This window comes from Schistocerca gregaria, chromosome 4 (assembly GCF_023897955.1).
Source record: "Schistocerca gregaria isolate iqSchGreg1 chromosome 4, iqSchGreg1.2, whole genome shotgun sequence".
In the NCBI taxonomy this organism is placed as follows: Eukaryota; Metazoa; Arthropoda; class Insecta; order Orthoptera; family Acrididae; genus Schistocerca; species Schistocerca gregaria.
Window position 1 is genome coordinate 653,811,008 of NC_064923.1, and position 247,813 is coordinate 654,058,820.

Here is a 247,813-nt window from a genome sequence, read left to right on the forward strand (position 1 = left end):
CACCCACTTCCACCCCCCCCCCCCTCCTTCCCCCATGGCCTAACCTTAAAGTTCCTTTCTCTGGATCCTACCCTCCTTTCACAGTGACCTTCGCCTTTCCAGATTCCACCAGTCTATAGTCATCACAAAACTGGTACTGCTAAACCATATCTCCATGGCACAGGTATCCCAGAACCACCTTTATGCCTTCCACTAGGTACTGCTACTGTGCAGTCTCTGCTACACACATAACATATCTAAAGCTGAATGCCCTGCTGCTCAGCATGTGGAGGAGCATTTCCAACACCACTTTCGTAAGCTTATGGAATCCGCTGACATCTTACTGCTGCCTTGGGGCACCACTAACCAACCCCTATCCTACCCACAGTGTTTCTCTTCATCAACCCCTCATAGCTCTTGGACACTGCCTAGGTGAAATATTTTCAGCTTGCCACATCCCCCAAACTCCCTAACAGCACTCCTAAACCCAAAGTAGATTCATTCACAGAACACTGTTGTTAACCTTTCCACAAAATCCTCAGCCCCATAGAAGTTTGTCCTCTACAAAGGAATCGCCCTGAGCTCTACAGCCAAATTTAACCAATCTGAACTTGGCAAAGACCTACTCTCCTTCAGCCAATCTCTGCAATGGAAATGCGTGCTTTCCCACCTATTCCTCCAACCACAGGCAACCTAATACCAATATTGAACCCTGCCTCTCATTGCATATCACCATCCAACTGTGAGTCTACTATCTAACCACCCCTGGTCACCTTCCAGGAATTCCTTACCTCCAACTTGGCCTCACGACCTTTCACCAGGTCCTTTCCTAAGAACACACTTCTTTCAGTAGAAGGAAGGAGAGCCGTATGCAACCTCAAAACAAATTCTGAAATAACCATCCTTTATGCAGACAAAGGTTCCACCACTGTCATTATGAATCACAGTCACTGCCTCTGCCAATTATGACTCCTTCACCAATAAATGCTGCCAGTGATCCCATCCTAGAAGTCCAACATTACCACCAATCCTGACTTAAAGTCTTAGGTCCTCCCCTGAATCCATTTGCGTCCTCACTCCTATGACACCCCGCACACCCATCTTCTACTTGCTCCCCAAAATCCACAAACCCAACAATCCTGGACGCCCCATTGTGGCTGGTTATTGTGCCCCCACGGAAAGAATTTCAGCCCTCACCTGACTGACACCTTCAACCAATTGCCCATAATCTAGCCTCCCATGTCAGATACACCAACCATCTTCTTCACAGATTCTGCATCATCCCAATCGCTTTACATCCTTGATCGCTAATCATCGCTGTTCATGCCACCTCCCTATACACCAACATCCCTCATGCCCATGGTCTTAGCACTATTGAATGCTATCTTTCCCAATGTCCTTCAGACTCCAAACCCACTATATCATTTCTTTTACATCTTACTAACTTTTCCCTAACCCACAACTGCTCTCCTTTGAAGGGAAGGTATGTAAAAAAATCTGCAGCACAGCCAAGTGTGGGGCGGCGAAGAAGTTGTCGAATGAGTTGTTTGAATGTTCATTTCACGTAACAGACTATTGCCGATGCAACATATGTGGGACGGCGAAGAAGTCGTTGTTTAATGTTGAATGAAAGTTGAACATTGCCACCTTAAATCACGCGAGCCTGGCAACTAATTTGGTGGTCAGTCAGAAAGCGAAGGGAAACTTACTGACCTTAGTTCCCAGTCTGCACGGCCACATTCCTGTACAGCCCAGCTAAACGAAAAATATCCATAGTTCTTCACGGGATTAGGGCTGCTTCAATAAAATTTAAAGTTCCAAACAAGATTTTATTATCTTAAAGGCTCCCACAAATTACTCGAAACTTCTGAAAATGCTAAAGACATTAAATATTGTTAATTCAGCCAATCGTTTAATAGTTCAGAGGCGACTTCTACAGCAAGTTCCTCCCGAATAGTTCATTACTCTAACTAACGGTGCTCTATTAATAGTTCGCAATAATGTTAAAAAAAAAGATTAATGCTCGCCTTAAAAGTGGAGTTAGTCACCACTTGCCACGCGGAATTATACTTCACACGGACGGCACAATAACAGTTTGTTACCGAAGTCTAAACGATCCAGGACGGTGTACAGTCCTCGCGATTTTCAATGTCCGTTTACATTGCTAAGTACGCGCATGTCACAGCCCGCTATGACGTCACCCGAGGCGAGGCGCGATCGGACGTTAAGCTCGCGTGGACTAGGCGTTGGTCTAATGCGGAGTGAGCTTACTACTGCCTCTGCCGCTCTTTTTATATAGCTCCGGCGCGTACCGCCAAGAGAGCATCTGTTCTTTCCGTTGTATGCAGATGCCTGCAGCCTCCAAATGATCGCTATCTCAGGCACATAATCTTAAATATCACATTTAATAATAGCTTTACAAACTTCTCAATTTTTGTATACATATATCTGAGCAGTACAGAAGCACGTAGAAAATCTCAGCCCGCTAAAATTAAAACTTTACTCTCAGGAATTTTTACAATGGAACTAACGGTAGATTGTTACCTCTGAACCATAGCTTTATCAAGACTTGTATCAGCTGTTAATTATGCTACAAGACTAAAACTTGGTGTAGCTTTGTTAATTGTCCTATCTGATCATTGGTCTTAAAGAATTTGTTTTATCATTAAAATTTAAAGTACTTAATCTATAATGCTTATGTACATTTTACTCACAAAAGTAGTTTTTACTAAATTACTAAAAAACTAGAAGAGGTAACTGATTGTGGTATTTCCATTATTATTATTAGGGTGAACTGAAGCATCCTACCAATTTTCAATATTGTAGCTCTATTATTTCGCGCCTCTGATTTTTCCGAAAAACGCGGATTCTGGAGTCAATTTTAGTTTTATGGTTTTGGAAACCAGCACCACTCATTAATGACTTCTTACTGCACCTTCTCACCAAATTTTGGCTTCCTAGCGTCATTATTTAGCGCCTCCTATTTTTCTTTCAAAATGTGAATTTTACGTAAACTACTAATTTTATAACATTAAGATTTGTTACCTGAAACATTATTACATAGAACTATACTTTAACAAAGTTTTACACACAAATCTTAATTTTTACTTTTATGTTAAATGTGGTGCAATACTATATGCAGGCGCGTTACGATGACGTGACGCTACTAGCAGTGAACTAGGGTAAGTCCCGTGCACTCGCTCGCCTCTGTATCTTATACATGATACAGCGCTTGCTTTGCTTCATCACCCCCTTTTTAATTTTCGTGAAAATCTATTTTTGAACAAAATTAAATTTCTAAAAGAACAAACAAGCGATGGATTACTTTAGTATACCTCTTTCAACTTAAGTTGCTTCTTCTTAGGAAATTCCTTATTACTACATACACAAAATAACCATATTCATATACACATAGAAAACCTAGTACAGAAGACATTCACAAATTATTTACATACATTTACATGGAAATATAAATTTTTCAATGGTTACAAAATAGTTATTTTTTTTTTTTTAAATCAGTCTCTTCCTGAAAAAGAAAATACACACGACTTTTATCACTGCAACGCACTCACATTTTTCTTTTACTATAATACTCGGCACTGTGGTGCGTGTCCTATTGTAACACTCATTTAATTTCACTGATTGACAAAATTGTGGGAGGAAATTGTATTCACTGTGGTTTGCGTCTCTACTTCCAATCTCCCTACCGCTTGTTGTCAGTCATTCATGCAGCCTGCATGTCCCTGAGAAACAGACAATACAGTCTAAGTTTCTGTTTTCAACTTATATCTAAAGTAGGACAAAGTACATTTTATAGTTTATATTCTGGCACTATTTTACTAATTGTGAAGTTGTCAGAAAGACATTTAGCACTAAGTCGTATCTGATACAATAGCTCCTACTTTCTTCTTTCATAAATAATCTTTTAGGTTCCTAAATAGTGAAAATTCTTTTAGCAAATTAATATATTAAGATCTTGCTTCAACTTAGAAAATTGAGTAACCTTTTAGTTTTAATGTACTCTGGCTTAATTATTGTATGGATTAGTTCATCAAAGAAGTCATTTGCTGACCAGCACTTTGCTTTATTGTATGAATTACTAAAGAAATTAGTTATTTTCAGTATACCGATTCCAAATTTCTGCATTTTCCAATATTTGTGTGTTTCTGTTGTCTGTTTAACTATTTATTTGCCTCAAGCAAGATTTAGCGTTTTTCACCATTTCACGAGACGTGAGGGAATTATTCTTTAATCCTACATCATTTACTTCAATTTACTTACTTCACTTCTTCACCTTATTCATTTTCTCCCTTTTCTTCCAGATTCAAAATACTTCATTTCTCCACTTCTTTCTCCCTTTTCCTTTTGTCAGCCTATTGACGTCCTGTTTCTATATATTTGGTGCGATCCTCACACCACTTCCACACATCTCCATTTATTTAATTCTAAAACGCCATTGCTTGCCTCTATGAGCATTACCTTCTTACGCTGTTTTCCTTCAGACAACCTTATTTCTAGCAACATACTACCTTCTGCATAATCTCATGGATTATTCATATTCATACCGTACTTCGTATACTGCAAAGTGTCTCTCTTAGTTGTAGTTTCTAACCCTTTACAATTACATGAAATATTTTAATTTATTTATTTTAGCCATGTTTGCCTCTTATTGGTACTCAGACTTTTGTTTTGCCATTCACTAGGTAGATCCTTACTAAGAATACTTAAAACCTAATAGCATATATACAACATGAAGACATATGTGATTCTTACCTGTTATGATAGACCAGAAGAAGGGAATGAAACTTGAAAAGGAAATAAAGTTTCACCCAGCTGGGACTGCACGGTACGCCAAACCGTGTATCCGCCAAAGAGTGGCAGACTCCCTACAGTAATTAATTACTGTTAATTTTAAATTCCTTTAGATCCACAATATTTCTTAGACCTAGTTCTCTCTTACTCTTTGGATATTCCAAACGATAGGCATTTGCATGAGGTTTACTTACTATTCTAAATGGTCCATGATATACATGCATAAACTTTTTACCCCATGCCAACATACGTTTAATTTCATTTCGCACTGCTTGTTTCCTTGCAACATGTATTGGATAAGGCTTCTTATAAAATACCTTCCCAGGCTTGATATTCAAATGGCATTCATAACCTTTAACTTCACCAGGTGCGTTTGAGAATACATTACTATGCTTAGTGAACACACTCTTTAACTCTGATCTTTGTTCGTCAGCAATTTGCTTTGTTGATTGTACCTTTTCCTCTATTTCCTTTAGGATGTGTCTCTCTTCAACCTTAGCACTTTCCTCATTCTCACTGAAAACCAAATTTTCCTGCAAGTATCCTTTATTCTTTATTACTCTAATAGGCAGTTCCCAAGTTTCATTACTACCGCCTATATGACTTCCTATAAAAGACTCTCTTATCACTTTAGAGTCAGGTAAAGTTAAAATTAAGTTGTTCTGATCAAAATTGATCTTTCCCTGGTACTTTGATAAGAAATCAGTACCAATCAACATATCAACACTTAAGCCTAGCACAATCAAACAAGGATGATCTATTACTACGTCATTTATACCAATGGGTATCAAAGCTTCGTGTTGAACTGGTCTAGAGACTTTTCCAGTAGCACCTATAATCTTTAAGCCACTTACTTTCATAACTGTTAACTTCTCTTTATTGGGTATGGTGTCAAAAAATGTTTGTGATAAAGCACTTGCTTCACTGCCACTGTCAAGCAGACAACGCACAGTGACTCCTGATATGTTTACTTTGATAACAGGGTGAGTTATTTTACATTGAACAGGTTGCTCACACACCTCGTCTAATAAATCTCGTTCTATGTTCTTCCAGCTAAAGTAATTCTGATCAGTTGCAATTACATTTACATTTACATCCTGGGGCTCATCATGCTCTATAATCTTAGCTGCTTTCTCTAATCTGTCCACTAACTTTAAATCGAAGCATCTGGCGACTTTTTCTACTTTTGTTTGCTGCACATCAGCCAAACTATCCTCTACCTCTGAGCAACTGCGTCCCTGCGCAATATTGCTGTTCATAAGAATGTCGTCACCTTCAACCATTGGTGGCACGTTTACACAGCTACTAGATTCTTTCACCTCGTTACTATTTCTACCCCCTTCATTCATCATTTCCTCCTCTCTAAAGTTTTGCAGTACTGATTCTACTTCTGCTACTTCTACTTCAGCTTTTAGATTGCCATTTTCATCGAAGATGTAAGCTTTTACTTCATCATTATTCCCATCAGACTCAAACCCATTATCTATTTCTTTCCCATTATCTACCTTGAGTTCCTGTTCTTCCTTGACCCATTTTTCTAGTGTATCACAAAATACTATCCACTATTTTGTGAGAGTGGCTTAACACATCACTGGTATTATCTGTATTTATTTCGTCATCCATGTTGTCTGTCTGTGTATGTTGGCTGATTGTCTGTGTTTCCGTTACTGGCTGTGTTACTGTTACCGCCTGGTGAGCGCCAGTTTCCTCATAGACGGGATTTAGTTTCCCACACGCGGCCTGTTGTGTTCATTTGTGACACCACTAGATATAGTAGCATCATGACTCCCTTCTTGTCTTAATGGCATAGTATTTACTTCTCCACTTTCGTCATAGTAGTTGTTACGAAAGCGTGGTGAGTATCTACCCCCTCTTCCTCTGCCACGGCTTTGGTTTCGATAGTTTGTTCTGGTGTGCCTAACTTCCATATTTCTAACGTTCACGTTTCCATTATTTTGTACGTGATTGTTAGAAGATTTGTTATTCTGCTGCACCTGCTCCTCAGCAGCAGCTACTCTTTCCACTCTTTCCAGATATTCAATAAATTTGTCTATATTATCTCTAGGGGCGGAAATGATCCTCTTCTGCCAGTACCACGGCAGCTTACCTTCTAAACCCATAATGATCATATCTGGCTTCATCTTTTCTGTCAAATGTGACAGTCTTGAAACCCACTTCCTAGCGAAATCCTTTACTGATTCACGCCCTGGGAAAAACTTCTTACCACTCCAGAATTCCCTTAACACATCATTTTGTTTGTTATGTGACCAGTATTCGTTGAGAAATGCAGACTTAAATTCAGATAAAGTTTTACATTTGATCATTACATCCGCTGACCATCGCAAAGCATCACCTGACAAATGACTTCTTATAAATGAAATTTTTTCTCTTTCTGACCAAGTGTTGGGGAGAACATCCTCAAAGTCATTCCAAAATTCAAGAGGGTGAATGTACTTATCAGGATCAAAGCGCAAAAACTGTCGACACCCTATAAAAGCGGCGTCTACTGAAGTCACATGCTGTATAGTAGAATGACTAGAATTAACAGAGGTTACTCTATTTTCTAGGTTAGCAAGGTTAGTATTTAATTCCTCTACTTGTGACTCTACTGCTTCTATCCTGGCAGAACATCTTTGTTCCACTGCACCACGAATTTCGGTACAGGTTTCTTTTACTTTCTCAATGTTTTTCTGACAAGTATCTACTTTAATTTGTACCTCTTTAACTTTGTCAGAGCAAAGTTTGGACTCGTTGCCCAATCTTTCGGACAACCTCACTTCCAAAAGTTCATCTGCCTCTTGATAATTTTTTTGAATTTGATCTATTTCACATTTGAAAGTACTATGCATTTTAGTTAACTGTTGCCCTACTTTTACTTGAATGTCATGATGAATAGCATCTATCTTATAATTCAAACTATTCCATTTTGATTGCAGTTCTTCTTTTAGTTCTTTATTACTATCCTCAATTTTATTCTCCAACTCTTTATTACTATTTTCAATTTTATTTTCCAACCCTTTATTACTAACCTCAATTTTATTCTCCAACTCTTTATTACTATTTTCAATTTTAGCCTCAATTTTATTTTGGTTTGATTCGAGTTTGGCAAACAGTATTTGCATCCAATCCGGAGCTTCTACCTTGATACTTTGTATCTCTTGACTTGACTGAGCTGGAGATATATTGAGCTCAGTTTCACTACCTGACAAAGTTAGCAACTCTACTGGCTCCCTTTTGACTTCCATTTCACTTATTGATTGCATCCCTGCACTCTCATTTAAATTAAAGTCATAATTTACTGGTGACAAATTACGTTCTAGTTCAATATTTGAGGGATTAATGGAACCATCCTCATTAAACTCAATTCCTGATCCTGAGGATTCTTGGTCAGAGACCGGTTCCCTTCTAAAATGTACACTACTTTCCATATCTTTTAGTTTGTTAGCAGCAGTTAATAAATATTTTAAAAGTCTTTGACTTAACTTAAATGCTTGATTTCGACGAATGATGTCGTCGCGGTGTACCAGCAATCGTGATGCGACGCGTCGCGACGTATTGAAGGCAGCAGCAGCAGCCGTAGCGTCGAGTACCGCCACAGGAATCGCCTACTGCAATAGCTCCAGGTGGGGGCAGCAAGGCACCGTTGACCGCTCGGCGCAGCCGGCAGCTGTCTCGCAGATCAGCGCAGCTCCGCGATGACGCACCGTCTTCCTTTAGTCTCAGCGCCGTCGGCAGCCGCGATCCAGCATCGTCGCCTTCCTCACCATCGTCACTAACCAACGTACAGCGGTAGACACTTATTGTTTATACACTACACCCGCCTTTACTGGTAACACTGTTCCCACACTAGTTCAATTCAGTGTCCTGTTATTGCCTACCGAGTTCGTTAATTTATACCAATCGCTTTCACACATCGAGCACTTTTATTTGCTTTTAATTCAGTTTTCCCGGCCGATGCACCATATGTGGGGCGGCGAAGAAGTTGTCGAATGAGTTGTTTGAATGTTCATTTCACGTAACAGACTATTGCCGATGCAACATATGTGGGACGGCGAAGAAGTCGTTGTTTAATGTTGAATGAAAGTTGAACATTGCCACCTTAAATCACGCGAGCCTGGCAACTAATTTGGTGGTCAGTCAGAAAGCGAAGGGAAACTTACTGACCTTAGTTCCCAGTCTGCACGGCCACATTCCTGTACAGCCCAGCTAAACGAAAAATATCCATAGTTCTTCACGGGATTAGGGCTGCTTCAATAAAATTTAAAGTTCCAAACAAGATTTTATTATCTTAAAGGCTCCCACAAATTACTCGAAACTTCTGAAAATGCTAAAGACATTAAATATTGTTAATTCAGCCAATCGTTTAATAGTTCAGAGGCGACTTCTACAGCAAGTTCCTCCCGAATAGTTCATTACTCTAACTAACGGTGCTCTATTAATAGTTCGCAATAATGTTAAAAAAAAAGATTAATGCTCGCCTTAAAAGTGGAGTTAGTCACCACTTGCCACGCGGAATTATACTTCACACGGACGGCACAATAACAGTTTGTTACCGAAGTCTAAACGATCCAGGACGGTGTACAGTCCTCGCGATTTTCAATGTCCGTTTACATTGCTAAGTACGCGCATGTCACAGCCCGCTATGACGTCACCCGAGGCGAGGCGCGATCGGACGTTAAGCTCGCGTGGACTAGGCGTTGGTCTAATGCGGAGTGAGCTTACTACTGCCTCTGCCGCTCTTTTTATATAGCTCCGGCGCGTACCGCCAAGAGAGCATCTGTTCTTTCCGTTGTATGCAGATGCCTGCAGCCTCCAAATGATCGCTATCTCAGGCACATAATCTTAAATATCACATTTAATAATAGCTTTACAAACTTCTCAATTTTTGTATACATATATCTGAGCAGTACAGAAGCACGTAGAAAATCTCAGCCCGCTAAAATTAAAACTTTACTCTCAGGAATTTTTACAATGGAACTAACGGTAGATTGTTACCTCTGAACCATAGCTTTATCAAGACTTGTATCAGCTGTTAATTATGCTACAAGACTAAAACTTGGTGTAGCTTTGTTAATTGTCCTATCTGATCATTGGTCTTAAAGAATTTGTTTTATCATTAAAATTTAAAGTACTTAATCTATAATGCTTATGTACATTTTACTCACAAAAGTAGTTTTTACTAAATTACTAAAAAACTAGAAGAGGTAACTGATTGTGGTATTTCCATTATTATTATTAGGGTGAACTGAAGCATCCTACCAATTTTCAATATTGTAGCTCTATTATTTCGCGCCTCTGATTTTTCCGAAAAACGCGGATTCTGGAGTCAATTTTAGTTTTATGGTTTTGGAAACCAGCACCACTCATTAATGACTTCTTACTGCACCTTCTCACCAAATTTTGGCTTCCTAGCGTCATTATTTAGCGCCTCCTATTTTTCTTTCAAAATGTGAATTTTACGTAAACTACTAATTTTATAACATTAAGATTTGTTACCTGAAACATTATTACATAGAACTATACTTTAACAAAGTTTTACACACAAATCTTAATTTTTACTTTTATGTTAAATGTGGTGCAATACTATATGCAGGCGCGTTACGATGACGTGACGCTACTAGCAGTGAACTAGGGTAAGTCCCGTGCACTCGCTCGCCTCTGTATCTTATACATGATACAGCGCTTGCTTTGCTTCACAAGGGCACCTCATGGCACCCAAATATGCCAACGTTCTTATGGATCATGTAGAGGAAACCTTCCTAGCCTCCTGAAATCCCAAACTTATTGTGTGGTTCAAGTCCAATGATGTTATCTTCATGATATGGACTCAGGACCAAGATGCCCTATCTTCATTCCTTCAACAAGCTCAACACCTTCTTTCTCACATCACGTGGTCTATTTCCATAGATTTCTGTGCCATTTCCCCACACAACCCCAATCCTCCCACCACCACCACCAAGAACCAGCTACAAAGAGATTCCTCCTTTGTCACTCAATACCACCCTGGACTGGAGCAACTGCACCACATGCTTCATCAGGGTTTTGATTGCATATCAATGTGCCCTGAAATAAGGGACAACCTACCCTTACCATCTCTCCTAAAGCACTCTTCCATCACCCACCCTATCTCCACAGCACCCTAGTCCATCCCTGTGCTACTCCCAATATGAACTGCTTGCCACAAGGATCATATCCCTCTGAAGACCCAGGTGCAAGACCTGCCTAATCCATCCACCTAGCACTTTGTATTCCAGCTCTGTCACAGGCTCACCCTACCCATCAGAAGCTGGGCCACCTGTGAAAGCGACCTCAGCCAATACCAGCTCTGCTGCAATCATTGCTCAGCTTTTTTATGTTGGTATGATTACCAACCAGCCATCCACTAAGCTTAATGACCACCCTCTGGCACAACATGCAGCTGAACATAGCATGCTAGATTTCAATGGCTGCTTCACAAAGTTACCCATGTGGATCCTCCCCTTCACCACCAGCTTTTCTAAACTTCACAGATGGGGAGCTATCCTCACAGCACATTTTCTGCTCCAGAAATTATCCCAGCCACAAACCGTGATAACCTACTATCCCCACACCCTCCACCCAATAGTTTCCACACCCACTCTGTCCCATCACCTCCCTTTCACACATCTACTCACTGTGTGCCACACTGCCAATGTGCTTGTTACTCTCAGTGTACACAGAAAGTGAATTCTCTTCACGGTAGATCTGCTATCTGCAGGTAGGTAGGCTATAAGGGAACACATTCTGACACACACAGTCCAGTTATAAGCTCATTGACATTAAATGTGAGGTTTAAAGAATTCATGGTGGCATTGAAAGAATTATAGTTTCCTAATTGTTTTGAGGACACTGCCAATTTTACATCAGATTAAGAGACTATTTGAGTTGAAAGTATCTCTGTGCATGTGCAGATGTAATTGATTGCCTTGCAAGGTAATTCTTGTTTAAAAGAAAAATCCTTTTACGTTAAAACGTTGGGTGAAGATTCCATGTCTCCATAATAAGGTTGCAAAAGTGGTATAATATTTAAACATGCATGTGTGAAAGACCTTTTTTATTTACAAAACAAGATTACGTGGGAACCTAAGTGTGAAAATCTATGCTGATAGTTCGTACAAGATAAAAATTATGTCTTCAACATGTCAAAACTAATTAAATAACACTAAAAATTTATTTTGGTTGTGATCTATGTTGTTGATACATGTGAAATATGAAACAGTCAGAGCAGTGAAACTGCACGGTCATTTAAATGCAACGTGTTCAGTTTCCCCTCTGCCCCCTCCTGATGACTGGACTGTTGGGTGGCAGTGGGGAAGTGTGCACTGAGGCTGACTGCTATGCCACTCAAACAGGGCAGCCCTCAGAAGTTCAGCATTTGTTTGTTGGGTACGGGCTTGATAATCCCGGGGTTCCTGAGCTTTGGGCGTGCTTCAGTGACTATTGTGTGGTGAGGCAGTGGAACGTAGTGTCTCACAGGGAATAGTCTCAGGCATGATGCTTGCTGATGAGTTGCATGGCTGTTGAGATGGAACAGTGCTTAGTGGGCATCCTCTGAAGAACCTGTCACACCTAAGTTGTATAATGCTTGCCCCGGCACGTGAGCTTATATCTAGGTGGACTTTTATTTCCTTAGCTGCTCGTGGGACCAGTATGGGTCCTTCGAAATGTTCTCTTCCTCCAAACGGAAAGGGTGGGCCGCTGGTAGGTACAAACAACCAATGAAATGAGGGCTTGTGCAGCCAGTCTTCCTCATTCTGGACTTGTTTGGAGTGGTGGTATTTAAAGTAACAAAACACAAGCTGCTAGTCAGAATGTGGTCTTCATAGTCAAGTGGAAAGAGGGCAGTTTTGAGAAAATTTTGCCCTTCTATATCCAAAAGGGCTTAGAGGGAATCTGTGGCTCTTTAAAGTCAGTCAGGTGCTTGTGCAACAGGATGTTGTTGACGGAAACTTCTAATTCCCAGAAAGCAGTGAACCTCCAAACAGCTAGATGTCTTGGTGAGTAGGCAGTAGAGACAGAACTGCACACCACCTAGAACTACAGCAAAGGTGTTGTGACTTGCATGTATCTCATTGACATTCCCAGAAAGTTGGCCCAAGACAGCATTGCTGATGTGCAAAGTATAAAGAAAAGTGAAATTGGACTCCTTTACACTTACTTTCAACAGCATGGAACTCCAGAGCATTTTGTGGAGGTTTCCTTTGCCTCGACATGAAGCCTTATTTCCCCAACCCAATGTGCTGTTTTAAGTTTGGGCACACTACTGTCAAATGTAAGGGAGAAGCCACTTGTGGAAAGGTCACCCATGAAGGAGCTGTTCAACTTCTGTAAAGTGTGTGAACTGCTCTGGGGATCACCCTGTTTGGAGTAGTGTATTTCTTCAAGAAAAGAAGATATAAGAGATCAAAACCACTAAACATATCTTGTTGGGAAGACTAAAAAGATTTATGAGGCCACGTAGTCCATGATGTTTGCATCTGTTGTTAAGCGACCAGTCCCTAAAACTGATACTGCTACACAAATGGAGGTTGCCAGTGTTAGCGCAAGTACCTCTGTCAGTGCACTTGTTCTGCTGCAGTTATTTTGAAGCCCATACCTCACCCTAGAATAGCAGACAAGCCTGTGGTTACTGCTATTGTGGAGCTCCCTGCCCCTCCAAAGGTTCAGCCTGGTAGACTGTCCAGTGCTGTTACTACCACAGCCCTGGTTGTGGCTCCATAGCCCACCCAGGGCAAAAAATCATATACAAAGTATCAACCACAGATAGAGCCGAAAAGTCAATTGTCCGATGATGAGATGATCCTCTCAGGCGTATCTCTTGATTCCTCTACAGAGCTAATGGACCTTGGTGTTGGACTGGGGCCATCATCCCGCCCCAAAGGTGAGCCTACTCACATGGTAGGCTCCACTCCCAGCTAGAAAGACAGGGTGAAAGTGCAAGTGGACTTCAGATCCAATTACCCTCTCCATGTGGAAGCTGGAATTGGCACTATCTGAGACTCATGATACTGTACCTGGTCATGATCAAATCTGGTACTGCATGCTTTTGACATTTGCTAGCAACATCAAAGGAAATCCTGCTTGAATGTTTCAGTCTTACATATGAGGGTGAGTAAAATGAAAACCTTAAACATTTTTTTAAATATTTTTTTTGCAGAAGTGGTACAAAGCACTTTTTTACGTCCTAAGTTAGTGATATGCTTTTGGATTGTTTTGGGTAGGAGAATGGTGTTCCCCAGTGCAGTGTTTTAAGCAGGTTGGTTGATTTGTGGGAGGGGCCAAGCAACGAGGTCATTGGTTCCATCGTATTAGGTCAGGATGGGGAAGGAAGTCGGCCGTGCCCTTTCAAAGAAACCATCCCAGCATTTGTCTGAAGCGATTGAGGAAAATCATGGAAAACTTAAATCAGGATAGCCGAATGTGGGTTTTAACTACCATCCTCTCGAATGTGAGTCCCGTGTGCTAACAACTGTGCCGCTTCGCTCAGTGGTGTTTTAAGTGTTACCTCTTTGCCTTAGGCATAAGCAGTATCACAACTACAGTTAGGAGTCATGCTCAGTGCTCCTTGCCTGTGGACAATTTTGCTGTTTTCTGTTCCTTCTCCAGTTGTCACCACACCTTGCAGTGATTCGAGAATTTCTGTGTAAATTCTAGAACCACTCAGCCTTCTACCATCTCGAACACGATATTCTAGATACGAATGTGGGATGGTAATATTCTATCTACTGCGCATCACATGTTTGTGTGTGCAGGTTTCAGATCAGGCGCGGGAATAAAGTAGACACAGCGGTCAAATGGCACCGACAAGTACCTGCCGGGCAATGCGTAGATGTGTTAGTGAGTATGTAAGGAAGAACCATGCAGTTTACATGCCCCTCTGTGCTTATTGTGTCAGTGACTATTGTTAATTAAAATGAGAACAGTTGAAAAAGTGCTCTTGGAGACTCTTGACTCAGCCTTGGTAGAGGCAAGACGGGTTTTCTGATTCGTTTTAAGAAAGTCGTAGTAGTCAAGCCAACTTTCTTTTAACTGTAGCTCATTTTGTTTCTAATGTTCGACAGTACGAGGTACTTACAGAAAGTTACATATGTGTATTGAAAGTGTGAATTATATTGTGCATGAAAGTCAAATACATTGTTAACTGATGAAAAGGAAAGTTTGTATGTCTACTTTCGCACTTTGTCATCACAAAACGTTAGAACATGACAACCTGTGTGAAAGAACCAAAAAAAAAAGGAATTTTCAGTTAAAAATGAGTAAAGAATCTGTTGTGTGTTGCCATAGCAACAAAACATAATACGACAAGGGATTTACTCTGAGACATTGCAATATGTTCAAGTATCTAATGGAGCAAAATTTGAATGAAAAATGGTGAAGACATGAAAAAGTCACAACAATAAAAACAGCAAAGAAGGTTTCTATGTATTTGTCTAAGAAGTAGTATGAGAAGAACACTTCAACCGAAAAGGTCCAGTGCGGGAAGTATACAGCTCACACACACATCGTGGGGATGTAGATGCGGAAACCAAAGTACATCTGAGGCCACTGGCACCAGCTGCTGTTCACCGGTGCTGACCTGCCTCCACATCTGCTCACCTATGCTACGAGAATTCTACACCGGGTGAGCGTGGAACAAAACTTCGTTACTTTAATATGAAGTGGTAACAGATACTGTTGAGTGAACTTTGTGTAATTCTCATATTTAAAGTTAGTTTTAAATGCTTACAAGAGCTAAGGCATACAAGAGTATGGAAAATATACAACAGGCTGGGGAAACTCTAGACCCAGCTATGGCCGTGAAAGTTAGCAAAGAGGTGCCTAACTAGGCTGAATTGATAAATTTAATCAAAGCTCAGAGTCTTAAGTTAGTTATTAGATTCACAACTATGCTCAGTAAATTTTCAGTTAAATGCTTAGTCTTAAGTTAAACTCATTAGCTTCGCAATTAAGTACCCAGAGTGAAGCTTTAAATGCTCAGAGGGAAATTCTAAATAATCAAATTTAGGTTTGTGAAGTGCCAAAGTAGACACTCAAAGTAAAGAATTTAGTAAACTATGCGAAGGCATGGGTGCTTCGAAGACTGAATTTAACACTCTAAGTACTAAAGTAGAGAATTTAAAAATAGAACGAGCTGACAAATTCTTTAACCACTCATATAAATCATATGTTGGCTGACCTTATAAACAGAATGACAATTAGCAATATCTGTCAAAATGGTTAGAACTGGACATTGAGGACAAATATAACAATGTAGAATCAGAACTTATTGAAAAGTTAGGATCTATTGAAAATGTGTTAAATATTAAATATATGATGTAAAGCATGGTTTGTATACTTTGAAAGAGAGTGTAGAGAAGAATAATGAGTTGATGCCAGTCATTCATTCACAAATTACAGTTGTCAGTACACAAGTAGATAATGTAGAATGGAATTTCAAAGAGAAGATATCCAACTCTGATATTATAAATGTAGTTAGTTTCGAGGAACAATTTGGAGAAACTATAGATCAAAAAGTGACCAAGAGAATAACATCCGGGAACATATCACCTATTCCTTCATCCAAACTTAATGATACCAGGAAGGGTATGGACGACCTGTAGAAAGAGATTAAGGTTATCCAGGATAAAGTAGAAAAAAGGGTATCTTTACCTAATTAATTAATGGAAAATCTCATATAAAGATGTGAAACAATTACTAACAAAGAGATAGAGGGGCTGGCCAGTACTTACCTCAGCTCAGTATAGCCGATAGAAACACAAAAAAACAACCGAAAATTTACGTTCCTAGCTTTCGGAATAAATGTTCCTTCATCAGGGAGGAGAGAGGGGAAAGAAAGGGAAGAAGGGAAAGTGGATTTAGTTACTCACAACCCAGGTTATGAAGCAACAGGGAAAGGAAAACAGGGAAGGTAGCAAGGATGGAGGCATGGTTGTCTGAGGGAAGCCAAAGATATTCTACTGCAGGTACTGTGCCAGCTTCAAACCAAAGAGGATGCATACAGAAGTAAAGAGGTGTATAGTATAAAGATGTAGGATGGAGAGATGCATGAATGGCTAAAGAGGAAAGGGAAAGAGGAGAAGACTGAAAAGTAAATGGGAGTGAGGTTGTTTAACGTAGGTTCAGTCCAGGGGGATGGCGGGATGAAAGGATGTGCTGGAGTGCAAGTTCCCATCTCCGCAGTTCAGAGGGACTGGTGTTGGGTGGGAGAAGCCAAATGGCACATACAGTGTAGCAGGTTCCTAGGTCCCTAGAATTTCGCTGGAGGGCATGCTCCGCTACTGGGTATTGGACATCTCCTAGGCGGACAGTTCGTCTGTGTCCGTTCATACGCTCAGCTAGTTTAGTTGTTGTCATACCAATGTAAAAGGCTGTGCAGTGCAGGCATGTCAGCTGATAAATGACATGTGTAGTCTCACACGTGGCCCTGCCTTGAATTGTGTATGTTTTCCTAGTAGCGGGGCTGGAGTAGGTGGTTGTGGGGGGGATGCATGGGGCAGGTTTTGCAGCGGGGTCGGTTACAGGGGTAGGAACCGCTGGTTAGAGAAGGTAGTCTGGGAATATTGCAGGGTATAACAAGGATGTTACGGAAGTTAGGGGGACGACGAAAGGCAACTCTGGGTGGTGTGGGGAGAATTTTGTCAAGGGATGATCTCATTTCAGGGGTTGACTTGAGAAAGTCATATCCCTGGCGGAGTAATTTATTGATGTATTAGAGGCCAGGATAATATTGGGTGACAAGGGGGATGCTTCTGTGTGGTCTGAGGGTAGGAATATTGTTGTTGGACGGGGAGGAATGTATTGCTCGGGAGATCTGTTTGTGGACAAGGTCTGCAGGATAGTTGCGGGAGAGGAAAGCACTGGTCAGGTTATTGGTGTAATTGTTGAGGGATTCGTCACTGGAGCAGATACGTTTGCCACGAATACCTAGGCTGTAGGGAAGGGAGAGTTTGATGTGGAATGGATGGCAGCTATCAAAGTGAAGGTACTGTTGTTTGTTGGTGGGTTTGATATGGACAGAGCTGTGGATGTGAGCTTCAACAAGATGAAGGTCAACATCCAGGAAGGTGGCTTTGGTTTTGGAGAAGGACCAGGTGAAATTCAGATTCGAAAAGGAGTTGAGGTTATGGAGGAAATTAAGGAGTGTTTCTTCACCATGAGTCCAGACCACAAAGATGTCATCTATAAACCTATACCAGGCCAGGGGAAGCAGCTGTAGGGTCTTCAGGAAAGCCTCCTCCATGCGGCCCATGAAGAGGTTGGCATAGGATGGAGCCATCCTGGTTCCCATGGCAGTTCCCCTGATTTGTTTGTAGGTCTGGCCTTCAAAAGTGAAGTAATTATGGGTGAGGATGAAGTTGGTAAGTGTGATAAGGAACGAGGTTTTTGGAAGATCTTCGGGTGGGCGTTGGGAGAGGTAGTGCTCAAGGGCAGAGAGACCATGGGTGTGTGGGATGTTTGTGTAAAGGGATGTAGCATCTATGGTCACAAGAAAGGTTTCAGGTGGGAGAGGAGTGGGAATGGATTTGAGGCATTCTAGGAAGTGGTTTGTGTCCTTGATGTAGGATGGGAGTGTTGGTCTACCAGAGCTGAGATATGTTCTGTTGGGGCTTTGAAGCCTGCTACAGTGGGACGGCTAGGATGGTTCTCTTTGTGGATTTTGGGTAATAGGTAGAAGACCACACAGAAGCATCCCCCTTGTCACCCAATATTATCCTGGCCTCGAATACATCAATAAATTACTCCGCCAGGGATATGACTTTCTCAAGTCAACCCCTGAAATGAGATCATCCCTTGACAAAATTCTCCCCACACCACCCAGAGTTGCCTTTCGTCGTCCCCCTAACTTCCGTAACATCCTTGTTATACCCTGCAATATTCCCAGACTACCTTCTCTACCCAGCGGTTCCTACCCCTGTAACCGACCCCGCTGCAAAACCTGCCCCATGCATCCCCCCACAACCACCTACTCCAGCCCCGCTACTAGGAAAACATACACAATTCAAGGCAGGGCCACGTGTGAGACTACACATGTCATTTATCAGCTGACATGCCTGCACTGCACAGCCTTTTACATTGGTATGACAACAACTAAACTGGCTGAGCATATGAACGGACACAGACGAACTGTCCGCCTAGGAGATGTCCAATACCCAGTAGCGGAGCATGCCCTCCAGCATAATTCTAGGGACCTAGGAACCTGCTACACTGTATGTGCCATTTGGCTTCTCCCACCCAACACCAGTCCCTCTGAACTGCGGAGATGGGAACTTGCACTCCAGCACATCCTTTCATCCCGCCATCCCCCTGGACTGAACCTACGTTAAACAACCTCACTCCCATTTACTTTTCAGTCTTCTCCTCTTTCCCTTTCCTCTTTAGCCATTCATGCATCTCTCCATCCTACATCTTTATACTATACACCTCTTTACTTCTGTATGCATCCTCTTTGGTTTGAAGCTGGCACAGTACCTGCAGTAGAATATCTTTGGCTTCCCTCAGACAACCATGCCTCCATCCTTGCTACCTTCCCTGTTTTCCTTTCCCTGTTGCTTCATAACCTGGGTTGTGAGTAACTAAATCCACTTTCCCTTCTTCCCTTTCTTTCCCATTATCTTTACCTAATGTTGTATTAACTGGTGAAGCTGTGACTGATTTACAATGGGGAGCTAATTCAGGGTTTCTAGACAATTCCCTAAATTTAAGCTGGACAGAGAGGTACATCTGACCCATTTCTTAAAAAGATTTAACCAAGCTTTGCCAAAAAATTGGGAAGATTCCAAGAAGATAAAATTGCTGTGGTATACCTTCCAGGGAAAGCCTCAGAATGGGAAACGGTAAATATTGAGAATTTTTCTTCTCTGCGAGACTTTCAAAAGAGATTTAAAAGAAATTACTGGTCTGCCTTGACAAGAAAAGTAAGTATCAGATCCATGGGACACAGACAGTCATCATCCCCCAGGGACGTTAACATTCTGAGTTAACGGGCAGAGTGATGACCGTCGGATCCCGAGTTGTTTTCAGTTTTCTTCCAAAATAGTTTTCTTGCACCGAATTCCTTTAAAATCTAAAACTATCCTATAATCTTATTACTTAAAAAACCAGATATGATCATAAAATAGAGGACAACTTAAGAGATGATACATAGTGATTTGAGAAATTCTTTGTAAATTCTAAAACCACTCAGCCTTCTACCATCTTGAACACATGATCTTCTAGATATGATGGTAAAATCCTACCTACTGTGCATCACATGTTTGTGTGTGTGTAAGTTTAAAATCAGTCGCGGGAAGAAAGTAGATGCGGTGGTCGAATGGCACTGTCAAGTACCTGTCAGGCAGTCCATAGATGTGTTAGTGAGTGTGTAAGGAAGAACCATGGAGTTTACATTTCACTCTGTGCTTATTGTGTCAGTGACTATTGTTAATTAAAATGAGAACAGTTGAAAAAGTGCTCTTGGAGACTCTTGACTCAGCCTTGGTAGAGGCAAGACATGTTTTCTGATTCATTTTAATAAATTCATAGTAGTCAATTCAACTTTCTTTTAACTGTAGCTCATTTTGTTTCTAATATTTGACGGTACAAGGTACTTACAGAAAGTTACAAACGTATATTGAAAGTGTGAATTATATTGTGCATGAAAGTCAAATACATCGTTAACTGATGAAAGGAAAGTTTGTATGCCTACTCATTTTATAAGTAGAAGGATGCTTAAAACTTCCTGTACCTACCACTATTCGACAGAGTAGTAGTCCAAAGTGTTTCCAGTAGCCGGCTAGCCAGTAAAGAAGAGTGGCTGCAAATCCCAAGTAAGTCATCTCGTAAAGAAGTGGAATGTGGTTGGGGGAATAAATTGGTATAACCCAGACCCATACTCACACTTTAATTTGTCCAAATGTTAGAACCTGAGATATCTTGAAACCAAAACCAGAACCCAGAAGGCACAGAGTATCATAAAGTGCCTCAGCTGAAGTTCAATGGGAGCAGATGGGCGTGGCACAGTTTTATAGAGATTTTGTGTATTCACGACTAGACTATGGCTGCACAGTGTATGGGTCAGCGAGACCGTCCTATCTAAAGATTATTGATGCTATCCACCATGAGGGGAGTGAGCTAGCCAGCGTGTGTTGGAGTCACTTGGTGTAGAGCATGTACAGCTACAAATCAAGGGTTTTGACTGCCAGCCACCATGGTTACTGCAGAGGCCCAGGGTGATTTTAGATTTTGTGTAATACGTGAGAGATTCCATTCCTGCATATGTTTTTGTGCTTTATTTTCTGCTATTTCGAACTGGGCACCACAATTCTGCAGATGTCTTTATAGGTGTGTCGAAACAGGGAGTCAGTTGGTTGCTATGCTGTTTTGCCTGATCCTGTCCTCAAAGTCTGACTGCCTCAAAACTTTACTGTGTTTGACGTGGAACTGTAAGCAGTGTTGTGGGCACTGGAATAGATGAGATCTCCTTAGTGTTAAATTCGTCAGTGGTTCAGATTCTCTGAATGTGCTTCACCCTCTACAACATTTGTACCCAGCAGATAAAGTAGTCCGAAATATCCATGTCACCTCCCTCCAACTACAGTGTCTGGAGAAGGTGGTGTCTTTCTGCTGGGGTGTTGCAGGAAACTAAATGGTGCATGTAGTAGTCAAGGAGGCATGTAGCAATCCTCAGTTATTTCAGTGTGTTATCCCCCCTGCATGCTATCACCTAGCTGTTGCGGTACAAAGTCATATGTCGATGGGAAGACGAGTGGCCAGAAGAGACTGATAATAAGCTGTGTCTAATGAAGCCCACGATGTAGCTATGACATACTTACTTTCTGATGTGAAGATGGGATGACTTCCTCCTTACTCATCTTCACATAGGCCACAGATCTATGATGCATTCTTCTTGCTCCAATGTGTGGTTCTTGTGGTTTACAGGTCACTGTGTGTCACAGTTTACTTGACTGGTTGACTGTAAGACCAGAGGGTAGCACCAGATTTGCCAGCAGATCTGCTGTCTCTGTTTTTAAGTGACCTTGAAACGAATGTGTTTAGACTTTTATAGTTTTATGATGTGTCCAATGTGGTTCTTAAAATTTTAGGGAGATGCTTGTAATGTGTTAACTGAGTGACTGGGTTACCCAAAATTCTTTCGTAAGTGATCACCCAGTCACATTTCCACATGCTGTTCGTCTATGGTTTTAGTTCTGTTTTAATCCTACATATAGCACATTTCAAACCTCTCTGTTGTACTAAGGCCAGTGAGACAGTGTGTTTGTGTGGGTCTGTGCAACTGATGTTGGAGTAAGTGAAAGACTGTCATTTCAGACGTTTCTTTCTCACTGTGTGTTTATATTTACCTTCTGCTGACAGGAGTAATAGTTATGTGTAAGAATGTAATTGGCTGTGACAAATAGGGATCCAGATGGTAGTGGGGTGGGGGTGGTTGACAGTTAATGAAGGGAACGGTTTGTTTCTTTAATATGAGAGGCTGGTCTACAAGCAGTTGGTAGGTGATGTCGGTCAACTAGACTGGACATTCTCTCAGTGGGAACACAATGTGCATCCAGGATTGTTAGGTTTGTGGATGTTAGGAAGTGAAAAGTGGACATGTGGAGGGAGGGGGGGGGGGTCACTTCAATTAATCACAACAGTTGTGAAGCCTTTGTCTGAAGGGATGGTGATTAGATCCAGTCTGTCTTGAGGTTGCAGATGACTGTTATTTATTCAATTAAGAGGTTTGAGTTCTTGGGAACAGACCTGGGGAAGGATGATGAGGCCAAGTTGGAGGCAAGGAATTCCTAGAAACAGATATTGTTGACACATAGTGGGCTTAATATGAACAGAAGCATGGATGGAACCATCAGAGAGAGATATCAACGTCTATGAAGGTGACACTTAAGGCTGAGTTGAATCAAGTTAAGCAATTGGGAGCGAACTTGTACAGCCTGTGGAGGTAAGAGGATAGGGTCTCTTGGCCCAGGGTGCAGGTCTTAAGGATATCATCAATGAATCTGACATGGAGAGCACACACCAACTGGGTGTTTATATATTTATGGTACATCTTCAAAACTCAATCATCCAAAGCAGGTTGTGCAACTCTCAAAAATTATCTTTTAAGTTTTCTGAGTGTCTTTAATACTCTAAATCAATGTCGATTTTCCCACTTATCAATGGCCTGCGTAGCTGTGGGGTAGAATGCTCCCGTGCCACGTGGGTGGCCTGGGTTTGATTCCCAGATGTGGTAAATTATGAACAAAAGTGCTTGTTCCATGAGCATTTTAGTGAAGTATGAAATACATGAAGAGTAAAGAAATTAATTTTTGAAATTATTTTTAATTTTAATGATATTTTATAAAATATTTTATAAAATATAATATATTCGCAAAAGTTACTGGCTTTTGTATGCAAAACATAATTAGCAATAAGATGAAATGCATTTTTCATAAAATGACAGATATGTTTTAATTAGCACATGTTTGATGGATTGTATATTTGAATGACATAGCTACTCCAAGTCAACAGGAAAAATGAAAATAATAATAATAATAATAATAATGAGTGAAATGAGATAAACGATCCAGCTATTGCCAGTCTAAAAGACAATTTTTTTTTTCTTTCCATCTTTATGTATTTTACATTTCACAGAAATGATCATAGAACATGTATCTTTGTTTAAAAATTTACATTGGCTAGGAATCGAACCAACCCTGTAGTGGTACATGTTGCTATAAAACATATCAAGTCTCACTTTCCTTTTACTAGACTGATAAAAGATGTGCATGTGAAAAACGTGACTTTAATTACTAGTGGCATAAAGAGAATCTACTGTGTCTGGGTTTGTTGGAATTTGTGTGTAGATATGAGAAAGAAAAATGCAGGCACAGTGCAGAAAGCAACAATGGATGTGTAATTTGGTCTGGCCAGTGAGGCGTCAGCCGCACTTTGTAGTCGTGCTTTGGAGGTGCTGTGGATTTCAAAGAAGAAAGGGGCTTGTCAACAGTAGATGAGCACTAAATAAAAATGTTACATAGATTCTATGCCATGCTCTCTTCAGTACAGATGAAGTATCACATATGAACATGATGTCAGAAAAGCTTTTTCAATTATCGGTGTTGTGAGTTGAGAATGTAATTGAATATAAAAGAATTGTGAAGCAATGTTTTGTGATTTTGTAGTGAGTTGTTTAAATGTGGAAGCTTTCTTATACTCCTCACCCCTCTACAATTGGGAAATAAGTTAGCTGTCAGATACTTGGCACTGCCCAGCAGGACCGCAACATCAAGAGAGAAAGGAGATGGTGACCAGGAAATTTGGAAAAGAAAGCAACTGTTATTACAGAGAACAAGTAACAACTTGGCATCTCACATTGTATCGATCACTTAAATCAATCCACAACAGGAAAACACCTCAAACACACCCCCCCCCCCCCCCCCCCCCCTCCGCTCATGTGACAAGTGTTGGTTCTGCCACAGAGTTATGCTGCCTATCGAAACAACAGTCTCACTTTAGGATATTATAGACACTCAGATAACTTCAAGTTGATTTGCTAGAATTTTTAGAGCTATGTGAAATTGCTTTGAGCAATTGATATTCTGAACTTTGCATACCAGAAATATTTAAAAAATTATGATTGCGTGAGGTCTCCTTGTGAACCAGACAAGGGATTTTTGGAGGCAAGGAAGTGTACCTCTAGATGGCCTATAAACAGATTGGAATAAGAGGGTGCCCATGGCCAAGCCGCCAGTTTGTCTGTATAGCTATCCCTTAAAAATGAAATAATAATGTGTAGGGTGAGGAGAGAGATGGATACAGGGGAAAGATTCTAGGGTGAAACTGAACTTTGGTGACGGGATCACTACAGTGGTGCATGGATGTGGAGCAGACAGGCAGTTGACGGAAGACTTATCAGGTAATCAGTGTGATTCTTCTCATCACACACTTGATTCCCTTAATCGTCCTGCCCTCAGTCTTCACTAATACCCTGCACCCACATCTCTTCCTGGCAAACCTCATCCTTTGTTCTGTTGCCCCCTCCCAATCCACTCTCCCATGTTGTTGTCATTCTGCACTGTACACACTCACCAGTTAGGTGCAATTTGTGTTGTTGTTAACCCATACACCTGCTGCTTCTCCCTCCTGCAATTCTATGTTGCCTCTCTCCCTAACGCCCACTCACACCCCATCTCTTTTCTCCTCTAACCCACTCCACCCGACACACCATTTCAATCCAGTCTACGTGCCAAATCACAGTCCTAGGATTGCTTGCATGCCCTAGCTCGAAAAAGGACTAATCTAAAAGACCGCAGTTATCAGTCTTGTTTTTATGCCTGTCAATGACTAAAAACCTCCAATATCCAATGAGTTGTTAAATTTATGCAATATTATTTAAATTATCGTGACTTTCCATTCCATGTTTTAAGTTCATGTAACATTCATAAATGTGAGTGCAGTCCTGACCTAAATAGGTAGGCTGGCAGGCAGCACTCTCTCACACATTATGTTTGCAGCACATACAACATTGCTAGACACAAGAAATAGGTGTTATTATCAGGAATTATGAATTTTGCTGGTGTGTTGCTGTTCTGTGGCATCATCATAGTCTTCTTATTGTCTAAAGCCTTTGTCTTTCTCTACAATTCTTACCCACCCACGCTTTCTTTCATTATCAAATTGTCAATTCCTTGATGCTTTAGAATGTGTTCTGTCGACTAATCCCTTCTTTTATTCAAGAGGTGCCATAAACTTTTTTTCTCCTATTTGATTATGTAGCTCCTCATTAGTTACTTGATCTACCCTTCTAATCTTCATCATTCATTAGTAGCACCACATTTGAAGAGTGTCTATTCACATCTTGTCTGAACTGTGTATTGTCCACATTTCCTTCCGTACAAGACTACACTCAACACAGGCCCTTTCCACTTTCGAAATTACCTTGGTATTGCCAGTCTGCATTTTATAAATTCTCTTCTTTGGTCATCATCAGTTATTTTGTTGCCCAAATAATAAAACTCGTCTGCTACTTTTGATGTCTCATTTCCTACTATAATTCCCTCAGCATCACCTGATTTAATTCTACCTCATTCCATTTGCCTTGGTTAACTTTCATTGATATACATATTATAATTTCTTTTCAAGATACTATTCAACTCAACTGTTCTTCAGTCTCTGACAGAATTACATTGTCATCAGCAAATATCAAATTTTTATTTCTTTTCCCTGAATTTTAATTCCCTTTCCATATTTGCCTTTCGTTTCATTTACTGCTTGCTCAGTGTACAGATTGAGTTACATTGGGGATAGGTTACAACCTTGTCTTTCTCACGTCTCTACTGTGGCTTCCCTTTCAGGGCCTTCAGCTCTTACCTAGCAGTCTCCTTTTTTTTACAGGTTATAAACAACGTTTGCTCCCTGTATTCAGAATTTCAAACAGTGTAGTGCAATTGGCATTGTCAAAAACATTCTCTACTTCTACAGATACTAAAAACAGGTTTTCCTTTCATTCATTTATCCCCCTAGATAAGCTGTAGGGCCAGTATTGCCTCGCCTGTTCCTATGTTTCTCCAGAATGCAAACTAATCGTACCCAAGGTCGGCTTCTACCAGTCTTTCCATTCTTCTGTAAGTAATCTGTCCGTTCATCACCACAGCCGAAGCCCAGGCTATCCGTGATCTGAAAGCTGACCGATCCATGATCATTCTTCCGGCTGACAAGGGTTGCACGACCGTGGTACTTGATCGTGGGGAGTATGTGGCTGAGGGACTGCGTCAGATTTCAGACAACTCTACATACAAAGTTTGCCAAGTTAATCCCATTCCTGATGTCCATGTGGAGCTTCAAGGAATCCTCAGAACCTTAGGCCCCCTACAAAACCTTTCACCTGACTCCATCAAACTCCTGACCCCACAGACACCTCGCACTCCTACCTTCTACCTACTTCATAAAATTCACAAACCCAAACATCCTGGCCACCCCATTGTAGCTGGTTACCAAGCCCCCACAGAATGTATCTCTGCCTACGTTGATCAACACCTTCAACCTATTACACGCAGTCTCCCATCCTTCATCAAAGACACCAACCACTTTCTCGAACGCCTGGAATCCTTACCTAGTCTGTTACCCCCTGAAACCATCCTTATAACCATTGATGCCACTTCCTTATACACAAATATCCCGCATGTCCAGGGCCTCGCTGCAATGGAGCACTTCCTTTCACGCCGATCACCTGCACCCTACCTAAAACCTCTTTCCTTGTCACCTTAGCCAACTTCATCCTGACCCACAACTTCTTCACTTTTGAAGGCCAGACATACCAACAATTAAAGGGAACAGCCATGGGTACCAGGATGGCCCCCTCGTTTGCCAACCTATTTATGGGTCGCTTAGAGGAAGCCTTCTTGGTTACCCAAGCCTGCCAACCCAAAGTTTGGTACAGATTTATTGACAACATCTTCATGATCTGGACTCACAGTGAAGAACAACTCCTGAATTTCCTCTCCAACCTCAACTCCCTTGGTTCCATCAGATTCACCTGGTCCTACTCCAAATCCCATGCCACTTTCCTTGACGTTGACCTCCATCTGTCCAATGGCCAGCTTCACACATCCGTCCACATCAAACCCACCAACAAGCAACAGTACCTCCATTATGACAGCTGCCACCCATTCCATATCAAACGGTCCCTTCCCTACAGCCTAGGCCTTCATGGCAAACAAATCTGCTCCAGTCCTGAATCCCTGAACCATTACACCAACAACCTGAAAACAGCTTTCACATCCCGCAACTACCCTCCCGACCTGGTACAGAAGCAAATAACCAGAGCCACTTCCTCATCCCCTCAAACCCAGAACCTCTCACAGAAGAACCCTAAAAGTGCCACACTTCTGACAGGATACTTCCCGGGACTGGATCAGACTCTGAATGTGGCTCTCCAGCAGGGATACGACTTCCTAAAATTCTGCCCCGAAATGAGATCCATCCTTCATGAAATCCTCCCCACTCCACCAAGAGTGTCTTTCCGCCGTCCACCTAACCTTCGTAACCTCTTGGTTCATCCCTATGAAATCCCCAAACCATCTTCCCTGCCTCTGGCTCCTACCCTTGTAACTGCCCCCGGTGTAAAACCTGTCCTATGCACCCTCCCACCACCACCTACTCCAGTCCTGTAACCCGGAAGGTGTACACGATCAAAGGCAGAGCCATGTGTGAAAGCACCCACGTGATTTACCAACTGACCTGCCTACACTGTGACGCTTTCTATGTGGGAATGACGAGCAACAAACTGTCCATTCGCATGAATGGACACAGGCAGACAGTGCTTGTTGGTAATGAGGATCACCCTGTGGCTAAACATGCCTTGGTGCACGGCCAGCACATCTTGGCACAGTGTTACACTGTCCGAGTTATCTGGATACTTCCCACTAACACCAACCTGTCAGAACTCCGGAGATGGGAACTTGCCCTTATATATATATATCCTCTCTTCTCGATATCCGCCAGGCCTCAACCTCCGCTAATTTCAAGTTTCCGCCGCTCATACCTCACCTGACATCTCTGCCCGAACTCTTTGCCTTTACAAATGTCTGCTTGTGTGTGTGTGTGTGTGGTGTGTGTGTGTGTGTGTGTGTGTGTGTGTGTGTGTTTCCTTTTTTCCCCCTAAAGTAAGTCTTTCCGCTCCCGGGATTGGAATGACTCCTTACCCTCTCCCTTAAAACCCACATCCTTTTGTCTTTCCTTCTCCTTCCCTCTTTCCTGAAGAAGCAACTGTCGGTTGCGAAAGCTAGCAATTCTGTGTGTGTGTGTGTGTGTGTGTGTGTGTGTGTGTGTGTGTGTGTGTGTGTGTTTGTGTGTTTTATTTATTGTGCCTATCTACCGGCGCTTTCCCGCTTGGTAAAGTCTTGGAATCTTTGTTTTTGATTGTTTAGTAATATTCACACCTGTCAATAGCTTCCGTTTTTGGAACTGGAATTATTACGTCCTTCTTGAAGTCTGAGCATATTTAGCCTGTCTCATATTTTGTACATCAGGTGAAATCTGTTTGTCATAATTGGCTCCCCAAGGATCTCAATAATGCTAAGGGAATGTTGTCTACTGTAGGAGACTTCTTTTGACTGAAGTTTTTGAGTGCTCTGTCTTCTTTCCTTTCCATAAATTTTCTTAAAGTTTCTTTCCATTATAATCATAGCCTGTCTATACAGGGTATTTCATAATTAATGGTGTGAAGGCATTCAGTTGAAGATACAGAATAGTAGAACCAAAAAGTATAGTAAACATGGATTCTGAAATGCATCCATAAAGAGCTATGAGCACTTCTTCAGTAGAGGATATATTTCACAGCAGCGACAATGCGCTGCTCGTAGCTCTTCAGCTATGCATTTTAGAGCTCATGTTTACTGGACTTTCTTGCTTCTAGTACCTTCAACTGTGTGCCATTAATCATGATATGCCCTGTGGAATGCTTCGTTTCAGCCTACACTTTTTTGCTTCGCACTGTCTTGACATTTTAGCTTGTGCTATTTATGCAGGTGCTGCTCTTTTCTCTAAAATTCTCATCCATTTTCCTTTATGTGGCATCTGTCTTTCCAATGACCATGCATGCTTCTATAGATTTGCATTTATATTTCAATCATTCCTGTTTATATTTTCTACTTTCATCAATTAAATTTGAGTATTTTATGTGCTATCCAATGTTTTTCTATTAGGCCTTGTAGTTTTGCCTGTGCTGCAATCACTGATCCAACTCTCGAAGCTACCCTTTCATTTTCTTTTGTGTTCCTTCCCTCTGTTTCAGTCAATATCTAGACAACCTCTGGTTCAATCAGTTTATCCAGCTCATTGCTCTTACAGTATCTACTATCAGTTTGAAATCATTAAATTGTGCTTTGGGTTGAATTCTACCATGTGGCTTCCCTTTCATTCCTTTCTCCTAATTAATGTTCTCCAGATATTTTCTTCTTTTTTTAAATTTTTCTGCTATCAAATTCCAGTCCTCCATCACAAATAAATTTTCTTCTCCATTAGCTATGTTGTCCTCTCTCATTTCTGCAACGCCTATTATTCTGGCTAGTAACTGTTCAGGTCAGCCTTTTCACTATCGCCTGCTTTCCTGTTGGGGAAATTTATAATTCTATTCATGTGCACCTACCTAGAGCAGTCTGTCTGTCTGCTCAGTGCAAACAAGTAGTATGGATATGCAGTGATCAGCAGATGTGTACCCCAGGGTAGGTGACTTGGGATCACTGTAATTACAGTCACAAACCTACCACAGACCTGCAAGTGAACACTTCTGCAGACATTTTTTTGATCTTCTGAACTGAATACAGTGCACACCAGAAATAGCTGCATATGCACATGTGCGTGTTTTGAAGAACTGCACATGGTTTTGGTTCCATCTTTTAACTGCTGCACGGTGTTGAAGGCTTGTCCAGAACCAACAGCCTTAACAGCGGTGTTCCTCATGACTAGGAGGAAAGGCACTGTCTTCTATTACATCTCAATGTATTCCCATGGAAAAGTTTGCCCTTCAGACTGCAGTACCAGACAGTGCCAGCTACTGGCTCAGTGATGTTACTGCTGTTCCAAATCAAAGTGCCCTTCTGTACTGATTGCAGCTGGTAAGTGCAACTGCTGGCTGCCTGTCATCTACTCACACACAAAATGTATTGTTGTGAGAGAACAGGACTGATCAAACAAGGGCCACTCTCTTGTGGATGAGAAGTTTTGAGCAAACTGCTGATAGTCCTGCCATCAGATTGGTTGAGCTGAAATTATGAGTGTACTTGGGATACGGATTACGGTAACTTTTGAATCAGCACGAGCCCACAAGAAACTGAAAATGAATGTATGGATCACAGCAAGGATTGATTGGAATTTGACGATTACTAAGACTCTTAGAATCTAGTGTGAAAGCTTTAATGAAAAAACATGCTCACCTGTCACAATCTGTGGAATCACTGAATTCGCCAAGCAATGTTAGCTCTTCGAAAGTTAGACATTTAATAGCTGTCGGTTTCAAAGGGGTCTACCTTAAGTGGTCATTATACAGGGATGCCTTTTTTGAGTTTCATTGTACATGATAACTGAACTGATGATTTACAGAAATTCTGTTACTTCAATTCTACTGTGCAAAGTGCAGCGAAGTACATGTTAAAACACATGTCACATCAGGAAACCTAGAAATTGCTTCGAGGTTATCGTGCAGAAGTATGATAATGCCAAAATAATTGCAGCCTTATTGGCCCTGCTACAAACAGCCCTAAATTGGCTATTTGCTATTGGTTATACACTGACCACACAGGTCCCATTTTCTTGTTTGGAAAACAATGTCGGGCCACTGAGTTGATTAGGTTCAGGAATATCACCTTAAAGGATTTGCGAATGACTTCCAATAATGTAAATCAAACAAGACATGAGGAAAGCTCATCTGGCTAATGCTGATGTTGACGAGACCTATATATTTTGTAATGACCAGTGGAAAGTTTGTTAAAAATACTAACAAATGGCTAGTAATGGACGGACACTTGTCACAGAATGTTTTATTTTTGTGTGTCTACTGTAGCCTCTTTAAGTTAAAATGTGTGGCTCCTACTTGTAAGCATAATACAGGCTGAAGAAAAAATGTAGCACTAAGGGGCCAGCATACAATTCCTCATCCAGATTAATGACAAAAGTTTATTTATCAAAATCAGATCAGGTACATTTTGAAAATACACATACGAAAACAAGGACTGCCAACACAGTTACATCATGCAGTGCATCAGAATTTACAGAATGACATATATCACCCTGCACTACTATATCAGCTATTATATCTCATTACATAGGCTTTGGGACATCACAACCACATCCACCATGGAGCTACGTTTTCAATCCTCATGAGGTCCTGTTTTAATATTTTAGACGTCTGCTCCTAGGTCTCATTGTTTATAAGCAGGACATCATTTTGTCACATGACAGTGGATCCATTAAAGTGCATGCATATGTCTACTAACCATACGGTGCACAACCATAACTGTTCCTGTAGTTCATGTAGCACGGGTTCCAGGTGGAGCAGACAGATGATGAATATGTCGATATGCTTTTGCTGCGGGGTGCATTGATAACGAAGCTGCTGCTGGTGGTGACCCTGCTGCTGCTGCTGCATGGGACACTTAGGGGCACCATTGTGATAAGAACGTTCCTTGTCGTCTGGAGCAACACCTTCAGGAAACTGTTAATCCCCATATACAAGTAATGGATGGAAGTATCCAAGGAATAGACATAATCCACAGAGGATGCAGTTCTTGAAACTGTTTACCAATCTTCTCAGTGCAAAGTACCCATGATGTGGCAAAGTAGTTCCAGTTGTCTCAAATACTGGTTGTTGAAGTTTTGCACAATGAAGAACTGCATCCATATCATGATACTCTCTCAACTCCAGTGGCCAGAAGACCCTATTGGACGATACAGTTTTGTGACTGGCTTTTGCGTGAAGTGGAAGACAAGGAACATTTTATAAATAACGTGATACAGATTGACAAATATAGCTTCACTTGTGAAGGTATTTTCAACCACCACAACGTCAGAACACAACAGGCATCATCCATGAATATGACTTGAAAGGCACATTTTGGCTTAAACCTGTGGGCTTGAATCATGGGAGGTGTGCTTTTGCGGCCTTACGTATTGCTGAACAAGTTGAATGCGCTCCAGTATCTTGCATTTCTTTGCAGTAATTTGCCTGACACATTAGAAAATGTTCCCTTGGTGTTTGGCAACAGCTATGGTTTCAGCATGGAGGTGCAACACCACACTTTGGAATGAACATGCCTAACTATTTAAATGAAGTGTTTCCAGTAATATGAATTGTTTATTGAGGCCCAATGTTCTGGCCTCCACATTCCTCAGTCCTTAATCCACTAATTTTTATTAGGGGGCACTTACAGAAACACTTTTATAGTAATCCACCCATGGATGTACATGACCTAATAGCTCACATGCATGCCACTTCAGCAAACGGTGGATTCAGGTATGTTGTATAGGGTCCAGCAAAGTACTATCCAGCGAGTGGCAAAATGTTTGCAACTGCGAGGTGGTCACTTTGAACACATCTTAAAGTGAATGTTCCTCATACATGAACGTACCAGAACTGTGAAGGTAAGCCTAGTTGTCAAGCATACAGAATGGAATTATTGTGCGTAGTATAATGTGTAATCTAGTGTAGCCTACTTACGTGTTTTTTGTATCTCATGGGATACAGATCATGTTGCAGTAGCCTATATTATTTTCTATTGGCTTTATTTGCGTCATGGGTGAAACAGAGTGGTTGTTTACGTCTGTAAGAAGTTTGTGTTGTGTCTTAATGTTTAAATAAAGGCAACAATAACAGAAAGAAATACACAGGATACTGCAATGTGGAGATGTAAACTGGATCAATTTGATGCTTAAACTGGGAGAAGAAAAAGAAACAAATGTTTGGCATGAACATGACTTGAACATCAGCGAGTCTGCGTATTGTTTCCTGCAGCATTGCCTGATCTCATTGGGCTAATGAGACAACTCCAGGACAGCGCATAATTCATGTTAGCTGTTCTAGGACAGGCTGCACACAGATACGGCATTGCCAGAGCCTCATGTTTTTAAGTCTCATTTCTATTATACATATTGATGGAATTATGTTTTGCTAGATACACTTTTGTCTTGAACTGCGATGAGAAATCGTATACCAACTGCCAAGTGTGGCATTTTTCTTCACCCCCTATATTGCTCCATAAATTAGCTGACTCAGTGGATAGACAGAAGGTATTCTTTGTAGTATAAAAGGCAGACTTAGGTTGTGGCAGAGAAACAGTGTGTCGCTAGGAGTGACAAGAGACAAAGAACTCTCAATGTGAAATGAGTCTTCTCGTTTTAAAAAATTGTTATAAATGAGCTGTCTCATTAGTAGTAATCACAGGTATTTAAACAAACAGGTGGCACACCCAACAAGAAACAAAGCTGACCTAATATGATCAAAGCTACAAAATATGCATATAATTATCAATAGCATACGCTCAAAATTGCATACACAAACAACAGTGTAACCTTACACTGTAAGGTGCTAACGACCAGGAGGTTAATATGACCATTATAGCAAACAAAACAGCAAAATGAGAAAGTATAAAGTCAAAGTCACAAAAAACAAAACAAAAATTACTATATGCGATATCAAGGGCTATGAAGTATGAAAGACACTAACGTATAAGTTACAATAAAACTGTTGAAAAAAATTATGCTGGCAAGTCAGTCTGCAAGGAATTTTTTTTTATCATTTTGTAACCCAAGGTTGTGAGGTAAGAGTTGACTACATTAAAATGTAATTTGAGAATGGGCGATTTGGTGTGTATGTTACCGGCCAAACCCGATTTTAGGATGAACAAGTTTCACATAGGTCAAACTCGTTCACCCAGTTACCAATAGGATAAAACAGTGTAGTGTAGGTCAAATCCTAGTAAGAATTTACATGCTTTAGGATAAACTGGTATGTCCTAGTCTAATTTTGCTTAGTCGGAACGCTTATCGCTGCCTGTACGAACGGGGAATCCTCAAATCATCTCTGGCTTGCCCCTCGCACCTCTCAACCACTCTTTGCTTACACTGTTCTTTGTTTTGAATGGTATTTTGCATCTATGAGTGTGCATGTTAAGTTGCTGGTTGTGTTTAAAAGATTTTATTACAATCCTAGTATAATTATTGTGAGGCGTTTCATCATGGATGAGCCTTCGTGCAGTAGACAAGCCAATCAGAAGCTGTGGAGAAAAAAAGGTTCTTTCTGGAGGAAATTTTGCAGAGTGAAAACAAAAAGTATTCTCATTATAACGTGTTATTAGTAGACGAATATGCAGATTTGGTTAAACAAGTAGAAGACATGGAAAAATTGGTAAAAAGAACATTATTACAAAAAAGAAGACTGAAACGATTGCTGTTTTGAAAACTGGTGATGTGAAAAACTCATTGTACAGTGAGAAGGGAATATAAAATATGTTGTTCCAGCTGATGAACTTTATGATGTGATTGACACAGCTCATGTTGTTGTGGTTCACGGTGGTTACGATAGGATGTTAGCCAAGACATCAAAAAAATATTCCAATATCACAAAAAAGAAAAGAGGGCTCGTTTCAAAGCCAATTAATTGTCCATTCAGAAATGAAGAGCAGATGCCAAGTCGATTTGATTGATTTCCAAACACAACCAGACAGGAATTTAAAATTCATTCGAGTTTATGAGGACCACCTCACAAAATCTGTTCTCCTTCATGTGTTAACACCAAAGAGGGCTGAAGAAGTGGCTTATCATTTGAATGACATACTCCTAACTGTAGGGGTGCCGTGCAGTCATTAATCTGATAATGGCAGAGATCTGTCAGTAATGTTATAAGTGGACTCTCAAATCTTTGGTCAGAACTGAAAATACAGGAACAGCCAAAGTCGGGGTTCTGTTGAACGTGCCAACAAAGACATTGAAAATATAAGTTCTTGGTTAAAGGACAACAGTTTGACGAAGTGGTTGGAAGGACTAAGGTATGTCCAATTCATGAAAAACCGAGATTACCACTCTGGCATAAAACAAATCACCTTACAAAGCATTATTCGGAATCGAACCCAGAGTAGGACTTTCTATTGCCTCATTGCCTCAAGAAATCAGAAAAAGATTTTCAGGATGAAGATGACAGCAGTAGTGAACAGTACAAAGACAGTGATGATGATAACATTGTGAAAATTGACACAAACAACATTCAAAATGTTAGAAAAATTAAATTCCCACCTTTTTGCAGTTTCTTCAGTTTTAATCTACAATTCATAACCAATAGATTGTGGTCAATGTCCACATCTGCCCCTGGAAATGTCTTACAATTTAAAACCTGGTTCCTAAATCTCTGTCTTACCATTATATAATTTATCTGATACCTTTTAGTATCTCTAGGGTTCTTCCATGTATACAACCTTCTTTTATGCTTCTTAGACCAAGTATTAGCTATAATTAAGTTATGCTCTGCACAAAATACTACCAGGTGGCTTCCTCTTTCATTTCTTAGCCCCAATACATATTCACCTACTACGTTTCCTTCTCTCCCTTTTCCTACAGATGAATTTCAGTCACCCATGACTATTAAATTTTCGTCTCCCTTCACTACCTGAATAATTTCTTTCATCTCATCATACATTTCGTCAGTTTCTTCGCTATAGGACTCTTAATGCTCCCATAGGCAGTTTTGCCATTGCTACACATCTGCAAGTGCTATGCTCTCTCTCTCTCTCTCTCTCTCTCTCTCTCTCTCTCTCTCTCTCTCTCTCTCTCTCTCTCTCTCTCACACACACACACACACACACACACACACACACACACACACACACACACACACACACTCATGGCATACCTGCAGCATATGCAAGTAATCAGAGTCTAACATAGCTTGCATTTAGATGACTTAATCTACATGTACAGCTGTACTTGGCAAACCACCATGAGGTGCAAGGCAGAGGATACATCCCATTGTACCAGATATTAGGGTTTCTTCCTGTTAAATTCATGTATGGAGCACAGAAACAGTGATTGTTTGAATGCTTCTGTGCATGCAGTAATTAACCATATCCTCACGATCTCTATGTGAGCAATACACAGGGAATTGCAACGTATTCCTTGAGTAAGCATTTAAACTTTGTTAATAGACTTTCTTGGGATAGTTCACAAATATCTTCAAGAGTCTTCCAGTTCAGTTCCTTCGAAATCTCTGTGACACACTCCCATGGATTCAACAAACCCTGACCTGGAAATCTTATCTAGATGCTACAATTTGCTTTCAGTAGTTAACTTACCAGCATAAGTGGATAAAGACAGTAGGTCCTTAATCGATAATGTTTTCTTTGATGAGGCACAAAGCAAGAAAATAACTGTTTACCCAGTAACAAATGCTCTCTCTGATCATGGTGCACAGTTAGTCAGGATAAATGACATAATGCCTTACAGTGTGGATACACCTCAGTGGAAGTCAGTCAGAATCATCAAATGTTTTTAAAAGTAGTTTACAAGAAATAACCTGGGATGAAATTTATAAAGAACCAAATGCCAATACAAAATTTAATCTATTCCATGATAAATTCATATTAGTATTTGAAAATAGCTTTCTGCATAAGCTAATCAGAAGGGACTTTAAACAGCCACGTAAAAAAAAGGGGGGGGGCATGGATCATTAAGGGGATTAAAGCATTTTATGTAAGGAAAAGAGAAAAGTATCTTTTGGTAAGAACAAGTAGAGACCCTGCAGTAGTTGTGCAATACAAAGACACTCAGCATTACTAAGAAAGGTTATTAAAAAAATCAAGAAATATGCACATAATGGCAGAAATCAGTATGTCTGGCAACAGAGTTAAGGCAATATGGAGTATAGTAAAAAAAGAAACAGGACAATCAACCACAGAAGAAGGTAACATTACTATTTAATTGAATGGATGGGCTATAAACAAGAAGTCAGAGGTAGTAAATGTATTTAATAATCATTTAAAGCATAGGGACCAACAGGTCAAGAGAAAGATCATAGCAATATGTTGAGGAAGTACTCTCATAAAATTACATCATACATCATGAATGTAACACCAACTTCTACTTCTGAAATTAAGACAGTCGTACATTCTCTCAAGCACAAAAGCTCTTCTGGTTTCCAGTAGAGTACTAAAGATTTGTTCCCATATAATAAGTCTGGTATTGTCTTAAGTATGTAATGCATTGCTAACTCAAGGCATTTTTCCAGAAAGACTAAAATATGCCATTGCTAAACCACTCTTTAAGAAAGGTGATAGAGACATCAGCAAATCACAGTTTGGGTCTCAGAAGGGTTGCTGTACTGAGAATGCCAATGTACAACAAGCAGAATTAGTTCTTTTTGCAGATGACACCAATATTGCAATCACTCACAGTATGCATACAGAAATGGAAGAAATAGTGAACAAAGTTCTCAGAAGTATCATTGGCTGGTTTTCTGTGAATGGTCTCAACCTGAATTTCACAAAGACACATCATATTCAGTTCTGATGCACCTCTAGGGGTATTGCACCAGTGATAAGTGTAACACATAGTGATGAAATTAATACTGTGGGGTCCTGCCCACTCATCTTGTATAGGTTGTCTAAAGGATGCTGCATTCTTGGAATGCTATACAACAATTCAAGCAAATAACATTAATAGTTTTATTTCACTAAAACAGATTTGACAATACTCAACTTCGAATTTACAATGGTGTTGCGAGTGACGGGTAACACGCAAACAAGTAATGTTCTTTGCTATAGACAATGTCCATATAAGCAATTGATATGGATTACTGATAACTGCTACCATAGTGCTCTCTGCTAGGCCGGGTCTAATACTGTCCAGCCAAGGTTGACAGGAGTGATGCTTATATTCTGTTCAGCTAGAGGATGCCCCCCCCCCCCCCCCCCCCTGTCATGGTGTGGTCCTTGTCAGCAGGCTATTGGCTGATGTCGTCTCACCACCTCTTTTGCTCTTGTGATCTTCGTCTTCGTGCCGGCTCTTGTCAATATGCCGGAACAAGTATATAGGGTGGAAATTTCAAAATTCTTAGGTGTCCATATTGATGAGAATGTAAATTGTAAAGAAACACATTTTGAATCTCATACTACAACATAGTTAAGTCACATTTGCACTTAGAATCATAGCTAATTTTGGGGAGAGAAAAATCAGTAAGTTGACATATTTTACTTATTTTCATTCAGTAACATCATATGGAATAATGTCCTGGGATAACTCAACTTTACGAAAGGTGCTGTAAGAATAAAATATGGTGCTCACCTGCAGTCGTCTTGTAGACATTTGTTTAAGGAGTTCGCCATTCTGACTATTTGATTGGCGACTCCATGGAGTGTTCTGTGCATCACGACCAAATAGTAGATAGAATTGGAAGGAGAATCAGCATTGGTCATTTTTTTTTTTTTTTTTGTTTTATTATCTGCAAAATTGATTTTCAGTCACTTAGTGACCATCCCCAGTGCTGTAATATACTATTAAAATTGGTAGGCTCTGGTATCAACAAGCTTAGAGCAATCACATATATGTGAACACTCTAAGCTTGTTGATACCAGCGCCTACCAATTTTAATTGTATATTACAGCACTGAGGATGGTCACTAAGTGACCGAAAATCGATTTTGCAGATAATAGAACAAAAAAATATGACCAATGCTGATTCTCCTTCCACTTCTATTCTGACTAGTGCTTTACAGTATATTTATTTCCTCATGAAGTTTGTTGTAAATAATCCACTACAGTTAAAAAGGAACAATGAGGTACATAATTGCAATACTAGAAAAAAAAATGACATTCATTACTCAACGTTAAGGTTGTTTTTAGCACAGAGAGAGGTGCAAAACACTGTAACAAAAATGTCTAACAGATAGCTAGGTAAAATTTGAAAATAAATTGAAAAAGTTTCTCCTTGACAACTACTCCTATTCTGTAGAAGAATTTCTATGTTTGTAATGTGTAATAGGTGGTAGGTAGGAATTGCTAAGTCAATCTGTATATCTTGTTTTCATTTTGAGAGTGGGGGGAGAATTATATGGTGATGTTAAGAGTACAAATAGATCTACAAATTAATTTGCAAAGTTTTGTTGTTGTTGTTGTTGTTGTTGTTGTTGTTGTTGTTGTGGTGGTCTTCAGTCCTGAGACTGGTTTGATGCAGCTTTCCATACTACTCTATCCTGTGCAAGCTTCTTCATTTCCCAGTACTTACTGCAACCTACATCCTTCTGAATCTGCTAAGTGTATTCATCTCTTGGTCTCCCTCTATGATTTTTACCCTCCACGCTACCCTCCAATACAAAATTGGTGATCCCTTGATGCCTCAGAACATGTCCTACCAACCGGTCCCTTCTTCTTGTCAAGTTCTGCCACAAACTCGTCTTCTCCCCAATTCTACTCAGTACCTCGTCATTAGTTATGTGATCTACCCATCTAATCTTCAGCATTCTTCTGTAGCACCACATTTCAAAAACTTCTATTCTCTTCTTGTCCAAACTATTTATCGTCCATGTTTCACTTCCATACATGGCTACACTCCATACAAATAATTTCAGAAACGACTTCCTGACACTTAAATCAATACTCAATGTTAACAAATTTCTCTTCTTCAGAAACACTTTCCTTGCTATTGCCGGTCTACATTTATATCCTCTCTACTACGACCATCATCAGTTGTTTTACTCCCCAAATAGCAAAACTCCTTTACTACTTTAAGTGCCTCATTTCCTAATCTAATTCCATCAGCATCACCCGACTTAATTCGACTACATTCCATTATCCTTGTTTTGCTTTTGTTGATGTTCATCTTATATCCTCCTTTCAAGACACAGTCCATTCTGTTAAACTGCTCTTCCAAGTCCTTTGCCGTCTCTGACAGAATTACAATGTCATCGACGAACCTCAAAGTTTTTATTTCTTCTCCATGGATTTTAATACCTACTCCAGATTTTTCTTTTGTTTCCTTTACTGCTTGCTTCATATACAGATTGAATAACATTGGGGAGAGGATACAACCTTGTCTCAATCCCTTCCCAACCGCTGTCTCACTTTCATGCCCCTCAACTCTAATAACTGCCATCTGGTTTTGGTACAAATTGTAAATCACCTTTTGTCCCTGTATTTTACCCCGGCCACCTTTAGAATTTGAAAGAGAGTATTCCAGTCAACATTGTCAAAAGCTTTCTCTAAGTGTGCAAATGCTAGAAACATAGTTTTGCCTTTCCTTAATCTATTTTCTAAGATAAGTGGTAGGGTCAGTATTGCCTCAAATGTTCCAACGTTTCTACGGAATCCAAACTGATCTTCCCCGAGGTCGGATTATGCCAATTTTCCATTCGTCTGTAAAGAATTTGCATTAGTATTTTGCAGCTGTGATTTATTAAACTGATAGTTCGGTAATTTTCACATCTGTCAACACCTGCTTTCTTTGGGATTGGAATTATTACATTCTTCTTGACGTCTGAGGGAATTTCGCCTGTCTCATACATCTTTCTCACCAGATGGTAGAGTTTTGTCAGGACTGGCTCTCCCACGGCCGTCAGTAGTTCCAATGGAATGTTGTCTACTCCCGGGGCCTCGTTTCAGCTCAGGTCTTTCAGTGCTCTGTCAAACTCTTCACGCAGTATCGTATCTCCCATTTCATCTTCATCTACATCCTCTTCCATTTCCATAATATTGTCCTCATGTAAATCACTCTTGTATAGACCCTCTATATACTCCTTCCACCTTTCTGCTTTCCCTTCTTTGCTTAGAACTGTGTTTCCATCTGAGCTCCTGGTATTCATACAAGTGGTTCTCTTTTGTCCAAAGGTCTCTTTAATTTTCCTGTAGGCAGTATCTATCTTACCCCTAGTGAGATGAGCCTCTACATCCTTACCTTTGTCCTCTAGCCATCCCTGCTTAGCCATTTTGCACTTCCTGTCGGTCTCATTTTTGAGAAGTTTGTATTCCTTTATGCCTGCTTCATTTACTGCATTTTTATATCAACTCCATTCATCAATTAAATTCAATATTTCTTCTGTTACCCAAGGATTTCTACTAGCCCTCGTCTTTTTGCCTACTTGATCCTCTGCTGCCTTTTTTCCCCCATTCCTGTCAATAGTTCCCTTATGCTCTCCCTGAAACTCTGTACAACCTCTGGTTTAGTCAGTTTATGCAGGTCTCATCTCCTTAAATTCCCACCTTTTTGCAGTTTCTTCAGTTTTAATCTACAGTTCATAACCAATAAATTGTGGTCAGAGTCCACATCTGCCCCTGGAAATGTCTTACAATTTAAAACCTGGTTCCTAAATCTCTGTCTTATCATTGTATAATCTATTGAAACCTTCTAGTATCTCCAGGGTTCTTCCATGTATACAGTCTTCTTTCATGATTCTTGAACCAAGTGTTAGCTATGATTAAATTATGCTCTGTGCAAAATTCTACCAGATGGCTTCCTCTTTCATTTCTTACCCCCAATCCATATTCACTTACTATGTTTCCTTCACTCCCTTTTCCTACTCTCAAATTCCAGTCACACATAACTATTAAATTATCATCTCCCTTCACTACCTGTATAATATCTATTATCTCATCATACATTTCTTCAATTTCTTCATCATCTGCAGAGCTAGTTGGCATATAAACTTGTACTACTGTAGTAGGCATGGGCTTCATGTCTATCTTGGCCACAATAATGCGTTCACTATGCTGTTTGTAGTAGCTTACTCGCACTCCTATTTTTTAATTCATTATTAAACCTACTCCAGCATTACCCCTATTTGATTTTGTATTTATAACCCTGTATTCACCTGACCAAAAGTCTTGTTCCTCCTGCCACTGAACTTCACTATTTCTAACTTTAACCTATCCATTTCCCTTTTTAAATTTTCTAACCTACCTGCCCGATTAAGGGATCTGACATTCCACGCTCCGATCCGTAGAACGCCAGTTTTCTTTCTCCTGATTACGTCGTCCTCTTGAGTAGTCCCCGCCCAGAGATCTGAATGGGGGACTATTTTACCTCCGGAATATTTTACCTAAGAGGACGCCATCATCATTTAACCATACAGTAAAGCTACATGCCCTCGGGAAAAATTACAGCAGTAGTTTCCCCTTGCTTTCAGCAGTTCACAGTACCAGCACAGCAAGGCCGTATTGGTTAGTGTTACTAGGCCAGATCAGTCAATCATCCAGACTGTTGCCCCTGCAACTACTGAAAAGGCTGCTGCCCGCTTTTCAGGAACCACACGTTTGTCTGGCCTCTCAACAGATACCCCTCCATTGTGGTTGCAGCTACAGTACAGCCATTTGTATCGTTGAGGCACGCAAGCCTCCCCACTAACGGCAAGGTCCATGGTTCATGGAGGGGGGGGGGGGGGGGGGGGGGGGGGGGGTTAATTTTAAATATGACAGTAAAATGACTCGTTCTACACCATGACAATTTATCGTGCAAAATGATCCACAGAACATGAAAAGTAACTAATTGAAAGCAAATTACCAGTCCCAGAGCACTTTGAAATCTTTTCAAGATCTGACTGAATATTTACGCAGCTTCTTTCAGATAGTACTTCATCATAGGTAACTGCATCATCTTCAAAAAGGCTGATTTTACTATTAATATTGTCTGCAAGGCCGTTAATAGACAACATGAACAGCAAGGGTCCCAACGCACTTCCCTGGGGCACATCCAAAGTTACTTCTACATCTGACAATGACTGTCCAATGTAGAAATAACTTATAAAAGCCCAGGAGCTAACTCACTGCAAATAATAAACTTTAGCTGTGATCCTGTAGTCAAATAGTCATGCATTGACCAGAATTGTGAATTAATAAAATATACAGGAATATTAAATACAAGATAAATAATTAATTTAATAGAAAGGATTCCATCAAATGTCTGTAATTGACACAGATAACAGAATTATGTTGAATAATGTTTATTCAAGAAAATACATCTCAAGTAAGTGGAAAGTGGTCCTATGAGATCCAAATAAATTGCTGACAGCAAATTACCTTATCAAATGTAGTAAAGTTGTGTTGCAAGCATTATGATAATGGTAGTAGGAACCCCCAGCTAAATAGTCATCAAAGACTTGTGAAAACTAAGACCATTTTGTGATCACAATACACACAATATTTGCTAGCTAAAAATAGTTCAGAGCTTAACTAGATGATTTACAACTTAACGTGAGAGACAATGAATAGAAACTCGTACTCTGTGTGTTCTCAATTCCATAATGCAACTGGAAAAAGTTAGAGCATTATAGTGGCTGTTCATTGGCCAGAATAAATCACCTACATGGCCAAACCACACACATTATGACAGTCAAGTCTGCTTTCTTCTAGCATAAATGTAAAAAGTGTCCAGAATCTTTTCCTTGAGTGCACCACCTTGAAAAGTGTCTGTCTCCACTTGACTGCTTTTCCATTGGCTGAAGGCCATCTTGACCAAAAATACATCATTCTTAAGTTCTACAGACATGGTTTGACTCAGCCTGACCGCTTCCAGTATTAAACTAATACATTTGAATGGTATTTAAATAAAGAAATGTTGTAAACATTTCGTCACAATCAGACCATATGTCTGCTCAATAGAACTGTCTTTTGGTTCTCATTTCAACAGTTGTGTCAGCTATCCACACGATTGGCCACTTCTTAAATTACCATGATTTTGTATTAGCAATTTTAACCAATAGTGAAATAAATAACTGACAAAAATAGTACACATTCATTAAATAAATACACAAGTATGACAAGGTATGAGGTATTTGTGATGTGTCCATTTGCTGTGTTATTGTGAAGATTATGGTGTTCTGAGAGAGAGAGAGAGAGAGAGAGAGAGAGAGAGAGAGAGAGAGATGTATAATGAGAAGGATAGGAGTCTTCATAAATCAATAAATACATGATGTGATCAAAAGTGTCCGCACACACCCAAAAACATACATTTTTCATATTAGGTGCATTGTGCTGCCAGGTACTCCATGTCAAAATCCTCAGTAGTCATTAGACATCATGAGAGAGCAGAATAGGGCATCCACAGAACTCACGGACTTCAAACGGTGGTCAGGTGACTGGGTGTCACTTGTGTCATATGTCTGTACATGAGGTTTCCACACTCCTAAACATCCCTAGGTCCATTGTTTTTGATGCCATAATATAGTGGAAATATGAAGGGACACATACAGCACAAAAGTGTACAGGCAAACCTCATCTGTTGACTGAAAGAGATTGTCGACATTTGAAGAGGGTTGTAATGTGTAATAGGTAGACATCTATCCAGACCATCACACAGGAATTCCAAATTGCATCAGGCTCCACAGCAAGTACTATCACAGTTAGGTGGTAGGTGAGAAAACTTGTATTTCATGGTCGAGTAGCTGCTCATAAGCCACATATCACACCAGTAAATGCAAAATTCCTCACTTGGTGTGAGGAGCTTAAACACTGGATGATTGAACAGAGGAAAAACATTGTGCGGAGTGAAGGATCACGGCACATAATCTGGCGATCCAGTGGCAGGGGGTGGGTATGGTGAATGCCCAGTGAACATCACCTGCCACCATGTGTAGTGCCAACAGTAAAATTCAGAGATGGTGGTGTTATGGTGTGGTCATGGTTTTCATGGAGGGGACTTGCACCCTTTAATGTTTTGCATGGCACTATCACAGTTCAAGCCTACATTGATTTTTTAAGCACCTTCTTGCTTCCCACTGTTGAAGAGCAATTTGGGGATGGCAATTGCATCTTTCAACATGATCGAGCACATGTTCATAATGCACAGCCTGTGGCGGAGTGGTTACACGACAATAAAATCTCTGCAATGCACTGGCCTGCACAGAGACCTGACCTGACCTGAATCCTATAGAACACCTTTGGGATGTTTTGGAATGCCGACTTCATGCCAGGCCTCACCAACCGACATCCATACCTCTCTTCAGTGCAGCATTCCATGAAGAATGAGCTGCCATTCCCCAAGAAACCTTCCAGCATTTGATTGAATGTATGCCTGCGAGATTGGAAGCTGTCATCATGGGTAAGGATGAGCCAACACCCTATTGATTTCCAGCATTACCGGTGAAGGGCACCACAAACTTGTAAGTGATTTTCAGCCAGGTGTCCAGATACTTTTGATCACTTAGTGTAAAATAGACAGAAATACTTAGCTTTCAGGGATGACAGCTTTGGTGCAATCCTATCAACTAAGATATCTTTTGGTGAAATGCTTGAAGTGTTTAAAAATAGTTAATTCAAAGGTTCATCATGAACCTGTAGTTTGAACGATACTGAAAATATTGTTATATAAGTGGATGTGCTTCATTTTTCTGAGATCACAGGTGTATTTAGATTTGCTTTATTATTTGATTGTGATTTTTGTCGTATTTCTAAGTGCTGTAAGATGCCATCTTTCAGTTTGTCTGACACTCCACCATTGCTGGTGTATTGTCTCTTCTTCTAAGAGTGAAGGTGCTGTCCAAATCCCTTCCCTCCCCCTACCTTTTTTTGGGGGGTGGTGGTGGGGAGGGGGGGTGTCATCAGTTTTATGATTGATTTCATGCTCCACACCACAAATTCCTCTCCTGTGCCAGCCTCTACATCTCAGAGTAGCACTTGCAACCTACATCCTCAATTATTTGCTGGGTGTATTCCAATCTGTCTTCCTCTAAAGTTTTTGCCCTCTACAGCTCCCTCTAGTACCATGGAAGTCATTCCCTGTTGTCTTAACAGATGTCCTATCATCCTGTCTCTTCACCTTGTCAGTGTTTTCCACGTATTCCTTTCCTCTCTGGTTCTGCAAAGAACCTCCTTATGCCGCACCTGATCAGTCCACCTAATTTTCAACATTCACCTGTAGCACCCCATCCTAAATGCTCTGATCGTCTTCTGTTCCAGCCTTAGCCAGGAATGCAATTTTTGCCAGTGCTAGTCTGCTTTTGATGTCCTCATTGCTCCATTTGTCATTGCTTATTTTGCTGTCTAGGTAGCAGAATTACCTTAACTTAATCTACTTCGTTACCATCGATCTTGATGGTAAATTTCTTCTCGCTGCTCTCATTTCTGCTACTTCTCATTAGCTTCTCTTTTTTTTTTTTTTTTTTTTTATTTACTCCCAATCGATATTCTGTACTCATTCCATTCAGCATATAATGTAACAGAAGGCATGAGAATGATAAGTGGATTAAGACCAAGTTACTACTTCTGAGAAAATCAAGAAAAACTATTTTAACCATTTTAACCATTTTATTTCACCATTTCATAATTTTTTTTGTAGTCCCAGCAATGTTACCGATATCTTTCAACATTTTTGAGTAATAAAGTAAAATATTATTTCGCCTTAAGTAAGTTATTAACAGCAAATGTTGATGGACTTATCCAGGTCTCATACTCAATTAAAGTTGCGAATTTTTCAAACACAAAATCACTGATCTGTTAACTGAAACACCCCTGATTTGAATTATTTATCTTACATTGTGTTATACTATTTATCAGATAATATTATTTAGCTGTATGGAAAAAAAAAACAAGTTTAAATGCCAACTAGCTCTGCAGATGGTGAAGAAATTGATGACATGTATGATGAGATAAAAGAAATTATTCAGGTAGTGAAGGGAGATGAAAATTTAATAGCCATGGGTGACTGGAATTCGAGAATAGGAAAAGGGAGAGAAGGAAACATACTAGGTGAATATGGATTGGGGCTAAGAAATGAAAGAGGAAACCGCCTGGTAGAATTTTGCACAGAGCATAACTTAATTGTAGCTAACACTTGGTTCAAGAATCATGAAAGAAGGCTGTATACATGGAAGAACCCTGGAGATACTAGAAGGTTTCAGATAGATTGTACAATGATAAGACAGAGATTTAGGAACCAGGTTTTAAATTGTAAGACATTTCCAGGGGCAGATGTGGACTCTGACCACAAACTATTGGTTATGAACTGTAGATTAAAACTGAAGAAACTGCAAAAAGGTGGGACCTGGAACAACTGACTAAACCAGAGGATGTACAAAGTTTCAGGGAGAGCATAAGGGAACAATTGACAGGAATGGGGGAAAGAAATACAGTAGAAGAAGAATGGGTAGCTCTGAGGGATGAAGCAGTGAAGCAGCAGAGGATCAAGTAGGTAAAAAGATGAGGGCTAGTAGAAATCCTTGAGTAACAGAAGAGATACTGAATTTAATTGATGAAAGGAGAAAATACAAAAATGCAGTAAGTGAAGCAGGCAAAAAGGAATACAAACGTCTAAAAAAATGAGATCAACAGGAAGTGAAAAATGGCTAAGCAGGGATGGCTAGAGGTCAAATGTAAGGATGTAGAGGCTTATCTCACTAGGGGTAAGATAGATACTGCCTTCAGGAAAATTAAAGATTTCTTTGGAGAAAAAAGAACCACTGGCATGAATATCAAGAGCTCAGATGGAAACCCAGTTCTAAGCAAAGAAGGGAAAGCAGAAAGGTGGAAGGAGTATATAGAGGGTCTATACAGGGGCAATGTTCTTGAGGACAATATTATGGAAATGGAAGAGGATGTAGATGAAGATGAAATGGGAGATATGATACTGCATGAAGAGTTCGACAGAGCACTGAAAGACCTAAGTCAAAACAAGGCCCTGGGAGTAGACAACATTCCATTAGCGCTACTGACAGCCTTGGGAGAGCCAGTCCTGACAAAACTCTACCATCTGGTGAGCAAGATGTGTGAGACAGGCGAAATTCCCTCAGACATCAAGAAGAATATAATAATTCCAATCCCCAACAAAGCAGGTGTTGACAGATGTGAAAAGTACTGAACTATCAGTTTAATAAGTCACAGCTGCAAAATACTAACACAAATTCTTTACAGATGAATGGAAAAACTGGTAGAAGCAGACCTCGGGGAAGATCAGTTTGGATTCCGTAGAAACGTTGGAACACTTGAGGCAATACTGACCCTAACACTTATCTTAGAAGCAGGATTAAGGAAAGGCAAACCTACATTTCTATCATTTGTAGACTTAGAGAACGCTTTAGACAATATTGACTGGAATACTCTCTTTCAAATTCTGAAGGTGGCAGGGGTAAAATACAGGGAGCGAAAGGCTATTTACAATTTGTACAGAAACCAGATGGCAGTTATAAGAGTCGAGGGACATGAAGGGGAAGCAGTGGTTGGGAAGGGAGTGAGACAGGGTTGTAGCCTCTCCTATTCAATCTGTATATGAAGCAAGCAGTAAAGGAAACAAAAAAAAAAATCGGAGTAGGAATTAATATCCATGGAGAAGAAATAAAAACTTTGAGGTTTGCCGATGACTTTGTAATTCTGTCAGAGATGGCAAAGGACTTGGAAGAGCAGTTTAACAGAATGGACTGTGTCTTGAAAGGAGGATATAAGATGAGCATCAACAAAAGCAAAACAAGGATAATGGAATGTAGTCAAATTAAGTCGGGTGATGCTGATGGAATTAGATTAGGAAATGAGGCACTTAAAGTAGTAAAGGAGTTTTGCTATTTGGGGAGTAAAATAACTGATGAGGGTCGTAGTAGAGAGGATATAATATGTAGACTGGCAGTAGCAAGGAAAGGTTTCTAAAGAAGAGAAATTTGTTAACATCAAGTATAGATTTAAGTGTCAGGAAGTCGTTTCTGACAGTATTTGTATGGAAGTGAAACATGGACAATAAACAGTTTAGAGAAGAAGAGAATAGAAGCTTTCAAAATGTGGTGCTACAGAAGAATGCTGAAGATTAGATAACTAATGATCACATAACTAATGACGAGGTACTGAGTAGAATTGGGGAGAAGAGGAGTTTGTGGCACAACTTGACTAGAAGAAGAGATCGGTTGGTAGGTCATGTTCTGAAGCATCAAGGGATCACCAATTTAGTACTGGAGGGCAGCGTGGAGGGTAAAAATCGTAGATGGAGACCAAGAGATGAAAACACTAAGCAGATTCAGAAGGATGTAGGCTGCAGTAGGTACTAGGATATGAAGAAGCTTGCATAGGATGGAGTAGCATGGAGAGCTGCATCGAACCTGTCTCAGGACTGAAGACCATTACAACAACAACGTGGAAAAAAATAACAAATTAATTGGAAAATACAACATACATTAATATACATGGTAGTTTTTTCATTCATTCTTTTCATTATGGACACCAAGTTCTTCACTACATTCATACCATTGCTTGTACACTGGAGGAATTAACTATTCTACCTTTATAATATCATCCAGTTTCTTCTGATTTACTGGCAACGGTGAATTGTATAGATTTATTGCTAAATCCAAATTAATTTCATTAGCATGCACTCCTTTCTTCATAGTGACAAATTTCTGATTTACAAACATGCTATGTGCTTCAGACACTGAAATACTATCTCCTGAATATACAAACATTCTATATTGTGAATGGTTGTTTATCTGTTTTTATAGACTTCTTAAAAAATGGTGACAGATGGGCTTTGAAACCCTTAATAAGATCTTGAGTCATAAGGATAACTTCAGATTGCTATGAGGGTCTCGTTACTAGAGAATACCAAACTTCTGGGTTGAAGACATACTTCTTCTTTCTCTTTAATTTGTCAATAAGTCCAAACATACTGTCACATGGCAGGGGTGAATGGACCTGTACAGGATAGTGATATATTATTTTGTCAAATTTTCCACTTGCAGCTAATATACACAGGAACTTCACCATGACTAGATTCTTATTCTGACCTCCACAGTTGTCACTGTAGAGATACAAAGTTTGTACGTCTGAAGATATAAAATTATCTACATAACACTTCAAAAATGAGGTTGTCTCATTACAGCTTTTGTTTCCTGCCACTTCATCGTACAGTGCATGTACATCTTGCTCTCATTATTTGATCACTGTCTATAAACCCGTACTTGACAACAGTAAAACAAGTCTCCTGTTGGGATGACTGGCAAAGGAAAATTCTGCTGGAAGTCAAAACACAAAATCTCTCTAGAATTATTTAATTTGGTATGTTCAGATTTTTCTTTCAGATTCTTATAAAAACCATCAGCTTTAGCCAAATGTAGATCAAGCGATTCAATAAGTAGCATTTTCTTTGTTTCATCTCTTTGTCACGATATCAATTTTCAGCGAATCACACTTGGGACATGTGTCTGACCTTGGTGCTCCAAGTGACAGATTTAATCATGTGTGAAAAATGTTATTGTAGTACTCATAATTAGCACTTGGTTTCAACTTAACTTTACTGGTCCTGTTCATTCTTAATAAGTTTTCCAAATAAAGGAGATGCATCTTCTTTACTGTCAACTTTGAGCTTGAATGTTTTCTTTTGTAAGTATTTCTAGAATAGTGTGATGATTGGAATGGGAAAGTTCTTCTGTGATCCTCCACTTGAGCTATGAGAGACTGAGGCTCCTTACTAGATCTTGAATTTTCAGAGAGATGTCTCTGATCCATGGGCACGGAAGCACTGTGAATACTATGCTGCAGAGTCTGTCGATCCTTCCCTTTTTTGTCATGAAGACCAGAAAATGCTTGTTTACAAACAACTACTTCCTTTACACCCACATGAACCTAAAATAGATAAATAAATAAAACAATATAGAACAGGTGTTATATAAAAAATGGTGTGAATGCCAAGGTACTCACGAAAATATTGACATGTAAACATATGAGCTCATTTTAGTTTGTTTTGGGAAAATAATATTTGAGGTTGTGCACTGGTTTTGATCACAATCATGTTTTGATTAAGATTTATTTTGTAATAAAACAATGTGAGAATAGCATAAAGAAAGGAATAATATTATTAAAAACAGGACAGTAGTGATCAGACTCAACACAGGCTGCACCACACTCATTCTTAATAAAGGAAGTAATATTAAAAGTTCAAAATAAAAGCACTTGCTTAAATCACATAGAACTTGATTAATATTTGTAAATACAGCACACACAAAAGCAATGAAATGAGAACTAGCTATGGTATCAAAGTGCAACTTCTCTTATATGGAGTATAAAGTCAATCAGTGAAACAAAAGAAAGTAAATTTACAAAAAACTTATATAAAAAAACACTTGTAAATAGTAATATAGGAACTAAAAAACTTTATGCCACTAGGGAATTTGAACCATCGACCTCTCACACATGAAGCAAACGCTTTACCACTCACCTACGGCGCAGTTCTATGAGTTACCAGCATTTCATGGGAATTATTTATGCATCTGGCGCTCGAAGTTACGGATAACCCAAACCGGGATGCTAAGATGTTTACACATCAATAAAAATGTGATGGAATATTGTCAATTACATGCCTTGTAGTAAAATGAACCCTTTCTGTACTTTGGTGTATACAAAGACCAAAGTCTCGGTTAAGTTGCACTGTTTTACCTAATTTCTTCTCTGTATTAAATCAGGCTGTCTCCTAAAATATTAAATTGAAGATTTCTTAATTCATACAATATACAAAACACATTTTCATTTGTAAATCTCCAATAACAAAATAATTAAGTAACAATATATATTATACATACCTTGAAACCGGCTGCATTGATATCAAACCAAACAGATATGCATCCTGTATATTCTTTACTTTCAAGTTATTAAAACTCTCAAGAATATTTTTCTTTATATCTTCAGGAAACCTCTTTGTGCATTGCCTCTTGTGTTGGCAATTCTCAGATTTATGTTCTGGAACTAATTTTCCACTGGTGGACATGTATGCTTGTCCACTATTCCGGTTAAGTTTTCTGTTGACTTGTTTCCATTGTGCCACATTTCTAGATCTTAGGAGATTCTTGAATATCATTAACAGCACTATTACTAGAACCTGTCACAACATAACTAGGATCATCAACACTTTCATCAGAGTAACATGTAGATGAAGCCTGGTATACCTGTCACATTCAGTGTGAGAATAGGATTTTACTGGTCTTCGTCCACTTCTCACTCTCAATGAAAAGTGAATATCTACCAAGTGATAACTTGCAGAGGTATCTAACACCTTCTGTAGGAGGTATTTTAGTACCATTCACACACCAATAGATGGAGCATCCATTTTAATTGTATTTTGTGCTAATAACTGAAATTTAAAAAAAAAAGGTGGTCTTGATCCACTTATCATTCTCATGCCTTCAATTCTTCTTCACTTTCACCCACAAAAGCAATGTCATCAGTGAATCTTATCATTAATATCTTTTCAGCTTGCATTTTAATCCCACTCATGAACCTTTCTTTTATTTCAAACACTGTGTCTTCGATGTACAGTTTAAACAGCAGGGGGAAAGACTACATTCTTGTCTTACACCCTTTTTAATGTGAATGCTTCATTCTTGGTCATCTGCTCTTATTATTCCCTCCTTGTTCTTGTATGTATTGTATATTACCCATCTCTCCCTTTAGATTACCCCTATTTTTCTCAGCATTTCAAACATCTTGCACTATTTACATTGCCGAACGCTTTTTCCAGATCGACAAATTCTTCAAATGGTTCAAATGGCTCTGAGCACTATGCGACTTAACTTCTGAGGTCCTCAGTCACCTAGAACTTAGAACTAATTAAACCTAACTAACCTAAGGACATCACAAACATCCATGCCCGACGCAGGATTCGAACCTGTGACTGTAGCGGTCGCTCGGCTCCAGACTGTAGCGCCCAGAACCGCACAGCCACTCCAGCCGGCAAAAAATTCTATGAGCATGTCTTGATTATTCTTCAGTCTTGCTTCCAGTATCAACTGCAATGTCAGAATTGCCTCTCTCATGCCTTTACCTTTCCTAAAGCCAAACTGATCATCAGTTAGCACATCCTCAATTTTCTTTTCCATTCTTTTTTATGTTATTCTTGTCAGCAACTTGGATGCATGAGCTGTTAAGCTGTTCTGATGGAATGTAGTGGAATTCCTGTTGCTCTCTTAATGTTACCATCCTTGCTTTTAATGTGACTGAAGGTTGTTTTGACTTTCCTGTATGCTAAGTCCGCCCTTCCAACAATCATTTCTTTTTCAATTTCTTCACATTTTTCACGAAGCCATTTTGTCTTAGCATCCCTGCACTTCCTATTATTTCATCCCTCAGCAACTTGTATTTCTGTATTCCTGAATTTCCCCGAACATTTTTGTACTTACTTCTTTCATCGATCACCTGACGTATTTCTTCCATTACTCATGATTTCTTCGCAGTTACCTCCTTTGAATCTGTGTTATTCTCTCCAAATTCTGTGATTGTCCTTTTTACAGATGTGCATTCGTCTTCAACTGTACTGCCTACTGAGTTATTCCTTATTGCTGTATCTATAGCACCGGAGAACTTCAAGTGTGTCTCATCATCCCTTAGTACTTCTGTACCCACTTCATTGTATATTGATTCTTCCCGACTGATCTGTTGAACTTCAGCCTACTCTTCATCACTGCAACATTTTGATGTGAGTCTATATCTGCTCCTGGGTACATCCTACAATCCAGTATCTGATCTCGTAATCTCTTCTGACCAGGGTGCAATCTAACTGAAATCTTCCCATACCACGTGGTGTTTTCCAAGTATACCTCCTCCTCTTGAACAGAGTATTGGCTATTACTAGCTGAAATTTATTACAGAACTCAATTAGTCTTTCTCCTCTCTAATTCCTTGTCCCAAGCCCATATTCTTCTGTAACCTTTTCGTTTACTTCTTCCCCTACATGTGCATTCTAGTCTCCCATGACTATCAGATTTTCATCTCCCTTTATATACCATATTACCCTTTCAATATCCTCATATACTTTCTCTATCTCTTCATCCCCATACCAGGATTTATACACATCTGGACCTTCCCTCACAGCTTTTCATCAGAGCTGGTCTGTTCTGGTGTGGTCACTGTGATTTGCGCAGCTGCAGCACCTTGGCTGAGCCAACCATGCCACATCCTGAGCATTGGGCTACTAGCGTTCAGCCAAACAAACAATTTCATCCTACTTCATACTAATTCCAGGTGGTCAAATAGCTTGCCTACATTTGCGTAACATTACATGTTGCAGAAATAAGAAATTCAATAAATAACGCAAGAAAATACAATGTTGCCAGAGCAATTGAAGTTAACCCTGGGGGATGACATTCTGTAATTTAAGAACTTAAGAACAAGTAATTCTCATCTAGTTAAAACTAAAGACATGTATATTGCTACAAAGAACTGGATGAAGGAAAATAGTTGACCATTACAAGGCCAGCCGCAAGGCAAATTCGCATGCTTGAGTGAAAACTTCTGCCATGTGAGTTGAGAAGCATCACGTTGATGATGCAGGAGAATTTTAGAGTGCTGATTTCAAGGTTATGATTGCGGTATCATTGTCCAATGGCATCTTGGCAGACATAAACCAAAACAAAAGCAACATAGCTTTGCTTTGCAGTGCACTGGCTAGTCACCTGAATGCACAAGAACTGCACAATGGCTCATTGCTACACCACATGACACATCGGCACTGTGGTGCAGCTACCTGTACTGTTAAGCAGGTGAGCTGTGCACAGCATTGACTTAAAAATTTTGTTTAGTAGTTTATCATATCAAACGTTGTAGAGATACATTTCAATGCTTTTACACAATGGTGTTCAGTCATATTTTTGAAGTGTTAGGAAGTGTGTAAAATTTTGTCTACACTGTACACTGGTTTCTACATATAAAATGGATAACAGTGTGTCAGAAGAATTAAAGAAATTGAAAGAACTGTCAAATAATATTACAACCCAAGAACAAGCATTGTCAGTTTTGAAAAGACAAGGCAAGGAGGCAGTTACGAAAGTAGACTCTTTAAATGATGAAATTACTAATGTAGACCTGACCTTAGTAAATTACCTAAGAAACTACAGGAAGAAATAGAAAACAATGTCATTTAATAAGGAAGGAAGATGAAGAGCAATTCAAAGAGGTATATGATGGATTTAAGACAATAAATCTCAGGTACACAAGACCAGTTAAAGACATTATAACATAGTAGGAAATTGGTTGACACAACAAGTGAACTAAACACTTTGGTAAGTTTGAAGGAACAGCTACAGGCATTAGTTGAACAAGAGATACAAGAAATAGCAGAGTCTACCAGCACTACAAGTATGTCTGTGGACAATATGGTCAAAAACCATAAGAAATTTTGTGTCAAAGTGAGTGCCCCGGGAAAACGGGAATATTAGAGGTGTACTGCAGTATTGGGATATGTTTGCGGCATGGACATGTGGAGTGACACTTATATGTGCACAGTTGGCTTGCCTGGGCACAACTGTCTGGATGGCATGTGGTGCGTGTGATTTTCGGTGGCCTCTCATTGTTCACAATAAAGAATAATGGAAAGTATGTGTATAGGAGAGCATACGAGCACACTTGCCTGTGGCTTTTTTAATATAAAATGAATGAACAAACTACCTATATGTCAGTGATCATCTAGTGAATTTTAAAAAAGATTTATTAAAATCTAATTATTTCCAATCCCTCAAAACTAGAACAAGCCCTCATAGACATGGACTATGGCAGCCCTATACATAGAAAGAGTTCTGTCTTCTGAATGTCACCCTCCCACTCCCCACGTCAATGGTTGTATATCTTCATAAACCTCAAATGGCTATTGCCAGTTTGCATTTACTTCAATATTGCATGCCAGGGTATGGTGTTAACCAAGTGAGCATTGACTGATATGGCATGGTGGTAATTAATTAGTGTGTGATAGTTAGCGAGATAATGATGGCCTGGATGTGATAGGTTGAAATGATAGCTACCTCTTGGCAGCCACAAGAGCTGCCTTTGATTCCAGGCTTCACTACTTTCACACAATCTGAGATTCCTGATGTGCCATTTTCGAGATGTACTACAGGAAAGATAAATACTTAGGACCAGCATTTTTTATTGCTGCAGGAATTGTGGGATGCACATTCTGTGGGCAGTTCATCAACCCAATTGAATTATTGGGCATGTTCTGTAGACCATGCAGCGTCAGTACCTTCACTTAAGCAGCATAGGCTCACTCAGGACATGCATACTGGGCAATATCGCTTGAAACCATCAGTCGTAGTTACCACAAAACATAATTGTACAACACTATCATTAGGCAAGTCCAACACAGGTTCCACTGACATGAAAGTAAAGTTGATATACTTAGGGAGTTGAATGTGATGATGCTGTCATGTCGCTATGTGTTCCTTAATACTACTTATGAACATGCTCTGTGCTTTCATACTGTCAACTTTCTGTTAAGCATTGGTTTACATCTGATGATATGAATGTTTATTTACATCACTAAGAGAAGTTTAAGAAATAATGATACAGTTTTTTATTTAGTCAATGAAGTTACGCACCAGATCAGTGAATGTAAATAACCATCTAGTTGACCAGGTTTGTCATTCTTGTTTTATAACATGATACATAACAGTGGTATGCCTGTCCATTGCCTATGCTCATCATAGTCTTCATCCATTATTGAATAAATTAAAATATGGAAAGAAAGAACTGAGAAAGTAGAAACATATCTAGCTGTATAGAGTATTTTACTGGAATAAGTGTGATGGGAAAACTGGAATATGGTCCAAGTAGTGGATCACGAGCTGTTCATGTTTCAATTCAGCTGGTTGGTCTTAATTGAAAAGTGACCAAAGTGAGAGGGCTCCACCATCGGCGCAGCATGGAGTGTTGACCGAGAAATCTAAGACATCAGGGTGCAGGTGAATCCGTGGCATAAGAAAGGTTTAAAGGCTGTCAGATGGATATGAACTGTTCCTAAACAAAACTAGCCTACTGCAAAGTTTGCAGCAACAGACACACCTTTGTTCTGAACAGACGAAGTAGTCCAGAGTGACATAAAAAATCAGTGACAAAGTAGAGCCTGATAATATTATTATGTATTGTTATAGGAGAGGGGTAAAAGTCTGGCAGATATCACAAATACTAAATTTGAGTTATCTGCTTCATAGAGTTGGTTTGTTGCTGTTGCCGCAGAAAAGAAATAAGTTGAAGTCTTTGTACAACAAACACTGACTAAGTGGGTAGTAATTCCCACATTAATTCATGCCAAACATGATTTTGAGTTTCAACGTAGTTGATTTCTGTGTTGAAGTCATTCCAGAAATAAGACATGCCATGTTAAAGCCACAAAGCTGTCACAGTGTGTGCCTTTAAGAATTGATTACATATTTACAAATCGGACAGGCACAAAGGTCACCTTGAAGCTTTGAGCAAACCTGCAGGCAGGACAGTGGTTCCACAGGAACCTTATATTCATGTTGCTACAGTGATGTGGTTGTTAAAAACAGAAAATTAAAGAAATACAATGAATTTTGACAGATATCAGAACAGTAAATGACATTCTATAAATCATTCAAAAAATGCCATATGCAATATATGAATCTCGTTACAGATCAGTCTCATTCACAATGACAATTGTAAATAGAACAATATATATTACATTTTAGTGGATTATTAATAAAATATCAAATATAATTTCTTCCTTGCATGTTTCCTAGCTTTAATAAAAATGTACATGATTTCAGTAATTACAGTCTTTTGAAAATGAGCCTGGCAGGCAGGATAACGCTATGCAATTACGTAGTAAGACTTATATTTCAATTTTATTATATTCTTTACTTCCAAATAACCTCAAATTTAAAATGTGTGTCATAGACAATGATAATATCAGTATTTTAGTGATTTTAAAAAAAAATTGTATGGTTCATACATTTCTGCCAATTACAGTGTCTACTTGAGGCATAAGGAAACATTGTACAAGTTCATTACATCATAACAGTTCTATAGTATCCATATTTGGCTATGCTTAGGATTGCTGCTGACATGTAATTAGCTTTTGGATTAATTAATGTGTGAGAGAATCTGCTGGCACAAACCTTAAAAAAGCAGGGAGCTCCTATCTGTTACATTTCACATACCCCAAAAGGTTTATACAGCCAAAGGCTGAACACAACTTTCGAAACCTAGTCAAATAACTGCAGGGGGGGTACAGTTGTGCGTTTTTGTTAGTTACAAGTGAAAATGATAATGTAAATCTTCTGTTGCTTAAGTATGATAGTAATTTACGTAATCAGAACACCACTGCCATAAACATTTTTGTGGAACTTTACTGTTTAAACAAGAGATGGAGTGCATGTTTCTAACTTGGCACAAAATTGCAAGAAACACAGGTGTATAAAACATTATTACATCAAAAAGTGCAGTATTATTCTTAATTAATTCTGGTTATCAGGTATGAATCTTAGTACTTCAAGACAAAATTAAATAAACTTTTACATTTCCAGTATACCAATAATCCACAAAACTGAAATGAGTAATGGCAACATTTAAGACAAAGTAAATACTTCAGTATGATTACAAATATTGTTTTGTGTATGAATGTTTACAAGTAATAATGCAATACATTTATAAGCAACAAGTAATGGATTTTACCAAATAATATTACAAATGCTGTCTTTTGATTGCTAATTATATTTCAGGTAACGCATGCCACTGTAGTTCAGGTGACAAAACATTTTAATATGCCAACAAGTACAAATGTTAAGTGTCAAATAAGTTATTCATGGTAATGTAGTTTACATAATATGCCACAGGTAACAAATCTTTACAAATCAGCTCGCTTTGTTTGTTCATGAGACCCAGAAAATATTAGATACAGTCTCCCAGGTAGATACCATTTTCCTTGTCTTCCGGAAGGTGTTTGATACAGTTCCATACTGTTGCCTGGTAAACAAAGTAAGAGCCTACGGAATATCAGACCAGCTGTGTGGCTGGATTGAAGAGTTTTTAGCAAACAGAACACAGCATGTTGTTCTCAATGGAGAGACATCTACAGATGTTAAAGTAACCTCTGGCGTGCCACAGGGGAGTGTTATGGGACCTTTGCTTTTCACAATATATATAAATGACCTAGCAGATAGTTTCGGTTGTACCACACGGCTTTTCTTGGATGATGCTGTAGTATACAGAGAAGTTGCAGCATTAGAAAATTGCAGCGAAATGCAGCTAGATCTGCAGCAGATAGGCACTTGGTGCAGGGAGTGGCAACTGACCCTTAACATAGACAAATGTAATGTATTGCGAATACACAGAAAGAAGGATCCTTTATTATATGATTATATGATAGTGGAACAAACACTGATAGCAGTTACTTCTGTAAAATATATAGGAGTATGTGTACAGAATGATCTGAAGTGGAATGATCGTATAAAATTAATTGTTGGTGAAGTGGGTGCCAGGTTGAGAGTCATTGGGAGAGTGCTTAGAAAATGTACTCCATCAACAAAGGAGGTGGCTTACAAAACACTCGTTTGACCTATACTTGAGTATTGCTGTACCAGGTCAGGTTGACAGAGGAGATAGAGAAGATCCAAAGAAGAGCAGCACGTTTCATCACAGGGTTATTTGGTAAGCGTGATAGCACTACGGAGATGTTTATCAAACTCAAGTGGCAGACTCTGCAAGAGAGGCACTCTGCATTGGGTTGTAGCGTGCTCTCCAGGATTCGAGAGGGTGTGTTTCTGGATGAAGTATTGAATATATTGCTTCCACCTACTTATACCTCCTGAGGAGATCACGAATGTAAAATTAGAGAGATTTGAGCACGCACGGAGGCTTTCTGGCAGTCGTTCTTCCCGCAAACCGTACACGACTGGAACAGGAAAGGGAGGTAAAGACAGTGTCACGTAAAGTGCCCTCTGCCACACACTGTTGGGTGGCTTGCGAAGTATAAACATAGATGTAGTTGTAGATGAATGTCAAATGTCTGCAGTAGAAAAATGTATTAATGAAAAAAGAAAAACAAAGACCTTTGGAGTCTGAGGAGGAAATAGGCAAAAGTTCTAACTTTCACTTTAGTCGCTGTTCATTTGTAACATATTTCTTTGATTTTTCCATTTAAGCATTTTACTTGCTCAATAGGCAGATAAGTAAACCTACTTGCAAGCATTTTACTCTCTGTCTATGTTTTACCAAAATTCACAGCACAGCATGTGGTAATAGTAATCATTCACTGTCCCAAGTAAGATCCAGCTTCAAACATCATTTATCTTTTTTATATATATATATCACAATAATCAAGTCTCTGGCTAATAAAGGATCTAAATTGTTACTCTACATATTTATGAAGTATACCTTTCATTTACAGAAAATGGCTCATAAACAAAAAACAAACATATATAAATGTATCGCAGTATCCTCAACTCCGGTTACCAAACTAAGTATACAGGGTGTTTCACTAAATGTGTTTGCCTCTGTAAGTTATGAAGTAATAGGCAACAGAAATATTTATTGCGGTAGGCCACCATAAGAAACGTTACACTGTCTGCGGAACTAGGAACACAGTTTATTGTGTTATTATCCAAAGAGTTACAGTAAGATGACACAATTTTTTTTAAATGGAACAATAGTTATTTCTACCATGCACTGGAATTAGTAACACCAGCAGCGTATACATCAATTTAAATTACATTCCTATCACTTTTATTTTGGGAGCTACAACCCTTCAAATTTTCAGGGGCAGATACCACATGCTATACCTGGTACATGCCTGTGTGGTGAGTGATGGATGTTCTGGCAGTGGGAAGCTGATTTAAATGAGATGTTCAAATGTGTGTCCATGTTCCTGAATGCACAATGCAATGTACCTTCAAAAAAATCTGCAGATGAGATGTAACATTGCAGGTGTCACAGAGCAACATGTGTCCTCGATGCGCCGTTTTAGATCATCTGGGGATGTGGGCTCAGTGACTTTAACATGATCCTTTAGATATCCCCACAAAAAGAAATGTAATGGTGTTAAATCGGGCAACCTTGCAGGCCATGAATGAGGACCAAGGCACCCCAGCCACCTTCCTGCAAATCTGTTATTCAGTTCTTCCACAACACATGCAGTATGGGATGGATGACCATCGTGTTGCATCCACATATGGACTCTTGTGTGTAGACACACATGTTCAAGGAGACCACCCAAACTGTTGACTATAAATATGTGATATAACTCACCTACTAGTGTACCTGGGAAGTAGTGTCAACTGATGATTTAATCCCCAAGAATTCCACACCATACATTAATAGACCACCTACTTTGACGGTCTACAGGTCGTACCCACCAAGGACTGTCTGTGGCCCAGTAGCACACAATATGACGATTCACTGCACCATAATTTGTGAATGTGGACTCATCAGAGAACATAACACCTTGTAAAGATTCCAGCATGAAATTATGCATGGCTCATTCATAGAATGTAACTTTCACATGGAAATTGTTTCCATTCAGCTCCTGGGTCAGTGACAGGTGGTACAGGTGAAACCTGTGGCCATGTACTATATGCCACACAGATGTGAGAATGACACCAGCAACTGCAGCAACGGCTTGTAAGCTGACATGAGGATCTTAGTGTACTGCAGCTAAAACAAACACCTCCATCTCCTCACTTCTTGCAGTTCTTCATCTGTTATTGTGGCACATAACCAAGCTGCCTGTTTCCCAAAGTCGTTGTTCAGCACGTAAGAACATAATGGCTGCCGGAGCTCTTTGCCTATGATATCTCACGATGTACGCAATGGCTTCTTCTGTGGCATCGTGTCGGTACTCATCAAGCATCAGCAAGATGTCAACGTACTCATTGTTCATGTATGCCATCTTCATCCGATGTCAGTAACTGTGGTATATTGAGCCCCGTTTGTGTGGCTCGAACTGTCAGGTATACAGCCATGTGCGTGACACTTGGCAGTCTAACAGCACATTGAGGAAGCTTCTCGCTCCGTGACACTGGCTACGTTACAAATCAGCCGCACCACATTTAGAAGGCTCATTGCATAATGCACAGTGTGCGTGGTATCTGCCCCTGAAACTTTAAAGGGTTGTAGCTCCCAAACTAAAAGTGACAGGAATGTAATTTAAATTGATGTATACGCTGCTGGTGTTACTGATTACAGTGCATGATAGAAACAACTATTGTTCCATTTAAAAAACTGTATCTTTTTGCTGTAACTCTTTGGATAATAACACAATAAACTATGCTCATAGCTCCACAGACAGTGTAATGTTTCTTATGGTGACCTACCGCAATAAATATTTCTGTCACCTATTACTTCGGAACTTACAGAGGCAAACACATTTAGTGAAATATTCTGTATACATACTTTAACAGATAAGTTTTCACATTACATCTTGATACTTCCTTATTCAAAAGTGATGCTGTTGTATACTCTACTCTATTTAAAATTTGAGCAGACTTTTCCTATCATGGTCAAAATTCAAATTTCTCCCTGCTATCATTATAAGCATCATTTTTGGTCAGATATAGCTCAAGTCAATTGAAACTTTACTTCTTCTTTCAATATTTTACTCTCATCATAGTCACAATCTCAATCAGCACAGACACAAACCACTTAAAGCTTTTTTTCTTTTTCTACTTAGTGTTTCTACACTCTCCTCATGCAATGATAAATGTAGAAGTGCAGTTACATGTTGTGGTCAAGTTTGTATATGCAAGAAAATATCATCAGTATAAGACATCAGAGTATAAATGTAGTTCAGACAAGACATAAACCATATGGCAATCCTACTTCCACAAGTAAACAAATCTTTCCCCATGTATCATTTTAAATTTCTCAGTGCAACATTGCAAATCATTTCTTATCAAACTCCGTAGGTCTGCATATCAAATCTCGAATGCACGTGTGTATATGTGTAATAATTCGCCAATCTTTCATGACAGTGTAAACATCCCAACTTATAGTCATTATAGTATTAACAAATATATATGCATGGTTTCATCTATTCCTTCAAATAGTAGTAGTAGTAGTAGTAGTAGTAGTAGTAGTAGTAATAGTGTGACAGAATTAAGTGTTTCATTAGAGTAAAGATTAAAGTAGGCACAAAAGTTTTCTTCTTGTCAAGCAGTTGTGCCTTCAAAGTTACAATGTACATGGCACAGTGTAAGCAAAATCCTCATTGCTCTAGGATACTATTGCTGTTAACTTCAGTATTATCAAAAGTATTGTAGCTGAAAATTGTGAGAAAATAAGTACATCATCCCAGTTTGTATTTCATTCGTTGACTCCTGTTAGGTCAATACACTGTGTAAGGCTTAATATTTCAGTGTATATACTGGTGCAATATGATGAGAAACTAGCTTACACAAGTATGATCCTTGCTTGTAATGTGTAAATTTATATATGTAATGAAGGAGGCAAAAGTTGCTTCTTACATTCATATAGATAATGGACATTCCATATAATGCAATTTTTATATAATTCAGATAAATATCCAAGCATTGTGACACATGTAGCTTTATGCAACTAAGTGTATAATTAACACAGTGACACTACGCAAAGCCACAAGTGTTGGTTCATATAACCAATCCAAGTGACACACATAGGTCTAACCAGCCAAGTATGTTAACTGACAAGAGGAAGTTTGCTTAAGCTTGTGGATAATAAGGAAACTGCTACTGAATTCATATAACCATGTGTGTAAAAAAATTGAATGACAACAGGCAAAGTGACAAGTGTTTGTTTACACAGACAAGTGTGAGCAATAAGTGATGTAGTAAAGAATCCACTGAGTCATGTGTAATAAATTGATAAACAAAGTGACAAGTACAATTTTTTATAGATGTTGCAAATACTTTATCAGACATTTAGATGGGTTAGTGTAGATGATTTATTACCAGTTTTCTCTTGTGTAAAGGAATAGATGTCAGGAATTGTTTTCATCATCAACAAAAGCAGCATTCAGGCAGTTTATGACCAGAAGGAAGACATATTTTGCTATAATAAGCATACTGATAAAATGTATGCAAAACGAACGTCAGGGGTTTCAGATAGGATTGTGCATGAAGAAATCATACTCATATGCAAATCATATATTGCAAGTTTTTTATGTGTATTTATTCTGTGGTGTGTGTATATAACGATTATAAAGAATAGGAAAAGAGAGGATGTGACATCGGAAACTATGTATATGTTGCAAACAATGTCAAATGGCTAGGGTCCTGAGATTGCCACACATAATCATAAAGAGTATGAATCCCCGTGAGGGTTGCAATGATCGTATATGTCTGAAGAAAATTCAAATTGGTACAAAAAAAAGTTCTGAGTAAACAAACTGATGTGTAAAATGTACCAACTGAGTCAAAATGCCTGTGTGGTTTCAGTTGTATTACATTTCCGAGCTCATAAAGCTTCTTGGATTTTGGGTAAATGGGCCTGTAAGCATCAGGGTGCGAGTTTTGATAAATTTCAAATGGCCCTGTGTAGATATCAACAAATTTCTTACTTTCACTATTTACTGCTTGAGATTTTGTGTAACTTTTTGCTGGAACTAAAACTCCAATTTTAAATTGTATGGATTTTACTTTCCTATAATGTCTCTGCTTTCTCATGTAATGCTGTTTCATAGTTGTCTCTGAGTGGCAGATATGCTTTTACATGCTGGGAATTCAATTAGTTCACCAATGAGATAAGCAGGTTTCTTCTTATAGAAAATTTCATATGGTGAGAATCCTGCTGTAGTATTTTGTAAGCTATTTAATATATCTTCAAAACTACTGATATATTCTAATTTGAATGATTCTTACTGCAGTAGGTTCTACATTAATGGTCTATTACTCTTATGTATTGTGAGGTAGCACAGTGGTTAGCACAATGGACTCTCATTCGAGAGGATGATGGTTCCGTCCCATGTCTGGCCATCCTCATCTAAATTTTCAGTGATTTCCCTAAATTGCTTAAGGCAAATGCCAAGATGATTCCTTTGAAAGGGAACGGTCACTTTCCTTCTCCATCCTACCCTAATTGGAGCTTGTAACCCATCTCTAATGACCTTGTTGTTGACAGGACGTTAAACACTAATCTCCTCCTCCCCCCCCCCCCCTCCCCCTTATGTATCATTAATTCAGGTTAAAGTCTGGTGAATAAGTGGGAATAAAGTTGGTTGGTTGTTTGGGGGAAGAGACCAAACAACAAGGTTATTGGTCTCATAGGATTAGGGAACCATCCCGGCATTTGCCTGGAGCGATTTAGGGAAATTACGGAAAATCTAAATCAGGATGCCTGGGCGCGGGATTCAACCATCGTCCTTCAGAATGCGAGTAAGTGGAAATAAGTATATGTTTTTTTGGTTGTAGACTTCTATAAACTGTTCCATACTTTGGGGTTTATTTTGTAAGATTTCTGGTGCGTCTTATACCAGCACTAGCGGGAAGTAGCGTCCCTGGCCTATATATCAGGGCAATAGCAATATTTTTCTGACCCCAATACACTGCCAGATGAAAGTAAGTATTACCTTTATCCTCTAGGTGGTCCAGATCCTTCTGTGCCATCTCCCTGTCAATCCAACTGTGGTGAAGATCCATAGAATGCTTCCACAAGGTCTCTGTATTGCATTACTAAATAAATAGCCACATTTCTCACAAACAGAGGTATATTTTGCCCAACATTTTCATTATTACTTTTCACAACACAACTTACAATTGCTATGGTAATACCACTCTCTTGAGTACATTCAAATGTCCATACATGCATACCTGAGAGAGAAACCAGAAAAACAACTACTGCTCTTCAGTTGTTCATTACACACTTGTTGGTGTGTTGTTTACTCCATGGCCCTCAGATTGAGGCACTTGCTGCATCATGGTACAAATAACTCCCGGACGACCATTGGTTGTAGAACCATTTTTACTGGTTCCCTTCTCACTGGCTCCAACACTGCTCCACATTCAATGCATACAAGGAAGTAAAATGCAGTTTCCTTTTCCCACTACATTTATCCTTATTCAATTTACTCTTGTCAATGGCTTTCCAATGGTGTTTTGAGATGTTTACAAATATCCCAAAACACTACAACTTTTAATATCAGCTTACTTCCATTATCAGCTAAAATGGCTCTTGGTATGGCTACTGTGTGAAAATAGGTCTTTGTGATTTTAATACTGATTTTCTTGCTGGTTGTTCTCTTCAAAGGGTAAAACTTTACATATTTTGAGAACAAATCTACCATGACAAATATGTACTGAAACCCACCTGTAGCTCTTTGCAATTCATCAAAAAGTCACTGTCCACTAGATCCATTTGTTTATTGGATATAACACTTTGCAAATAGCCTCCACTGATTTTATTGCTAACCTTTACCCTTTAACATCTATCACAATTAGCAAGGAACTTCTGACTCTTCTAGCAGTGTTGTGAAAATACACTTCAGTGAACCACAATGTCCGAAACTTTCATGAGTATAAGTATATCAATATATTGCTCTGGCCCACAAACTTTCCATCTGTTACAGTCTGAGCTGTGTCTTTAAGACAAAATACCTTTATAAATTTGATAATAAAGCTCTACTTTTTCATATCCCTTCTTTACTAAATAGCTCTTTATAAGTTTCCAAAGATCATTATGGTTTGGAACCATTCTGAACTGATGGCAAATGCTCCTAATTTCTGTATTACATATTTTAGAAAAATTAGATAGCAGGTTTGATTTAAACAGTTTAAAATTAAACATGGGAAAGACTCAGTTAATGCAGTTTAAAACAAAACCAGCAAAATTAAATGATGTTCAGATCAGTCACATGATCTAAGATTTGCAGAAAGCTAGCTGTGAAAAATTCCTAGGAATGCAACTGGATAAAAATCTAATGGGGCTCACTTGCAAATAAATTAATAACCTAGCATTTGCAATGAGGGTATTGTACAATGCTACAACTATGGAAATAAGAAAAGTAGTATATCACAGCTGGATTGAATCAGTAATAAGGTACAGAATTCTATTTTGTGGTAACTCAAATCATATGTGTCAAATATTAAAACTTCAGAAAACCATCTTTAGAAATATGCACAATGCAGGGCGATGGAAAATCATGTCACCCACTACTAAAAAATCTAAGTATACAGGGTGTTACAAAAAGGTACCGCCAAACTTTCAGAAAACATGCCTCACACACAAATAAAGAAAGGGTGTTATGTGGACATGTGTCCGGAAATGCTTAATTTCCATGTTAGAGCTCAATTTAGTTTCATCAGTATGTACTGTACATCCTCGATTCACCACCAGTTGGCCCAATTGAAGGAATGTAATGTTGACTTCGGTGCTTGTGTTGACATGTGACTCATTGCTCTACAGTACTAGCATCAAGCACATCAGTACATAGCATCAACAGGTTAGTGTTCATCATGAACGTGGTTTTGCAGTCAGTGCAATGTTTACAGATGCGGAGTTGGCAGATGCCCATTTGATGTATGGATTAGCACGGGGCAATAGCCGTGGCGCGGTACGTTTGTATCGAGACAGATTTCCAGAACGAAGGTGTCCCAACAGGAAGACGTTCTAAGCAATTGATCGGCGTCTTAGGGAGCACGGAACATTCCAGCCTATGACTCGCGACAGGGGAAGACCTAGAATGACGAGGACACCTGCAATGGACGAGGCAATTCTTTGTGCAGTTGACAATAACCCTAATGTCAGCGTCAGAGAAGTTGCTGCTGTACAAGGTAACATTGACCACATCACTTTATGGAGAGTGCTACTGGAGAACCAGTTGTTTCCGTACCATGTACAGTGGGTGCAGGCACTATCAGCAGCTGATTGGCCTCCACGCGCACACTTCTGCAAATGGTTCATCCAACAATGTGTCAATCCTCATTTCAGTGCAAATGTTATCTTTATGGATGAGGCTTCATTCCAATGTGAGCAAATTGTAAATTTTCACAATCAACACATGTGGGCTGACGAGAATCCGCACGCAATTGTGCAATCATGTCATCAACACAGATTTTCTGTGAATGTTTGGGCAGGCATTGTTGGTGATGTCTTGGTTGGGCCCCATGTTTTTCCACCTACGCTCAATGGAGAACAATATCATGATTTCATATGGATACTCTACCTGTGCTGCTAGATCATGTGTCTTTACAAGTACGACACAACATGTGGTTCATGCACGATGGAGCTCCTGCACATTTCAGTTGAAGTGTTCGTACGCTTCTCAACAACAGATTCGGTGACTGATGGATTGGTAGGGGGGACCAATTCCGTGGCCTCCACGCTCTCCTGACCTCAACCCTCTTGACTTTCATTTATGGGGGCATTTGAAAGCTCTTGACTATGCAACCCCGGTACCAAATGTAGAGCCTCTTCGTGCTCGTATTGTGGACGGCTGTGATACAATACGCCATTCTCCAGGGCTGCATCAGCGCATCAGGGATTCCATGCGACAGAGGGTGGATGCATGTATCCTCGCTAATGGAGGACATTTTGAACACTTCCTGTAACAAAGTGTTTGAAGTCACTCTGGTATGTTCTGTTGCTGTGTGTTTCCATTCCATGATTACTGTGATTTGAAGAGAAGTAATAAAATGAGCACGAACATGGAAAGTGAGCGTTTCCGGACACATGTCCACATAACATATTTTCTTTCTTTGTGTGTGAGGAATGTTTCCTGAAAGTTTGGCCGTATCTTTTTGTAACACCCTGTATTAAGCATTCCATCACTATACATGTATGAGCTGATTGTCTTTGTACATAGCAACACTGATTTACATGTAACAACCATTTTCAGCATTGCAACACTAGAAATCAAAATAATTTTATGATGACCACCTACCATTCAAAAGCCTAAGCTCAAAGTCCTCAGTATATGGATATGCAAAATTATAACAAAGTGAAAGGAAGAGAAATGCTCATTATAAATAACACTGAAAAAAACCTTATATTAGAAATGTTATTATTCAGTAGAATAATTCATGAACAACCAGAAAATTTGAGCAGCAGAGAGCTAGTACTTAGGACTGTTAATTTTTAAAAGTTTGTTACATTTTAAGAAAAATATTAGTTGCATTCTAATTACATATCCAGTACATTACATTATATTAATGATATCACAAGATAGCAGGAATGCTGAGTCACAGATAGGAACAACAAAAAGATTTTCACACTTAATGCTTTCAGCCAATGGCCTTTGTCAACAATAGACACACACATGCACACACACTCTCACGCAAATGCCACTCACACTCACGACTGTATTTGCGTGTGTGTGTGTGTGTGTGCATATGTGTGTCTATTGTTGACAAAGGCCATTGTCCAAAAGCTTTAAGTGTGAAAATCTTTTTGTTGTGCCTATCTACGACTCAGCGTCTCCACCATATGGTGAGTAGCAACTTTCCTTCTCATAATATTGTTACGTTCCATCCTGGATGTTCCATTGTTTGATATTATAAGAAAAATTGTAAACCAATATTTGTGTTTTGACAAGTCTCCTATACATTAAGTCAATGAGTTGAAACTGTATGTTACAAAGCAATAAACTTATATTCTGTTCTATCTTTTACTCCTTTCCGATACATAATTTTGAAATTTTTTCTTAGACTTTCAACTTCATCTTCACCCACCCACTGGTAACCTAGATAATATATCTGGATTACATTTTCCTTTCCTTAAATATACTGAAGTGTCTAGTCAAACTGTTGTAAGTAAACTGCCCACCTGGTAATTCTTTCATGGTACAGATTACTTACCAAGCAAGATAATGCTGCCGTTAGTGCAATGGAATCACATTTGAGAGGACAACTGTTCAAACCTGCTTCTGGCCATCCACATTTAGGTTTTCTTTAATTTCCTGAAAGTGTTTGAGGCAAATGTCAGAATGGTACCTTTGAGGGGGCATGGCCAATTTCCTTCCCCATCTTTCTCTAATCTGAGCTTGTGCTTCACCTCTAATGACCTCATTGTTAGTGGAACATTAAATGTTAATTTCCTCTTCCTCCTGCTCCTCCTCCTCCTCCAGATTACACTTCTGAATATATGATAGGGCTTTGTGAACTGAGTAAACTTTAATTTTGTGGACAATTTCTAAATTTCTTAAAAACCCAAACTACTCCCAAAAGTTCTTTTTCTGTGACCAAATAATTCTTTTCATGCTTTTGCAATTTTCTTCTGTCAAATGCAATTGAATGATGTTCTATTACTCCATTAGCCTTTTTTTTCTATAAACAGATGCACACCTTACCCTGTATCACTACTGTCTGTCATTAAGCAAAATGGTAAAGATAAATCGGGTCTCTATGTTTATATAGAATCTTGCTGTCACACAACTACTACTTAATTTCATTATAAGCTAGCTGACATTCTTCACTCCACTCCCACTCTGTAAATGTCTTTAAAATGACATTGAAACAACGGGCATTTAATGCTGAGGTTCTAATGTGCTTCCTATAAAATCCTACTAATCTATAACATAACTTTAATTCCTTCTTATTCCCAGGTTTTGGAAATTTTGCAGTGGCTATGATTTTTTCTTAATCATAAAAAATTCAGTAATGCTGTGGGCAAGGGATTTTAATTGTGCCACAGTAAGTCTACATTTTTCAAGTTTTAATATGATTCCCCCTAGTCTCATCTCTTTCCCAATTTCTCTCAAAGTGTTCATATGTTCTTCCCAAGTTCTACTCAACAACAAAATATCATCTAAATATACAGCCAATTTTTTTGCCGGCCAGAGTGGCCGAGCGGTTCTAGGCCCTGCAGTCTGTAACCGCGCGACCTTTATGGTCGCAGGTTCGAATCCTGCCTCAGGCATGGATGTGTGTGATGTCCTTAGGTTAGTTAGGTTTAAGAAGTTCTAAGTTCTAGGGGACTGATGACCTCAGAAGTAAAGTCCCATAGTGCTCAGAGCCATTTGAACCATTTCAACGAATTTTTTCTAAAAGTTCCCTTCGCAGAACAAAATCTAATCTCCTGATAAACTCTGCTACAGAAACACTTAAATCAAATGATACAAAAGAATTCTGAAAGCTTTTTCCATCATAAAAAAATGCTTTATATCTTCTGGAATCCTATTCTAGTTCAGTTTGGTGAAAACTGGATGATGGATTAAGAACATTCATAAACTTAACATTTTCAAACTTATTTAGCAATCATTATTGTCTGCGTAGTCTGTTTTTCTTTCAAGGTAGTGATTTAAATGTCTTGAGTGTAACACAAGTATTATTACTCTGTCACATTTAGATACGGCCGCTAAAGGGTGGTTTTACTGACTCCTACTTCTCTCACCTATTCTCCACTTTTGTATTTTCTGCAACTCTCTTTCTACTTCCTTTCTTTTACATATTGGTATGACATAGGGCTTAACATAAATGGATCATGTGCTTTTAATTTAAGTCTACACTGATAACCTTTGACTCTCTCTGGCTTAGCATAAAAATATCACTGTACTTCCATAGAAAATTGTCTAGTTCCTCTCTATTTTCTTTATTTAAAGTTTCTGCTTCAGACAATTTTTTAGCTCTTAATTCACTAATGAGTTACTTTTTATTTCATCATTACAATGGTCTTCCTCAAAGATCCTCTATCTCCAAACTCTTCTAGCCCCGGATATAATGACTGGCTATTGTTTAACATTACTATACTTATTTCTCCAGAAATCCCACTCTTTGGTATAATAAAAGTTATTTTCATATTCTTCCAATTAAAATTTACCTTTGTTTTAAGTATCAAGTCCATACCAAGTATCAGACTTTCATTCAATTCCTCAATTACTAAGAATCCTAGAGTGAATCTAACATCATTGATTTTAAATTCTACCAAAACTTGTCTAGTGATCAACTTGCTACTTTTTCCAATAGCTCCTTTGATTCTACAGGCATTCAGTAAAATTTTCGCTACTCTTTATCCTATTTTTTAACTTTTTCAACATTCCTGTTATGGGACTACCTGTATCCAGAAGACAATTACCTCTCCAGCTATTACTGTGAACAGAAATATAATGGCTTCCCAGTTCATCAAATTTTTTTCATGTTCATACATTAAATTTTCCTCAAGTTCTCTAAATTGCAATCCTTTCCTTTCCTCTGAAACTTAATTACTCTCTATAGACTGTAACTTTCCAAAACTACATAATAGTTGAATGGTTCCTCATTAGAATTAAATTTTGTTTCATTAGCTAAGTGCCTATTTTGACAAATTTCCCTTCAAGTTTAATGCATTTTATTACCACTGCCAACATTATGAAAGTATCACAAGCTATCTTTAATATTTAAATACTAGTTAAATATTTTTTTCTTTCTATCATCATCATAACAAGTGGACACAGTTATACTGACATCAATTGGCAAGAGCAGTTTATCATGTACTTCCCTACCTAACATAAAGTCATCCTCTAAACCTACAATCACAGTAATAACTTCAATCTTTAGTCTCTACATAAATCATTCCATCTATCTCATCAATAGCAAAGCATCATCATTATCATCAGAAAAGTCATCAGCAAATACAACATCATCATCATCATCATCATCAGTACTCAAATCATCATTGATAGCATCATTGTTTAAGCATCTCCTTACATTCTCTTCTCTCCTCCTAAGTACATGATTCTTTTCCTCTACACATTCATCCTCAGCACCAAGAGATTCACTAATGTCTGCATCAGAATTATTCATTAATCTCACACTACCATGTTCATCATAATTCACATTATCAATATTGTGGAAAGGATAGTTGCTACTCACCATATAGTGGAGATGCTGAGTCGTAGATAGGCACAACAAAAGACTTATCAACAGCACAACTTCAGTTACTGTTACCTGAGTAATCAGACAAATTTTTTAAAATATCATGTTAAGACCTACTTCAGGTTCTTTCTTCAAATCAAGCAATGGAAAATACAGGAAGGAATGTAACAGTATTAGAGAAGGAAAGTTGTTACTAACCATATAGCAGAGATGCTGAGTCAAGATAGGCACAACAAAAAGATTGACACAATTATAATTTTCGGACATTAAGGCCTTTGTCAACAATAGACACACATACACACACATGCACAAACACACTCACGTAAACGCAACTCTTATACAAGTACGTAGTCTCAGGCAACTGAAACCACACTGCGAGCAGCAGTACCAGTTCATGATGGGAGTGGCAACTAGGTGGTGGTAAGGAGGAGGCTGGGGCAGTGAGGGGGAGTGATGGTATGGTGGGGGTGGCAGGCAGTGAAGTGCTGCAGTTTAAATGGAGGGCAGGAGAGAAGGTGGGGAGAGGGGTGAGGGGGGGGGGGGGGAGTAGCAGAAATAAGAGAAATAAAAAGAACTTAAAAGACTGGGTGTGGTGGTGAAATGACAGCTGTGTAGTACTGGAATGGGAACAGGGAGGGGGCTGGATGGGTGAGGACAGTGACTAACGAAGGCTGAGGCCTGGTCTATCACGACTCAGCACATCCGCTATATGGTGAGTAGCAACTTTCCTTCTCTAATATTGTCAAGTTCTTTCTTGCTTTTTTTCATCTTTCATCTCTCCTAGAATATCCTCCCATAATACTCTAGTAAATTCTATTCTATTCATATTATATTCGTTGCATGTGACCTACTGGTGCCTCCACTCTGATTTGTCTTATAATAATTACCTCTCCCTCTTCTAAAATTACTGTTGGCCTGATTTTGGTGTCTATCATTCCTTGCCTCATACCGACAGACTGCTCATGAGGCATGTCTTAGGTTTCCTTCAATTTTCAAAGTTCCTATTACCACAACTCACATCATTATTATTTGCCCATTGCCTATTTATTTGTTCATGACGTCCCTCTTCATCACTATGTCTATCAATTCAGTGGCTATCCCATAAGTTAATATTATAATTATCCTTATAATTGTTTCTGTTATCCCTCCTCCTATCTCCATCTTCATCTCCATGATCACTCCATTTCTAAGAAACTCATTTTCCTTGTCCCTCCCTATGTGTGTTATTTTTCCCCGAAGCCATACCCAGTTTTTTCTATGTATCTTAAAAATTCTGTTACTGAGTCATGTGGTCCATAGATTAATCCCTATTTAACTTCATGTGGTAATCACCCTTTTAAAGGTGTCAATCTGAACCATTTCATCTTATGGTTTTTCAAGGTGGACTTATGTTTTAATCTGATGTTCACAAAAGGTTTTCATTTTGCCACTTTAAAACAAGGTCTATTTAAAAACTCTGACTTTGTTCTAGATTTCTTAGTTTCTGAACAAAATTTGTTCATGAAACATCTTTCAAATTATACAAACTCACGTTTGGATTTATAATCTTATTTACCATGATAGGGCCTCATTATCTAATAGCACTTTTACAAATTTGATTTTTGAGTTATCTGACATACTGGTGGAAAAATTATGTTTGCATTGACAAATGAAATCTACAGAATGGATTTTATTATCATCTGGAGAATTTTTGATATTAATATAGCTCCAAATTTTATTGTTATTACAGTAAAAAATTCTAGCTACAGTCCTCTCCTCATGCTCGCCTATTTTGCTATTGAAATACTACTAAAACATGCATTAACATCATTTTTTAATTTCAGAAAGATCATCATTGATAATTTTAGATGTTTCATCTACCTTTTTATTAACAGTTTGGGGTTCGTTTTTGTCTATTAAATGTAGTGTCTTGATTTGCTTATCGTTACTTTTGATTTAATTAACTACAGTTGTTTTTAGCCCGCTGGGTTTGCCTCAAACCTGTCACTAAATTTGTGATGTTCATTTTTGAAAACTTCTTTTAGACTAAGTATATTATTCTCAAGATTTTCTGTTTGTTGTAGTGTTGGTCTTACTTTGATTTTAGTTTTAGTTAAGTCTTTTTTTCTCTGCCAGCAGTGGTTTTCCTTGCCTCTTGACATATTTTTATAGCTTATCAAACCTTTCATTAACGTGTTTACTCTGTTTTTCTGTAGTTTATTTTATTAAATTTGCAAATCTTTCAAACAAACTACTGCTGCTGTCCATGCCTACTCTCTCATCAAACCCAAGCAAAGGTGTACAGACACTGCTAACTTCATGATCTATTGCCTCCTCCTCAGACTCTACGTTACTGTGGTTCAAGAAAGATCATGGTAAATTATTGTCCTGTCTCATTTCTCCCACCCCTATCTCAAATATCTGAAAACTTGGTGTTGCCCATGTCCAAAACTTCACTGCCAAATATTCTATTATTCTAAATAATCAATTAGGATTTCAACATGGGTAAAACACCAAAGATGCAGTGAACAGTTTCACTGAGAAAATAAGTACATCATTACATAAGAGCAATAAGGTGGCAGGAATTTCCTGCGACATCAGAAAGGCGTTTGATTTCATAAACCATGTATTGCTTATTTACAAACTTGAAAAGTACAGCATTAATGGCAGTGCCCTACAGTGGCTTAAATCTTACTTATCAAACAGAAAGCAAAGATTTAGATCTCTTTAAATGGCACAAATTATTCTTCTGATTGGGAAAAAAACATCTCAGGCTGTTCACAAGGCTCCATGTTAGGCCCACTCTTATTTATCTTCTGTGTTAATGATTTACTATTAAATATTAGCTCCCCATCAGTTCTGTTTGCAGATGATACTTCTGCCTTAGTTGAAAATTACTGTTCGAAAAAATTTCCAAATCTGTGGTCAGTACCTTAGAAACTAGGTTTCAGTTATACTCACAGTTAAGACTCACATGATGCACTTGAAGACCAAACAGCAAAATGTGAAAAAATTAAGTTTGTTCACAACAACCAAGATATGGAAGAAGTTGACTCAGTCAAATTCTTAGGTTCAAATCTGGATAAAAATTTGAACTGGCAAGAATACATTGAGTACCTAACAAACAAACCAAGCAGCTTTGTACGTAACAAACAAGCTGGGCAGCTTTGCATTTGCAGTGCAAATATTATCAACTGCAGCTGACTTGGATTCATGAAAAATAGCACATACAAGCTACTTTGAATCCATTGTTAGGTATGGTATTGTTTTTTGGGGTAGCTCAACAAACATAATGCAGATATTAAAAATACAGAAAAAAATCATTCAACATATGTGCGCTGCAAATCATAAAGAACCATGTCGTCCTTTATTTAGAAAACTTAAAATATTAACTTTGCTGTCCCTATATGTAATATGAGATTATTATCTTTTTGTACATCATGCTTGAATTATTTGAGGGAAACCATTTTGTTCATTCACATGATACTAGAAACAAAGGAAATTTCATGCTCCTCACACACTGCCTCAAACTACGTGCCCAGGAACGTCAGTACATAGGGATGAAAATTTGTAGTAAATTAAAAGAGAACAAGTTAATGCAGATGAATTTAGGTCCACTTAAAGAAAGTTGTATGAGGCACTGACACTGAAATATTATTACTCAGTGGATGAATTCATGCAGGACAAACTGGAAATTTGAGCTGGATACAGTACGTTATATATTCCAAGAAATATGATTATAGTGTTGTTATGTATCTTAGTGCCATTCATTATTGGTGAAATCATTGTAACTGTATTATAAATTTTTGACTTATCTCCTGTATGCAAACCAAATGGTTTGCAGATGTACTTCATGAGATGACACAATTCCACAAATTCTGCTCATTAATATTGTCATTGTTCCAATATAAATCTACTTCTTCCTCCTCCCCCTTCGTTCTTTAATTGAAAATTTCTACATATACCACACTAATAATTCCCAGATCTTTAACTAAATCAGAATTATCACTAAAATAAAATTAAAGTTCAATCCTAAAAAAAGTTCTTCACCTTGTTGCAAATGATGATGTTCTGATGGCTCAGCTGTATGATGTTCTAGTTTGTCTACCCATGATTGAAATTTGAGTAATATTTTGTCCAAATAGTTGTTCATCCTTGTTTATTCTTTCCCTTGCCCAAATTTTGTTTCAGGTCTTGATTGTACACAATATACCACCAAAATATACCTGAAACTTCAAAACTGTGTCAGCATCCTAGTCAGAAATTTACACTGATACCACCAGAAGAAATATTTCCTCTTTTGGCTGTGATCAAACACATAACTCGAGTTATCCACTTTGTAGAGTTAGTTTGTTGCTGTTGCTGTAGGAAGGAAATAAGTTGAAGTCCTGGTATAACGAAGACTCGCCAAACAAGTATTAATGCCCACATTAATTTGTGCCATTTGTGATTCAGAGTTATGCATATGTATGGTGTATCCGTACGCTTGCTGCATTCCGCACACGTTGTACATTGTTTTCTCATAACTTGCTTCTTCCCTTCAGTTGCATCCCACTTTTGCACAATCTGTGTCTCTGTTTTTATGGTATTTGTTACGCACACCTTTTGTAATGTCCAGTGGTGGAAGTGCTCCCTTCATTATTTGTATTCTATAATCATACAATGTCATTTTATGCCCTGAGCGTTTATTATATAGGTAACGTGAATTGAACATTAACATGTCAACTACATTCCCCAAATCCCTCAACATGCAACCTAAACTTACATCCACAGTAAGAACCACAGTCCACCATCTAATAACTTATCTCGACCTTATAATCCTACCTGCAGACAAAGGCTCCACCACTGTTGTTTTGAATGGCGAGGATTATGTGGCAGAAGGACTCCGTCAGCTGTCAGATACTTCCACCTACAAACCATGCCACAGTGATCCCATTCCAGTAATCCAGCAGAATCTCCAGTCACTACTCAACTCCTTAGGCCCATCCCAGAACCTCTCCCCAGAGTCCATCTCTCTACTTACCCCTACCACTTCCTACACTCCCACCTTCTACATGCTTCCGAAAGTCCATAAAACCAACCACACAGGACACCCCATTGTAGCTGGTTACTGTGCCCCCACTGAGAGAATCTCTGCTCTCATAGACCAACATCTTCAACCTATTACCCAGAACCTATCCTCCTATATAAAAGATACCAACCATTTCCTCGACTGACTCTCCACAGTTACTGTCCCTTTACCACACAGTGCCCTGCTCGTCATTATTGATGCCACCTCCCTGTACACTAACATTCCCAATGTCCACGGCCTTACTGCTATTGAACACTACCTTTCCAGACACCTCATTCCTAGTTTCCATGACAAACTATATCCTCACCTACAATTACTTCACCTTTGAAAGCATTATCTACAAATAAATCCACAGTATGGCTATGGGCAACCACATGGCACCATCCTATGCTAACCTATTCATGGGCCATCTAGAGGAATCTTTCCTAAAAACCCAGAATCCTAAACTCCTCACCTGGTTCCGATTCATTGATGACATCTTTGCTATCTCGATTGAAGGTGAGGACACCTTATTCACATTCCTCCAGAATCTCAAAAACTTCTGCCCATTTGCTTCACCTGGTCCTACTAAATCCAACAAGCCACCTTCCCAGATGATGACCATCTCAGAGATGGCTACATTTCCGTCCATATCAAACCTACTAACCACCAGCAATAACTCCGTTTTGACAGCTGCCACCTATTACATACCAAGAAGTCCCTTCTGTAAAGCCTAGCCACCTGTGGTCATTGCATCTGCAGTGATGAGCAGTCCCTCTCAAAATATACCGAGGGCCTCACTGAAGCCTTCACTGACCGTAATTATCCTCCCATCCTTGTACAAAAACAAATCTCCCCTGCCTTATCTTTGCAGTCTCCCACCACCTCCCAAAGTCCCACAGTCTGGCCACAGAGCAGCATTCCCCTCATAACTTAGTACCATCCAGGACTGGAGCAACTGAATTACATTCTCCACCAGGGTTTCGATTACCTCTTGTCATGCCCTGAAATGAGAAATGTCCTGCCTACTATCCTTCCCACCCCTCCTACCGTGGTATTCTGCCGTCCACCAAATCTACACAATATACTCGTCCATCCTTACACAACCCCTGCTCCCATTCCCTTAACTCATGGGTCATACCCCTGTAGTAGACCTAGATGCAACACCTGTCCCACACAGCCTCCTACCACCACCTACTCCAGTCCAGTCACTAAAATCACATATCCAATCAAAGACAGGGCTACCTGTGAAACCAGTCATGTGATTTACAAGCTGAGCTGCAACGCCTGTGCTGCATTCTATGTAGGCATGACAGCCAACAAGCTGTCTGTCCCTATGACACTGACAAACTGTGGCCAAAAAACAAGTGGACCACCCTGTTGTGGAACACGCTGCCAAACATGATATCCCTCATCTCAGAGACTGCTTCACAGTCTGTGACATATGGATCCTTCCGACCAACACCAGCTTCTCTGAATTGCACAGGTGGGAACTTTCCATGCAATACATCCTACGTTCCCATAACCCTCTTGGCCTCAACCTTCGTTAGTCAGTGTTCTCACCCATCCAGCCCCCTCTGTGTTCCCATTCCAGCATTACACAGCCATCATTTCACCGCCACACCTAGTCTTTTAATTTCTCTCCTTTCCACTACTTACCCCCTCCCCCCTCCGCACCTTCTCTCCTGCCCTCCATCCAAACTGCAACACTTCACTGTCCGCTACTCCCACCATACTGTCCTTCCCCCTCCCCCTCCCCGCCCCAGCCTCCTACTTACCCCCCACCCAGTCACCCCATCATGCTCGCATTGTGGTTTCAGCTCTCTGAGACTGCAAATATGTGTGTGTGTGTGTGTGTGTGTGTGTGTGTGTGTGTGTGTGTCCTGCTGACAAAAGCATTTATGGCCGAAAGCTACAATTATGTGAATCTTTTTGTTGTGCCTATCGCGACTCAGCATCTCCACTATATGGTGAGTAGAACTTTCCTTCTCTGGTATTGCTACATGGAAGAATAGTTTCTTTGGCCAGTGGATGGTCTTTTGTTCACATAAATAATATGATATCTGGTCCTGCCTATCGGTCCCAGACATACAACTATTATATTTGATAACTGGCAGGGTTTTTGAGACTATTTTCTGGCATGCTTTTGACACACGTCCCATTGTATTATGTTAGTCTGTGGAAATATAGGAGACCTCTCATCTATCCTTCCATTTGCTGATCATTACACCATCTGAATATTGTACAGTAGTGTCTTCTTTCCCCAGTTTTATACATACCAAGTCTTTAGGGGTATTTCTCCTATTTATCCTTAGTGTTCCAGTGCAATGTGCTTTTGCATTCAAAAGGGTTTTAGCTAAAGCAAAGCTGTTGTAAAAATTGTCCATGTAAATGTGATGGCTAACATGCAGCTTTTCTTCCAACAAATGTAGTACTGTATTTTCAGCATGTCCTTCTCCCCCCATATCACCACACGTCCCCATGTACACAGCGTATTTATTTACAAAACCATCTGGATTATTTAGCATGTACAGTTTGATGCCATATTTATTCCTTTGTTCTTTATATATTGTCTAAATGACAATTGTCCCCTCCAAAGAATCATTGATTCATCTACAGATAGATTCCTGACTGGATAATACACCTGACATATTCTGTTGTTAAAAAAATAATTCAATATAGGGCGTACCTTATATAGTCGATCACCTGGTTTTGGTTCTCCTGAGAGGATTTTTCGCAAAATGCAGTGAGCGTAAGATGAGCAAATGTCTGTTTCTGCCCATACTCATTGCTATTCCTCTATTTTCAAACAGTGGGTCTTTCTTCCAGTAGTATTGTAATCGGGCATATTTGATATTACCTATATGTAAAGAAATATCCAGGAAGACTAGTATTTCTCCTATACTTACATGTTTCCAATTACTAATCTTAGAGCCCTCTTTTGCATTTTCACTTGCAAATGTATTGCATGCATTACTGTTTATTTAGTTGCAGTATGTTATCTATAACCAGTAGCCTAAAGAAACCCACTGGCATATTGCCAGCAGGATTTTTCTGCAAAGATTCTGCTTTTGTAAATGGATGCTACTGCATCCCATGTGGTTCTTCATGCCAAGTCGCACTTGATTTGCTTACTTCTGCAAGTGCAGGTTCTTTATCAACAGCAATTTCCTCATCATCATCAACTGTTTCATCTGATTCTGAACTGTTGCGAAACATATTCAACAGTTCTGCTTCCATACTCTTATCACTATGGTATGTTTCTGCAGTCTCCAAATTCCAGTCACCCTCCTCTTGTTCCTCCCCTCTGAACTCAACATCACTAACTTCTAACACACTCAGTAACTCATGGTCAGTATATTGTTCACTCTTCATACTATTTTTTGTGTTAGAAGGCCCACGTTTCGGTTGATTCGCCACAATTGTAAACAATGACTAAAGACAAAAACACACAGCTGCAGACAGGAAAATGTAATGTGATATTTCATTGGTTGTTTGTACTAACATGAGTGCACAGCCAAACAAACTAAACTGAGTACTCAGCTAGCAAATGCACCACATATAAGTGTTATCCGCACTGGCTTGTTGATCGTAGAAATGCTTATAAGCGTCGGCTGCACTGATGAGTTGATCACAGAAATGCTTGTAAGCCACCTCGAATTTTGAGCAAAACTGTGCTCACAAAAGTGGTTTGACAGGAGCATTATATCCGTTTTGCTACAATGACTGCTAAAAACAGAAAATTAAAGCAATACAATTAATTTTGACATATATCAGAACAGTAAATGAGCTTTGAATTGTAAAATAAAATGAATTGATGCAATATATGAACCTCATTACAGATCAGTCTCATTCACAATGAAAATTGTCATATCTGTAAATATAACAATACATACACATTTTAGGGGATTACTCATAAAATACCAAATATAGCAGTCTTTCAAAAATTAGTCTGACAGACCTCATAATGATTTGCAATTACATAGTAAGAATCATATTGAAATTTGATTCTGTTCTTCACTTTCAAATAATATCAGATTTAAAACATGTGTCATAAGCAAAAATTGTATGTTAGTGATTTTAAGAAAATAGTAGAAAATCAAGGCTGGAATGTAGCAATATTGTGAAAAGGATAGTGCTACTCACCATGTAACAGAGATACTGAGTTGCAAATGAGCATAACGAAAAGAATGTCAGAAAGTGAGCTTTCAGCCAACACGGCCTTCATCAAAAATGGACAAAACACACACACACACACACACACACACACACACACACACACACACACACACACAACCACAGTCTCTGGTGCTGAGACCAGACTGCGAACAGCAGTGCGTGATGGGAGAGGCATAGGTGGTGGAAGTAAGGAGGAGGAGGAGGGATTGCAGGTAGGTGTGGAAGGTGGTAAAGTGCTGCTTGTAGAAGCATACAGGGTCAAGGTGGAGAGAAGGTACAACAGCCAGGTGCAGTGAGGCAATTAGACGCAAGGGGAGGGGGCTGGGGGGGTTGCAGAAGAGGAGAGAAGTAAAAAGACAGGCTGCATTGGTGGAATACAGAGCTGTGTAGTGCTGTAATGGGAACAGGGAAGGGGCTAGATGGTTAAGGACAGTGACTGATGAAGGTTGAGGCCAGGAGGGTTACAGGAACAGAGGATATATAGCAGTGAGAGTTCCCATTTATGCAGTTCAGAAGAGCTGGTGTTGGCGGGAAGGATTCAAATGGCATAGGCTGTGAAACAGTAATTGAAATGAAAAACACTGTGTTGGCTGGCATGCTCAGCATTGGGTGATCCAGGCGTTTCTTGGCCACAGTTTGTCGGTGGCCATTCATGCGAACAGATAGCTTGTTGGTTGTCATGCCCACATAGAATGCAGCACAGTGGCTGCAGCTTGACTTGTAGATCACATGACTGGTATCACAGGTAGCTCTGCCTTTGATGTGATAGGTGGTGCTTGTGACTGGACTGGAGTGGTTGGTGGTGGGAGGATGTATGGGACAGGTCTTGCATCCAAGTCTGTTACAAGGAGATGAGCCATGAGGCAAGGGGTTGGAAGCAGGGGTTGTGTAGGGATGGATGAGGATATTGTGTAGGTTCAGTGAGCAGCAGAATATTATTGTTGGCAGGGTGGGAAGGATAGCGGGTAGTACATTCCTCATTCCAGGGCACAGCAGGAGGTAGTCAGAAACCTTGTGGAAAATGTGATTCAGTTGCTCCAGTCTTGGGTGGTACTGTGTCATGAGCGGAATGTTCTTCTGTGGCCGGGCAGTGGGCTTTTGGAGTTGGTGGGTGACTGAAGAGATAAGGCATGGGAGATCTATTTTTGTACTAACCCCCCTGGCCTCAACCTTCATTAGTCATTGTCCTTAACCATTTAGCCCCTTTCCTGTTCCCACTCCAGCACTACACAGCCCTCTATTTCACCAATGCACCCTCAGTCTTTTTACTTCTCTCCTATTCTGCAACCCCCCCTCCATCTAACCTTCTGACTGCACCTAGTTGCCCTACCCTCTCTCCACCTCAACCCTGTATGCTTCCACAAGGAGCACTTTACCATTCACCACCCAGTCATGTGCTACTACTTGCAGTCTGGTCTCAGCAGCCAAAGACTTTGGTCATGTGTGTTGAAATACAGTTGCGTAAGTGTGTGTGTGTATACATTGTCTACTTTTGACCAAAGCCTTGTTGGCCAAAATCTCACTTTCTGAGAGTCTTTTTATTGTGCTTATTTACAACTTAGAATCTCCACTATATGGTGAGTAGCAGTTACCCTTTTCATGACACTGTTAAGAAAATAGTAGGGGACAGTAGTACACTGTGAAACATTCTGTTTAAGCTGTTTCTACTAATACATTTCCTTTGATATCAGTATATGTTGACCTTTATGAAAGACATCTTGAATCTAATTGTGAAAAGTATCGTGATCTGTATTCTTCTTCATATGCTATTGTACTGTTTGGGTAGTCAGGAATTATAATTAATATCTACTTATAAACTTAATATTTTCCATAATCCATAGAGCTAAGAGTAATTTTATATTTTGTGATAAAATTTACACTTTTAGCTATGTACAGAACAGTGTTGGTAATGGGGAGTGGGCGTGGTAATTATGACGATAAATAATCACTCGCACTCTCATCACTTACTATGAATACTTTTATTCTCACAGTATATACACAGTGCATACTACAGAGAACTGATCTGGCAAAGACACAGTTGTTCTTGCTGTGGTTGGGCAGCAATATTATTGGGGGGGGCGGGGGGTGGGGGGTGGAGAGCCAGTGGTTCTACATCCTCACAACAGTTCACGATGTAATAGGTATGTAGGTTAAGGATTGTAGTTGTTTTTTTTATGATTTCTTTAGTACACAGTGAAACACTTGTATACAGTACACAGTGAAACAGAGTGGACTCATTGATTCTAAGAAATCCATGTCTATAACAATTTGTCAAGTTACAGAATGTGTTAGGGAAAATTTTATTAAGACAGTGATATCAACAAATGCAACATATGGGTTTAAAAAATGTGGAATTTATCCACTTAAAGCAAACATCTTCAATGAGTCAGATCTCCGCATGCCTGTAGTTTCACATCACTCTCCAAATTTTGATGGTGTGCCTAATCTAGTAGAACCATTGGATTGAAATAGATGTGTGACCCCTCCAAACACTTTGAAAGATAATATGCAAAATATTGAGTCAGTCAGATGTAGCTTGTACACTGATAACAGTAGCACCAGCATATCATATATCTCACAAATGGAATTTCATGATTCCCCAAAAGCTCCTCTGAGAAAAACAACTGGACAGTCAAAAGAATACAGCAAGTGACTCCTGGAAAAAAAAAGCCTTAAGGAAAGCGATATACTCAAAAGAAAAAATGGAAAAGAACTGTGAAGAGAGCTAACAAGCATAAAACTGAATAACATGAAAGTACAAGGTCTTAAAATTACAGTGACAAACAAAGCAATAAAGATGAGGTGTCATCTGATGAATCAGAGAGGGGTTCAAGATCAGACCTTTTAAATTTGAACCAGAATGTTGTGATTGGTGACTATATTTTGGTGTAATTACAAAACAATAAATTTTTTGTAGCTAAAGTTTTTAAGCTTGCATATGGTGGTAATGACAGTGGGGTCTCATATCTTTTTTTAAAACAAAAAAAAAACAAACATGTTTTGTATTCGCAGTAGCAGAAGACCAAGTTAGTGCATTACATAAGGAGATTTGGATGATTCTGCCTCTAACATTGCCTATGGCTACTAAGTGACTATCAAATTACACTCCTGGAAATGGAAAAAAAGAACACATTGACACCGGTGTGTCAGACCCACCATACTTGCTCCGGACACTGCGAGAGGGCTGTACAAGCAATGATCACACGCACGGTACAGCGGACACACCAGGAACCGCGGTGTTGGCCGTCGAATGGCGCTAGCTGCGCAGCATTTGTGCACCGCAGCCGTCAGTCTCAGCCAGTTTGCCGTGGCATACGGAGCTCCATCGCAGTCTTCAACACTGGTAGCATGCCGCGACAGCGTGGACGTGAAGCGTATGTGCAGTTAACGGACTTTGAGCGAGGGCATATAGTGGGCATGCGGGAGGCCGGGTGGACGTACCGCCGAATTGCTCAACACGTGGGGCGTGAGGTCTCCACAGTACATCGATGTTGTCGCCAGTGGTCGGCGGAAGGTGCACGTGCCCGTCGACCTGGGACCGGACTGCAGCGACGCACGGATGCACGCCAAGACCGTAGGATCCTACGCAGTTCCGTAGGGGACCGCACCGCCACTTCCCAGCAAATTAGGGGCACTGTTGCTCCTGGGTATCGGCGAGGACCATTCGCAACCATCTCCATGAAGCTGGGCTACGGTCCCGCACACCGTTAGGCCGTCTTCCGCTCACGCCCCAACATCGTGCAGCCCGCCTCCAGTGGTGTCGCGACAGGCGTGAATGGAGGGACGAATGGAGACGTGTCGTCTTCAGCGATGAGAGTCGCTTCTGCTTTGTTGCCAATGATGGTCGTTTGCGTGTTTGGCGCCGTGCAGGTGAGCGCCACAATCAGGACTGCATACGACCGAGGCACACAGGGCCAACACCCGGCATCATGGTGTGGGGAGCGATCTCCTACACTGGCCGTACACCTCTGGTGATCGTCGAGGGGACACTGAATAGTGCACGGTACATCCAAACCGTCATCGAACCCATCGTTCTACCATTCCTAGACAGGCAAGGGAACTTGCTGTTCCAACAGGACAATGCACGTCCGCATGTATCCCATGCCACCCAACGTGCTCTAGAAGGTGTAAGTCAACTACCCTGGCCAGCAAGATCTCCGGATCTGTCCCCCATTGAGCATGTTTGGGACTGGATGAAGCGTCGTCTCATGCGGTCTGCACGTCCAGCACGAACGCTGGTCCAACTGAGGCGCCAGGTGGAAATGGCATGGCAAGCCGTTCCACAGGACTACATCCAGCATCTCTACGATCGTCTCCATGGGAGAATAGAAGCCTGCATTGCTGCGAAAGGTGGATATACACTGTACTAGTGCCGACATTTTGCATGCTCTGTTGCCTGTGTCTATGTTCCTGTGGTTCTGTCAGTGTGATCATGTGATGTATCTGACCCCAGGAATGTGTCAATAAAGTTTCCCCTTCCTGGGACAATGAATTCACGATGTTCTTATTTCAATTTCCAGGAGTGTAGGTACAAAGAGGTTGGCTGGTTGATTTGAGGGATGGGACCAAACAACAAGGTCATTGGTCCCATCGGGTTAAAGAAGGATGGGGGAGGAAGTCGGCCACTCCCTTTCAAAGGAACCATCCTGGCATTTGCCTGAAGTGATTTAGGGAAATCCTGCAAAACCTAAATTAGGATGGTTGGACACGTGGGATTGAACCATTGTCCTCCCAAATGTGGGTCCAGTGAGGCCCATTTAAACCTCAGATGCAATTCTTTTACTGAGGTCACAAGCAACATATCGAGGCATGCCGCCTCCACCCCCCACACATTACTTATTAAACCTTAGGTTCTTGATAGAATCTATAAAAATAAATTTAGTGAGAGTAGAAATTTTTTTAAAAAATAAGTAGGCATTCCTCTGTAATAGAAATAAATTTCTGCAGTGCTAAATATTTCATCAAGAAACAATTCATTTCAGTCTAATGTAATTCCTGAGTTCTTAAAAAGTTTTGGTGAAAGCATATGTAACTATACCCATTATATTGTTACAGCTTAAATAAGATGTGCACTCTATCAAATTATTACAGCTTAAATAAGAATGTTCAACTTATCAAATTAAATGGCAATTGCAATATTTGTTTTCTTCTTAGTTTGATAATTGAATTTTAATTTTATAATTTAGAAATTAGTTCACTTTCCTCCAGAAACATCGGGCAGCCATATAAACATTATCACCTAATTTTATGCTGCACAACTGTTCCTCAAGAAGTGTTGACCTTGTGTACGTCTTTATCACCTTATACCACAGCTCTGTAGATTTAAGTTAATTCTTTGGAGCGTTTTGCTGTCCTGGTTGACCCTAATTAAATTATCATACCAGACAACTGTATAACGTAGAAATCTGAATTCTTGTAGAATTACTTGCAATAACAGTTGCACTTTTTCTTCCAAAGTATCTACTTTGGAATCTTTGTTATGAGAGGCATTTAATAAGTAATGCAACACATTTTTTTATTGGCTAATTTCAGTTCAAAAAAGACAGAATTAGTTGTGGGAGATGGTGGGACATTCCCGCTTTGGCCCCTTTACTTTCATGAAGTTCCAATAGCTGGTGGTGCTATATGTAGCCTTCGAAATGACACCTGTAAAAAAGATGGGTTCCAAGCAGAGATCTGTCACTGGATTTCTTTTCGTTGGAAACCAGAGCATCACAGCTACTTGTAGGTGCTTGCAGAATGTCTACAGTGATATGGCAGTGAACAAAAGCACAGTGCGTCACTGGGTGAGGTGTCTGTCATCATCACAACCAGGTCGTGCAAACCAGTCTGGTCTCCCATGTGCCGGCCGGATGCACACAGCTGTATTTCCTGCAATGTTGGAACATACGGACACTCTCATTCAAGGTGACTGATGGATCAAACTCAAGCAGCACACTGCTCAACTGAACACCTCTGTTGGTAGTGCAGACACACTTGTCCACCAGTTGCAGGACTCACAGGTGTGTGCCCATGGGGTGTCTCACCATGTAACACAGGACCATAAAGAGCAAAGAAGGACCATCTGTGCAGAGTTGCTTGCGTGTTACAAGGCTGATCGTGACAGTTTTTCATCGAATATTGTCACCTTCATGGGGAGGACATTGATGCAGCAAGATGTTGACTCTGACATAGACCACTGGAGTGGTAACATGTGGGCATACAGGCCCTCCCAGTAAGATGGCATAAGACCATCAAGTTGAATGGAGATTATGTTGAAAAATAGGGTTTTGTAGACAAAAAGGTGGGGAAAGATGTACTGGTATCTTGTCTGAAGCCAGCCTGCGTCCAGAACAAAATATTTTGTATTATTTATTGACACCGCTCGTAGCTTCACAAACACTATCATACACTTGTTCACTGTAGTGTCTAAGAGGTTACAAGTAATCTACTTGGCTTTCCCAACAAATGACAATGAGAGGTTTTACAGTCAGATTAGATACTTGTTTCCTCAAAGTACAACACTAGTAGGCAGATTCAGAAAGAATTCGTAACTCACTACAGAGAAAAGTGTAGCATTGTCTCCAAATGTGAAAACAATGTGTGGAATGCATCTTTTAACAGGCATGAGTGCACATTCTCATTAAGGTTAGCCTTGGGGGAAACTTAAGTACAATTAGATAGGGCTTAACCACAAAAGTTTACATTTCATACACATTAATACTAATTAGGACAATGCTTGAAACAGAAGTTAGTAGCAGCTTTTAACCACACATTCACGATTACCTTGCAAGGAAACCCATATCAGATTTTGCTATTAATTATGATACACCCTGTACACAGATTTTACATTCTTTGCCTCCGGCAGCCCTCCAAGCTTGATCCCACAACTGACCATAATTACCATTGCAACTCGGGAATGCTACCATATGTATTGGAAGATGAAGAGTGATCACTCAATAAAAGCCTGATAGTGTTATGTTTTTCTTCTTTTTCTTTCTTCCTTCTTCTTTCAGAATAATAACTATTTTCCTACCTGCACTGGGTACAACCCCTGCTGTCCCATGGGGATCCAATTCCACTCTCTGTGTCTACGTAGCAGCTGACCAGCTACGTAAAAATCATGCTTACTCATGTCTTCTTCACTTTCCCACACTAAACACAGCCTGACAAGAATTCACTCTGTTTATAACTTTAAAACTTACTACTTTTACCAAAGTAAGATAACAATGACACATTCACTTTCCATGCAGTCACACTGCTTGTAGAATGTGTCACCTTTAACAGCATATTCCTACTTGGAATGCCATCAATACGAAGGAGTCAAATGACATAGAAGTCTAAGACTGACATAAAACACATACATTACAGCAAATGTAAGTATTACTAATGACTCTACTGCAAGTTCCCAGTGTATAGATATTCAAAAATATAGAATTAACCCTTTAATCCATAAAGTAGCTGATCAGCTACAGACATCATTTCTTCGATGTATCCTAGACAGACACACATTTTGTAACAAATTCATTATGTAGTTAAGTGTATACACTCTACTGCAGCTGCTAGTAGTTCTTCATAGCGATCGTAAATGGCAGGATGTACTGAACCAGTTCGACAATCAGCTGTGTGGACTTAATGCCACGCATATGTTTTGGCGGAAAGTAGAGATGTATTTTGGTGTTTGTGCACTGATTTGTGGGTTTGGAAAATACTTTTTTATTTTGAAAACATAAGTAGATATGGTGTAGACAGTTAATTTGGGTGTCTTTATGATAGATTTGAAATTAGGTCTGTTTTTGTGTCTGTAGTAACTGTCAACAATAATGCTTATTTAATTTAAAAATAATTTCAATATATATATATATATATTTTTTTTGTAATGTAGGCACTATAAACTAAACATGGTAATTTTTACATCTTGAAATAAAAAATCATGCATTTAAGGGTTAAAGTTTTATTGTTGTTTTAAAATCAAGACAACATATGCACAGTTATTGTATAAAACTTTCATTAGAAAATAAGTGCATGGTTGAACTGTTTGAAAATGTGGACACCATCTGAAACATCACCTTAGCTTGTGGGTAGAAGTAGTGACTGTACTTTCACAACACTGGCACTATTTTGAAACTACACAAGTTTCTTATTGGTTAATTGTTTCTTGACTCGCAGAAATCCTTCCAACGAGTTTCCTGTAAAGCTATTCTGTAGAATCGTATGGGCTACTGGGAACTGTCATTAGTCAATTGCAACTGAACTTTAGCATTTAGAATGCTTAGTTGTTCTCCCACATACGTCACAGAATTACTGCCCAAGCCAATTACAATATTTGGACCTTTTGCAAACTGTGCGCAGTTGAAGACCTATTTAAGGGATTCAAACTCTTTAATTGCACGTTCGGTTAATATTACTTCTGTGCTCCCCACTGCTTCTCCGGAACCTATTCTCTAAATAATAATTTGTAATCACTGATTTGATTAATGCAGGGAAACAAAAGAACAGTGGTTTTAGACATGGTGTATTTTCACCACCCTCACCACATAGTCTACACTTACAGTTTTCTTCCTGTACACCCATCATGTGTAGGTCTTTCTTAAAGACCCCATGGCCAGACATGAGTCCTACAATGAGTTTAAGCTGTTTTCTGGTCAAGTTCAGGATTACAGAACTTCTCTTGAAACATGGTTTCAACATCATTAGCTTGCCATCTTTTTGTTTTGGACCATAGACCAATATTCTATGTACAGCCTCCTGATCCAGCTACACACTTTTGAGTTTACCTTCACTTTAGTGATAATTAGGACAAGTTCTGGTCCATTAAATGCAGTCATCACACCTATCCTGTCCAGTTTATCAGCTTCTTCATTGTCACTGATTTCTGAGTGACCAAGACCCACAGCAGGTTTACCCTATTGCTTTCCCCTAATCTCTCAAAGGCTTCATGGCACTCTGCAACAATCTTTGATATCTCTGCACGTGCTGTCACTATTACTGATCTCTGTAACTGCAGACTAACTACACTCCTGGAAATTGAAATAAGAACGTCGTGAATTCATTGTCCCAGGAAGGGGAAACTTTATTGACACATTCCTGGGGTCAGATACATCACATGGTCACACTGACAGAACCACAGGCACATAGACACAGGCAACAGAGCATGCAAAATGTCGGCACTAGTACAGTGTATATCCACCTTTCGCAGCAATGCAGGCTGCTATTCTCCCATGGAGACGATCGTAGAGATGCTGGATGTAGTCCTGTGGAACGGCTTGCCATGACATTTCCACCTGGCGCCACAGTTGGACCAGCGTTCATGCTGGACGTGCAGACCGCGTGACACGACGCTTCATCCAGTCCCAAACATACTCAATGGGGGACAGATCCGGAATGGTAGAACGATGGGTTCGATGACGGTTTGGATGTACCGTGCACTATTCAGTGTCCCCTCGACGATCACCAGAGGTGTACGGTCAGTGTAGGAGATCTCTCTCCACACCATGATGCCGGGTGTTGGCCCTGTGTGCCTCGGTCGTATGCAGTCCTGATTGTGGCGCTAACCTGCACGGCGCCAAACATGCATACGACCATCATTGGCACCAAGGCAGAAGCGGCTCTCATCGCTGAAGACGACACGTCTCCATTCGTCCTTCCATTTATGCCTGTCGTGACACCACTGGAGGTGGGCTGCACGATGTTGGGGTGTGAGCGGAAGACGGCCTAACGGTGTGCGGGACCGTAGCCCAGCTTCATGGAGACAGTTGCGAATGGTCCTCGCCGATACCCCAGGAGCAACAGTGTCCCTAATTTGCTGGGAAGTGGCGGTGCGGTCCCCTACGGCACTGCGTAGGATCCTACAGTCTTGGCGGGCATCCGTGCGTCACTGCGGTCCGGTCCCAGGTCGACGGGCACGTGCACCTTCCGCCGACCACTGGCGACAACATCGATGTACTGTGGAGACCTCACGCCCCACGTGTTGAGCAATTCGGCGGTACGTCCACCCGGCCTCCCGCATGCCCACTATACGCCCTCGCTCAAAGTCCGTCAACTGCACATACGGTTCACGTCCACGCTGTCGCGGCATGCTACCAGTGTTAAAGACTGCGATGGAGCTCCGTATGCCACGGCAAACTGGCTGACACTGGCGGCGGCGGTGCACAAATGCTGCGCAGCTAGCACCATTTGACGGCCAACACCGCCGTTCTTGGTGTGTCCACTGTGCCGTGCGTGTGATCATTGCTTGTACAGCCCTCTCGCAGTGTCCGGAGCAAGTATGGTGGGTCTGACACACCGGTGTCAATGTGTTCTTTTTTCCATTTCCAGGAGGGTAGCTAGCTTTACGAGCCCCCAATGTCATAAAATGAATCCTACCTAGTTTTATCTTTAGTCCATGTATTATTGTCTTCAATGTCTGCCTGCTTAGCTGTGTGGTAACGTGCTTGCCTCCCATGCAAGCAGGCCCTGGTTCGATTCCCAGCAGTTATAATTAACCAGCCAGAGAAACACTACAAGATGCTCTAGTCGATGAGAGGGTTGTTGCATTACACCTAAGCATTTGCTTCCAGGTTTTACTGCTAATCAGCCAAAAAATCCTTTATTTCAATCCTGAGATTTACCTTGCTAAGCCAAAACAATATGATCACTCCCCACCATGAGACTGGATGCTGCCTGAAGGCACTGCAGCATGTGACACTCTATGAAAAAAGTGTGTCAGCACAGCAGAATCAATGGGGGATCACCCTAGTGAAGATATTGGCCGCAAATGGGGAAATCCACTGAGATAAGGACTTTGTTGAAGAACAGATTATTATTACGCAAGGCCTGTGAACCAGTAACTTGAAAACAGCAAAGCTGGTCGAATGTTCACATGCTACTGTCATGAGCATTTACCGAAAGAGGTAGGAAGACAGTGAAAGTACCACTAGGTGCTAAATTTTTGGATGCCCATGACTCTTCACAGAATGTGATCTGTGGCACCTCTGCCGAAAAAGCCCAATGCTGGTGAACACACAAGTGATTCAGACCATACCATTCATTGTACATTGTTGAGCATGACGCTCCACAACACCCTGCATGTTCACATGTTGACCCAACTACATCGTCAATTAAAATTGCAACTGATAAACAGACCATTAAGATTCGACCATTGATCAATGAAAATGTGTTGGCTCTTTGGACGAACAACATTTTTGCTACACTAAGTCGATGACTGTCTGCACGAATGCCTTCACTGGGGTGAATGGCGGCTCAAAACGTGCAGCGCACCATTGACGCAAGCTGATGGGAGCAGTATTATGCCATGGGATACATTCTCCTGCACTTGCGTGGGATCTCTGGCAGTAATTGAAGACACACTGGCAGCTGCAAGTCACCTGCATCCCTTCATGCTGATATCTTCCCCAATGGCGATGTCATCTTTCAACAGTATAGCAGTCCATGACTCGGAGCCACTATCACACTACAGTGGTTCAAGGAGCTATTTAGTGAACTCACGTTGATGTCTCAGTGACCACACATACCTGATGTAAATCCTGCGGAACCCACGTGGATAGCTTTTGGGTGCCATCACCATGTATACAAATCTCCTGAACATGCCATTAAGGCTGAACGTTACCGCTGGGCTGCCGTGTCATCCTCAGCCCACAGGCATCACTAAATGCGGATGTGGAGTGGCATGTGGTCAGCACACCACTCTCCCGGCTGTATGTAAGTTTCTGAAACCAGAGCCGTACTTCTCAATCAACTAGCTCCTCAGTTTGCCTCACAAGGGCTGAGTGCACCCCACTTACCAACTGCACTCAGAAGACCAGATGGTCGCCCATCCAAGTGCTAGCCCAGCCCCACAGCACTTAATATCGGTGATGTAACGGGAAGTGGTGTTGCCACTAGTGCAAGGCCATTGGTGCGTATACAAATCAGCGGCCCATTATTTATGCGAGTTACATGACTTGTGCATAGGCATCTTATGTCACTATTTTCACAAACCAACCAACAAACTTTAGGGTTAATGATAAGCAGAATCAGTGATTGTATTTCATTCCAAAGATGGAGAAACAAGTTGTCAAGCAGGTGATGATGATAAGTGTATTCTCATCAGTGTACATCACTGAATGTGTACTGCACACAATGTGTCTGTCTTTGATGTGGCTTTAAGTGAACATGGATGAATCTTGCCTAGAACAGTAGACCAAATTAATGTGGGGTAGTTGAGTTTCATGTCTTTTGGTGCCTAGGAAACCAGAGATAACATTTGCCTCCAGTTCTTGCTGACTTGTCGAAGTCTGGCTCAGCAAATGGTGAACTAAACAATGTTCCAACATCTTATACCTGAGTAGTTAGACAGAAAGTAACTGGTGACAAACTCAATAATTTCTTTTATGTTACCATATATTCCTTCATTTTTTCATAGCCCGTGGATCTAGAAGGCATGTATACTTGTACTTCTGTCATGCATTTTGCCTTTGTGTCTACAGATACTCTTCTGTTGTGGTTGCAACTATGGTACAGCTATCTGTATTGTTGAGGAACATAAGCCACCTACATCACATGATCCATGCTTCATGTTATTTTTTAGCTAACTTTGTGTCTCCAGGAGAAAATATTTGCTCTATATGGTTCATGCCTGCAACCAATTTGCTGGTTACTGACATTAGCAGCAAAAATGTGTTCTGCTCCTTTTGGCAGTTCACTCTCTGTTGTCTGAATCTTAACTGAGGTGTAGCTGAAAACCAGTACAGTTATGCTGTAATGCAGGTGACAATTGTCAAATAACAAGAACTTTTAATCTGAGTGTAGGCACAAATATGCAGTTTTATACAGCATTGAAGATGATAAGACACCCATCTGAGGGATTTAATTATCAATAATGTAATACTGAGAGTGTTAACTGCTGGCAACTGCCTTTTCTGCCTCTTCAGAGACAGTGCTACATTAGATCTTTATATGCTATAGAGTTCTGGATCTTTAGTATTTAACTCGAAAAGTGTTAATTAGTGAAGATCAGCTTCTCTTTGATGACATGAATTTGTCATTTGCTATTGTTAACAATGGTTGCTCAGAAATAGTCCATGTTGTTTATTTCCAGTGAGAATTTATAGAAAAGAGTTGTGAAAGAAATTATATTTTTTAATGAAGGGTTTCTTTGCATGAATTTTTCAATTTTCATAATAATCTCAACTCATCAACAATGTCCAGAATCACTTCAACCAACTTTTGGTAACCAGCCACCTTCAGGAAAGACTGTTTACATTTTGTTTGTAAACTCTCATTGTAGTCACACATCTGTCAGGGATAAGTTTCTTGGAAGTCGACAAAAAACAATTGATGCAGTATGATGCGTATCTTGAGACACATACTGAAACTGCACAATATTGGATTACTCAATTCTGTGTGAATATTTAACTGTGGAAATGATCTGTTCTTCATGAATTCCATACAATTTGATAGAAGCTCAATAAAGGGCCCATGTCAATTGGTGCTAGAAAATGTTCAAACAATTGCACCAAGGAAATGCAAAGTCTATATGCAATATGTTAAGAGGACTAAACCTTGGTTGTAGTAGTAGGAGCCAGAAACTACGAAATAATCAACTTTTTGGGTATTCCAAGATTAGCTGTAACCAACAAAAGGGGTTTGTTAGCATAGTATTTGCACAAATATGGTCAGTGTTTCTATGGTTACACTGGACATTTTGTGAGTACTGCAATTAATGCTGAATGGTATATTACAGTTTGCTTGCCATAAGTAATCTATGACAGGAAGAATGTTGCACAATTCTCCATCATCATAAATGCAGCTGCCTTACAGCGCTTCAAATGATTGATTTCTTGACAGAGAGAAACATTCAGTTTATATCTGATTGCCCATATTCCCTAATGAAACATGAAATGACTTCTTTGTGTTCCCTAACTTCAAACCAAAAAATGCATGGACAGTAATTTCCTTGACCTCGAGAAGCTGTTGAAATCAGTAAATATCATATTTTTTTAGGTATCAACACCAAAGTGGAAAAGAATGTTCCAAGTATTTGTTTAAAAGCGTTCAAAAGTGTATAAATTATTTGGGGAATATTTTGAGAAACAATAAAATTATTTGTTTATTAACATTTTTCTTGTTTTGCAAGAAATTATGAGGCATCACTCATAAAATAATAATAGTACCTGCTTCCTTCCACTTAAGTTTTACATGAAAAGACTGAGTAAATAATAATAATAGTAACAAACAACAAAACTAAACAACAACAAAAGCACAAAAAATAAAATAAAACAGCACGTACACAGTTATGAAGGAATGGAATTATCACTTTGTGGAATATCTTTTTTCTGTTCTCCACCCTTAACTTGATAAACAAATGATTTAACATTTTTAGTCTGTACAATGTGCTTCAGGTAGAACAAAAGATCATATTTTGTTCTAATTGGTGATTAAATAAAGAGATTTTTAACCTCCCTTTTCTACTACATTAGCTTTCCGGAGATACCATATGTATATGAGAACAGATAACTACTCAGCAAACTCAAAACACACACACACACACACACACACACACACACACACACACACACACACAGAGAGAGAGAGAGAGAGAGAGAGAGAGAGAGAGAGAGAGAGAGAGAGAGAGAGAGAGAGACTCTGTCTGTGCTCAAATAGGATTTTGTCCAAAACCTAAGCAATTTACTATCTTTTCTAAGTGCCTGCACACTGGTCAGAATCTCTTTTATATGAAGGGTGTCAATCTGTCCTCAACTTTGAGATAGCATAAATGCTTAATGTATATCACTATAATTTTCTGAAACAAAGAAATGAAAACTATTTTATTCACATTAATTCCTTTACAGTGTTGTACATAAGCCTAATTCCATCGATAGATGGCTGATGAAACATGAGTCAATTTTAAATAGCTGACATTTTAGTTTTGATGTTCAAGTACGACATAATGTTAATAATTTGAATCATCACATAAGTCTTTAGCATGTAATATATTTTAACTAACCTAATTTTCTCTAAAAACTTTTCAGTGTTATAGCCTATGAATGGTCACATCACTTTCTAACCACAAGGAAATATTTACAGTAAACTGTATATAAAAATAATGACCTTCACAGACAGAATACAGAAAACATGAATAAAAGTGATTATTTATTGAACACCTTTTATTATTAATAAGTGAAAATTCAGTAGTATACTATTATTCTTGACACATTTTCTTAAGGCACTGATAATGAAGTCTAACATACTTAGCGTCACAGTCTTCTTTCATACAAATTATTAATAAAATGCAGACTCCAGTCTCAAAATACTCAATGATTTACAGGAAAACTCGATGAGTCAAGTGGTTGTAATACATGATCAATCTTGTAATATAAATATTAACACATGTTCACATGGAGTTTTATAGTGTTAGCAGTGCTGAACAGACAAGGACTAATATTAAGATTAAAGCATAACATTCCAACACAAATAATGAGCTGTATGAACAAATGTATGATCCTTTCCTATGCAGTTAATGAAATTGCTCATGATGTAATTAGTACAGCATATTTGTCTGTAAATGTTATGATTACAGGAAATCTATGTAATTACTATGACTCCTGTGTGTCAGCCACAGCCAGGAACTTGATCTAGCATACGCCATCATTCCATGGTAGGCACTGAAACCTTAGATTTGAAAAGTAACGGGTTTTCTGTAGAAGTGACATGGAAATGAGGCAGAAGAAAAGAGGCACAGGGAAAGTATGTCTCTTATAACTTGTACTAATGTACATAGGAAGATACAGACTAGACAGACTCAACAAAATTTCAAAACTTTTTAAAGCAATCCAATTAGTTTTGTAATGCACTGTGAAAGAAGAGATACTTGACTAATGATAGAGAGGGAGTCACACACAAAAGATAAACTACCACTTTTCATCAGTAAGACCCAGCACATAATAAGAAATCAAAAATGAAAAAGATTGTAAAGATAAAAGAAAGAGACATATCTTACCTCTTATAGCTTTCATTTATCTAGACTTGCATTTATTTGTACACAATATTCATTATTTTTATTTTTATTCTTATTATTAACATTACAATAAACTGCCACAATACTTATCACGTGGTTAAGGATTATGGTTTAGGTGATGTGAATTTGAAACAATGAAATTTTGACTTTCAGAAACAAGAGGCTCATCCTCTAGAAATGAGATAGGGAAAGGACAAAAAGAATAGCAAACTGTAGGAATAACATGTGGCCCATATGTTCAGTTCAGAAAAACAAATTTTATAAGAAATTAAATGGTTTCATTCAACATATTAAGAAAACAACTGCATCTGAGAGTGTAAAACTTGTGTCAAGTGGTAATTCTACCTAGTTGTTAACTTTGAAAGATTTTACTTACTTTATTAATAACATGAACTAATTTGAGCACTCATCTCCCACACTATAATTCCAATCAATCTGAAAACCTAAGTATTTGTAAGTGACATGGAAAGCAATGAACAAGTACTCAGATGGTGAAGCATGCACCAAACACCTCTATTTTGCACTGCTATTGTGTGTTGTCTACAGAATATTGTGTGTTGCACATACAGACTATTCATATTCATTTCTTTACTTCTCTGGACAGTTTTGTTGTCCATGGAGATACAAATTAATCCAAAGCAAGAGGAAGCTTCACATTTTTATGACTGTATCATGGTTGGCCACTGTTATTATCAGTAGTTTCAGATCAGGTGTAACCAAGTAGGTGTTCTGATAAGACAATGAAGGCCCTCATGGCCAGTGTTAATTTCAGTCATAACTTCTGGGCTTTAAGGCCTTGCTTGATGCTTTTATTCAGTCAGATTTCCTCCTCATCTGCAGAAGGCATATTCACAGACAAATTAGTAACTGCATCATTAGCTCAAGGGGGGGGAGTTGAATTTATAGGCACATTACGAGATGTATAAATGCCATCACCAGTCATCACATGACGCTGCACATGTGATTATATCTTGTTAGTGACATCAATCTCAATTAAAAGCAATTGATTGCTACTCTAATGGTGCAAAGTTGCCATGCATGTCTTATTTAATTTAACTCTCTCTTCATTTCTATTCAAATTCTCATAGCGTTTATAAGTTGAGTATGCAGATGATGCACCATCTAGACAAAAAGCATATTCTGCTACAGGCGAGTTATCAATCTGTCCAAATGGACAGTTCCCTATATCACCTCGGTGATTTTTGTTATTTTGGCATTAATTCATGTTTAGTCTCTTAATGCTGGAGACATCATCAGGGACTATAAAGACACTGTTAATAGCTTCAAACTAAAAAAAAAAAAAAAAGCTGAGCAAGCCAAAGCATGTATGTGCACCTACAAAGCAGTTGAGTTATGAGGCCATTAGATTGCTTGCTAAGATCGCAGAGGTGCACCGGCCTGTTATGGGGCTGGGAAAGCAGAAAAGTTGGTTCTGTTTGCTTTATGTAGCACTTAGGCCAGAGTGCTTATTAATTCATATGATCTCTGTGCACGTTCCAGCATAATAATGATTGGACCTTGATAAACCTATAGTAGATAAATTTGGTGATTCCCTGGTACCAGTGCATGATCTGCTACTACCAATTGATCCATGCTGCCCAGATGACAACTCTTCTTGTGTTCTTTAAGCCAGGTATTAATGCTTCTTTTGGAAGTTCTTAAGCACATTGACTGGGTGTATAGGGAGCTGCATCTTTACAGCCTCTGAAGATGTCTCTAGCAGCATGAATGGATCATTAGGTACAGAAACATGCCTCAGACCATGGCCTAATGGCTATGTACACAAAAAAATGACACAAAGAATGTAAATACCAGCTGTGCAAGCTGGCATAGGTCCTTTTGTGTTCAGCTAAGTGAGTATTAAATACTTCTTTTTGTGGTTCCAGTATATGCTTGGTCACAGCTATACAGATTTTTTTACACACCAGCTGTTACTAATGGCACATCTATGTCAGTTGCTTAATATGAGAGCCGGTTTACTTACTAAAAGAACTCACTTACTAACAGTCAGCTTGCAAGAAAAACGTTTACTCCAATAGGGAGTCCAAAAATAGTGTGTTTTAGAACTAATGAGGAACATTATTAAAACATGGTTAACCGAACATAAAAGGAACTTTAACATTGGACTAATTGATAAACAGTCATAGCGGATCATGCCTGTCAAAATAGAGTCCGTGAAATAAAATTTTGCAAGACAAGTGCTTTAGCCGAGACAATGTATCATCATGCAGGCTTGGTAGAGAGGCAACAGAAATTTATAAGATCATGATAATTTTGATAGAAAAGAAGAGGGAGTTAAATAAAATACAGACATCTTTGCACAAGAGAGTAACAAATGATTACTTTTGATCAAGAATAATTTCACTGGACAGAGAGATATATGCATGTGGCATCAAGCAGCAAATTGTGGTGCCCGCTACACAGCTCAAAATGTGTCTTTAAGTTTGGAATCTCTTTGAGCTTGTGATATAGCTGCTGCTTTATCCTTAAAAAAAATTTCCATCGATGGGGACAAAATGTCAGTGACTATACATCAACTGCAGCTTCTCCACCCAGATGTTTTAACTGGTGAAAGGGGCATGATAATTTATGTGGAGCACATCTAGCTTGTTGATGCAATTTTTGGCGAAACACACAAAACCACAGAAAAGCAACCAACATTGTTTAATTCAGTTTCCCTCTGAAATGAGGCACATGTTTTATCCCTGGATCCTAAATGAATTTGCACTTTTTGATACAGTGTTCAAACTACTCTCCCCGCCCCCCTGTATACCTCCTCCATCTTTTCCTCTTCCTTTATTCCTATTGAAATAAATTATTACAAGCTAAATACTTGACTCTCTTTTTATCACTGGATGTAACTGGGGGCAGGGAAGATAGAATTTACTACTTCAAGATGAAAAAAGCCCTCACTGACTAGGCAAAGTAATTAATAACAATTATTGCTTACTCTTTCTACAAATGTTTTCGATGTAAATTTTCTGTGATAGTTGTTGACTTTTTATTTGTATATTTGCCACAGTAGCATGTTCCAATACTCACTGTTTCATGATGAATGCTGACAACATTGCTACAAGGAACAGATGATTTACTTGATTTGCTTAAACTTGTTATATTTTGAACAAGAAAAAAGCCATTGCACATATAAAAAGAGGCAAATAAAGGAACATTTCTATAATAATCAGGGTTTCATTTGTTTCACGAATATGTGGCTTTATCACACCATTTATGATCTCCATTATTGCTCAAATGTAGATAAACCTTTGTTTCATGTTACCATAAAACAGCCTTCATTATACAATAGTATACTGTAACAATCAGTGCTGCACATCTGTTTTGTCATTGAATCTTGTGCTCTGCTAAGAAAAATCTTTAACACTCATAGTAGTAAGTTTTTACTAATATTCTAAGATGCAGTTTTATCCTGAAGGTCAAATAAAAGATGAATTAAATATTAATTAATTAAGCTATGTACTGTTTGGAACTCTGCTGTTACACAAACATTACCATTTGCATCTGAAGATCTCACTACTCACTAAATAGAAGTGTTAAGCAACTGACAAGTATGTAGAAAGCACAATAAACTACTTAGTTCTTGTCTCCTGACACTGCAGTGCGAATGCTTTTGTTAGCTCGAAAAAAGGACTTGGTTGAAAAGCTGATGATGTATTGTCATTTTCTGTGCCTGTCTGCTGATCAACTCTTTTTATAGTTGTCGATCCTCATATGAACACCACATACCACACCTGCTTTTTCTATTGAGGAATCAGTTATTATCATCAGTCCTTCAAAACCAATGGATTGTAGAAGATTTTTAATCAACAAAGAAGTACCAGTCTAATCTACACCATGGTACATATTCAACAACTGAACATTGTAGGTCATTCCATCCTGTTTCAGAGAATGAAGGAAATGCAAAAGATAATACTGGGTGTGTGTGAAAACAGAGATGGAAATGAAATGAGAGACAAAAGTACGATGAAAATGTAGATGGCAGAAGTACAAGAACAGAAAGAATACATGAAATTAGACGCGTATTTAAAAAAAAAAAAGATGATGATGATGATGATGATGATGATGATGATGATGATGATATTGAGTAGCTATCAAAGGTAAGATGAGACATCTTACCTGTCACAGTACTCAATATAATCATCGTTTTTTTTTTCTTTTTTCAATATACATCTAATTTTAGGTATCCTTTCCGTTCTTGTACTTCTGCCATCTACATCTTCATCTAACTTTTGTCTCTCATTTCATTTCCATCTCACATACACCCAATATTCTCTTTTTTTGTCTCTCATTTCATTTCCATCTCACATACACCCAATATTCTCTTTTGTATTTTCTGTATGAGAATAAGACACTCCTCCTTATGCTTTTTAAGCTGCCTCAATGCAGCTATCACCACTTTTTATAAAAAGGAAGATCAATGAAAATCAAAAATGTCAAATGTAATTACTCTGAACAATACATTTTCCATATGTATATTGTTTGTTAAGAGCTTGAAACAAATGTAACTTATTGATCAGATTTTCATTCACTTTAAACACCAGAAAAAGAATATGAAGGAAGAAATTTCCATATACTGCTTCTAAGAGGGACAAAACTGAATGAAAATTGCTACTGATTTATTTCATCAGTGTTTCCAGTCTTTGTGTGATATTATATATATAAACAAAGATGATGTGACTTACCAAACAATAGCGCTGGCAGGTCGATAGACACACAAACAAACACAAACATACACACCAAATTCTAGCTTTCGCAACCAATGGTTGCTTCTTCAGGAAAGAGGGAAGGAGAGGGAAAGACGAAAGGATGTGGGTTTTAAGGGAGAGGGTAAGGAGTCATTCCAATCCCGGGAGCAGAAAGACTTACCTTAGGGGGAAAAAAGGACGCGCGCACGCGCATGCACACGCGCACGCACACACACACACACACAAATGTATACTTGTCCTTTTTTCCCCTTAAGTTAAGTCTTTCCGCTCCCGGGATTGGAATGACTCCTTACCCTCTCCCTTAAAACCCACATCCTTTCGTCTTCCCTCTCCTTCCCTCTTTCCTGAAAAAGCAACCATTGGTTGCGAAATCTTCAATTTTGTGTGTATGTTTGTGTTTGTTTGTGTGTCTATCGACCTGTCAGCGCTTTTGTTTGGTAAGTCATATCATCTTTGTTTTTAGATATATTTTTCCCATGTGGAATGTTTCCCTCTATTTTTTATATATATATTTGTGTGTGTGTGTGTGTGTCACGAGTGGGCATCTGCTGCACACACTTATTCCTCTGTCCACTAATCAAATCACAATTCAAATAATTAATACAAGTTTTTCTGTTGGTGCTTCTACAGTGCTGCATTGTGAAAAACCATTGGGTCTGCAGGAATATTTCATAAAATTCTTACAACATACTCTTATTGAACAAATAAACAATACATCTCCATTAAAGTATTGTCCACTGCCACAAGTAGGTTTCAATAAATGTCTCAATTAATTCTGATTGTCTTTTTAATCTGTCTCTAATAATGATGGTATTATAGAGTAGTTTTTTGGATAGTCCAAAATATTTAAAGTACAGGAGGTGACTAGTTTTGGGTATTATTTTTAGAATTTGAGGAAATGAAATGTCATGAGATTATCTGCACAGAAGAGGGCTGAATAAAACATAAATTTAGCACAGGATATCAGCCTAATAATACTTTAACAAAAATTGCTTCCTGTTTATTACTGAATATAATCTCTAGAAGATGACTGTAATTGTAAAAATGGACATGTTTTTGATAAATGAGGTGAACTGTTCAAAGAAAGAATCACAATGAAAATGCATATATATACTTACGAAAGTGATACTTTTTTAGTATAATCACAAACAACATTTCATATAAAAAAGAACATTTTCATATTCAACAAATGTAAAATAGCGTGATTTCTGTACTAACACTTTACAGTATATTACAAATTTAAACAAAATTTTAATCAGGAGTCTTCAAGCGTATTAGACAGAAATCTGTCACAAAGGAAGTCTAGTCACTTCGTAGAAGTGTTTGAAGTTTTTGATCTCTTACTGTCCTTACTGACTCCACTTTCTGGTACATCAGTCCTCTCTGAGATGCTCTCAGCTTCTATCTGGTGATCCACAACAAGATTAGTTGGTTCCAAAACATATTCCTTACTTGCTACATTTTCAGCTTTGGTTTGCTCTGATAAACGTTTTTCTTTACTAGCTTCCTGAGTAGAGATCACCTTGGATTCTTCTGTATTTTTATCTGTAGAAGATGTGACTTTGTCATCCTGAGACAGTTGGTCCGCAATGACTTTTGACAAAGAATCTGTTACAGATATATCTATTTTTAACTTTTTCCTTTTCTTGTTAGCTTTCTGGGGGCCAGTGTCAGGTGGTACAGAATCAGTTGCTTCTTTGAAATAATCTTTTCCTGTAATTTCTTCTTTTTGTTTTTCAAAGCTAGTTACTGGCATACCATCAATTTTCAAGTCAAGTTGCTTTTCATCTACTATTTTCTCACTGTTTTTATGCTCATCTTTGACAGCTGTATCAGCAGTGTCCCCACTAATAACATCTGGGACTGAAATAGCTTGTTCTGTTGCAATCTCAAAATCTTTGCTCTCCAATTGCAAATCCTTTTTTAAGGCAGCAGCTTTCAGATGTGAATCAACAATAGCTGTGGAAGGCAATTTCAGTTTCTCTTCTTGAACTTTTTTCTTGATATAATGCTTTACACTTTTGCTAAGACTGCTCTGTTTCATTTGATCTGGTTGGAGAATAATTTCTTCTGAATGATTTGTCTTTTCAGATCCACTACCAGCTTCATATGAAGTTTCTTCTCGTACAACTGTTTCCCCTTCAGTTCTGTCAATTTCACTTTCAGTGTCTGTCTTACGTGCTTTGTCATTCATACGTTCCAATTTCTTAATTAAATTTTTAAGTTTTGCTCTTCTTTCCATGATTTTTGATTCCATCCCATCACCCACAGAATGGTTTTCAGTTTTGACCACTACACTTTCTGATATGTAATCTGTATCTTTTACTGCTTCAGAGGGCTGGCCTGCAGAAGTTGTTTGGCGGGCTGATTGTTTTATTCGTCCATCAGGAGGTGTTTCAAAATATTGTTTTATTTCATTAGAAGGTGTCTTTGGTTCTTCACCTTTGTCCTCCATACTCTGCTTTAGCAAATCAGCCTGAAAATTGATTTCAGTTTCAGTCATAGGCTCTTGAGTTTCATCTTGTGCAACATCCGTAATTATTTCTTCAGTAGTGGTAATCTTTCTAGCTAATTTTAGTTTTTCACGAACAAGTTTTCTTTTTAGCTCTCGCTTTGTATGCAACTCTCCATTTTCTTTTGCACTGTAAACTGTCACGACAGCTTCTCTATTCACATTCCTTGTATTTTCTACAGAACTCTCAGGGTTCTGAAGAAAACTGTCAGCTTTGAATTCCAGTTCCATTTGATGTTGTATATCCTGTGCTTTGCTGATTTCATCTGCTGTTATGTCTTTTGGTGCAGATTTCTGTTTTTGTTGCATACCTCCTTGTGATTTAAGTTTTGTTTTATACTTCTCAATTATTTTTTTAATATTTTCTTTAATTTTCAGATTTCTCTTATCTTCTTGTGTAGCTGGAATGTCTGTCCTCTTGCCTAGTTCACCTGTTGTAGCTTCTGACTTTTCTTCAGTCACATGTCTTGTTGGAGTTTCTAAAACGGCTTCTATATTTACACATTTGTCTATCTTATCTTCAATATCGCCATCACTTTTCCGAAGCTCATCTGTTTCAGGTGACTCACTCAGACCTTTGACTTCTAACTCTTCATCAATTTCAGATACATCTGACTCTTCATCAAATGCAATAGCTTCCTGATTTTCTAACTGCATATCTTCAAAGAAGGCATCTTCAGTTACTAAGGTAGCTTCACCAATATCAAGGGATCTGTATTGTCGTTCATATACACCACTCTTCAATTTCTTCTTCAGAATGAATATCATGGGTTTTGTCTTTATTTTTATGGGTGGAAATATGTTATAGTTAAACATAATCTGTGAAAATCCTTCTACTGAATCCAAAATTTCATGCGTTTTTATATATGGTTTCAAATTTGGGGAATATTTACTTTTTGCTTCAATGAGAAGATGCGTAAAATGCATCATGTCTTCACTTCCATGTTGCAGTCCTTCTGTTTTATTGTACCTGAAACAAATAAACATGACTCATACTCTTGATCATTGTAACCCATGAAAAATTACAAGATGGCCTTTTTTTATGGTACCGTTATGTTTAGGTGTGTTGCAGCACTGTAAAATAGATGTTCAATTTAAAAAATCAGAATGAGTGTTTAACCAACTCTACATGTTGATACTTACTGTGAAATATTCAATTATTTGTACAAACTGTTCTAACACTTGCACCAGAACTCTTTCTGTTTTATTAACAGATTGATCAACAAAAAAAAAAATTGATTAGCAATTTGGCTTCATTTATGCAAAGGTGAAATCAGGAAATCAAGACTCTTCAGAAAAGTGGTGTGAATCTTCTTCTCTTTGTACCCTTCATGCCAAAACTGTATATCATGGAATTCACTGCTCTCTGACAGTCTTCAATGAAAACCTTCCTCACAGAGGTCAGTATTTGGCAGGAATTACACACTTTTGAGGAAAAACAATTCTGGATAGATTGGAACAATGTTCATTAGAAACTTGATTCTTCATCCAAAAAGCTAAATTGAAATTTTTATTCACTGTTAAAGTGCTGGTAGCCTTACATAATGCCTAGTGCTTGCTACGAGCATGGCATTAAATACCTCCCTTTCCAACTACAGTGGAAAAAATGTATTGCCTGAAAAACAGTGACTTTTTGGATTACATATGAATTGAATAATCAGAATCAAATATTTTAGTGTACTTAAAAGTATCTTCCATTGTGCTGATCGAATTAAATAAGTGGTAGAAACACCAGGTAGGAATGTCAACAATGTAGGAAAAGATGACTGTTACTTACCATAAAGATGACACTCTTAAGTTGCAGAAAGGCACAATTAAAAAGACACATACACATGAGCTTTTGGCCGCAGCCTTTGCCAGAAAGAGAAACACACACTGTTTATTCATACAATCAAGCGTAACTCATGTGCGCATAACTGCCAACTCGACCAATTTGGGCCAGCGTGTCACCTTTATGGTAAGCAGCAATCCATCTTTTCATACTTTGTAATAAGTGGAGCATTATTTTACATACTTTCATTCCCTGTTGTCTTACAGAATTACACAAACAATGTCTCTAAAGTAAATAAAGTATTTATTCAGCTGAGACAGCAGTAAAAACGTTATATAAAGAAGACAGTCGTACATCTTCCAGAGTTCTCTCTAAGTATCTTCTTCTTCTTCTTATAAATACACTCTAAGAATAAGGCAACATCAGTTTGGAATATTGTTAAACAAAAAGAAAACAAAAGTAATTACCCAAATGAAACTGACCCCTCAGAAAATAGCTCTGGGTAGAAATGGTGACACTTTTGAATCACTATTACAGTGGCAACTAACATTGCACCCACTAATGAACAACAAAATACTGATTTATTAGGTTAAATTGTTCAGACTGTGTGCATCAATAAGCTATGTTAATTTACAACTACAATCTTAAGGAAATTATAAAATTAATCACAACACTAAAAAGTTCTAATTAGCTGGTTATGATCATGTTTCTAAAAGAATATTAAAATTTGTACTGATTTGATAAGATTATCCTTAAGTTATTTTTGTAGTCTATCAGTGACTCAGGACATACCATGCATCTGCAGAGTCTCTACACATTGGCGAGGTTCACCTTGTGGGGCGCGTATGATTGGCAGCACGTTAAAGTCTCGTCTGCACATGTTCTGTGGACCTGTAGGGTGGGGGTAGTAGCGTTGCACGTGCAATGCAGCTGTTAGTTGTGTTATTGTCCATTTCTTTTGTAAGCTGAGTGTAGCGAGGATGCTTACTACTGCAGAGAGAGTGTTTTTAGTGGAAGAGGTTTTCCATGCAGGAGGAAACTTCATGGAGTGCAGGAGACAGCTATTTATAATGAATTTTCCCTAATTCACAAACTACAGACAATAGGTACAGTTCATGGCACACCACAATTTCAACAGAACAGAAGCTTGACGACATTTTGGACATCATGTTGCAGAGTCCAACAAAATCAGTTAGGAGATTATTGCAACAGGATAAAGTTTCTTGTATGACAGCATGTAAGGCTATAACTGCAGAACTGGGAATGTATCCATATAAAATCAATGCTGTGGAACAATTACATTGTATAGACCATGCGAAATGAATATCATATAGTGAATGGTTTCAGCAATTAGCTAACTGACATGGAGTTGGAGTGGTTCTTGACATTTTCCAGGTGTACTGAACATTCAATGAGGTTTCAGGATTGCACCTGGATCATGTTGACTTCTTGCCACAATATTTTGGCTGGTAATCGTCCAGACATCTTCAGGTGAGTGTCTGTCACTGGAGACCGCAAGTTCCCAATGTCAGCTTTATGGCAAAAATTGGCACAAAAATGCATACGGATTGGCAGCCGTCACAGGAGCGTTCTCTATTGAAATCTGCACCCTCTGCAAATACTGTTCTATCTGTGGTACGCAGGCGTATGCATAAAGGTGAAAACTACATCTACATCTACATCCATACTCCGCAAGCCACCTGACGGTGTGTGGCAGAGGGTACCCTGAGTACCTCTATCGGTTCTCCCTTCTATTCCAGTCTCGTATTGTACGTGGAAAGAAGGATTGTCGGTATGCTTCTGTGTGGGCTCTAATCTCTCTGATTTTATCCTCATGGTCTCTTCGTGAGATATACGTAGGAGGGAGCAATATACTGCTTGACTCTTCGGTGAAGGTATGTTCTCGAAACTTTAACAAAAGCCCGTACCGAGCTACTAAGCGTGTCTCCTGCAGAGTCTTCCACTGGAGTTTATCTATCATCTCCGTAACGCTTTCGCGATTACTAAATGATCCTGTAACGAAGCGCGCTGCTCTCTGTTGGGTCTTCTCTCTCTCTTCTATCAACCCTATCTGGTGCGGATCCCACACTGCTGAGCAGTATTCAAGCAGTGGGCGAACAAGCGTACTGTAACCTACTTCCTTTGTTGTCGGATTGCATTTCCTTAGGATTCTTCCAATGAATCTCACTCTGGCATCTGCCTTACCGACGATCAACTTTATATGATCATTCCATTTTAAATCACTCCTAATGCGTACTCCCAGATAATTTATGGAATTAACTGCTTCCAGTTGCTGACCTACATGTCCACCCTCTGTCGGAATGCTTTCATTGGTAAAAACCAGATGTCAGATGTTACCAGGAGTGTCATTATGATTAAACTGTCTACTCACAGGAGAAATTAAAGAGAGATCACCAGGTCCCAAGCCCTGTCCAGTTGAAAACTGCCATCACAATTTACAAGATTTTGTGCTAGGTGTATTTTCACAGATTCTTCAATTACTGAATCCCAAAAAATTCTTGTTGAGGCCAAGATTTTTATGACACAAAAATCCATAGCGTGTCCTGTGGTACAATGCTCAGCTACGGCCAACTTACTGGGCTGCAAAAGACGAGTGTGGTGTTCATGTTCAATGCATCTTTCGTGTACTGTGCGTGTCTTCACAGATGTAAGCTTTGCCACACTGGCAAGGAATTTTATAGATCTCAGCCTTCCGCAGACCCAGATCAACTTTTACCAAACCGAGAACGGCACCAATCTCCACCAGTGGCCAGAAGATTACTTTAACTTGACGTTTCCTTAGGATCCTGCCTACTTTAGATGAAAGGTTGCTGACATATGGAAGGAATGCCCTGAACTTGAAAAGCACCTTATCTTCTTGATATTGTGGGTGGTCACATTTCTTCCTTCTTAGCGCTGTGCTAATCTGCCCAGTATTTGCAGATGGCTCGGATTTCAATAGAGGATGCTCCTGTGGCAAGCCGCCGATGTGCATTTGTTTCCGCGCCAGTTTTTGCTATAAAGCTAACACCGGGAACTTACAGTCTCCATCGACAGACACTCACATGAAGATGGCTGGATAATTGTCAGCCGAAATATTGTGGCAAGAAGACAACATGATCGGGCTGCAACCCCAGAACCTCATCGAACATGGAGCTGGTGTTCTAGATCAAACCTTTCTCACTGACGAGGCTTGGTTTCACCTATCTGGCTACATTAATTCCCAAAATTCACGAATCTGATCATCAGAAAATCCAACCACCATTTCAGGCAGAGAAATTAGATAGCTCTGAGCACTATGGGACTTAACTTCTGAGGTCATCAGTCAGAGAAATCAGAGTATGGGTTGCTGTAATGTGAGTGCGAATTATTGGGCCAATCTTTTTTGATACTACCATCACTTTTTATGTCTATTGTTCCCAAATAATTTATCTGTTTACTGCCCTGCTGAATGAAAACGAGATAAATCATTCATTTTTCCAACATGACAACACCACTGGTCATATGGTGAACCAGTCGACTACGACTGTTGGATGAAATCTTTGGAGATAGAGTAATTACAAAAAGGTCTCTGGTCACTGCACTCACTGGATCTTTCTCCAGTCGACTATTTCCTTTGGATTTCAGCTAAAACACTTGTGTATCAAAATAAACCAAAGACAATAGATGAATTGAAGACAGCGATAGTTCATTATCTGCATTCAGTTACATTTGGAACACTGGTAAAGGTGTTCACAATGTAAACATGTTGAGCTATGCCTTCAAGAAAGAGGAAAACATATCCAGCACCTACTGTGATATTGGTGAATACAATGTATTTAATTGTAATTAATTGATTTCATTGTTTCAATAGTAATAATATTGAATCCCATCTCCTAATGTAACTGCTGCCCCTAGTTCAACATGAACATGCTGCCAACCTTATGAGCCCTGAAAGGCAAGACACACGAAACTTGTCACTGTGGAGAGACTTTGCAGATGCACTGTATTTGCTGACAGACTTAGATTTATTGTCACAGCACCAATCCATAAAACTGGAGATAAGCAAGCCACCTCTAAACACATGCCTATTGGAGAATGTGGGCTATCATACAGTACTAACTCATTTATCTGAGCAGAACTTGTCAACTGCCTCTGAATTTGTCTTTCGTAAAGGATTCATCACAGTGAAATCAGAACAAGAGCTCACAAACGAAGTGTTGGCAGAGCTAAATAATAACAGTTACCCTGCGGATGTATTTTGTGACTTTGCCAAAGCCTCTGGCTGGGTTGGACATAAAATTCTACTTAGCAAACTAAAGTTTCAGGATGTTAATGGTATCTCTCCTGCATAGATGAAATCATTATCTTCATAACAGAAAGAACAAGGTCTCATTGACAGACTGTGTCACAGTCATGGATACAACTTCAGAATGTCGAAACATAACATGTGATGTCTCATATGGATCATTACTGGGCCCACACTTGTTTCTAACTTACATAACTGACCTTCCAATGACTGTCAACACTTTGATTGTCAGTCTCATCAATTGATGGGGGCATGAAAATTTCAGTTGATTTAAGATCACATAATTTGAAGGGGTACAATTCCTCCCACTTTTAAATAAATAATAATGTACATTGATGATCCCAGTTGGTTTTCCTCATGTTGCAACGGACATGTAGTTTCTAAAACGTCCACAAAAATGGCTATAATTCTAAGGGATGGCCAGCAGTGAAAGTATTAATATGTGTTTATAAGATAGTAATGTTTGCTGATAGGAGAAATGTACCAATCAAGGGTCCAAACAGCCTTGCCAGAGACATGTCAGATGATAGTTGAATATGCCTATGACTGGTCTGCAGCTAACAGTGTAAGTATCACTTCAAATACACAAAAATAACCTGCAGGACAGACATTAATGGTCAAATACTAAATAAAAAGTACTAAATAAAACTGAGTAAACTGTTTGTCAACACTTCCTGGCTGTTGAAGAGTACAAGACACATAAAATGCCTCCTGCTGACGAAAATGGTCAGGGAGAAACTTTGAAAGAAAACACAGCTACGATAGACCAGCAAGCCAGTATTAGATCAAATTCATGCTTTCAAATGTGGAACAGACCTCAGGAACAATGAATATAATGCAAGACAACTTAGCTATTTCCAAGGACTAAGATTTGGTACAATGAACATTTAGACACTAACAGACAGGATGGAGGAAGCGGTGGACTTGATAGGAGGGGAATGGATATTCTATGATTGTTAGAAACTACATGGAATGGAAAGGAAGTAGGGTTTGGATGAGTGGATATACCCTGTGCTGTTCTCATAAAGGGAAAATGAAGAACCTGAGTGGCATTAGTTATTATGGAAGTGGTTCAGGGAGGTGGTGAAAGGAACAAGTGACAGAATGATGAAGGTCAGAATGAACATGAAAAAGGAGGATATGGAAATTCTGCAAGTATATGCACTGCAAGTTGGATGTTCTGATAAAGAGTAGGACTCTGAAGAGGGAATGCAGACACAATTAACTGGACACAAGACCACGATAAGGAGAGATCAAAATTTACTGCAGGCAAGGAAAGACAGGGCTATGAGGAATTGTTGGAAGTGGAAGTGTGAGAAAGGAGAAACGAAGGAGGACAAAAATTGTGAAGATTTTTGTAAAAGGAAGCAGTCAGCAACACCCGACTTGAGAAGAAGTTAAGTCATAAGCTATTGTTGAGTAAATCTGTGGTAGACTACATAATCTGTGGCCAGGGCACAAAGATAACATTCACAGATGTATAGGTAATACCTACTGAAGCCCTATATCATGCATGGAAAATCTTTTGTGAAATGTTTTCTTCATTCACACCCATTCTGAGACTGGTGGGCCACCTTGTCAACTGACAGGACTGAAGCACTACTAGCGCATAAAGCCAAAACTATAGCATTTGTGGCATTAAATGGTTATGGGTTAATGAATACATATGAATGGCATCCCTTTCCCAACATGCTGCACCAATAAACTATGCCTCATAATACACATTTTTCAGAGTACATTTCTTTTATGTTCATACCATCTTCAGACATTTACATTTATTTATGCATAATGAACATTGTTTGTTCACTTATGACTTTTACAGTAGCTGTCTTAAAATGTTTTGTTGCAATACATTGCGACTCCATTGGTAAGGAAATAATGTTCCCACGACATAAATAAATGTTAACATCTGAAATGGAATGCCAGGCACCTTGAAATGTTTTCATGGAAAAATGAACACCGATAGCGGCTAATTCATTGCATATTACCTTCAATTTCAACAAAAGGAATTTGATAATATGTCCACAATGGAGAACAAGAATTAGTTACTAATATAAAACAAAAAGAATAGTAAAACAAAATATGGCAATGAGATAAGCAATTTCAGTTGACAAGCAAGTAGGAATAACTTTGCTTTTTTGGCCACAGATCATAGGCACATGTTTGAAATTGTGTGTGTTAATATCCACATATACTATTAACATGTGTTTTTAAATGTTTGTCCAAAAATAATTTTTATGACTGATCGAATAGGCATGGGATGTTTCTGTAACACTAAATAAATTAGGTGATCAATTATTTGCTCATTTTCAAAATTTTGGAAGTCTAAATCACTTTTATGTAGCATATATTAGCTGCAATTTACAGAAGTAAAACTGTAAAAATATGAACAACACTGTGGTGAATTGTCAAACAGATAATACTCGTCCTCACATGATCTATACATATTGGTAATACAGAGGATATTTTGGCCAGCATCAGTACTGTTTGTCAGTATTTCTGTTATCGACAATACAACAATATATGCCCTAAGATCATCATTATATTGATGTATTTACAATACAATTGAACATGTGAGGGGCCCTTAATTTCCATGTGCATTTCTACCATTGCAAATGATAGACGCAAATAGTATTTTATTAGCACTATATGAAATGTCTGGAACTGCTTGAACCCGTGACAGCAGAGCTCACTAAAACTTCCAGCGACTGTATGGCTACCAAGAAAGCAGTTCTCATGTACCAAGCATTAGTGTAAATATCTGAAAATTAACTCCAGGCTGAGTACAATGGGAGCACCTCACTCTCTCTCCCAGAAATTTCTTCTGTAAGATGGATTTAAACCAATTGTGAGCTGGAATTGGACCACGGGCCGCTGGTTGCCCACCTATGCCCTAGACAGTGACCGCAGACTTTTAGTACTGACAACTACAGTGATTAAAGAGGAAAAGGGAACAAGAAAGCTTGACGGAAATATATGAGTGTAGAAGTTGAAAGAAGAGAAATGCAAAGAAGCATTTCAGAAAATTGTGATGACCAACATACCAAGTAATGACATGAAGTTAATAGAGGAGGAATGAGGAAGATTCAAAACTATGCTGATGGAAGCAGCAGAAAGACTATGTGGGAGAATCAGTGGTAAGAAAAAGTGGAAAGAAACACCATTGTGGAATAACGAAGAAGAAAACAATGTCTAAGAGTGTCATAGCACGGCAGGAGAAGAACTGGGTGGAAGAGTGGTCAATAATGATGGAAGAGGACAGTGCGGGGAATAAAAGGGATCTCTATGGAATGGTTAAGGCTAAGAAGAGAGGCATAAAGGAAGATGTCAGGCTGACCAATAATGAAGGAAAGGAAGCTACATTACATTACATTAATACTTGTTCCATAGATCATGAATATGACATTTTGTAATGATGTGGAACGTGTCAGCTTAACATAAGTATTCTTTACACAATATAATTTTTTTCGTACTTCATATCTAAAAATTCATCCCTTTTTTTTACTATTACTACTTCATATCTAAATATTCATCAATTGAGTGAAAGGAGTTATCATTCAGAAATTCTTTTAATTTGTTTTTAAGTGCTGGTTGCCTATCTCTCAGAGTTTTAATGCTATTTGGTAGATGACCAAAGATTTTTGTGGCCGCATAATTCACCCCTTTCTGTGCCAAAGTCAGATTTAACCCAGATTAGTGAAGATCATCCTTTCTGTTAGTTTTGTAGCAATGCATTTTGCTATTATTTTTGAATTGGGATTGGTTATTAATAACAAATTTCATAAGTGGACATATGCATTGCAAAGGTGCTATGACTATCCCAAATTTCTTAAACAAATGGCTGCAAGGTGATTTTGTGTGGGCTCCAGCTATTATTCTGATTATAAGCTTGTGTGCAATGAATACCTTCTCTCTTAATGATGAATTTCCCCAAAATGTGATGCTATATGAAAGCAGTGAATGAAAATAAGCACAGTAAGCTAATTTACTGATAAGTTTAACACCAAAATTTGCAGTAACCTAGATTGCATAAGTAGCTGAACCTTAGATCATCAACGCATTTCTTCCAATTCAACTTCTCATCAATGCACACACCCAGAATTTAGGATTATTCTGCCTTAACAATAGACTTCCATTCAAAGCCAATATTTGTCAATGATGTTATGCCATTTACTGTACAGAACTGTATATACAGTGTATAGTGAGAGTCCATTTGCAGAGAACCACTTAATTTTCTGAAAGACATTATTTACAATTTCCTCTGCTAATTCTTTTTTGTTAGGAGTGATTCCTATAATTGTACTATCAGCAAAAACAACTAGCATTGCATCTTCATGAGTATAGAGTGGCAAGTCATTAATAAATAATAAGAACAATAAGGTATCCAAGACACATGGTGTGGGACACAATTCTTGATGCCTCCCAGGTTAAAAGGCTCTGCTGCTTTTTGCAGACTATCAATACTGTTAATTTCAACTTTCTGCATTCTTCCAGGTAAACATGAATTAAATGATTTGTGCATTGTCCCACTCATACCACAATACTTAAGTTTATGTAGAAGAATTGCATGATTCACACAGTTGAAAAACTTAGAGAGATCACAAAAAAATCCCAATGCTTGATGTTCTGTTATTCAGAACATTTAATATTTGAGCAGTGAAAACATATATAGCATTTTCAGTGAAAAGCATTTCTGAAAATCAAACTGACACTTTGTTAGTATTTCATTTTTACAAATATGTCAAGCTACTCTTGAATGAATTACTTTTTCAAAACTTTTGGATAAAGCTGTCAGAAGTGAGACTGAGTGGTAATTGATAGTGTCACGCCTATCTCCTCTTTAAGCAATAGTTTAACAATAGCATATTTCAGTCTGTCCAGAAAAATGCCCTTTTTCAGTAAGCTGCTACATATGTAGCTGAGAATTCTACTTATCTGTTGGGAACAATATTTAGTACTCTGTTGGAAATGCCATCAATCCATGTGAGCTTTTATTTTTGAGTGAATTTATTATTTTGCCAATTTCAGTACGAGAGGTGGGTTGAATTTCATTTTATCAAACTGCATAGGAATTGCCTCTTCCAAGTAAAGCCTTGCACTTTCTAATGAACTGCTGGATCCTATTTTCTCTACAACATTTTAAAAAATGAGTATTAAAAATATTTTCTGCTTATGACTTTTTGTCAACAAACTTTTCATTGATTTTGGTAGAAATACAGTATTCCTCCGCTTTCAGTTGCCCTATTTCCCTTTTAACAATACTCCAAATTGTTTTAATTTTATTATCAGAGGTGCTAATCTCAGACATAATGAACATACTTGAACTTTTTAATAACTTTTCTTAATACAGTGGAGTAGTACTTATAATGTTTGACTGTTTCTGGATCATTACTCCTTCTAGTTATAAGATACATTTTCCTCTTCTGCTTACAAAATTTTTTTACCCCTCCCGTAAAGCCATGACTTTTAAGATGGTTTCTTACAATTATGTTTCACTGTTTTCTTAGGGAAACAGTTTTCAAATATACTCACAAAGTTATCATGTAACAGGTTAAATTTTAAATTAGCATCAGGTTCCCTATACACCTCATCACAGTCTAACTGCTGCAAGCTTGCCCTAAAACTTGCAATTGTTAAATCATAAACTGAATGCACAATTTTGGAGGACTGTTTTGCATTTCTGTATGGGGCTATGTCATATACTGTAACTAGCTGTTAATCGTGATCAGAAAGACCATTCTTAACAGGAAAAGTTTTTATTTGATTCATTTTATCTTGATCTATATAAACATTATTTATCAGTTTGCTGCTTTCTTGGACTACCCAATTTTGAAAATCGATAACTGATCTCAAATTCAAATAATCAAGTAATACTTCAAGGCCATGCTTTCTATCAGACTCTTTCAGAAAATCTATACTGAAATTCCTTAAAACAATAATTTTCTTCCCTCTGACTGATGGGTAGCACAACAGAGAATCCAAGTTTCTCAAAAATAGCTGAAACTTTTCCAACGGGGAAGTACATGCAGTCACAATTATGAATGTATTATTATTTAGTGTAAAGGTCACAGGCGCATGCTTCTATATGTTGCCCTACACAAAATGTTTAGTTTCTACATTTTTCACACTATGATAAGTTTTAACATATGTGGCAAATCCTCCTCTCTTTATAGTGTCTCTATTTATATGTGCTGAAAGCACATATCCACCTATATTTATCTTTGTCATATCTGTGACTATATGATGTTCAGGCAAGCTTATACACATATTCCACCCTCAGTTTCTAAATCTTATAAACAAACAAAAAGCTCATCTGCTTTGTTTTTGAATTCCCCAATATTCTAATGCAACACACTAACATTATTTTTCACTGTACTTTTACGAGAATCTTGCGATGTTTTAATATCTCTAGTACCTGCCTGTCTTGAGTTTGTAATTAAGCTAAATTTCATTCAATATTGAATCACTGGACATTGATCTTAGCCTAAAAAAAGAGGTACTATCATGATTTCCAGTGTTGAGTTGTAGTAGTTTAAAATACGTTAAAATCAGCCAGTCTTTATGGTAGACACCCGTGCGCATGGCTCAGGACCCAAAGTGTTAAAGATTTTGCTATCATCCCAGCCAATTTACCCTTTCCCTTCATAATGAGATGTGGGTCATGCCTTGTGAAGTCCCACCTAGCAATAGCATCAACAGGAACCAAACTGATGCCTGACAAAGTAGCAGCCTGAAGCAGCTTATCTAACTCCATACTGACATTCCGGACAGAGCTGTTCAATTGGGGTCAATTGTACCACATGAAAGCAGGAACCAAGCCAACATTTGATGCTATTTTTACCAGAACACACTCAATATTGTAGCCCTGACCTCTATCAATGCTGTTTCCTGCTTTACCTATTATCATAACATGATTCTGTTTTGTATAGCCCTTGCACAATGGTCCTACATACACTGGGCTTGAAAAAACTTGTGATTTGGTATCCGTCACCAAATTTTTCCTGCAAGATCTGGCCCATACCTCTTCTGTGGCTATTACCTAACAACAGAACTTTCCTCCTAATGTTCACTTTTTTTAAGTAGTTAATTTCCTTGTAAAAGTCTGTTGATTATTAATAAAATAGAAAGAAACTTCCATATGGGAAAAATATATTAAAAACAAAGATTTCAAGACTTACCAAGCGGGAAAGCGCCGGCAGACAGGCACATGAACAAAACACACAAACACACACACAGAATTACTAGCTTTCGCAACCGATGGTTGCTTCTTCAGGAAGGAGAGGGAAAGACGAAAGGATGTGGGTTTTAAGGGAGAGGGTAAGGAGTCATTCCAACCCCGGGAGCGGAAAGACTTCCCTTAGGGGAAAAAAAGGACAGGTGTACACTTGCGCGCGCACACACACACACACACACACACACACACACACACACACACACACACACACACACACACACACACACACACGGATAGATATGTGTGTGTGTGTGTGTGTGTGTGTGTGTGTGTGTGTGTGTGTGTGTGTGTGTGTGTGCGCGCGCGAGTGTACACCTGTCCTTTTTTTCCCCTAAGGGAAGTCTTTCCGCTCCCGGGATTGGAATGACTCCTTACCCTCTCCCTTAAAACCCACATCCTTTCGTCTTTCCCTCTCCTTCCTGAAGAAGCAACCATCGGTTGCGAAAGCTAGTAATTCTGTGTGTGTGTTTGTGTGTTTTGTTCATGTGCCTGTCTGTTGATTATTAACTACACTTACATCTACCTGAGCCTCTTCTTTAGTTAACTGAGGTAGCAAGCCAAATCTACTGTTTGTGCCAATGACGAAACTGTCAGATACTGTTCTCTTTCAGTGACCCCTATTCCTTGTGACCATTTCCTGCCTGTCATCACCCTTCTCCCCCTTATCCACATTGTTTACTCTCTGGCACTAACCAATTCAGCCTTATGGGCTCTAATCTTCCCTTCCTATTCAGCTATTTTTCTATCCCTTGAACATGCCTATCTGTGACTCAGCATCTCTGCTATTAAGAACAATAAGGGATCCAAGACCGCATGCTGTGGGACACCGTTCTTGATGCCTCCCAGGTTAAAAGACTCTGCTGATTTTTGCAGACTATCAATACTGTTAATTACAACCTTCTGCATACTTCCAGGTAAACATGAATTAAATGATTTGTGCATTGTCCCACTCATACCACAACACTTAACCTTATGTAGAAGAATTGCGTGATTCACACAGTTGAAAGCCTTTGAGAGATCACAAAAAAATCCTAATGCTTGATGTTCTGTTATTCAGAAAATTTAATATTTGATCAGTGAAAACATATATAGCATTTTCTATTGAAAAGCTTCTCTGAAAATCAAACTGACACTTTGTTAGTATTTCATTTTTACAAATATGTCAAGCTACTCTTTAATAAATTACTTGCAGAGATGCTGAGTAGCAACTTTCCTTTTCATAATATTGTTACTTCCCACTCATAGTTGTTTACAATCTTTTCACAAAATTTATTTGGCAATAACAGTATTATTCTATCATCTACAGATCACATGACTCACTGAAGTTATGTGGAACACTAATATATGTGTATATTATTAATATAGTAATGTGATGCACTTAAAATAATATTCAAACTTAAAACTTGTATACCCGAAAAATTAGGCCTACGATAGCATATGAGCAATATGGAATTTTGGAGAGAAATATAAGATTCAACTTAAAATCTTTAATTCCCCAAGTAGACATTAATGAAACATGTGAACTCAAGGATAAATGGATGGGATATTCTGAAGATTTACTAAATTCCGATGGAAACATCGAAGAGGAAAATGAAAAGTATGGGGATGTAGAAGATCTTGAGATGTGCCCAACCTGGACAGAGGTAGAGAAAGTGATGAAAACCATGAAAGGAGAAGGAACTCAGAGTGCAGTGACTCTATTAGGCCATGAAACAGAATGGAAAAAAAGAATGACACCTGAAGAATGGAAAAAGGCAATCATAATGCCAATTTTTAGAAAAGATTGTGGGAAAGTATGCCAGATTCAAAGAGGAGTTATTTTGTCATGCTGGGAGATAGTAGGAGGGCAACTGACAGAGGAATGATTTGGGTTTAGAATGGGAAAACTGACAGTCGATACAGTTTTTAGTATCATGGAGCTCAAAGAGAGAGACTATACATCTGGTAAGTACTTAATAATGGTGTTCCTGGATTTTAAGAACGCTTATGACAGTCTGAAATGATGTAGGGTTTGGAAAACCATCCAGAGAAGGGAAACTGAAAGGTTAACTATGAGAAAAATAAAGGAAATGTGTCATGGAAGTGTGAGTTATGTAAAAGTGGGAGGAGAGGAGTGAAGACAGACTGATTAGAACAGAAAAGTAGACTGAAGCAAGGATGTCCACTTCCCCTCTGCTTTTTGTCACCATTAGGATGAGGTAATGGCAACAGGAGTGGCAGAACAAACATGGAAACAATGGTGTTTACAGATGATTTAATGGTGTGAAGAAATGGAGATGGAGAGGTGCAAGAAAGGCTAAATGTATGGGAGGAAGTGGTGAGAGAGTATGAATTGAAATTTAAAACACGTAAGTGCAAAGTGGTGGTGACAATGATGAATAACATGAGAGTAGCGATTATTTATTAGAGAGTAAGTACTAAAGAAAGTGCAGAGTTTCAAGTACCTGAGGAACATATAGAAGATAGAGGGATGAATGATAAGAGGAAGCCAAGCTAATGGATTCCTGCAAATTGTAAGAAAAAATCTGGTCTATGGGATGGATGTACCAAACAAGCATATTATGATTCATGATAAAGGATGACAGCCAAAAGAGTTGCTGGATAAAAATGTATTAATTATTTTATCGTGATTAATTTCAACAGTTGCTGTTCCAGCCATGTTTAAAATCTTGAAGCATACGATGCTCCTATATTCAACTTATGCATCAGTAACAAGGGTAATGCTGCATTCCACATGCTGGTGTTGCACGGTGGAAAGGAGATTGAGCAAAGATTGATGGGAAGTGGTCTAATTCATGCCCGGAGGTGTCAGTCACACAGCGGTATCTGTACTAAAATTTATTTATTGTGCTAAACATAAAGAGTTATAAGTATCTTCAGAGCTGCAGTCTGTGGCCAGGCTAAGTGCACGTGCTGCAAAAATGTGCTGAAGCCTGCAAAAATGTGCTGAAGCCTGCAAAAATGTGCTGAAGCCTCATCATCAAGCCATGATGTCACTCTCACAGGTCAGTGCCACAGCTATATGCTGTAGTGACTATGGCAGTGGAGCGAGAAAGATGCTGCCCACCCAAATTCTCTGCAATGACCCAGTGCGGCTACTGCCTCAGTGCTGTCAGAGATGGCCCATTGGGTGCTCAGATGGAGACTGTCAACTGTGGTCCAGGATTTCAGTTGTCACGAAGACTAGGCCCTGGTCATCCACCATGAATCAATCAAAATAGCCAAAGATGTTCATGAGTCAGCCAGAAGGCTGCACAGACATGCAACACCTGGTTGATGTGAAGATGCAGATCATCTGTGATGACCATAGTGTAGGAGAGCTGGCCACACCCTAATCATCTTATTCATGATGACCCAATCGGCAGAAATGGCAGACCATGGCTGCAGTATACACAAGATTGGTTGCATCTCAGTGTTTAAGTCAGCAAGCAAGTAGCAATCTGGCCACCAATCAGTCTGGTGTTATGTCACTGACTCCCACCAGACTGCCAGTCTCTTTGGTTCTAGTGATCCAGACAGAATGGCAGCTGGACAAAACATGTTCTTGAACACCCAAAGCCCCATTATTTAAAGGGCCAAGCCCACACCTATGATGTGGTGGCTCTGGGTGTATTAGCACATCTGCCCTGATGTATTGGACCCAGCAGTGCTGCTTGCATCACTGTGGTAATTCAATAATTATTCTAGGTTGCGAAGCTCAGTTCTTTTGTGCCTACATTTGATTTGCTAATACTGTTTGGATGATAGAAATAACAAAATGGTATGGACGTCTTAAAAGAATGGAGGCAGGCAGGATTCAATGACAGGCTCATGAAACGACATTGAAAGGCTTGAGATCTAGAGGAAACTTGAGAGGCAGATGGATCATTGGAGTTAAAGAATGTGTAAAGAGAGGAGAGGACTGGGACAGAGGGGAGAGACAGGAAAAGGCGGAGACGCCTATGTTCCAAGCAAGGAAACCGCAAATGACAATGATGAGTAGTCACACATTAAGAATCACTAACAACTTTTAAAAAAATGCAGTTTGTAATGGATATTTTATTGTCACACAGTCAAAACAATGATGTCAAGACTTTTGTGAATTACAGCTGGGATATTAAATTGTGTCTTCAACTTCATTCATGTGGTCTTCACTGCTGCACGGCTTTCAGGGATGTGTAAATACTTATAAAAAGTGAAACACAAACTGTAAATGTGATGCAGTGGTGAATATTATTGCAACACATCTTTAAAACCACTATTTTAGATAATGTCACATGGGACATGGATGTACATATTGTTCAGACTGATGACAAAGAAATGAGCCATGTGGAACAGACCATGTAAAAAGCAATTGATGCCAAGGAAAGTTTCTATAATGTTCTTGTATTTATTAATGGCACAGGAAGTTAGTCAGGATGGTTTCTTCAGCAAGCTGGCCTCCTATCCTAACCTCATAAAAACACACACTGAGGTGACAAAAGTTATGGTACAGCAATATGCACATACACAGATGGCAGTGGAATTATATACACAAGGTGTAAATGGGCAGTGCTTTGGTGGAGTTGTCATTTGCCCTCAGGTGATTTATGTGGAAAGGTTTTGGACATGGATATGGCTACACATGGGCAATTAACAAGACCGAACACAGAATGGCAGTTGGAGATAGATACATGGCATTTTCCATTTCAGAAATCACTAGGGGATTCAGTATTCCTAGATCTACTGTGCCAAGAGTGTGCTAAGAATACCAAATTTCAGGCATTACTTCTCACCATGGACAATGCAGTGGCCAATGGCCTTCATTTAATGACTGAGAGCAGCAGCATTTGCATAGAGTTGTCGGTGTTAATAGACCTGCTACATTGGATGAAATAATCACAGAAAACAATGTGTGACATATGATGAACATATCCAACGGAACAGTGCAGCAAAATTTGTCATTAATGGACTATGGTAGCAGATGACTGACACAAGTGCCTTTACTAACAGCACAACATCACCTGTGGCGCCCCTCCTAGGCTTGTGACCACATTGGTTGGACCTTAGATGATTGGAAAACTATGACCTGGTTAGATAAGTCCTGATTTCAGTTGGTAAGAGCTAATGGTAGGGTTTGAGTGTGGTGCAGACCTCATGAAGACATGGATCCAACATGTCAACAAGGCACCATACAAGCTGGTGATGGCTCTATAATGGTGTCTGGCATGTTTACGAATAAACTGTGTTCCTGGTCCAACTGAGCTGATCATTGACTGAAAATGCTTACGTTTGGCTACTTGGAGGCCAATTTCAGCCATTCATGGATTTCATGTTCCTACACAATGATGGAATTTTTATGGATGTGTTTGTCACTGGGCCACAATTGTGATTGGTTTGGAGAACATTCTGGACAATTCAAGTGAATGATCTGACCACCTAGATCACCCGACAAGAACCCCACTGAACATTTATGGGACATAACTGAGATGTTAGTTCATGAACAAAATTCATGACCAAAATCCAGCAACACTTTCGCAATTATGGTCTTTAGAAGCAGTGTAGCTCAGTATTTCTGCTGGGGACTTCCAATGACTTCTTGAGTCCATGCTAAGTTGAGATGCTGCACTATACCAGGCAAAAGGAGATCCAACACAATATTAAGAGGTATCCCATCAATTCTGTCACCTAAGTGTATATTCTATGGGTATGTATATTTCAGCTATTTATTTTCACTGTATTATGATGACAAATAAATAAATAAGAGAGAGAAAAACACAACTGTGTGAACATCTAGAGGTTACTTCTTCCCTTCTGTTGTAGAACCAAATTCAAGACGACATTCTCTTATATAGCTTTCATGGGTCCAGATTTCATAGCAAAATAACTGACATGCTAATATCAAAGTTTATTTTCTGTGATGGAAGCTAAGATGCAGTTGAGGAATTAAAAAATGATTTCTGAGTGATTAGTAGTGTTATCCCCCTCTATATTCTTACTTATATGTACATCACAGTCACTTACTACTATAACTGTGATAATGGCTGCAGTCTGATTGATCCAAAGGGTTAAAATTGCACTCTGTGATGTTTTCATGGCTATAATCATAGAAGTTACATTTTCTGCTGTGGCAAATCCACTTTTATATACAATACTGTAACAAATTTCATAGATGTCTTCATCACGTTCAGTGAGTGACAGTCAGACATGTGCTTCTGCCTAGATTCCACCCACATCAGATCATCACTTGCAACAACTTACAAAGATGTTCATGTTAACAGTTGAAATATTGTGCAAAAGAAATGAACTGTCAATCCTCCTGGACATATGGATGTATATCATGCAGTGTTTGAACTAGTATTACAAACAGTCACGGAATGTCATTATTTCATGTCTGTGAACTGTTATTGAACACAGAAGACATTAAGTCTTAGAATAAAGTGGATCTTTAGCAAAAATTACCTGGTAAGATAATATTTCCTCCTTGATCCACATACGTGCCTTAGCCAAACTAGAGAAATCTTATATTCAAGATATTTTCTGATTCATGCTCAAATGCCTCTCTTTTTAGAAACTTGTGTGATATTGCACCAGATAACTGAGCCTTTCAATTATGTCTTTTACTTAGTGGCTCCCATATGTATGAAGCCACTAGGATAAGAACGATGCTCATAACACAGCTTAAATATGCTACATGTGTCAGTCTTTTTATTGCGCCTATCTGCTGTTCAGCACCTCCACTGGGTGGTAAGTAGCAACTTCGCTTGTCACAATATTGCTACATGTTTTCCACTATTTACAAAAGTAACTTAAAAGAGACTTTCCAACTTTACTGAGATTTCAAACAAATTTGTGTTCAGAAAATGAGACCTGGAATTATGCACATCATCAGGTATAAAAGAGACAGCATGGCGATTTCACTAAGGCTGAAACTTCTCACTCTTGAGATCAAATATTACTCTCTTTAAAAATTTCTCAAGTCTCAATAAAAGCTTGACATTTTGTAAGCAGTCCTTCTATGAAGTAAAATAAGAATAAAATTTTAATTCCAAGCATCTGTCATGAAATGGCAAGTCAGAAACCAAAATTTTTGAAAATTTGTGTTCCAGTATGACATAACAGAAAGAGAAAATGATGTGTGAAACGGTTACTCATAAGGTATCAAGGCCAAAAACAAATAATAAAAAGGCATAAATTTTCTCATACAATACGATCTGGCAATTTCACCCAATAACCTTTAATGAATCAAAAATTTGTATCTAATCACTTGCAGCCAGCTTACCTCCAGTGGGAACGAATCTGTGTAAATCTTGACACTCCTGTTTGAGCAGTAAGCACATCAATATGCACATTGACGTAGGGTTCATCTTTTTCCAGTCTGTGTAATCTTGCTATAGCAGCTCCACCGGGGTAGTTAGTACCAGCAATACATAAGAGGAACAATGAGAATGCAGCATTCAGTAACAGATGAGAGGCTACGCCCAGCGCCATGACTGAGTGGAAAGCTGACTTTGCCCTGTTTTCCCATCTGTAACAGAGGGAATGTTATTTCAAAATGAAGTAGTAATTTTTAAAAAATACGCACATTCTTTAATGAATGATGATGATGACAACTATGCTGCAAGAAAATAGCTTTTTTCTTTGTATTCTGTTGACAACACACCAGTTTCTTTTAGAGCCCTCAGGGTACCGTAGTTTTAAAACTACATAAATTTATTACATCTTCACAAAAGTGCCATAAGACATCTCGTAGAGAATAAATGTAAATCTATAGTAAAATAAAATGAAATGTTCAGCAAAGCAAGACAATATCTTTGAGAAAATGCATAAATCTTATGACTGTAGCAGCTAACACAAAAGGCCGTGGATGCGGGCCAGACCAGACTGACCATATGCAGTTTCATCAGTGGCTACCTGCTGATGTGGAAAGTACTGGCTCCAAAGCATCAGGACGATTATCATATGCTGCAAACCAAGCAGAGGCACCAGAGCACTAATGCAGCAGAAAGGCAGAGCCACTGCAGGAGGATGACCCAGCTGCTCAACATCTAAGCCATGGTATGTTGTGGCTTATGTTAAAGAAACCGATGCTGTAGCAAACCAAGAATGGGACAAGTTTGTATAAATACTCATCATTTCCAGTCAGGAAATTGCAGTTCGCCAACCACCATCCTGAGGTACACACCTATGACAGTCTACAAGTCTACATGGGTCAGTAAGCAACAAGTCAACATCTCCAGACTGCTGCTGGCTGTGGCCCTGCTGTGTACACTAAGTCCATTTCACCAACTTAGTGCTCACCAACCAGTGAGCCATTTGTGGGCCTACTTCAGTTGCTGGTGGCCTCCTACCCTAGAGGCTGCAATTTGATGTCAGGGCTGTGCAGCCACTCAGATGTCATTGCTTGTGCAGACAAACTCCTCACTGCCTGCAGCTGCTCATTGGGTAGGCTTTGCTTCTGCTTCTGCTGCTGCTACGGGTCATCTAATCCACACTGGATGCACAGTGTTATTATGTTTTGTGCCTATTCAGTGTGATTTAATGGATGGGGTTTCCTGTCAGAGTGTGAGAAACAGTGCAGTTAACAGATAACTCAGAAATGTACAAGCGGTTAGTTGCTATGTGAGAACATAGGGCCTCATCTAGTTTGATCACTCCATTAGATTCAGCTGCAGCTAGTTTGGTTACCCTTTTGCAGACAAACCAATGGAGGATGTGCTGTCCTTTATAAATGACTTACAAGCAAACTTACCCAGGAATACACTTTGATTTTGATTAGTTTTGAATAAGTTGTGTGTAGAGTAAAAAAATAAACAGACATTTTTTTATACTTGCCCGTACATTCATTAAGGATGTGAACCAACCTCTTGGGAAAAAAAAACTGAGTTTTATATCTCTGAATGAATACCATTGAAACAGTAACAGTATTTAAAAAAAACTTCAAATAAAAGGTCTATGGTTTTAATGGATGTCACAATAGTGAACCCAAATTTGTTGAAAAGTCATCTTTTTAAATCCCCTCCCTCCCGCTGCTGCCGCCCCTGCCGTCCATTTTGTTTTTCATTTTCACATTTGACTGAGAGCAAAACGTATAGCATCGCATCGTTAATAACAAATTCAGCCATACATGATGCATTGCTATTCCAAAGATGCATTTGTCATAAACAAGCTAGAAATAAAACAATGGAAAATCCAGGATGGAATATAACAATACCAGAGAAGGAAAGTTGCTACTCGCTATATAGCAGAGATGCTGAGTCGCGATAGGCACAATAAAAAGATTCACACACTCATAGCTTTAGGCCATTAAGGGCTTTGTCAGCAGTAGACACACACATGCGCACGCGCACGCACACGCACGCAAACGCAACTTGCACACGCGTCTGCAGTCTCTGAGAGATGAAACTAGAACTAGAGTGTAGTTTCAGCTCTCTGAGACTGCAGACATGTGTGCAAGTTGCATTTGTATGAGTGTGTGTGTGTGTGTGCATGAGCATGTGTGTATGGGTGTCTGCTGTTGACAAAGGCCTTAATGGCCTAAAGCTATGAGTGTGTGAATCTTTTTATTGTGCCTATGATGACTCAGCATCTCCGCTATATGGTGAGTAGCAACTTTCCTTCTCTGGTATTGTTACAAGCTAGAAATATCTCTATATATAACTGTAAGCACGCCCACTGTGTATCTGCTTCAGTGCCATTGTCATGTGGTGTTGTTTAATAAGTCTTTTGCAGATAAATATATTCTAAATGTGTATTATACATATCTTGCTCTATATGTACATTTTCTTTTAATTTTATGAAATATAAAATACCTTGTGTTACATTTCTTTTCTTTTTACATTTGGTGTTTTTTGTTTGTTTCCAAGTTGTAACTTTTTCAGATGTAATTATGTTACATTTAAAATTGTTTGTACATTATTGTAAATCTGTCTGCGTCAAAAAAATGCTGAATGCACTTTGATGTTGCAGAAAAAATTTGAAATCTTGTAAGAGGGATTGAATTTTTAGAACATTATTTCTTTTACATCATAATTATAATTACGTCTTAAAAATGTGAAGGTGGATCAAGAATAACAGTAGACTGTGTCACACTCAGTGTGACAGGACGCGAACGAGGCATTCCAACACAGTTTCCCTCAAAACATTTGTCCATGCTTTGCTGCCCATGTGCTTGTGTAAGATTAGCCTACCCACTTCTCTCATGAAATTGTAGTTGTCTGATGTGCTTGATGTGCAAAATCAAAGTGCATTCAGCAATTTTTTGACCCAATCAATTTTGCACTTCCTCATTATTGTACAGACTTACAGTAATGTTACAACAATAACATGTCAAAATTTTTAAAAATAAGTTAATTATATATGAAAAGTTTAAAAAAAGAAAAAAAACACCATATGTAAAAAGAAAATGCACATATAACACAAGATATTTTATATTTCAAAAAATTAAAAGAAAATGTGTATATAGAACGATATACATTTAGAATATATTTATCTAGGAAAGATTAAACAACACAACATGGCAACTGGCATTCTGGCATTGGAACGAACACACATCAATATGGGCTTTCAGAGCCAAAGGCCCACTTGCGTACCCTTGGTGACTGCTTTACACCTCGCCTGGGCCTGTCAACACTGACACTGGACTGTTGATGACTGAAAACATGTTGCCTGTTTGGACAAGCCTCATTTCAAATTGTATCGAGTGGATGGACGTGTACAGTTATGGAGACAACCTCATGACTCCATGGACCCTGCATGTTTTCAGGGGACTGTTCAAGCTGGTGGAGGCTCTGTAATGGTATGGGTTGTGTGCAGTTAGAGTGATATGGGACCCCTGATATGTCTAAATATGACTGACAGGTGAGACGTACATAAGCATCCTGTCGGGTCACCTGTAACCATTTGTGTCCATTGTGCATTCCGACAGACTTGCGCGATTTCAGCAGGACAATGTGACACACCACACCTCCAGAATTGCTACCGAGTGGCTCCAGGAACACTCTTCTGAGTTTAAACACTTCTGATGGCCATCAAACTCCCCAGAAATGAATATTATTGAGCGTATCTGGGGTGTTAAGAAGAGATCTCCAACAGCTTGCATTCTTATGGATTCACAGACAGCCCTGCAGCATTCATGACGTCAATTACCTCCAGCACCACTTCAGACATTAGTTGAGTCCATACCACATTGTGTTGCAGCACTTCTGCATGCTTGTGGGGGTCCTACACCATATTAGGCAGGTATACCAGTTTCTTTGGCCCTTCAGTGTATAACTGTTATTATTTCAGTGGTACTCATTTACAAATATTAATCTCAGTTTTTTGAGGAGCTGTTTCACCCTTAATGGCCATATGAGCAAGTATAAAAAATGTGTGTGTACTATTTTGCTTTACATTGCAACATATTCAAAGCTGATCATAACTGACATGTATTGCTTGGGTATGTTTACTTGTTAGTTGCAGCTGCAAGGGTGTGGTTCTGGATAGAGGATGAACAACTATCACAAATGATTAAGTTGCACATTACAGGTGAACCAAAACTGTTTGTTAGATATTATGAAGGGTTGAGAAATGCACTTACGTTCAAGGCATTATGGAAAGATCTCTGCAACACTATAAGAAACAGAACAGCATAATGTTCTTTTAGGGAGCAGTTGAGTGGGGTGTCACAGAGGCAGAATGAGACAGTGGAAAGTTTTATCAACAGAATCGGGAAAATCACTGCAACTACACGCTAACTAACACAGAATGAGAAATCAAACAAAATTATTCTCTAGGAGGTGGAGCATAGCGCATTGGACGCTTTCCTAAGGGGGCTGCAATCTGATATGTCAAGGTGTGTATGAGCACGAACCCCAAAGGATACAGCTGCTAGAATAGCTACAGAGCTAGACGAGATAGATACTACAACAAGAGTAGATATTAAACAGAGTTTCTCTATGGACATAAAGTGTTACAGATGTGGATGTTCAAGACACATCTCGAGACAGTGTTGCCAAACATAATGCGAGAAATGGGCACCAACAACAGGTTTTAGGAACAAAAGGAAGAACAGGTTGGGGCAGAATAAAAACCATTAAAAACCAACTGGAACTTCAAAGTCCACTGGATGATGTTCCCAGTAAATTTCAATGCTGCAAAAACGTATACAGAGAAAGAGTGTTGGTAGTGGGTGTTGTGAATGGTAGGAAGCATAGACTTTTATTGGACACAGTAGTGCAAGTGTCATAGGCAAGTCTGGACCTCTTGGGTGAGAGGCAGCTGAAAGTTCCAGTTACAGTTGATGTAGAGTCACTGAGGGTCAGTGTGGCTGTGTTTCAGGTTCACACTGAACAGTTCTGGTTGCATGTGGAAGTGTTGCCTCATGCAGGTGAAGGATATATCACAATCCTGGGGTTACATTTTCTGATTAGTTATCAGGCTAAATTGATATTCAGTGACACACAGTGGAACTTGGGGGAACATTGTTCCAGATAGGAGAATCGTTCACCAGAGGTTTACAGCCACAAGGTTTGTCGGTCATGGACAAAGCAATTAAACTGCAGGCTAATCACTAATAATCAGCTAGCTTGATAAAGTGTTGTGAGGCACCAGGAAATTGCTTTGGGTGAGTGTGGGAGCGGAACTACCTATTAAAATGTTGTATATAGTAGAGCCACTAAGGGAGAATGAGGCGTTCGATGCAATGTGATCTTAGCATGTAGGAGTGGCATATGCATACAGGAAATGGATGGTGAGAGAGTGGTTCCCTCCAGTGTAGATAATTTTGGCATTGAAGTATATTTGCCTGAAGAATTGTTGGCCACCAATTTTGACATTCTGAATGAAGATGACCTAGATAGAACAAATGTGGATTTTAGCCTTCAGCAAGCTCCCAGATCAGCTGCATTATGCACAAAAGTAGAGCATTTGAAGCGGACAGAGACATCAGCTATGGACAAGGCATTGTCAGAATTTGAGGACCTGTTTAATCTTCATAGCCTGTTGTTGGCAACACCTGTAACACAGTAAAAGATTCCAACTGGAAATAAAGTACCAGTGAGCTGAAAACCATATAGGATAGCGCATCAATTACAACAGATTATGGAGGAATTCATCCACCAACAACTGAACGTGGCATGACAGAGGAAAGTACTAGTCCCTGGGCAGCACATGTCATCGTCATTGTTCCTAATAAATCATCAGATGGTATTGATCCCATTACGACTATCGCTACTTAAATAGTAGAACATTAATGGAAGCATATCCCTATGCTTAACATTACAGAAACCCTGGATAACTTAGGGCAGTGTCAGAACTTTTCTACATTGGATCTAAAGAGTGGTTACCACCAATTGGAAGTGGTGCCAGTTGACTGAACAAAACTGAATTTACAGCACCTTGGGGCCATCACCAATATTGGGGAATGCCACTTGGTTTAAAAAAATGCACCAGCCATGTTTCAAAGATTGCTGGGCAGAGTGCTAAGGGGTTTAAAGCTGTGGCAATGCAAGGTGTATCTTGACAATGTCACTGTTTTCAAAGGTATGGAGGAAGATGTACAGCAGGTAAAGAAAGTTTTTAGGAGACTGTGATCCATGCACCTCACTTTGTGTATTGAGAAGTGTCATTTTGCACTGGAGGAAGTAAATTACTTGGGTCATGTGTTTAGTTGGGAAGAGTGAAGAGAGATCTTGGGTTGATATACATAGTGAGGGATTTTCTGACAGCCCAGATGAGTAAGGTGTCACAGTCTTTTGTGAGATTGGCAAATTAATGTAGAAAATTTGTGAAGGGATTAGTGGATATTGCACAATCAATTCTGCAACTGTTAAAATAGAGAATGGAATTCCAGTTGGCAGTGAACTGTCAAGTGGTATTTGAAAAATTAAAAGAGGCATTAACAACCAGTCATTTTATACAGCATGCAGGGTCTAGATGGAGTAAAGGATTCCTTTGGATTATAATCTCTGGGGGTTCCTGAAACAATTAGCCTACACAGCAGACCACCTGGATGCAGAAACTCTTCATCAACATGTCACAAAAGCCTGAAAAATCAACTAAAACTGTCAGGGAGTACTTGAAAAGGTGCAAGAGACCATGATTCAATAAGTGAATGAGTCTTTAGAAGCAAGAGAAGGGCATTTCGAGCACTTATTATGAGTTTGGGTGTTAATGAGATCCAATCACCTAAACTGTTAACTTTTATTAATGACTCAAAAGTGAGTGAAGTCTGCACAAGTATTACTGAAACACCCTGTACAGCAGGCTGTTCAAGCTCGTTGGCCCCGTTGTGAGCCGCAGGAGCCCTGTCGCTCGCTGTGACCATTCAAGTGGGCCGGCACACCAGCACGTGGCACAGCTGGCTGAGGCAGGCGGCAAGGCAAGCGTTTTGATGTGCCAGCTGTGTCTTACAAGATCAACAACCTCATACTCTTAGCTGCTAAGACGTGGTGACATGCTACACCAGGAAATGAATAAGAAACAACTGTTTTACAAGAAATTGCATACTAAATTTATTGGGCCTCTGTAGTTTGACATTTTCTTTTCATTACAAGATCAGAAATATCAGACATCAAAGTGTTCGCAGCGTTAATGTGCATGATGGCTTTCATTGTTCCAACCTGAAGAAACGTTCTTTCCTTACTTTTACTCTTTTCATTGCTGAGAAAAGCTGCTCACAACAATACGTAGATCCAAACAGGCACATGATCTGAGTGGCATTGTTGTGAAGCTTGGAAAATGTTTTTTGCTGTAATGAACAATACCATCATGACAAATCCAACGTGTTGTAGTACCTCTCTTTTCACAAAGTTGAATTTTGCAAATCAGTAATCTCCAATTGAAGTGACTATGACAAGTCATTGGAGGAAACTGAAAAAGGAGTTCTGAACACCTTAAGTTCCATTTCAAAACTAGTGAGGTCTCGGAATCGTGTTTCAAACGACGTGATGAGCTGCTTTAACTTTGCTTGGTAATCACCGAAAGTAGCACCTTCAGGTAGTTTTAAAGAACCAAGACGATTGAACATCTGCCTCTCAAATAAACATAACTTATCCATGAACACTTTGATCTGGTCATGCATGTCAACGATTAGCTGCCCTTTGCCCTGCAATGACAGATTGAAATTATTCAGATGCATAGTTATGTCAGCTAGGAACGCCAGGTCTGATATCCATTTTATATCTTTCAGACAACACATTTCTTCCCCTTTCATTTAAAGAAAAAAGGATATTTTCTCACGAATGGCAAAGAAAACATCAAGAACTTTTCCCTGATTCAGCCGACGAACTGTACTGTCGTAAGGTATTTCCCCATACTCTGTTTCCACATCTTTCAGGAATCGTTTGAAATGGCAATGATCCATACCGTGACACCGCACAAAATTCACACACTTCACGACATCTTTCATTACGCCACCTAGCTCTACTGTTTGCTCTACTGTTTCAGCACACAGTCCCCCTTGGTGAATAAAACAATGAAGAGTCAAAATGTCTTTCCCGTATTCGTCCCCGAGTTTATTTTTCAAATGAGAAGCAAAACCTTGGTGACGCCCGATCATTTGTGGTGCACCGTCTGTCGCTACAGAATGGAGCTTATCCCACGGCAAATTCATATTGTCCACTGATTCACAAACAGCTTCAAAAATGTCACATCCTGTTGTGGTGTAATCAAGTGGTACCACATCCAAGAGTTCTTACTTGCAGCTCCATGTCAACACCACGCACAAACACTGCAATCTGAGCACAGTCCGATAAGTCGGTGCTTTCGTCAAGCGCTAGCAAAAATGCAACAAAGCTCTCTGCCTTTTTCCTGAGTTATCTCTCTAAATCTGCTGCCATGTCCAGGATTCGACGAGACATTGTTTGCTTCGACAGGCAAACCCCTTCAATTGCCTGCACCTCCCTTGGAAACAAACATTCTGCAACTGCAACCATGCACGATTTTACGAGAGATCCCACCAAAAACGTCTTGTCACTCGTCGCAATGATGTCAGCGACCCTGTAGCTCGCTTGAATTGCAGATTCAGTAGTGTTTTCTCTGCTCTCATTCACCTGAAAATTATAAATGCATTACAGAACACTAACTATGTTGCATGTTTTGATACCCTCCGTATTACGAAACCGTTTTTTAAACTTATGCCTCCTGGTATGTAGATCTTAAGACTGGTTACCAGTTCTCTGCGTGTAACGCCTTCTACCTGACCGTACTGCGCTGCGTGAAGACATGTATAATGTCATTGTATATTGTACCTCTTCGCAGAATTAAATACTTTCAGACATACAAGATACTGCAGACGACCATCCCTCTCAATGAATAGAAAGGAATCCTCCAATAGAGGTATAGGGCTCCCGCACCTAGTCATAGCTGTCATTGAACACAGATTGTTGCGTCAGTTGTGGCTGCATGCGGCCAGGGGCAGTGAGTTCGCTTTCTCCCTCCACGCGAGCTCCGAGCTGGCGCAGTGAGCGTTCCGGAGCGCTCCGGTTCCCTGGAGATCGGTTGGAACAACCTGCTGTAGAGTACCCATCTTCCATCTGCAAGATTTTTACTTTTCTTTATTATATTTGGTTAAAGTTTCATTTTGGATGCCTCTTTCTTAGAGAAGAAAAATTTGTTGCTTCTCTTGTGGATATACCTAAGTCCTCTGTCAACCACACTGAGAAAAACCTTAAAAGTCGCAAGTATTAAGTAAATTAAAATAATGAACAAAAGGTCTTAAAAAACTAAACAATTATACATATTGATATGCATTTTTATGGATTTAGGAGATAAATAACATCTTACCAGAATATCTTTGTCCTTAATTTTATGTTATTAACCATATGAATACTCTGCTGGCAGCATCTTCAGATATCTTTCCTGGGGAGAAGTGTCTTGTTGATGACTGCAAGTTATATACAGTCATGCTACACAAGGAACTTCCACTTGCCACTGATTATACTTGTTTCAGCTCATACATCACAGCCATAATGATCTGCAATGGAGGAATACAGGCCTAATTTATTTTGAGACTGCCTTTCTACCACAGCTTCTGTCAAGCTTATGAATATCAATAACTTCCTGTATAAACACATGTATAATATAATAAATATACTGATGAGCTAAAACATTATCACCACCTGCTTAGTAGCACGTCGGTTCACCTTTGGAAGATGATACAGCAGTGACTCTACATAGCAAGGATCTGAAAAAGTCCTGGAGGTATACGACACCAGACCTCTACACAATGGTCATCCAATTTCCATAAATTATGGGCTAGTGGTTTGTGAGCACACAACAGCCAATTGATAAGTTTTCCAGATATATTCCACTGGGTTCAGATCAAGTGAATTGGGAATTAGAGTCAAGACATCACAACATGAGTTCACTATTATGCTCCTAAAACCAATGTAGCATGATTTTGGCCTTGTGATGTGGACAGTTGTGCTGCTGGAAGAGGCCATCATGCATGGAGGAATGCAGGTGGTCTGCAATAATGTTCACAAAGAATACAGCCGTCACGGTGCCTTGCATTGCCACCACTGGTCCCGCAAATACACATGTGAATGACTTCATAGAACAATACTGCTCAATCAGTCTGCGTCTGTGGCAGTCGGCATGTTTCAAACACCCATTTATCTGCACGACAGCATAACAGGGCATGCCCATTTACCTTATTTAACAAGACATGTGATTCACCTGAGCACATGATATTCCATTAATCCATGTTCCAACATCAGTGATGTATTGCCCACAGCAATTGTGACTGACAATGTAGCAGGGTCACATGGAAACACATATGGATTGTCTACTGTGAACCTTGTTTGGACATCCAACATGTTGTCACCTGTTTGTGATTTCACCATCCTTCAACCACTTTCCACAGATGTTCATGACAGTAGCATGAAAACAGCAAACCAGCTTCACGATTTTCCAAGATGCCCATTCACATATGCCAGGTCATAAAATACTGTCCTTTGTCAAACAATATTAAGAGGAGGAAAGATGCTATTCACCATACAGCAGAGGTGCTGAGTCGTGATAGGCACAACAAAAAAAATCATACAATTTTAGCTTTTGGCCATTAAGGCCATTGTTAGCCACACACACACACACACACACACACACACACACACACACGCGCGCATGTGCGCGTGCAGCAAGTTGCATTTGAGTGAGTGAGTGAGTGAGTGTGTGTGTGTGTGTGTGTGTGTGTGTGTGTGTGTGTGTGTGGCAAAGGCCTTAATGGCCAAAAGCTATAATTATGTGAATTTTTGTTGTTGTGCCTATCGCGTCTCATTGCCTCCACTGTATGGTGAGTAGCAACTTTCCCTTTCTTAATATTGTTAAATTCGATCCTGGATTTTCGATTGTTTGATTTTTGTCCTCTGTCAAAGTCACTTATGTCAATGGATTTACTAAAATGATTCCCCACTTACCTCTGCTCCACATTTTTACTTTCCTTACTGTGTCCCCAGCCCGCAACACAACTAGGTGACATTTAGTCCCACAGTGGGTGCTGGTCACAGTATTTTGGCTCATCAGAGTATGTATATATGCTTTTTTAAACTTTACACATGACATATAATGCTCAGCTAACAATGAGTTGACAACGTAATGTCTGTCTTTCTTGGAGGTTATGTTCCATTTATGGTACAATCAATATTCTAATGTTCAAACAACTTTTCACCATTAATGAGAAAATTTTTTCCCAAATATATGAGAGATGATATTTTTTATTGGTTTGAGTGGATCAATTCTTTAGTTTATGTCTGTCATTTACAGATGGATTATCTGTGAAGGAAACCAGAAAACTCACAAAATCTTAACTTCTGCAAAGAGATGTGTCAATTGAACCTATGTTAAACAATGCTTGCTGCTGCCTCTCTCTGGGCTGCAGTGTAATAAAAATTATTTACAGATTGGTCATAAATGGAAAGTGCAAAACAAACCATTTAATGTCCCATAAGGCTACCAGTTGACAAGATGATATGCAACAATTCAGATCTTTACAGCACAAATACTGCTGCAGGATAGTGAAATGGATAATCCTGCCACACGTCAACTCAAAATCAACAGTTCTAATGACATTGTGAAATGTAATAGCTTTCAGGTCGCCAGCCAATAAAGAACTGTTGCATTCCTTTACTGGCAGAAGCTATAAAATTAACATTCCTACTAACAGGTTTGCCAATAAATAAGGTAGTCTCAGAATAAATGGCACATATTTTCTTCCATTCCAGTACAGCATACGTGTATTACAAATAGGACATAGCTACATAAGAGGTAAAGCGTCTGTAAAAAATAAATATATATGTAACTCAAAACAAACTACACTCTACTTCAGGTTACAAGAAATGCCATCTTTGCAGAAACACTAGAGACCTGAGGTACAGAAATTTTAGAAAAGTTTCTGCTACCTCTGTACTAAAAGTGCTAGAAACAGGCCTGTAGATAACATAATATTTAATATCTTTTTAAGCCTCAACAGTTTTACACTGAGGAAAATATACAAATCAGGATACAAATTTTTATTCATCAACGTTTTTTAGAAAATAATCTTCATGACATGTAAATTTACCACTGTTCAAATATCAGAAGATTAACCTACATTCTATTAAAAGAAATCTTACATGTACTTTCCTAAACACTTCTATCACCCACTAAGCAGTTTAAATCAATATAAACAGTCCTGAGTCTTTGTTGTTGATTAAAGCTCGAAAATTCAGAGACAACTATTCACAGATTTTATACTGTCATAAATCTATACTTTATGAGAAAAGTGCAGCACTGCTAAATCTCAGTCACATGTACCTTTTGAAAAATTATTGATACAACTTTTATCATAAGAATCTATGAGAGAGGAAAACTGTGAAAATTGTGACTAATTATTTTGTAACCAGTCTTTTATGGAAGGTAAGATTTCAAATGATTTCATTAGAGATAATTACTACATTATAACAATAAGTGACAATTTAATACAAGCATTGATTTTATGAGTTTATGTTTAACACAATGCAAGACAGCCCTGTAACTGAATTTCATAAAGCTCAGAGGAAGCAATAGTTTCAGCACCAGGGACAGTCAAATGAAAACTGAACACCTGCCACTATGAGACCATGGAATGGTTCCATTCAAAAGTAATCTAAATGTGCTTTATGAGATGTGGGATGTTTCCACAGTTGGCTTTGCATCTGCCCTCAACCTTTTGGGAGGCTGTTAGATGGAATCCTCCTGTTGCACAATAATGCTCACCCCCACCCTGCCATTCAGATGAAGGCTACACTTCAGAAGTTTGATTGGGAAGTGCTGCAACATCCTTCATATAGCAAAGATCTTTCAGTGTCTGATTATCACAGCTTTGGCAACCTATAGAAAGTCATTCATGGATGTCAATTTCAGCCGGATGAGGAAATGTAAGAGTGGGCTTGACTATGGATACATCGGTGGCCGACTGCTTTCCACAAAACAGAAACTGATCATCATGTCCCCCAATGGGATAAATGTGTTAATATGTGTGATGCTTACTTTGGAATGGAACCATTCTTTGGTCTCATTTGGGTGGGTGTTTGGTTTTAATTTGATTACCCCTTATATTGCAATATTTATAGCCAGTGAAAGAATATGTAGTTTGCATGCATTTGGTTTCTTTGGCTGCTTAGTAAAAGTTAAAGCTGTCCTCAACCCAAAGTCGACTTGAAGACTTTCGTGTGTAACAAGCATGGCCCTATTGGAACTGGTGTGCTCTTTCCTCCTCCAGCCTTTCAAGTGACTTAGCCAACAAGGTAAAGGAGGACAATTTAACACGGACTCCAAACCACAGTGTAAATTGGCATTGTGCACATTAAAAAATCATTTCCAGAGGTAAATAAGCAATAAGTGACAAAAGAATGTCCTACAACAAACTGGGGACTGAGGAAAAAAATTGAAGGAAGAAACATTACGTGATGACCACAATGAGGAAAAATTTGTACTTAGGGCACCAGTGTAATAATGATAACAGAACATACCCAGGTTGAACAAAAATACGAAAAATGAACATAAATGCAAATGCTAGCCAAGTCTGCAGGTTGCGCTGTTTCATATGGCCATCAACAGCACCTTTGCAATGCCCTTAATACATTGCAAGGATTAGTTGTGGTCAGAACAGTGTTCTGTGAAGTTATGAGACCATTACCTGAGAGCTAAGCGAATTTGAAAATGGGCAAATTGTTGGTGCTCCTAAAGTCGGGGCTTCTGTAACCACAGCAGTCAACATATTTGATGTTTCAAGAGGCACAGTATCGAAAATTTATAGGGGAAGAGAAAACATCAGCCGTTAAGTCCCATCTTTGATGAAAGCGTCTGTTTAAAGTGATCATGTAAGACAGTCACTGAAGAAGACCAGGAAGAAAAATAAGAGGACGAGAGCTGCAAAAATCACTGCAGAATGGAATGTAGCACTCATGGACTGTGTCAGCATCAAAACAATACAAAGGAAACTCCATAAGCAGGGAATGCCAGGGCGAGCTGGAGTACCAGAACCTCTCATCAGTGATGCACACGCCCATAACAGGAAAACGTGGTGTGGTGCTGAAGCCATAAAACCTGGACTATGGAGCAATGGACATAAGTCCTTTGGTTGGATGAGTCTTGTTTCACACGGTTTCCAACTTCTGGCCAATTTTACATCCCAAAGATGAAACATGTTGGGGGATCAGTGATGATTTGGGCTACCTTACCATTGTATTCCATGGGCCCATGGTTACTCAGGAAGGTCACATTAGCGCCAATGATTATGTGACCATTTTGGCTTATCAGGTCCATCCCATGACACCATGTTTGTTCCTCAATGTTGGACCAATTTTGTGAGCATGAAGATAAATCGTCACATCTCCCATGGTCACAACAGTTACCACATCTCAATTTTATTGAACCTCTGTAGTCTACTTTGGAGACAAGGGAACAAGATCGCTATCCACCCCCATCCTTGTTATGTAAACTTGGAACAATTTTGCTCAAAGAATGGTAAAAAATTCCCTTGAAAACCATACAGGACCTGTATTTATCCATTCAACAAAATGAGCCATTTTGTACACATTATAATACAATGCAATGATCTGAAAACTGAATGCAACTAACCAAAGAAAAAATACAATTTTCAGTACAGTTATGTCACATTCTGGTGTGTAAAATGCAGTTCATATAATACGCTTATTTAAATAAATAGCAGAACATGAAAAATACAGATCATACAAGGTCTGTCCAAAAAATTCAGGAAAATTCACAATTTCATGCCAGTGGTGTGTTGGAGTGAAATGCAGTTAGCATCCCTGTACATGCTTGTGTTTTCTTTGACAAAGATATTTGATGTGGCATTAGAAAGGAGTATTACACTGTCATCATATTTTTCGTCAAATTTCAAGATGGCGGAGACAACAACTACTAGTTATTACGCGCCACAATTGCTTGTACCACAATTGCATTGAGTGTACATTTGGGAAAAAAGTGGCACGAAAAAGGAAACATACTTGGCTGAAGCCATGGGTATTATCATGAGATAATAAAAGCATTCAGAAAAATTTGTTACAAGACCTGCAAGTGGAGGACGTCAAATCTCATACAAATGACTTACGAATGGATGAGAGTGTTTTTCAGTATTTGCTCAGCAAAGTGGTTTCTCACATTACAAGACAGAATACTCACTTGTGAGACGCTATACGTGCAAAAGACAGGCTCACCATGACACTACGATTTCTTAATACACGACAGAGCTACTCTAGCAGTATTTGAATACCACACTGCCCATTAACCAAAATAATTCCAGAAACATGTGAAGTGATTTATAAAGCACTGAAGTGGGAATATCTGAAGGTACATAAATGTTTAGTAAATTATATGGGCAATAAGAACTATTTTTATTTTTTAATAATTTAATTAATAGAATTAGTGTTCCAATAACTACAAAATTAATAAAAAGTATGAAACAGATGAAGCTCTTTTTAACTTGTGGCATCTAGTGTTAGAAATAGAGAAAGTAAGTTGGAGAGCTAAGAATTTTTTTTTTGTTTTAGTTTTAGAGTTTGACCACTTCCTCTATTTCGTCTTGCTAATAAGCTTCCTGGATGTTTCCAGATGTAGAGGTGGATGGCTGAAGCTGTGGTTGTGGATGTGAGATTGTCTCCAACAGATTCCACCTGCCCATCATCACATGGTTAATAGCATGCATTGTGCCCCTTGCTTACCCTCCACCCCAGTTGAAGCTAGGTTATCAAAAAGAGTCCCAACCATCACTGGTCCCGACTTTGAAGCCATGTTTACAAACACACCACAGAGACGTCAAATAGCCATTGAGATGCCAGTGCTCCAAGCAGTTACATTTCACATTACAGTGAACAGAAGATGAACAACTTTTATGATCAAATCTACTTTGAGGCTCTAGATTTGATCATATTTCTTCAACAAAACGCAAGATTTGACAATGTTTCATACTACACTGTCAAATATCGTTCACATAAATATTTGATATCAGCTTTGTCAAATAAATATGAAGGTGTAACACTGGCCTTAGTTACTGTTTAGCGTCGTATTGAGTAGAATGTTGTATTGCACATTTTGCTAAATTTTGAGGTGGCAGAATTAGAAGAGCAGTGCATCTGCATCAAATTTTGCATGAAAATCGGAAAACCTTTACAGAGACACACCAAATGGTGCAGGAAGCCTACAGTAGTGAGTGCTTAAGCCATACTCAGTGTTACAAATGGTTCATATGGTTTAAAAATGGCCAGATGGAAGTCAAAGGTGACAGTTCATTTAGGATGCCATTTGACGTCTACCAGCGACGCTCATGTCAGGAATGTCAATGAAATTATGCATGCCAATCAAAGACCAACTGCTCAAGAGATTGCAGAAGAATGTAACATTTAAGTTGGTTCATGTCATAAAATCCTGGCAAAGCGTCTTGGAATACATTATGTTGCCGACAAGTTCGTCCCATAGCTCACGAGTCAAGACCAGAAAAAACATCACCTACCAATCGATGGAGAGCTTTTGGATCGCACAAATGAGAACAAGATGTTCATTAAGAGTATCATAACTGGTGAAGAGATGTGGGTCTATAGTGATGATGTTGAGACCAAGGTCCAATCTTCACAATGGGTTCAGAAAAGTTCTCCAAGACCAAAAAAAGCTCATTAGGTCAGGTCAATCAGCAAAGCCATGTTCATAGTTTTCTTTGACTCTGTAGTTCACCATGAATTTATGCCACAGGGACAAACTGTTAATTGATGGTATTATCAGGACATTTTGCAATGCTTGTGAGAAAATGTAAGAAGGAAATGGCCTAAAGTGTGGTGAGACAATTCATGGCTCTTGCATCATGATAATGCATCCACACATTCACAGCCCCGGATCTACGATATTTCTGAACTGGGGCAAAAACCTGATAGTGGTGCCCACCTCCAGCATTTGAGATAGGATGTCAAAAATGTTTAAAAAATTGATTTTTCAAAAATTTGTTCAATTTGTAGTACACATCTTTTTGAGAAGTGTAATACATAAAATACATAAGTTCAAGGAAATGTAAGGCTTATTATTTGGTCTTAAGTGTGCCAAAGTGCACTACCATGCCGCTTCACACAGCATTCTTTTGAGGAAGCATAAGGCCAGTAAAGATGAGACATCAAGACAGTACGTATTTCTTCAATCCTTAGGTCCCAACATTTTTTTTCTCTCTAATCTTGCTACAGATTTACATGGGATGCTTTACTTTCTCCAACAGAGTCTATTAACTCATAAAAGTTTGTCAACTGTTTTGCTAGATGAAAACTCAAAATTTTGTTGTCCAATACTGAAAAAGCTGCTAATAGGAATAGTACCTAAGACTGGTGTGGTTTCTCTATTTGATTACATCTGTTTTGTCACTGTCTGTTAGATACAATGTAATGGGCCTTTCTAAATTTGCAGCAATTGTAAGACATGCCGAATAAGCGAGACTGTTTCGGCACAAATGATCATTTTTATGCACCTCAGATGGCAGATCATAATTCATGAAGAACAAATATCAAATGCCTATTAGGCCTACAATAGGCAAAAAGTTTTATGTTAGGAAATAATTTCACATTTCATTCGTACACTACAGCTTCTCAAGCACAAGATCAAAAAGTAGTAGTACAAAATTTTTATATAAATTTTGAATCGTCATATTCTTCCGTACAATTTATGTCATGCCCCATTTCTTCTCTTTCTCATTCTGACAAACAATCTTTCCATCACTAATTCTGTAACTATTTCTGCCTTCCACAAAACGTATTCTCCGGATAACTTCACTAATCCTGCCAGAACCACCGATTTAGTTATCCCACATCTATTCTCCAGTTAGGCATTATTACATGTTCGCACAGAGCATTTTAAGTACCATTCTGAGAACTGTACTTAAACGGCTACTAACCAGATACTGCATAACAGGTCCACAGTAGTGCAGTGACCTGGCAAAAATTTTCTGTCAAAATTTCATTTTCTGTGATACACTGAGAAGATAATTTGTAATCTTTCTTATTTGTTATTCCTGTTAGCCATTTATTTCCACTCTGGTAGTCTGAATCTATGGATTTTGCAAACAATTATAACAACACTGATCATTCACACAGCCAGTCTACCACATAAACAAACAGCGATTGGCATTTACTCATTCAGCCCTGTCCTCTTTTGTCTACGGGAAAGTTTTTTATTTCTAGATGCTGCGGTGATTCCCCTGGCAGAGACATCATGTACTTTATTCATACATTCAAAAATTGACTTACGACTCATTCAGAAATCAACTTAAAATGTGTTCAAAAACCAACAGGGATGCATTACAAAATCATATGAATAACCAATTGACCAATGTGCGCAGGATGATAGGCGCATTGTGAAACAAGGTTTCTTTCTTCAAGAAAAAGGACTGGTTAGCCTGGTTCTTGTATGGCTGTGTTTCATTATAGGATATAAATCATATCTGTTTTTTTTCCCTTTTTTTGTGTGGCTGTGTTCCGGCATTTGCTTTTTTAAAGATATCATTGGTTTTTAAGATGTGGTAAAACCACAACAGCTCTCATAAATTGTTTTATTTATTAGTCAGTCACAGCTAGTTTTGCGACTATAAATTCATATCTTCAGGTGAAAAACAGGTCAACTTGAAGAAGATATAACGTTTACAGTAAGAACTAACCTTAGTCAGACTGTGCCAAAATGTCGCAGTGTCAATTACCACATGAGGACTACAGATGTGATTAGATCTCCATGAGGGTAAATAATAGATGTCCCCTATCTTCCCACTTGAAATCAGTGTGTAATAAATGCTACTGTCAGCCACAAAATGACAGAGTTCATGAGGCAAGATGAAACACTAAAAGTAATGTGATGGCAAGAACGAAAACCAAAGAAGTGGAAAAGTATCCCTCAGTAGAACCTGCTTACTAACAATGAGAAAGAAAAAAACCACAGGTGGAATGGCCAGGACACCAGCACATGCTGAGTGCGTGGGTCACGAGGTGCGCGTGCGCAGAACTGGAGGACCAACAAAGGAGCCCAGTGGCTTCAGGCACACATAAACAATGGTAGGAACCAAACCCAATCAATAAATTAAGTACATGACAGTATGAGAAGACAAGGGAACATAAAACCAAAATACGGAATCACCAGTTATGAAAAACAGTGTAAATGAGAAACAATGTAAAGTGTCTTGATGGATTGACAGTGTCATAAGCAACTGTGTTTAAGTGTGAGGTAATACACCACATTTGTGCAATCAAGTAAAATATAAGAACAAACTGATTATAAACTATTGCTAAAACCAATGTATTGCTTCAAAAGGGTCACAAAACTAGCTGTAACTAAGTGATAAGTAAAACAATTTCTGATAGCTGTTGTGGTTTTATTAGTTACTACAGCTGTGGTAACCCCACACACCAAGTGAAGTGTATTTTTGTTCTTACTGGTCACCTTACTATAAATACCAACAGATTTTTTCATTAACAATTATAAGGTTGTTTGATGTTACAATCCTGTTGTGGCGTCGCAACTAGTGCGAGCGCACAGTTTTCTATCAAATATTTACTGTGAAATGTAGACAGACTGTAAAGTAGCCATCAGATTAGCATATGTGCTGTAGCGGGCAGATTACCGGTGTCCGTTCGTCTGACGTCACGACCATATGGCATGTCTGTACCGTGAGAATGTAAGACCTGTGCGCTAACTAGCCGCGTGTATAACGTGGAACTTTCATCTTTAATAACTTCTAACTGAGGAACCTGAGGAAATTAAAAGTTAATATACTAGTTTCTGTTATGAATAAAAATAAGTCATCCAAATTTGAGCTTTGAAACCTGCATATTTTGGAAATTAGAAAAATCTTACAGAAAACGCAAATTTCTACAATTTTCGAGTCTAAATAAATACCATTATGTATAGATCACCTTCAGTGACCATCCAACTATGAAACAAAATCACCTTCCGTGCTTTTGTATTTATTTTGAGAATTTTACTTTTAGAAATTCACCTATAACTTTGTTAAAACCATAAATGTTTTGATTTTTTGTGAACAGTTATTTTATATGAGTAGGTGAGAGTGAATGAGTGTGCCTGAGTGAATGAAAGAGGGACATTCGCCATTCTTTGCAAGTGTATAAAATCTAGGTTGGAACTCGCAAGTGTTCAGACGATGTAACCGTGGGAACAGAGTCGCCAGTGGTTCCCCATCTTAGTGAATGTCGGATGTCCAAGAGTGTATGGTATTGTACAAGCAGCCAGAACGTTCGCGAGTATTTAAATAATTTCTGGAAATAAAGTAAAGTCTAGTTTTCCTTTCGGTTTGTTAAATTATACAGTAAATTTTGTGTAACAAGAAATCATGACGTAAATGATTCAGAAGTCATGACTGGTGCGTGCTAGATTTTGGCGCGAGGCGCACCCAAAGAGTTAATTCTGATTGGCTGTGTGATGTGTGAGCCAATGAGATGCGAGGACGGTTAGCAGACTAGGAGAGTGAGTCGCGAGTGGAGGAGGGGTCGCGAAGGAACTGTGATCGAGAAGAGACATGCTTGATGTGTCCTCGCGAATAATGTGTAAAATGAAGTCATAAAACGGCTTCATCGGTTCGGTACTGTGCGATTTGAGACTGGAAGAGTCCAGTAACGCGTAGTGTGAGTTTGAGCGAGTTGTGACTTTTCGTTCCGCGAAAGACGCGAGTAACTTTAATAATTAAAAGCGTGGCGGTACTTCGTAAACTTTTACTAAGTGCTTATGGCGAGCATTAACGTTAAAAAAAACGAACTATTATTGAACATCGACTGCAAACGTGTATGTTAGAAAATCGTCTGTGTTGCAGTTAAGTAAATTCCGTAACTTTGAAAGCTAATTCTGGCGGGGTTTGAGTGTGGATAGAATTGTGAACTGAACTTTCTTCAAACGTAGATTAGCGGGCTGATGATCAGGCTTAAAGACAATAAAGAGCTTAAATAGAATTACCAACTTTGCGTTCTCGTTTGAGTAAACAATTACTACCATTCCAATAACTCAATTTATTTAGGAAGATTGCTCATAGATTGTATTTCAGCAAACATGTATCGCGGCCTCCGGTGAGCGGCTATTAAATTGCAGTTTCTTCAACACTGCTTTTCTGCAATTTTTCCAGTAGCTGCTATCAGGAGAGGCGAGTGCAGCAACTACCTAAGAAACGAGGTAGGTGGATTTTCTTTCAGGGAAAGGAAACTGCGCGATAAGAGCCTGACCCGTCGCAAGTGGTGCATCGGCCCGGGAAATAAAAATAGTAAATTCCAGTGAATTTCAAAAAAAGCAGTAGTGACAATTACCGGACAATACAGAAGTGTTCGCTATGTGTAGGAACTGTGTAGCGTACAAATTGATATCGCCACGTGAATAGGAAGGACAGTGAAAGTGTCCGTGAACTGTAATGTGTTGTACGGAACGGAAGAATTTTTCGGTGACTACGCGCCGATTGGAATAGCAGTCTACGACGGCGTCTGGCAGACGACGAGCTACGGAGACTACGCAGAGGCGACGACAGCAGTGGCAGTTGGCAGCGCTGATTCGAGCGGGGGCCCGGAAACTGGTACAGCATTGCAGTGTATGGTGAACGGACCCGCAGTTTCATCTAGCAGCAACGCAGCACGCCGAAGCACAAAGTTAAGTACAGTGCTTTTGAAAACTTTGTGTGTTTGTGGAGTCAAACTGAGAAAAATGGCTGAGTTTCAACCAAGTGACAAAAAGGCGGAACTAAGTTGTGATAGTGGGATGGAGACAGGGGAAAATGACCCCATGAATTTTAGTTTAGACGTGTCTCAACCCAATTTCAGTAGTAGTTTGACTGATTCATCCTATGTTAATTATAGTTTGGAGTCAGATCCAAATATGTCAGTGCCCAGTGAGTTACAGTTACCCATGCCGGTAGTTAATGTTAATAGGGACATTGTATCAGCAAATGAGGGGGCGAAGGATAATGTCGCCAGTATGCTGATCAATCTATTAACTAAGATGAACGTGTTGGATTCCAATATGTCAAGTAAGATGGATTCCAGTATGTCAAAATTGGAAACTAATATGTCACAAATGGAAACTAATATGTCAAGTAAAATGGATTCAAAAATGTCTAAATTAGGATCTGATTTAAGTAATGAGATGGCTAAAATGGGCGCTGATTTAGATTCCAAAATATCCGATCTCAGAGACTGTTGGAAGCAAGATTTAGCAGTGCTCAGTAGTAAAGTAAATGTTGAAATACAGCAGGTTAAACTAGAATGTACAGAAAATATTGTTCAAGTGCAAAGTGAATTGACGACACGAATCGAACAGGTTACTGAGGATCAACAGCAATTTAAATCCCATGTTGATGCAGAATTAGATAAAGTATGTGAGCACATAAAAGTGGTAGAGAATTCCAATGAAATTAATCATGCCGCCTTAGAATGTAAAGTAAATGATACCAAAATTCGGTGTGAGAAACTTGGAGAGCAAGTTGTAAATAAGGTCAATAATTTAGAGACTCACATAAGCCATTTCAGTGAAAGTGTGAATGAGCAACTTTGTGGGCATGAATGCAGACTAACCAAAGTAGAACAGTGTGTTTCTAACCATAGTGATAGTATAATTTCCAGTGGAATAATTGAATCTACCGAGGTTGCGTATGTTACCCACAGACAGTTTTTAAAATTTGACCCAAGTAAGAACATGCACCCCAGAGAATTTTGGAACGATTTTGAAGACGTTTTGCCGAAAGTATGGAGCGATAAACAAAAGATAGGCTTTATCACTTCAAATTTGATGGGAGAGGCCAGAGTATGGGGGAATTTAGCCTCTGAAAAATACGCGAAATTGTCAGAATTTAAATTAGCGTTCTTTGAGGAATACTGGGGAAAGAGAAAGCAGATGGATGTTCTTAATCGGTTCTGGTCGGGAGAGAAGTATGACCCCAAGAGAGAGGGCATCAAACGATTTGTTCAAAGGTGGGTAACAACTCTGTCCTACCTTAGTAATAAGTTAGAAACAGAACAGATCATATTAGGGGTAGAAAATAAGCTACCGTGGAACTGGAAAACTAAGATCATATCTGCGCCCCGAGATAACATTGACAAGTTCGTACAGTATTTAGAAAGGGTTGAATCCGTCCAAAAAGAAGAAGTAAACATGAGGAGGGAGCATCGCCCGCCTGCTAGGCAGAATGACAATCGCGCGGATGTAAACATTAATAGGATGGGTGTTCAGAGAGGCGGCGGATACCGTGGCAGTTCACGTGGTAGAGGAAGAACATATGTTAACAGGTTCAATGAACGCGAGCAGTATGACAGCGGCCGACAGATATCAGGAGGTGAGGCGGTCAGCTGGAGGCATAGTGATGACGCACCGCGCTCGGAAAACCATTAATTGTCTACGAGTGTGCTGGCGATCGTAGGCAACAGCGTTTAAAGTTAAATCCGCTGGCAAAACCATTCATAAGAAAGCAGCCTGAACGACCACCTAACATAAATGTTGTTGCTACAAAATTTAGGGAGGATAACGTAAAACAGACAGAGATAGTAGCTTTAAGTCAAGTGGAGGTTAATGAACCAATTAACTGTAAGAATAATCATAAGAAGCCACTTATTGAAGAACTAAGTACTAGTTATAAGTGTAATAATCAGAAAGACATTATGCACAGTAAAACTAATGAAGAGCTGTCGGATAGGGGTGAGAACAGTAATAATGGCAGGGTTGTGACTGTGCTTGATAAGATAATTGATGTTGTAGATAGTTACGAAGAAGAGGATAGATTAGAGGAGGAGGTAGAGGTTAATGACGACGCCTTGGATAGGGTCGTAGAAAAGGAGGTTAATGAGAAAGAGGGGGAAACATTGGAAAAATGTTTTGACTTAGCAATAGTGGATAGGCTAATAGGAGCTGCCACTAGAATTGAGGGTGATAATAAGCATGAAATAAACCCTGTAAGTGTGAATGTGATTGCCACCCAAAAGACAGGCTTCGAAAGGAGAGAAATTGTGCAAGATTTATTGGAGGAAGCAGAACCCAAAATAAATAAAGAGTACTTAGGGCAACCGATAGTAGAGCTAAGAGTATTAAATGAACCATGGATCGGAAGTCTGTGCAGTATCCCAGAACTTGGTAAATGAACTCCCTAACAGTAAACAGATTGTTAAGATGCCAGTAAGTGGCTTGAACATTGTAGTAGCAACCGGTAAGACTAAGAAGACAGTAAAACAGGAAGTGTTTCTACCCATAGCATTTAAGGAAGTAGAAATAAGACAGAACTTCTTAGTTATAAATGGACTGAGTGTAGACATATTGGTGGGGGCTGACTTTTTGAATAAATATGAAGGATGGGTGAATTTTTCTACCAATGATGTTATGGTAAAAATTAAGGGTAAACTAATTACTATACCTTTCATCGGTAAGCAGCTATGTGAGGATCCTGAGCAGAATGATTTTCCTATATGTATTTGTAAAACAGAGAAATTCTTGGAGGGCTATAATGAGTACGGTGGCAAAAAAGTAGAGGATCCGTCTGAGCTTGTGAGTGTCAGAAATAGGATCGAGGAGAAATTACTAGAATTAATTGATATTGATGAAGCAAGGAAAAACGATTTAAGACAAATACTAGTCAAACATGCCGAGGTTTTCTCAGATCAACCAGGGCTAGTAAAGGATTATGAGTGTTTTTTGACAGTGCAGAAAGACGCTCATTTCTTCAAAAAACCATTTGCAATCCCAGAAGTACATAAGGAGGCAGTACGTGACTTAATTCAAAATATGTTAGAGTGGGGAATTATTGAAAGGGCTGTTAGTGTGTACAATAACCCGCTAGTCATAGTTCCTAAGAAGGATGGCTCAATTAGACTAGTGTTGGATGCTCGAGCATTAAACAAAATAGTACTACCTGAGAGTGACCGTCCGGAGAATATTGAAGAACTGCTACAAAAGTTTAAAGGTGCTAAGTTCTTTACATCCATGGATGTGACCTGTGGATATTGGAACCTACCGTTAGCAAAGGAATCAAGAAAGTACACGGCATTCTTATTCGAAGGTAGATGTTATCAGTATAAGGTGGTGCCGTTTGGTTTAAATATAAGTGTATGTGCCTTTGTAAGAGCTATGTCGCAGGTATTAGGGGACCATCTACTAAGAAGAATTACAGTGTATGTAGACGACGTTTTGATATCGACACCAACGTGGGAGGAACACTGTATGTTATTGGATGAAGTATTGAGGGCCATAAAATTGGGGGGTATGAAATTGAAGCTAGACAAAACTGAATTTGTGAAGAAAGAAATTAAATTCTTGGGGCACATAGTGAGTGGCGATGGTATCATGCCGGATCCAGAAAAGATTAGAGCAATAAGGGATTATGCTGCACCTACAACACGTAAGGCATTAAAGGGGATGTTTGGTTTGTTTGGGTTTTATAGAAAATTTGTGTCTGGACAATTATTCAATGCACCGTGCCTGCGAGAACTCTTAAAGAAAAATGTAGTTTATAAATGGACTTCTGAGTGTCAGAAGGCGTTTGAAGAATTGAAAGAAGCTCTTATTAATAGTAAGATTTTGAACCATCCCGATTTTTCGAAACCATTTTGTCTGGGATCTGATGCTTGTGGTTACGGGTTAGGAGTTGAACTATTTCAGTTGGAAAAAGAAGGAGAAGAGGAAGTCCACAAGACCATAGCCTTTGCGAGCAGGTCATTGCAACAATCCGAGAAAAATTATAGTATATCTGAACTTGAAGCATTAGCTGTTATTTTCGGCCTGCAAAAATTTGAAAAGTACCTTTTAGGACATGAAATTTGGATCTACACAGACCATAGTGCCCTTACATATTTAGACTCATGTCAGCTAAAACATGCTAGATTAAGGTGGTCCCTGTATTTACAGCAATTTAATTATAAGATGATATACATTAAGGGTTCCGAGAACATCGTGGCGGACGCCTTATCAAGAAGTGTGAAAGATACAGGACAAGAAGGGAAATCTTTAAGAAATACCGATAATAATGAAGTAATGTTGGCCATCATGCAGCTCCAGGACGATGGCTTAATTAAGCGCATTTGTAAGAACCTACGGAGGGAACAGAACCAGGATGACAACATTAAATTAGTAAAGAGTAGATTAGGTCATCCAGACTACCCAAAATTACTGGTCTACTATAAAGTGCATAAAGATGTCTTATTTAGGCGCAGGAAAGACAGTGAGGAGAATTGGAAAATATGTTTTCCGGAGCAACATGTAGATGCACTTATAGACTACGTACATTGTAAGTATGGGCATTATGGCGCTCGTAAATGTATAGCTAAGTTAAGTGAAGTGGTAATTTTTGATAATATGTGGAGAAGGGTGCAACAGCGATTAGAATCCTGTGATCGTTGCCAGAAAGTTAGGGCCAACAATAGAACTATCCAAGGACAGATGTATTCAGTAGAACCACAAAATCGGCTGGATTTAGTAGCTGTAGATTTATTTGGTCCACTACCAGTGTCTAGAGGGGGATGTGAATATGTGTTTGTGATGGTGGATGGGTTTACTAAGTACGTAAAATTTTACCCAATTAAGAAAGCCAACTCTAAAGTATTAGTGAATAAGTTGGAGAAGGACTATTTTGGGAAGATAGGAGTGCCAAAGGCAATATTGTCAGACAATGGGCCCCAGTTTATCTCTAAGAAATTTAGTGAATGTTTACAACAGAGAGGTATCGATCACATAAAAATCTCCGCGTACTTTCCTCAAGGGAACATGTGTGAGCGAATTATGAAGGAGTTAAACAGATTGTGTAGAACATATTGTCATAAAAAACACTCCGCTTGGGCCAATTATATTGAATACTTCGAAGAAGTAATAAACCATCTGAAGCATGAAGCCACAGGATATGCACCAGTAGAGCTAATGTGTGACATTAGGCCGAATAATATTTTATTCGACCTGGTCGAGTTTCCAAATCTCACAGACATAGCCATCGAAGAGAAGGAGAGACTGGCACGTATTAATATAAGAAAGAAGGCCCTGGAAAGAAAGAGAAGGCATGACGCAAGAGCTGATCCCACTAGTTTTCAGGTAGGGGATCTAGTGCTAGTGAAAACTAGGGAAAGATCTAAGAAACTTACGTCAGAAACAAAGAAGTTTACCGATGAGTACGTGGGCCCATTTAGAATCGTAGAGAAGCCTCACCCAAATGCTTATAGACTGGAGTTTGTGAAATCACATAAGGTGTTAGGGCTTAGGAACATTGTGGATTTGAAAAGATATGTTCAAAAGAGAGACGTGGCCAGGAGTGAGTAGATACCTCAGAGAGCTTTGCACTCTTTGCAGAGCTAAGTGCGTGACGAGCACTAGGTCTCGAGTCGTTTGACAATATTTCTTCCACTTTCTTTTCCGTATTGTCAACCTACCTCTTCTTTCATTCAGAACTAAAATTCTATCGTCTTTCCTTCTTCTCTATCGTAGTTTTTAAGTGATAAAGTGTTTAAGTAATGAGTAGGAAAGAACCTCAGTGCAGTATAGGTTAAGCGTAAGGAATGAGTGTAAGAGAAAATCAAAAAGGATTAAGATACATCAGATAAGTAATAAGTCTCAGTAAAGTAAATGTTTGGCCTAAGGTGTGAGTAATGCCCTTAGAAAGGTAAAATAACTAAGAAATGTAAGAGCCTCAGAAAATATGGTGACGAACATTGAAGCTGTTTGTTAAGTAACAGAACGATATGTTAAGACGTAGCATTAAGCTAATGTTTAGGAAAGGAAATGGAGCAGTACAGCAAAACTGTCTGTTCAATGAAGTCAGAGCCCCAGGAGGTGATTTAGTGGTAAAATGAGTAAAGGTACAGTGCAACAAGGTTGACTGTCAAAGGGGTAAAGGAAGTTAAGTTAAAGGGACAGTGCAGCAGGACTGACTGTCAAATGAAGAGAAATATGTGAGAAAAGGAGAAAGAATGAGCATAGTGTTTGGCTAGCTCGATATTAGGAAAAAGTGAGGCTACGAAGGTGAGTAAATAAAAAGCTTAATGTTGGTAACCAGAGGTGGCGTTTGTTGGTAAACAGAGGAGATGTTTGTAAACAAAAGGAAGTGAGGCTACGAATGTAAACAGAGCTGAGGCGACGTTGGTAACTCAGGAGGTGGATGTATGTTAGAAAGTATGGGTAACGAGGTTTCGCAGATTAGTAGGAAACGCTTTAACAAATACTAACCTGAGTGTGTGAAGTATGAGTATGAGAGTTGTAAATTAAACCCGAATGTGACTAGAGAAAACCTGATGTTGACAAGAAATTGAAGTAACTCCAGATATGTGAGATGAGGAAAGTACCCATGACATCGATTCCATTTTTGACCAGAGACACACAAAGCTCCCCAAGTTTGTCGTAGAGATTAGTATAAGGATTGTAGTGTTGATAAATGAATAAGTAAATATGTATTTTTCAGTGTTTAATTTATGATACAGGACTACAGGAGATTGCCTGGAGACAGAATTGTAATATTGATAATTTTGTGTATATTTTATATTGTTGTGTATTGTACAGGAACTGGAGAGTCACCAGTGCTGGCGGAGATTTATTATGTATTTGTGAACTATTTGTAGGAATTGTTTTTCTTAGTATTTCTTATGTAACCATAACTTGTTTGATTATGAGATGAAGAAGTAATTAAAGAGTAAATGTGCCACTTCGGTACTGCATTAGGAAAGTCAATTCACTTTTCACTTAAAAAAAAAAAAAAAAAAAAAAAAAAAAAAAAAAAAAAAAAATAATTTTGAAAATGGTACATACTGTAAAGTAAATTTTATCAAAAATATGAGACTTTAGAGTCAAGCAGATAGCGCCATTTATCGCTGCTGTAGGTTAAGACGTAGCAGTTAGAAAGGGAACTGAGGCCAGCTGATGTTTCAGGTGCGCCGAAGTAAACAGAGGTGGTAGCACGAGACTTGAAATGGACCTCCCAAGCAGGACCCGGTCGAACTACGAGTGCTATCAAAATCTTAAGTGTAAGTGGTAAAAAAGTGACGCTCACCATAGCGATAGTAGTGTTAGTGTGCGTGTGACGTACATCAAGATAGTATTTAGGTTTGTTTTCTCTTTCAGGAATTTGTAAATAGAATTTTGTAATCTGAAAAATTTTTTTTTGAATGATGATAAAAGTGCATGTTTAGATATAAGATGTTTTGTAGGTCGTCAGCCCTAGGTATAAGTGGATGATTGATGTACAGGAACTATAAATGTTAAATAGCTGTTTGAGTAAATCTTTAATAGAAATTTTTTTAGAAAACTAAAAGTTTGTCATGAATGAAAAAATTTAGTTTCCTCAGGAGGTGTGTGGCGTCGCAACTAGTGCGAGCGCACAGTTTTCTATCAAATATTTACTGTGAAATGTAGACAGACTGTAAAGTAGCCATCAGATTAGCATATGTGCTGTAGCGGGCAGATTACCGGTGTCCGTTCGTCTGACGTCACGACCATATGGCATGTCTGTACCGTGAGAATGTAAGACCTGTGCGCTAACTAGCCGCGTGTATAACGTGGAACTTTCATCTTTAATAACTTCTAACTGAGGAACCTGAGGAAATTAAAAGTTAATATACTAGTTTCTGTTATGAATAAAAATAAGTCATCCAAATTTGAGCTTTGAAACCTGCATATTTTGGAAATTAGAAAAATCTTACAGAAAACGCAAATTTCTACAATTTTCGAGTCTAAATAAATACCATTATGTATAGATCACCTTCAGTGACCATCCAACTATGAAACAAAATCACCTTCCGTGCTTTTGTATTTATTTTGAGAATTTTACTTTTAGAAATTCACCTATAACTTTGTTAAAACCATAAATGTTTTGATTTTTTGTGAACAGTTATTTTATATGAGTAGGTGAGAGTGAATGAGTGTGCCTGAGTGAATGAAAGAGGGACATTCGCCATTCTTTGCAAGTGTATAAAATCTAGGTTGGAACTCGCAAGTGTTCAGACGATGTAACCGTGGGAACAGAGTCGCCAGTGGTTCCCCATCTTAGTGAATGTCGGATGTCCAAGAGTGTATGGTATTGTACAAGCAGCCAGAACGTTCGCGAGTATTTAAATAATTTCTGGAAATAAAGTAAAGTCTAGTTTTCCTTTCGGTTTGTTAAATTATACAGTAAATTTTGTGTAACAAGAAATCATGACGTAAATGATTCAGAAGTCATGACTGGTGCGTGCTAGATTTTGGCGCGAGGCGCACCCAAAGAGTTAATTCTGATTGGCTGTGTGATGTGTGAGCCAATGAGATGCGAGGACGGTTAGCAGACTAGGAGAGTGAGTCGCGAGTGGAGGAGGGGTCGCGAAGGAACTGTGATCGAGAAGAGACATGCTTGATGTGTCCTCGCGAATAATGTGTAAAATGAAGTCATAAAACGGCTTCATCGGTTCGGTACTGTGCGATTTGAGACTGGAAGAGTCCAGTAACGCGTAGTGTGAGTTTGAGCGAGTTGTGACTTTTCGTTCCGCGAAAGACGCGAGTAACTTTAATAATTAAAAGCGTGGCGGTACTTCGTAAACTTTTACTAAGTGCTTATGGCGAGCATTAACGTTAAAAAAAACGAACTATTATTGAACATCGACTGCAAACGTGTATGTTAGAAAATCGTCTGTGTTGCAGTTAAGTAAATTCCGTAACTTTGAAAGCTAATTCTGGCGGGGTTTGAGTGTGGATAGAATTGTGAACTGAACTTTCTTCAAACGTAGATTAGCGGGCTGATGATCAGGCTTAAAGACAATAAAGAGCTTAAATAGAATTACCAACTTTGCGTTCTCGTTTGAGTAAACAATTACTACCATTCCAATAACTCAATTTATTTAGGAAGATTGCTCATAGATTGTATTTCAGCAAACATGTATCGCGGCCTCCGGTGAGCGGCTATTAAATTGCAGTTTCTTCAACACTGCTTTTCTGCAATTTTTCCAGTAGCTGCTATCAGGAGAGGCGAGTGCAGCAACTACCTAAGAAACGAGGTAGGTGGATTTTCTTTCAGGGAAAGGAAACTGCGCGATAAGAGCCTGACCCGTCGCACTGTTAAAACAAATACTGAATATTGTAGTTTACCTTCACTAGCCTCCATAAGTGTAAGGTAATCAGAACCAAATGTGATTTTGAATGAAATATTAATTTCTTGTGTGTACCACTACATGAATCTCTGACTTGCACTTACTTTTATATATATATATATATATATATAAAACAGAAAGAAACTTCCACATGGGAAAAATATATTAAAAACAAAGATTCCAAGACTTACCAAGCGGGAAAGCGCCGGCAGACAGGCACATGAACAAAACACACAAACACACACACAGAATTACGAGCTTTCGCAACTGGCAGTTGCTTCGTCAGGAAAGAGGGAAGGAGAGGGAAAAATGAAAGGATGTGGGTTTTAAGGTAGAGGGTATATATATATATATATAAGATTCCAAGACTTACCAGACAGTGTCTGTGTATGTGCGGATGGATATGTGTGTGTGTGTGTGTGCGAGTGTACACCTGTCCTTTTTTTCCCCTAAGGGAAGTCTTTCCGCTCCCGGGATTGGAATGACTCCTTACCCTCTACCTTAAAACCCACATCCTTTCATTTTTCCCTCTCCTTCCCTCTTTCCTGACGAAGCAACTGCCAGTTGCGAAAGCTCGTAATTCTGTGTGTGTGTTTGTGTGTTTTGTTCATGTGCCTAGACAGTGTTTGTTGGTAATGAGGATCACACTGTGGCTAAACATGCCTTGGTGCACAGCCAGCACATCTTGACACAGTGTTACACTGTCCGGGTTATCTGGATACTTGCCACCAACAGCAACCTATCCGAACTCCAGAGATGGGAACTCGCCCTTCAGTATATCCTCTCTTCTCGATATCCGCCAGGCCTCAACCTCCGCTAATTTAAAGTTGCCGCCGCTCATACCTCACCTGTCATTCAACAACTTCTTTGCCTCTGTACTTCCGCCTCGACTGACATCTCTGCCTGAACTCTTTGCCTTTACAAATGTCTGCTTGTGTCTGGGTACGTTCGGATGGATGTGTGTGTGTGTGTGTGTGTGTGTGTGTGTGTGTGTGTGTGTGTGTGTGTGTGCGAGTGTACACCTGTCCTTTTTTCCCCCTAAGGGAAGTCTTTCCGCTCCCGGGATTCGAATGACTCCTTATCCTCTCCCTTAAAACCCACATCCTTTCGTCTTTCCCTCTCCTTCCCTCTTTCCTGAAGACGCAACCGTCGGTTGCGAAAGCTAGAAATTCTGTGTGTTCCATCACAGCGGGACCCACCTCCTCTTCCTCAAAAGCACCCTCTCCAAACCTTTCAGGAATTTCTCACTTCCAGCCTTGCCTCTCAATCTTTCTTGAAAAACCTTAATCCTACTCCCAACATCACCACAGCCGAAGCCCAGGCTATCCGTGATCTGAAAGCTGACCGATCAATCATCATTCTTCCGGCTGACAAGGGTTCCACGACCGTGGTACTTGATCGTCGGGAGTACGTGGCTGAGGGACTGCGTCAGCTTTCAGACAACTCCACATACAAAGTTTGCCAAGGTAATCCCATTCCTGATGTCCAGGCGGAGCTTCAAGGAATCCTCAGAACCTTAGGCCCCCTACAAAACCTTTCACCTGACTCCATCAAACTCCTGACCCCACCGACACCTCGCACTCCTACCTTCTACCTACTTCCTAAAATTAACAAACCCAAACATCCCGGCCGCCCCTTTGTAGCTGGTTACCAAGCCCCCACAGAATGCATCTCTGCCTATGTAGATCAACACATTCAACCCATTACATGCAGTCTCCCATCCTTCATCAAAGACACCAACCACTTTCTCGAACGCCTGGAATCCTTACCCAGTCTGTTACCCCCAGAAACCATCCTTGTAACCATTGATGCCACTTCACTATACACAAATATCCCGCACGCCCAGGGCCTCGCTGCAATGGAGCACTTCCTTTCACGCCGATCACCTGCCACCCTACCTAAAACCTCTTTCCTCATCACCTTAGCCAGCTTCATCCTGACCCACAACTTCTTCACTTTTGAAGGCCAGACATACCAACAATTAAAGGGAACAGCCATGGGTACCAGGATGGCCCCCTCGTATGCCAACCTATTTATGGGTCGCTTAGAGGAAGCCTTCTTGGTTACCCAAGCCTGCCAACCCAAAGTTTGGTACAGATTTATTGACGACATCTTCATGATCTGGACTCACAGTGAAGAACAACTCCTGAATTTTCTCTCCAACCTCAACTCCTTTGGTTCCATCAGATTCACCTGGTCCTACTCCAAATCCCATGCCACTTTCCTTGTCCAATGGCCAGCTTCACACATCCGTCCACATCAAACCCACCAACAAGCAACAGTACCTCCATTATGACAGCTGCCACCCATTCCATATCAAACGGTCCCTTCCCTACAGCCTAGGCCTTCGTGGCAAACAACTCTGCTCCAGTCCTGAATCCCTGAACCATTACACCAACAACCTGAAAACAGCTTTCACATCCCACAACTACCCTCCCGACCTGGTACAAAAGCAAATAACCAGAGCCACTTCCTCATCCCTTCAAACCCAGAATCTCTCACAGAAGAACCCTAAAAGTGCCCCACTTGTGACAGGATACTTCCCGGGACTGGATCAGACTCTGAATGTGACTCTCCAGCAGGGATACGACTTCCTAAAATCCTGCCCCGAAATGAGATCCGTCCTTCATGAAATCCTCCCCACTCCACCAAGAGTGTCTTTCCGCCGTCCACCTAACCCTCCTAACCTCCTGTTTCATCCCTATGAAATTCCCAAACCACCTTCCCTACCCTCTGGCTCCTACCCTTGTAACCGCCCCCGGTGTAAAACCTGTCCTATGCACCCTCCCACCACCACCTACTCCAGTCCTGTAACCCGGAAGGTGTACACGATCAAAGGCAGAGCCACGTGTGAAAGCACCTACGTGATTTACCAACTGACCTGCCTACACTGTGACGCTTTCTATGTGGGAATGACCAGCAACAAACTGTCCACTCGCATGAATGGACACAGGCAGACAGTGTTTGTTGGTAATGTGGATCACCCTGTGGCTATACATGCCTTGGTGCATGGCCAGCACATCTTGGTACAGTGTTACACCGTCCGGGTTATCTGCATACTTCCCACCAACAGCAACCTATCCGAACTCCAGAGATGGGAACTCGGCCTTCAGTATATTCTCTCTTCTCGATATCCGCCAAGCCTCAACCTCCGCTAATTTCAAGTTGCCGCCGCTCATACCTCCCTGTCTGTCAACAACTTTTTTGCCTCTGTACTTCTGCCTCAACTGACATCTCTGCCCGAACTCTTTGCCTTTACAAATGTCTGTTTGTGTCTGTGTATGTGTGGATGGATATGTGTGTGTGTGCGCGAGTGTATACATGTCCTTATTCCCCCTAAGGTAAGTCTTTCTGCTCCCAGGATTGGAATGACTCCTTACCCTCTCCCTTAAAACCCACATCCCTTCGTCTTTCCCTCTCCTTCCCTCTTTCCTGATGAAGCAACCGTTGGTTGCGAAAGCTTGAATTTTGTGTGTATGTTTGTGTGTCTATCGACCTGCCAGCGCTTTCGTTTGGTAAGTCACATCATCTTTGTTTTATATATATATATATATATATATATATATATATATATATATATATATATATATATATATATATTAAAAACAAAGATTCCAAGACTTACCAAGCGGGAAAGCGCCGGCAGACAGGCACATGAACAAAACACACAAACACACACACAGAATTACGAGCTTTCGCAACTGGCAGTTGCTTCGTCAGGAAAGAGGGAAGGAGAGGGAAAAATGAAAGGATGTGGGTTTTAAGGGATATAAGATTCCAAGACTTACCAAGCGGGAAAGCGCCGGCAGACAGGCACATGAACAAAACACACAAACACACACACACACACACACACACACACACACACACACACACACACACACACACACACAGGATTACTAGCTTTCGCAACCGATGGTTGCTTCTTCAGGAAGGAGAGGGAAAGACGAAAGGATGTGGGTTTTCCTTACCCTCTCCCTTAAAACCCACATCCTTTCGTCTTTCCCTCTCCTTCCTGAAGAAGCAACCATTGGTTGCGAAAGCTAGTAATCCTGTGTGTGTGTGTGTTTGTGTGTTTTGTTCATGTGCCTGTCTGCCGGCGCTTTCCCGCTTGGTAAGTCTTGGAATCTTTGTTTTTAATATATTTTTCCCATGTGGAAGTTTCTTTCAAATAGTGTTTGTGATAGGTTGCAACCTTGTCTAATAACTTAATCTGTCAAAACTTGTTTAGTTAGATTTCTATCCCTTTCCTTAAGTTCAACTGGAAACTAAGTTGAATTTGTAATTACTAAGAGCAATGGATTATAATTACCTTTTTTCATGAACTGAATAGGCCACAAATATGGAATCAAAAACCTATATGAGCCACACAAAACTCTCTACTGCCAATAACATTAAACTCATTGGCCACAGTACCTGTTCAAAGGCAAAAGATCTAACTGTGCAGTATCAGATACTAGATGTGGCAGATGAAAGAGTAAAACTAGTGGCTACTAATTATTCTTAGTCAGTGTTTATACAATGCTTTCAGTCATAGCTGAGATGCCATTGATGAGATTAATTTTGGGAAGAACATACAAACAATTTGGACAGAGTAGTACAGTAAAAATGGAGTAGTTAACAGGTATTTTGCTATGCTAACAGAACAAAATTTCAGTCGAAGTAAACTGGATTTTGAGTTGGAATCTAAATATGACACTTAGCAAGATGAAGAGAGGATGTGACATTCTTATGGTAGTCAGGGCCAGTTTGAGAACACATTTTCGAACAAGTGCTCCCTCCTTCCCCCTTTTCTCTCTTACACTTTCAGCCGTGTCAGTTTTCACAACTAATTGCGATATGCATTGTATACAAATCTAGCATTTTACTTGTTTCCCTCTCAGCTTGGCACCACAAGCAACCACTACTAAATATGATGCATCCTGTATAGAAATCTAGCAGTTGTGGTGCCCCTCTCAGCTTGGCACCCTAAGTGGTGGCAGCCTGTACCTCAGCCTTAAGTCAGCTCTGATGGTAGCACAACAGGGCAATGAATTGTAGTACTGGAAAGATTGGAGTGCAGTGAGCCCGACTTCCAAACTACAGTGAAAATGTTACTAGTACAAGGAGTTCTATTGCAAAATTTCTCTACAAGAGATTTTAAAAGTTATGCAAATAATTAAAACAGCAGATTTTTGGCAATTAAGACATTCATTAATTTTCCTTTGAAAATGTTTCTCTTACTTTGTCTGCTTGAGAAATAGTTCGTCCAATGAAATACAAGGCAATTAAGTTTCTTTTTACAAAAATTTATCTATCAGAAATAATTACAGGTAATGAGACACAAAGCATCTCAAGTAACCATGGATGAGTGAAATTTTTTATAATTTTGTGTTTGCAGGAGGAATGAAGGCATCTTGGATCCAAAAAGTAAGAAGCACACCAGGCAGGAGTAGTTGGTGCAATTTAAAAACAAACAAATAAATAAAAAAGAAAGTGACTGTTGGTGAAGTTGACTTTGGAGCAAGGTCTAATCAAATAATTTTTTAAAAAAAAACCATTTTAAGTTTGGGCTTGTTTGACACCCTGGACCGCATCACAGAAGTACTGCATACTGCAGATGAACCTGCTTCATTAAAAGTTGCTTCCAAGACATAACTGTGTATATGGGTAGCATACATAAACTCTTCATAATAGATGGTCCAATAAAATTATTAGGTGACATCAAATTATATGTGCCAAAGGCAAAATTTCCCTTAAATCTGTGCATAATAGAAATTGACTGAATTTTGAGTATGCTTGCCTGCTTGTGCCATTGCTTCATCCACTTTTAAGCAAATATATAAAAAAATAATAATAATAAATGGTTCACATGGCTCTGAGCACTATGGGACTTGACTTCTAAGGTCATGAGTCCCCTAGGACTTAGAACTACTTAAACCTAATTAACCTAAGGACATCACACACATCCGTGCCCGAGGCAGGATTCGAACCTGCAACCGCAGCGGTCACACGGTTCCAGACTGTAGCACCTGGAACTGCTCGGCCACCCCAGCCAGCCCACTTGGAAGTATCCAGTGAAGAGATTATCATCTGATTGATTTCAAAGGGGCTGAAAAATTTCATGCTGTGTAATTTTTGTGACTGCTGTCTGAAGGACATGGAATCAATTATATTCTTTTAGAACATCCAACACTATATATTGGAGTAATTCTTATGGCTGACATGAGGAGTTTTGCTCCAGATGAATTTTGAGAAGTAATATATCTTGACATGTGAAATAATGCCTATTTGGTAACGTTAAGGGCAGTAACAACACACAGAAAATATTAACATAATCATAGGTCCTTCAATTGACCACCCGATTCTCCTCCTGGTGCAACCAAAAACTTTAAAGAAAATCTCAGTTCACTATACATAAGTTCCCTAATGATATTGCAATAATTGCAGGAGACTAATTACCCAACAATCAATTGAGATAATTATAGTTTCGTTAGTGGAGGACGTGACAAGACATCCCGTGAAACGTTACTAAATTAGCTGCACAGATAGTTCAGAAACCCATTCATGATGGAAATATAATAGATCTAATGACAACGAACAACCTGAACTCTTTGAGGAAGTCAGAGTACTCCATAAAGGATATAAAACAAATCATACAGCTGCAGATAGAGAGATGCTGAATGAAACTTGTGTGACAGTCAAAAGATCAACGCATGAAATCTTCATTGATTACTGTAGGGGAAAACTCTCAAATGATCTTTCACAAAACCCAACAATATTTTGGTCATACATAAAGACTGTTAGTGGCACCAAAGTTCGTGACCAGTCACTCACTCATGGACGAGACTGGAGCTGAAGTTGAGAGTAACAAGCAAAAGCAAAAATACTTAACTCTCTTTTGAAATGTTTCTTTACAAAGGAAAACCCAGCAGAAGTGCCCCAATTTAAACCTCGTACCACTAAAAAGAGGAGTGAAACCAGTATTATTGTCATTAATGTTGGAAAACAGCTGAAACTGTTAAAATTGAACAAAGCTTCGCATCCCAATGGAATTTCTATCAGATTCTATATTGAATTTTTGGGTGAGCTAGCTCCTCTTCTGACTATAATCTATCTTAGATCCCTCAAACAAAAAATGGTGGCCAGTGGTTGGAAGAAAGCATAGGCAACACCCATCTACAAGACGGATTGGGACCCACAAAACTACCATCCACTATCTTCGACATTGAACTGTTGTAGAAACTTAGAACATATTCTGACCCTCTACATATCACACCCACAGGAATTGTGAGAATAAGATTAGATCAATTACACCACACAAAGAAACATTCAAACACTCATTTTTCGCATGCTCCGTACGTGAATGGAACAGGAATAATCCCTAATAATCAGTTCAATGGGACACCCTCTGTCACGTACTTCGCAGTGGTTCGTAGAGTATAGGTATAGATGTAAATCACTTTGAACTGTTTCCTTTTGTTATGTAGGCCCAAAAATACACTGTAATTACAACTGATGGCCACTGCAAAGGAAAGTGATGGAAATACTGCTAAGAAATATTTATAACTCAGTTCCGGGATTTTTAGAATTTTGGGCAACTATAGAATCTTTCCATTCACTGAGTCACTTTTGTAAGTTTCTACTGGCAGAGGAGTACAAATTTCACGTCTACTGAAGCTTCGCCTAAAGGCAATGTCACATTCGATAACATTAGGGCTATAGGGAGGATGGAAGACTCTTAAATGAAATAATATTATGGAAAGGGTAGGTGTGTGTGTGTGTGTGTGTGTGTGTGTGTGTGTGTGTGTTTGGGCGCGCGCGCTATTTTTGACAAAGGCGTTGTTGGAGAAAAGCTTATTTTGCGATATTCTTTTGGAAGCATCTCTGCTATCTGGCGAGTTGCAACTATCCTTTCCATAATATTGTTAAATTCCAACTAGATTTTCCATTGTTTGATTCTTACATGAAATAGTTAGAACTAATTTTTGAGCATTTTATTGAATTAGTGATGTCATACTTCAGGTATCTGTTGCCTGGTCTCAACATGGGATGGGTGGTTTTAAGCAAGTCTCAGTCTTGAATATGCATTGATCCTTGCACCAATTAGAACTATCCATTGTTGTGAACGAAGAATGAAACATTTCAACACTACCATCGTGGCAAACAGTAACTTATTTCCTTGGCAGACCAAAACTCTCAGACTTCTGAGGGATACTCACAGAGTTTGGTTTCTAAAGTAGTAGAATTTACAAATACTGTATTGTACTTGCACTAGATGATGATGATGACTGTGTTATATGCATACATTCAGAACTATCTCAGGCTTTCGGCACTCTTCACCATGTAATTTTGCTAAAGAAGCTTGAATAATTAAGGATAGAAGCAGCAGCACATGAGTGGATTAAATTGGGTACAGAGTGCAGACAGAACAGGTCTCAAATGAAGTTTGTTTCACAACACACTTATCAGATACAAAACACATTAACGTAGAGGTCTTCAGGGTAGCATCTTATGAACATGACTGACCTTTTTATACATCAACAAATTTCCAAACCCTGTTAAACATGGAGAAAAAGACAGCAGCATTGTAATCACAGATTAAGTACCAGAAACATGGTAGAGAAATGGACACAAAAACACCATTAACGTCAGACTACTGATGATAAATAATGCAGTCAAATTAAACATAGATGATAATTCTACAGTGCAGTGCAGCAAATACAAAATTTTGAGAACAAATGTTGACTGCCAGGCAAAGTGGAACAAGCATATTGCAAAAGAGAATGTCATTAATATGTTATTTGCTTGTATTTTTGTCACCAGTGTGAAGCACAAAATGTATCATAGCTACCTATTACTCATGATGTAAATAAAATGTCTGCTTGTGTCTGTGTATGTGCGGATGGATATGTGTGTGTGTGTGTGTGTGTGTGTGTGTGTGTGTGTGTGTGTGTGTGGGCGCGAGTGTACACCTGTCCTTTTTTTCCCCCTAAGGGAAGTCTTTCCGCTCCTGGGATTGGAATGACTCCTTACCCTCTCCCTTAAAACCCACATCCTTTCGTCTTTCCCTCTCCTTCCTGAAGAAGCAACCATCGGTTGCGAAAGCTAGTAATTCTGTGTGTGTGTTTTGTTCATTGTGCCTGTCTGCCGGCGCTTTCCCGCTTGGTAAGTCTTGGAATCTACCTATTACTCAATTATACATTCAGTTCTTGTCAATGGAAACATTTCTTGGGGATCAAATGGAAAAAATATGAACATTATTTTACAAACAATAGGTAGGATGACATCCAGATTTAATCCACATTTACCAGAAGAAATAAATAAAAAGTTCTAAACAATGTTTTTAACCAGTTAATCAAACTGTACAAACAGATCTTACACACATAACCAAAACTAACATATATTAAAAGGCAGTTAAAGCACAGCTCATTCAAAATGGCGAAACTGCAACAATGAGTAATTAAATATCTATTTGTCAGACTATAATATATCTTTACAGTAAAAGCTAGCCAGAATTAAAGTATTATTACTTACATCCTGTGACATGCACTAGCCGCTGAAATGTTCAGAAAAGGAAACACATATATTATGAATCTCAGTTCCTTGTGGGGAAGAAAAGAGAAAAGGAAAACAAAAACTATGGCAGGCAATACTAGCTTCCTGACCCTCTCATCATAATATGCTCCTATGGGAACAAGAAAAACAGAAAATGCCATTGCTCGTGGAATTGCAGAGTAGAAATACCACAGAAAAGGTGATGTCTGAAATTATTATTAAGGAATACTGTTAAATTCTCAAAAATACATATTTTAGTTTGTTTATTGTGTAACTACCAAATTTGATGACCCAATGTCATTGTGCTCTACTATTCTATCTACATTCATTTACACTGATTTTCTGATCCAAATTCAATCCTCCAGCATAAAAAATTAGGCAAACATCTAGTTTCAAGGACCTTCTGTTTCCTTCAAAAATTACTTATTGTCTTTTGTGTAGACAAAAAGAAAAAAAAAAGAAAAGAAAGAAAAAACACAAACAACTTTTTACTCAGTGTGTAAATAATTACCACCACCTCCCAACAGTCTAGCGTAGCTTGTCAACTCTGAAATTTTCTCACTTTTGAATGTATTCCAAGAAGTTGTTCTATACCTCATCTTTATAATGTCATCACATTATCATTACTTTTATGTGAAATTCTAACGTTTGTGACTATCTTATTGGACGAAAAATGCAGTATTTTATCATAAGAGGTCAAGATCTTCACATCCTCTGACTGGCCAAACAGATGGAAACTTTTATGTGAAAAGGGTGCCTTATTGCTCAGATTATATTTCTCATATCCATAAATGCAGATTCAAGCATTATTTTAATATCTTATTGTTTTTAGCGCTAAGTCCATTTAATGTGGACTCCTTTAACATGTTGACAACCACATGGTCACTGATGGACAAAGCCATTTCTCATGCAAGATGTCAGGTAAATGCCAGTAGCCCTATGCTCTAGTCTCTTTAGATGAGGAGTATCCAATGAAACTGAGAGACAATTGTGACTTGTTGACAAAATGTACAATGTACAAGCCACATGGCCTGTAGATTAAAACTTGGCTATGTGAGAGGATATCAGCTGAGTCTCTGTCATCATTGTGGCATCTCATATAGGGTAATTTTTCCACCTTGTACAAACTCTATGGATTGATTGATGAGAGGATATGGAAAAAGAGTTCTAATGAATTTACCTCCGGAAATGCATGGTTTTCTTGCTAGAGACCATTTATTCAGTCATACTTTGTTACAGAGACTTGGGGCTAATATGTGCTGTACATGCAGCCACTGTTACAGTATGCATGGTTTCCACCTAGAGGATGGTACTGTTCCTCATACATCATTCCCTAGCACCCTCTATCCCATAGTAATTGGTAATGTTGTGTCCAATTTACTTCTCTTGCCGACTCACCTTGTAGTGGATGTGATACAGCATGTACATAATGGCTCAGTATTGAAATCGGGAACTTGCCAACATGGTGTTCACTTACAGAAAGGCAAATGGCAACAGGCGGCGGGCAGCAAGGTTGTATCAGGAGACCTATCCCCACCGACAACAACCACAGCATTCAAAGTTTGCAACAGCATTCTGCCGTTAGTTTGAAACAGGATCATTTCAGGAAGCAGGAAATCATAAAGGACATACCCGAAATGTTCAGACACTAGACCTGGAGGAAAATGTGATTAACACAGTGGAAGGTGACTGCCATGTCAGTACCAGGCAATTGGCCTGCCAGTACAGGGTAAGCCAGATGACCGTGTGGAACATTCTCCATGACAACTGTTATTACCCTTATCACTTACAGCTTGTGCAGGACTTACTAGCAACAGACGTTCCACATCTGGAGCAGTTTTGCCACTGGTTACTTCACCAGGCAATAACTATTCTGGGATTTGTGCCATCCATCATATTCACAGATGAGGTCACCCTTACGAGGAGTAGAATCTTCAATTTTCATAACAGTCACCTGTGGGATAGTACACAGAACTCCAGTGGTATGGTGACAGCGAATCATCAGCATCAATGCAGCCGGAATGTATCGGCCGGGATAATTTGCGACTGTATTTTGGGATCAGTCTTCCTTCCACGTCACCTAACAGGCCAAACTATCAGAATTTATTGTGGGTGACTTTGCCTCTCCTGCTGGAAGAAGTGCCATTGATGATTCAAACGGTTATGTGGCTGCTACATGTTGGTGCTCAAGCCCACTTCACTGTTAATGTCCAGATGCATCTCAATCATGGCCTGCTCATTCAGCAAATCTCAACCCGTGCAATTTCTGGTTATGGGGCCATCACAAATATGTCTTGTATGCAGAGCCCAGTCCAGATGTGGAGATGTTGGAGCAGTGTATTCAAGCTGCCTTTGACACTGTTTGGATGCATCCTGGCCGATGTGAACTTGTGAGATAGAACATGCTGACAGCATGTACACACATGCATTGAGGTGCATGGAAACCATTTTCAACTCATACTATGTGGGCATGTATATATGTCCAGCTACACCGTTCCCCAGGTGCTGTGGATGCATATAAGTGGGTTTTCCTACAGTGCTATCAATGTCTGAAAGCATCCTGAGCCACTGAGTTCTCACTCCTACAGACGAGTTACTTCTATATCTCAGTGAATAAAAAAGTTTTGAGTATTTATCATACAACAAATGTGCCTCATTGTATTTTATCATTTGCAGAAAACCTTTGCTTCAATATTTTGAATTGTTTATGAGCTATGACAACTGTTATTACATGATTTGCGATACGCAAGGACACGACTGGATGCGTGACCGTTCTTTGGATATAAACCAATAACTTCAGGCTGAAATGATATATAGTTCTGCTCTCAATTTTACATAAAATCTTGATATCTTATCTACATTTAACTAACTGCAATGTATGTTCTACAGTTGCTCTGAAAAGGATAATGTCTTGTTTATTTGTCTGACAACCACAGTTGGATGATAGTCTCTTTTAGAAATCTGAGGGTATATCCTTGTTTCAGATATCATGCACATTATGTGGAAAAATGTTATCAGTGTTGGTTCTCCCAATTATCTTAAAAATTCTGAAGGAATGTTATCTGCTCTAAGTGTCTGGTTTCAATTTAGGTCTTTCAATGCTTTGTGAAATTCTTGTTGCAGTATCCCATCACCAATCTAATCATCATCATCATCATCTAAGTCCTCTTCTCTATTTATAACACTGCCCTGAAATGTCTTTCCCTTATGCATTCCTTCTACATATTCTTTTCACAATTTAGCCATCCTCTCTTTGCTTCTGAATGTGAAACATTATTTCCAATGTTTCAATGCACGCACAGAAATGAGATGGTACATTACATAGAATATGTTCCTCAACATTATCTGCCACTGCAGTGCTATCCAGCACCAACTGTTGGTTACATCTGGTGTGCAAACCACAGAGTTTGTTTATGAAAGTGGACACACAAAATAGTTACATTAGCTTAGTTACCAATCACCAAAGAGTGACTATTGTGCATTGTTACTTTTAACAGTATACTAATATTGTTGTTCTTTCAAACAGTATATTAACATTGTTGTTCTTTCATTCTGTCTATTAAAATACAAATTGGCTCCCCTGTCCATATGTTAACCAAGTTGCTCTGTCTTGAGTATACACTGTACTGAATTTAAGGGAATCAGAATGTGAAGTAGATAGCTGTCTTGCAATTCCTGGTTCATGTTTCTTGATCCATTCATAAAACTGAACAAATTCACTCCTTAATGGAAACTTCTCTTATAAAGACATAACTGGAATACTCCTGAATTAAATTAAAGCCCAAAAAACTTTCAGAAAACAAAGGTGAATAAAAAGATATTTAAGCAAGACTCAAACCTGCAACTTTACAGTTCACAGATCACATCTCATTCACTATACTACATTTGGTATATATATTTGTCCATGTTCTTTATCTTAAGTTGTTCCAGAAGTTTTAATTACAGATATGGTATTACCCGACATTTGATAATAGAAAATCTTATGGAAAACAACAGGTTTTTGATAAATGTTCAATGTGCCGGTGCCTTTAAGTGGCATACTTTCATAATACATGAGTTATAATATGAAAAGCATGAATACAAAGAGCCTTCAATGACTGATATGTCATTTTATTACAACAAATAGTACCAAAAACAATGTGTTTTTGAGATATCCTCATTGTGCCAGTGCTTTGAAACAGCATACTTTCATAGGTCGTACATTATAACTTAAAAAGACATAAAATATGGGCTTCAATTGCAAAGGATGAAATTCAGTATGGTATCTTCTACATTAAGCTTGTGATGTAAAAAGTGATATTACATTCCAATTGTCACCTCCTTCTCCTCAAAGCCAAAATCTGATGCATCTTATTCTGCCTTTCACACTTAAGAATGCTACGCAACATGAAATTCCAAACTGTGATGTCACAAAACTGTACCATCTGTTGTTTTCTATCTACATAAATGGCTTTCTATTAACTTTAAAGGATGGTTAAAAAAACTTTAACATCTGCTGATTACACACTTATGAAGGATCTACACTCAACTCTACCAGAAACAGTTCAGATGATAGTTGAACAGGCCTAGAATTGATTCCCAATAAACTGTTTAATTCTTAAACTCACAAAGACCCATATTATACAATTTCAAATAAGTAAAAATGAGTTACTAGCACCAGAGCTAGACACAAATGACAATACACTCAATGAAACACTGTCCATAAAAATTTTTGTGGGTCTAGCTGGGTAACAAGTTAAAATGGACACAAAACATAAATAGGTTTATAACTCTGACATCGGTCTGCTGTATTATTTTGGAACATGTTTTATGCTTATGTATTATGATATTTCTGGAAACCAAAAATCTTCTCCATAGGTATTAATGTGTGTCCCAAAAACAATGATCATGTGAAATCCAGCTTGCTCTGTTCATCCAAGAGACCGAAATACAGTAGATACTGGTGCCCAGGTTGATGCCACATTCCTTGAATTTCGGAAGGTGTTGGATACTCTTCTGCATTGCTGCCTAACGAACAGAACATGGCCATAGGGAATATCAGATCAACTATGTGACTGGACTGATGAGTTTCTCACAAACAGAACATTGGCAACATAGAGAAATCTTCAGACTCAAAAGTAATGCCAGGCGTATGCCAAGGAAGTGTTATAGGACCATTACTTTTCAGAATTTGTATAAAGGACCTAGTGTATAACATCGAGAGTTCCATGAGGCTTTTCGTGGATGATGCTCCTGAATACAGAGAAATCACACTACTAGAAAACTGTGGCAAAATGCAGGAAGACTTACAGAGAATTGACACTTGGTGCAGGGAGAGGCAGTTGACCCTCAACCTAAGCAAATGTAACATATTGTGCATAAATAGGCAGAAAGACTCATTACTGTATGATTATGCTATTTCAGAACACTCACCGGAAGCAGTCACATCCATAAAATACCATGGAGTAAGTGTATGGAGCAATTTAATAAAAGAAACATACCACGTAGAATTGATTGCATGTAAGGCAGATGCCAGACTGAGATTCACTGGAAGAATCCTCTGGACAAGTTGTTCACCCACAAAAGAGCTAGCTTACAAGACCCTCATTCGATCAATACTTATTGCTCACCAGTCTGGGATCTGCACTAGATAAGATTGGCAGAGGAAACAGAGATCCACAGAAGAGCAGCATGGTTTGTTACATTCACTTAGTACATGGGAAAGTGTCACAGAGATGCTCAGCCAATTTCAGGGGAAGATGCTGAAGAGAGGCATGCTGCATCATGGTGTGATTTATGGGTAAATTCCAAAGGTCTATGTTCCTATTAGAGTTGTCAGTCTATTGCTTCCTCCTATGTATGTCTCGTGAAAAGACCATGCAGGTAAAATCAGAGATATTCAAAGCCTACACAGAGGCTTACCAACAATCGTTCTTTCCATGAAACATATGAAACTGGAACAGGGAAGAGGGGAAGTGAGACAGGTACAAAATGTACCCTATGTCACATGCCATAAGGTGGCATGTAGAGTGTAGATGTAGAATCACGCAACTCAGCTGAGGATATTTTGCTCTTAGAAGTATCTCCCATTGTGTTGGCATAAACATTAGCAATTTTACTTGTTATGTTATTGAATTATCTTCTCGGAAACAACACCTTACGTAAATAATGTATTTACTCAAAATAAGTAATAACATATAGATCTGAGGGTTCCTTGAAGATATTGGAATTCTTACACTTACATCCTAGTACATTTTCTGCTCAGTGATTTTTGTTGCTGGAAATAGAAATCAGTCTTAATTACAATAAAAGACACAAAAATAATTTTTTGCAGCATTTGCTTCCTTATTTACAGTTCACAGAGAAAAGGTGGTTCCCATCTAAAATAACACAAGAAACTACGAATGCTTACAAAAATACACTGTTGTAAACAAAAATGTTAAAAAGAGATTAGGGAAAGGTTAAAAAAAGAGGGCAAGTCACAGACCTATCCTTTATGAGAAGGGACCACACTCCTTCCCTTCCCTTCCCTTCCCTTCCCTTCCCTCCCCTCCCCTCCCCTCCCCTCCCCTCCCCTCCCCGCCCCTCCCCATGCCCTTAATTGTGAGAAAAAGGGGAGAAAAGTTTCTCCAAAAGCTAGGATAGTGTTGGGTACTTTTTCATATATCTATTAGCAGTGCTAAGTACTTTGCCTCTTCAAAGTACAAACCAGCTAGCAATTCTGTTTCGTAGTTTTTTAGAACTTAAATTAATTCAGAAAACATTCATCATAAAAATGTTTGAAGAGGAAATTATAGAAAAATATTTCGTTTTGATCAAGTCACTCAACCATCTGGGGCACTGGACTTAGGCAGCCACAGCAGAACAGTATAAGAGAAAAATCAACAATGACTATGAGAGCATTCTGAACATGATCCGAATGAAACCAAAGCATTAAAAAAAAGGATACACCCCATTCATGACTCTTATTCAGCACAGTATTGAAATATAAAACTTCTCCTTCTGGCCATAATAATCTGTTCCAAAATACTGAGTCAACTAACACTGACAGACTAAGAAATATTAATCCAGCCGGAACACCAATTTGAATGACCCTGTAAACAGAAAACAATTACTGTAACGGAAATAAAACATTATTAGCAAAGTACATATCACATGTGACAACTAGTATACAAAGGCATTTCTACATATCACTGCTGTAATGCTGTGGCAGTAGTAATGACAATAATAATAACAATAAAAATAATAAAATTCAGAGGCTAACATTGAGCTTCCAGAGTCTCTGAACTTGTTCCACGAAATAATAATTAAGGATCTATCAAAATTTTCACTGTGTCTTGAAGAAAAAAACAATGTTTGAAAGGCCAACAATCACCCACATTTATTTTCACAATTTAATTCTTCTAGTAATCATATGGGTTGATAAAAGGAAGAGATATTGGGATTTAGTGTCCTGTCGACAGCATCATTAGAAACTGAGCACAGGCTCAGACTGAGGAAGGGAATTGATATGTCCTTCACAAGGAAACCATCGAAGATTTCACCTTAAATAATACAGGGGACCTACTGAAAACCTAAATCTGGATGGCAGACCTGTCTTCCCAAATTCTAATCTAGTGTCTTCCCACTGTGTGACCCACCTCAGCTTGGACTGAAGGAGTCAAGACATTTAGATCACAGATGGAATGTGTCGTGCTAGTCAGATAGGACAATACCTCAACAGATGCACAACTGTTTCACAACAAACAGTCAAGACTTAAATCTCACGTAGGCTCACACTGTGCAATTTTCAACAAACAAAAATGACCAGTCAAAGAAAGCCATTAATGGTCATATCCTATGATAAGCTGTCTTTAGTATAAACTGATAGAAAACAAACTAATAGACAACAAAACAGAGTCAAGAAAAAGACAAATTAATTAAAAAGTTAGATTAAGCATGTCTTCCGTTTCAGCAATGGAAGGAGTGTGAACACTCTGAAGATAACCATGTGTCTTTAAAGACTTTACCCACAGAGTTCTTACACACACTTCCAAATACATTTACTTTGTACTTGTATCTGCTTCTCATAATATGAAAAATAAATGTTTCGTATTGACTGTAGCTTATACAGCCACACTATAAGACATACAGCAATAAAAATTTTCATTGTGCCTCTGCCTCTACAGTTAGCAATGGAGTTTTGGATTCCGATACGAATATTTTTCAACAACCTTCAATCATACATAAAGCAAGACATTGGAAATCATTACAAATTCTAAGCAGTGATACTTTATAACTTATTCATTCCACAAATTATCTGGTTACCTAGATATAAAGAGTTAAGAGTTCTGTTAGCTGGCTGAAAAGCAGTAATGCTCATTGCAAACAACCTCAGTCATTACAGATGGAAACAACAACAATTATGGAAAGGATAGATTGCTACTCACCATAAAAATGACATGTTGAGTTGCTGACAGGCACAACGAAAAAACTACTACACACAATTTTTTCAGCCAAATCCTTTATCAGAAAAGAGAAACATACATCCTTTTACTCCTCACTGCCAGAGAGAGCAATCGTTCGTGTGTGTGTGTGTGTGTGTGTGTGTGTGTGTGTGTGTGTGTGTGCGTGGGTGTGGTGGTTGAGAGGTGCTCGCTTGCATGAATGCGTATATGTTTCTCTTTTCTGATGAAAACTTTGACAGCTTAATGTGTAACAGTCTTTTTGTTGTGCACATCTGCAACTCAATATGTCATATTCATGGTGAATGGTAATCTGTTCTTTCCATAATTGTTGGTATTACAACCTGGACTCTCTGCTGTTAAATGTAAATGACAGTTATTCTTTGATAAATATCAATATATCCATATAACTGTAAAGTTAATATCACGGGGAAACAAGTAGGTTCTTAACATATATCTGAAGAAGCAGCAGCTTTCTTCAAATTAGCAGCTTTTCCAAGTTTTAAGTACAAATAGTACATAACAGCACAACGATATTTCATTGTTTATACAATATACAAATTTAGTTTCTGACAGTTTCTTCTCTTTCATGGATGTATACTACGACTTTTGTAACATACCTGATGACAGAATCTATGGAACATGATGAAAGTTCCGGTCACCAATGACTCTTCTTTATTGATTGCAATGTAGGAAATGTGCTCTCTCTGTTTAGATTGTGAGGTGTGAAATATTTGTTCCATGAAGTGTTGTGTTGCACAATGTTAACAGTATCAACAAATGATGCTCACCAAACACACAGTTAAATTTTATTAATAATTTGAGGGACTTCTGGATACATATACTGTGTTGAGAATATACCCAAAATTTATCAGATTTCTTTTAGTACCCGTGTGGATGACCTCACACTTTTCTTTGCTTAGTGCCAATTGCCACTTGTCGCACCATACAGAAATTCTCTTTTGATCATTTTGTAAATGGAATTGATCATCTCATGATTTTATTACGTGGTAAATTACAGCGTCATCTGCAAACAATCTAAGGGGGCTGTTCAGATTATCACCTAGATCATTTATGTAAATCAGGAACAGCAGAGGGCCTAGACACTACCTTGTGGAACGCCAGATCCACTTCTGTTCTACTCAATGATTTACTGTCTATCACTATGAACTGTGACCTCTTTGAGAGGAAATCACAAATCCAGTCACACAACTGAGACAATACTTCACATGCACGCAATCTGATAAACAGTCGCTTGTGAGGAGCAGTATCAAAAGCCTTCTGGAAATCTAGGAATATGGAATTGATCTGAGATCCCTTGTCAACAGCACCCATTACTTCACGGGAATACAGAGCTAGCTGTGTTGCACAAGAATGATATTTTCTGAATCCGTGTTGACTATATATCAATAAGTCATTTTCTTCAAGGAGATTCATATTGTTCAAGTACAGTATATGCTCCAAAATCGTACTGCAAATTGAAGTATATGACTGCTAAGAAAAGTGTTACTGTATCTGACTGGTACACCATCTGGACTGGAGGATTTGCATTTCTTAAGTGATTTGAGTTGTTTCGCAACATCTAAGATATCTACTTTTATGTCACTCATGCTAACAGCTCTTATGGTATCAAATTCTGGAATATTTACACTATTGGCCATTAAAATTGCTACACCACGAAGATGATGCAAAATTTAACCGACAGGAAGAAGATGCTGTGCTATGCAAATGATTAGCTTTGGCGCCGGTGGCGACACCTACAATGTGCTGACATGAGGAAAGTTTCCAACCGATTTCTCATACACAAACAGCAGTTGACCGGTGTTGCCTGGTGAAACATTGTTGTGATGCCTCGTGTAAGGAGGAGAAATGTGTACCATCACGCTTCTGACTTTGATAAAGGTCGGAGTGTAGCCTATGGTGAATGCGGTTTATCGTATCGCAACACTGCTGCTCGTATTGGTCAAGATCCAATGACTGTTAGCAGAATATGGAATCGGTGGGTTCAGGAGGGTAATACGGAACGCTGTGCTGGATCCCAACAGCTCCGTATCACTAGCAGTCAAGATGAAAGGCATCTTATCCGCATGGCTCTAATAGATCGTGCAGCCACGGATGGGGATGTTTGCAAGACAACAACCATCTGCATGAACAGTTTGATGACGTTTGCAGCAGCATGGACTGTCAGCTCGGAGACCATGGCTGCGGTTACCCTTGACGCTGCATCACAGACAGGAGCGCCTGCGATGGTGTACTCAATGATGAACCTGGGTGCACGAATGGCAAAACGTCATTTTTTTGGATGAATCCAGGTTCTGTTTACAGAATCGTGATGGTCGCATCTGTTTTTAGTGACATCGCGGTGAACGCACATTGGAAGCATGTATTCATCATCGCCATACTGGCGCATCACCTGGCGTGATGGTATGGGGTGCCATTGATTACACATCTCGGTCACCACTTGTTCGCATTGACAGCACTTTGAACAGTGGACGTTACATTTCAGATGTGTTTTACGACCCGTGACTCTACCCTTCATTCGATCCATGCGAAACCCTACATTTCAGCAGGATAATGCACGACCGCATGTTGCAGGTCCTGTACGGGCCTTTCTGGATACAGAAAATGTTCGACTGCTGCCTTGGCCAGCACATTCTCCAGATCTCTCACCAATTGAAAATGTCTGGTCAATGGTGGCCAAGCAACTGGTTTGTCACAATACACCAGTCACTACTCTTGATAAACTGTGGTATCGTGTTGAAGCTGCATGGGCAGCTGTACCTGTACACGCCATCCAAGTTCTGTTTGACTCAATGTCCAGGCGTATCAAGGCTGTTATTATGAGCAGTGGTGGTTGGTTGTTCTGGGTACTGATTTCTCAGGATCTATGCACCCAAATTACATGAAAATGTAATCACACGTCAGTTCTAGTATAATATATTTGTCCAACGAAAACCCATTTATCATCTGCATTTCTTCTTGGTGTAGCAATTTTAGTGGCCAGTAGTGTACTTCATCTTCTTTTGTGAAAGAATTACCAAAAACTGCATTTAGTGATACTATCATCGGTAATATTTCCACCACAATCGCGCAGTGACAGTATTGACTGCTTTTTGCCACTGATTTACTTTACATATGCCCAGAATCTCTTTGGGTTTTCTACCATATTTTGAGACAATGTTACATTGTGCAAACTATTAAAAGCATCTCGCATTGACATCCACACTAAATTTCGAGCTTCCATGAAATGTAGCCAGTCTTGGGGATTTTGTGTTCTTGTGAATTTGCCATGCTTTTTTTTGTTGCTTCTGCAACAGTGTTCTGACATGTTTTGTGTACCATGGTGGATCAGTCCCATTTCTTATTAACTTATGTGGTATGAATCTATCTATTGCTGTCGATACTGTATCTTTGAATTTGAGCCATATATGGTCTACATTTACATAATTAGCTTGGAAGGAATGGGAACTCTCTCTTAGGAAGGCATCAAGCAAATTTTTACCTGCTGTTTTAAATAGATATATTTTGCATTTATTTTTAGTGGTTTTGGTTGATATGGTTTTAAGCCTCGCTACAATGACCTTGTGTTCACTAATCTCTGTATCCATCAAGACACTCTCTATTAGATCAGGATTATTTGTGGCTAAGAGGTCAAGTGTGTTTTCACAACCATTTACAATTTGTGTGGGCTCATGAACTAATTGTTCAAAGAAATTCTCAGAGAAAGCATTTAGTACTATTTTGGAAGATGTTTTCTGTCTTCCACCGGCTTTGAACATGTATTTTCACCAACAAATCGAGGGTAGATTGAAGCCTCCACCAATTATAACTGTATGAGTGGGGTACTTATTTGTAATGAGATTCAAGTTTTCTTTGAATCGTTTAGCTATTATATAATCTGTGTTGGGGGGATTGGTAGAAGGAGCCAATTATTATTTTGGTACGGCTGTTGAGTATAACCTCTACCCATAATAAGTCGCAAGAACTATCTATTGCAACTTCACTACAAGATAAACTAATACCAACAGACACAAACACACCACCACCTACTTTATTTAATCTGTCCTCTCTGAACACGGTTTGCACCTCTGTACAAATTTTGGCAGCATTTATCACCAGCTTTAGCCAGCTTTCTGTTCCTATAACAATTTCAGCTTCAGTGCTTTCTATCAGCACTTGAAGCTCTGATACTGCGACAATTTACAACAACAATACCGACTGTTGCTTGGTCTATTCTTGTCATTTCTTTGCCCTGTACCCTTTGAGACTGGAGCTCTCTTTGATCTTTCCCAAGACTGTCTAACCTAAAAAAACTGCCCACAGCAGTGGAGAGGAGCTTCGTGTAGCTGCAGGTGCAGGAAAATACATCAGACTTCAAATACAGTGAAAAAAAATCTAGAATAGAAGAGCGTATTGAGAAACTGCTGTTAGGTAGTAGCAATGAGCACAATGTATGCTGTCAGCTAAAGGAAATATTAGCAAATAAATAGCACATCTCTACTACAATCAAACCTAATGTAGGCCTTACTCAGGTGACAGATGATATAGAACAACACTTAAGTACTTTTCGGAGGAGGATGGTGATGCAATAATCTAGGTAAGAATAGTCTGGTATCCCAGCCTGACAAATCTGAATGCCAGTTGGTAGAAATGGACTCAGATAGCTGATAGGCGGTACCTCTGAAGAAATTTCATCGCAAAGATAGTACCACTTGTAATTCCTCATTTGAATCCTCCCGCCAATAACTCTCTCACTGTAGCTGTGATAAATACAGCATCATGGGTGGTGATCCATCAGGCTCATATTTGCTATTATTGTATATCATTGCCAACAGGCCTGAACTCTGAGTTATCTCAACCACATTATCACATCTTTTTGGTTTTTCCTGGTCACTCTTTGGAATATGTTTGCTTGTTGATCACTTGTCTGTCACTTGTCACAGTCATGAATATCTCATCCAGAACACAATTTGTTTGTTCTTTCCATCAACCTCTGGGTCTGCTTGGTCAACCCAGACTTCATTTTCCAGTTGATTTCTCCCACTCCATCCAAGATTCTGCCACCTTGCAGCTACAGCTGTGGTAACAAGGAAAACAGAAATTATCCAGCATGATGGAATCTACAATGATTCACCTTCTGAACCAACAACAGCAGCTGCTGCAGCAACAGCAACAGACGGAACTGTTACACAAGTTGGTCAGTTGCTGGTAGATATACATACAGCACAGGAAGGCCAATCACTCCAGGCCTCAGTGCACTTGGCACCAGGTACATTCATCATCCAGTACATCCAACTTTTAACGATGCAAAGTACAACAGGGACACATAGCTGGATAGTCCAAAACAACATTTCATATCATTTCAGGTCACGAATGACTCACAGTGGTAGTCATTGTTTTTGTCATGGGCATAACCAAACATAATTTTCCTACACAGCAAGTTAGCACTACTGTCTAATCAAGTGCTCTCCCATTTATGGACATAGACTAATGACTATTCCCAAATGTATCATGTGGCTGTCTCAAGGCTAGAGTTCCACCACTACCACAAATAGCCACAACAACTGTAGCATTCTTGGCTAACAGATCTGCAAGGGCCAAGCTACAAATCTGATTCCACCTGTACGAATCTAATATGCAAGGTTTCTTATGCTGATACCCTGACTCATGATATCACTGAAAGACCTCAAAATCTAGAGGTATTCACAGCTGCATTAAAAACTGACAACACCTTGCTAGAGGACATCTTACACTTTGCATACTTGTTCAGAATCACACAGACAGCTAACGAACTTCTCATGCAATATCACAAGTTGCAGCAGTCCAGACACTGCTGTGGGCTCGACCTACAAAAACTTATGGAGGGTGAACCTCAGACTACAACATCATTTTGATTCATCAAAGTCGTACATATACATGACATTTGAACCTCTGTTTGCACCCTGTCATTGAGTACTAAGACCACGAGTAGCCTGTCCAGATCACTGGATGGCACTGCACACACTGTGGAAAAGAGGGGCACCTCAAGTCAGTGAGCTGGAATCCAGCACCATCATACAATCCTGCAGCACACGCACTGCAAGGAACCATACACATGCTGCAATCTGTGCACCCACAGGTGATCCTCTTGCACAGAAATTTTTCCTAACTCTCAGGATTTCCAATCTGGATGTCCATTTTCAAGTGGACACCAGAACTAAAGTTCATTGAAAAATTGGGCAATGTATGCACAATTAGGCTCTCCTAAGTTGGTAGCTTACAGAGTAGTCCCAGCAGACTTCAGGATCAGATCTCTGTCACAGTGGAGTGCAAACAGAGCACACAGCCAAAACTCTTATCATTGCTTATCATCTTTCAACTACCAACATTTGTGGCTTAAACACATTCACATCATTTGTGTTTTCTATCTCCAGTGTGGTCCAAATATGTCAGATGCAGTCCCATTCCAGAAAGTGGACAACCCTTGTACTGTGTCCACATATATGGTATACTTAAACTGGACTTGGGGTGTGACTCAGACTTTTAAGTCTCACATCACCCTCCAGCCAGATGCAGTGCCTTCCATTCCATGCAATACCTCTTCCTTTCACCCTACTAGCAGTAATCAAATGAAAACTTGAACAGGAGGCTGGGTAACTGAACCTGTTGAATCCAGTACATGTTTCATGCCACTGCTCATTCAGAAATCCGACAGCTCATTCCAGTTATGTGCAGATTTGAAGGCCATGACTAATGCACAATTGCCAATAGAGTCTTACAACATTCCATGGTCAGAAGACCTTGATATCAAACTCCAAGGAAGAGATTGTATCTCAAAAGTTGACCTGGAATATGCATGTTTACAGCTTACTTAAGATGAAGACTCACAAAACATGGCTACAATTAATGTGCCTTTTTTATTTACAAATAAAATTGACATCATATCTACCACTGCAATCTTCCAAAGGTACTTGGAGCAGCTAGCACTGAATATTTCAGCTCACACAAATTATTTAGACACTCTGTTATATCAGCCTCTCAATACGGGCAAATGAAAAACCTCCATACACTCTTTGCCATATTGAAGGATTGTGGCACCAATAAGAGAAGTGGATGTATTTCTGACAGAAGTTGGGTACATCAGTCAACAGACAGGATGTGGCTTCAGCTTGACAACTGTTCTCTACAGGAAAATCTACCTTCATCATTGATAATACATGGATCAACGTCACATGGTTGCAGGCATGTCCAACAAGCATTTGCTCCTCTCCACTGTCTTCTGCACCAGAGCAATGGAATTTGCCACTGCCTCCAAAATTGCAGTGATGGTGACACATGAGGTGGTTGTGGAGATACCACCCTCATCAAGTGCAGTGTCAGCCATCACAAACACATTGCCATTACTGTCCCCACAGCTTGTGGTACCGCTGTTTGCATTCTTCAAAATGCTACCTCACCACCATACGCCCCTGCCACAGCCAGTGGATATGCTGTTTTTATACTGGTCACATATTTTGCAGCTTCTAGCCTGAGGGTCACGTCAGCTTACAGCAGACCGTGCAAGCCATTGTCATCCATTACCACACTGCTGCCACCAATCAGCCAACTATGGCCTGGGCTAAGCACTCACACTGTGTGCCTCCACCAGCTAAGTGGGTTTTGCAGACTAAGCTGGCGCCCTGTCCTATGCCGTTACACCCACAGTCCCCATGGCACCAGTAGTCACCATCGCTAAGATGCCTGCGACTACTGCCATCATCGTGCCTGTCGTCTAGGAATATGACGAATAACCTCATTAGGCCTCAAATACAGCATACACAACATGGACACACCAAAATGCAGTGCCTCCACATGTGCCAAAGCTGCTGCTTCAGCACTATGCAACTACTTGGTATGGTCCACCTACTTGACTGGTACTGTTCTCTAGGCAGCAGCTCGAGTGGTACCAGGAGTAGTTTTCTTTGTCCCTGCAGTTGTGACCCACACCGCATCCTCAGCGATTACCTATTCAGTGGCAACTGCGGGCTACTTGGGATCAGGAATCGGTGTGCTACAGTGACCATTGCACAGAACTCCACAAATTGACTCAGCCTGCAAGCCTGCAACCTGAAGGCTGCCCCTGTCACGTTGATAGCGATCTGGGCATTGCCGTTTACCTCATCTTAATACGACCATGACCCAACACATCACCCACATCTCTGCATCTCAGAAGGCCACCCACCACACAACCCGTATTCGGATCTGTAGCAGAGCCACCACAAGTCAACTCCTGATGCACTGTCCAGGGGCATTTATGTATGTACACAAACATTTCTGCAAGAGGTGGTGGGGTGTGTGTAGGTGGGGGGGAGGGGGGGGGGGGAAATCTGGGACCCCTAACTGCAAAATTTGAAAGAATGCCATAAAAATGCAATTAGACAGCTGACAGGCAATGAAGTGCTGCCAGCACCAAGATAGCACCACATGCAATTAATCACTTGAGCCAATAACTTTCACTGTGGCTGAGAAAAACATGGGCACATGGCCAGTGATCCAACAGGTTGGTGTTTGCTGTTGTGTATCAAAGCCATCATGCCTGAACTCCGATTCCTCTCTACAACATTACCACACCATCTTGTTTTCTCACTTGGCCACTATTCAGAATCTATTTGCTTGTTGTTAATTTGTCTGTCTCACATCATCAATGTCATCATCATGAACATCTCACCCAGGACACTTGTTATCTTTCTCTCCACCGACCCCTGGGTCTGCTAAAGCCTCCCCAACTTTTGTCTCAATTTTGTTCTTCCCATTCCATCTGGGTTCCACTGCCCCCACAGCTGTAAAGGAAGGTGTGTATGACATTGCCAGTGCCATGGAAAAGATATCTTTCGAGGTCTGTTGCACCAGTGAGTAGTTTATACAGTTGCTTTGGTACACAGTAATGGTGCTGTGAAGTGAATTAATGTTCAGCTGAAGATTACTCTGATGACGACTAGCATAATCCATATAGGGCAGATACCAACTCTGCCTTCAGTATGTGGGGTTTTACAGGGTGCAACCTGCTCTAAATATGTATTGGAAGATGTTGCTGGTTGAGGGTCTCTGCAATAACTGAAATTCATTATTGATTACAGAATAGGCAGACAGCAGTGCACAGCAGGTATTTCATTAGATCATAAGGGGGACTGCAAGGAAAGGTCAATGAACTAAACATAGATCTTAATTCTCATAGTCTGTCAACTCTGAAATGCAGAGATAATAAAACATCCTCTGCACAGATAAAGATAACTCTTCTCCCAGAACTCTGCAGAATGGAGGGGCTACTGCTTATGCCAAAGACAACACTTTGTTCACGATTGATGTTTCAAAATTTTGTTGTGAACAAGTGCTGTGCAGTAAAGCCAGAATTAACCAGTATACAGTTTTTAGCAACAGTGACTTATACACAGACCCTGGTTCTAACTTCATGATCTTCTGAGGAAACTTGGAACTATGTTGACTACCACTTAGAAATTCGCTAGCGTAAAACCATGTTAGGCCTTCACTACTGACTTTACAAAAGAGTGTAAGAAGAAATAAGTAGGAAATCTTTCTTCATATCATTTACTCTCAACTGTTTTCACACAGACACAGCAACTGATAGGGTTTTCATTGAAATCTCATTACCGGATATGTTCAGAGAGGATGCAGTTATCAATGAGTTATCAGGGCATGAAGCATCACTCACTAGGTTGGGTGGTATGAAGAAAGAAATTAGGAGTACACAGATACACAAGGAATTTAGCCAGTAATCATCACTAAATCTTGAAGGACTAGCATCAAGAAGAGGTGTACAATATATATTTCATTCTATGAAAGCTGCTTTCAGTTAATGTACGTGAAAAACAATTTTCAGTGATGACAGGTAGAGGTCTGTATCATAAGATGTAAGAATCTAATAAGAACGTAGGACCCTTATGAACATGTGCAGTACATTTAAGTACCACCTGCAGTAGCTTGTTGCCAAAAATACTCTACTATCTTAATAGATGTAGTCACATGCAACAGGGGTAAGGGCTTTGCATATAGGGAACATAAACATCAGAACAAAACTTTAAAAATAGTGGAAAATAGTGAGGATAGTATTAGGGAACAAATTGCAAATTTCTGTTATCAGTTTGTTGAAATGGGTGGGAAGAAAAGTTACTGACAGTAATACAAAAGGTAAAACTTTCAAATGATTTTGGCTATTCTACTTGCCAAATATCTGTGAAGAATTAACAGGAAATACAGCTACTGCAGATTAATAGCAAGTAAATTGAGGCAATACTTAAGTTCAGAAGAGTAAGATCATAAACCAAATACGATAATTATTTAACAGATTCCTTAATTAAATGTATAGCACATCTTTCCAGCCAGGTATTTTTCCATACATCTATATCTACACTAATAATAAAACTGTAAAACTGTTGTATCTGTCATCTGTTTGAACATGCTAATCTCCAAAACAAGTAAATGAATTTTTATCAGGTTTCCACAAGAAACTTTAGAGTAGCTTGGGGCTAAATATAGGCCTTAGTTCATCATAATTCCAATACGGAAAAAAAATCTAAAGTTCTATCTAAAGTTGTCTGCTCAGCTTTGTAGTTCAGATGTTTAAACATCACTGCATAGGCACCAAAGCACCAACAGATGGTGCTTTTAGTTTTGTACTACATCAAAGAACCAATAGAAGGCACTGTTACTTTTTTTTTTTTTTTTTAAACTAAGTGACAGACATATGTTGGAAAGTTTATGCCAGTGACAGAATTAAGCACCACAATCTGTACAAGTACTTACTTGGATAGGATAAAAATATTTACCAATTTTGCTTTGTGTATAATAAATTTACCATTTACCTTTAAATGTGTATAGTCCCCAGTGAGCTTATGCTACGTCATGATCATAAACAAAGAACAAGCGCAAACACTGTGTGTTGCAGGTGTGAACCTTTGTGTCAACTGCTATTTGCACAACCAGCTTTAAGTGGTCTCTCCTGTGTTAATGAAGAAAACAAGCTCTTCATTTGTGTCCCCAATCATACTACTTCAAATGTTGTATACAAATAAGCTTTACAAGTAAAAAATAAATTCCATGCATACAAAGTCTCAGGCACAGCTATAAATAAATGCCCAGGCAACACCAGGTTTCTCAGCTGGTATTTAAATATTCAATGGTGTGGACCCTAAACAAAAAAAAGAAAAAACATGATTTTTCTAACTAATAGGAGTGTACGATTGTTACCCCATTTTCACAAAGTAATAATACACATACATAAAAATGAATGTGTGTGTGTGTGTGTGTGTGTGTGTGTGTGTGTGTGTGTGTGTGTGTGTGTGTGTGCATACGTACACATGTGCATGTCCCATACATCCTCCTAAGTCGCTAGAGCAATTTCAACAATTTGGTACACATACTACTTATTATATGGGAAGCAGTGCTATGAGCGATGGAACGGCCTAGCTCCCATGGGATCAGAATTATGGGTGGAGAGAGTTGCTAATCCCTGATTCTAGGCCTCCCTGCATGACAGGTGAGTTGTGAGGATTGTAAGAGAATGCACTGTATGTTGAGGGACAGACATAATTAACTGAGCAGAGTGGGGGAAGAGAAGATTGATAGTGAGAGAAGGGTATAGGATGAAACAGATAAAGAAGGGAGGAGAAGATGGACAAATAATGGTGGGAGCAGCAAATACACAAAGAGAGGTGGTGGAGGAGATGGCTTAATAGAGGTAGGAGGATGAATTGGACAGAGAGAGAGAGAGAGGAGGTGGCAGAACAGGAGACAGACAGACAGTGAGGTGGTGGAACAGACAGAGAGGGGGAGGAGGAGATGGTCAGAGTGGCAAGGACAAGGAGATGGTCAGAGTGGTGAGGAGGAGGAGGAGGAGGAGGAGGAGGAGGAGGAGGAGGACAGACAGGGGAGGAGAGGAAGATACGGACAGACAGAGGCGAGAGGAGGAGATGGACAGAGAGAGGGTGAAGGAGGAGATTGACAGAAAGAGGGGGAGGAGGAGGAGATGGACGGAAAGAGGGGGAGGAGGAGGAGATGGATGGAAAGAGGGGGAGGAGGAGATGGACAGAACGAGGGGGAGGGGGAGGAGATGGACAGAAAGAGGGGGAGGAGGAGATGGACAGAAAGAGGGGGAGGAGGAGATGGACAGAAATAGGGGGAGGAGGAGATGGACAGAGTGTGAGGAAGGAGGATATGCACAGAAAGATAAGCAGGAGGAGATGGACAGAAAGTGAGGAAGGAGGAGTTGAACAGAGATGAGGGGGAGATGGATACAGAGAGGGGGAGGAGGAGATGGACATAGATGGGGGGGGGGGGGGGGGAGAACGAGATAGTCAGAGGAGGGAGGAGGTGGCGGTGATGGACAGAGAGAAGCAGGAGGAGGAGATATGTGCAAAACAAGCGACATAGAAACATATGAGTGAAGCCGCAGGTAAAAGGCTGGTACATATATAATTTAGGAGTAAATGTAATAACGTATTGGATGAAAGAGGAATTGAGTCATTGACAGGCACACAAACAAGACTGATTAACTTGCTAGCTTTCAGATGAGAATTTTTTTCAAGCTCAAAAAAAGATTTGTCTAAAAGCTAGTGAAGTTTTCAGTCTTGCATGTGTGCCTGTCAACGAATCGACATCTCTATTATCCGGTGAGTTGTTACCTTTACTCCTAAATTATTAGGGTTCTGTCAGAACTTAAGACAAATTGTTGCTCTTGGAGATCTTCTGTGATTTAACAAAAGCTTTTGACTGGCTATGTAGTGGAGTATTATTACATAATTTACGATGTTTTGGTTTCAGTAGTAGGGCATTAATACAGTTCAGGTCTTCAATGGACAGTACGGAGTAGAAAGATTGTACTATTAGTTTCTACATGTGCATTACAGTATCATATAACAGGAAGTGAACTAACATCTACCCAGGGTGCTGTTACATGGGGTGTTCACTTCACCTACATCCATTGAACTTTTATTCTTGACCTATGTTAACAACTTGTATTAAGATTTAGCAGATAATTCTCAAGTTTTTCTGTTTGCAGATGATAAGGACATAATATTACAAATACAAATCACACACTGAATGATATGGGAAACTCCTTTCTGGAGAGTTGTGCTCTTGGTCCATAAATAATAGACTGACAACTGCAAAATACCATAGTGCATACAGTTATTTACAAACAATTCTCTTCACACTGGCCTTCAAATTTCTTATAAAGGTGACACAATCAGAGGGGCAGAAGCCTCTATATTACTGAGAATCATGGTACACAGGAAGCTCTCTTGGTAGGTACATATTAATAGCTTCCCACAAAACCCAAATGTGGATACCTCTACAATTGCAATATCATTTGCTGTCAGTGTTAATGACACTATGAAATGTTCTATTGTGTCATACAGTATTTTTCTTTGGGCACCTCATGCCAAAGGAAAAGTATATTTTCGGACCAGAGTGAGCCGACTGGATTCTATGTTATATTGATTCATGTAGCTCATGTTAGCATTCATTCACATGTAGCGTTACACCCCATCCCAGTACAAAAGAGATCCTTCAAGTGCTTGGAGGAAGTGGAGTTATAAATTATCAGTCATAATCAGCCACTGCAGATAAGTTTTGTAAACTATACTGACAATTGCTTACAATTAGCACAAATCTATTCACACTGTTAATTACAGGATTTATTTTTAGATTCCACACCCCCTGAAAAATCAGGATATTGTATATATTAGTAGAAAAGAAAAGTAAGTACTTAAAGGAAGACCACTGCTCTTCCTTTTGCACTAACCAGGTGCTATTTTTATCTACCACTCCATCCTAAGTATTTATGTAAATTAATTGATTTAATAGATGGTAGCATTGTATGACTGGCACCTACAATTCGACTACCCTTTGGATTGCTGTGCAGCAGAAATGGCCTGCTTTCCTTGCTGCTCATTACACACACTCTGATAATCACAACGAAACAAACCAGTGTAAAAAAAAAACCATGGGATCATTTTACTACAAGTCTTCAATGCTTGCCACACATCCTGGGATCAAACATCTTGTCACAGGTGTCATTGCCAGCACTGGCACTGTCTCTCTGCCACCAGTCATGAATCTTTAGTACAGAGCTCTCCTCACAGAGCACAATCACACTTCCTCATAGCCACCTTGGCACTGTTTCTTAGCGAAGAGCTCCCATCACTGAGTGCACCAGGCTTGTCTAAATGATGTCTGCCTGCTTCTGCAGTCCAAGGAGCAACTTACTTGCCACACACAAACCACTGGCTCTCACTGAGTGCTATCTCTGCACCACATTGCGGGATTGCCAACAACTTCAAAGTAATGCTCCCAACCTTGGTGGGGCATCACTACAACCAGGCCAAGGCCTTTTACTACACTGTGATGGACAGTACACTCGCATCAAGTCATGCAACCAAGAAGTATTGTTCTCTTATTCATAGCAAATCCAGATAGCATTGTTCTGTTGTTCATAGACTGAACACTTCCATCGCTCTGGCTACTTGGGTTTTCCACATCTTGTAGTGTGTATCTGCACTAAACGGACACTTCAGAGAAAACTATTAGTTGTCTATATACTGGAAAAGGTGTAACCTGTTTAATGCAAACATTATTGTTAAATGGAATTTACATTCCTAAGCCCAAATATTCTGATAAATATAGGAATGGGTAGTAAGGTCCTTTTTTGTTTTATTTTTTAGATATCTGGCGATTTTCAATATCCTCCCTGATATTGGCAACCTATTAAAGATTTTTGCATTGATATATAAAAAATCCAGTCTGTGCCATATGCAGGAGTGTGTTGTTTACATGGGAATTATTTTTACTTCTAATACTGTGGATGGGTTTTTCACACTTAACTGTGAATTATCTATTATTAATCACAAATACTACAGAGGGTAAACATACTTGCATGTGCGTGTAATAATTCCACTGTCTCTGAAAAGGTTTCTGCAAGGTGTTTGATTATCAACTTTATACAATATTCTGACTGTCAACTTGTCAAGAATAAATACTTTTTAAATCTTAGCTGAATTGTCCTAAAGGTTATGCCAAAATATAAAAAGTATGCTAGTAATCACATCTGCAAGGCAACGGAATGAGAGCAATTTCCACTAAGTGCAAAGAAAGCAGAGCTATGTCTCCATTTAATGAACTAGAAATTTTTGACTGACTTCACAGTATATCTAATTGCTTGCGACATTTGTGGTTGACAACACCATCTTGTTTAAAAGGAACAGTAGTATTCATTTGTGAACACAAAATGGAGGTAAGGTCTCTTTGTTATGAGCCCAAGCTTTATTACCATTCAAAGAAGTGTACAACACTCTCAAACAAGTTTTCCTTTTCTGCTCTTTTAAACACGTTCTTGTTACCCATAATAAATCTTACAAGTAAGTAGATGTACAACAATGTCAGTGCCAGAATATTAAACTTACTGAACAGTGAATAATATTTAAATTCCAAAGGTATCTGTTTTCAGCTTTCACAAAGGTTATGAATATGTCCCTTCCATTAGAGATCCCCAACTATCCCGCAGCACTGTGTCTTCTGCTACATAAATCATTACAAGAAAAGCTGAACGCATAAGAGCAAACAGAATTGTATGTAATAAGATAGATTTACTGAATTTTATGCAATTGAGAGTCAGTCTACTGGCATACAGCAAAAGTGGCTTCTCACTAGAATACGATTTGCTATGTTTCTGGTACCCCTTTATCTGGCAATATAACATGCCTGCTCAGTAAATATACTTTAATAAGGCACAGTCTTGCATAATCCCACATGAGACAGATTATATTGCCCAGTGAATTGATGACCTATTGTTAAAATCAAAATGTTATTTTGTTAATACTTTGTATTCAGAGAAATAGGAAGCTATTTTTTTTTTTTTTTTACACATTGCCACTTTGAAAATTTTTAGACGAAACAGTGACTGATGCAATACTGGCCTGTATACCATGAATTATTTAAATTAGCCACAGAAAAGCCTAGCCAGAAAACTGAGTTACCCAAAAAACCTAGTACAAAAAACCTAGTACATTGCTAATTTATGGTGCAAAAATGTACCTTGGTGAAAATCAAATGCAATAAAATGCAATAAAAATCTGTGCAGTTGATACATTATATTTATCATCCAAGCTGTGTTCACTATTGACCTCCTACAACTGATGGTCCTTAGAAAGTTGCATAAATAATGTTCCCTTGAGATTTGCAAAAACAATGGTCTCTGGAGAATTGCATACATAAATAATGGTCTCTGGAGAGTTGCATACTTAAATCTACTGCAAGTCATTACTGACTAAATTTATTACATATCTGCATACTACCCATTTCTTTCTTAGCACTTTGAAACATTACAATAAATGCATCATAGACAGATAACCTATTAGCAATAATTCTATTTGATATAAGGTGTACAATTTTGCTTCTGCCATTTTTTCCCCAAACACGTGAGGCATCAATGAAGCAAATTGGTTACACATGTAACATTCAAAGTATTTTCCATCGATGGCCACTACTTACACCCATCTTTCGGGCAGTGTATGAATCCCGTGTCGAAAAAATTGTTCATCTTTTGAAGTGATCCACGAATCGATCCAATTCGTGACCACTTCATGAGATCGGAAGTGTTGGTCAGCCAGACAATGTACCATTGATCTAAATAGGTGATAGTCAGAGTGAGTAATGTCTGGAAAATACAGCAGATGGGGTAGGACTTCTCATTTTAATGCTTTAAAATATGGTTTGACCTCTTTTGAAACATGGGGTCAAGTGTTGTTGTGCTGCAAAATCACTTTATCGTGCCTCTTGCTGTAGCCTATTGCAGCCATTTGTCTTTTAATACCCTGATTTAACACATTAATTGCATTTGATAACGAGCACCTGTGATTGTTTCACTTGGTTTTAACACCTCATAATACACGACGCTGAGCTGGTCCCACCAAATACAGAGCATGATCTTGGAGCCGTGAATATTCGGTTTGGCCATTGACGTGGAAGCATGGCCAGGATATCTCCATGATTTTTTGCATTTAGGTTTATCGTAATGAACCTATTTTTCATCCATGATCACAATGTGATGCAGAAATTCCATCTGTTTTTGCCTCTGAAGTAACTGTTCACAAACACATAAATGCCATTCAACGTCTCTTGGTTTGAGCTCACATGAGATCCAAGTTCCTTTCATGCCTGTAGCCTTGAGACATTTTGAAATGTCTTGCTGTGTCACTCCCACTAATTGTACCAATTCTTCTTGAGTTTGATGTCAGTCTTCACTCAGCAATGTCTCCAATTCTGCATCTTCGAAAATATTCTCTCTTGCACCACTGTGCCTGTCTATGACATTAAAATCACCGTTCTTAAAACATTGAAACCACTCACTACACGTTCTTTCACTAATAGCATCCTTACCATATGCACTTGATAGAATTCGATGAGAGTCAGCTGCTGTTTTCTTCATATTGAAACAAAACAGTAACACCTCCCACAAATGATAAGAATAAGGCTCGTAAACTGACATTTTCAATCAAGAATAACTTTATGATGGAGACACAATTGACTAATGTTTGAATGAGGTTATGTTGAGCAAGATCTAAGCTAACTGCCTGACGTCTGCAATCTGTTTGTTTTGACCGCTACTTACTGTTGTCACCACCTATCGGCAAATGGCGGAAGTAAAGTTGTACACCTTGTAGATTACAGAACTGTACTGAATTATGCTCACACACTTATATGTTCTGCAGTTTCAATAATTTCAGTCATAATAAAACAATAGAGCTTACAATCTTAAGGGCAATTTTAATATGGCAATATGAAATCTTGGACCATAGTTTCCTTGAATGAGATAATGTTTTCAATTTTCCATCACCTTGATTCTTTCATAACAACTTTAATGTCTGCTATCAAACTGCTTGCCATGTTATTACCTTAGTGGACTGATTTTTCGGAAGATTAGATCAGACAGCAGCAAAATTCCCAGGAACAATGCTAGTTCAGCACGAAATATGATGATTGCAGCAGCAGAAAAGGAGATGAAATTCACATGGTTCTGCCTGATCCAGCTATGCAGGGCAAGTAAAACTGTAAGAATTTCATTGTAAAAATTATGAATAAGAATTCTCTCTTCCATCAGTCAAAATTAATTATGCAACTACTTATAATTATTTATAATTTGTACTAGTCTGTAAGGCTGAATGTATGGGACATCATGTGAGTATTACCAAATGAGACTACGTCAGGGGTTACAAAAGAAAAGAATCAACAATGGGATATCCAAGGATGGAATAATGATAATTTATCAAAAGAATAAACCGCTACTCACCATATAGAAGAGACGTTGAGTCGCAGACAGGCACAAGAAAATGACTACTATATATTTAAGCTCTCAGACAAAAAGGTCCTCCTCCCAAAGTAGGAAACATACACACTTTTGCCCAAGCACAACTCTCCCACACACACTGGCCAAAGGCAGTGGTCATGTGTGTGAGTTGTACTTGGGCGAATGTGTGTATGTTTTCTACTTTCGAAGAAGGACTTGTTTTGTCCAAATGTTTAAATATATTGCAGTCTTTCTGTTGTGCTAATCTGTGACTCAACATCTCTTCTGTACGATAAGTAGCAATATATCCTTTTCATAATAACAACTTACAAAAGATTTTTATAATAACAATACTGTCAAATTGAACCTAAAGATTCACAGCAATGCCTCACTTTTGGTTGCCTCATCCATTATGAAATTTTTGTATATTTCATGTTTTAACTGCAGTAGCAACATACTCAGCATAAATAGGGAGGCTGAAAATGCCACAAAATATTAAAATATTCAAAGTTGGTACCTCTCATGATTTCACTGTTCATTATTAGTAATATGACTAGAATTGTAGCTTCCCTGAGCTCAATATTTTAGTAAATGGCTACATAGTGAAAAATCATTGGCCATAGTTTTTCCAAATGGCTACATAATGAAGAAAGCATTGGCCACAGTTTTTCCAAAAGTATTTAATACACTGCTCAACAAGTTTACGAGAGATATTTTATGATATATAGATCAGAGTGCAAGATTATTAACAATTAATAGTTACTAAATGGAACACTAATAGCAGAAATGCAAATAAAGCAGACAATGCCTCTGAGAAAAAATGGAGGGCTAATACTGAACAAACTCTCAAAAATATTATGAACACAAGATTAATGGCACATTCCAAAGTGCCATGCACAGCATAGTTACTTTTGAAGGAAAAAGTGTAGTACTGGGAACTAGTGATGTTTACAAGTAATGGAAGAAATTGTTGTAAATTATAGGATCGCACAGATACTCCATCTAGACATGTGCAAATGAGAGTAAATGTAAGCTCCATACGCAACACAGCTAAGAAGCTGCAAATTATGTTGATTGAAAGTTACAAAATGTGTATTTTATTTGCAAGAGGATTCTTGAATAAGTTTCTGATACTCTTAAGTATTCATTCATGCTGGTAATCATGCATTATAAAGTTCAGAAAAGATGTGACCATTTACTATGACTTCAAACATTAATTAATTTTGGTTTTTCAGAGTTTATTTTTTTATAACACTGTCTATCAGTCTTCCTCAATGACTGCCCCCCCCCCCCCCCTCCCAAGCTGACTAATCTTTACACCTATAGGAATTGCAGTGATTTCACCTTTCAAAGTGTCAGACAGAAAATGGAGGTAATGGCTGAAGCAATCAAACTACTATTGTAGGTTCTTGAACTATATAAGATACTGATAGATTTTAAGTGTGTAAACAGTTCCTATTTTGACATGCTAAGCTTCCTGATACAACTTTTCATAATATATTACAGAAAACATGGCTGGGCTACATTTATAAATCCACATGAAGGATACAACTACTCGAAACATTGACCAAGTGTGAGTAGGACTCATACTCTGAAGTTTCTGTACAAACGTAATTATAAGTACAGACAGTTCATCAGTCCTGGGAATTGAGAATCTCGATAATTTTTGCCATTTATCAACATTGGTAAATGCAACAATCAGTCTCAGAATTGGAAAACTTTTGAGAATATTTTAATTTTAAGCTTGAAGCTGGATAAAAAATAACAAAAGTAATATTTAACTGTAGGAAAAAACTACAGATTCACAATTTTCATATTTTTCCTTTACGTGTATTGAAAAATCTTGCTTCTTGCAAAATTTCATGATTCTAGGCCAACAGGAAGTACCCTATACGTTTTGATGAGTGAGTTTGCAAGCATCCCAATAAGAAAAATGAATGGCTGTATCTTTTGACTGCATTGACTTAAAACCAAATGTTTATTACACTATTAAGGGGCCAAAGAACATAGCATGTCACATAAATTTCAATTTGATGTGTCGACCATTCTGGAGAAAAAGGGTTCTTTTTGTGTGTGATAATTGCAAATTAACAATTTTTGGATTTTTTCCCTTTGCTTCTGTGGTGAAACTTTGCTTCTTGCCAAATTTTATGATTTGGGAAGTATCCCACAGGTATTGATGAGTGAAATTGGAAGTTCCAAAATATGTTATATAGAAGGCCGTACCTTTGATATAGAAGCTTACATTTATTACACTGCCATGGGAGTCTATATCTTAGTATGTGACAAAAATTTCAACTTGATATGTCCACCCGTTCCTGAGAAAAATGAGTCTTAACATACAGATGCAGACACACTGATAACAAATGACAATCTTTTTCATATGATTTAATTACAAACTCACAATTTTCGGAATGTTTCCTTTAGTTTTTCTACAAATCTTGCTTGTTGCCAAATTTCATGACTCCTAAGTCAACAGGAAGTATCCTGTCAGTTTTACTAAGTAAGTTTGCGAGTATAAAAAAATGTGATATAAATGACCATATCTTTTGATTCTTTACACTGCTCCCCCCAGGGTCTATAGCCCTTAGCATGCGACATACAGTTCAACTTGATACATCTACCCGTTCCAGAGGAAAAGGGTATTTAACAGTCAGTCAGACAGACAGAGAGACAGCCAGACACATGGACAATGAAGTGATCCTTGTCCTATAAGGGTTACATTTTTACCAACTGAGGTGTGGAACCCTAAAAAATGAAGTGAAATAATTATTCATTCAGCTGAAGACAGAATGAGTATGTGTGACAAAAGGATATGAGAGCTCCTGCATCAAGAACAGCACTTCACCTGGAATAAAGTGAAACTAGTGTGTTGAGAATTCAAGGGCAGTGATAATACTAGTAGTTTAGCCCTATCTTTCGCAAATATTCTAATTACAGCATAATAACATGCCCTGATTTTTGTGGACCTCCACTGACTCAAAGAGAGAACACACACCGACTAAAATTTTTAATGTTGTTCTGGATTTGTTAAAAATGATTTTGAAGTAATAGGCTTAACATCAGAAGATGCACCAATGTTAGCACTGAATAGGGGATCATGGAGGAATTTTATAAGGGGGGACTACACTCCATACTGAATGCTGAAAGGCATAATCAGTCTTAAATGATGATGATTATGATGATGTTGTTGTTGTCTTCAGTCCTGAGACTGGTTTGATGCAGCTCTCCATGCTACTCTATCCTGTGCAAGCTGCTTCATCTCCCAGTACCTACTGCAACCTACATCCTTCTGAATCTGCTTAGTGTACTCATCTCTCGGTCTCCCTCTACGATTTTTACCCTCCACGCTGCCCTCCAATGCTAAATTTGTGATCCCTTGATGCCTCAAAACATGTCCTACCAACCGATCCCTTCTTCTAGTCAAGTTGTGCCACAAACTTCTCTTCTCCCCAATCCTATTCAGTACCTCCTCATTAGTTACGTGATCTATCCACCTTATCTTCAGTATTCTTCTGTAGCACCACATTTCGAAAGCTTCTATTCTCTTCTTGTCCAAACTAGTTATCGTCCATGTTTCACTTCCATACATGGCTACACTCCAAACAAATACTTTCAGAAACGACTTCCTGATACATAAATCTATATTCGATGTTAACAAATTTCTCTTCTTCAGAAACGCTTTCCTTGCCATTGCCAGTCTACATTTTATATCCTCTCTACTTCGACCATCATCAGTTATTTTACTTCCTAAATAGCAAAACTCCTTTACTACTTTAAGTGTCTCATTTCCTAATCTAATTCCCTCAGCATCACCCGATTTAATTTGACTACATTCCATTATCCTCATTTTGCTTTTGTTAATGTTCATCTTATATCCTCCTTTCAAGACACTGTCCATTCCGTTCAACTGCTCTTCCAAGTCCTTTGCCGTCTCTGACAGAATTACAATGTCATCGGCGAACCTCAAAGTTTTTACTTCGTCTCCATGAATTTTAATACCTACTCCAAATTTTTCTTTTGTTTCCTTTACTGCTTGCTCAATATACAGATTGAATAGAGGCTACAACCCTGTCTCACTCCTTTCCCAACCACTGCTTCCCTTTCATGCCCCTCGACTCTTATTACTGCCATCTGGTTTCTGTACAAATTATAAATAGCCTTTCGCTCCCTGTATTTTACCCCTGCCACCTTTAGAATTTGAAAAAGAGTATTCCAGTCAACATTGTCAAAAGCTTTCTCTAAGTCTACAAATGCTAGAAACGTAGGTTTGCCTATTCTTAATCTTTCTTCTAAGATAAGTCGTAAGGTCAGTATTGCCTCACGTGTTCCAACATTTCGACGGAATCCAAACTGATCCTCCCCGAGGTCTGCATCTACCAGTTTTTCCATTCGTCTGTAAAGAATTCGCGTTAGTATTTTGCAGCCGTGGCTTATTAAACTGATAGTTCGGTAATTTTCACATCTGTCAGCACCTGCTTTCTTTGGGATTGGAATTATTATATTCTTCTTGAAGTCTGAGGGTATTTCGCCTGTCTCATACATCTTGCTCACCAGCTGGTAGAGTTTTGTCATGACTGGCTCTCCCAAGGCCGTCAGTAGTTCTAATGGAATGTTGTCTACTCCGGGGGCCTTGTTTCGACTCAGGTCTTTCAGTGCTCTGTCAAACTCTTCACGCAGTATCGTATCTCCCATTTCGTCTTCATCTACATCCTCTTCTATTTCCATAATATTGTCCTCAAGTACATCGCCCTTGTATAAGCCTTCTATATACTCCTTCCACCTTTCTGCCTTCCCTTCTTTGCTTAGAACTGGGCTGCCATCTGAGCTCTTGATATTCATACACGTGGTTCTCTTCTCTCCAAAGGTCTCTCTAATTTTCCTGTAGGCAGTATCTATCTTACCCCTAGTGAGATAAGCTTCTACATCCTTACATTTGTCCTCTAGCCATCCCTGTTTAGCCATTTTGCACTTCCTGTCGATCTCATTTTTGAGACGTTTGTATTCCTTTTTGCCTGCTTCATTTACTGCATTTTTATATTTTCTCCTTTCATCAATTAAATTCAATATTTCTTCTGTTACCCAAGGATTTCTAGCAGCCCTCGTCTTTGTACCTACTTTATCCTCTGCTGCCTTCACTACTACATCCCTCAGAGCTACCCATTCTTCTTCTACTGTATTTCTTTCCCCTATTCCTGTCAATTGTTCCCTTATACTCTCTCTGAAACTCTGTACAACCTCTGGTTCTTTCAGTTTATCCAGGTCCCATCTCCTTAATTTCTCACGTTTTTGCAGTTTCTTCAGTTTTGATCTACAGGTCATAACCAATAGATTGTGGTCAGAGTCCACATCTGCCCCTGGAAATGTCTTACAACTTAAAACCTGGTTCCTAAATCTCTGTCTTACCATTATATAATCTATCTGATACCTTTTAGTATCTCCAGGGTTCTTCCACGTATACAACCTTCTTTCATGATTCTTAAACCAAGTGTTAGCTATGATCAAGTTGTGCTCTGTGCAAAATTCTACAAGGCGGCTTCCTCTTTCATTTCTTAGCCCCAATCCATATTCACCTACTATGTTTCCTTCTCTCCGTTTTCCTACACTCGAATTCCAGTCACCCATTACTATTAAATTTTCGTCTCCCTTCACTATCTGAATAATTTCTTTTATTTCATCGTACATTTCTTCAATTTCTTCATCATCTGCAGAGCTAGTTGGCATATAAACTTGTACTACTGTAGTAGGTGTGGGCTTCGTATCTATCTTGGCCACAATAATGCGTTCACTATGCTGTTTGTAGTAGCTTACCCGCATTCCTATTTTCCTATTCATTATTAAACCTACTCCTGCATTACCCCTATTTGATTTTGTGTTGATAACCCTGTAGTCACCTGACCAGAAGTCTTGTTCCTCCTGCCACCGAACCTCACTAATTCCCACTATATCTAACTTTAACCTATCCATTTCCCTTTTTAAATTTTCTAACCTACCTGCCCGATTAAGGGATCTGACATTCCACGCTCCGATCCGTAGAATGCCAGTTTTCTTTCTCCTGATAACGACATCCTCCTGAGTAGTCCCCGCCCGGAGATCCGAATGGGGGACTATTTTACCTCCGGAATATTTTACCCAAGAGGATGCCATCATCATTTAATCATACAGTAAAGCTGCATGTCCTCGGGAAAAATTACGGCTGTAGTTTCCCCTTGCTTTCAGCCGTTCGCAGTACCAGCACAGCAAGGCCGTTTTGGTTAACGTTGCAAGGCCAGATCAGTCAATCATCCAGACTGTTGCCCCTGCAACTACTGAAAAGGCTGCTGCCCCTCTTCAGGAACCACACGTTTGTCTGGCCTCTCAACAGATACCCCTCCGTTGTGGTTGCACCTACGGTACGGCCATCTGTATCGCTGAGGCACGCAAGCCTCCCCACCAACGGCAAGGTCCATGGTTCATGGGGGGGGGGGGGGGGGGATTATGATGATGAGAGGAGAAATAAATATTATGATTATAATTACATACTGTGGGTGAAAGGCTGTGCGTGCATGTAGTCTGCATGTGCTTATAATCAGGCACAGATTTAGGTGAGGTCAGAAAGTTGTTCATAGTAACCCAACCAGTGTAATCAAGGGAGAGTCTCCTGACTGGGCACAAATCATATATGGGGTTCCCTAGGCTCAATTTCAGGTCCACCATTGTAACTCATTTATGTAAATGATCTTCCATCTAATATACAACAAGCAGAATCATACACACTTAAAACCAAAGCCTTCTTCAGAAATGAATGGAAAATACACACACCTATGCACATGTAGGCACACTTCATACATGTATAACCACTACCTCCGGCCATTTTCGTAAGACTGCCAGTCCCGCTAAAGCAGCCAGAGATAGCGGTCACATGTGCCTGAAATGTTCCTGCTTGTGTGAATGCGTGTATGTTTACCCTTCTTTTCTGAAGAAGGTTTTGGCTGAAGTTAAGTGTATAACAGTCTTATCAATTTCAAACAATGGAGAATCCAGGATGGAATAATGGCAATATTACAACAGCCTGGCCTCAGCAGCTAGACACAGCAATCATTGATTTGAGAAAGTTGCATTTATGTGAATGAATATGTATGATCTGCATGCGCGTGCAGGTGTGTGTGTGTGTGTGTGTGTGTGTGTGTGTGTGTGTGTTGTCTAATTCAGAAGAAGGCCATCTAGCTGAAAGCTTACTTGTTTAGCAGTCTTTTTGTTGTGCCTGTCTGCGACTCAACATTTCCACTACACCGTGTGTCCTTTCAGTGTGCCTGTCTGCAACTCAATGTGTCATCTTTACAATGAGAAGCACTCTATAATTTTTATAATTGTTGGAACAACAAGTAAAATTAGTTCTTTTTGCAGATGACAGTAGTGTTTTAAGTAATCCAAGCATACAAACAGCAACTGAAGAAACGGTTAACAATGTTCTTAGAAGTGTTATTGACTGGTTTTCTGAGAAAGGTCTCATTCTCAATTTCAAAAAGACAACATATTTAGTTCTGCACATCTAGAGGTACTACATAATGATAAGTGTAACAAATGGTGATACATGATAAATAGAGTGTCCATATTGACAAGAATTTACACTAGGAAATCATGTTTTGGAACTCCTAAACCAACTTAGTTCAGCCACATTTGCACTTGTAACTGTTGCAAACCTTGGGGAGAGACAAATCAGTAAGTAGACATGTTCTGTGTATTTTCATTCAACAATATCATATGCAATAATGTTCTGGGGTATCTCACCTTTAAGAAATGGAAACTCCAGGTTGGAATATCAACAATATTTGGAAAGAAACAGAAACTTCGCGTTGGAACATCAATGATATTTGGAAAAAGATAGATTGTTACCAACTGTACAGTTGACTCGAAGAGTTGCAGACAGGCACAACGAAAAGACTGTTACACATCACAGCTTTCATCCAAAGCCTTCTTCAGCAAAGAAAACACAGTCGCATTCACACAAGTATGCACACCTCATGCACACATGTCTACTATCACTGGCAGCTCCAAGCAGAATGTGACTGTAATGTGAATAGGAATTTGAGTGGGATGGAGAAGGTGGAGGGATAGCAGGAAATGGGTGGGGAAGAGAAGAGTGCTGTCTGGCATGGTGTACAGGGAGGTGAGACTGCCAGATGCAGCATCGGGAGAAAAATGAGAAATAGAAAAGGACATGAGCAGGAAAGGGGAAAGGATGGATGGGTACAATGGCAGAGGACACACACAAAGGGGAAGAGGGAATGGGAAAAGTGAGGAGGTGAAAGGACAAGGGGTTAGAAACTGATGTGCGGAGGATGTGGGGATAGTAGGTTACTTTAGATACAGGCCAAGATAATCTTGGGAGCAGAAAATGTGTTATAAGGATAACACCCAATTGTGCTGTTCAGAGAAGCTGGAGGTGGACAGGAGGATCCATTTGGCTTGGGTTCTGAAGCAGTCTCTGAAGTCAGGTGTGTTATATTCAATTGCATGTTGTGCCACAGGGGCAGTATACTCTGCTCTTGGTCACAGTTTGGTGGTGGCCATCCACCATGATGGAGAGCTATTGATAGTCACACCAATATAAAACACTGTGCATTGGTTGCAGCAGAGCTGGTATACAACCAGGCTTTACAGGTGGTCTGGCCTCTGATGGAGTAAGATAAGCCTGTGACAGGACTGGAATTGGAAGTGCAGAGCGGGTGGATTAGGGCAAATCTTGCACCTGGATCTTCCACAGGGATATGACCCCTATGGAAAGGTGTTGGGACTGGAGTGGCATACGAATGCCTGCCTGTCCACTATCCTCCAGACCTAGTTCATAAACAGATTTCCCATGTCATTTGTCAACACATCCCAATCCTCCATCCACTCCCAAAAGACATTTACAAACGAGTGCCCCCCTTCATCACCAAATACTGCCCCGAACTTGAACAACTGAACCACATCCTTATAAGAGCTTTGATTATCTATCATCACCCCCTGAAATGAGGGACATTCAACTTAATATTCTACCCATTCCTCCTAAAGTGAGGTTCCATCACCCACACAACCTCCGCAACATCCTAGTCCAACCCTATGCTACTCCCTGTCCTAACCACTATCCACAGGAATCATATGTATCCCTGTGGAAGTCCCAGGTGCAAGACCTGCCCATTTCTATTCCAGTCCTGTCACAGGATTACCATACACCATCACAGGCCGGCCCACCTGCAAAGGTAGCCATGTTGTCTACCAACTCTGCTGCAACCATTGCACAACTTTTTATATTGATATGACTACCAACCCACTATCCACCTTGAGGTATGGCCACTGCCAAACTGTGGTAAAGAGTGAAGCAGAACACCCAGTGGAACAACTTGCAGCTGAACATAACATGCTTCATTTCTATGGCACTCCACAACCCAAGTCATATGGATCCTTCCCTCCACCACCAGCTTTTCAGAACTGAGCAGATGGGAGTTACCCTTACGAAACATTCTCCACTCCCAAAATTATCCTGGCCTCAACCCGTAGTAACCTACTGTCCCCGCATCTCCACTCAAAAGTTTCCACTCCCTCATCCTTTCACCTCCTGCTTTTTCACATTCCCTCGCCCTCTTTGTATGCCGCCCTCTGCCAAGAGTGCACTAGAAGACAAAAAAATTGTAGGAAAGGCAGTAAACATCAGGGCTTAATTTCAGTCAGAATGCGTACAATATATCCAAGATAAGTTGAGTATCATTCAAAAATTTTGATTGCTACATATCGCCTTTTGCTTACGACTGCCAACAACCTCAACCTCAGCGATGTAGCAAGGCCATGTGTGTCAATGAGAAACAAATAACGTAAGACAGGTTTGAATGTGAACGTCTGTATAATGCGCTTTCACAAAATCATTTTATTCCTTGTCGTAATTTATGTCATAGCTACTACCAAATGTGTGTATGGGGCACACTTGACTAAAAGTTGGCAACCTTTTGAGCCAATACGTCCCTTTGTCCACGGCACTCTTGACCTTTCAATCTTTATCTGCCTGCACCCTTATTAGAACATGGTTGATGCTATACAGTAGAGGGGAGCTCCCACACGGGGCAAATTTGAACTCCAGAACACAGGTTTATATGTTTGACCCGTAAGTCTGTCTGTCTGTCTGTCTGTCTGTCCCAACATAGTTCTCAAACAAAAGAGCGAATTTTAATGCCATTTTCTTATTTCAAAGCTGGTTTAATCAGGACAGTTCTTAGTTATATTTCTGAAAGTCTGTTCAGCCGTTTAAATTTCATCAGCTGTATGAAGTAAAAATGTTTTGCACTAGCGTGCTCTCTTGAAATACATTACATAGTCCATAAGAACTACATCATGTTATGTAGTACCACATTGTAGAGCTCAAAAAGATGTACCTGAATAAAAGATTATGCTTGAACAATAATGATGATTTTTGTCTTCTGAAGTCACCTGTATCAGCACCTGCAAAGCTGAGAAAGTGTCATTGTGACTAAACTGTGAAAGACAAACACATGCTCTCGCTGACTTTTTGTGGTTCTTTTTGATGTCTACAATTCATTACTAAATCCAATGATTTTGCTCTAATAGTTTAAGCAGCATACTGCAAGAGAGCGTGACAGCAGCCCACTTTCTTGCGACTTGACTTACAATTATAGCTACAGCTTATTTCTTGTGCGACCTGAAGTAGCTTAATGTATACTAATAGATAGTAAATGAATATATCTGTGAGTTAAAGAAAGAAACATGTAAATTGCATAAGTGGTTCTCGAGTTGCCAATCTGTATGTCTGTCTGTATTCACAGTCTTTGTAGTCCACAATTCAGACAGGCTGTGTCTATGGCTTTTTCAATTTGAATCAATTTACCTTGTTAGCAATCGCTGCCTCACAGAGGAGACAACATACAATCCAACAGGCACTTTTGGAATTCACATTCAACAATTTTACTCACTCATTCTATGTACGTCAGTCGCTTGCATTTCAGTAGTTGTTCACACGTTCATAGAGCAGCTACAAAGCAACTGTTCGAATGTTGTGGCTGGCAGCTTTTGAAGTTGTAAACCTCATCACTGATAAAGCAGATGTCACCAGCATCTCATTAAAAAGTGGTCCAGAAATTGATGGTGAAAATATATCAGCTGCTTCTGAAGCATTTACAAGTCTACATAATGCCTTGTGATGGTTTGAAGCTCAAGATGAAGGTGATCTGATATCTGTTCCAAAAAAAAGTGTGTCTCAGCTGCTCCCCACACAGACAGCTGTTAACACAAACCCCAACACCACCATCCCCCTCCCCCCCCCCCCCCCCCCCCATTCCAACTCCCAGGGTCCACTCTATATCTCACGTTGTAAAGTGGCTGCATCAACAGTGCGAGAGCTCAGTGTTTGCAAAACCAGATATTAAGATCATGTAAACTGATGTCAGAAACAGATACAACTAGAGATTATCTCCACTGAATTTAGTGACTGTGTTATTTCCTCTGTGTACAAACCTCCAGGTAACAAATCAATTTCAACACATCTGAGAACTTTCAAAAAAGGAAAAATTAAGTCCATAACTCTAGATTTCAACAGTCATAGTACTGTACGGGGTTACAGCTGATGATGTTGAAAATTGTGAAAATGTTATCCAATGGGCAGACTCTTATAAGCTAAGATTAATTCATTGCAACAAACAACCCACATCATTCAGTAGTAACAGCTGAAGGAGTGGCTATATTCCTGTTCTTTTGTCTGTTGGTGATAACATTGCTGAACAATGTGCGAAGTCTGTATGGGCACCATCCTAAACACCCAACATGACCATTAATATGCAAAGTTATGTCGGCAATAAGACCATTGAAGATTTAACTTCAGAAAGGCTAATTGGCAGAAATTCAGTCATATTGGATCAGAAGATAACTGAACTAGTCCATACACTTGAGCCCTACAAACAATTTTCTGAAATAGTACAGAAGCACTCACAGATGACTATTTCTCAGAGTTGCAGAACCAATTACATACTGACAAACCTCTGAGTACAGGGCAACAACTAAAGAAGTACCTTCAACTTTTCAAGGGAAATCCATGGAATAAGGACACAAAAATAGCTGGCCACCACTTTAACAACGTACTCACTGAAGTCAACAGAGAGAAGTAGACAGAACTCATGGAAGAACTAGGTATGTTGAGAAGCAGTCAACAAGCATGGAGATTGTTGAAGAGATCAGTACATCCCAATGTTTCTGGTGATCAAATAGCAGGTAACCTCATTAATAATGGTATACCAGGTTGTTGCATTCCTAAGTCTTAAGTAAAGTATGCAAGTCTCAGAAAGACAAATGGAGTGATATTTCCCAACTGAATAACTGCAGGGACCAATATCAGTTATAAACCTGGTAAATACACTAAGAATTGAAAACATAAAACATTCTGGTCCAAAAATGTATGACTGGGTCCTAAGTTTCCTCAATAACTCTCTCAGTTAATGTCAGATCTCAAAGCTAGGGAAGCAGTCTCATGTATGTGCCACTGTGAAACCAGGCAAGCAATTTGACGACCCAAGTAATTACACACCATCTCTCTTCTATATCATCTCTATGAGATCTTTGAATGAATGAGCCATAAGAGACTTTTACAAGTAGAAGCAGTCGACTCCCTTTCAATCCCACAGCAATCTGGAATCGGACTGGGTAAGGACTCTGCAGCACCTGTGTTAAATCTAACCCAGCATATTGAATGCAGATTTGATACAAGAATGGTCACTGGGGTAGCATTCATTGATCTAACAGAAGCTAAAGACACAAACAACAATCAAATTCTCCAATCGAAATGTATGGAATAACTAAAGATCACTATCTTACATGAATGATTCAAAATGTCCTTTAAAATCAAAAGTTATTTATAGAATTTCAAAGTTAGCACAGCCAATGGAGGATCCAAAAGAATGTGTTACCACAGAGCAGAGTTTTGGCTTCTCTGTTACCTAATATTTATACCAATGATTCAAACCCTACCTAACAATACATGATGTTTCAACCATGGTGATGGCCTCACCCTCTGTTCCCAGAGTGAGATCTTTGAACAGGTGGAAATAAATATTAATTCTGCTTTGGAGGAGTTAGATTAATATTACTACAAGGAGCAGGTAAAACCAAATTCCAGCAAAACAGAAGCGTGCACATTCCATGTGAAGAACAGACAAACCCTCAGGAAACTTGAAGATGAGTGCAACTGGAGCACGTTTCCAACCCAAATATCTTCAGTTCACTCTACACCACACATTGGCTTTCAAGCAGCACCTAATTTAAAATGAAAAGTATCTGCAAGAAACAACACATTGCACAAAATTGTGGGAATGTTCTGGAATGTGGTGGCAAGAAAGTTAAAACCACAGCTTTATCTTCGAGTTCATCAACAGGTGAATATGCTAGCCCCATTTGGTACAATTCCACCATGCTAAACAAGCAGATACTGTATTGCTCTTAATGAGTTGGGTAGACTCATTCTTGGATGTCTGAAATCTGTACCTTGGGATAAAACTAAAACATTTAGCTGGAACTGCCTCTCCAGACATCCAACAGACACTCACTACATGGTCTCCATACTACTCCTTCAAGACTGATGCCAAGGAAAAGTTGCATGAGAGCAAAAGATAAAACTGCCCAACAGACATGTCCCCAACTATTTGTATGGAAGATGAGGTCTGAACACCATCGGACAACATTAGAATAGTCTAGCTGCTGGTTTCACCAACGAATGGCCCATATGGAAGACTCTGAACAGGCTAAGGACAGGGTAGCAATACCAGAAGACAATTTGAAGTATTGGGGTTATCCCACATCATTAACCCTTTTTGACTGCGGAGTTCAACAAACTACGGAGCACTTAAACATCACAGACTATGTCCTGCTAGATGTACCATAGATGGCTTGAAGTCAGCATGCTCTGAAGCCCTAGTGATTGCCAAATAATGGGCTCTGATCAGGCGTAAAAGATATTTGGTTGGCATCGGGGTGGGTATAGTGGGATTACTCCATATTAATTTAGATGACTGAGAAAAAGGATAATTAATATGGAGTAATCCCACTGCACCCACCCTCCACAGCCAATCAAAGAGCCATAAAACTAATATCCCTTTACATCTGATTATAAACTTTAAAAACTTACAAATTTGAAGGACATGTTGAAATTAGTATCTGAAATCTATAAAATAGAAAAGACAGAACTATATGAAAAACCTCACAGTTGAAGCAACTCATAAAAGGTATAAAAATCCCAGACACATCTGCCTATTCTCTTTCAACATAAGTAATACATACTCTAACATACCAGTAGCAGAAACAATAAACATCATAAAACAAAACCTGAAGGATAAAAGCCAACTATCTGATGAACACATCACAGAAATACACAAAATGCTGGAACTGATAGCTGAATGAACTACTTTCAATTTCATAATGAGTACTATTTACAAGAAGATGGCAACCAGTGGGATCCCCAGTGTCAGTTTCCATAGCCAACATTTTGATAACCTATGTCCAAAACCTGATTTTTATAAACTTTATCACAATCAATTACAACAGACTTTATTGAATCAGATACAAGGATGACATCCTTTGTTTAACTGATGAATCTCCAGCAAAAATTAATCAACTGCATACAGATATAAGCACAGCACACAAAAAGATAAGGTTCACAAAACCTACAATGGACACAGTCATCCATCAGATTTCAAATCAACCCTACTCACATAAAAAATCAGCCCCCAGATACATGCTTCATAGACTCGACACAGAACGGCTTAGCACAGAAAGCTGCTAGAGAGAAACAGGCATCATCACACAAATAGCAACAAACACTGGGTACAATAGCAATCTAGTCACAAAGTTGAACAATGTGATTAAACAACAAATACAGTCAATAAACAGGACACATACTCAGCCCCAAACAACAGCACAGCATAACACCACACAAATAGCACACACAGCAAACAGTGACACACAGAAGACATGAAAACAAGAAAGAAGATTCAAGGTGGTAAACAATGGCCTGCAAGCACTAATTCACACATAAATAATTTCAAAAGACAATGTATGAACATGGCACTCAAAACAGACAGTTCAATCCATAAGTACATTCCAAAAATAACAATAGATACAGATGTCTACCAGAAAATAGGAATATACCAAACATAATATAACAAATGTGATGGGACATATGTAGGACAACCAGCAGGACATTTGACATCCAGTACAAAGAACATATCAGAGCATGGAAATATGGGGACTACTGATGAATGGGATACAACCTGTTGGCTTTGACCAATGACATCAGAATTTGCCAGAAATGATTTATTAGACAGAATTAACAGCAAAGATGAGTGATCATAAACAAAGGAATGCAGGAGAGAAAACTGATGGTACACATATGTCACATCCAGTAATATTTCGAACATAATGTTAAGGATATCGCTTTTTTGAGTTCTAGTACTTCTGAAAAAAGTGAAGAAAAAAAGGGATAGAAGTAATGGTAGCATGGAATATTTCAGTTGACACATATATAAGTTGTATTAAGTTGTATCTCGAACTTCTGTTGATCTGTATACCTTAGCTACAGTATGGGATACAGATTTTGCAGATGTTTTTTCTTTTGCCTCCGCTACTAGTAGCATTCTGTTCTTACGTAAATAGTATTACTAGCGAAGGCGAAAAGACCTACACATAAAATATTTGTATCACATACTTCAGGTGACCTATATATGCCAACTAAAGAATAGAATACTACTGCTAACAAAAATGAAGAAATCAATGTACGTAACATGGGCATCCTGTACCTCAGTTCAACTACACAAAGGCGGAAAGAAACGACATATATAAAATTTTTACCCCATACTTCAGTTGACAACAGCAAAATTTGTATCCCATTCTACAGTTGATCTAAGAAAGTCAACTGAAGAATAGGATACTAGTACTAGTGAATGGGAAATAATGACATTTATAACATGTGTACCCTGTACTTCAGTTGGCGTGTATATGTCAACTGAAGAATAAGATACTAGTGCTAGCAAAGGCGAAAAACAGTGACATACCTAACATTTGTATCCTGTTCTTCAGTTGATCTATGTAGGTAAATGATATCAATGATACATATGTTGCTTTTTTCGTCTGTGTAGCACCAATATCCTGCACTTCAGTTGACCTATATACGTCAAGTGAAGTATGGGATACAAATTTTACAATGTCGGTCTTTTCGACTTCAGTAGTCTTTGTATAGAACTGAAAAAACCTAGTGATACTAGTACTAAGTAAGGGAAAATGAGAAATGACAGCAAAATGCCACACTTAAATGGGCAATATGTAACAGGTACATTATGTATATCCATCTGAATGGCTCTGTAGTGTTGAAATGTGTCGTGTCCCCCTCCTTACAACAGATTTTATGGCTGACAAATAACCCTCTATACTATTGGTACAACCTCCAATTGATGAAGATCTGAATTCAGTATTATGATTCATGACAAGATGCTGAAAACCCCTATTCCCCAAATCCCTATATGAAGAAAAACCATTGGAAAAAACTACAGAATCCTCTGCAACATTACCTTCAATTAATTTTACCAACACTTTCTTCATTCAAACTAATTAAAAAACTACAACATCACATTGTGGAACTGAAATTAGGCTCATCGATCTCTACTATAGCACCCCTTCCCCCCCTCCCTCCCCTCCCCCCGAAGGCCCCCTATACTCCATATACTCCCCAAAAACGGTACGCTCACTCACACAATATTCATGTGCACACAACCACAAAGGATCTCTCAAACACCAACAGTATGTAGTTTCTATTATATCCCTCAAGGCCAGCTTCGATTTCTCAAACCTGGCTCTTCGTCTAACTGAGCGCCATAGTCAATCCTTGCTACACTTCCATATGAATAAATTGTGAGTACGAAGAGCAGACACATATGTTCGCAGGCGCATATGTTCGCAGGCGCATGTGTTCGCCGCACTCACAACATCAAACGTAATCAGCAGGAAGACCAGGCATTTGCAAAAATTGAATGGTTGCCATCATATCTACGCCAAAAGCCTTCTTTAAGTCTTCCATATTCAAGGGAATAGATAAATCCATAACAACAAATGAAAATGAAAAGCTCAACAGTCTTCTAAATGAAAAGCTATTCTTCCAAATTATCTCAAAATCACTAAGAATGAAATTAAGTATCAAAAGAATCAATGCAAATGAAAAAAAAAATCTTACGAAATGTCTAGTGCTGTCTTTTAAAACACCTTCAGTTATTTCGATTTTCAATGATAGTGCTTATCCACAGCAGACAACCGACTTATTATCTATGGCTCGAAACTAAACACATTAATATCTACGAGCAACCTATGACATCATTGGTCAAAGCCGACGGGTTGTACCCCATTGTTCAGTTGATCTGAAATATGGTACAAGCCACTCAACTTTTGCAGAACATGTAAGAGAATATAATCATAAACCTACTACAAGAGAGAAAGAAATGAAAATAGTTAGAATAAATAATGAAAGATATGTCCTAACCTCACAAAAAATTTACCACATGTACAGAACAAAGGCTATTGGAAAATACTGCTAAATGACCAAGTGAATATGACTAAATACTCACTGTTTACACTGACTGATCATATAACACACAGTAATCCGAATAGATGATCACAAATCCCATTTCTCTCCCAAGGATATAAATGTGAAGAAAAAAATAAAATAATACAAGCACACATACACACACAGAACTTACACAGCACCCTTATAAACACAGAAAAAAACATACACAGCACCCTCATAATCACATAAAAAACAGTTGAAAGCAAAACCTGATAAATTTGGCACCACTTACAGAAACAAATGACACTATACACACAGAAAATGGTAGCTAAATTGCTTTGCTACAGATTGAAAACTGAGACCAAAAGGAAAACTGCACACCTACAACCAGTTTGCCACCTGGGAGAAAGCTGTTTGGCTTAAAAATAATGAATTAGGCACAGATCTGTAAGTACTTTTCCATTTCATTTTACAAGCTTCGACTAACTGTTTTAAATTTATAATGTATAAGTGTAAATGATAGCCTAAATGTGCAAACAAAAAAATCATTTAATATTTCAGGACACCCTCTGGAAATGCCTCGTAGCTAAGACAAAACACATCTGGGTGCACAAGATGAATAGAAAGACTTAATCTGCAGCATGCAAAGCATGTTTTTCTTTTGAACTACTGTAATTTATATACAGCTGTTGTGAAAATGGCCAGCACATGAAAAGAGTAGTTAATTTTTCCCTGTGGGGCTGGTGTTTCTGTAGGAAAGACTTGCTGTTTCTACTGCATTAGTAAATAAGCTGGCAGACACAACTGACGTTGCAACAATTTCATATATAAGGTCTGTTATAAGAGCATGCAACCTCATTTTTTTAATGAACACCTGATAGATTTGAATCTACTGAGATTGTATGAGCCAACCTTGAATCTTCGTATGCATGCATGATTTTTTTCCTGGCTGTCAATAACATCAGTTGGTGGCAAACAGCAGTTGTGTGAGGTAGTGTGTAGTGCTTGCGTTGGTTTTTCATTGCAAGGGAAATGATGGGACGATTAGAGCAGTGCTACTGCATCAAATTTTGCCAGAAACTGGGTGACAGCCTGGTGAAAACCATACGGAATTTTCAGACAATTTTTGGTGCGATGTTATGTGCATCACACGGATTATGGAGTGGTACAACCAGTTTAATGATGGATGCACATCGGTGGGAGCAAGCCATGCTCCCACTGGCCATCAACATGCCAAAATGACCACGCCATTGCTGAAGTGAACGCTGTAGTGATGCGGAACCACTGTGTGTCTGTCAGGGAAATTGTGGAAGAGGTGGGCACCAGCACTTTTCTGACACATTCCACTGTGACCAAAGATTTGACCATGAGGAGTGTCTCAGTGAAACTCATGCTGATGCTGATGCTGCTGGCAGTGGAGCAAAAGTGACTTTGCGTTGAAGTCTCACAGGACGTGCTGGACGCCACGAACAGTGACCCTGACTTTGTGAATACCACAATCACTGGTGAAGAGTCCTGGGTGTACAGGTACTACCTGGAAACCAAATCCCAGTTGTTAAGGTGGAAGCATTCCTCATTACCAAGACCAAAGAAGGCCTGCCAAGTGCATACAACATCAGGGTGATACTGACTGCTTTCTTTGACTCCCCTGGTGTGGTGCAGTACAAGGGGCATTTGAAAAGTCTGTGCAAAGTCAGAGAGAAGGCACCAAAGGCACGTATCGAGGTCATGTTTAGTTAGTAGCATCTTTGGAAAGAACACACACCAAGTTTCAGGCATATTGGTGTATTTCTTTGTGTTTCATGTGAATCAAGGAAGTCTAGCGACTGTCAAGAAATGGATGAAAAAGAATTTCGTGTGGTGATTAAACATTACTTTATGAAAGCCAAAACGCCTCAGGAGACTAAAGAGAAGCTTGATAAACATTACGGTGACTCTGCACCTTCAATTAGAACAGTTTATAAGTGCTTTCAAAATTTTCGGAGTGGCCATATGGACACAAGTGCTGCTGAACGTTCTGGACACCCTGTGGAAGTTATGACTCCAGAAATCATTGATAAAATCCATGATATGGTGATGGATGACAGAAGAGTTAAGGTGCATGAGATTGCTAGTGCTGTGGGCATCTCAAATAAATGGGTTCACAATATTTTGCATAAACATTTGGACATGAGAAAGCTATCCACAAGATGAGTTCCGCTACTGCTCATGCTTGACCAAAAACAGAAATTGTGTGAAGTGTTGCAAGGATGGTTTGCAGCTGTTCAGGAAGAATCCGCAGAACTTTAAGCATTGTTTTGTCACTGTGGGTGAAACAAGGATACATTATTGTACTCCTGAGGCTGAACAACAATCTAAACAATGGGTTACCAAGGAAGAATCAACACCAAAAAAGGTGAAGACCATTCCTTTGGCCAGAAATGTTATGGCGACTGTCTTTTGGGATTCACATGGGATAATCCTCACCAACTATCTGGAAAAGGGTAAAAACTATTACAGATGCATATTATTCATTGTTATTGGACCGTCTGAAAACTGAGTTGCAAGAAAAATGCTGGCGATTGGACTGCAAAAAAGTCCTTTTCCATCACGACAATGCACCAGCACAAACCTCAGCAGTTGTGGTCACAAAATTAATGAAATAGGATTCCAACTCATTTCACACACCCCTATACTCCAGACTTAGCTCCCTCGGACTACTATTTGTACCCCAATTTGAAGAAATGGCTGACAGGACGAAGATTTTATTCAAATAAGGAGGTGATTGCAGCAACTAATAGCTATTTCACAGACTTGGACAATTCCTATTATTCAGAAGGGATCAACAAATTAGAACAGTGTTGAATGAAGTGTATAAGTCTAAAAGGAGATTATGTCGAAAAATAAAAAACGTTTACCTCAAACATGTAAGTAGTTTTTATTTTTGCACGGACTTTTCAGATGCCCCTCATACACCCTGAGGACATACCACAGGGTCAAACTCTCAGCAATGAGTACTACAGGGACTTTTTCCATCACCTAATTGCGGCACAAGAGACTGGACTTGAAGTCAACAGGAAACTGGCATCTCCACCACAACAATGCCCCAGCACATTCCTTGCACTTGATTCAGACAGTTTTGGTGAAAAACCAGATTCCTATGCTTCAACAGGCTCTTTACTCTCCTGATAAGGCCCCTTGTGACTTCTGGATGTTCCTCAAACTCAATAGGTCACTGGAAGGAACATGATTTCAGACAAGAGAGGACAATATGGCAGCAACGACAGCCAAGCTAAACTCCATTCCGAAAGAGGCTTGTTCGGCATGCTTCCAACAATGGCAGCACCAATGGGAGAAGTGTCTAGAGGCCCAAAGGGAACTACTCTGAGGGTAATTAAGTGTCCAACACTCCAGGTAAGCCAGTTCCTTTTCTGGCCAAAGGTCAGATACTTTTCCAACAGGCCTTGTATTGTATCAGAATCAGTATATAACATTTATAGAGCATTTAAGGTGAATTTTCCTGTAGCAAAAAGCTTGTCCTATGCTTCTGATACATCATCTCATTAGTTTTGAAAATAGTTTCACTACAAACATTAGACAAACATAATATCACCACATTTCTGTTTTTGATAGCTAAAGAATGCCATTAAAACAAAAACAGAACCACAGCAAAGTATCATTGCTTCAACACACATGCAGTAACAGAAATTACAAGTATTAGCTATGTATCATACCAGCATTAGGTGAGGAGCCATGTATATTATTATGCTTAAAATATAAAAATCATTTTTAATAAATGAAATGCTATGATAAGAAACTGATCAGATTTTACAAGGTAAAATTCTATGGTATAAGCAAAAAGATGTAACAAAAAATATGTAAATACTCATGTAGTAATATTGACATCAAACATACTTAAAGCAACAGTTCATCTGTTATCACAAGCCAAAATGAAGCCATTACACTGATTAATATATCTTACACCTGAACATAAAAACTTGTCAATGATTTGGTATGTACTACTTTGCATGAAGTTGAGTCTATAATTTAGTATGAGCACTGGTGAAATGTTCCATAATACAGCAGACTATTTACACATATTCATTTACTTCAAAAAATTCACTGTGTGATTATTATTATTATTATTATTATTATTATTTTGAGAAGGTATTTCTTCTTTTAGCTCCTAACTTGTGGTGTTGCACCATAACATGTTTGATGTCTGACAGTAGTAAGTTGAACCCTTTAGTGCTCGAGGAATATACTTTTTTCTGCGCGAATCTCTAAACTTTCCTGTTGATATGAAAGTGATGCTTTGACCTCAAACTATGGTCATGATAGGCTAACATTTCTGTGGTCGAAAAAGCAGTTCTTATTGACAAACAACACAGAGAGAAAAACGTAGTGCAACTTCAGTATGACAATCTGAAGTTTTTGAGATTTTGCATGGCTGTCTTGGATGGACTTGACTCCTAATTCAGACGGCTATCTTCCGAACAAAACAGACTTTCTTTCCTAAAAGGGGGCTGATTTAGAAAGAAAGTGTAAAAGATTAAAATAAATTATACAAAGAAAGAAACTTCTTAAGTCTAGTAACATAGAAAGTACGTGTTACATATGCAAATATCAACATATAAGAAAGTTCTGGGCAAATTGAAAAAAAAAAAAAAAAAAAAATTAAGAGTGAAGGAGACTTTCACCGAATAGCATAAGTGCTCATGCACACAACCTGCCCCCCACCCCTCCTCCACACACACACACACACACACACACACACACACACACACTATAATGTGCCAGCTGGACACACAATGACAATGCTGTGATTTATCTCATCCAGGAAATCCACCATAACCTCCACTTCCTGCTGAAATCCTCATGTCCATTCCAGAATTTCTCTAAGGCCCATCTCCCTCCTCATCTTAACAATGCCCAATACATCCACCTTCTACATGCTACCCAAGATCCAAAAATTCTGGACACCCCATTGTAGCTAGTTATTACACTCCCACTGAAAGAATTTCTGCTCTTGTTGAGCAACACCTTCACCCATCAAAGACACTAACAAGTTCCCACTGATTTCTCACAATCCCCTTCCTTTTACCTCCTGAGTCCCTAATTGTCACTGCTGATGTCGCCTTCCTATACACCAACACTCCCAAACTTGTGGCCTTGCACTACTAAACACTACCTCTCCCAATGTCCTTCAGTCTCCAAATCCACTACCTCATTCCTCATACAGCTTACCAACTATATCCTGCCACACAGCTACTTCTTTGTTGAGGGGAAGGTATAGAAACAAATCTGCAGCACAGCCACAGGAACCTGGAAGGGAACCTTCCATTGCCAACCTTTTCATAGGCCATCTAGAGCAAATGCTCCAAGCCTCCCAAAACCCCAAACCCCTTTAGTCATTCAGGTCTGATGATGATATCTTCATGATCTCGACTCAGGGCCAACACCCCCTATCATCATTCATCCACAATCTCAACACCTTCTCTCCTATTCACTTCACCTGGTCCTCCTCAACCCAGTGTGCCACCTTTCTGAAAGTTGACTTCCATCTCTCTGATCGCTCCATCCACATCTCTGTCCATATTAAACCCATTAACCACAAATAGTAACTGAATTCTGAAAGCTGTCGTCCCTTCATACCAAAAATTCCCACTCATATAGCCTTGTCATACCTGAATGGAATATCTGCCGTGACAAGAACTCCTTGCTCGGTGTGCTTAAGGTCTCACGAGGGCCTGCACCCCCCCCCCCCCCTCCACCCCCAAAACCCAGTCCAAAAACAGATTCCCTGTACCATATCCTTATCCACCCCTAATCCTCCCACCACCTCCCAAGAATCAACTACAAAGAAATGGCCCCCTCATCATCCAGTACCACCCCGGAATGGAACAATGGAACTATTGATTATCTATCAACAAGCCAAGAAATGAGAGACATCCTACTCGAGTATATCTCCTGTTCCTCCTAAAGTGATATTCCATCACCTACCCAAACTATGCAAACATCTAGGTCTGGTCCATCCCTATGCCGCTCCCACTCCCAATCCCTTGCCATAGGGATATCCGTGTGGAAGAGCAAGGTGCAAGACCTGTCCAATCCACTCACACAGATCTTGTTACTACAGTCCAGTCACAGATTTGTTCTACCCCATCACAGAGCAGGCCACCTGTGAAAGCAGCTATGGGATATACCAACTCCACTGCAGCCACTGGACAACTTTTCAAGCTGTTTTGATAATGCACCAGCTGTCCATCAGAATAAATGGTCACAGCCAAACTGTGGCCAAAAACAAAGTTGACCATCCAGTGGCACAACATGTTCAATTTCAGTGGCTGCTTCATAATTTGGGCCATCTGGATCCTTCCCTCCATTACTAGCTTTTCTGAACCACGCAGATAGAAGTTATCCTTGCAACACACCATTTGCTTCCATAACCCTATTGACCCCAAACTCTGTTAATGCACATCCTCCACCCAATAGTATTTATTTCCTGTCACCCCCTCCTTAATCCATATCATTTTTGTTGTGTGCCATACCCCACTAGCTTTGATACCTGTGCATCGAATGCCTAGACTGTGCATCTGCCACCCCTCCCTCTCCAAGTCCTAGCCTACTGCCTCCCACGGCTAGCTACCCACCACCGCGACCCATCTTCCTGCCTCTCTCTCTCTCTCTCTCTCTCTCTCTCTCTCTCTCTCTCTCTCTCTCTCCATTTCCCCCCTCCCCACCCTACCCTTTACCCACCCCACTTGACACAAACTCCACCTCACCCCAATCCACTTGCCAAATTCAATCCCAAATTGTTTTGTGTGTGTGTGTGTGTGTGAGGGGTCTTCTTTAGTCCTAAATTATTTATTTATGGGTATAGCTTCTTTTTATTAAAGCCACACTATATGGTATACCACACAGAAAACAGTTACGACAGAAAAGTATTTAAAATACCTAGCGAATGATAGCTATAAAAGCATGTGTTGTACAAACTATAATTCAGCATTAGTTGTGTACATTAAAGGACATTTACAAAATATTTTAAAAAGCTCAGTTTCTGAAATTCTGGTTTGATGAGTGGGTCAGAGGCACACACCACGATCAAAAAATGTGAATATTCTGCTTTTTTTTTATTTCTAAGCACATTATCAATTTGAGTCAAATGTTAGGTTACTTGTTCTGAACATTTTGTTTTGAGAAGGCTACTGGATGCAATTTTTGACAAAGATAACCATTCAGGTCACAGCCACTAAGCATTAAAACATCAGAAAAAAGTTTCTAAGACAAGAAGTGGATGTATCTGATTTGAAGAATTGATCTTCAAACATGAGTAATTTGATTATATGTAGTCAGTAAATAAATATATGGATTGAAGGGTCAGTAATTGTACAAAAAACAATCAAACATAGAAAATTTCTGAGCACACTTCACAAGAACACATCACAATTTTTTGCCTTTTTTAATTCTACGAGACTGATATTTACATGAAGCTAATGGCGTCAGTTTAACGTAACACAATAGAACACAAAATGACTGACCCTTTTTGTACAGAAAAAACAAAAATTGTATTAAGCTAACACCATACAAGTGTATTAATGGACTGCTGAGCCTACTATGGGCAACAGTTGGTGGGAACTTGAAGCTTATCAGACAAGCAAATATGAGGAGCATTCACATAATGCAACTCATCTTTTGTTTCCCCTCAGCCAATTTTGGTTGAAAAAATATGAATTTTGTTGCGGAACATCGTGGAATATTCCGGCTTCAGCCCCTATAGTTTCATGAAGTTCCAATAAGTGGTAGTGCTTTAAGTAGCCTTCAAAATGGTATCTGTAACGAAGGTGTGTTCCAAACAGAGAGTGGTCACTGAGTTTGTTTTGGTGGAAAATCAGAGCATCACGGATATTCATAGACACTTGCACAATATCTACAGAGCCCTGATGCTGAACAAAACTAGAGTGTCATTGGGTGAAGTGTCTGTCATCATCACAGCAAGATAATACAAATCTGTCCAATATCTCATGTGCTTCTGCGATGCTGGAATGTGCAGACACTCTTGTACAAGGTGAGTGATGGCTGCCAATCAAACGTTGCACCGGGAGAGTCTCTGAATCGATAGCCTGTTTCCATTTACGTTTAGTAGATGTAGAATGAGAAGAAGACATTTGGTTCATTTTGAGAAAATCCCTCATGACTGTTAGCATCTCTGACTGTGCGCTCCTTCAACTGGAGGTGTCCCTCGGTGTGGGGCTCACCCACCTTAGGTGATTGTTCACAACTCCCAAACAATTGGCAGAGGGACCAACTGGCAATTTGGGAAGGTAAAAGCTCAGGTAATCACCCCTCTTTGGGCCTGGCCTTTACCAGGGGTATGTTCCAACCCTACCTGTCAATCTGGGGCTGGGAATTATTCATTACCCAGACACCTGTTACATGTCAGACATGTAAGCCAGCCTTCAGGAGTGCACAGGGAGGAAGAAGAAAAAGAGGAACTCCAAATGCCAATGCATAGGAAGGATAGGAGATGGAAACAAAGAAAAAAGAACAAAAAAACAGTGGAGGGACTGTTATGATGTCAAGCTACTGAAAGTACAGAACACATTCCCAAAAATATCCCAGACTTCTTCCCCAAGGGAGAGGAAAAATAGCAGCAATAGGATGGACATGCAGCTTGGAAGGGAAAAGCTGCAGCAAAGGCTGGTGCCCCGTGGTAGCCAAGCACGAACTCACCAAAGGATGGTGAGCCCGCTGAAGGTTACAACGTGGTCTGGAAACAGACAAAAGGGTCTCAAAACCACAATCGGTAGAACCAGCAATCCACCTCTTTTGTCAAATTGCAAACAGTAATCTGCAACTGTGCACTAATGCATATGGTCCACTCAGTTTCCACTACTTAAAATGAGCAATTCTTAATTTCTTATCTACTCACAGAAAGATATCCTGCTCCTACACTCAAAGTTCTAAATTATCTTGGACTATTTTGTTGAAGGAAAGAACATTGGTGTCATCAGAGATGGAGCGCTTGTGCTTGGATTGGGGAAGGATAGATAAAAGAATTGACAATGCACTTTAAATGGGGTCACCTCATTATTCACCTTAAGTTGTTTACAGAAAGCATGGAAAACCTCAGTTTACATGGCCAGATGGAGATTTGAACTCAGTGTCAGTGTAAGACATTTCCTATAGTGATTGATTAACAAGCAGGTATGTGACTGCATAGAAGCAGGTTCTGAGCCATGGTTGGTTACGTACAACGAAAGAAAAATAGTCTGGGGGTATGACGGCGTGTAAGAGGATGTTGCAGATACCTGGCATTGGGAAGCAATAAAGCACTGCAATGCATTACTTCAGGAAGTTACATTCTTGAATGAGTAATAAACTAACATAACTCATGACTAGGTCACAATTACACAAGTGGAAGAGAGTTCTTGGAAAATCTTTTCATTCAACATTTCACTGCAGGTACTGGCACTGGGAGTACTTTTTTCTGCCTCTGGAAGAGCAATTGAAATTTGACTTACAACTGTGGCATTTTAAATATTATGAAATGGACAACAGGTCAGCGTTTTTACAGTGCAACAGTGTGCCAATTCATATGTACAATACTGTATATCTCTTAATCCTATATGACTGAACTGAAATAATGTTTTATTTTCTTACCGAGAGGAAGTGCCATGATGTTAGGAAGTGGTCGACTAAGATAGTACATAAAATGGTACTGCGACACAACAATGGCAACAAACCATCTTGTAAACTGCTGTCCAAATTCCGATTGTATGGTATTTTGAAATACTCTAAAGGCTCCCAGAACACAAAGGCCCAAAGCTGCTCGCACTAAAGGGAAAAAAGTTTCAAAGTCAACAATTACCTTTAAAACAAGCTACGACACAGGAATTGCACTGTACTGCACTGCTGCACAAGTCAACAGTCAAAAAAGCAGTAACTGAGGTAGCAGACTAGATATATCAACACTCATACATAGAAAAGAAGGAAAAAATTACTTACCAACATACTGTGCCCAAAATTTGCTCAACCCAAGTATGTGAATAATTAGCACTACTGGTGAAGACAACACAGAAATTATTATAGGACCAATAAATGTTCGCGGAACAACACCAGGAAATTCATGGTGGTCATACTGAAACATATTCAAATAAAAGCATTAAATTTCGGTAGACAACAAACTATAATTTGTGGAGTCTTTGCAAGCCACTTGTTACTTAATATCAGTTACAAATTATGACACAAAATTAGCTAAAATAGTGGTAACTTGGTAAATAAAATATTGATACAGAACATACATGTACATTGTTAACAACATGGACCTCACCTGCTGGCAACGGATTATCAGCTTATGACAGAGAATAAGCTAAATTACACCATTTGGTGGGATGCACTGCTAAGAACAGATCAAGGAAATATGAAGACTGATCAGTGATACAAAAACAGAACTCTGCAGAGAAAGCTTGCAAAATGATTGGATTTATCTCTACAATAAACCAAATGTTAATGCTAAGTGCAACAAATTCCTTTATACAGGGTGATTTTTTTCCACCATGTGCAAACTCTAGGGATTGATCGATGAGAGGATACAGAAAAAAAGGTCTAATGAAGTTATGTCTGGAAATGCATGGTTCCATGCTACATACCAGTTATTCAATCCAACTTTGTTACAGAGACTGCGGTCTGATGTGTGCTGTACCAGCAGCCACAGTTACAGTTGAAAAGGATTTCCATGTGCCTCAATGCATGCATATACACACTGTAGCATGTTGTGTCTCACACATTCACATTGATCAGGCTGCATCTGAACAGTGTCAAAGGCAGCATGAATATGCTGCTCCAGTGGGTCTGCATACATGATACTTTTGAGTTGGTCCCATAAACAGAAATAGCATGGGTTGAGGTCTGGTGAACAAGTACACCATACAACTGGACCCCTTCATCCCATCTACCAACCACGGAAGACGCGACTGAGAAGCGTCCAGACGTTAATGGTGAAGTGGCCTGGAGCACCATGTAGCAGCCACACAACGCTTTGAATCATCAATGGCACTTCTTCCAGCAGGGGAGATAATGTCACCCACATGAAATGCCAATAGTTCCGTGCTGTTAGGCGACTTGGAAGAAAGGCTGGTCCCAAAATATGGTCGCCAATTATCCCAGTCCACACATTCCGGCTGCACCGATGCTCATGATTCACTGTCACCGTACCATGGGGGTCCTGTATACTATCGCACATATGACTTATGAAAGTTGAAGGTAACAAACAGCATAAAGGTGGCCTCATCTGTGAATAGGATGGATGACACAAATCCCGGAATTGTGGTTGCCTGGTGAAGAAACCAGTGACAAAACTGCTTCCGATGCACAAAGTCTGTTGCTTTAAGTGAAGAGGCTAGTAACAATTGTTGTGGAGAATGTTCCACACGGTCGTCTGGCTTACACTGTACTGACAAGGTGGTCACCTTCCACAATGTTAATCAAATTTTTCTCCAAGTCTGGTGTCTGAAAATTTTCGGTATGACCGTCTCAGACAAATGGCTAAACACTGTTGCAAACATTGGATGCTGTTGTTGTTGTCGGTGGGGATAGGCCTCGTGATACAACCTTGCTGCCCGCTGCCTGTTGCTATTTGCCTTTCTGTAAGTAAACACCATGTCAACAAGCTCTTGATTCAAATGTGAAACCATTCTGTACAACGCTACATCACGTCCACTACAAGGTGAGTCAGCAAGAAAAGTGAATCAGAGATATCATTACCAATTACTATGGCAGGAGAGGGCACTAGGGCATGGCGCATGAGGAACAGTACCACCCTCTAAGAGGAAACCATGCATACTGTATCTGCAGCTGCATGGCGCAGCATGTACATACAACAGTCTCGTAACAATGGTCTCTAGCATGGAAACCATGCATTTACAGACATAAGTTCATCAGAACTTTTTTGTTCCATATCCTTTCATCAATCAATCTCTAGAGTTTGTACACAGTGGGAAAAAATCACCCAGTTAATGCAAGAAAATGATAAATTAAGGTAGAAATTTATCACAAATAAATGTAGTCATTGGGATAATAGTAGCCGGTGACAATGATGAATATGTTTGTTGTTTTGGAAAGTATATTCATTTAGAAAAGTCAACTTATATGATAGGCAGAAATAATGGACTGTCACAGTGGTCATGGTTATTATCAACAACAGTGCTGTATACAAATTACTGAATTAATAAGTACTTTAAAACAAACAAAATGGTATTTGTAATTAGATAATATGAAAAGAGTCTCTTATTGACCATTAATAAGTTAGCTCTGTAAAATATAGGGATGAAGCAGAGCATCTGTGATGCCCTTTCGCCAATGATAAGTACGAGTCTCATTTACGTTAAAATTTTCCACAAATAGTAAGTTTTGGCACATCAGTATGCAATGTTAAAAGCTGGTGAAAAAACTTTTCTGGTGATATCTCATTCAATCCTGCACGCTTAGCATGTGTTGATAAAAGGGATGTTGACATGAGAAATAATATATATGATAAAAATATCAAATTAAGATACTACATTTTACTCCAATATTTTTGTTCTTTTTTTTAAATACTTTATACTTGTGAATCCATTGCCACTAAATCTAATCTCAGTTTCTGATGCAGTACCAATTAAATCACGTATAGGTATCACCACCTTTTATTGAAAAACATTTAACATGGTAATGTTCATAAATTATATTAAATAATCTCTCTGGCCTAAATAAAAATCCTCAGAATGCAAAAAAGTGTGCAAACTACCACAGAATAGTGCGAAATGGTTCACAATGTGAAGCCTCCCTACACATTTTTTCATGTATGATGTGACGCAACCTCTTAGGATGGAGATATTTCCTTTGGTACTGGGTTTATCACTTCGAGATTAAGAAGCAGCAGTATTTGATCTTGAATAGAAGAAATTTAATTATTAACTATTCTTACATCGCTATGAAACAAGCTCTCCTTTACAATGATTCAGGGACATCAAAGTGCAAGTAGAGAGAAAGGACGACTAATTTAAGATCAAGACACAAAGGTACCTACTAGTAGTATTGCAAAATTCTTCAGCCTGTGATTAAGAAGGTGTGAATCATGTAACGCCTACTACAGCCAAAGAATTCAAAATTCCAAGCACAAAGAAAGAATAACCTGGGGCATTGCTGGACATAAAAGAAATAAACTCAGTAAGGAAAATAATAAAAATTTTCCTGACGCTGTAGCTATAAGAAAGATGGTATTAAATTCAAATCATTTGGTGCTAAATCCAATGAATTCTTCCAGACATACAAAAATATAGGTACCAAAAATGAAGCTATCAGATGCAGATCCATTAGTCTTACTTAGACAGGCATTGCATACTCCATCGCCAGATGACAGTTCTGCTATATTGAAAGTCAGAAAGATGACAAAAATAATTATTTCATTGAATTATTTCTTCTATTACAATCATATTTCCACTACAGTACTATAGTCTTGCGCTGACTTGGTATGGACACCCTTGAGTTACATATGAACCCCAGATGAGTCTACGTGTATTTCATGAGAGACTAGAGTAAACAGCAGCAATTCTCATTTACAAAACTGATGAAATTCAAATTACATCTAATTATAAACCTATCTTCCTTGTCCTCATGTTCTCATTTTTTTATGAATTGCAACAGAACACTGAATGATCTTTCTATGAATATCTTTTCAATAGCACCTCAGTTTGCTTCCCTTATTAGCTTCTTTACTGAGAAAGGAATATATGATGATAGTAGAATAAATATGGCAAATTACACCATTCATATTTTCAGTGATTTTTCCAAGGCCATTTTGTGTGTAGATCATTAAGTACCACTGGAAAACTAAAGTAGCGTTATGGTAAAGGCATTCCCCTTGCACAAATGGATTCCTCTCTTAAAAACAGTAAATGATACTACAGGAATAAGACAAAATTCTGAGAGGAGAAAACTTCAAATATGATGCCCACAAAGGTTCAGTGTTTGGTCGGCTCCTGGCCTTGACAAACATTGGAGCACTCTTCAAAAGCTGTGATGTTTGCTGACAACACTAGTATATTGATAAATGACCGAAACACATCCATGCCAGACAGTTACGAGAATAACAGAACAGGGTTCCAGCTGATTCAGCAATGTTACAAAGACTAATATTACACAACTATAAACAAATCAAAATACATTTACAGTTACCAGAACTAGAGCTCAATGGGCACACATTGGATGAGGCTCAATGCGTTATGTTGCTTGGCATCCAGATGAATAATAGACTGAGGTTATACAAGCACGTAGGTAAGTTAACAAAAATTCCCTCTCATTGTGTTAATCTGCAGACAGGATTGCTAGCATTCTTTCACTCTATATTGTCCTATGGCATAATTTTCTAGAGAAATGCAGCAAATGTAAAAGAAGTACTTATTTTACAGAAACAATACAAATGCGATGTAAAGTTGATAAACCAACATCTTGTAGAAGCCCATTCAGGGACCTAGAGATTCTTGCACTCAAATGGCAATACATTTATTTGCAATTAAAAAAATAGTCAATTCAGAATGAACTGTGCATGCCATACACTCAGAATACTGTAAGTAAAAATAAACTGTCCATCCCTGTCTAGGCTTCAAAATGGAGTTTTTTATTCGAGTAAAAATCTTTTGACTAATTGCAAGTAGATTTCTGGCAGGTAATTTAAAATCCACAGATATTCACATAAAAAGTAGGACTCTATCTTTACTAGCCACTCCAATAATTTATTAGCATAGTGGTTCTCAAGAGATGTAAGTTTTGCTTTACTCCAATGTTTGTATTCAACAGAAAAGCATATAATAGTCTGTAATGTTACCTAAGTGCGTCAGTTAAAAGCTGCAGCAACTTTAGCACTTACTCATAACTTATTGTATGTATTATTTAAAGAATTTAACAGTTAAATGCAATCTGATTTGATCTACATCCCTTAATGATGAGAGTTATGGAACACAGTGTGAAAATGAATGAATTACTTTCATTTAAAACAGGCCCCTTTCCTTTCTTAACCTCAGCATAGAGGTAAAAAAAATTATAGATATTTCAAAGGAAATCTAAAAGTGAACTTAAAAAAACAAATATAATCCCGTTCAACAGTGGTGATTTTCAAACGTGTATTGATTCTCAAGATAGTAATATTTTAGGGAAAATCTACAGTGAGTGTAAATTCCTAGGTATATGCATAGATAGCAAACTACTATGGACACAACAAATTGACAATGTATGTGCAAGGCTATCATCTAGCCTATACGTTTTAAGAAGAATAGCTCCATATGTCAATACCCAAACAATGAGGATGATGTATTTTGGTTTAATACATCCATTTCTAGCATATGGTCTTGCATTATGGGGCGGGTCTTCCAAAACTCATGTAGACCGAGTATTTAAACTTCAGAAATGAGCCTTGAGAATATTAGGCAAAAAAGATGCTAGAACATCATGTAAGGGATTGTTTATAGAATTTAAAATTCTCACTATCTATTCTATGTATATGTTTGGAACAATAATATTTAATGTAGAAGATAAGAAATATACATGTCGTAATGCAGAAATTCATGATCAATACTAGACAAGTACAAAATTACCATATGATACACAGAAGACTGAAAAGAGAACAGCAAACAATCCATATATTAATGGAACAAAATACTTCAATGCACTGCCAAATGAACTGAAGGTAATAACTGGAGAGACATTCAAAAAAACACCTAAAATCGTGGCTCATTGAGCAGTGCTTCTATAGCCTACTGTAGAAACTAAAATCTAAAGTATTACTATGTCACATAATTTGGACTACATTCTTGTTTCACACAAATACATTACAAAATTCTTCATATCTCAAAAAACTTCACTACCTCATTACTGATAGAATTTCATTATTTACTATCTTTGTAACTGATTCATCTCTTTGGCTTATAAACATTTAAAGAATTCTTGGCCAGCTGTACAAGTGAACATAAATTGAATTTTTGCACTAAAAATTTAAGTTTCTCCAATCTTCTTTTATATCTTCGTACATGTAGGATTTGATGGAGCAAATAAATGAATATCTTGTTTGTAACAGTGCCATCTGTCATCTTAACTGGCAATGCACAAGTCTGCTCAACGTAAATATATTTTTTCCTTCTTCATACTGTTAATATTTCCAAAATTTTCACTTGCCATACTTTTATTGCACCTTGTCGCACCCTCTCAAAGACATTTCTGAATAATTTTGTTTATTTCTATAATGTCCCTATAATTGTTTGCTTAATTTGATTTTCTTCTTCTTTTCTTGAACTGTACCTGCAATGTCTTCCACTTTGTTAAACAACTGTCACTTTCATCCATGCATAAGTGCTCATTTTATATAGTACTGAGATTGTTGCTTCAAGTCCAAAAGTCTCTGGTTCAATCCTCAGTTGGTACTAAGATTTTTCACTGTCACTTATTTTTTCATCCACTTCTGGCACTGAGTTGTTAACCTGAAAAATGTATGGTTAAACTATGCTTTGGCGTCCATGTTTAATTTTAGTTCTTCTTATAATTGGTCAGGTATGTCTAAGATTGGGGCGGCCCAAGGGAATACGCCATGTCCAGTAAAGCTCATTCTAAATTTCTGACAAAAGGGTATGTTTCTTTCTAGTTTTTTTTACCTTTTTTCCTCTCTCTTGGAATTCTACAGGCATCAGAAATTCTAAAATGTTTTATGGCTGTCACTTCCTGTACAACTTCTTAATGGTTTCATATGATCCATTTTATTTTTGTTTGCCTTTGGTCCATTCCATGTCTATTTTCTAAGAGGTGAGAACCATTCTTTACAGAGTCTGCTTAAGTTTTCCACTGATGAATTGTTCTGAAGATTACATCCTAGTTTTGCACTAAAGTCTTCTTTATTATTTTGAAAGTTGTAGCTGTTTTCTACTTCGTTATCAGAATATTGGTGCATATGCTTTTGAATTATATCAATGTTTATTTTTAAAACAAGTCTTGCAATTCAGTACAAGAATTCTTCAATGTCTATAATATTGCTTGCAATTTTATTTTTTAGAATGAAACCTACACGTGAATGTATTTTTCACTCTCTTCCTTTGCCATAATTGTGACAATTGTACTGAATCCCATTTTCTATTATTTAACTCCTTTTCCATCTCTCCTAACCTAGCTTGGAATCACAAATTTTGTAAGTCCATAAATAAGAAGTTTTCAAAGCCATTGTGTTTCTGTAGTCCATATTGCTGTGTTCCTAGTCAAACTTCAAGCAGCAAAGTGTGAGCACAGAAGGACATGCGTGAATCCATTGCCTAAAGCCATTCCTCGAATTTCCTCAATCTACTACTCCCAAATAAATTTGCCTGGGTCAGAAAAGTAATTCCCCAGGCATTTGCTCTGGCTATGCTAGGCTGCCAGTGCCGAAACAATTGGCGTGAAAAGTGCTACGGCTCAACGAGGTTACACAGACAGCACACTCAGTCCACGGCAGAGTGTTTCTAAATCCCAGAGCCTGGAATCAATGCAAACTGTTCGGAATGCTGATCATATGCCAACAAGACAGTAAGCAGTTTCTCAGTCTTTGCTTGATCAATAACACATTTACGATATTGCAGTGCCTGTGTTATTCTGATTATGATACAAAGTTCCTTTGGACATGCATGCACAGCAATTACAAAACACATCAAATGAATTTGCAACTGCAAGTAAGGACTACCATCAGCTGTAGAACAGAATGACAATGATGAAAATCTGTGCTGGACCAGGACTCAAGCCAGAATTTCCTGGTTATCGCAAGTGGTCACCTAACATTTGGCTACCCATGCACAACTCACGGCCAGATCCCAACTTCCACATGTCACCAACCAGTACAGGGTGCAGCAAATACATGGTTGGTGACATATGGAGGTATGGATCTGGCCACAAGTTGTGTGCAGATATAGCCAAATGGTAAGGTGACCACTTGCAACAAGTGGGAAATCCAGATTTGAGTCCCAGACCAGCACAGATTTTCATTGTCTTCATTCCATTCTTCATCCTTATTCGTAATTGCGAAATCATTTGATGTATAACACATTTAGAATAAAAGGTAAAGGGCTCTGACAGACTCACACTGTACTTCATGTTGATGCAGAATCCATTCAAGTTTTGGTCTTCACAAAGTGCAATCACTAGCAGCTCTGATGGGAATATGACTGTCACATGCCCCCTGCCCCACTCTAGATTGCTATTCATGTGACAGTCACTTTTCACTCGGAGCTGCTGGTGTAGGAGTCTCGTGTGTGTGTGTGTGTGTGTGTGTGTGTGTGTGTGTGTGTGTGTGTGTGTGTGTGTGTGCATTTACAGTGAGTAGCAATCTATCCTTTTCATAATATTGTTGGTATTCCAACATGGAGTTTCCATTGTTTAACTTAAAACAACTGAGATACTCACAGGATCACCACACCAATGTGGCATGTTAGAATCAATCATCTTGAAAGATGGTTGATAAACTGAAAAAAACTTCCTCTTAGCAACAAAGAAGGGTGCGCAACAAGGACGTCACTCAATTGACTCGTGCTTCAAAAGGAGGACGACTAAGTCTCAAAGATGGAGGGAGTTTCAGTCTGGAAGCTATATTTTATTCACATGCAGCTGAGCAGAGTTCAGCAAACGTCTTAATGCTATTTATGTCCAATCTCATGTACTGTGGAAGACTCAGTAAAAGTTAGCACATGTTCCCTCAAGGCTGCCAAACTTTAGAGTACAATTTCTTAATAATTGCAGTACTTTCCTGTTGCTTTTAGTTAATCTATGTATTAATGAGTGGACAATCTTTCACTCTGCAGTGGTGAATATACTGGTTTGAAACTTCCTTAGTGATGAAAACTGTGTGTCAGATCTGGACTCAAACGTGGAATCTTGCGTTTTACAGCAATACTCTGACTGAGAAAGCTATCCAGGTATGACCCCTCATCTGCTCTCACAGCACACTTTTCCCAGTACCTGTCTCCTACATTTCAAACTTCACAGATGCTATCCTTTGTACCTTGTTGGACTAACACTTCTGGAAGAAAGGATATTGTGGAGACACTGCCTAGGAGATTGTTCCCTGAATGAGTCTTGTGCTCTATAATAATGAACAGTTTTCAAACTTCCTGGCATGTTACAACAGCATGTAACATCGGCACTCAAACACAAAACATTACCTTTCTTAAGCAATGCTCACACCACAATTTCAAAGCAACACACACTCAACTGCAGAATGAAAAATTCACTCGGGAAACAACCTCCTAGAGAGTCATATGCTAGACAAAGCCATTTCTACAGAACAGCCTTTGTTCCAGAAGTGACAGTCCTGCAAAATAGGAGACATGTACAGGCATGAGTGAAGTTGTGAGGGCAGCATGATAGCTCACTTGGTAAGAACATCGCCATTGAATGATTATAGAGTCTGGATTCTAGTTTTAAAGTGATTTTGTGGTGTGTATGTTTTGTTTTAAATACAATACAGAAATAACGCCTCAAGCACAACTGTGGAACAGTTGGTAATTTCCCTCCAAAAAGTGAGTCAAAATTCTATTGTAAGCTACTGTACTGAAAGCTTCTGAAAAGACTCGGAGAAAAGAAATGAGTGAGCAGTTATACATGGTTTATTTATCTCCAATTCTGTAGTACATAAGAATCAGTTAGGAAACATGCCTTATGTCATTGTTCAGAAATGGTACTACTAAACCAGAAGAGATTTAAATGCTAAAACCACATCATTTGCATCTGATCAAATAATTATTAAACTAAAGATTGTCAGCAGCACTTGCATTGTCTGTAGAAGTGCATCTAGTTGTCTATTAATGGAACAAACTCTGCTGCTGCTGTCAGGAAATAACCATTCAATTTTACAGCCCTCAAGATATTATCATGCCTGTTACAGCTATTGTCTATGGATTCAGTCTTACTTGGCTCAATGTTTTCATTTGTTCCTTGATTAATAATGCTTCATATCATATTTGTATTATTCTTTCAGAGTTTTACAAGTGTGTCACTGTTTATATTAAAAAACTAGAGAATTTTGCAAAACTGTTGGTAATGGAGTGTTACTTATTGATTATGACCTGTCTTCTAAAATAAATAGAATTCTCTCTTCTACACATAAGATCTTTTAATACGCCGACTGACACACACACACACACACACACACACACACACACACACACACAGTGATGACTGAGTCACTGCCAGGCTGAGATGGCCCAGAAGCATTAGACACGAGTTTCTGCTGCGGCTGCTGGTGGGCAAACTGCATCAGGTCTGAGGCTTTGCTGTGATCACTGAGCAGCCTACTAGTAGTGTGTTAATGTCAAATTGCTCTTTAATTTTACATTAAGTGTTTAGGAGTACTCAAGATTCAAAGGTCTGTATAAAAAATTTTCACAAAGGAAATCTTTTGTCGTCTAAATTCTATATCACGTAATTCCTATCCTACTGTTATACTATGAAGAGGCAAGTCTAAATCTTAACGTCACGTTCATATTAAGGCCATTATATGAGGGTTGACTGAAAAGTAGTGCCTCCACCTTCGTAATTGTTCAACAGTTGGTAGCATTGGTATGCAGCAGGTACTGGCTTGTTCCGTAGCCTCTTCTCTACAGCTCCAGTTGGCAGAAAGCCTCAGCAATGAAAGGTTGTGTTGTTACAGTGTAAAGTACAGAACCCTGCACAGACGGTCAGTCAATGCAATTTAAGCAATGCGCAGTCATTGAATTCTTGACAGCAGAAGGTGTCACCCCAAAATAGATTCACCAAAGAATGAAATCAGTTTATGGTGATTGTGTTGATGTGAGTACTGTGCATCATTGGGCGAATAAGTTTAAAGATGTTGAGGTGGGAACATTTGACCTGCATGACAAACAAAGAGTTGGATGGCCTATTACCGCAATTACTAAGTTAAGAACTTACAGCATTGCAGCACGTCAGCAATTGTAAGTATCGAAATAATTATGAAAAATTGGTCTCAATTACACAAACTACCTGGTGTTTACCTAGGTTTCAGCGTGGGTAACCGCACCTTCTTCTGAACAAATATAAAACAGCTTGCCTAAATAGGCATAGTCAAAGGCTAAAATAACACCTACAGGGGCAAGACATCATAATTTTTTTTTTTTTTTTTTTTACAAATACCCGGTACATGTACCAAGTCAATAATATTACTTATCCCAACCCTGTGTGTACTGCCTCTCCCCAGCCAACGTACGATGGTCACAGGCTCTCCACCAAACTGAGACACGGCGGGCTGCTCACATGCGTGGCTATCTAAATCACTGGGATGCGCGCGGCCAGGAAATGCTCTTCTTATGAATGTGAGCGTGATTACAAAGTTAACATGGATCGGGACCTAACTGATTGCCAAAAGTTAACACATAAATAGCAAATTGAGCAAATGATGAAAGCGATGATGTGGGAATTAACACATATTTAAAAGCAGCGCACGACAAACTTTGTGCACGGATGGTAAATCCGCCACAATTTAATATGGAGGCCCTTGAATTAGGTAGAAATTACAACTAAACTAAAAAGATAGCTATGCTAAGGATGTTATTGTTAACGAATAAAACCGCACTAATAATATCTGCAACAGAAACAACCATAGTCACTACAATGCCATAATACTAAGTGGCCGACAAGGCCATAATCAGAAGACGTTAAAGATTTATAACATACCTTGGCTCCATGATCTTATAATTACATAGAAGCCAACGAAGATACATAAAATAAGTGCGCAGCAATAAGAAAATACAAATGGTGTTCTTGGCTAAACAAACCCTCAACACAATAGGAGGGAAAATGTACCAAAATGAGGGGGAGGGGGGGACAGGGGAGGGGCATCGTTACCATCCGTGAACAATCAACATTGTGTGCATGCATAAACCAACTGCCACGTCATGCAACTTAATGTGAAGAATTAAATAAGGGACTGAAACCTTCAAAGAAATTTCTGTTTTTTAATTGGAGCTTATCATTAAGGATATCATCTTTGGCGTACTGCAGGTGTTTAAAAATCTGCATTTCCTCTAAGATATCCAATTTTGAACCCTTGACTTCAGTATGAAGCCATCGATGTTAGACGGAGGACTCGGCACATGAGCCATCTGTGTAAGGTGTTCTACATAAGTGGAACCCCTTGTGCCATCACCGCTTCTAGTGGTGATGTGCTCTGTATATCTAGTCATGAGAGCTCGGCCTGTCTGACATGTGTAAAATTTCGGACAGTCACCGCAAGTAATTTTATACACTCCAGACTGAGACAGTTTATCATCTGTGATCCGCAACGAGTGGATTAAATTCTTGTGCAGATTAGTATTGGTGTAAAAGGCTATTCTAAAGTTATAGGCTCTAAGCAAACACCCTAATTTGTAACTAACATTACCTACAAAAGGGATAGATACTGTTGCCATTGGTTTGTCATTTACTAAATCTCCTAAATTGGAAGACATACCATTATTTTTAGTTATTTTCTTATTGTTATTTAATTACCACATTTCACAAGCAAAATGTTAACAGATTGATTCAGGACGATCATCGTGTCACTCAGAGAGAAACTGCAAGCACAATCAGGATTTGACAAGAACATGTGGGTCACATTATTGCTTTGCTTGTCTATAAGAAGATCAGTGCACGACGGGTACCACGGATGCTGACTCCTAAAATGAAAGTGCACAGATTTGACATTTGCCAGGAACTCCTCTCACGTTACATGAATAAAGGTGATGCCTTTCTAAATTCAATTGTAACAGGAGACAACAGGTGGGTACATCATTACAACCCAGAGACGAAATGTCCATCTCTGGAATATCAACACAAAGACTCACCCCAGAAAAAGAAATTCAAGACTCAGCCCTCACCTGGAAAAATCATGGCCACAGTGTTCTGGAAAGCAAATAGTGTCATCCTTGTTGATTTGCTTGATTGTGGAACCACAATAAATTCAGAGCATTACATCACAACATTGTGAACTCTGAAACGACAGCTAACAAGGGTCCGAAAGGAAATGGGAAATGTTTTACTGCAGCATGACATTGCCAAACCACACACTTCACATGCCACCACAACAGAACTGCAGAGACTGAATCTCACCACTGTATGGCATCCTCTATGCAGTCTACATTTAGCACCGTCTGACTTCCATCTGTTTCCGAAAATGAAAGATGACCTGTGGGGACATAATTATGCTTCTGATGAAGATGTTGAGAGAACTGTGAGACTGTGGTTGTGGAAACAGTGTTGACTTATTCCATGACGGCTTCAGAAAACTTGTTCATTGTTGGCAGAAATGTATCCAGTTGGCTGGTGATCATGTTGAGAAGTGAATATTGGTAATTAAACATCACATTCTAAGATTATTTTTGAAATTGATTTATTAAATATTCCCATCCAAACCCAATTAACAATGGTGGAGGCATTACTTTTCATTCAACCCTCGTGCAAACAGCATAAAATAGAACTGTGTAGGAACGATGGAAGAAATGTGTTGAATTTGTAGTTTATATCAGATTCTAAACAAAGAAGTAAATTATCTGCAATTTGCTGAATCCCCTGTTTAAACAGTTGAAAATTCAACACAATTTTGTGTAATTATTTACTAAATGACTTGTTCTCCAACAGAGTTCTACTGTTTTTTTTAAACACATTGCAGGAAGAGAATGTCAACATTTGTTTGTTGTGGTCTGTAAAGCTGTTAAATATAGGCATGACAGTAACACTGTTGATATTATTTTCATCTACAAATTCGTTGTTGAAGTCCAGTATCAGAATTACACTGAAATGGCAAAAGTCATGGGATAACTTCTGATATTGTGTTGGACCTCTTTTTGCCCAGCGTAGCACAGCAACTTTATGTGGCATGGACTCAGCAAGTCGTTTGAAGTCCCCTGCAGAAATATTGAGCCATGCTGCCTCTACAGCCATCCATGATTGCTAAAGTGTTGCCAGTGCAGAATTTTGTGTACAAACTGACTTCCTGATTATGTCCCATCAATGTCCAATGGGATTCACATCGGGTAATATGGGTGGCTAAATCATTTGCTCAAACTGTCCAGAATGTTGTTCAGACCAATTGCAAACAGTTGTGGCTTGATGACACAGTGCACTGTCATCCACAAAAATTCCATTGCTGTTTGGGAAGATGTTCATGAATGGTTGCAAATGATCTCCAAGTAACCGAAAATAGCCATTTCCTGTCAATGATAGGTTAAGCGGGACCAGAGGAGCTGGTCCATTCCATGTAAACAGAGTCCACACCATTACGGAGCCACCACCAGCTCGCAGAGCCTTGTTGACAACTTGAATTCATAGCTTTGTGGCATTTGAGCCACACTTGAACCCTATCATCAGCTCTTGCCAACTGAAATCAGGACTCATCAGACCAGGCCACAGTTTTCCATTCATCTAGGATATAACTTACATGGTTAAAAGCCAAGGAGAGACACTGCAGGTGACACTGTGCTGTTAGCAAAGGCAGTCATGTTGATCGTCCACTGCCATAACCCATTAATGCCAAATTTTACTGAACCGTCCTAACAGATATGTTCGTCGTATGTTGCACTTTGATTTCTGTGGTTATTTTATGCAGTGTTGCTTATCTGTTAGAACTGACAACTCTATTCAAACGCCACTGCTCTCAGTCATTAAATGAAGGCCATTGGCCACTGAGTTGTCTTTGTTTCCATATCCTTGTGATTGACTCACTAACTGGATCTATGGAACAAGAAATAAATAAATAAACATGCTGCCCTTTTACACTTTGTGTATGTAATATTACTGCAGTCTGTATATGTGCATATTGCTAAACCATGACTTTTGCCATCTCAGTACACATTAAAGTGGCACAATATGTGTTCAAGATAAAGTCTATAACAAGAGTTGTCAATCAAAGCTACGTTAAAATCATAAAGAACCAAAGTATTGCTCACTTTCACTGTTACTGTCAGCAGCTATGGAAGTATATTTGTTTTCTCAGAAACCTCCTTAAATTATCTGCAAGAGCACTGTAAAGAACTAAAATTTGATAAACATGACAAGTGTTTTATACTTAAATGACAGATGCATCAAAATGCTGCTGCAGTCAGTATACTTGAACATCTAGAGCTTTGGATGAATACCTGGTTTTTATAAATATACATACTACTCCGATATTACCTCTACAGTATGAAGTGGTAATGGTTTAGCTATAAAATGGGAGAAAATAGTGGTAGTCATAAAATGTTGTTCTGTGAAATGCTTAAACAAATTTTATTATTTGTAAATTCTCTAAGAAAACCATAATTTTGTTGTTTTTCACTGACCAATCTTTTCATGTTTTATTGAAATACTAACACTGATTTGGAAATCACTAAACTGCACATTTGTCTTAACACAACTTATCAGTTTAAATTAGTGCAAATGTTATAAAGCCACTTTTTCCCTCTTTATTGTTGAAACAATCACAATGAGTTATGGATACAATAACTGCATTCCTTTTTAGATTCGTCAAAGAGTACCAGTAGATCAGAACAGGTTGTAACATAACACAAGTAAAATGGTGTTTCTTGAATATGGATGCAGTAAAAATAATTTGCTACGGTATCACATTTAACCCTTTGGAAAACAATACACTGCTTGGCTGACCAAATTCCATGGGAAAAGTGTGGGAAGATAAATATGCCTGTACACCATACATTCAAGTACACTACTATGGGTGTAATTTATAATTTCTTCAAGGTTGCAAACGTTAAGGTGCTGCCAGGTGTCATATGTCCATATTTCTCATTTTATTTGTTCTTCCTGTACCTGTAAGTAATTTCAAACACGTTCATGCGGCTTGGATACTAGTTTGGTTTTCTTTTTGAACCATTATTCACTTTCATACAGGCATTATAACCAGTGTTTCTTGAAATTTCAATACTGCATACTTCTTATTCTAGAAAAATCGCCTAAACAAATTAAGGCATTTATTTGTGATTCAATCACCAATCGAAAGGAACAATACGGCACGTTTCAAGCCAATCACATTGTCACGTGCAGGCCTATACTGCAATCAATTAACCGGAAGGGGAAAATTTAGTTCCGGCACAAAAATTTACTATAAAAGACAACTGTTGTGAGGTCTTTCTTATTGCAGTTAGAAACTCTTTACTGTGTTACATGCATCAAACGAAAGGTGACGTGGAGCATGTTTGGGGTCTCGTATAACTGACGACGTGCCCACTGTCCTAGTGTCCTCTGAACGAATAACGCTAACAACACACATACACACACAGAAACCACGGGCTTTCTACTTAAGTTACCTTGGTAAAGTTGAATCCATGGAATAAAATGTCGTGTGTTGCTTGTAAATTGAAGCTCTCTTCTACCTTCGTATATGGGCAATACAACAGGTGTATTAAAGCTACCAGTACTAAAATTTGGTCCATCTGAAATTAAGTTCAAAGAGAGTATCTTAAATATGTTTATTTTTCCCAGGAATAATGTTTTAAAATTACGGCCTTTCCGTCATAAAAGTCTAAAGAACAAAAGATTTAATATAATTGGCGGTGGGAGGAAACTTGATTTTATAGCATAAACTCACACCCACAGCGTCTTGTTATCCCAGATCGCAGTGGATTTCAGGTCATTTTGTTTGACAATCCTCCAAGTTTTACGCTGACTTTAGGTACCAGATGACCAGACTCTGGTCCTACGGCCATTCGGTGCCTTGCAGTATACTAAACTAGTACTGCAGACGACGTATTAATAACTCTCATTTAAACCAACAGGTGCCGCTCGCTCTGAGTCCAAAGCAGTTAGTAGGAATAGAACCTCGTTGGAAACAAACACCACGGCACCTACGAGCCTCTGAACTCTTCGTCACAATCAACTGTGAGTTCAGCAAGTCACAGCACAGCGGACTGTTGGCCTTCATCCATTACATCACTAAACAGCGAACATTCCCTCTGCTTTATGATTTTACGCCGCTGTTAACTTACATGACGAACTTATGAACAGCGCATTGTTACGGCAATTATTTCTGATAATCCGTTCCCGGACATTTTGTTTCTGAAAGAAACAGTGAGCCCTTTGTCAGGTGCCCGTTTTTACATTTTTGGGCACCCACAGGCCTACTCGACGAACGACTATGAAGTTCATGATACCACAGATAATTACATCATTTGCCTCGGAAGATTTCCGGTTAATATTCAATATTTAGTTGAAGAAAATACTTCCCTTTAATACTGAAATGAAATGAGGCACTAAATAAGACAAACGAATTTTCATTAAATAAAAGGAGAATAAATCCCAACATGAGAATAGTGTTACCTACAATATTAATACTGAATAGCTTTTCATTTTTAGGTGGGCATCTAAGAGCAAAACGTTATGAAATACGGTAAATATTTCTTTGCCAAATATTAAGTTTCGATCTGCAGGATGGAAATGTTATTCTTAAAGGTCTCGACCGCAATTAATTATTTATTTCAATCGTTACCAGTTTCAGACAGCATGTGACCATCTTCAGATCCTTGTACAATGATGGTACGCGGTGGTGGTGAGCAGAGCAGGTGCTTTAACTCCATGAACGTAAACTGACTGAAACCGGCAATCATTATAATAAACGTTCTGATGCGGTCGAAACTGTTTGTAATCCATTTTTAAAGTACTTTTACCCAGACCGCTGTTTCCCCACGAGAAATGTACTCGAAAATTGATGGGGAAGGGGGGAGGTGGTGATTACAGAAACAATTCAATATCTGTGAATGTAGACAATCAATTTCCATTGTCAGTCTTTTTGAGTTGTGTTTTTGGGTTGTCAGCCTTTTTGGGTTGTTTGCATCTTTAATGTTTTTCTGTAATTCGTTAATGAAATTTGTTGCAAGTAATACACCTCTATTTCCAACCAATGACTCAGAACACAGTATCAATACTAGGAATAAGAAGAATCTACATAAAGGCCTAAAATTACTTACCTTGGTCCAAAAAGAGGTACAATATTCAGGAACACACATTTTTAATAAATTGCCAGCAACTGTTAAAAACTTGGTTTCACATAAAGCGCGGTTTCAACAGAGTTTGAAAGACTTTTTGATAGGCAACTTCTTCTACTCGATAGATGAATGTCTTAACAGAGACTGTTAAGTCAGCTTAAGTAAAAATATCTGTTAGATTTCAGTTTTGACAACGCTTCGTCACAACAGTCAACATTAGGTATTTTTCGTATGATAAATTTATTAATGGTGAATAACAGTGTTTCATTCTGACAGTGCGTTAATTCTGTAAATATTAGCTGTCCCAGTTTACTGCATTGTATTTCCTTATTTTCGACTGTCTCCTGACAAATGATCAGGGTAGTAAATATTATATTCAAATGTTTTATGTTTTTTATGTCGTACTTTCTGACATGTTCCACACCCATGAGAATCATCTCATTTTTTGGGTCTATGGAATGAAAACTGAATCGAATCTAAACTTTAATGACATACACTGCTGATGAAATCTTGGGCTTCCATCCAGGTGGCTGCATGGAAATTCCTCAAAGTTTTGATGAGTGTCATTCAGTGAGATCGTGTCACTCTTTTCTTCTGGTATATGGTGTCTAGGTTGCTTTTATTTTCCACCTCCCCTTTCGGAAGAGAGCAGGCTGTTTGAAGGCGTTTTGGCTGCTATTGTCAGCCTTTTTGCGTTGTGTTATTCTGCTTGCATCTTTATTATTTTTCTGTATTTCTAGCTGGCTTATCTCCCAGTAAGAAATACTTTGGAGGGCGTTGTTGTGGACTGTTCTGGTACTTACATCACAGCCATCAGAAACCTCTACAAATCCTGTCTAGAACTGCTAGTGTTAGCACTTTTTTAGTCCACAGGGTGTTTCCCCATCGGAGTGTGGCTGTATTCCTTCCTTCGGTGTCTGTGTAGCCTTTGCTCTTTTTCCATACTCAGTTTGTAGTTTTTAAATCACTTGGGAGGCATCATTATGCTATGTTGACCGACTCTTTCATCACTCTGTGACTTCCTGCTGATCCTACCCATGTCCCTTTGCAGGTGTTGGAGCTGCTTCTGCTATGATGACTTCCGTTGTGTGGACCACTCGAAAGATCAACATGACCAACTTTGGCCCATATGTCATGATCGTCTGCATTCCCTGTTACTGATGTGAGTGCCTCAATTTGTGTGGATGTCATTGTGCCCCTGTGTCTTTGGTTTGTGCCACTCATGACTCCATTTGTGTTTGCCAATTGTAGACTTCCAACAGCAGGAGATGGGCATCCTCCATCTCAGTGTACTGTTCCCTGACTTTTGTCTCTGCTTCTTACAGGGCAGCATCTACCAGGGTGCACCAGGCATCTGTTACACAAATTGTTTATGTGCCACTTTCTGCCATTAAGGTAACTTGTTCTTCATAGCTGACTGATGCTGACTGCCTCTACTCTGCAATGCTCAGGAAGCTTCCCCCCTCGTCTCTATTACTTGTGGTGGTGACGGGGGGAGTTCAAAAATGGTTCAAATGGCTCTGAGCACTATGGGACTTAAGTACTGTGGTCATCAGTCCCCTAGAACTTAGAATTACTTAAACCTAACTAACCTAAGGACATCACACACATCCATGCCCGAGGCAGGATTCGAACCTGCGACCGTAGCAGTCGCGCGGGTCCAGACTGCACGCCTAGAACTGCTAGACCACCGCGGCCGAGAGGGGAAGTCCTTGGTGGCTTGGCTCTGCTCGGCTCTGGATGCAAAGTCATGGCCTTTCCATGTCTTTGTCTCCTCCAACAATTCTTCTTGGATTGCTCTTCTGTCACAGGTGAAGCTGACGAACTCACCTGAGTACTTCACACACTTCATAGCATTGTGACAATCTTTTGCTATGTGACCATCTCCCTGGCACCTAGAGAACTGAGGTTAAGGATCCAGGCATGATGGGAGGATCTCGGCTTTCATAGGAAAGCCAAGGAGATTCTGCATATCAAAAATCTCGCTTCTACATTTGTTTCGCTGAGGATCAGCCACTGGCTTGGCGATGATGAAGAGTGGCTGTTCTTTTCTGTTTGTTTGGTTGTGGAGTTTGATGGCCACAGCTCTGAACCCTGCATGCAGCAGAGCACTCCCATCTTGACTGTTGCCTCACTGCGGATCCATAAAAGTCCTCATAGTAGTGTCTCAGTTGACTTCTCCCACTGCATGATGGCATCATCTCCTTTTTGGGCGCCACTATGATGTATTTGGCAGCAGCAGTCTTGACCGGCATGAAGTTGTCCATGCTTTGTGCCTGTCTCTCGATAATGGCACCAAAATCTACAGACTTGACGTCAAAATCGAGATTGCAGCAGTCGTCAGGGGACCGTGCAGCTCCACCCATGTCTTGTCTCTGTACTGATGCAGGAAGGGCACACCACCTTGATCTCGATCGTGGCAGACTGCATATTCTCTTCAGCAAAAGTGTCTGTACGACTACCTGAGCCCTTGCTGCAGCATTACACGACAATTGCTAGTGTCTTACCAATGACACATGACAACTTTACTAATGCTAACAGCAGAGCATGATGACACAGTCCTCATAAGTTCCAACAGCAGTGTGCTCAGTAGCAGCAATCAAGTCTAGAGGTTTTTTTTTTTTTTCGATAAGAGTGGACACCCTCCATGTCTGCACTAGCACTGCGACCGTCAGATAAATTTCTGCTGTCACCTCTGCACCGATTAGTTATATGAAGTGAGCTTACCACGGGATGCAGGATTGTGATGTTGTCCAAATGTCTCGGTCAGAGTCCCACTGATACCAGCTCATTTGGAGATGGAATGGACAGAAACTCATGAAGAAATAGTGTGTTTAGGGCAGAGGGCGAAAGCACCATGGGGAAAAAAAACCTCTGCAACAAGGGGGGGTCTGGATAAGTAGTAAGAACAGTAGAGGATTTGGTTGCTATCTCCAGCAAATGCAGAGATAGGTTACATTAGTAGTGGGTATCATGCAGCTTGATGGCCATGTCATAGCCATCTGCTCTTCATAAATCTGTGTGGTAGTGCCATGTGCTGTTGTGAGACTGCCTCTGCAGCACTCCGTCAGTGGTGACTGGGTGTGGCAGCAGGTCCAGGTTGGCTGTAGCCCCCTCCTCCTCACGATCCAGGACATCATTGGTTGGGGAGCTCCACTGCCTCAGCTTGACTACCCTTTAAAGCATTTCTATGTATCATCTTGGAAGACAGTGAGGCTTTGATAATCACCTCATATTGCTTTCGTAGCTGGTAGTTGGCGTTTTCGGCATTTGCCATAAAGACAGTCTTATATGCAACTCTCTCTTTCGTCATAGCATCTTTGAGGAGCACAGTTCCCCTATGGTCGACTTCAATAAATGGGAGGGTCGCCCGCTTCTTCTTTTTATCCTTCTCAGGTGCTGGCTGCACTGGCCCCACTTCTGCTGACAGTTGGTTCCCGCCCCCTTCCCCCCTCCCCCGCCGCTGGCGCGATATTTCGGCTCATTGCAGTCGGCAATCATCTGCCATGTCTCAGATGCTGGCTACACTGTCCTCTTTTCTGCTCGTGGACAGCCCCTCGCACTACTGCCCCTATTGAAATATTCTGGTCCGTCATAGTCTGCGGAAGCGACATTTGTCTGCTCACTTCTTGCTTGTGCTGCTGCCCTCTGTTGGCGCCTTCCCCATTAATGGCGTTTTCCCTTGGCAATGGTCTTCTCGTCTGTGGCTCAGACATGGTCCGAGACATAAGGCGAGTAACAGTGCGCACGTATCAGAGCTTCTTCTCTTCTTCTGTCACAGGTGCAGCTCTCATGCTGGAGCGAGCAGTTGACACATCTCAGGGCACTGTGTCAAAATTTAACCATATGGCCCTCTTCCTGGCTTAGGATCCAGGCCTGGAGGGAGAGTCTTTATTTCGATCAGGAAGCCAAGGAGCTTCTGCAGCACAAAGATTTCATGTGTCATTTGCACAGCGATGACAGACAGTGGCAGCTCCTTCTTGGTTGACCAATTATGCAGCTTGATTGCTGCGTCCACAAAACTAGCCTGCAACAGCCCTTCTTTGACAGCTGCCTCATTGCAAATCCAAGGCAACCCATGGAGGAGCACCTTCGTCATGTTGTCACGCTGTCGTGGTGACGTCTTCTTGTACCTCGACACCTCAACAATATGTGTGACCACAGTATTCTCGAGTGCCCTGCAGCCGACCATGCCCGCTGCTTGCAGCTCGATAGTGACATCAGAGTCAACAGACTCAAGGCGACTTTGTTCTTGTAGCAGCTGGCTGTTTTGTCACACATTTCTGTCATACTGTACCTCTGCATTGGATGTGGAGGAGAGAGATACGTGTGTCGTTGTCTTCCTTGTCCTGTTGATCACTAACTCGCTGAGTTTCATGACTGAAGGCCCCTTCACTGCATGAGCTTCATTCTGTCTGTCTCATTTGACCTTGCTGTACGCGAAAACACGACAAGTGAGAGTGACACAGTAACAATTTGCTTTCCACAAAAGCTGCAGCACAAGCACACCATCACAGCTTTCCATCAGCCACAGTAGTGTAGTTCGCAACAGCAGTTATGCACTCGCTTCACTAGCTCAGGCTGAGCTTTGTCAACATTATAAAGGCATTTCACATATATATAAAACTGAGTGGCTGCCGTCAGATTGCATGTTAGCCGCTGACTGTAACAGAAAATACACAATAATCTCATGAGTACCAATAAAATATAATCCTGTTATGTTTACTGTACATTTATAGTATAAATAAAATTGTATGATGCACACTATAGTGTCAGCTGAAACATCATCTAGAGGCCCTGCCCAAAGAATAAATAAATAAAATAAATCCCTTCCCAACACACAGGGTTTAGGGTTTAGGGACCTGCGGTGAGGGGAGGAGGGTGGAGGGTGAGGAGGGAGGGTTGCACGGACTGCTGTTTGACACTCAATGCATTCAGTCTTACCCAGACTTGAGAAACGTCAACTGCTGGGTGTGTTCTTGGCATAGAGCTACTAATGCATGATTCAATGTAGAACTTAGCTGGTAGCGTTTAATTTATAATGTCCTCCCAAAAGACTGTAGCTCAGCACAAAATATTTTTGTCTGAAATTCGAATGCATGTCCCTCATTGAGGGTGTGTTCTACCATTACCTTTATTCCTTGAACATGAACATCTAATGTGTTCCATGAAGCGTCGTGGGATGCAGCGCTTTATTTGCTTCACCATTTGGGGCTCAAAATGATCTGCTAAGAGAATCAAGGGGTCTTGAAGTTGTGCTTGTGTGAGAAGAGGTGTTATGTCGAAGCTCGCTAGCAGATCGTCTTTCTGCAGTCGCATGTGTTTCAGTTTGGCCACGAATTTGGCTGGCGAAGCCATTTAAACAGGTACTGACCACAATTTACTTTAAATGTGGTGAGTTCTATGAACAAGTTGATGAAGTAGTCATGAGCTCGCCGCTTGCTGTCGGGATTGCCACTCTCCATATGGTGTACTTTGAGGAGATGACAATAAACATTGCATAGCTCAGAACTAAAAGCTTCTTCTGTTACGTGGATGACACCTTTGTTGAGTGGGAATATGGCAGAGAGGTCCTGAATAAGTTTCTGCACAGCCTGAATGGCGTCCATCAAAACACAGCTCATGATGGAACTACAATAGAATGGGTATCTTCCATTTGTGGACATTCTAGTAAGAAGAATAGTAGACAGTACCCTAGGATATGCAGTCTAGAAAAAGAAGACTCACACTGAACTGTACATTCATGTAACGAGGTGCCACCATCTGATGTAGCAGTACACTGTTCTAACGACTCTGTTACGCAGGGAAAATGCCATTTGTGACCAAGACAGCCTGTCTTCTCAGCTGCAACACCTTAGAGATGTATTTCCACCAAAGGGTACAGCAAAGCGCAGATTAGATATGCATTAAAGAAAATTAATGATATAACTGTTCTCAAAGAGGAGGCAGAGGAAGAGAAATTCGCCTTTATTCCTTGCGAGAATCCTTGAAGAAAAATATCAAGGCCATCTTCCAATCACCACGAAAAACTGAAAATATGCTTCACTTAGTGAATGGCAAACTACAACTGCAGATACAGATTGAAGCGTGGCGCCTTACATCGCTCCTGTCGAGAGCGTATGTATCAGGAGAATGACTCGTGCCTGCACAGTGACACATGGTCTGAAACTGGTTCAGTCGAGTACGTAGGGCACATAGTCATTCAGAAACAGGTCAAGAGAATGGTTCAAATGGCTCTGAGCACTATGGGACTCAACTGCTGTGGTCATCAGTCCCCTAGAACTTAGAACTACTTAAACCTAACTAACCTAAGGACATCACACACATCCATGCCCGAGGCAGGATTCGAACCTGCGACCGTAGCTGTCGCACGGTTCCGGACTGCGCGCCTAGAACCACGAGACCACCGCGGCCGGCGTCAAGAGAATGTTTTGTGAATAGTTTTGTTTATTTCTTGAAGGCTTTTTTACTTATTTATGTTTTTACAGTTTTGTATATGTTTTTAGTAGTGTGAATGATGCGTGAATGTGGTCTAAAGTAAATATGTAGATCATTGTTCTACTGATAAACACTGTACGAACTAGCGTGAGATATTTTTAAGAGACTGTGAATTTTGTATCATAATATGTAAAGTAACTTTATGATAAAAGGAAAGCTAATTCGAGTGCAAATGGAAAAAGTTAATAATTTAAAGTACAAATAAAATATGAGAATGTTAATTTTTATTTCTGAAAAAAGTACAGTTCGGAAGTGTGTTATTTGTTGATTGGATAGCTATTACAAGCACAGACTAACGCGGGAGAATAATGTTTTTCTATTGGCCTTAAAGAAAACTAACCAATCAGTTTCACTTGGAGATACAGAATGCTTACAGCAGTTTAGAGAAGTCGGGCCCAGCCTTTCAATGATACGGTCTTGTGTAGTAAGAGCTCCAAAGGAAGTTATAATTTGTTGGTTTTAGTTGTGCTACATGTTCCAAAAGTGTTTTAAAATGAAGGCATATTTATTCCGGTGTGTTTTTTTTTTTTTTTTAGAAAGTACGGATTTTTTAAGTAATTTTGTGTATGAGAAAAGACATTAAATTCGCATGGCATATTGAGCAGATTGGTGGCGAGCATTTTTATATAAGAACAATCCATGCTTAGTAGCCATTCAGATTTCAGGAAATAAGTTACCAAAAACTTGCTAACGTGAATGAATGGGTTTGTGCATGACTGCGTTAAGATTAGCACAGGCTTGGCAGTGAATATGTACATTATCAAGTTTCAGAATATACAAAAGTTTTACCAGTATTTCCACATTTCATTCAAAATTAAGACCTTTTCCTGGTTGTTGGAATAGTTACATTGTATGCAGCCTGGTCCAAGTTGAGTACAGTAGGTTTCTGCTCAGCTTTCCTACCATTGATCTGCTGCAACGAGTTCACAGGTAAGTGCAGGTAAAGAACAAAAGGAAGCCGCGCTGCCGCAAAATACTGCAGATATAGCATCCCTTGTGTGGCCACCAGTAGATTGGGCAAACACGGCACTGCATCTTACAACATTACATGGAACATCTGGTACTAGATACATACGTCTAGGCCATAAAGGTATATCGACAGTGGTAGAACAGCCTCAATGTGTGACATACGCTAGAATTTCAGAAAACAAAAATTTTATGCAGAACTAGAGGCTTCAGGAGAGTATCATCAAAGAATCAATTGAGATGAGGCTCCACGACAATCTCATCAACGGTGACTGCTTAAAACCCTGCACTACGTAGCAGCTGTACACTAAGAACTCCCCCAACAATTGACACCTCTGGGTTAGACTGAATGCGCAGGGAGTCGAACGATGGGTCACTCTCTCCACCAAGTCTGCAGCTCATGGCCTAGTGGCTAGCGTTGCTGCCTCTGGATCACGAGGTCATGGGTTCGATTCGCAGCCGGGTTAGGGATTTTCTCTGCCCAGGGACTGGTTGTTTGTGTTGTCCTCATCATATCATCATCATCATCATCATTCATGACAGTGGCTAGATTGGACTGTGTAAAGAATTGGACTGTGAAAAAGTTGGGACTTTGTGTGGACGCTGACGACCACGCCGTTGAGTGCCCCACAAGCCAAACATCATCAAACGCTCCCCATCAAAGGTAGCAGAACCATGTGGCCAGGGGAAGGGGTGGAGAGATTCGGCAGCCACGCAGACATATAGAGGGTGTTTCACTAAATGTGTTTGCCTCTGTAAGTTCCGAAGTAATAGGCGACGGAAATATTTATTGCGGTGGATCACCATAAGAAACGTTACACTGTCTGCTACGAACATAGTTTATTGTGTTATTATCCAAAAAATTACAACAAAAAGATATAATTTTTTAAATGGAACAATAGTTGTTTCTATCATGCACTGGAATCAGTAACACCAGCTGTGTATACATCAATTTAAATTACATTCCTATCACTTTTAGTTTGGGAGCTACAACGCGATAGCAAGGTTGCCAAATGGCTGTTCACGATTCTAACTGCAAGCGGCACTAAAAGTCGCAATATTGGATCTTTTAGTTTCAAATCTTGAAAACAGACACGTGAAACATTCAAAATTCGCATTATAAATAGTGACAGACATTGCTTGATCATAAGGTGAGCAAAATCCTGTTCACGAGTATGATTTCATACCGTGCTACGGGCTGCAATTTTTTGTCTTCCGGTTTGAAATTTTGATGACAGACTTGAGAAAACCTGAAACGTGTTATATGGAGTTTGACAGCTGTCGGAATATCGTAAGGTCGCCAAATACCTGTTCATGAATACCGCACTATAGACCACAATATCAGATCTTTTAGTCTGAAATCTTGAAAATATAGGAGTGAAACATCCGAAATTCACAGTATATATTTGACAGCCATTGGTCGATCATAAGGTAGCCACATGCCTATTCTCGGGTATTACTGCAAACTGTGCGGCAGTCCACAGTTTCTAAGTTTTGACGATGGTGATAACTGGAATGTGCTGTAATAGTTTGTCGACGATCTGATGACCTTAAGGCAGCCAAATGTCTCGACACAAGCATTAATGGAT

The 247,813-nt window shown here is 39.3% G+C and overlaps 1 protein-coding gene across 2 annotated transcripts; it reads right to left on the bottom strand.

Annotated features, from left to right (window-relative positions):
- Positions 1 to 103,425: 103,425 nt before the first annotated feature.
- Positions 103,426 to 237,652, bottom strand: LOC126267396 (probable Dol-P-Man:Man(7)GlcNAc(2)-PP-Dol alpha-1,6-mannosyltransferase). Of its 2 annotated transcripts, none has more exons than XM_049972597.1 (9): positions 237,368 to 237,652; positions 237,087 to 237,212; positions 220,783 to 220,915; positions 220,438 to 220,611; positions 192,844 to 192,997; positions 173,425 to 173,569; positions 166,476 to 166,702; positions 125,702 to 125,947; positions 103,426 to 106,138 (listed from the first exon to the last, which is right to left on the bottom strand). In XM_049972597.1, the coding sequence occupies exons 2-9, from the start codon at positions 237,210 to 237,212 to the stop codon at positions 103,963 to 103,965; spliced, it is 3,381 nt and encodes a 1,126-aa protein (XP_049828554.1). In that variant the 5' UTR covers positions 237,368 to 237,652; the 3' UTR covers positions 103,426 to 103,962. The 2 variants fall into 2 exon arrangements, with proteins under 2 accessions (XP_049828554.1, XP_049828553.1); XM_049972596.1 differs by having other exon boundaries at positions 237,374 to 237,553.
- Between the last annotated feature and the right edge of the window lie 10,161 nt (positions 237,653 to 247,813).

What these genes read in the sequence shown, in the direction of transcription:
- LOC126267396 (XM_049972597.1), bottom strand. Translation starts at nt 237,212, where the DNA reads ATGGACCAAATTTTAGTACTGGTAGCTTTAATACACCTGTTGTATTGC. An exon ending in ATTTTGGGCACAGTATGTTG is followed by an intron (nt 220,612 to 220,782) that starts GTAAGTAATTTT and finishes TTTTCCCTTTAG; the next exon opens with TGCGAGCAGCTTTGGGCCTT. An exon ending in GCTAGTGCATGTCACAGGAT is followed by an intron (nt 125,948 to 166,475) that starts GTAAGTAATAAT and finishes CCTCTGTTACAG; the next exon opens with ATGGGAAAACAGGGCAAAGT.